At 45.9% G+C, this 259484-nt stretch overlaps 12 protein-coding genes, 2 long non-coding RNA genes, 1 other non-coding gene and 1 pseudogene across 23 annotated transcripts; 5 read left to right on the top strand and 11 right to left on the bottom strand.

Moving 5' to 3' along the window:
- Positions 1 to 17486: 17486 nt before the first annotated feature.
- CLEC3B (C-type lectin domain family 3 member B) lies at positions 17487 to 23375 on the bottom strand. The gene is made up of 3 exons (XM_008154358.3): positions 23066 to 23375; positions 20127 to 20225; positions 17487 to 18033 (listed from the first exon to the last, which is right to left on the bottom strand). Exons 1-3 carry the CDS (start codon positions 23172 to 23174, stop codon positions 17633 to 17635), a joined length of 609 nt encoding a protein of 202 aa, XP_008152580.2. The 5' UTR covers positions 23175 to 23375; the 3' UTR covers positions 17487 to 17632.
- A 3748-nt stretch (positions 23376 to 27123) lies between these two features.
- On the bottom strand, positions 27124 to 51176 carry EXOSC7 (exosome component 7). The gene is made up of 8 exons (XM_008154371.3): positions 51073 to 51176; positions 43739 to 43840; positions 43340 to 43434; positions 35904 to 36069; positions 32807 to 32877; positions 30144 to 30267; positions 28776 to 28931; positions 27124 to 27362 (listed from the first exon to the last, which is right to left on the bottom strand). Exons 1-8 carry the CDS (start codon positions 51127 to 51129, stop codon positions 27258 to 27260), a joined length of 876 nt encoding a protein of 291 aa, XP_008152593.1. The 5' UTR covers positions 51130 to 51176; the 3' UTR covers positions 27124 to 27257.
- Positions 51177 to 51194: 18 nt separating this feature from the next.
- On the top strand, positions 51195 to 97964 carry ZDHHC3 (zinc finger DHHC-type palmitoyltransferase 3). 7 transcript variants are annotated; one of them, XM_054729963.1, is made up of 9 exons: positions 51195 to 51436; positions 65034 to 65363; positions 71980 to 72104; positions 78570 to 78666; positions 79195 to 79276; positions 79374 to 79466; positions 82228 to 82358; positions 91549 to 91818; positions 93269 to 93468. In XM_054729963.1, the coding sequence occupies exons 2-9, from the start codon at positions 65058 to 65060 to the stop codon at positions 93395 to 93397; spliced, it is 1233 nt and encodes a 410-aa protein (XP_054585938.1). In that variant the 5' UTR covers positions 51195 to 51436; positions 65034 to 65057; the 3' UTR covers positions 93398 to 93468. The 7 variants fall into 7 exon arrangements, with proteins under 7 accessions (XP_054585938.1, XP_054585937.1, XP_054585939.1 ...); XM_054729962.1 differs by having other exon boundaries at positions 79353 to 79466; XM_054729964.1 differs by lacking the exon at positions 93269 to 93468 and adding an exon at positions 97759 to 97964 and having other exon boundaries at positions 51196 to 51436; positions 79353 to 79466.
- TMEM42 (transmembrane protein 42) lies at positions 94563 to 99178 on the bottom strand. Its single transcript, XM_054707996.1, has 3 exons — positions 98918 to 99178; positions 97049 to 97195; positions 94563 to 96476 (listed from the first exon to the last, which is right to left on the bottom strand). The coding sequence occupies exons 1-3, from the start codon at positions 99143 to 99145 to the stop codon at positions 96354 to 96356; spliced, it is 498 nt and encodes a 165-aa protein (XP_054563971.1). The 5' UTR covers positions 99146 to 99178; the 3' UTR covers positions 94563 to 96353.
- Positions 99179 to 101858: 2680 nt separating this feature from the next.
- KIF15 (kinesin family member 15) lies at positions 101859 to 150472 on the bottom strand. The gene is made up of 35 exons (XM_054708136.1): positions 150454 to 150472; positions 147455 to 147497; positions 146779 to 146962; positions 145810 to 145886; positions 142581 to 142618; positions 140425 to 140522; positions 138727 to 138906; positions 136674 to 136883; positions 135632 to 135757; positions 135344 to 135466; positions 133138 to 133261; positions 132297 to 132373; positions 131853 to 132062; positions 130387 to 130564; positions 128103 to 128244; positions 126515 to 126656; positions 123114 to 123311; positions 121714 to 121821; positions 121174 to 121279; positions 119999 to 120164; positions 118260 to 118410; positions 117971 to 118056; positions 116933 to 117002; positions 116295 to 116381; positions 115621 to 115725; positions 114942 to 115064; positions 114281 to 114427; positions 113580 to 113681; positions 113126 to 113290; positions 111372 to 111481; positions 107486 to 107558; positions 106748 to 106785; positions 102971 to 103136; positions 102641 to 102772; positions 101859 to 102332 (listed from the first exon to the last, which is right to left on the bottom strand). The coding sequence occupies exons 1-35, from the start codon at positions 150470 to 150472 to the stop codon at positions 102273 to 102275; spliced, it is 4164 nt and encodes a 1387-aa protein (XP_054564111.1). The 3' UTR covers positions 101859 to 102272.
- LOC129147148 (ATP synthase F(0) complex subunit C2, mitochondrial-like) lies at positions 108496 to 109401 on the bottom strand (annotated as a pseudogene).
- Positions 150473 to 150689: 217 nt separating the features above from the next.
- KIAA1143 (KIAA1143 ortholog) lies at positions 150690 to 155596 on the top strand. Its single transcript, XM_008154412.3, has 3 exons — positions 150690 to 150841; positions 153417 to 153561; positions 154224 to 155596. The coding sequence occupies exons 1-3, from the start codon at positions 150734 to 150736 to the stop codon at positions 154433 to 154435; spliced, it is 465 nt and encodes a 154-aa protein (XP_008152634.2). The 5' UTR covers positions 150690 to 150733; the 3' UTR covers positions 154436 to 155596.
- Positions 155597 to 160760: 5164 nt separating this feature from the next.
- Positions 160761 to 168838, bottom strand: ZNF502 (zinc finger protein 502). Of its 3 annotated transcripts, none has more exons than XM_028134652.2 (2): positions 168767 to 168838; positions 160761 to 163861 (listed from the first exon to the last, which is right to left on the bottom strand). In XM_028134652.2, the coding sequence occupies exon 2, from the start codon at positions 163731 to 163733 to the stop codon at positions 162288 to 162290; it is 1446 nt and encodes a 481-aa protein (XP_027990453.2). In that variant the 5' UTR covers positions 163734 to 163861; positions 168767 to 168838; the 3' UTR covers positions 160761 to 162287. The 3 variants fall into 3 exon arrangements, 2 of the variants coding, with proteins under 2 accessions (XP_027990453.2, XP_054585470.1); XM_054729495.1 differs by lacking the exon at positions 168767 to 168838 and adding an exon at positions 164396 to 164450; XR_008558844.1 differs by lacking the exons at positions 160761 to 163861; positions 168767 to 168838 and adding exons at positions 164207 to 164228; positions 164396 to 164473.
- A 6436-nt stretch (positions 168839 to 175274) lies between these two features.
- On the bottom strand, positions 175275 to 178322 carry LOC129152127 (uncharacterized). Its single transcript, XR_008558845.1, has 4 exons — positions 177723 to 178322; positions 177483 to 177617; positions 177155 to 177235; positions 175275 to 176896 (listed from the first exon to the last, which is right to left on the bottom strand). It is a non-coding gene; the product is annotated as an uncharacterized LOC129152127 (long non-coding RNA).
- A 769-nt stretch (positions 178323 to 179091) lies between these two features.
- ZNF35 (zinc finger protein 35) lies at positions 179092 to 191111 on the bottom strand. Its single transcript, XM_008154423.3, has 4 exons — positions 191046 to 191111; positions 188643 to 188957; positions 186642 to 186786; positions 179092 to 180870 (listed from the first exon to the last, which is right to left on the bottom strand). The coding sequence occupies exons 2-4, from the start codon at positions 188832 to 188834 to the stop codon at positions 179624 to 179626; spliced, it is 1584 nt and encodes a 527-aa protein (XP_008152645.2). The 5' UTR covers positions 188835 to 188957; positions 191046 to 191111; the 3' UTR covers positions 179092 to 179623.
- Positions 191112 to 195728: 4617 nt separating this feature from the next.
- On the bottom strand, positions 195729 to 208869 carry ZNF197 (zinc finger protein 197). The gene is made up of 5 exons (XM_054729494.1): positions 208446 to 208869; positions 207086 to 207233; positions 206209 to 206300; positions 205599 to 205725; positions 195729 to 198412 (listed from the first exon to the last, which is right to left on the bottom strand). Exons 1-5 carry the CDS (start codon positions 208833 to 208835, stop codon positions 196107 to 196109), a joined length of 3063 nt encoding a protein of 1020 aa, XP_054585469.1. The 5' UTR covers positions 208836 to 208869; the 3' UTR covers positions 195729 to 196106.
- Positions 205217 to 205303, top strand: MIR9195-2 (microRNA mir-9195-2). Its single transcript, NR_130481.2, is given in 1 exon segment — positions 205217 to 205303. It is a non-coding gene; the product is annotated as a microRNA mir-9195-2 (primary transcript).
- Positions 205873 to 207545, top strand: LOC129152128 (uncharacterized). The gene is made up of 3 exons (XR_008558846.1): positions 205873 to 205931; positions 206275 to 206372; positions 207345 to 207545. It is a non-coding gene; the product is annotated as an uncharacterized LOC129152128 (long non-coding RNA).
- A 14302-nt stretch (positions 208870 to 223171) lies between the features above and the next one.
- Positions 223172 to 228585, bottom strand: ZNF660 (zinc finger protein 660). Its single transcript, XM_054729816.1, has 2 exons — positions 228491 to 228585; positions 223172 to 224346 (listed from the first exon to the last, which is right to left on the bottom strand). Exon 2 carries the CDS (start codon positions 224165 to 224167, stop codon positions 223172 to 223174), a length of 996 nt encoding a protein of 331 aa, XP_054585791.1. The 5' UTR covers positions 224168 to 224346; positions 228491 to 228585.
- Positions 228586 to 233744: 5159 nt separating this feature from the next.
- Positions 233745 to 244991, bottom strand: LOC103300137 (zinc finger protein with KRAB and SCAN domains 7). The gene is made up of 5 exons (XM_008157005.3): positions 244492 to 244991; positions 239580 to 239748; positions 237841 to 237932; positions 236675 to 236801; positions 233745 to 235827 (listed from the first exon to the last, which is right to left on the bottom strand). The coding sequence occupies exons 1-5, from the start codon at positions 244888 to 244890 to the stop codon at positions 234740 to 234742; spliced, it is 1875 nt and encodes a 624-aa protein (XP_008155227.2). The 5' UTR covers positions 244891 to 244991; the 3' UTR covers positions 233745 to 234739.
- A 5975-nt stretch (positions 244992 to 250966) lies between these two features.
- Positions 250967 to 256111, top strand: LOC103300147 (zinc finger protein with KRAB and SCAN domains 7). Its single transcript, XM_054708135.1, has 3 exons — positions 250967 to 251000; positions 254554 to 255278; positions 255363 to 256111. The coding sequence occupies exons 1-3, from the start codon at positions 250967 to 250969 to the stop codon at positions 255993 to 255995; spliced, it is 1392 nt and encodes a 463-aa protein (XP_054564110.1). The 3' UTR covers positions 255996 to 256111.
- The last annotated feature ends 3373 nt before the right edge of the window (positions 256112 to 259484 follow it).

The raw sequence follows: 259484 nt of genomic DNA, 5'->3' as shown, positions 1-259484 counted from the left end.
CTGGGAAGATCAGACAGAGCCCAGTGTCCAAGGCCTTGGACAGCACTGACCATGTTCGCCTCTGGGCCACATCCCCCCTCTTACTGCCCCTTGTCCCGGATCCTGTACTTGATCCCCAAGCTTCAGTCTTTGGGCTTCTGGCCTTTTATCTCTGCACACTGCCCCATGGGGTTCCATTAATGCTACACGTCCTGGGAGCCAGCTGCACGTTTTCACTGCCTGGAGGGTTTCCCACTCACACCCCCCATGTGCCCCCACCCGTGCCACCTCTGTGCCCCCTCTGGGTTTCATGGAGGCAGCTCCTCCCCCGGTCAGGAGTGTGCGCTGCCCAACCCTCTCCCCAGCCTCTCCTGCCTTCAGACCACGCCTCTGAGGGACTCCTGCTCCAAGAAGAGGGGGTCATATTTTACACCTGCGTGGTTTCCTTTCTGTCCAAACGTGTCACATCAAAGTACCCGCAGCCAAGCAAGCAGTTCCCCGCCGCAGGGCCAGCTGCTGTCTGTTTGGGGGTTCCCCGGGCTGCTTTGGGGCTTCAGAGGTGCTGATGAAGAAATGAGGAGGTGTGAGCCTCCATCTCAGCCCCGCGGGCCCCCTCCTTGCCTCTGGTCGATCCCGTGAGTTACTTCTGCTCTGGTGGCTGGCAACCTACCGCCTCTTCCGCAGCCTGGGAGGGAAGTGTTCACCGAAACAGAGTAATAAGGAACAAAGTGCGCTTATTGGAGTAAAGGTCTGTGCTCTGAAGAGAACAAAAAGAGGTTCAATAAAGGCACACCCCACGGTGTGGTTTCCAAGCTCGTGCCTTTCCCTCCCCCTCATCTTTTTTTTTTTAATTTCTTTATTGATTAAGGTGTCACATATTTGTCCTCATCCCCCCATTCCCATCCCAAACCCCTCCCCACGTATGCCCCCACCCCCCTGTTGTCCGTGACCACTGGTTAGGCTTATATGCATGCATACAAGTCCTTTGGTTGATCTCTCCCCCTCCCCCTCATCTTTCCCCACAGGCAGCCTCTCCTAAACGCTGAGGGTCCCCGGAGACTTGCAACCAGGCAGCAATGGGCAGCAGCAGCTCGTCCCAGGCTAAACCCATGAACCTGACCCCAAGGCCCCTTTTCTCTGGCTTCCCCATGAGCCAAAGCAGCCTCGTCTCTCTCCCGTTGCTGCTTCTGTCCTAAGCCCGTCCTTGCTTCCCTGTCCCCAGCTTTAATGAACTTACACTCAAAGTCACCTGGATTCGCGTTGTGAGCTCTCTCCTGTACAGGGTCAGGAACCCACACACCACCGGCTGGCCATAAGCAGGCCTGTTCCGCACGCACCGGTCCCCTTGCCAGTAACGAAGGGACCGGACTCTGCTCAGACATTAATCCTAGGGACTGGGGTGGTGAGGGGGTCCAGCTGCTCCCTGGAGCTCGGGGAGAAACGCCCGCCAGTGGGAAGGGCTGCTCAGAAAATCATTCTATGGTTGTTATGTAATTTGAGGGGGAAACATATTTTTAGCCGTAATCCATGTCTACAGCCCCGTGGGGGTGAGTGGAGGAGCCACTCTGCCTCGGACTTGGACTCAGCAGGGACTTTGGACCTGGGCTGGCTCCCTGGGTCTCAGGAGACCAGCAGGGGCCAATTCTAGTCGCAATCCTTTCTTTTCACAGGGCACTAATTGCTTGGCTGCCAGCCACCCGCAGGGCCACCCACTGGGAGCTGGTTTTCAGGCCGAGCACCCGGAGGCGGAATCCTTTGCTATTTCTGGGTTAAGTCTCTTTCCCCACCTTACACCTCAGGACAGCCCTTCAGCCCTCTACCAGCACCGCTCCCCCACCCCACCCACACCCCTGGGGGCTGCAGCCACCCAGGGCCAGCCTGCAGGCTAATTGCCATGAGTCTTTGATCTTAGTAATTGTCACCTAATATACCTTCTTTCTTTATTTTTTAAATATATTTTTATTGGTTTCAGAGAGGAAGGGAGAGGGAGAGACAGAAACATCAATGATGAGAGAGAATCATTGATCGCCCGCCTCCTGCACGCCCCACACTGGGGATCCAGCCTGCAACTTGGGCATGTGCTCTGACCTGGAATTGAACTATGACCTCCTAGTTCATAGGTCGACACGAAACCACTGAGCCACACCTGCCGGCTGGGCTATACCTTTTCTTTCGAGTTGCAAGACAAATATCTCAGTTGGTCCCACAGGCGGCATTGTGCCTGGCACATACCAACTCAACAAATTCTAAATTGAGTTGGTCCTGAGTTGGTCCTTACAACCGCCCCCTGGAAATAGTACAGCAGGATGTAACTTTCTTCTTTTCATTTAAATCATGAAACACAAAGAATGTGTGACTTCTGCCTAAGGCCCTGCAGCAAGAACCCGGCAGGCAGATGGGGCCGACTCCAGCCTCCCGCTTCCCAAAGTGAGTTGATGAGACGTTGCAGTGACTGCTGATCTTTCACTCGGTGTTTCCTGCTCCCGATGGCACAGGCCCCCAGAGCTTTAGGGCAGCCTTCTCTGGGACCTTTGTGTAGGGATTACTAGGACTCAGGATCAGGCCTGTTCCCCCTCTTTTGCTTAGAAGCTTCTTCTATAAGGAAAATCACCAATGAGTCAAAAAAGCTCAATCTAAAGTTGCCAAAGGACAATGAATCAGTCTTTTGATTCTGAGAGCCCCAATTTCCCGGAAAGCTGAACCTTCTTGAGCAATGGGTCTTTCCTTTTCATGAAGACACTCACTGGGACCCACAAAAGGGAGGCCGCCCTGGTGGCCTAGCCCACGTCACAAATCTAAACCTAAGCCAGCCTGCACTTACGGGAATCGCCTCATTGTTGAGGAAACCTAGTATACCCCCATCATAATCCTCCAACTCATCGTTAGCGAGCTCACCTTACCCCAGAAAACAGGACCTGTGCGCCCTATAAGGAAATCCCCACCCCCTAGCCAACATGCCCTGTTCCCACAGGGCCTCTCCAGCACGCTGGAAAACCCGCTCCTGCCCGAATCCCTCGGGAAGAGTCCTCTGCTGCTAGTGAGCCGCTACACTCCCCAGTCCACGGATTGTTGTCCCTTGAGTAAAGGACATCAAACTCGTTACTAAATTGTACTAATTTTGTAACACCAAAGAGGGAGCTGCAAGAAATAACTCGTCCATCGGACTGGACTGAGGGGAGAGAGGGTTCCTATGACAACAGTGCCATCAGCTGCAACAGTTCGACGGCCCCTGTCCCTTTCGTCCCGATCAGGCTTGGTTAGAAAGTTAGGCAAAAAGACAGACAATGTCCTTTCCGAGTCTCCCAGAGCATGTCTAACAAGCTCCCTTCCAGCTCAGTCAGAGTTCGAGGAAAATGGGACCTTTGGTGGACTTACCATTGATGGGGACCTAGACACGGTCAGGGTAGATGTTCTTTTGTAGAAAATTGACAAGTTGCAAATTATGTTGTCAGGTAGAGATGCAAATGAACTCTGTCCCACAGGAAAGAGAATATGGTTTTACTGCTTGGGAGGACCTGAGCCCGTTTTGTGTCTTAACTTTACCCTCTTATTCTACCATCATTTCCCCCACTGGATATATACTTTTACTATAGATTATGATCTTCAGAAAAATAAGTAAGTCTTGCAGGCTAAGTGTTTTTTTTTTCTAAAACAAGCTACCGCCTTCAAGAGAAAGAGAACAACGTGATTCTGAAGCGCTCAGCAATTCTGCTCCCCACGGTCACCCACTCAGAGCTCCCGGTGGGCTCCCCGCACTGTTGCCAGGAAGGAATGGAACAGAAGAAGACGTCATTGGTGGTCGGCTGCAGGAGACACAGCAGGAACTTCCCCATCCTGTTGGAAGGACAATCTGTTCCAAAGAAAGGATTGGAGGGAGGGGAGAAAACCAAGACCGGCTCTGGGGACAGTGGGGGATGAAGGATGCCCCCATGTGGGGCATCCCCCAAAGGTTTAGACAGAGTCTTGTCTCCTCATCCAGCAGCAGAGGCCGAGTTCGTTAAACTGGGGCTGTGCTAGCTGAAGACCTGCTTACCCTCCAGCCCTAGCGTGTCAGCCCTCTGAAGGCAGGGACCTGGCCTTTGTGTCCTCAGCACAGTCAGACACTGGGATGCCAAGGGGAGATGCCTACACTGAACACCCAGTCTGTCGAGGACTGGCCACATAAGGACGTGAGGGAACTTTCTGGGTGATGGAAATGTTCTGTGTCGTGTTGGAGGGGGTAGGTTCCATTGGGGGTAAATATTTGTCAAAACTGATCAACTGGCCCTAACCGGTTTGGCTCAGTGGACAGAGCATCGGCCTGCGGACTCAAGGGTCCCAGGTTGGATTCCGGTCAAGGGCATGTACCTTGGTTGCGGGCACATCCTTAGTAAGGGAGTGTGCAGGAGGCAGCTGATGAATGTTTCTCTCTCATCGATGTTTCTAATTCTCTATCCTCTCCCTTCCTCTCTGTAAAAAAATCAATAAAATATATATTTTTAAAAACTGATCAACTGTACACTGAGAATGGGTGCCTTTTCTTGTATGTAAATTACTCCTCAATAAAACTGATAGAAGAAGGAAAAAAAAACACTAATCAGGATTTCCTGTATTTTTTAAATGGTCTGATTCATTCTAAGCAGTGACTGGTTTGCAGAGACTAGACTTTGATCCCTGCCATTTTCAGTTTCTATTTGAAATGCAAACACTGATAAAGCAAATACTCCCGGATACCAGTGGAGGCAGAAGCCATTCCTCACATAATCACCTTTAAGAACAAAAAGTAACACGGAAGCAACAGAGAGGAATCGACAGGACTACTCCAGCCATGAAGACAGAAGAGAAGCAGTCCAGAGATGGAAGACGCTGACGTGGCCTTCCCATACTAGCAGTTAGCAGCTGTGCATCACTGCAGGTTGCACAGGACCAAACCAGAGAGAGTCGGACCTGCATTACCACCATTTGTCCACCATCCAGAACTGTAATGTCAGTGCTGACATGTACACATAAGGAACTGTTGGACATTGAAATTGGGTCTCAAAAGAACTGTTGGCCCAGAAAGAAACTCACTACACACTGATTCATTTGCCTGTCACCATAACCATTATTGCTTGTCTCATTTTCGGTTCTTATAAGTGTATTTCTAATAGCACATGATCTCACTCATCTAGGGGAAATAATGAACAACATAGACTGATGAACAAGAACAGACCCAGAAACAAGGAGGCATGGATCAGACTGTAGGGCCTCAGAGGGAGGGTAGGGAAGGGTGGGGGTAAAGGGGAGAGATCAACCAAAGGACTTGTGTGCAAGCATATGAGCCTAACCAGCGGTTAAGGACAACAGGGGTGTGGGGGCATGTGTGGAGAGGGGTGTGGGATGGGAATGGGGGGATGAGGACAAATATGTGACACCTTAATCAATAAAGAAATAAAAAAAAAGTAACATGGATTCATAATTCGGTATTAACTGACCAACTGGCCCCTTCATTTCAGCTGGCAAAAAGCAAAGGCTTTTGAAAATGTAGACGTAGAAAGAATGTTAAATGTTATCTAGTGACCAAGCCATTCATTTCACAGACGAGGAAACTGAGGCCCAGCTGAAGAAAGGATGATGGGGAAATGTGTACGTCAGAGGTGATCCTTACAGTCAGGGGTTAGATCTTTCCAGAAATCTTCCTCGCCACCTCTTAAAGGCAACCCAGTGAAATTTCTGCAAATAATCTCTTGGAGAAACACTGGCAACAGAGATACTTCCAATAAGTGGAGGTAAAAGTGGCTCATACCTTTTAAATAATGTCTAGTGTCAAGTCACTCTGGTATGCCCGGGATGCAGTTGTGTTTTCAATTATGTTTCCTATAAATAACATGGATAACAAGCGCCTTTAATAAAGTCTTTGTCTCTGGTGTTTAAAAAACAGTCATTCTAATTTATTTCCTCCAGGCCAGGGACATTGATTTTTAAGAGAAAAATTTACACTTGCTGCAGATGCTGCAAGCACAGACTTCTGGCACAGATAGATCAAGATGTTTCTGTCTTCAGATCCATGCCAAGGGTTGAGCAATAATTGAACATGGGGTCACATCGGCTTTGGTCTGTAGTGTGGGCAGCACTAAACGGTGTGGCCTTTGTTCTGCGGGGTATCCAATTCAGTTCCGTTATTTCAATTCACTTTTCTTGAAAACCTACTGTGTGCAAGACATTGTGCTAAGGCTAATTGGAGAAGTTTCCATGGAAAGTGCTATGAGGGAGGGTTCATTCATGGGTGGGAGGGTAGGAGAGCTCAGACCCAGGTGGGAGGGAAGAAGGGCAGAGATTGCAGACCTTAGGTGGTGGCAACCACTCATTTATTCAGCGAGCCTGGCATGCTTTCTCGAGCTGCTAAACAAGTAGAAGCATGAATGTGGGGCTGTGCCTAGAGGAGCAGTAATAAAATGTGATGAAGGCTCTTTGCCAATTTGTATTCAGTTTTCCCAGTTCTGAGCTTTTGTTCCTAGCCCCGTTCCCTAGGCAACAGACTACATTGCAAGTTATTTAGCAAACAAGCTACATTAATCTCTAAACCAATTAAAACATATTGCAATGATTTATCACTATTATTCTTTAGCTAATAACTTTCATTTTGGATACTGGGGAAAAAAGCCACCCACTCGATCACATCAGCAGCTAGAAGGTTAGAGATTGTGAGCCGGTAAGAGACAGGCTCACCTCAAGGTTTAATCTGGATTCCAAACCTCTGCAGAGAGAACTACTGTTTCTTTAAGAATAGCAACCTCATGTTCTCTCACCTGAAGGGGAGAGGGAACCATCCAGGAATACAAAGAAGCAAACAGGCTCAACTGGGTTGGGTGACACTCTGGGATACTCTTTTTTTTTTTCTTTTTTGTTAGTCCTCACTGGAGATTTTTTTCCATTGCTTTTTTTTTTTTTTTTGTAAGTTAGAGTGGAAGGGAGGGAAAGGAGGGGACGAGAAAGAAAGATGTCCGAGAGACCCATCTGTTCTTTGCCTCCCGCACATGCCCCAATCAGGTGCGTGCCCTTGACCAGGAATGGAACCCACAACCCCAAGGTGCACAGGCTGGCACTCTAACCACTGAGCAACACCAGCCAGGGCCACTCTGGGGCATCTGTGATCCGTCTCATCATGCCCAGCGTTTGGGGCAGAGAGGGCAGGCACATCTAGGATGCTTTCGTTCATCTCACGTTTCTGAATTGGCTTTTTCCAGGTCCCCCTTCCCCAAGTTCTTTGAGGATCCAAAGAACCAGGAAGAGGGTTTTCAAGATAATGGCTGTGCCAGGGATGAGCTTCTGCAGAACGCATACCGTCCCTGACCCCGGAGTGAGCCACCCTAAGGTGTGGGGTTCGTGATAACAAGAGGAAAGGAAAAGGGGGTCAAATGAGCTGTACCCCCCTTGGCCGGTCAGATTCTTCCAGCAAATTCCCAGGAAAGGGCTCTTACCACAGGGACCATGAAATAAAGGACGTCTCCTTCCCAGACATCTCGGAGGGCTACCCACCCTCCTCCCCCGAAATGACAACAGCAGAAACCCCCACCTGAGGGTCCTGGGTTACCTCAGCCCCAATCCTTCCAGACCTTCCTCGTGTACAAGGTCAAGCTCTTATCCTGGCGCCTGTGAAGCAAGAGCCAGAGTGCCCCTGGCCTCCCCTCCCGCTCAGCGCATGTTTTTATTTATTTATTTATTTGTTTGTTTATTTTATTGATTTCTTACAGAGAGGAAGGGAGAGAGAGAGAGAGTTCGAAACATCAAACCTATGAACCAGGTCCACACTCAACCACTCCAGCAGGCTAGGTTGCTATTTTTTTTAAAAATATATTTTTATTGATTTCGGACAGGGAGAGAGAGAGAAACATCTTCGATCAGCTGCCTCCTGCACACCCTCTACTGGGGATGTGCCCACAACCAAGGTACATGCCCTTGACCTGGAATCGAACCCAGGACCTTTCACTCCGCAGGCTGACGCTCTATCCACTGAGCCAAACCGGTTTCAGCTCAGCGCCCGCTTTTGAACCACGGTCCCCTCTCCCCTGCCTGTCTCCCACTTCCAAGCCACGTGGTTCCAAACGGCCCAAGGGGAGGACCACGGAGAAGCCCAGAGGGTGAGAAAGAGCCTTGGGGCTGGGAGAAGGGGGAGCCCCGCCCCCCAGGGCCCAGGGCCCAGGGCCAGGGCGGGCGCGGGGGGAGGGGCCCACCGCAGAGGCAGGGATCTGGAGGGGCGGTTGGGGCGGTTGGGGCGGTTGGGGCGGTTGGTCTCGCGCTGTGAGCAGGACCCCTCCGCCGGGGCGCCCCCCGTGCCTGCACAGCAGAAACAGAGCCGGTGCTGGGCTCAGGGTGCAGCCTGCAGAGGCGGCTGGGGGGCTCCGCTTCCCCGGAGAAGCCTCCCACACGGGCCTGGGGGTGGAAGTGAAGAATCTCGGGCCCTCATCGGGGCGCAAAATAAACCCCATTGACACCAGGTCGGAGGCCCCCAGCGTGAGAGACAAGAAGCTGCTGGGACCCCCGCCAAGAGCTGGCCAGGCGAGCGGCTGGCGGACACCTCACCGCGGAGGGCAGGAGGTCTGTTCTCAGGCCCCCGAGGCCCGGCTTTGGCCCACGTTTTCCTTCGGGGCATTATTTCCCCTGCGGGGGGCCCCCTAGAGTAGACAGCTGGACACGTCAGCAGTGTGACCGGGTGACCGCTTGGCCTAGGGCCACCCTGCTGAGCGCGTTCAACACGCCTCCCCGCTGCCCCTGCCCACCTGGCCCAGGGACGTCCAGGAGCCTTCCTGCCTCCTTTCTGCTTCTTTGTGTTCCTGGGTGGCTTCGGTATGGGTTTCCTCTCCCCTTCAGGCGAGAAAATACTAGGTTGCTATTCTTTTTTCCTTTTAAAAACATATATATTTTTATTGATTTCAGAGAGGAAGGGAAAGGGAGAGATAGAAACATCAGTGATGAGAATCATTGATTGGCTGCCTCCTACCCCCCCCCTCCCCCCCGCCACACACACACACACACACACACACACACACACACTGGGGATCAAACCGTGACTTCCTGGTTCATAGGTCCACACTCAACCACTGAGCCACTCCAGCAGGCTAGGTTGCCTTTTTTTTTTTTTCTTTTTTTAAATATATTTTTATTGATTTCGGAGAGGGAGAGAGAGAGAGAAACATCTTCGATGAGCAAATCCTGGATCGGCTGCCTCCTGCACGCCCCCTAGTGGGGATCGAGCCCGAGACCCAGGCATGTGCCCTTGACCACAATGGAACCAGGGACCCTTCTGTCTGCAGGCCTACGCTCTATCCACTGAGCCAAACCGGTTAGGGCTAGGTTGCTATTCTTAAAGCATCATAGAGGTGCCTGCCCTCTCTGTCTTTCCCTGCACCTGCCTGGTCCTCCCACCCCCAGCAAGTGCCTCTTTGCGTGCCGGTTAGGACTTCGGTGGCAGCCCTGGGAAGGTTAAGTGTATTTCCACTTTGCAAGCATGGTTCAAGGTCACAGAGCCACCAGAGTCAGCATTGGAGCTCAAGGCTCAGCTGTGCATACTTGTCATCATCTCGCCTTTCTTTTCTTTTTCTTTCATAGGTTGGATCCAGCGCCTCAGAGACAAAGGGAGAAGCTGGACTCAGACAGCCCCCTATGTTTCGATTCCAGATACCTGCAAGGACAAAGCTGGAGTGGCTGTTTGTGGCGATGAGGAAGCTGCTGTACATACATACATGAGGAGCCCTGAGCATCTCATAACCTGAGGAGCCTGAGCATCTCAGTGCAGCGTGTTCTGAGGACTCCTCACAGGACTCGAGCTGTGTTAAGGGCTATGGGGGGAACGTCACAGAAAGCAGTGCTTTGCTCTGGATTGGATGCTCTTAGGGTCGATTCCACGATTGGGTTTCTGTATACAAGGGGGTCAGACGAAAGCAACGGAGCTAGAGCCGTGGTTGGTAGAGACAGCCGTCACTCACTCGTCTTAGCTGGGGGTGGGCAGTGATTGATGTGGTGTGCGCAGTGGCCTCATGTTGGTCTGTGCTCAGACGTGATTGCAGAACGGTCTCGTTTTGCCCGCCCTCCTCTGATGTTGGTGGATCGGGATCGGTGAGATGGGCTTCTGTTCAGCAGGAGAAGGCGGCGACGAGCTGCGAGCACCTGGCCAGGGCTGCTTTTCTCGTTCTCACTACAAAGGCAAAGCCTCACCCTCACCCCGGCCTCCCTGCGTCCCAGTCTCATATCTTCCTGGTGGGGTGATGAGGGCCCTCACACAGGGAGTGGAAGAGGAGGAGGAGGGATGGACCAGAATGAGGGGGATTTGTTTGGGGGTGGGGGTGCAATAGCATCTTAGCTCAGAGGATTTGTATTTGTCACTGAGTGGATCCAGTGGAATCCCGAAGCCATACTGGGTTGGGAGTTGGGGGTGGGGGGTTGGGGGGAGAGGAGTGAGGATAACATTGGTGTGCAGGTCGCTTCGGCATTATGGGAGGAAGTTCCAGGGACGGGTGGGGAAGGCAATAAGAAGTGGCCGTTCTTAATATCGATAATCCTCACAGGCCCCTCTCTTGGGAAACAAAGGTAGTGTGGGCGTACATTGCAATTTTCTGGTACGTCCTGATTTTAAGTAATACGACTATCTTATTACCTTGGATGTAATGTTGCTATAGATTGTTTTATATAATTTTAATTTTATTTTTTTCGTGAAGGGAATCCATTTCTTCTCTGAGCCTCTGAGAAGCAGGCAGCAAAATGGGACTTAAAGTGCAAGAGATTTATTGGGGGAAGGATTGGGAGAAGAATCAACGGCAGGGAGCCTCTGAGTGAAGAGACGGGGGAGAGGGACTGGGCAGAAGAACCACAGAGGGCAGTTCGATTCTGAGAAAATCTTGTCCTGGCCACTGGGGAGGCGCCCAGTCTAGGCGGGCGGGCGGGCGGGCATGGTGCAGCACGGATGCCCCTGCCTTGCTCAGTCATTGCCCAGGCGCCAACAGGGAAAGGCTGGTCTTGTGTCCCCCGGGGTGGCCGCCGAGCTGTCAGTCAACTCTGCTCCTTGCAGCAGGTTTTCTTAGAGCATCTGAGCACCTCCCTCCCAGCCCTGTTTCAACTGCTGGTACTACTTGCTTTGAGCCTTCGAACCAGCTCAAGTTTTCCTAGAAGCAGAGCCAAGAGGGGATTAGACATGCAAGAATTTTATTAAGGGAAGTGCCTGTGGAGGATACAAGGAGGAAGAGAGCCCTGGCCGGGGGTGCTCATCGGTTAGAGCGTCCCTCAGACCAAAGGGCCCGGTTCCTGAGTTGCAGGTTCGATCCCTGGCCTTGCCTGGGGTGCGTGTGGGAGGCAACCAAACGATGTTTCTCTCTCACATTGATGTTTCCCCCCCCTCCCTCCCTCCCTCCCTCCCTCCTCTCTTCCAGTCTCTCTAAAACTCCATGAAAAAAATATCCTCAGGTGAGGATTACCCGCCCCCCCTCCAAAAAAAAAGGGTGGGGGAAGGAAAACCCTATACAAATGTGATGGGAGTGGTATACTGCTGGTGAATAAATCAATTCATAGAGGAAATTTTTAAAAATCAAACTTTGTTAAGTCATGTGTCCTGAATTTTGGCTTGGGAAATATGGTTTCTTTGTAAGGCGTGTGAAGTGGTGGATTTGGAATTTGAAACATCAAAGTCTGTCTCGGTGCCGAGCCGGCATGGCCATGGGTGAGCCTGAGAGGGGGCGGTGAAGGATTGAGAAAAGACAGACAAGAGAATAAAGCTGATGCCGGGTGGGACGCTGCTCTCTGATGGAGACACAGAGCCCGGCCGGTAAGCTGAGTCTCTCTATTATAGCCAGATTCCACAGGGCAAAGTAAGGGCGTGGTTGCAATGTTCTCATGAGTTTAGAATCTACTCAATTACGTGCACCTGAACGCTCTCAAGCCCTCATCACTCAGCCACACGGGACCACAGGTTCAAGCTTACAACTATAGCCTTTGGCTCTAATTGTGCTGGGACTTGCACGTGGTTTTGCCCTGAGAGGGTCGTGCCCTCTCATTAGTCCCAGGCTTGAAGCTGTCCAAACGCTGTGGCCACTCTCCTTGTGTCTCAACTAATGCTTTTTGCACTTCCTGTTCCGGCTTCACAGGCCGCTGGCCCTAGCTGTTTCTCAACTTCTCAACGGGGGTAGAGTGGGGGGTCGATTTTGCTTCGCCAGGGGATGTTGGGTAATTTCTGCAGACATTTTTTCTTTTTTTAATGTTGAAAGTATTGAGAGAGAAACAGCGGCAGGTTGCCTCCACGTGCGCCCCAACCGGGGATCGAAACCGCCGCCTTTTGGTGTACAGGACGATGCTCCAACCAACTGAGCCACGTGGCCGGGCCGTCTGCAGACATTTTAGCTGTCACAGCTGGCACCCAGTGGGTAGAGGCCGAGGTGCTACTAAACATCTTACGAAGCGCAGAAGAGCCCCCGGAGCAGAGAATGATCCTGCCCAGGTCGTCGGTAGTGCTGAGGGCGAGAAACTGCCCTGCTGATCCTCTCCATCCTCTTGCAAGGAATCAGGCAGCATGGCTGACTCAAATGGGCTTAGAGGGGAGACCCCCAGGGACAGGAACCCTTACAGGTATAAGGCTCGAGTGCCTAATGCTTCAAAAGAAAGGCCAATAATCAATACGTCCGAGTTTGGAATTAGGAAAGGTTTAATGATTGGGAAGGCGCCAACTGAGAAGATGGGAGAACTAATCCTCAGATCCCTCTTAAGCAAGCCCCAAATTCAGGCGTCTTTTATGTCAAGGGAAGGGAGGAGGGTGTGGTCAGTAGACAGTGAGACAGCTAGGCGCCAACAGGGATCCAAGACGGCATCGTCTGGACCTGCTGCGAGCTGCCTTCCAACTGGGCTCACCCAGCGGGAGCACCTGCAGGCCCTGGAGGCTGTGCATAGACAGCTCTGTGCCCCAGGCCACACTCTGTGTGTGGCTGTGTCCTCCATACAGAGATGGCTTTCCTGGCCCTTCTGCCCCTCGGTGCTCCTGGCTGGCCTTGGAATGCCCCAACAGCCCCTTGCTGGTTTGCTCATGCTTCCCATATCTCTGTCAATACAGGAGTCACATGTGCCGCGCCTGCACAGCCGGGTTCGGTGAGCCTGACGGGGGGTGGTAAAGGATTGAGAAAAGACAGACAAGAGAAGAAAGCTGGGTCTGCGTGGGCTCTGCCCTCTCTGATGGAGAGACAGCGCCACGGGCTACAAGCCAGGTCTTTATTTTATAGCCAGTTTGCATGAGGCAAAGTAAGGGCGTGGTCAAGATGTTTACAACATTCTCGTCGGTTTCGAACCTACTCAATTACATGCACCTGAACTCTATCAAGCCCTCATCACTTAGCCACGTGGGGATACAGGTTCGGACCATAAGGTCAAGCTTACAGCCATAGCCTTTGGCTATAATTGTGCTGGGAGGGCTTTGCCCTCCAAGCTAGGACTTGCACGTGGCTTTGCCACGAGAGGACCGGCACCCTCTGATTAGTCCGAGGCTTGAACCTGTCCAAACACTGTAGCCGCTCTCCACAAGGTCGTTTGGGAACTTTAAAAACAACTGTGCAAGCTGAAACCTTGCAGGACAAACTTAATAATCAATGGGGAAAGTTCGTTACATATGGATGTAGGTGAGTTCCCTAAGAATATGGGGCTCAGGACAAATGGGGCAGTTGAGGCTTATATATAAAATTCTGGACTAAGGAGAGGCAGGCCAGGGTCTGGGACTTCAGAGGGAAGGTAGGCAGTTCACAGGTAGATGAGCGAGAGCAAGCATCTGGTAAACAAGTGGGACACAGAGGGGAGCCCTTCTAGATTCTTCCCCATCTGCTACACTTAGGTCAGAATTTGATGCTAAGGTGATGCTCCCTTTCTTTAAGCAGGTTTTTCCTAGATGAATTCCTTTAAGCATGGGGAGAGTCTTAAAAAACAGCTTAAAATAATCCATGTTCCCAAGAGGCATATTTTGACAAACTCTGCTTCCCCTCACTGGCCACTCAACCTCCCTGTGTGCCCCAGTTCTTTCACCTGAAGATGGCATTGACCTTGGAGATGGTTCTCGCTGTCTGTGTCCTCACATTGCATGACACGCCAGTGCATTCTAGTGGGGAAAATGGTTAGTTGTTTTGTAGGCTGTGCCATGATTTTTAGCTTGCAAGATTCATAAACCATGCTCATAAATGAGTCACCCATGAAAAGCAGGCGACATAGAACCTAGCATCAGGCTTCAGAAATAGCCCTAGAAAATCTGGAAGGAAAAATGTGTTTTTACAGAAGCCCCTGCCACCAGTCACAAGCACACACCAATACACACCACTGTCAGCTCCCTTTTACAAACCTTTCACACATCAGGAAGCATCTGGAAACTTTCAAGCTTCAAGGTTTTAATGTATATAACAGATGGGATATGGGCTTTGGAACTCACCAGACCTGTGATGGAATTCCAGCCCCATAGATGGGTGTTCTTTAAAAAAATTAACCTCTCTCTACCACATTGTCCTCAATTATAAACTCGGTTTAGTAATCCCGGTCTCCTAGGTTATTATGAGTATTAATGAGACAATTTCTGGGTTATTGCCAGGACATGGCAAGGGGCTTCTGAGCCTGGCCCAGTACACATTAGGAGCATACACATTGCTCATTTTATTAATATCTCCATGCTCTCTTAGCAAAGCCAAAATCAAAGGAAGAAAGTGCCTAGAGGTTTAAGGCATCAAGGACACATCAGTGGAGGGACATTTTCTTTCCTTGTGTGTGACTTTATTTTTATTGAAGAGAGAGAAATTTGTTGTTCTACTTATTTATGCATTCATTGGTTGATTCTTGTATGTGCCCTGATTGGGGACTGAACTCACAACTTTGGTGTATCGGGACGATGCTCCAACCAACTGAGCTTAGGGCCAGGGCGAGAGTCACTCACCTTTCAAATACATTGTTCTCAGAGAAAGGGTTTTAGGCCAGTGCTCTTCAAACATTTTGCTAGCATCCTCTCAACCCATTTACTGTTAGCACACAATGGAGCAAAACATCACAGGTCTAGTGTATATTTTTATAAACATGGATTTTTCTTTTTAAATTGGTTCACACATCATAAAATGAAGCAGAGTTCTGCATCAATAATTCAATCATTTTTAGAGCTGTAACTGTTGAGCAACATTGATCAGATAAGTTGGTGGGACTAAAGAGTGACGTCTCACCGAAACCGGTTTGGCTCGGTGGATAGAGCGTTGGCCTGCGGACTGAAAGGTCCCAGGTTCCATTCCGGTCAGGGGCATGTACCTTGGTTGCGGGCACATCCCCAGTGGGGGGTGTGCGGGAGGCGGCTGATCGGTGTTTCTCTCCCATCGATGTTTCTGACTCTCTGTCCCTCTCCCTTCCTCTCTGTGGAAAATCAATAAAAATATATTTTAAAAAAAAAGAGTGACGTCTCTTAATACCTGACCTCCTCAGGTACAGGTCAAAGTGTTCTCTATTGGAATCCTCGCAAAAGAACTGTTCACCCAGTCTTTGCTTCTTCGACACTACACCAATATTTCACATTGTTGTGAAGGCAACACACCAACGCAAAGAGGGAAAGGGTGGTTGTGAAAGAGGCCTCAACCTAGTAGAGCAACACAGAAGCCGACAATCTAGAAACTGATTCCTTATCATTGCTCATAAACTCCCTGGAAAATGCTCCTAATTTTGTACCTCTGGGCCAGGGCTGAGACTAGTGAAGTGAGTGATGCACTCACCTGGGAAGGAAAAAAAACTCAGTAATCATGATACATAATGCTTGAATGAGATATTTTTTGAAACAAAAATTAATGCAAAAAAATCCGTGGTGAACAAAACATCGAAATTTAAAATAAAAATCCCAGGACAGGTGCACCCCAGCTCCAAGTCCACAGGTGTCCCAAATGTAAGAGCCGGCGGCTGATCCAAGATGAGTAACAATTCTCTTGCCCCTACTGCCACCTGCTGCCGGAAGTGAGTAATTCTCGCTGTCTGGCCAACTCGGTGTCCCAGGGCCCCTTCCCCAGGCGCTCTACCTTGGCAACCGCTGGCCACCTACTTCCTGCTAGATGGCTGAGTGGACTAGAAAGAGCCCAAGGCTCAGCTTTAAGACCTAGATCGGAGTGTCAGCGTTGCCTCTTTGCTGGGCCTTCTTCTTGAACAAGTCACAGCACCCTTCTGAGCCCGAGGTTCTGCACCTAAAACGGACCTCATTACCTCTTCCCATAATTGAGCAATTACGTGAGACTTTCTGTGACGATGCCAAGCAGGCTGGCCAGAAGTATGCTGCCTCAGCCAGCCCACCCACGACCATGGATCAAATCAAACTGTCACCAATTTATTACCGAAGGCGAGACACTCCAAAAGACAACCGTGCCGAACACGGTGCTAGAGAAGTCCAGGCAGTGGCCAGTGCCATGGCCAGTGGGACAAGGAGTGCTTCCTGTAGGAGGTGTCATTCGAGCGGAACCTACGGGACTGGAAGGGCCAGGTCGGGCCAAGAGCTAGCCAATAGCCTCTGGGGATCGCTAGGCCACTTCTGTTTTATCTCGGGAAAATTCCAGCACATGAAGCAAGCATTAGAGGGATGGTAGTAAGGCCAAGGCCCTTGAAATCAGCCCTGGGTTCAATCCTGGCTCTGCTCCTTACGAGCTGTGTGACCAAAGGAAAAAAATCACTTAACTTCCTTGGGCCTCAACTTCCTTCTCTAGGGAATGGGGCTAATAAGACAGTTTATCCTGGCGGGTAAGATTAAATAAGATGACATACAGCTCCTGCAATACGGTGGCTCAAGGAGTGGCAGCTGCTTTTGTTAACATGGGGACTTCTGTGAGGAGTGGGAAGAACAGGGACACACCAGTCAGGCAACCCTGGCAATTGTCATAGTTGGCTTCTGGAAACCCCCCTCCCCCGCCCCAGTGTGTTGGGCAAGGAGGGGGGTGCTGATCCCACTGTGGGCAGCCTCTGCTCTCGCCCACCCCCACCCCCACCCCCAGCAGGACTCAGCATATAAGTGCACCCCAGAAAGGGAGTGTGTGGGGGTCTCCCCGCCCTGAGGTTGGGGAGGGGATGCTGGAGTCCAGCCGCGGGAAGCGGAGTTTAGAGAGAGGCCTGGAGATGGGAAGGCTGGCTGCGGCTTAGATGACAACATTGGAGCAGTGCTCATTCCCCACCTTGACAACAGATGCAGGAAAATGTCCTTGCTTTCAGGAAACAGGGTCCGGAGCATCACGCCTGCAATTCACTGCCCAATGGTTCAGAAAAAGTAAAAGGGCAAAGCAAATAAGGGGGAATGTTTATGTCTGGAGAATCGAATTGAAGGGCACACAGGAATTGTTGCATCTTTTCTGTATGCAGGAAATGGTATGAAAAATAAAAGTTATTTTTTAAAAAGGCAGCAGCCGTCAGGGTTGTCTTCCTCCTCCCTCCCTGAAGCTCTCCTCTCCGGAATCCACTCGCGGTGTGAAACGCGCGTGTCCAGCCGCCTTCACACGCCCCAGCACCCCGCACCCCGCACCCCGCCCGGACGCAGCCAGTCTCCAAAAGCTGCACCGACTTTATTTGCAAAAGGGGGCTCCAAGCACTGCAGGGCATCTGCGAGCAGGGGTCCGAGGCTGGAAGGCCCCCACAGCCCCCGGTGGCCCCCACGACCCTGCCCCCCTCCTCCTCGGGGGACCCCAGGCTACACGATGGCGAACTGGCAGATGTAGGGCAGCTTGTCGCGGCATCGCTTGTCGAACCACTTGCCGTTGGCCGCGCCGGCCAGGGCGGCGCAGTTCTCGGCCTTGCCACCGTCAGGCTGCGCCGTGATCTCCGTCTCCCAGTTCTTGTAGGCGATGTGGCCGCCGGTCATGTCCACCCAGTCGCCCTCCGCGGCCATGTCGTTGAGGCCCAGCCAGATCTCGGCCTCGCTGCCCACGCTCTGCCGCAGGTACTCGAACATCGCGTCGTTCTCGGAGCCCGTCTGCGGGGTGCCCAGCGTGCCCCCGCGCGAGATGCAGTCCTCGCTCGCCTCGTGGAAGGTCTTGGCCTGGGCGAAGGCCAGAAAGCACTTCATGTGCACCTTGGTGCCCTTCAGGCAGACTGGGAGGGGAGAGAGGGCCGTCACCCAGGTCCCCGGTCCCCGAGCCAAAGCGCCCACTGACCGTCACTGCCAATATTCTGTTGCTGTGCCCTGGTCGTGACCCCCTGGATTCAGGCAGAAAACTAGACTAAGACAAAGCCTGAGCACAGTGCTGGGCTTGCTCCTGCCGCGCCCTCTGCTGGCAGCCCCTCTGTATCTCCCTCCTCCTCCTTTCAGGGTTCCAGGGAGTCACTGCATGAATGTATGGAGGCTTCTGGGAACGGGGCCATGGCAAGGTCACCTCTGCCTCCCTGTGTCTGGCAGAGGCTCGCTGGATGGGGACCTCACATGTGGTTGCTGATTGGGGGAGAAAAGGGGCAGATGCCAGGAGGAGGGTTGCTCCCCTAACCCCTCAACGCTGGCTAGGTCAACAGAGCTCCGGTCTGCTTTGGGTGGGCTACAGACAAGGTGATCTGCAGGTGGTGGTGGTGGAAAGGACGATGAGAGGGAGAAGGTCCCCAAGGAGGCCCAGAGACCGTGACCTCCTGGGACTCAGCTGAGAAGAGGGGCTCTTGGGATCTCCATATGCCATGGACTTTGTGCAGGGAGGTCCCCACCACATGCCCTCGCCTCAGGGGAAGGTGGCACCTGCGTTATCAGGACTTGGCACAAGCACAAAGCTTAGACATGAGAGAGACCCTGGAGCTTTCCTGCCCCTCTATCCCCACCCCGTCCACTCTACAGATCAGGAAACTGAGGTCCAGAGTGGCACTGTGCTCATGCAGACACTGTGGCTGATCCAGCCAGCACCCCTTCCCACTCCCCGCTCCTTGTCTGTCTCTAATGCAGAAATGAGCTACTTCCAGATTCTCTTGTTGTCTAAGCTACTCTTAGGTTTTCTATTACTTGAAGCTAAAACATGGTAGCCATTTCCTTCCTAGAGTCCCTTTCCCCCACCGGCCAGGTTAAGCACGTTAGCCAGAGTCCTGTGTGTGTCCTCCCTGAACAGAGATTTATGGAGTGTTGATATGTGGCAGGCGCTGTGCTGGGCAGGGTGGCGGGAGAGACAAGGGCAACCAGAAGCAAACTTGGCTGCTGTGTTCCTGGGGCTCATAGCATAGTGGGAGAGGCAGACATAAATCAACACATGAATATAACATGACAAATGGCCATAAATGAGATAAAAGAAAGAACATTCTGTGAGAGCTTTTAACTGAGGGGCCTGATTGAGAAGAGGGATTAGAGACTTTGAGATGGTGATGCTGGAGGTATTTATTACGTGGCTCTTGGTGGAGCAGTTCAGGCCACCAGAACAGCATGTGCAAAGGCCCTGTGGCAGAGGGACAGAAGGATGGCAGTGTGGATGCTGAAAGAAGAGATCTGAGAGGGAGAGGATGTGTGAAAACTGCCCAGTGCAAAGGATTTGGAGGTTTCTGAGGAGGCAGCAGGGGAGGGGACTTGGCTGCTGGGTAGAAAATGGAGGCGGGGTTATAACAATAGGCCCACTGCATGGGTTTTCTGTGAAGAATGAGTCGATGGCCCGGCCGGTGTGGCTCAGTGGTTGAGTGTCAACCTATGAACCAGGAGGTCACTGGTTCAGTTCCCAGTCAGGGCACAGGCCCGGGTTGCAGGCTCAATCTCCAGTGTGGGGCATGTAGGAGGCAGCCAATCAACGATTCTGATCATTGATGTTTCTATCTTTCTCTTCCCTCTCCGAAATCAATAAAAACATTAAAAAAAAAAAAAAAAAGTGACAGTGTCAGCAAAGCTGCTGACACACAGGGGGTGAAGCCGACGCCCCCTACGGCTGCAGAGCCTGGCTGAGTGAGGGTCTCCCAGGAATAGTTAGGGTGGTGCCCCCTCTGCTCCACAGAGCGCTGCAGGGGTCCCGCTTCCAGTGGGTGATGATGGATGCTGTGGGAGAGCTTTTGTCCTTTGGGACATTCCCACTCCCACATACCAGGGGGCCTCCGAGTACCGGATGCCCTGGCCTATGGGGCTGGCCCAGTGGAGCCAGCGGGGTGCTGGCCAGAGGCCTCGGGCGCACTGCTGCCTGCCCGCCTGAGCCCTTCTCTCCGCTCACTGCTGCCCAGAAAGGCCGCCACACACTCACCCGTCTGCAGGGCCTGTTGCTCCTTCAGCAGGGCCACCTCCTGCGCCAGGATCTCCAGCTGGCTCTTGAGCTCCTCAAGCATCTTCGGGCTCACAACGTCTAGGATGAAGTCAGGAGGACACGGAGGTGATGGTGAACATGGGAGGAAGGCAGGAGGGATCGGCAGAGCAGAGGGAGGGGAGGGGACCCCATCTATCAACCATCAGGGACAAGGGGAAAGGACTCCCCTCGACCTTGACCTCTTGGTGTATGCTTTGTCTCTCTGTCTGCTGGTGACAGTGTAAGTATTCGCTCAGGATTTGCCTCTGCCAGGGGGACCTGTCACTTGCTCTTGCTGAGGTGGGGCATTTGCTCAGGGGCATTGCTGGGGTTCCTGTGGTGTTGGGATTGGCAGGGGCTGGGCTGGGGGTGCAGGCAGAGTCTTCCGTGGCCACCAACCATCCAGCCACCCTTCCAGCTCCGAAGAGAACGGAGCACAGGAAGCAGGGCCGGGGCCCTTGAGACCTCCCAGGTCCCCCTCTCCAGGCAAGAGGAATAAGACCCAGATCCAGCCCGGGACCGAGTGTGGGGGCACAGGTAAGGGTGCGCGTGGCCTCGGAGGTCACACGGATGCCCGTGACCTGGAGCATGAATTCAGCGCTCGGCCTCTCTGAATTCAGTTTCCTCATCTGTAAAGTGGGAAGTAGCAGCCCCACCTGAGAGGACTCCGCAGAAAACTGGAGACGACGAGAAATAAAGCTTGTGAACAGTGCTGGGCTTGCAATCAGCCCTGTGAGCTGCAATGTTTCTACACCACCGCTTCACCGACGGCAAACTGAGGCCAGACGGAAGCAGCTCGCCCAAGATCGCAGGGCCAGCAGCTGGCAGGGCTGGCCTGAACCCAGGCCACAGGGCTCCGAGCTTGACCTTGCCCGCCTCTGACAGCACAGACTCCTATCGTGAGCCCCAGGCCCTGCAGGGAGCTGGTGAGCGAGAGGTCTTTCTACGTGTGTGCAAGTTGAGAGCTGTGTGGGTGGACCCGTCTTCCTGAAATCCCAGGGACTTTAAGAAAGCTGTGCTCAGTTCTGGGGGGGGGGGGGGGGGGGGCGGGGAGGGGAGGAAAGGGCTTCCATGGTCCATTTGGCTGGGCCTGCATGAAGTCCACAGTCATGAGAGGTGAGGTCAGAGCCTCTGTCCATCCATAAGATGTCTTGGCAGGGGAATGGCAGGAAACAAATGCAAGCAAAACCACACTTGTGTGTACAGAAATTCGTGCTGCAACTTATCAGATATGAGGAAAGTGACGCCCAGATGAGCAAGGCCAACAAGGGCGGGTGTGGGCTGGGAAAGTAGACTGGCGGGGTTGTGTGTGCCTCCCCCGGGCCTCTGCCTCAGCCAGTCCGCAGCAGCTCTGTCCCCGTCACGTGGCGCACCGGCACGGGGTGCCACGTGAGGTGGCACAAGTTGGGCACTACAGGAGGGCACTCAGCTAAGGGGGCACCCAGGGCCGTGAATCCAGGCCTAAGCCTTGCCCTTGGCTGTGCTGGGTCAGACCACAGACGGGGCGGGTGCCGTTCTATAATCTGTGTGTGCAAGGCAGCCTCCAGGGACTGGCCAAGGAGGAGGTGCTACAGTGCTCCACCCGAGGAAGGTGTGGGAGGAGGGGGTCCCTACAGCTCGGGGTGAGGAGTCAGCAGGGCCTCGCCCCAACGCTCTGTCTCTGAGGCTCAGATTCCTGATGTGCGATTGGAATGGATGTCCTCCAGCTTCTGTGCTAAGGACCTGTGACCCCTGTGAGGCCATCCTGCGACCTGAGCTCCTGGCCCAGATGTGGCCACGTGGCCCCTGGAGTTCCCGCTGCCTGAGCCTCCCTGCGAGCCTCGCCTCTGGCTGACCGGCTTTTCTCCCCAGAGGTAATCACTGTTACTAACTCTAATAAAGGCTTCCAGAAAAATTCTACACCTGCACAAGTAAATAGGATTTTTCCTGTAAATTACCTTTTCAAAACAAAGGCCAGCACACTATCCATTCCGTTTTGAACTTTTCTTTGCTCGCTTTATAAACAGAACCTTGGAATTATTTTCCATCAGCTCGGCCTGTTCTTTGTCACCCCCGTGGGTCTCTGATCCTGATGTACCTTTATGTACACACTCCACTATCCACGGCCAGAGGCGGCTCCGAGGGGGCCTGAGGGCGCCCACGCGCCCCTCCCTGCGCTCTCGTGTTTCTGCGCTCGGACCTGGACCTGGTGCGCCTGGAACTCGCCCCGCCTGAGCCCTGTGGGGGTGACAGCCCCGTCCATTGCCATGGCGCTTCACTGGTGTTGTCTCAACACAGCTCGAGGTGACTTCACTGCGGGCAAGGCTCCCAGGGCAGGCCGTGCCGCAGCCAAGGTGACCCAAGGACACCCCAAACCCCAGGGGCACAGAGGGAGAAAAAGCTGCTTCCGGTGTCCTAGTTTGAGTTTCAAGGCTGGGATATGCTGTGGAACCAAGAATTAACTTATTCCTGCCCCCCTTCTGCATCAAGTATATCCTATGTGCCAGGCACTTTTTAAGTTTTGTATCATCAGATCCTCATGACAACCTTTGGGGAAAGGCCAGGACCCCCCACTTTACAGCTGAGAAACCTGAGGTTCGGACCTTGCAAAGCAGAGCCATTGGCTCTCTCCGGTGAGGGTTGAGCACCTTCAGACGGCTGAGCAAAAGGTTTGACTTCTTTAAAACATCGAGGGGGAGAGGAGTGGATGTCAGTTCTGATGATCTGGAAGGTTCTTTCAGACTGTGAGAGTCAGTTCTTTCTGGCAGCCGCCCCTGCTACGGAGAACACTCCCAGGCCCCAGGGGGACTTTGCTAATGCTCTCCGGACTCTTCCAGAAGGAAAATGAGCCCCAGGACCCAGCGAAGGAGAGGGCGACCAGCTCCCTGGAAGATGGGGAGGTGCCCTGTCCCCCTCCTTACCTTTCTTGGCATTTGCAGCCTTCTTGACCTTGGGGGACGGTGGCTCGGCCGTGACCTGGGTCAGGAGGGAGAAGAGGCAGAGGAGCAGGTAGGCCCCCCAAAGCTCCATGCTGCTGCCGCCTGCAGTGCGCCCGGGTCGGAGAGCAGTGGCGCTGTGACCAGGCTGCACGGCTTCAGCAGCTGCCGCGAGGACCTCCGTCCAGGAAACCCTCCCAGACTTGGCGGCGGGCGCACCCAAGCAAAACAAAACACAACGCCTGCAGAGGGGGAGGCTGGGAGCTGCAGAGCCTCGCCTCCCAGGGAACAGCCCCCAGCGTCCTGGCCCTGCCTTCTGAAATATTTTCTAGGATTCTGAAAAACACATGATAGTGTTCGCAGCTCACACCCAGGGCAGGTGTGGAGACACGCCCTTCCCTGGAATTAGCTCAGAGAGGCTTCCCAACAGCAACATGAGGGAAGTCCTGTCATCTCCCCATTTTACAGTTGCAGAAACTGAGGCTCAGGGAGGTTAAAGGACTTACCCACGCTGCTCAGATGTTGGAAGCAGCACCAGTATTTAAACTAAGCAGGGCGGTTCCAGAACAGTGGATGTTAGGGATGTTCGTTAGGAAGAAGTGCTTAAGGCAGAGGGGAACATGCCGGTATGACACAGAACCAGCTTGGATTTGGGTCCAAGGGCTAAAGTCAGGGGTCTGAGCATCAAAATGGCAGCTCGCAGTGGCCGCCTGCTATGGATTCGCCAACAACCCCGGAGAGTCTGTGGGTCTCATCCTCCCAGCGTGAGGGATCGCTTGTACCGGCACCATCGCCCAGGCCTCTGCCAGCGAGGGCGGCAAGCAGGGGCAGCTGCAGCCAGGTGACCTGCGGCTAACGTTCATGAGGACCCCACCCTCAAGGAAATGTCCCTGCACTAACGCATCCCCCCTCCCCAGCCTTTTTATACCCACTCCCCCCCTGCCCCCCGCCAAGAATGATCCTCCTAACAAAGCTCAGAGGCAGAAAAATCAGGAGAGCTCTAAAAGGCCCATTTTAGTTTTCAAGTTCCTGTTGTTTTTTTCCTCCAAACTGTTGGAAGTCTGAGTTATAGAAAACACTCTCTGGCTACCCCACCCATGTCAGCCCAAACAGCAGGAAAACTTCTGGCCCAACATCACCCCTACCCCCACCCCCACTCCCGCCTGCACAGATGTTTCCTCTCAGCTCCACTGGCCCAAGTCAGAGAGCTGCGACCGCCCGCCAGGGAGGCACAGAACTTCCCACGCTCTCCTCACAGGTAAGTGTCCAGGGTGCGAATCTCCAAGAGCATTGCAAGGGCGGTCTCAGCCTGAGTCAAAACCACACACAGGGCCTGCAGCCTTGGCCTCGTGACCCTGCTGAGGGAAGTCCTCTGTTCCAGGCCTCGTTGGCCTGGTGGTCAGCCCTTCATTCAACAAGGATTGCCTCTGCTCTGTCCCTGGCCTTGCGATGAGGGCCTCTGGTAGTGAACTTCACTGCTTCTCAGTCCCATCGCCCTGCTGCCCACCTCCGGCCCTTGGGTGGGACATTGCCCTTCCTCCAGGGCAGCCAGGTCCGGGACGAGGCTCCGGTTAAAGCATCTCCTGAAGGGACCGTGTTAAAAACGAAAGTGCTCTGATGTATTTCAAAATGGCCCCTTTGTCCCTCCTCCTGCACGAGGGGAGTATTTCTCCAAAATTCACTGTGGGGACCAGGTGGAGCTCCTGGAGATAAACACACAGAAATGTGGGCCCGATGCCCAGGCTCCCCTGGAGCTTAGAACTCCTGGAGCTGCGCGCTGAGCCTCCAGCAGCTCACGGGGTGGCGCAGGTTTCCCCTCCTGGTTCTGGCCCTAGAGGGTTCAGCCCCAGTGTGAGTCTCTGATTTGCCTGTTGGTCTCTCCAATTTGGGGAGCAGAGGTTTGCCCTGTGACCTCACTTCTCTCACAAGTTTAAGAAGAGTTGTTGCCTTTTCTGTGGCTCTACGTGACTGCCAGGCCCAGGTGTCAGGGGGCTACCAGCAGCGAATTAGGAACAACTTCAGACCTCTTTGTGGGGACACTGACCCCCTTTCCAGACATGGCGCTGGCCCAACACCCCCAGGACCCGCTCCCCTTCTAATCCCCTGGCACATGCCAAGCCAGGTTTTGCCATTATTTTGATGAGTAACCTAGTTCTTCCCACAGCAGGAACCGTATCTCCTGGAGGCAGTGAGGGAAGCGGGTGTGTGCGTGTGCGTGTGTGTGTGCGTGCAGAGGTTAACAGGCGTCATCTCGCGAGGCCTCTGACTCAGGTATGGTCTTTGCAAGGCAAGTGGCATAGTTTCTTTCAGGAGATGATGCTCTCCTTTAGCTGGGGGTGGGGCTTCGGCCTGCAAGGGCCAGACATTTCTAATAAACGCCTCGCCTGGAGACCTTGCCTGTCGCTGTTTTGTTGCATTTGCGATGTACACTGCTTACCGCTGTCATATAAGTAAATAACAATGAGGAAGTAATAACACAAGAATAAACTGTTTCTCACACTCATACTGCAAACCTCCTTTTGCCCCACCCCGCATTTCTCTCCTTCCTTTATTCCCACTGTAACTGCTGAGCCCGGCAGCGCAGTGGGAAGCGGTTGTACGAGTGGCCCGGCAAAGCCTCACCCGTCTCTCATCTGCCTGATGCCTTTAATCATCAAGACCAAAGGTTTCTACACTTGACTCGATTCTAGCTGGCCCTGACCACTGCCATGCTCTGTCACAGTCCACCAGGAGCAGGGCGGAGGGACAATCCCTGGAAAAACGCTAAAAAATAGTGACACCCAGGCTGCGTTCTCAACAGGGCAGCGGCTCCAAGTCTAAGTGTGGGCAGCTGCTTCTCTCTGCAGGGACAGGCCTGGCCATGCAGAGGAGGTGCCCATGCCAGGCCCCCTGGAGCAGCCTGCATGGCTCCCACGTGCTCTTCCCGTTGGGCAATCCATGCCTAGCTCCTTACCCTACTTGTCTAATTGAAATGCAGAGCGAATGCCATGGCCGAACTTCCCTTCATGAAGCAGCGCCTTCTCCTGGTCCTTTAAGATTGACTGGGAGGATCTGACCCCCTGGAGAGAAACAGACTGCTCAGCCCAAGAACAGACTTGATTCCAACACGCGGGAGGTACTCGGAGCAGTGCCCGGCTTACGGGAGCCTGCTGGGGCTATGAGAACGGCCTTCCCGCCCCAGAGTATGAAGGCAGGCTGAGTAATCAAATGACAACATCTCTAAAGCAGCCTTCTTGATGCTGACAAAACAAGAAAATCTTACAAAACACCAGGGAGTGGTTATAAAACACTAAGCAATTTCACAACGAGGCTGATAAGAAAGGTTGGCTAAGGACCAAAGTGGCCACCAAGACCCTTGCTCGGGGAGGGGGGGAAGGGGGGCGGCAGGAAGTTAACTGGGCTTCCCCAGGCCTCGGGAGGCTCACCAGCCAGGCGGAAGCCCTGGGTGGACACCTGGGCCGAGTGCCTCTCTCTTCTCCTCCCCGGAAGCACCAAATGCACAAGGCAAATGAACCTTTTTGTGTGATTCTTTTTTTTTTAAATTTAATTTAATTTTATTTTTTAAATATATTTTATTCATTTTTTGCAGAGAGGAAGGGAGAGGGATAGAGAGTTAGAAACATCCATCAGCTGCCTCCTGCACACCCCCTACTGGAGATGTTCCCGCAACCAAGGTACAAGCCCTTGACCGGAATCGAACCTGGGACCCTTCAGTCCGCAGGCCGAAGCTCTATCCACTGAGCCAAACCGGTTAGGGCTTGTGTGATTCTTATACTAAAGGCTTTCCAAGGGGGGAAAAACTTCACAAAATACACATCACAAGCATTTCCTTTAAGCCATTTTTCTCAGGGCCCTTATTCCAGTGTGTTCGTTGTTGTGAGCTCCTGCAGCAGGAGCGAATGAGCCCCTTGGGGAGGCCATGACCAGAGCGCTCTCTCTTCCTGGGAGCACTTCTTGGGACCTGAGGAGACGACGCCAGACTCTTGCAGGCGTCACCAAAAGGCGTCTGGCTCAGCGCTAAAGAATCCCAGCCATACCAAACCAGACCAGAAAATAGACTTTAATTTTACACGTACAAATGTCGCTTTAAATTCATAATAGTTAAGAAAAGTATATACAAACTTCGGCTTAAACAAAAAGTGAAAACCAGCACCGGAGTTGGGGGCTGATGTGCGGCTCACCCCAGGAATCCGACCTTCTGTCTCTTGGGCCCCAGGCTCTCCTCCTGGTGCAGGATGCTGTGCAGCGAGGCGTGCAGCACCTTGCCCACGCGCTTGCTGGTCTGCAGGGCGAGGAGGGAAGAGAGCACGCGTGAGGCAGGCACGCTGACCCGGAGAAGCCCCCCTCTGCCAGCCTGCAGTTCCAGCCCGTACACACTCCGTCTGCCTCCCGGGCCTTTATGTAACTAAATAATTAAATCAATACAAAACAAACTCCAAACCTCAACACTAACAGTTCCTTCTGAGAAAACCTCCATCCTAATAAAGAAAAAAAGACACCAACCCCCAGGCACCAAGCAGCAAAGGCTGCCTCGGCCATCAGCTCACACTTAGCATTCCTGCTGCCGTCACAGCAGCAGCAAAATTGTCAACCAAGTCTGGACGTGGTCACCGCCAAGTCCCACGGTCCTGTAGTAAGAAGGCACAGAGACCCCAGGACGTGCAGTGTGTCTGATGAAGAACAGATGGTGCTGAGGACTCGTCCTAACAAGCATTTCTTTTCTTTTTTTTATTGTCTAAAGTTTTACATATGAAGCAGTTTCTAATGTACCTGCCAGCAGATCTCTAAGCAGAACCGCTCAGATGAGACCAACGTCGATACCTGGATAGGGTCTTTGGTGTCTCTGACACTACATACACCCCGCCCGCCCCTTTGTGCTTTCAAATGAGATAATAAAAGGAGAAAACAGACACCAAGGGCTCAGGGTCTCCCGTGAAAGCCACTGTTTCTAGGAATGAAGGAAGCGTTACATGGCAACCTTGCCTGCTGGGAAGCAATGACCTATGGACACGTGTTGCGATGTGGCTGCTTAAACAAAAACCACCTGCTCTGGCTAACTGTGTTCCTGGCAGGTCCGTCAGTCAGTCAGTGTTCAAGTCCTCAAAGACTTGTACAAAGTCGAGGTGGACTGGGAGGGTGAGCAGGACCAGCTCTGGGCCAGTGGGGAGACAGACACGTCAACCAATGAGCACAGAGCAGCTGGAAAGAGCCCTAATGGCGCTGCAGAGGGTGGAGGAGACCCGAGGGAGCAATCTACCCTGCAGGCTGCCAGGAGGACTTCCCCACTCCCACTCATCTCCCCTGGAACACTTCTAAACCAGGAAGAAAGGGGAGGCGGCCACCCTTCAGCTCCTCCTGGCTCCACCTTTGCTGACTCCAACTCCCTCATCAAATCACAAAAGCTTGGGATTTTGGAGTCATAAGTTCACATTATCAGTTCAACACTCTCCTTTAGAAACGTGAACTTGGGATCAGAGAGGGGAAGATAAGCAACTGTTACCAGCAGGTTCCTTACCCCACCCACCCCCACCACCCTTGGCTAAGTCAGCAGACATGCAGCTCGCACCAGTGGTCCTCGAAGCTCCAAGTGTGGGTCAAGGGTGCAAACGGGAGAATCGATGGTGTTACCGAAGTGGCAGGAAGCAGCAGGCACTCCCAGCCAGGCCCAGCACCTGCCTCAGAACCAGAACCTCACCTCCATCATCTCGAAGATGCTCTCTGGGTCCAGGCTGCCCTTCCCCACTTTCCTCATACACGTCACGACTCCCTGGCTGGTCACGGACACCAGCACGCTGGCCAAGGAGCAGGCCTCCTCCTGAAGAGTAGCGTCCACCACGTGCCGACAGCCAATCTGCAGGCAGGCAGCAGAGCACACGTGGGTGACACAGCCCTGATCCCCGCCCGACCGTTCCTGGAGGGTACACCCAGACCAGCAAAGAGCCTGCACTGCCCATTCAGGATTGAGATGTCTAGATTCTGATCACGTGGAAAATATTTGAAGCAATGTTCAACCAACGTATTGCCAGCCACAGTGTGAGCTGTGTAGCAGAAGCATGAAATGGAAATGTGGGGATGGAGGGGGGGAGGGAAGGATAGAACTATAATTCAGTGACCATCCAAGTCATAGGCCACCAAGTGTTTCTGATAGCGGGGCACAGGGAGAAATTCACATGGGAGGCCACATGGATGTTTCACTGGTGACAAAGATGAGAGCAAGAGAGGACATGTTGAGGGACACGCTCAAGAATGAGTTAGGCCCTAGCCAGTTTGGCTCCGTGAACAGAGGGTTGGCCTGTGGACTGAAGGGTCCCGGATTCGACTCTGGTCAAGGGCACATGCCCGGGCTGCAGGAGGCAGCTGATCAATGATTCTCTCTCATCACTGATGTTTCTATCTCTCTCCCTCCCTTCCTCTGAAATCAATAAAAATATATTAAAAAATAAATAAAAAAACATATTTTAAAAAATGAGTCTGGTGCAGGTGGCTTGGGTCAATCCCAACACTTTACCATACTCCAGGTTTATGAAGTGATTTTCGTAGAATTAAACCCGACCCATTCGGTCTTAATTTGAAACAATGAATCCTGCGTGGAATCAGGGACAGTCTCAGCCAATACAGGCCTCTGTGCACATCAGCATCAGCCAGATGCTGGCTCCACAGGCCTCTGTGCTCATGTAGAAACCACACCAGGAGCTGCTGCAACCCCCGCATTTGGCAGATGTGGACAGTATTTGCCTTTCAACCACCTATTACTGTCAACCAGCCCGGACCCCACAGAGCTGAGAAAATGAAAGGAAACAGGCCTACAGGGTGTCTCGGTGAAATGCCTGGTATAGAAGGAGCTTAACAAACTGGCTGCTGTCACTCTGAACCCACTCGTGTGCTCCCAGCACTTCTCATTAAGAAGAAAAGAAAGACTGCTCACGGCAGTGATCTCTACTATAACCAGCTACTGGATTCGGGTCAAAGCTACCTCTATACAGTTTGTGAAACTATAACTTTTCAACTTATTAAGTAACCTTAACGGGTGGGGGTTGGAAAAGACCCTCAGGGAAGCTCATACTTTGCACAGGGTGACGATGCAGGGGACATTCTCCACACTTAGCCGGATGCAGTCATAAGGGTCATCAGACAGTTCAATGTCCTTCGACCCCTCTTCATCCTCCAGGACACGAACTCTTGGTATCCTGGAAGCAGAAGCACAATTAAAACCCCACTTCCTGAAAGAGAAGTTCTTTTTCTTGAGACTGAGAACAGGAGTTGGAATCCCGGCATCTCACAGGACAGTGTCATGCTAGGCCTGTACTCCCCATCGTTCCTGTCAAAAGCACACAGGCGACACGGCAGTGCAGAGAGAAAGGAGGTCTTTTTAAAAATAATGCTTGACCAATCCCATGCCCAGAATGAATTGTGATCCCTACCTCACACCAAAGAAACTGCAGACGTAAAGGTGAAAGATAAAACAATAATGCTTTCAGAAGAAAAACTACGAACATTTTAATGACCTTGGAGTGGACAAAGATCTCATAAACAGAACACAAAGTGCCTATCAAAGGGAAAATATGATAGATTCAACTATGTTATAATTAAAACACACACACACATATATATAATATATATTAAGATTATGAACTTTGTTCATCAAAAGACATCATTTAAAAACTAAAAGATAATGCAGAGTGGAAAAAAATATTTGCAAATGTGCATGTGTGTATGGATAAACTGACATATTACATAATGAATTCCTACTAAATATGAGACAGACAACCCAATTAAAAAATGGATAAAATACTTGATCAGAGACTTCATAAAAGAGGCTACCAGTTTGAAGTTTTATATGTTAAAAAATAAACGTAAGTGCGTGGGCACACATGCACCCCTGCCCAACTCTGGCCACGTGGTTCAGTGTAAGGGCTGAAGAACACATCGAGGGACTGGCCTCTGCCCTTCCAAAGGCCCTGACTGTACAAGAGGTCTCTCCACATGCCAGGGGTCCAGTGCTTGTAGGGTCCCCATTCCTTGCTGCCTGCAGGGCTGCTCTTGTTCTGAGGATGAGACTGTGGCTATGCCCACGACGGGTGTCCTCCCAACCTGAGCAGCTGGGTTTATCATCCTGCTCACAGTTTGCCTGACACCTCCCCCCTCGCCCAACAGTCGGCTGCTTCGACTCTCTTTTTGCCCTGGTGCCCATGGAAACCAGCTGGCTGATGGGGAGCAATTTTTTAGGCTTGAGGTGCAACAGATGGCAACTTCCTTTCTTCTCCAGTGGAGCCAACCCAGGCTGCTGCTGCTGGCAGCTGGTACTCGAGCCCCACAGTGGCCACCAGTGCCAGACCCTCGACGGTCTCAGCCAAGAGTCAGCCGCACAGCTCTGCATGAGGACCCCACAATTTCTGACCTAAACTTATTTAACTTCGTTTTTGTTTTGTTTTAAGTTATGCAGGTGGTCTAAATTCATCATAGAAAAACTCTAGAACAGAGATAAATGTTAAATCATCCATAATATGAGCACTGGAAAACTGTCACAATGACAATTTTGGGACATACAAATATTTCCAGACATACTACATGTAAGAATTAGCCAAAGTAAAATAAGACAAAGCAAACACAGGATGACAGGACTGTGTTTAGTGGCTGCTTTTCCATATTAACAAACCTGTACACAGGTTTCTGTGCTGATTTTAATGCCCAGGTTGAGACATTAGGTTGTTTTCAATTTCTCACCGCTACAAAGCTGCAATGAACATTTCTCAGATAATATCTTTGCTCACTTATCCAATCACTTCCATAGGCTATCTCCCTAGAAGCTTCCAATCCTCATTCCCTAATACCCCAGAATCCCATTACCATAATGTAAGCTCTCTGTGGAATGAACACCTCACCCACATGTCTATTTTCAAATGCTGCAAACTTTCCTCAAAGAACCTGGTGCATAGAGTGGGAGAAATGCTATATAGTCAAACAGCCTGTGGGAATGTCAACTCCAAAAAAGCTTAGTGCCTCGTCCCTTGCTACGCACGCAGCCTATCGGGGAAGCTGAATGTGCTTTTAACGAAAACCAAAGAACAGGCTGCTACCCCGCTTTTAGAACATGCGTGTGTCCGGTGAAGGGCTCCGTGAGCACCTGCTGTGTCAGGCACTGTTCATGGTGCTGGGGGGATAGCAGACCAAACGCACAAACTGCCCACATGGAGCTTTGTCCGGTAACAGTATTTGGACAGCTGACCTGGAGTTGGTTTCTTTCTTTTTTAAAAAATATGTTCTTATTGATTTGAGAGAGGAAGAGAGGAGAGTGAGACAGAAACATCAATGATCGGCTGCCTCCTGTACGCCCCCTACTGGGGATCGAGCCTGTAATCCAGGCATGTGCCTTGACTGGGAATCGAACCGGCTTCCTCTTGGTTCATGGGTCGATGTTCAACCACTGAGCAACACCAGCTGGGCCAGTAGTTGGTTTCAACTTTTTTTGCTTTTCTGTAGTTTTCTAATATTTTTCTACATGGTACATGTTTACTTATGAAAATAACAGTACAAAAAATAAATACAGAAATAGATGCACAGATTTAGTTTTAATTGATGAAATCCCTGTTTTCTGGAGCTTGACAATAAACATCGTTGTTAATGCTAACACCCCTCCTTATCTTCACCTATGAGCTGCAGTAGAAATTTCCTCAGTGTCCGTCTGGGTTTTCCACCGGCCCCGGGGATGTTTCCCGGTAGACTCACCTTGTATTGAACAGAGCGGCCTTTACAGCAATGGAGATGGCATCAAACAAATTTCCACCACATTCCAGCAACTGGGGAAGAAAAGCAAGTGTCACGTTTTACTTAAGTATTATCCCAATGAAAGGATACTGGCTCCTAGGAGATGGTGACCACTGATGCCCCAAAGAGCTCCCAACTGCACCACACACGCTACTCTCATCGTTGCTAACGTATGTCAGCTTCCAAACAAGTTAAAATGATGACCACTGATGCTTCACCTGCTACCAGGTTCACATTCATTAGTGTAGTTACCTACTGCCTGTCATTATCAACATACACCTGATGCTCAAACAGGTAACACTTCATGCTTTACATGTAACGTAATAAAAACAAAGGTCCCTCATACCATTTTTTGCCCATGAGCAAAAGTGCCGATTGCACTTATGTAAGCTCATGCAGCAGGGAAGCTTACAGCATCTTTTATTTATTTATTTTTAATATATACTTTTTATTGATTTCAGAGAGGAAGGGAGAGGGAGAGAGAGAGATGGAAACATCAATGATGAGAGAGAACCATTGACTGGCTGCCTCCTGCACGCCCCCTACTGGGGATCAAGCCTGCAACCCAACCCGGGCATGTGCCCTTGAGCAGAACTGAACCTGGGACCTTTCAGTCCATAGGCCAACGCTCTATCCACTGAGCCAAACCAGCTTGGGCTAGATCACATTCTTAAGTGGAAGGTGAGACACCTTCTGCCCTCATTTAAAAGAAGCCTTGGCCCGAGTTTATGGAATAAACTGGGCTACAGCAAGGAAGAATGGAGAGGAAGTCCTGTGTAGGAAGGAAAGTCGTGTAGTCCCATGGTTTTATTCAGTCTGTCTCCTCTCCATCTGAACTGTGAGTTCCCGAGGGCTGGACCCTGTGGGTTTGCTCATACCTTTACTCTCAGAGTCCAGCAGAAGGGCTGCCATGCAAAAGAAGCCTGGAGATTATATGTGGGAGACAGGCAGGCCCTGAGCCTGGGCCTTCCACCATGCCCAGTGCAAGTCTCTGATTCCCACCTTAAGCTTTCTGAGCAAACTTCACCTGCAGACCCACCTCTTTCCTATATAATTACTGCTTATTAAAATACTAGAGGCCCAATGCACGAAGATTCGTGCAAGAATGGGCCTTCCTTCCCCTGGCTGCCAGCACTGCCTTCACTCCTGCCGGAGTCGCCTTTCCACCTTCCCACGCTGCCCAGAGGCCTGGAGCGGCTGGGGTGGTGCAGAATGCCTGCGTCGTTGCCATGGTGACGATGCAAGCGTCCCACCCCGTTCCAGCCACTCTGTGCCTGCATATGCAAATTAACCCATCATCTTTGTTCGGTTAATCTGCATACTCATTTCTGATTGGCTGGTGGGCATCGCGAAGGTACGATCAATTTGCATCTTACTCTTTTATTAGTGTAGATGACCCCCTGGCCTAGGTGACCACCTGGCTAGTGACTGCAGCTCATTGGTCTAGCAGCTGGACTAACTCTTCCCCACTCTGGCTCAGAGTTTTAACTGCTGCACAGCAAAGAGCTGTAGTAAGACTCCTGCGTCAGACTGTCTGCATCTGCCTCCTGTCCTCCCCAGGTAGCTGCCTCAGAGGGTAAAAATCCCAGCTACCTCACAGAGCTGTTATAAAGGTTGAATGAGTTAGTATTGGTAAAGCCCTTAGAAGTGTGCCTAGCACACAGTAGGTGTTAGCTAGATGCATTTAAATAAAGACTGTTTGGGGGGTGGGGGAGGAAGGGTTACATAGACACAGGGTGCAACTGCGGAGTTCACCTCCCTGGGCAGCTATGAAGCCTGCCTCTTATCCGTAAGGACAGCCAGCGGCCAGTTCCCGCCTCCTCAAAACCAGGACCTGCAAAAGTACCTGTTTGGTGGTAGGAATCACACTACAGGGCACATCTTATTGGAAACGCGTAAAAGCAAATGGACTTGTAACTGTATTGCTTTTACCCGTTAGCACCAGCATTCAGAACAGCGCTAACCGGCTGGTCCACTATCAATTCTCTTTGAGCCACGTTCCAGCCATTATCGAATTAAAAGTGCCCAGAACGCCCTGCCCTGTTTCACGCAGGGCCAGCACTGGAGACAGTGCTGTTCCTCCTCAGAAGGTCGCCATCACCCACAAGATCTGCTGTGCCTCAGGTTCGCTCAAGTACGTGTTTGGCCAATGGCTTAGCCTGTGTCCTCAAGCTGAAGTGGAAGATGCGGTCACTAATCTCAAGGTTCATGACATTTAATAAGAACAAAAGAGACCCTCAAGAGCCTGTACCTGAACAAGCAACTGGCAAAATTAAGAATTACAGCTCTAAGAGAAGTTACTGCCAAGTGCCAAAAACTGGGCAGAGGAGTATTTGGAGGGAGACACCAGGAAGGAAATGAGGGGTGGCTAGAAAGACTCCTGCAAGAGCTAACTATGGAGGAGGAAGGAGGGAGGAGGGAGGAGGGAGGAGGCAGGGGGCAGCACCTCAGGGGCTGCACCTGGGAAGCAAGGGCCTCAGAGCAGGTGGGCTTCAGGGTGTTTCCAAGGAAAGATGGCTTGGTGAGGTCAAGAGCAGACACCAGCACCTTTGGGCCTGATACCCGGCTTGGAGGCCTAGCCTAGTACCACTGTCCTCAAGCTGAGACCTCTCGGGCTAGTTACTTTACCTCTCTGTGTCTTAGTTCCCGCACTTGTACATGGGGAAAAGAATTGTGCCCACTTGCAGAACATCTGTAAGGGTTAAATGAAAATGCATGTAAACAGCTCCTCATTCCACGCAGAATGTGCCAGCCTGTCTAAATTCTGCCCATCGACTCTGTCTGGCACCATCTAGAGAGCATCTCTTATTTTTTCTTCCCTGACAACCTCTGTGGATAATTTTAGGTGCTACCATGATATGACTGCTTGTAACTTTATTGTAGGATGGCATTATACGAGTAATATTTAATTTAAAAAAAAAAAAAACTATTACAGGAGACTAATCTTCCCCCAACTAATGTTACCTTGTAAGTTGTAAGTACCCACTTGGAGAGGAAAAAGCACGAGGAGGAAAGTAGGCCAACTGGTCTCCAGCCGGCACAGCAATGTGATATTTACCAGCACGTCCACATAGAGAACCCAGCAGTGCTCCCGAGGACTAATGCACAGGGACTTCAGGTCCACGCTGCTCTTGTTGTTGAATATCCGGTAGAGGGTGTTCGCAATCTCTGTGCCAAGGTCATCACCTCCTCGGCCTTCAAATTCAGGGGTAGCGTTGGCTGAACTGCGCAGAAGGGAGCAGAAAAGCTGGTGAGTCTTTTCACACAAAGAGCAAAGGGCAAAGCTTTACTCTAGCTGCCCTGCGGAGTGATGGGAAGTCACTGAGATGGGGAAAGGATGGCAGCTGCCACTTTTCCAGCCTCCGGACAGACACACACACTGGGCCAGACCAGCACCGGCCCTGGGCGTGTCGGGGTGTGTGATGGGCGTTTCCCCTGACTTCTAACAGAAGACATCTTCATCCAAGGGAAACAAGAGAGCAATGGTAAAGCGAACCTCGGCCAGTAATAATTAACTCTCTTATCTTGAAAGTATAACAAATACCTTCTCTGGCAGGCCGAGGAAGCCGGAAAGCCCAGAGAATCAAACAGTCTGGCTTACAGAAGGGGTATATTAAGTACACCATCCTAGTTTTCACAGCTTTAGCATGTGTGATGTACTCTCAAAACAAAAGCCACACAAGGTTAAGTACAATAACCTTCCTGGATTTTTTTTTTTTCTGTTTTGTTTTGTGGTTTTTTTGTGGTTAATCCTCACCCGAGAATATTTTTTCCCATTGTTTTTTTAGAAAGAGTGGAAAGGAGGGGTAGGGGGAGAGAAAGAGAGAGAGAGAGAAACATTGATGTGAGAGAGACACAGCGATTGGTTGCCTCCCACATGCATCCCAACCAGGCCAGGGATCAAACCTATAACCCAAGTACGTGCCCTTGACCGAGAATCCAATTTCAACCCTTCGGTGTGCAGGCTGACACTCTAACCATTGAGTAACACCGGCTAGAGCTGGAATCTTTCAGAAGATACGTAGGATAGTATGCCAGAGCTATGTCATGAACTCTAGGTTATCACTGTACTGAACAGCAGGAGATGAAATAAGACAGACTGCTGGCAGATTAAATATTAGGTTATCTCTTTTACTTTATTTGCTATTTTTCAGAGAAAACCTTTCCCATTCAGGCCTCTTATATTTTGCGCCCAATTACCTCAACACAGGTCGCTATAATTTTAGCCTCCAGTGTTTGAGAGTTAGATTAATAAAGTTTATCCTTTCAAAAAAAAATCAACAAAGAATGAAGACACTTTAACATTTGCCACCCTAAGCACTATACAAGTGTTTAACAGGAAACTGTGGAGAGTTTTGGCTTAATGAAAACAAACCCTTAATACATCAGTGAGGTAAGTAAACATTCCAGTGACCATTTCACTTAATGAGTAGGGCCCAGGGCGGGAGGAAACCAGTTGTTTCAGTGTGGTTTCCACAAAATCCTAGTGAGGCCCGTGTTCCCCAGCCCATCTGTGCATCCACACCTCCACTGGAAGGCACCCAGCCAGATGCCAGGCACTGCAGACCCAGAGAGCGTGCAAGAAGGCCACCCTAAGTCAGAATTCCAATGAAGTCTGGGGGCAGTTTCATTGATAGGGGAGGGAGCAAGCAGCAGGAGTCGGGGTCAGGGAGAGCCTCAATCAGTGTTGAGGGTCATAGGAGACCTCAAACCTAAAGATGAGTAGAAGTTGGTCAGGCCACAGGCACGGAGGGCGTGCGTGTGCGTGCGTGTGTGTGTGTGTGTGTGTGTGTGTGTGTGTGTGTGTAAAATGTCCCTTCTGGCCCTAACCGGTTTGGCTCAATGGATAGAGCATCGGCCTGCGGACTGAAAGGTCTCAGGTTCGATTCCGGTCAAGGGCATGTACCTTGGTTGTGGGCACATCCCCAGTAGGTGTGCAGGAGGCAGCTGATCGATGTTTCTCTCTCATCAATGTTTCTAACGCTCTATCCCTCTCCCTTCCTCTCTGTAAAAAAATCAATAAAATACTTTTTTTTAAAAAAAGACAAAGAAAAAGAAATCCCAGAAAATTGTGGATAATTTTTAAAAAAACACGTCCCTTCTGTTTAGTCCATTCTAATATAAGCATAAAAATGAATCCTAAAATGACCAGAGTGTGCTGTTGTATAATAATTCTGCCATTCTAATCAGACAGTCCTCCCTGACCACTACGAGCCAGCAGAATCCCAATTTAAAATCCCTGAGAAACTTCTTTGCTGCCATAGCAACCTCACTGGTCTCTCCCCGCCTCTGCTGGACTCAGGCACTGAGCCACGAAAAAAAGCTCATTTGTGGTGAAATAATCAAGTCACCAGGGACCAAGTTTATTTTGCACAGCCAGCAAAACACAACCTGTTCCTAATTCAAACACTAAGCAATCAATATTGAGTCCCATCTTTTAAGTATTTAAAACACATCTACATAGATCTCTGTGTAGACAAATCCAGTCCCAGATGCTTACACTTCAAATGTTTTCCTTTCCCTGATTACAGTGGGTCATATCCTCCTGGGTGTGACTGATTACCCAGAGAGGAGGCAGTGACTCCTCCACAGCCCCGAGGGGTGGTTTACAGAACTTCCAGGTCCAACTGGCCAAATTAATCGACCTACAAAACCACGCCCCATTGTTTTTTTGGCACTGGGCTAATTTAAAGTGGAAAAATTTCCAGTTTTTAAAGTGTTTTTTTTTTTTGTTTTGTTGTTTTCCTTTTCTTAAACAAATCCTTTCAGCACAGCTGGTAGACAGGCAGGAAAGCAAGCTTCGAGGCGGATGAGACCTTAGAAAGCTCCTGCGTCTGGATGGTGCCTGGCCATGGAGTGATTCTGGGGAAGAGGCTGGGAAGAAGGAAACTGTTCAGGGTGGGGATGGGGTGTAGTGCTTTGGGTACAATGAGAAAAGCCAGAGACCCTGTATTCTGACAAAGGATGAAGAGAAGAGGCGCAGCAGAAAAATGAGGGTCCCTCCTCACCACTAGGGGCGCCCATAGCACAAGGACCCTTTCAGATAGAGCCGGTCAGAAACGCAGACCTGGCAAAGCCTTAGAGGCCATCTCCAGAGGACCACAAACCAAACGCCTGCAGGGCCGGCCCGGTAACTACACGCATCTGAACAAAGAGCCAGCCACATGTATGATTAACAGGGAGTGATGGGGACTTTCAGGCCCTGTCACTCAATAAAAGCCTCCATTAGTGAAACGAACATCTTGCAGGTGGGTGGTGGCCTCAGATGGTCAGACTCTCTCGCTTTACAAGGAAGGAAACTTAACAACTTTTTTGGAATGTTCACCACGTGCTAGACACCACTCTGAGCACTTTAGATGTATTCACTCACTGAATTCTCACAACACCAGAGGTTGGCACTGTTACTGACCCCATTTTAGCGACAATAACACCGAGTCACAGAAAGGTTGTGTAACTTGCCCAAGGTCACACACCCAGTGACTGGGGAGCTAAGATTCTAAACCCAGGCAGCCTGGCCTTGTCTGCTGGGCTTCACTGGACTCTCCCTGAATGTGCTACTTGGCACGTCTGGCTTGTGGCCTAACATCGGTCAGGTTAGCCTCCCTCCGGCCTGCCTTATGCCTCAAAGTAATGAATGGGTACTCTGGTCTTGGGAATTACTACTAGAGCACAAATGTTGGGAGTCAAGGAATGTAGACCAAGGGAGTCCTAAATAAAAAGCTTCTCTATCGAGTATAAAATTTAAAGAGAGAGCAACACAGGCTGGCAATCCTAGCCCCCTGCTCATAGGCATCATAATACATTCTTTCAGTGGGGAGAGTATACACTAAGGGTTTTTTTTTTTAGCATAAAACCAAGTGCTTTTTATTTTTATAGTTACCCAGACCAATTCAGATCCTTCATAAAGAACCAGCCCTCCAGGGCTGTTGGGAAATCGCTTACTGAGCTGGATAAACTAATAAAAATCTTGGGAACGCTGCCCCTCCCAGTTCTCCACCCCTCCTGACTCATCACCTCTACTCTGCTCCTCTGCTCAGCACTTCTCTCCTGTTTTAACTGGGGTAGGCTGAGATCAAGGCCACGGCTACCTGCAATGGGACTCAGACACTAGGCCCATTGTTGCTTCCCTTACCACTGACCTAGCCTGCAAACGTGGAGTCTGACAGCCAGGCCAGGCCCGGCCCATGGCAGCTGGGTGATTTAGTGGGTACCAGGCCAAGACTGACTCGGGACTCCTCCAGTCACCTAGCCCCAAGGCAGGTCCCGAGCCTCTGACTCACGTGCTCATTTCTGAGCCTACTGAAGCATCCCAGTAAATGGGTTGGGCATAGCAGCACATTCAGAGCTTGTCACCTAAGCCCTTGTTTGAAGTCCCTGGGAGAGTTATCTCATCAACTCTGGAGACTTTCAAAGTATACAGCTAGCCTCCAATGGCTTCTGCAGGTTCCACTCTGCCTGGCCTCACACCTGGCCTTCAGCCACCAGTGCCCCCTTCGGGCAGCACCAAGCAGGTAAGGAATAGATCAAGTGGGTCCACCCACCAACTGAGGCACAAAACTTGTGGTTCAACACTAGTGTAAAGCACAAGTGATGACACTGAAAAGTAGTTAAGTCCCAAAGGCAAGTGACAAGTGCTGGGCATACTGAAATGCCTATGAATGAAACGTGTGCTCCTCAATAACTAAACACTGAACCCTCTCTGAGAGGCTAAACCATGGTCCCTAAACCCATCAACCGGGTGGTCGGACAGCTGAGAAGCAGCTTGATGGATTGCCACCTAGTGGTAACCCAGAGTGACAATTCATTCAATTCTTACCTTTCGCTAGGCTTTATTTATTTATTTTTATTTTTTTAAATATATTTTATTGATTTTTTTTACAGAGAGGAAGAGAGAGGGATAGAGAGTTAGAAACATCGATGAGAGAGAAACATCGATCAGCTGCCTCCTGCACACCTCCTACTAGGGATGTGCCTGCAACCAAGGTACATGCCCTTGACCAGAATTGAACCTGGGACCTCTCAGTCCACAGGCCGACGCTCTATCCACCAAGCCAAACCAGTTAGGGCTCTTTCTCTAGGCTTTAGATGGAAACCATCTAAAGTCTCCAAGTTCTTATTTAAAATGGCCTATTTTCAGGCAACGTCTAACAAAGACCTGAGCAGGAAGTGAGAAGGCCTGGTCAGCTCCGGGTCCAGTGAGAGTGCTGCCAGGGTTCCCTGGCACAGAGCTCGTAACCCAGCTCTTGCTCCACTGGCACGTGGTCAGGGTCAGAGCAGCGGTGGGAGGCAGTGTCCTCTACCCCAGACTCCCGCATTCCAAGTACACCAACTGAAGTAGAATGAGTTAGCAGAAAAGCACTTCGTCTCCCGAGACCCCTCTAGCTCTGGGAATTAATAATTAAAACCTGGAAGCAGCTGATAAGTACTTGTCAAACTGGGCTCAGATGGGCAGGAAGGGGCACCAGATATTTCTTTGAGCTGGGTAAGAATTCAGTTTCAGCCTTGAGCCTCCGGCAGAGGCCCCATCCCTGGGGCCTGGGGAAGAGGAGGACAGCACCCCTATTGCTGGGCACTATTCCCTGGATCAAAATGAAGGGGCTTGTCTGCTATGTAATTTAGAGTTGCTCCCTGCAGACCCAAATGAGGTTCTGAGAGAGGTGGCAGCCAGTGGCACTTGGTAATCTCTCCCTTCTCCGTAGGAAAATGGGGTTTTATGAATCTCTCATGGTACTCCTACCTGCTGGGCTGATGGCACTAACTGAGCCACTTAAAGAGCTCCAGTGTGCCACCTGAGACTATCAATCTTGAGAAAGAGATTCAGAGATTGGGAACTGGAGCTTCTAGGCCTGTTGGGGTTCTCCTGAGATTTACAAAGGGGGAAAGAGACCAGCAGGCAGCCACTCAGCCAGGACAGAGGCTCAGTCCTAGAAGCCAGGTCTTGGGAAAGGCAGCTCAAAGGCTTCTCTCAACCTAGAGCCACCCTCCCTTTAAAGCTGGGACAAGAAAGGGACGAAAGCAGCAGGCTAATGTTAAGTCACCTTCAGACACAGAGCCACTATGGAAGTTCTGGGACTTCCAAGCACAATACCCCTCCAAAGCTGGGCTCCACAGGCTGCATGAAGTGGGAAGAGCAAAGACTCAGAGTGGACAGACCTAGGTCTGTGACCCCCAGGAAGCTCACTCACCCTCTCTGAACATGTCCCTCAGGAACAGTTTGTGAGAGGTGGACTTCTGTTTGGAAATGAAGACTGGAAGACTGACTTACTATACAAATGGGGTTAGCATCCGCGCAGAAAAGTGTTCTGGCTCTCAGAGTGTTCCCAGGAATCTGTGTCCACTGGTGTAGATTGTTTCAGCAAAAATATGGTTTATGCTGAACGCTTGCTTGCTTCCTAGGAGCCTGGTATTGTTGTGTGTGTTAAGCAGAGGGTGCTTACATGACCAGCAGCCAAAACTATCTTGGGTGCTGAGTCTCTAACGGGTTTTCTTTCAGAATCATCTTGGGCACACATGTTGCTGCATTCTGTTGCTATAATAAATCTTAGTTGTGAGTAAAATTATATGCTAGTCCTTCCAGCAAGTCTCTGAATGTGGGGTCGTCTTGGGGACCCAACACAGTGTCAGTAATATATACCTGCACCTAACATGAGCCTTACCCATCCAAAAAAGCCTGCTGTCACCACATCGCTAGAAGTGAAGTTACAGACAGAAGATGAGACTGGCTCAGCAACCCGATAAAACGCCCCAACCCCTAGAAGAGGGAGGTCAACAGAGGGAGAGAAATGTCCTTTATTGAAAGCCCACTGGGAGCCAGTCGTCATCCTAGGTGCTCTATCTTCATGATCTCATTTCCTTATCATCACAACAGTATTATTATCCCCATTTTTTAGATAAAGAAACATAGGCACAGAGAGACTGAGTAACCAGCCTGAGGTCACACAGGTAAGAAGAAAACCAGCATCAGGCTGGCTGACGGGCTGCAGAGACTGCGGAGTCTGCCCTTCCCAGCACCCACACCGCCTGCCTCGCTGCCACAACCTCGGCCTGTCAGGCTGCTGGGCTGGCCCTAGTCCTTGCTCTGCCAAGCAAGTCATGAGAAGTTTTCTGGAAAGCTAGAGCAGAGAGGGAAACAGGGCATTTTAGACCAAATGATCCTTATCATCTGCGTCTGATATTTTTCAAAACATCCATCATCTCATGTGACTCTCATAACCACCACGAGCTGGACCGCCTGGCAGACAACCTCCTTTCAGACAGGGAAAATGAGGCCCAGCGAGGGCCAGGTGGCCAGGGCAAGGGCAGAACTTGACCCCACGTCTCCTTCCAATATCGCAGTGCCTGGCACATAGGAGGAACTCAGTAAACACCTGCTGGCTGGATGAATGACGAGTCAATACAAAATAAAAGTGGATTAACAGGAAAACAGAGGTTCACCCTCTGAATCTTCATCTTTCAAATTGGTTTTCTTTTAAAAAACATCTGCGTTATACTGACCAGTCAACAAAGAACTCCAAGTAACCTTCATTTGGCTTCTCCAGCTTCGGCGTCCCCATCTCTGCTTTCACTCCCACCAAGATGTCCGTGTGACCCTGCAGACACAGGCAAGAAGGGTCCTCACTCCGGGCAGGCAGCCAGGCACCCAGCCACCTCCCTCCTCTCCCAGACGTACACCCCTGGGACTCCCTTAAGAGCAGTGCTGGGGCTTGGAAAGTGACCCTTTGAGAAGATGAGGAGTCCTTCAGATCTAGAGAGACCCCACCCAGAGTTTGGCCTGGGTCTTGGATTTTCCCCGAACAATCAGTGTGGCAAAAGCCTGGAGGGGCCTGCTGCCGCTCCCTAGGTCCTCCCCATTCCTCCAGCTAGGCACGGGTGGACCGTGGCCTCGGCACTCACCAGCTTGACCCTGGCAGATCCACTGGTGTTGGACACCACGTCGGTTTCCACCTCGACACATCGGTAGTCCTCACATCCACGGCCATCCACGCGGAGGTCTTCCTACGTGCAACAACCACAATCCGCAGGCTGTGATCCCAAACCAACAGCAGACCCCTGAGGCAATTCACCCCCTTTCATTCCCCTAGAGAAATGTGCAGTGCATCTTTCTTTCTTAGTGAACCAGCCGTTTGCGGCGGCCCCTGATGCCGAAGATGGGTTTCAGAGTGGACCAGGTGGCATTGTCCCTTATCCTCTTTACTTCTTCAATCACTCACTAGGTCAGTGGTAGCTCACAGGTACCTTTTACAGCTATATCCAATACTACCATTATTCACCTTGTAGCTCCAGATTTGGCCACTGGGAGCTCCTTTGGGTGGGTTCCTGCATTCTTTCAACATGCCTCCAATCTTTTTGGAGCACTTCTTTATTTTCCAACAACATAAGACGTCCCAGGCTCTTGTATTTTCCCTGCCCCTGCCCCTGCCCCGGAATCAGCTCTGGTTACTTTTATTGGAGAAAAACCAGGACCTGAATGCTAAGTCGGTTCATTGCTGCAGGGGGATCATTGCTTCTAGAGCTTCCCAGCAGACAGAGCTAGAAAACATATATGTACACGAACCCATGCACACACAAACACCTGTATTTATTTCTGTCTATCCACAAATCTATTAAAAAGCCACGTTCTCACACTGATAATTGTTTTGGTTTTTTTAATACATTTTATTGATCGGCTATCCTGCGGCCCCCCCCCCCCCCCACACCCACACCACCCCGACCACCACCACCACTGGGGATCAAGCTACAACCCCGGCATGTACCCTTGACTGGAATCAAACCTGGGAACCTTCAGGCCGATACTGTATCCACTGAGCCAAACCAGTTAGGGCTACACTTTGTTTCTTTTTAACATTTTATTTATTTATTTATTTTTTAATATATTTTTATTGACTTCAGAGAGGAAGGGAGAAAGAGATAGAAACGTCAATGATGAGAATCATTGATTGGCTGCCTCCTACTGGGGATCGAGCCCGCAGCCCATGCATATGCCCTTGCCCAGAATCAAACCTGGGACCCTTCAGCCCATAGGCAGACGCTCTATCCACTGAGCCAAACCAGCTAGTGCTAACACTTTACATATGCAGGAAATCCACTCCCTGTCAGCTTATAGAAATCTTCCTTGTTCTTTGTAAACACTATTTGAAAGCAATTTATTTTTTTCTAGAAAAGGAATCTTTAGAATCAGATTCTCAAAGGGGTTAATGCTCCTCCAAACACTAACAAATACAGTCCTGAAGCATATTAACTGTCAGAAGCTTATCTTTAACCTACCTGGCTAACTGCACGTGACTTTTTTATCTTTAGAAATCTATAATAATAAAAGCGTAATATGCTAATTAGACCGGACATCCTTCTGGACAAAGCCGGGGCTGTGAGGGAAGCCCGGTTCCTGGGTGCCAAAGGGAAGCCAGTGCCGGCAGCCAGGGGAAGGAAGGCATACTCTTGCACGAATTTCGTGCATCAGGCCTCTAGTTAAAATATAAACAGGCAAAACACTGCGTGCTCCCACCACACAGAACTGACTACTACCATCGGTCATGTGTGTTTCAGCTTTTTTTTACTCTCTCAACTCCTGCAAGCCCCTTCACTTCCTGCAGTCCCCTCCCTGAAGGCAATCCCTTGTAAGTCTGGGGAGAAGTGGACTTAAAAAGTAACAGAATTTCAAGTCTGAGAGAATGAGCCTCTGGGGAGAACTCAAAACTATGTAACTCTCTTCACCACCCAGCCACAGAACACAAAGGCTTTCTAGGTCAATCTCTGACTCCCTGTTTGCCACATCCCCCAGATGTGCCCAGCTAGGAAAGTGAAAACCCGGCCCAGAAACATCACTTACAAGGGATTCTTCACAGGCTACAGGCCTGGTACAACTGTGAGCAATCACTAGGAGCATTACTCCCGGGTTCCAGGCCTGGTCCTGCCACTAACTAGCTGTTTGACCTTGTAAATGAGGAAACTAGTCTATAGGAAGGGACATGCCCCCTATAGACTAGTTTCCTCATTTACAAAAGAGGACATTGAAGTAAATGGCCTCAAAGGTGCTTCTCTAATTCTACAGATCTATAAATCAAAATAGCCACAATTATTTGCAAAAACTAATAGTAATTACTTTTTTATATATATATAATCCTCACCCGAGGATATTTTCCCATTGATTTTTAGAGAGTGAAAGAGAGAGGGAAGGACAGAGAGAAGCATCGATGTGAGAGAGACACATCAACTGGTTGCCTCCCGTGGGAGCCCCAACCAGAGCCTGGGCCTGGGCTTGGAAGGAACCTGCAACCAAGGTACGTGTTCTTGACCAGAATCAAACCCAGGACCCTTCGGTTCACAGGCTGATGCTCTATTCACTGAGTCAAACCAGCTAGGGCAATAGTAACTACTATTTAATGTGCATTTCCTATATATGAGCTAATGCTCTAGAAACACTCCACAGTTAACACATTGAATCCACTATGCAAACAGAAAAATGGTTGAAAGATGCTGAATGGCTGGCCCGGGGTCTCACAGCCAGTAAGTAGCACTTTAATTCCAAGCCAGAGCTCTTCACCACAACTCCACACCACCGCCTGCATTCTGAAGGGTCTCTTCACCTGCAACAGGCCCCCACAGGCCGCCCTCACAGGACGAACTGGCTGGCTATCCCAGTTGGTCTTGCTGACAGTGTTAACAGCTCTGAAAGCAAGGAGACCTCAAGCTACAGGGCTTCCAAGTACTGCTTTAAAATACCACTCACTCTGGGAAGATCTAGCCCCACCCCTTTGTAGTAACAACCCACATACTTGTTCCAGGATGGGGTGAGGAGTTGGGGGGGCGGGTGGTAAAAAACTTGGGCCTGGCCAGATCTTGCCTTTGCAGCCTTCGAATCACCTCTGCCCCAGGGAAATGCTCAGTGGTACAGGTTCAAGTGACAAGAGGCAAACAAAAAGCTACAAATTTTCCTTTCAAAGGATACATCAACTACAAATTTTTTCTCATAGAAAAAAGCACTCAAAAGAATAAGATCAAACCCAAAACACCAAACAAATTAGTCCATGAATCACTGCACCCAGGGCAACTTTTTAAAAAAGTCCTTTTCCTCCTAAAAGACAGGAGATCACCCAAACCTGCACAGCCGGCTCAAGGCCTGACACCCGACCACGATTTTTATTCCCCTGCAGTCCTCAGGAGCAAGGGAAGGCACCCATGTGTGAACACTTAAGAACAGGGGCTGCCCTGAGTGAGGCTTCATGTAAAAACCAACAGGGATGCCTACAAATGATGGGCCGCACCCTGGGGAGCCCTGTCCTTCTCAGCAAGGGACAAAACACCTTTTCAGATAAAGGGCTTCTGGGTGCTGGGATGGCCCCGGTGACTTTTAGATTGTTACCTATGGGATCGCGACAACTCTGCCGGTTGGGTGTGGTGTGGTGGAGTCACCTCCAATCTGTATTTAATTCTCTGCTGTCACATACCAGCTTTGTGACCTTGAGCAAGTTCCTCAACAGCTCAGAGCCTGTCTCTTCACCTAGAAAGCAGGACTAACCCTGACCTTACAGAGTTTTAGGAGAAGGTGAAAACCCTAAATCATTTACGGGGACCTTTCAGCACAGTCTAGCACATGGGAGTCCATCAGCAGCTCCCTCCTCCTGCTTCTGGGGGGAGGTATCAGCTCACCGAATCCTCAAAACCAACCCTGAAGAGAGGTTACAGATAAGGGTATTGAGTTGAGGCACCACAATCTCCTGTTTGTGACCAAGTGGGAGGACATGTGACTCAGTCCAGAGCTGCTTTACTCAGGTCACCCAGTCCTGTTTCTCCTTAATAGAAGCCGACAAGCCAGCTCTACTAATCCAACACACTTGGGAAGGTTTCAGACTCCAGGTCCTCTGAGGTGATGGTGCCCCGAATGACCTTGCTTTGACTTGTCCAGTATCTTGGAGCTTGCTAGAGAACTGAGACTAGAACGCCTCCCCTATTAGAACACAACACACTTAGGAAATGGACCGTGGCTGGGCCAGTGTTGCAGGCCCAGGCCCAAGACACAGTGGGCAAAACTAGATATTGATCTTCTTTTCACTTTCCAAGCCTGCTGAGTAGCCCCCCTCCATCCTTTGAAAGGACGTGGTTCCCTTCACCTGGCAGAGTGCCTGGGTGCAGCCTTTTTGTGCCAGGGGTCTGTACATGGAAATGGCACAGGGCTCCAAATCAAGTGCCCTGCACGGCCGCCTGAGCAGCTGAGTTCTGACTGCTCAGTCTCACAGGTGAAGATCAGGCTCTGTTCTCCTTCTTCTGTGCTGCAACCTCCCCTCACCCCCCCTCCAAAACCCCACAATGCTTCCAGTTAAAGCTGGATCCACAGAAAAGAAACTGAAACTATCAGTTGAGCTACACTTACTTTCAACTGCCAAGAAAAATTCAAAGAAATGGCTTTGACGGGACCCCAAGAGGCATGCTTCTTGGTGGGGCTAACATTGGCCGTGGCCTGCTCTGAGCCTCTGATATAACAGGTACCGAACAAAAGTGGGACATCTCGGCCTTCAAAGGCTGAGAGGGGATTTAACAGAAATCAATCAAATCATATATTAAAATATTGATATATCAACCTTTCCAATATGGCTCTAGCAGCAAAGGCATCTGGGAAATGTTGGGCTCTTAACTCTTTGTAGCCTCAGGCTTGGCTGACTACCCAGAAAACTGGGATGCTGCCCAAAGGTCAAGGTCATGCCCCCAGGAAGGAGGGTAATGAATGTATATAGTGTGATAACTACCTGATGTTATGTTACTTTTGAAATACGTTGTTTTTTCTGGTGGTTTACATGACTAACCACCATGTGGTTTTACTATTAACCCCCTATGAAAAACAAAACAAAACGAGACCCTGTCCTGGGAGGGGGTGGATTTATTCCTGGCCTGCCACCACTGGGAGCAGCTACTCTGCAGTGTAAGTTTCTCCTATTAAAGCTCTTACGAATTTGAATAAAGCTACATGCCAGATCTTCAGAATCGATCCTGAATTTAGACTTTTGGGGCTTTCGTCCAACAGAGAGAAGAGAACACGGCAAAAGCATAAAAAACAGCAGAGACAAACCAGGGAGAGCCTGAAGATCCAACTGCCCTTGCATTTTTGGAGAAACACAGCCTTCTTATAGATATACTTTTCTTGCTTGAGCCAGTTAGTTGGTTAACATAATTATCAACTGAATCCTCAACACACACTGTGAAGTTACTTTCAACTGCTTCTAATTACCACCAAACATAGATGAAATATCCCGGAAATAGTAACAGAATCAAAGGCTGAGGGCAAGGGATGACAGAAGCTGAAACTAACCAAATAGGACCAAAGGTGAAAAGTAAAACACAAAATGACTAGGTGTTCAGAGGCAAGAACAGGATTCCTGCTAGGCATTGCTTAAGGCAGCATTACCGACACTCAGTAACCAACTACCAAACGTTTAGGTGATTTTAGAACTGAGTCAGTGAGATCTGTGGTAGGCTCGCTCACCTACAGTATAAATGCACAACAAACAGTGTACATTCTGTTTTGCTCCTCCATAAATACAGAATTCCACCTTGCTGCTCCATAAGCAGGGCAAATTTGTGGCAAATGTTAATAATCCTTACGAAGGGGTTTATTTGGTCAGTTCAGTCTGCACGGCTCTGTGATACAATTGCGGCCTTAATATGTCCATGGTACTGGTGAGAGAGTTTTAATTTAAAAACTGAAAACTCTGTCCAACTCATCGCCCTTTAAGGACTACCTTACTCCATCAATATTACCAAGTACCTCGCTACCAAGTGCCGGACACTGGCTAGGCCTTAAAGGTATCATACATACAAGCGAATTATTAACTTCCAAGATGTAACTACAGGAGCTGGGAGGTAACCAGTCTTTCTACCACAAGGCCTGAGAAACAGAAAGCCAACTGCGGGGCGCAGTGTGCTTAGAGGCAGTGGCGGGGCCTCTAAGACCCCTAGGATCAAGCTTCTGGCCACCTCTGCAACCTGATCTCCCACCAATACCCCAGTGAGCGGACTCACCATCCTTTCCTTTTGGAAGGCTCAAGCTTACTCGATTCTTGGTCGTGCTGAGAGCTCAGCTCACATGCTATTTCCTTAGGGAAGCCTCCCCTGGCTTGCCAGACTAGGCAGGTCCTTTTTTCCTTCACGGCACTTGGTACAATTTTACATGTACATGCACAAATTGATCTGCAATTTTTTTTCCTTCCAGCACGGTGCTATACAAGGGCAGGCTATTTCCTATCCTCCACTCTGGCTCATTTCTAGGTGGAATGAATAAAATATCGAGTCCAGGAGATACAGAGAAGGGACACTCGACATGGATTTAGGAGAGCAATTCCACCTCCTTGGGCAAGGCTTCAGAGCATTACAGCCCCCACTATCCCTTAGTTCTTTTGACTCCCACTAACTATAGCATCCCCTTGATATGTACCTTATATTCCATTGCCTTTATTTTATATTCATCTTTGAACTAATAAAGGAATCAAAAGGCTGAGGTTCAAGGAACGCCGGGAGAGCTGAAATTAACCACACTGAACCAAAAGTGAAAAGCAAAATACAAAATGATGAGGTCTAGACAGGATTCTGGCTAGGGTTTGGGGAGACGTCTCTAATCTGGGGAGGTTACAGACAGGAAGGACACACTCGGCTTCCCCCGCTGGCTCATTCCCAGGCCCAGCATCCTCCAGCTCCGGTTCTGGCGTGGTCAAAGCCCGGGACTGAAGAGGGAGCGCAGAGGAGCTCAGTGTAGCTCTAGCTGCCTCTAGGGATCTCACTTCAACAATGGCGCATGGGAAACTGCCAACACTGTGCTACCGGCTGGGCAGCCGCTTTTTAAACACCTTCCTCTTTATTTGTAAGTCGATTTGTATTGTCAAAGCGCTTTCACCTCCGGTGCCTTCTTTCTCCCCCGTGACTCCCAACCGCTAGGGGAGGAAAGCGGACCAGAAGCCCACACCCGCAGGAGAGCGACCCGCGCAGGCTGAAGAGGCGGCTCCCTCGCGAAAGCCTCAGGGGCTGGGCCTCCAGCTCCCCGCCCGGGTTTGGAACCGTGCAGACCCGAAGGCGGCAAGTAGGCATTCAGCCCTAAATGGACGTTCGCCGCCCGCTTCTCAACACGCCCGCGTCGCCACAAGGGAAACCCAGACCCGCCGATCCACCCGGGCGAACCGAGGGCCGGCCCCGCCCGCAGGGCCGGGGGCACCGGCGGCCGACGCCCGCGCCGCCGCGGCAGCTACCTGGACGCCGTGCACGATGTACACCTTCTCCGCCTCGCTCAGCGACACGGACGCCATGCTGCCCAGCGCCCTTGCGTCATCAGCCCGCGCCGCCCCGCGCCGACCGCGCCCCCGCTCTGCGTCATCAACCTGCGCGGCGGCCGCCCCTGTAGGCGCCACCGCCGGAGCCGGGAGCTCCATGGGCTTCTCCTGTGCGCCGCCGGGTGTCTGGCCGAGTCCAGGGAGCCGCGGCGCCTCGTGCCCGGGAGCCATCGCTGCGGCCCGAGGCCGGGTCCCAGGTCGGGGACTGCAGGGGGAGGCGACGGCGGCTGCGGCGGGAGCCTCACTAGGGGCCTGGGACTGGGGAACTGCCTCCGACTTCACGGTCAGTTGGGAGGCGGAACTGGGGTTGGGTGGAAACGCCGGGGTGAGGCGAGAGGCGCGGGCCGGGACGGAGCCGGTGGGCTCCGTGGGAGAGGCGCGCGGCGCAGTGTGCTCAGAGCTGGAGTTGAAGTAGCAGATCGTGTGCGTGTGAAGTAGCCGGTCATGTGCTAGAGAGAGAGAGAGAGACCCCGCGTGAGGGAGGGGACTTCGTGATCGGCCCGGGGGTGGGGGGGCTGTCTCCTCGCTCTCCCCTACCACCCTGTTCCTGCATTTCCCTGGTCCCTGGGATGGTTGAAAAGAGGAGGCGATGGAGCCCGCTTTAGGTTGTTCTTGGTGGGTAGGGTCCGGACCCGGTGTGAGTCCCGAGGCGTCCCCACTCCACCCCGGGGATTCTCCTCTCCCATCCTCCGCTCTCGCTCTCTCGGGCTTACCTAACGCTGACCCAGGACTTTGCAGGATCCCCTTGTCCCGGGTGGAGGAGAGTCTTGGTAACCCGCGCTGACGAGCGGCGCAGTGCCCAGGCGTCCCCAGCGCTTCCCAGCGGTGGCTGGCTGGGAACCCTGGCTGAATGGGGTGATTCTGGGAGCTGTGGACAGCTGCTTAGAGGTGTGTGTGGGGGGGGGGGGGGGGGGGGGAACAGTCCAGGCGATGGCCGTATAGGACTATGGGCCTTGGATATCCAGAAAGGATACCTGCAAGGTGAATATGGGGTCACTGAAGGAGCCCATTAAGGCGGGGCAAACAGGGTATGGTACAGATTTTAAAGGAGCCATGTGGATAAACGCAGGAAAGTTAACCAAAAGAAGCAAAGAGGGTATCTGGTAACTTTTCCAAATGCACCCCCTCTTTTTAAAAATCTTCACCAGAGGACATGCCTAGAGAGAAGAAGGGGGTTAGGGAGGGGAAGAGGAAGAGACAAACATCTATGTGTGAGAGAAACATCCATCCCATGCCCTGCGCATGCTCCCTGAGCAGGGATCCCAGGCACTTGCCCTGACCAGTAATAGATGCAGGTGCATAGACGACGCCCAACCAACCCAACTGGGTCCAAATGTCCCATTTTTTGAAGAATCTTCTTGTTTTCAAAACAAGATGGCTTGATCGTCCCAAAAAACTGTTTGGTATTTTGCAGGCATTATCTTCACACAGATCATAACTATTGGGAGCTTACTATGGATGGGCTTTGGGCTAGCTTTGTAACCCTAAGACAAATGAAACACAACTTCTGCCCAGACACATTCCCCGGGCAGGAGGGAAGGCGCTAGGGCCAATGTAACCACAGCACTTGGTGGTTAGGAGCTATGATGGTGGCGCTAATGAGCACAGTGGGATAGGGAGGTGGGTCAGAGGAAGGTACAGAAAGAAAATACCCTCCCACATTGTTAAGCACTAAACTGCTGAGTCCCCAAAATACGTTGATGATCACTTCTTAGTAGACTAGACATTGGTTGTTTCTTATGTCTCTACATAGTTCTCTACAGGTGCATCGACAGGGAAGATAGCTTGCAGGGAAGGACTTTGCCCTCCAGGGAAATTGAAAAGGTGACGCTGGAAGGGTTTCCTTACTAATGAAAGCAGAGGCACCCCACCTGTTGTGGCACATAGATGCCTTTGTGTGTGGTTGGACGCCTGGATTCCATGCGAGGAACTCTGGGATGAAATGACAAGGGACTGCTGGTATTAAAAGGGGTGTTTTGTGCTCGAGATGGCTCAGAAAGGAGAGACCCTGGATGCGGACTCTTAGTAGCTAGGATATCTAAGAGCACTGGAGATTTAAAAAGTGGAAGCAAATGGACAGATCAGAAAAGATACAGAAAGGAAAGTCTGAGTTTGGATACCATGGAATCATCTCTATATAAAAATCTTTAAAAATATAGAACGTCTCTGAACTGTTTCCCTGACAACTGACTAAAAGTTCCTTGATGGAGAAGGGTTGGCAGTATTTGCTAAATAATATTATGAATGATGTCAGACATGTTAGGCTAAGTAGGTGAGAGGTAGAAACAGTAGAATGTTCATTCTGAATTCTCTACTAAAACAATGACACCTTCCCTCATTGTTCTACTTCAATGCCACCAGGACATTTTCATCCCATTTGTTGTGATAAAGCCTTAGACATTTTAAAAAATACATTTTTTTTATTGATTTCAGAGAGGAAGGGAGAGGGAGATAGAAATATCAATGATGAGAGAGAATTATTGATCAGCTGCTTCCTGCACGCCCCCTACTGGGGTTCGAGCCCATAACCCAGGCATATGCCCTTGATTGGAATCAAACCTGGGAACCTTCAGTCTGCAGGCCGATGCTCTGTCCACTGAGCCAAACCAGCTAGGGCAAGCATTAGACATTTTAAAAACCCATAAATTCAGAGTTCTTTTTTGGTTTATTGAAACAATTTAAAGAATTTATGTTAGCCAGAAAATCAAGAAGCCAGGGATAGCACATTCTATTAAACCAGCTAATTTTTCCATCACTGTCAGATTCTTTGGGGAGCACACTGTTTTGTAGGTCTCTATTCTAAATCTCTGTGCTCTCTTAATTCTGTTTAACACAAACTTACCTAGTGATTATTATGTGCCAAGAACTGTTTTAAAACACTTTATAAAGATTATCTGATTCAGTTCTCATAAGAGTTCTATGAGACAGCTACTGCTATCTCTGTTTTACAGATTGGGAAACTGAGGTGCAGAGAGGTTAATTGTCTAGACCAGCAGTCGCCAACCTTTCGGACCTCGCGGACCACCAATGGTCCCGCGGACCACCGGTTGGCGACCACTGGTCTAGATCAAGGTAGTAAGTGGCAGAGCCAGGATTTGAGACCAGGTAATCTGGCTCCCATACTTGTACACCTAACCATCCCTTTGCGCAGTCTGCCCCCAGGCCCCATTACATTCACTGGAGTATTTGCTGAAGGAGGCCTATGTTGGTAATGGAATTGGTAACTGCCCTGTAAGCTATAGTTTGTCTTAATGTTAAAAGCAAGGAGTCTGTTCAAACATAAATTCCTATCTCTTAAATCTTTTTTCTTTTTTTTCTAGGGGAACATAGAATGTGGTGCTAATGAGAAATTCCTATGTCTAACACCTTTTAGATAAGGTTACACACCTTTTTCCTTATCTAAAAGACTGAGTAGAGCTTAACCCAAAGGAGCTGAGGAGAGCCCTCAGCTGCAGAGCGGGCCAATGGATGTGGTACAGAGGATTGAGATAGGAATGGAGACCCAATTCCAACCATGTGCTTTACACCCAGAATAGACTTCTAGAAGCTCTTCAGACAAACAGGAAGTAGTTGTTTGCATGCTCATGAGTAGTGTGCTCAAGGACTGAAGAGGTAAACTGAAAACACATGCCTACCTAAAAGAAGTTCAGGACTTATAGCTGGAGAGTCCAGGCACTTGAACTAGTGCATGAACAAGACAATAAAGTAAAATGCTCAGTTGAGACTCGTGGTAATTAGACAAGAGGCCAGCCTATAATAAGGTGCTAATTGTGCTGGCCAGGTATCAAGGGCGAGAGGTAAAGAGCTGCTGCTAGCCACCAGCGGGCAACAAAAACCTAGCGGGGGGGATTCATTAAAGCAGTAAAAGCCGATCACAGGAGCTTCGGGGCAGAGTCCGTGGTGCTGAAGTTGCAGAAAGCTCCTACAAGCCCAGCAGAGGAACAAACATTTTATTCCCAGTCTTAAAAGAAATAGCCAAATTCTAGGTCTTTTTCCTTTGCATTTTCACAATTAGCCTAGCACCCCAGAAAAGCAAAGTGTGAGCTGTTTTCTCTGTAGATCTGTTTCCTTTAAGTGCTATGCATTTGTTATGCCTGTACTTTGTCTTAAAGAATATTCAATATAAATAACCTGTCATAATGTAGCCAGCAGGCCTGTGTCTGTCTTGCTGCTCTAGAAATAACTTATGATCACATTGATAGAAAAATTGATAGGAATACATGGATAAAACTTATTCTCATTTAGCGGAAGGGTCTTCACAAATGTGTTTCATTTTGAGAGGGTGCCAGCGTGCTTCCTTTGTCTTGCATTAGGGCATATGTGAGAAAAGGGGGTCACATGTCGTGATTAGCAAATCTGGAAATATCTAAACACATACACACCCTGATAGCCATAGAAAGTAACAGAATCTGAAGTAGAAATAGGGGAGTGATGTCAGGATATTGACCTGTTGGGAGGGAAAAAAAGAGTCTGCTTACATACTTCCTCTAGTTACTCCCTGTTTTTACGTTTTTAATCCTTTGCCTTCCTCTCTGGAAGCAGATTTCCAGAGACACAGGGCCAGGTCATATCTGGTTGTGAAGGTGCAGTGAGCTGTGAAGGTGAGAAGGCTCCATTTGCATGCCACACCTAATAGTCATTCATCCAGGAAAACCACATCTTTTCAGTCTTCTCCAAACCACATCTTTTCAGTCTTCTCTACATAACTTCCTGGTATGTAGAGACTTGGTGATGGAACTCTGGACTTTCTTGGTACCTGAGATATGAATGTCTCCTCTGCAGGGTCCATGGGGATGGAATGCCTTTGGATGGAATCAATTTTTCACCTTGGTAAAATGAGCCTAGTGGGACAAGTCCAGTCCCGTTGCGATAAGTTTTAACTTTGCTATGTACAAAGTATACATTTCTAAGCCAAGAAATAGTAGCAGGGAATCTAGAAGGGCAGGTTGGTTGGGAAGATAAGGATCTATGGTGGCAAGACAATTGGGCATCCACGCCAATGATCTGTACTTTGCCACTAACTAGTTTTGTGACATAGAGCAAGTCAGTTAACCTCCCTAAGCCTCATATTACCCTCAAATGCATATCTTTCCAGGTTGTAAAACTTAGAACAGATCCTAGATATGCAAGTATTTAAACATTGAAAAATGGTCATGTTTAACTTGGGATTTTAAGGCTTCTCTTTTACCCCTTTGTAAATGTGATGTATTTTTTTTTTATATATATTTTATTGATTTTTTACAGAGAGGAAGAGAGAGGGATAGAGAGCTAGAAACATCGATGAGAGAGAAACATCGATCAGCTGCCTCCTGCACACCCCCCACTGGGGATGTGCCCGCAACCAAGGCACATGCCCTTGACCGGAATCGAACCCGGGACCCTTGAGTCCGCAGGCTGACGCTCTATCCACTGAGCCAAACCGGTTTCGGCAATGTGATGTATTTTGATAGTGCTTTTCTACTCTGACAAAAAAAATAAATGAATGTACAAAAGGAAATGGTATGTTTGATTGAAAAAAAACTGAACATGTTCAGAAAAATTGCTAACACTTATAGATGGTTTTTAAAAAATATATTGAAGAATGGGGAAAGGAATTTAAGGGATGCTTTTGATAAAAATCCAAGAAATTAACAAAGGAAACATTGAATTTGTTCCAGAGAAGAGGGGAATCAGAATCTCAGCCCTGAAGAAGGAACCCAAGCAGTCAGCTCAATCTTCCCGCTTGTTTTATAGATGAGGAAGCTGAGGCCCAGGGAGGGTAACTGTCTTGCCCAAAATCATAAGGTAAATGACTGGCAGGACTGGGAGTAGAATTCTGGCCTCTTGACTCCACGCCACCTGCATTCTGTTTGGCATAGCCTCCCAGAAGAACTCACAGATTTTACTCTGGGTCCTTGGCCCATTTTTTAACTGGGTTATTTGCGTTCTTTATATATTTTGGATATTAACCCCTTATTAGATATGGTTTACAAATAGTTTTTCCCATTCCATAGGTTGTCTTTCTCTTTGTTGATGGCTTCTTTTGCTGTGCAGATTCTTCTTAGTTTGATTGTAGTCCTACTTATTTTTTGTCTCTTGTGATTTAGGTGTCATATCCAAAAATCATTACCAAGATTCATGTCAAGGAGCTTTATTCCTATGTTTTCTTTTAGCGGTTCTCGTGGTTTTAGGTCTTACATTAAGTCTTTAATCCATTTTGAGTTAATTCTTATGAGTGCTATAAGATATGGGTCCAGTTTCATTCTTTTACATGTGACTATCCAATTGGCCCAGCACCATTTATTGAAAAGACAGTCTTTTCTCCATGAGTATTCTTGGCTCCCTTGTCAAATGATAGTTGACCAAATATGCTTGGATTTATTTCTGGGCTTTTGATTTTGTTCCATTGATCTATTTGTCTGTTTTAATGCCAGTACCATACTGTATTGATGACCACAGCTTTATAGTATAGCTTGAAATCAGAAGTGTGATGCCTCCTACTTTATTCTTCTTTCTCAGGATTTATTTGGCTATTTGGGGTCTTTTGTGGTTTTATGTAAATATTAGGAGTGTCTTTTTTTTTTACTTCTGTAGAAAATGCCATTGGAATCTTGATAGGGATTGCATTGAATCTATTGAAGACTTTTGGTAGTATTGACATTTTAACAATATTAATTCTTCCAATCTATGAACATGAGATACCTTTGCATATTTCTGTCTTCTTCTAATTCTTTCATCAGTGTCTTATAGTTTTCAAAGTAGAGGTCTTTCAACTCCTTAGTTAAATTTACTCCTAACTATTTTATTGTTTTTTACACTATTGTAAGTGGGGTCAATTTCTTAATATCTTTTTCAGGAAATTTGTTATTGTATAAAAATGCTACTGATTTTTATATGTTAACTGTGTATACTTCAACTTTATTGATTTTGTTGAATAGATCTAACATTGTTGTTGTTGTTGCTTCTTTAGGATTTTTGATACAGAAAATTATGTCATTTGTGAAGAGACAATTTTACTTTTTCCTTTACAGTTCAGATACTTGTTTGTTTTTTTTTTACTTGATTGCTCTAACTAGGACTTCTAGTACTATGTTGAATAGGAGTAATGAGAGTGATCACCCTTGTCTTTGGTCCTGATCTTAGAGGAAAAGCCTTCAACCTTTTGCCATTGAGTATAATATTAGCTGTGGGCTTCTAATATATAGTTTTTATTATGTTGCTATCTGTTCCTTCTGTGCCTAATTTGTTAATTTTTTAAAAATCATGAATGGATGTTGAATTTTGTCAAATACTTTTTCTGCATCTATTGAGGTGGTCATGTGATTATTTTCTGGTTCACATTGATTGGTTTGTGTATGTTGAACCATCCTTGCATCCCAAGGATAAGTCCCACTTGGTCATGGAGTAAGATCCTTTTAATATGTTCTGAATTCGATTTGCTAGTATTTATAGAGAATTTTGCTCTATTATTTATCAGGGATATTGGCCTGTAGTTTTCTAGTAGTGTTCTTTTCTGGTTTTGGTATGAAGATAATGTAGGCTTTGTAAAATGAGTTTGGGAATGTTCCCTCCTCTTTAATGTTTTGGAAGAGTTTGAGAAGGATTGGTTTTAATTCTTTAAATGTTTGGTAAAATTCACCAGTGAAGCTGGCCCTGGGCTTTTTGGGAGAGGTTTTTTATTACTAACTCAGTCTTCTACTTGTAATTGGTCTATTCAGATTTTCTATTTCTTCTAGGTTGTCCAGTTTGCTGGCATATAGTTTGTTCATACCAGCCTCTTATGACCTTTTGAATTTCTGTTGTATTCATTGTAATGTCTCCTTTTTCCTTTATAATTTTGTTGCTCTGGGTCCTTTCTCCTTTTTCTTTGATAATCTAGCTAAGGGTTTGTCAATTTTGTCCTCTATTTATTTCTGCTCTAATCTTTATTCTTTCCTTTCTTCTAAATTTGGTCTCAGTTGTTGTTGTTGTTTTTCCTAGTTCCTTAAGGCATAGAATTAGGTTGTTTATTTGTGGTCTTTTCTTTTTTCTTTCTCCTCCTCCTCCTCCTCCTCTCTCTCCTCCTCCTCCTCCCTTTTCTCTTCTCCTCTTCTTCTTCATCATCATCATCATCCCACAATTTCTAGTGTATTATGTTTCCATTTTAGTTTGTCTCAAGAAACTTTTTTATTTCCTCTTTAATTTCTTCTTTGATCCATTGGTTGTTCAAATAGAATCCCTTTGTGAAACCTGGTATAGTTACAATAACTGTTCTCACTCTCTTTTCTAGGTCTTTTTTCAGATCCCTCCAAGCACATTTGCTTTTTGTTCCTAAAAAAAAGACCAAGCCTTTTCTGGGTGATGTCACAGTGGCTGCATGTCTGCACATGGTACCATGTGGTGTCGGGTGCTATTTTTAACATCCTTAGGTGGGAACCTTTGCTGGTTGGTCTCTGTCTAGCACGCATGGGCTTTCTCTCAGAAGAAGCAGTGTGCTAGAACTTGGCCCCACAGGAAGTGTTCCTCAGCAGAAGCAGATTTTAGGGACTCAATCTTAGGGTGACCCCTGGCTAAGGCATTATAGCCCTTCTACTTCCTAAGTTAAATCAGGATCAGTCTTCTAAATGTTGGCTGGTGTTCAGCCAGGCCCCCCACCTTAGAGCACAAAATGTGTGACTTACAAAGGGTTCCTATACTGAGTATCACACTCATTGACAAATATTAATTGGGTAGCTAGGTCAGTAATATATTATTGCCTTTATAAAAAATTTCCTGCTGGGTTGCAGACTCCCTGGAAGGAGGAGGTAATGCAAGCCATGGCATAGAAGCAACTAGTAGATACCATTCATTAGAACTAGAGAGGAAGTTAGCAACCTTCCTAACATTTTATAACATCGATTAACTCCTTGAGCTTCTTTTATTTTTTTAGAGAGAGAGGAAGGGATGGGGAGAGAAAAATTGATCAGTTGCCTTCCATTCCCGCCCCAACCAGGGATCGAACCCACAACCTTTTGGTGTACGGGACATCCAGCCAACTGAGCCACCCAGCCAGTGCTTGAGCTTCCTTTTTTTCCCATCTATAGAACAGGCTGGACCAGCGTTTGGAAGAGGTCAGCTAGCCTAGTGGAAATATGATTCATGAAAGAGACAGCTGACAGAGTAAAATGACTCACGGAGGAAGAGTGCTCTTTATTTTTTTAAGAATGGGCATTATAGGTTCCCAGTAGCTAGTGGGAGGAAAGTCTGCTTAGAGTCCATTTCTTGGGCTTTTAAATAAAAAAAAAAATCACAGCTTGGAGATCTAGGCCTTCCCACTCACTTTAGAGATGAAGACAAAGCTAAGTTGAAGTGACTTGTCCTCAGGTCCATCAAATGCGTGAGAGGGATAGGAAGTGGCACTCCTGTCTCCTGCTTGGCCATTCCTCCTCTCTTCGTGGTGGGTGGGGGTGAGCAGCCTTGTGCTATGCTCAAAATGTGGTCTATGGTGACAAGCAGCTGGTTTTGAATTCTGGCTTTATTACTCCCTCGCTTTATATGACCTTGAGAACATTAACCAAAACCTCCGCACCGCTATCTATACAGTGAATAATAAAAGCTACTGTGCTATTGTAAGAATTAAAACGAACTGCTTTCTGAGTCTGCAGTCATAATAGCCATTCAGTTAATGTTGGGGTTCATCTCCACTCCTGCAGACAGCACTGCATGTTTTGTCTAAACTGATGTTTTAGGCCAGGCGTCCTCGAACTACGGCCCGCGGGCCACATGCGGGTGTTTTTGCCATTTTGTTTTTTTACTTCAAAATAAGATATGTGCAGTGTGCATAGGAATTTGTTCATAGTTTTTTTCAAACTATAGTCCGGCCCTCCAACGGTCTGAGGGACAGTGAACTGGCCCCCTGTTTAAAAAGTTTGAGGACCCCTGTTTCAGAGAAAAATCTCAAATGGACTTTCTCTTACGTAAAACAAGAGTTTGACTGAAATGCAGTAGATGGTCTTTGAGGCTTCTTCCCCCTCTAAAAGTCTGACTCAGATAGTGATTGTTTTTCAACAGTTAATCTTATGTGTGGTCTTGTTTTAAAGTTGTCTCATTAATCTTTCTCATTGTTGCAACACATGGTAGAGCACATTTATAAAAAGGGAAAGGAGAATGTGTTACCCAAATGAGCCGTAGTTTCTACAGATCCCCAGTGTCTGTGTCACACATTGTATCATCCTCTATGTGGGAGTGTGTATTTTTTAATAGTTCTAGAAAGCTGGGAGGTGGTAAAGGAGCCAGTTGTAGTAAGTGTAGGAACTGTTAGCCTGGCCAAAACCAGACTTTGTTCTGAAATGAAGACCCTTTGTTAGGAGTCCCAGTGGGTACATGCATGGATGGGTTTTATAAGAAGGTGACCAGTTAGGAGTCAAAAAGGCACATTTAACTTCCCACTTCCTGGTTCCCTCAATGAACTTTAATGTGTTATAGAGTTTGGTTTGGGGGTGCAATAGTTTACTTTTTAAAATTTTTGTTGGAGGTTAAGTATGACAGGCAAAAGGAGAAACAATGTAAGCTCACGGGTAAAGCCAGAGCGCTCTGCCTGTCTGGGCACCTCCCTTGGCTGGCAGGTTGTAATGCAGATAAGGCACCTTTCCTGTGGACCACGCCCTTTGAAAAACGTTTAGTGACTCATCCTGTATTTATTATGAGGCATTTCAAACAGTGAATTCATGGTTCATTCATTGTTTTTCTGAGAATCACCTAAAATGGGTATAAAATGTATAGTTCTTTTGGATTCTTACAACAAATTAAGATAATTTTAGCCCAAATAAATTAATTTCCTACATGATCAAATTTGTTTTTAAAGCCCATCTGTTCTTTGAAGTTGTGTGGCTGGCCTGTGAACACTGATACTTTAGTCAATTCCTTGGATATGGGAGAAGATTTTAAAGAGGCAAATACCATATTCTTAAGACCACAGGATTGAAACCATAGGTCAGTGATGGCGAACCTATGACACGCATGTCAGCACTGACACGCATAGCCATTTCTGATGACACGCGGCCGCATGCCGAGGATGAAACATTTGCTGCTCCTGAGGATGAAACATTTGCGACTAGAGTCTTGGAGTCAGTTTTTTCCTCAAAGTGACACACTACCCGAGTTATGCTCAGTTTTTTTGGTGAAGTTTGACACACCAAGCTCAAAAGGTGGCCCATCACTGCCATAGGTTATGGATGTACTCCTTAGGATGAATTTCAAGGAAGAATTACGGTAGAAATAGCAGAAAAGATGCTGCCTTCTTTCGGTGGGCCTGTTAAGTTAAGTGATTATTTACTGAGTTAGCTAGTAAAAATTAGTTTAGGTGCAAAGCCCATGTTTGGGGCAAGTTCAAGAGGATACCAGACCAGCCCCCCCTGACAGCAATCCAACATGATACTACATGTATTAAAATGTTAAATATTCATTTACTTTTTTGAGTATTTGGATTATCCTATTCTCTAAGCCAAAGGAAAATAATTACACCTGATTTTGAGTTTATTAAACCAATCTGTGTGTAAATATTTCATATAGCTACCCCACCAGCACCTCCACTCTGCCTCCCAGGTCCACTTACTCCACGGCCTTTGTCTAAGCCGTATGCTTCCCCTGGCTCCATGCCGGTGAGATCCCGCCCCCTCAGAAGCCCTGGCCAAGAAAGTCTGTATCTCACTTCTGGGTTTTGGGGGTATGTGTTTGTTTTGGGGGGTACTGTTTGCTCTCTGTTGTGCTACTCATTAGAAACCTATGTTTTAGGATTATTGTGGGGTGTGTCTGTCTGATTTACATATCCACTTATTCAAATACTGATTTGAGCATACACTCATGCCAGATACCAGGCTACAAAACTAAACAAATGGGACTTTCAAGTTAGCAGGGGAAAAGCAAGTAAGACTGGTCTTACCAGATTGGGATCTGGGAGAGGACTGAGCAGGCCAGCACACACACATTATTGTCCTCCTCATCCCCTGGGTGTGAGCCCCCTGCACAATTCCTTGCATTTAGTGGCTGCTTCATGAATGTCTTTTTGAGTCAGATGGAATTGAATGAAAGGCATGTTAGAGAGCCAACAGGGCAAGGGAATGGGACGAAGGCGCTGGGAAGGGACTGGCGAGGGCTGCCCCTGAGGGTAGGGGAGGCTGCCAGGAGTGGTATTGTGGGTTCTGGGGTGCGCCAGCCTCCTTGTGTGCCTGCCCCAGAGGCCTGAGCAACCAGTTCTGAGCAAGGACTCGTGGGGAATGGTCCTTGGCAAAGAACCATCCCTCAACCCCAAGGATTGGAGGAAAAGAGGTGAAGCTTTGCCCTTTCTGTTGGGGGCAGAGTGAAGGGAATGTGTACAATTTGTTTCAAGGTGGGCTCCCCCCCTCTCCCCCCAATATTTCTCAGATTTTCATTTGGCTAATTTAAGAAACAAATCGTTATTAAAGAGCTACTTCCATTGCCTTTGGAGGCCTGGGGGTTAAGTAAACCTTTTTACAGCAGTGTGCCTTGACTGGTTTTGATTGGGATGTTTTGAAACTAAAGTGTCCTTCAGTTCAACACTCAGTGCAGCTCTGCCAGGTATGCCCTTGGTTGGGCGCTTTCCCGGATCACAGGTTCTCACCAATGAGGGGTGATGCGAAAACAGAACTCCTAGTGCACTCTGGTCCCACATTGTTCAAGGGCGGAACATTCTGGTTTCCTACTTCATGGTCTACTTGGTGCACCTCCACCATCCAGAATATGGCCCAGCCCTAGAGTTAGCCGACGCCTCCCTGAGGTGGGCCTGGGCTCACAGAGCTCATGCATCTTACTCATGCACGTGTGTGATGGACACGTAGTGAGAGGCTGCTATGTGCAGGCACCGGGCTAATGGAAGGACGGGGCTTCCAGCCCACAACTACTGAATGGTGGGAGAGCAGAGCGGGTGTGGCCTAAAGGCCTACTGCCCAACATGAGTCCCCGTCTTGCACAAACGAATCTAACAAGGCCTCGCTTTACTGCTTTCCAGCCCACAGCCAGTTAGCAGCAGTAAACAGAGGGTGTGTTGGGAGGATTGGTAACTCTAGGCACATAATGACAGCAGCCAGGAATGGAGGAAGAAGACAAAGAACCTTACGGAGGAGATGTCACAGTGACAATGGTCTGAACAGGCCACTTGGTGTGCGGTGGCAAGCCCAGTGAATCCCGTTCCCCCTGAGGACATGGTTACCTAACATACTCCAGTAACTAATGTTCCTGGTAATGACTCGAAATCCTTCCAAATAAATGGATGGGTATTGTGCTTACGACAGGAAGTAGCCAGTTACCTGAGATTTACTCATGTGGAAGGGCCTGCAGCTCTAGTTTAGTCGAGCCGGTGCCTTATCTGCAGTCAAGAATGAGCAACCGTCAGGGTAGACTACAGGCATCTGCTCTGGATATTGTGGGCATAATTCAGTCACTGGAAGCATCTAAACATGAGCATTGCTCTAAAATTTATTTCCAGTGGTCCTCCATTTCTGAAAACCACACCATTTATGATCACTGAAGGGCAGTTGGATGGAGCACACAGGGTATGGCGAGATGACCCTCAGGCTGCAGATGACTGCGGGTTATGCTGCCACAGGCGTGGGTGGGGCAGTGTGGTTGTAACTGATCATCTCTGTTACACCGCGCTCTTCTGCAGGGAAGCAGGGGTTGGGGTGGATCAGTTATTTACCGGGTGGGGTAAAAATAGGTTTACAATTGTGAGGACGAGAAATACAGAGTTTATTCTTGTGTTATTATTGTATTATTCTCTGTATGAACAACCGTAAGCCTACTTTTGCCCCACCCTGTGTTTGGTGGGTGACACATAGACACTCCAGGCTCACTTGGAAAGGTCATATGGTCCAATCAGCTTGATAAAAAGATGATACCAAATGTCTGGGTCTTCTCTCTTCCAGATGCCAGTATGGACAGAATAGCTTATGATGCTTATCCCCACCCACCACTTCCGAGACATTGAGCGGAAGCCAGAATACCTCCAGCCGGAGAAGTGCGCCCCACCTCCCTACCCGGGTCCTGCGGGAACCATGTGGTTTATCCGCGATGGCTGCGGCATCGCCTGTGCCATTGTCACCTGGTTTCTGGTCCTCTATGCGGAGTTTGTGGTCCTCTTTGTCATGCTGATTCCATCCCGAGACTACGTATACAGCATCATCAATGGAATTCTGTTCAACCTGCTGGCCTTCTTGGCCCTGGCCTCCCACTGCCGGGCCATGCTGACGGACCCCGTGAGTATGTCTGGGCTTGTTTTGACCAGCCCACACTCTCCTCCTCTGGCCCTGGTGTGGCCACAGCCTGCATGCTGCCTGACCTCAGGAATGTGGAGAGCAGGAGGGCCAGGGCTGGGCCGGGGCAGTGGACACAGGTCCCCCTGCAGAAACACGGTCTGCCACAGCCTGCCTGCCTGGGTGAATGGTACTGTCTGTACCCTGGTGTGTACGTTGCTGGGGCCTGCTGGGGCAGGGTTTGTTCTGGGGGAAGCCTAGCCTCTAGTGAGAAAGATGAGTCACATAGCCGTCAAACCTGGGGCCAGGTGAGGAGCAGAAAGCATGCTGGGAGCTGGGTCAGGACAGGGCTTTGCAGCAAAGACAGGATGGGAGCTTGAAATTAAAGCCATATCCCGTTCCAGGAATGTGCACGGGAATGGCCTTCCCTTGGGGTGAGGCTCATCTTTTCCTGGAAAGCTGGGCAGGCCTGTGTCAGGCCACAGCAAGTGCCTCCTGGTGGACGTCCGTGAGCAAAGCAGTGGTCTTCTCCCCGGTGACTTAGCTAAATATACCAAGCTGTGCAAGTGGCTGCTGAATGCCAAGTACCCTGGTGTTAAGTCCTCCCTTCTGTTCATTACCGTGTGGGGAAAGCTGGAGTGCGTTATTGGATAAAGACCTCCCGGGGCTTCATTGTTTCGGTACTTGGGACGAGTGTGTTTAAATTAAGAAAGGGAAAGCACTCCTCGTGGCGGTGGCGGTGGCGGTGGCGGTGGCGGTGGCCACACAGACTTCCGTTCTGTGCGCTCCAGGGAAAGCTCAGTACAGATGCTGGGTCCCTTCTCCAAGGGCTCCAGTTCTTGCTGGTTCCGGAGGTGGATTGTTAATCTGCCCCAAGGGAAAGCGCTCTCCCAGCTCAATTACATGTCAGCAGCCGGTGCAGACGGTGCCTCGTCTTATACACATGTCTGGGGAGATGGCACACTGGCAGGCCGGGGCGTGGTGGAGAGTGTGTCTGCGTTGGTAGTGTGCGTGGAGTGCCTAAGATGTAGGGCAGGTGTGGGGTGTGAGGGGCAGCCTAGAGCCCCTGAGGATGTTAAACAAAAGAGTGACAAGATCAGATTGTCATTTTACAAGGATCACTCTGGCAGCAGTGAGGAAGGAGACCAGGGTGCCCCGAGGAGGGAATAAAATGAACGGCATGTTTATCGAGTGAGAGGTTTACTATGTGAGAGGTTCCATTCTGAGCAATGGATACAGCTGTGAACAAGACAGACCAAAATCCCGCTTTCCTGACGCTCACATCCTCACAGAGGGGTCAGGCAGTAACAACGTGGTTGCCGAGGTAATTTCAGAAAGTGACGAGTGCTGTAAAGACAATGGAACAGTGACGGGTCATGTGGTAACTTTTAGGAGGTGAAGGGGGACTACTTAGATCAAGGCGGTCTGAATGCCTCTCTGAGGCAGTGCCATTTGAGCTGAGGACTGGGCGACGTGAAGCTGCAAGTCAGGCAAATGAAGATCTTAGGGCAGAGCCTTCAGGAAGAGGAGAAACGGCAGTAAGACCCGGGTGACTGAAGCAGATCCTGCAGGCCCGTGGGCCTCCTGAGGACTCTGGTCTGTGTTCTGCATGCCGTGGGAGCCATCAGAAAGGCATGATGTGAGCAGGTGTTGTGCTTGGGATGGGGTTTGGGTGGGGATAAGTAAAGCAGGAAGATACGAGGTATTGCTGTGGTCCACACAAGACATGTGGCTCAGACGGGAACGGTGAAGCTGGAGAGAAGCTGTTGGATTTGGAGTATATTTTAAGCCACTAATTCTCAAGCCTGGCCGTACATTAGAATCCCTTGGGGAGCTTTTATTTTTTTTTTTTTTTTTTTTATTTTTTTTTTTTAAATATATTTTATTGATTTTTTACAGAGAGGAAGAGAGAGGGATAGAGAGTTAGAAACATCGATGAGAGAGAAACATCGACCAGCTGCCTCCTGCACACCCCCTACTGGGGATGTGCCCGCAACCAAGGCACACGCCCCTGACCGGAATCGAACCCGGGACCTTTGAGTCCGCAGGCAGACGCTCTATCCACTGAGCCAAACCGGTTTCGGCCCTTGGGGAGCTTTTAAAAGTACTGATGCCTGGGCCCCGCCCCCAGAGAGTCCCCGCTAATTGGTCTGGGGCGGGGCCCTGGGTATTGGGATGCTTTAAAGCTCCCAGGAGTCCCTCCGGTTCAGCCAGGTCTGAGAACCGCCATTCAGAAGAGCTGACAGAATGGAAAGAGATCAAAGAGTGTGCCTTCCAGAGTCTTCTTGGCTTGAGCAGCCAGGGGATTGATTGCTGGTGCCATGTATTGAACGGGGAGAGTCTGGGGAGAATAGGTTTGGGAAGAGAAAGCAAGGCTTTTGTTCTGGCCAAACTGTGTCTACGTTACATGTAAGCAGAGATGCCAGATAGGCAGCAGATAGCCAGGTCTGGGGCTGGTGGAGGGGCAGGACCAGAGTAGAGTGTAAAGCTCATTGGTTTCTAGAAGGTGTGTGAATCAGGGAACTGGATGTTGGGGGCTGTGGGGAGGCTTCGGCCCTGGCATTCCTGCTGCCCTCACATGTGTGTGTGTTCTTTTACCCCCACATTGTCTCCAGGGGCCTCCTCAGTCCGGCCCCTTGCAGTTGGAGGCGGGAAGAGAATGATCCTCACTATGGTATATTGCTGGGCTTCCAATCCCAAATGAATGGGAGCCAAACTCCAGCCAACTTCTCATGGGAGTGTTTTGCTGGTGGCCCCAAAGAAAACTGGGCAAAAATATGAAGCATCTGCCAAGTATCTACCATTGTAAAGGGAGCAACTCAAAGCATGTCCGACAGGCCGTGTCTCAGGCTCATCTTGGGTTTTCATGCTGCCACCTGCCTATCCCCATCCCAGCACATGACATCTTATGCAAAACTCAGTATGGAAACCGAGAGGGGAGCTGCAGCGGTGAGAGCCCCTGGGGCACCCTGGGCTTCCCAGGAGCAGAGTTGGGGGCCCAGATCACACACACAAAGCAGATCAATTCCTGCTTTCTCATCAAGGCCTGCAGCCTCATTAACACCAAAGGAGGAGTCTGTTTTTAGAAAGGAGCCTCTGTATGGTTCTAAGTTCCCTAAAAAGATTTATATGTTTGTATCTCAAGGATTCATGCTGCCTATAACTTTCAGAAAGTTACACCCTAAGGTTATAAACAATGTATGACAATGTATACATTGTATATGATTTTGGCTTATTACTATTCTTAGTTTGTTTTTTTTTAAAAAAAGATCTTATAGTCTTCCCAAGATGGTTACTGTACCACTTTCAGCTTTGAGATTCTTATTCCAAATGTAACATCAATACAATTGCAGCTACCACATTTTCTGGACCATTTAGTGAGCAGCTAGTAAATGAGGCCATGTAGAGCTTGAGCAGAAAAGGGAAGTGACTCACAAGAAATGTACCCATTTGAGGAATGGGATAAAGGACAGGCCTGTAAGGAGAGGGAAGGGGACAGACACACAGTGGGGCAGGTGCCTCACTGGGCAGGGGGCTGGTCTGGAGGTGGCATGAGCGTGGGCAGGAACAAGTCAGACTGGCGTGTGATGTCAGGTGCCTCCTTGCCCGCTCAGGTTGTGTAATGTCATCAAAGGAGCTCTCCGTGTTCCTGAAACACTGAAGTCTAGAGGGGCTCCACCTGCCCAGACAGCCCGGACTCAGAAACCCTTGTCTTGGTACCTCTCTCTCCTTTCCTCCCTCCCAATTTCACCACTTTTCTTTCCCAGTTACAAGCACATTTTAAGTCCTCATCCTGTGAATTCCTGAGGGATTGATTCCCTTTAAAATGGAGATCTGGGAGAGTATCTGTCTCCCAGCTTAAAGCTGAGAGCCAGAGCTTGTTGCTTTTTGCCCTGACTGCCAGGAAGCTCAAAGCCAAGCACTAGACAACCCCGGCACTTGTGTACATCCTTACAATCGGCATTTTTTGGTACTCTTCCATTCTTTGGACCTAATAATTTATTAACCTCATTGTAAATTACCTCAAATCTTAGACTTGAGTCAAGGAACACTATAAAGCAATTCATTGCTAAGGAAAAGGGAATCCATCTGCCTGCCTGCCGCTCCCCCTCCTCCTCCTTCTTCAGTCCCCCTAGTGAATTCCTTGCTGTAAACAGACTTCACTTGACAATCTCTGACCACTGCAGGTCACTGATTCTCATTTCTGCTGCCAAAAGTCATCTGTGGAGCTCAGGGCTCATTTCAACGTGCAGTTGGTATTCCTTTCTGGGGTTCCTCTCGGAGGAGAATCAGGTAGCAGGTATTTACTGGGGCCAGGAGCAGGGCAGCATGATGTCCGGCCCTGGGAACACAGAAGAGGACTGGCACTGGGTCCTCCCAGCCACATTCTGCTATAGAAGGGCTGTGCCCATCTTGCCCAAAGGTGTTGTTATATTCCCTGTGTAGGATCAGGGGACTTGCCTTGGGGTTCATTTGAGTGGGGGGTTTTGTTCTCCCTCATGCTCTGCAACTTCTCATACTGCCACTGAGCAACTTATCAATGCCAACCGAAAGTCTTCTGGCTCCAGAGAGAGGAGAGTGACCAGTTGGGGATTACCTACTTCCTACCTATCTGTGGAGGAGCCAGGTGGCCCTGGGACACTGCCTGTCAGCGATATGAGAGCGTTTCTGCTTAGACCAGCAGGTGTGCGCATGCCTCGATCCCATGGCCCCTGAAACAGTGTGTGCAGGCTTCGTCCTTGTTGCTTGAAATGAATGGGACGGTTGAGTCCTTGGAACCGTTGGTGTTTCTTCAGAGCCCCGTCTCCATGGCTTTGCATTGTGTCCTTACATTTTCCTGCTGTCCTAGCTGTGTCCTGAAGCAGGCCTTATTATCCTAGGCCAGTGAGCCGCAGTTTGCCGACCACTGTCCTAGGCTATTTCAATCACAGTGAGTATGTTGATACAGTTGTTGGCAGGAGAATGATAGGATGGCATCAGGGCACTAAAAAGAAAAGCCTCTTCAAATCACTTAATAAAAATATCTGACAAATACCTGTTGCCTTCTGATGGAGGCATAGGTTCTAGACTTGGGTGGCCTGGGTCTGATCCTCTTCTGCCACTTATTAGCCATCTGATCTTGGGAACTTGCTTAACTTCTCTGCTTTAGTTACCTCATCTCTACAATGAGGAATAGCATAGTCTCTACCTCATAGGTCTATTGTCAGAATTAACTGGCAAAATACAGCAAAACACTCGGAACTGTGCCTAGCATATAAGCACTCAATAAATGTCTGTTGTATCATCATTATTGTTCAGCTTGGGTTTATTAATACCTGCTCCTGGGCTGCAAGTTGAAAGACATTGTCCTCCAGGAATTAGGGTGTAATTAAATGGTAGTTGTTACAAGACAAATACAAGCAAGCACAAAGGCCCAGAGATGGGTTTGGCTGGGTGTGGCCTGGGGCCACTGGTAAGGAGGCTGGGTTGTGGTGGCCGCCCATGGACTCTGGGCCAGGAAATGGCTCTAGAGATTTCCACATGCGTCTCCATTGTGTGTAATGAGTAGATTGTACCTTCACAGAACATTTCAGAGTTCTTTGTTTTGATTTTTACTTTCAATTTTATTTTGTATTGGTTTCAGGTGTATAGCTTAGTGTTGTGTTTTTGTTGGTTGGTTGGTTTATGGCTTTTGTAGGACACTCTCCTCTGCCTGGCCCGTGTCCTCCGCAGGCCCCTTTAAAGTCTGCTCCTCTAGGTGGTTGGGCCCCGCCTTCCCTGTGAGCCAGACTTCCAGACCCCGACCCTCCGCTGGTGCCTCAAGGGCCCTCAGTGGTCTCAACATTGTGGTTACAAACCTCAGGAAAGTTGGTCATAGTCCTACTCCAGGTAGCTCCTTCCTGAGGTGTATTTTTTTGCTTGTATAATTAATGAGCTTTTTGAATTGCAAAAGTCACATGCTTATAATAGAACATATAAGAAAGATAGTCAAGAAAATAAGATGTTCTTGTGATTCTACTATGTTGGATAACCATTAATACTTTTGCGTGTATCTTTGTCTTTTTATGTATGTGTATAGAAAATCTTTGCTAAACGGGCTTACAATCTATTTACTGTTTGGAAGTCTGCTTTCCCTTTAACATTCTATCATGGGTGTTTCCCGTGTCAGTAGCTGTGTGCTTTATGGCTATTTAATGTGAAACTATATCCTGACTAGCGTTGTACATACCATCCAGTCCTTGCCTACCAGTTTGTTTGCTTCTTAAAATTTCTGTTATAGGCTTTTCTGGCATCTGGATGCATTTTGCAGTCCAGATTTTTTTCTACGACTTTTTTAACTTTTAGAAAAATTGTTAATGAGAAATACTTCAGTTGAAAGGGTATGAAACGATGAGATGATGAGCACTCATGTGTTCACTTTTTGGCAATTCCTGGGGGAAATTGTCAATATACAGTCATTGGTGTTGGCATAATTCTGACCACAGAGTCCACACGTTGGGGTGCACCTGCCTCATCCCTGGGTAATTCTTAACAGAGTCCATGTGTCAGGATGTGTGTGTAATTGCTCCTTTGAAATGACTGCCGACTGTGGAGTGCTGGAACCCCTAGCCAACCCTGAGGCCTTTCCTCTTTCATACAGGGGGCAGTGCCCAAAGGAAATGCCACTAAAGAATTCATCGAGAGTTTACAACTGAAGCCCGGCCAGGTGGTGTACAAGTGTCCCAAGTGCTGCAGCATCAAGCCCGACCGAGCGCATCACTGCAGGTACGCGCGTGCCACACACACTCATGCGCACACACTCCCCCTGCCCCAGGGGCCATCAGCAACGGGACTGCTGAACATGCCCGCTCTGGGCGCCGAGTGACCCTGAGTCTCCCTCTGGAGCCTCAGGAGCTCACTAGAAGGGAAAGGGCATGTGGTTTTGGCTCAGGACACCTGTCTCAAGACTCGGCTCTGCCACACCTGACGTGAGACCCTGGGCAGGCCCTTGACTCCGCCTTTGTTTCTGAATCTGTAAAATCCAGGAGATTCCTGCTCTTTCTCCTCACAGCCTTGCTGCTTAGTAAAGGCACCTGAGAAAGGCTGTAGAAAGGCATTCTGTGCATGTCTAGTCCTTGACCCATTTAAGAGGTTTGCCCTGCAGTTTACAGGAAAATGAAGGGTTGTCCTGATGGAAGGCTTTTCTTTAAAACGAAACTTCAAGAGGCCACGACATTGTGGGATTCAGCCCATAACCCATTGCCCTTCTCATCGATGATGGGTTTGCCCTTTTGGTTTTCAGATTTCTTTGACGACATCCAACTAAAAAGTGTTCTTGATCATTACGGGAACTTTAAATGCTAAATTACAGCAATGCAGACCTGGCACTTGGTCCCTTTTCAGACTGGTGTGGTCAGGGGGAGCTTTCAGGGAGTGAACCGGCTCCTGATGGCGGGAGGTCATCCTTGCAGTCGGGGGATGCGAGCGACTGTGAGGGGGCATTTCTGTGGGGTCTCACTGCCCCCCTCTTGGGAGAGCGCAGCCTCCGGCGTTCCGGGTCCCCGGGCAGCTGCTGAGCACTGGCTGTGTCCCGGCCTCAGCCCACGTCTCCTGTCAGTCACCTGACTTCCGTCTTCATGCTCACTCTCAGAGAAATGACTCCCTGAGTGAGGTGAAGTGGTTTTCTCGTTCTTCCATGAGCCCGGCATTCTCCTGCCGCCTCCTCCCTCTCTCCCAGGACCGAGGGAGGGATTCCTGAAAGCTAGTCAACACGTCAGCCAGCAAAACGGGCTGCTGGCTCAGATGAACTCGGGGGCGGGGGCCCGTGTGCCGCCTGCTCCTGACTCAGGAAATGTGTCCTAACTACTCCTTTGTGGTGGCCCACGCCGTCGGGGACCACAGTTTTGAATAAGCAGAATCCCCAGCACACGGGTGGGTTGGGCTGTGACTGGTCGAGCCAGAGGCCTGCTGCCTCGTTAGAAGCTGGTGTCGGCCTTGCCCACTCAGGCAAGGTGCTTGGGCCAGCTGTTCTGTTCCTCTCCTCCCAGTGGATCCCGTGGAATTGAGAACTCCATTCTCCGGCTCTGTGGCCGCCACCGAGACTCCCTGAACCTGGGCCTGTAGGTGTTCCCTCCAGCCCGGTGTACGGGTGGTCTTCCCTCTGAGGAGAGGCACGCGGAACCCCAGGCTGCTTGTCCTGGTTGGGAACCTGGAGGCAGGAGGGAAGGCTGCGGAGGGAGCTGTCCATGGTAAAGGGGAGGGCCCAGGTGTTAGTGTGATGCGTTAGGCCAGTGGTCGGCAAACTCATTAGTCAACAGAGCCAAATATCAACAGGACAACAATTGAAATTTCTTTTGAGAGCCAAATTTTTTAAACTTAAACTTCTTCTAATGCCACTTCTTCAAAATAGACTCGCCCAGGCCGTGGTATTTTGTGGAAGAGCCACACTCAAGGGGCCAAAGAGCCGCATGTGGCTGGCGAGCCGCAGTTTGCCGACCACGGCGTTAGGTTCTTGGACAGGGAGGTGGAGACCTCTGACTTGGCAAAGCCTCTCCCCCTGCTGGCCCCCGATAGACACACTGAGGCTGAGGCTGAGCCGGTTGTGGACTGCGTAGGGCGCCTGCCAGATCCTTGTCTTCCTCGTGGTGTACGCAGCTCTCGTGTTCTTCAAATGTGTAGACCTGGTCTCAGCCCTGAGACGTGAGAGCTGGCTGCAGGCGGATTGGAGAAGCCAGGTTTCCTTGCCCAGAGTGGGGCCTGAGAGCAGGGTTCTCCCCACTGCCTTACCCAGAACTTCCTGAGCAGGACAGGGGGTGGGAGGTGCCTTTGTGCTTACACTTCTCACTGTAGCGAATGAGGGTGAGGTAAAAACACACCTGACCCACTTGGTGCCTCTGGCCGTGTCCTTTTCTCTTTCCTGGGGCAGCCAGTCTGTGCTGAAGCCGCTTCCAGCCTCGCTCTTTCCCCGTCCACAGTCAGAGCCTGCACTCGACTGACCCTGCTCCATGGGGCCTGGGTTGGGCTCTGGGCTGTGATGGTGGATTAGACATGGCCCTGACCCAGGGCCTCCACCCAGGCTGGCAGGCGCACCTGTCCACTGTGGTGCCGTCTGGTGAGTGCCGCTGTGGGGAGACACGGGCCCTCATGGACACGCTGTCTCCACGGTGGGCAGCACCAGGGCGGGCAGGAGGGCCTCAGCCAGCTCCGGGGCTGAGTGCCAAGGAAGCCCCGCAGAATGTGGGCAGTCACCACCCGGGCCGTGGGGTTCCTTCACCCACCCGCTCAAGGACCCACCTCCAGCCCTTGCCCTCGGGACTCTGTCCCCAGTCCAGACCCATTCAGGCTGGGCATTTTGTGAGGTGTGGGGGGGGTCGGCCTCTGCACAGTGCCTCCAGCCACCAGCCTAGATGGACCCCCACACCCCACCCCTGGCACACGCACTCACACACGCACTCACACTCACACTCACACGCCACCACCTGGCCCAGAGCCTGCTTCTGAACACCCCCCTCCGTGGGCTCAGGGAGAGGTGCCATCTTGGCATTTCCTGTCCTTGCAAACAGCAAACACGGACCCGCTCTGGACCAAGTTGTGCAGCTCCCAGCGGGTGGACTCCCTGCTCCTGAAGGGTGAGGCGCTTCCTATGTGGCTGCCTGGTGAGACGTGGGCCTGTGAAGCTGGCTTCCCTGCGCACCGGCCTCTGCAGAGGCGGGAACAAAGCCCGGGTGCCCACAGAGCTCGTGTCAGCTCTTGGGCAGCTTCCAGAGGCTGCCGGCCAGTGGCACTTCTGCTGCTGAACAAACACTGCTCAGAGCCCACTCAAACCCTCTCAGAAAGAAGTGCCACGGAAGAGAACTGCTCAGGAGCCTAGAGCTGGGGCGGGGCAGCACCCTCAGGAGTTTCCTCCCAGGCAGGGGAGCTAAGAACCCCTAGAGCTGGTTGTCCCAGAAGGACATGCAAGAAATGGGCTCCAAGTGCTGGCTCCGTGGGGGAGGGGGAAGGCCTGGTGGCTCCATGAGGGAGGGGTGGGCCTGGTGGCTCCATGGGGAGGGGTGTGGGGCCTGGTGGCTCCGTGGGGGAGGGGGAAGGCCTGGTGGCTCCATGAGGGAGGGGTGGGCCTGGTGGCTCCATGGGGAGGGGTGTGGGGCCTGGTGGCTCCATGGGGGAGGGGTGGGCCTGGTGGCTCCGTGGGGGAGGGGTGTGGGGCCTGGTGGCTCTGTGGGGGAGGGGTGTGGGGCCTGGTGGCTCCGTGGGGGAGGGATGTGGGGCCTGGTGGTTCTGTGGGGGAGGGGTGTGGGGCCTGGTGGCTCCATGGGGGAGGAGTGGGCCTGGTGGCTCCATGGGGAGGGGTGTGGGGCCTGGTGGCTCCATGGGGGAGGGGTGGGCCTGGTGGCTCCATGAGGGAGGTGTGGGGCCTGGTGGCTCCATGGGGGAGGGGTGGGCCTGGTGGCTCCGTGGGGGAGGGGTGTGGGGCCTGGTTGCTCCGTGGGGGAGGGGTGTGAGGCCTGGTGGCTCCATGGGGGAGGGGTGTGGGGCCTGGTGGCTCCGTGGGGGAGGGGTGTGGGGCCTGGTGGCTCCATGGGGGAGGGATGTGGGGCCTGGTGGCTCTGTAGGGGAGGGATGTGGGGCCTGGTGGCTCTGTGGGCTGAGGCCCAGGATGCAGGAGGCATCACTCCTCACTGTCTGCTTGTCTGTACTTTTAAAACTTATATCAGGAACAAGTGCTACCCATTGAAATACAGGGTGGACAGACTGTTTACAGGTGTAATACAGATGAACAATATATTCATTAGTAAATAATACAAGAATGAACTCTGTTTCATATACTCACAACTTTAAGCCTGCCTTTGCCCACTCCGTATGTATTGTTCCTGTGTTTTTTTAGTCCTCACCTGAGGATATGCTTTATTATTTTTTTTTAAGAGAAAGAGAGCTTTAGCCGGTTTGGCTCAGTGGATAGAGCGTCGGCCTGCGGACTCAAGGGTCCCAGGTTCGATTCCGGTTAGGGGCATGTACCTTGGTTGCGGGAATGTCCCCATTAGGGGGTGTGCAGAAGGCAGCTGATGGATGTTCTTTCTCATCGATGTTTCTGGCTCTCTCTCTCTCTCTCTCTCTCTCTCTCTCCCTTCCTCTCTGTAAAAAATCAATAAAAAATGTATTTTTTAAAAAAGAGAAAACATCGCCATGAGAGAGCAACATTGATTGGTTGCCTCGCGTTCGTGCTCTGACTGGGAACTGAACCCCAGCCTTTTGGTGTGCAGGGTGGCACTCCAACCAGCTGAGCCACCTGGCCAGGGCTCTTACCTTTTTTAATTGGTAACACACATGCAGAGAGAACAGGTAGTGGGGGTGCTGGTACCCAACTTTCTCTTCACTTCCTCCATGCCCTCGTGCCTGCCTTCTCACCCTGCCCTCCTGGCCCAGGGGCATTCTGGAGCTGGGCCAGCATCTCGGAGGTGCACCCCTTTCTTTTTTTTTTTTATTTTTTTATTGATTTTTACAGGGAGGAAGGGAGAGGGATAGAGAGCTAGAAATGTCGATGAGAGAGAAACATCGACCAGCTGCCTCCTGCACACCCCCTACTGGGGATGTGCCCGCAACCAAGGTACATGCCCTTGATCGGAATCGAACCTGGGACCTTCCAGTCCGCAGGCCGACGCTCTATCCACTGAGCCAAACCGGTTTCGGCAAGGTGCACCCCTTTCTGACGTGCTGGCAGGACCCTTTGCAGTGTAGAGAACAGGGTGGAGACCAGAATGACGGGCGCTCGGCTGAGCCAGGCCCAGTGTCTGCCTGCTTCTTCCTTTCGTCAGTGCTTCCTGCGGATGGGGAGCCGGAGGCCCAGAGGTTGGCCCAGGTCTGCCTTGCCCCCGAGCTCACAGCTTAGAAAAGGTCACATCTCCTCCCTGGGGTGGGGCCTGCAGCTCGGCATGCGTGGCCTCGAAGTGGAGCCTCCCTCAGAGGGCGCTGGGCTCCTGGCCCGGAGGCTCGGAAGGCTCACCTCCACATCCACAGAGACCCTCCGCGCCCTCCGTGCCCTCCGCCAGACCTGTGCAGGCGGCACCCCGTGTGAACCGATGTAGCCCTTCTCCTCCAAGCAGCACCCCGAGGCCAAGCCTTCCTGCAGAGTCCACCACCACAGCCCGCTGGGCACTGTAAGAGCCTGAGATAAAGTTAGTTATGGAAACTGGTGGGAAGAAAAGCTGGTGTGAACTAAGGGACTTTCAAAAAAGGAATCGTATTATTTCTGAGGTTGTATTTATAGTAATTCCAACTGTGTTTTTTAAAATATGTTCTCATTGATTTTTTTCTTTTTTTAGAGAGAGAGGGATATAGAGAGAAACATCAATGAGAGAGAACATCCTCTATCGGCTGCCTCCTGCACGGCCTCTACCAGAGATCGAGCCCACAACCTGGGCATGTGCCCTGACTGGGAATCGAACCAGTGACCTCTTGGTTCATGGATTGACGCTCAAGCACTGAGCCACTCCGACCGGGCCCGACTGTTTTAAACAAATAATACCCCGAGATAAATGTTAAGGAGCCTGTTTTAATGATTTGAAAGGGGAACAATCTTGATGAATCCATCTATTGTCAAGTGGGTCTTTCTAAACTTGAGCTTTGGAAAGTACTTGCTTTCAAGCCCCCATTCGCCTTGTTCTCTTGTTTCCTGTTATTACTTTGTATTGTCCAAAAAGGGGAGGAAGGGTGTTTGCTATCAAATAAGCTTGCAACCTTCCAAAAGTGATCCTAGTAAGAAGTTAGCAATTTGAAAATTAGATCATCCGATCAACACTTGAGCGTAAGTGACTTTTGTGCTTTTTCTGGCCGAGTGGATGTTATCTGGGAGCTGGAAGGTTCTTGGAGGGGGCTTCCTGCTGCCCTGAGAGGTTCTGCACTTGACCCAGCTCTGAACTCTTCCAGCTTTCCCTTCCGCAGCCACACCCTCCCTGGAAGCTCCACCCCACCCTTTGGATTTGGGTCGTTCTGGGGAATTGGGAGCCCTGTTTTCTGTATCCCATCTCCTCAAGTTTTTGAAACTGCTGCTTCCTTTGTCCTCTCAATAAACCACCTTCTCAGCTCAATGTCGCATCGAGAGCAGCCACGCCATGTCAGTTCCACCCACTGTATGTCCAGCAAGAGGCCTTGGTGGGTGACTAGGACCTGCAGCCCCTGCAGCCCACACCTAGCAGGAGGCCAGGCTCCCGCCACGCCAGGCCCCCGCTAACGCTCTGCCCGTGGCTGTTTCAGTGTGTGTAAGCGGTGCATTCGGAAGATGGACCACCACTGCCCCTGGGTCAATAACTGTGTGGGCGAGAACAACCAGAAGTACTTCGTCCTGTTTACAGTAAGTCCCCTTCCGACTCTGCCCCACCCTCCCGGGACCAGCGGAGCACTTCCTTCCCCAAGTTCCCAGCACCCGAGCGCGCTCCTCGGCTCGGCGTGTGGACCTGCCTCTGCCAGCCTCGGCTCAGCAAGGGCTACCTGCTCCTGAGCACTCGCTCGAGCTCTTAAAACACGGACTCAAGTTGATTAGCTATAAGCGAGGGCCAGCGCCCAATCTGAGTAGCTAAAGGAGCCGTTTTGGTGGTGACTGCAGGTAGGTGGGGTGTGTTTAGTATGAGGGCTGGAAGGGCCATTGGCAGTCAGCACCCTCACTGCTCAGTGAGAAGAGCGACCCCCAGGAGCCCCACCCACCCGGAGCCCAGGTCACCTGGTGATGGGCACTGTTCTCGTCCCCACACTCAGACCCGGGGCTGGGGGCGGAGACAGTGGGGGGTGGCCAGGTGCCTCTGGCCCTGCTCCTGGTCCTCCCTCACCCTGGTGCTCCTGAGTGCGGGGTTCGCACAGTGATGCCTGCCCGCTTTCATTGCAGATGTACATAGCTCTCATCTCCCTGCACGCCCTCATCATGGTGGGGTTCCACTTCCTACATTGCTTCGAAGAAGATTGGACAAGTGAGTGTGGTCAGGGCTCTCCTCCGGGGGTGGGGGACATGAGCAGGCGGGCTCTTTATTTCCATCGTGGCGCCAGGGTCCACCCTCAATTTATTAGATCTCTTGCAAGCCCACGGACTGACCGGGGAAGGAACAGCAGAGGCCCGAATCTTTCAGGAGAAAGCGCAGCCCCTTAAAGTCAGTTCCACAGGTAAAGTAGAGAGCTGGGCAGACCCTCGCCCGCCCGAGCGTGCCCTGGGAGAGTGCAGGCCCAGCCCGGCGGCGAGGCCGGGAGTGGGTGTCCGTGCCCTTAGCCAAAGCCCTTCATTCAAAGGTCACCCAGTCCAGTCTTACAGAAACTCATTTTTAATTTCCTGCCTGGGATGTGGAGATGTTTTGTTTTTTTGTGGTTGCCTTTTAACTGTTTGATCACCAATTTACATTAAGATTGTAGACAAATTCTTGCTGCTCTAGAAGTATTCCATTTAAATGTAAATGCCAACGAAGGAACTCCAACCAGAAAATTATATAAATTATGAGGGAAAATATAGATGCTGAAAAAATAAATGAAATTTAAAAGGAGAATAAAAATAAGAAAAAGTGGTTAGATGCTAACAGATTTAAAAGGCCGCCTGCTGAGCTAGATCTTTCACACACACAGCCTGTGAGACAGATGCCTTGAGCAGAAACATCGTATTTCTGTTTTCCCCTCGATGGGCCCCTTTTTTCACTTCACCGTCCTTTAGAAGTTTTGTTCTTCCTGCACGTGCTGACTTCTTGGGCATTTTCTTGCTGTTATTGTTTCTCAGGACTCTGAGGCTGCCCGGCCAGCATGGATCAATGGTCCTGGCGTGGCTCAGGAAGTCACAGTTCAATTCCCGTCAGGGCACACGCCCGGGTTGTGGGCTCGATCCCCAGTAGGCGGCGTGCAGGAGGCAGCCAATTGATGTTTCTTTGTCATCCATGTTTCTGTCTAACCCTCTCCCTTCCTCTATCTCTAAAATCAATAAAAACATTTTTAAAAAATTAGAGAACTCATGAGACTATGAAAAGGATGGTATCCGTAGCTCCAACCAGATACTAAGAGGTTTCCCCTGTGTCACAGTTTGCACCCGCCCCCTCTGCTCTCCCTGGCCCTGCCCAGCTGTCTGGCTGGGCCTCACCTAGGGGAAGAGAACCCTGTGAGCTGCCCTAACGACACCGTAGACTGGGCGGCTCACACACTTACTGCTCACAGCTCTGCACTGGGAAGTCCAGGGCGAGGTGCCCGCCAGTTGGGCTCCTGAGGCAGGGACTCCTGATTTGCAGGTGGCCACCTCCTCCGGAGTCCTCACAGGGCATGGAGGGAACAGCAAGCGTCCTGGTGTCTCTTTTGAACGGGCACTAATCCCATCACGACCTCATCTACCCTCACCTTCCAAAGGCCCGTCTCTGAACCCACTACACTGGGGGTTGGGGCTCAACACAGGAATTGAGGGGACACAGTTCCGTCCATAGCACCGTCTCCCTGCTTTCCTGACTAGCGCAGTTCTAGCACAAGCCAGACAGGAGGTCAGTGAGCGGGTGGGTGGGGAGTGGGGTGGGGTGGGTTCCGGAGGTCATGGTCCTGCACAGCTGGGGGCCACTAGCAGGTTCCTTGGTGAACATTCTGAAAGGACCGCATTCAGCTAGGCCCCTGGGATGCAGGTCAACTCTTGTGTGGCCTTGGCTGACAAGGACATTTTATCATCACAGACACCATCCCGTCGTCGGGCTAACGGACCTGGGCAGTAATGAGAGTCACTGTCAGTGAGGCCGTGTCTCTGTCTTCGGAACAGAGCTGACAGGCCGTTTTCTTTTTTTTTTTTTTTTTTAAATTTCTTTATTGATTAACGTGTCACATATTTGTCCTCATCCCCCCATTCCCATCCCCCACCCCTCCCCATGGGTGCCCCCACCCCCCTGTTGTCCTTAACCATTGGTTAGGCTTGTATGCATGCACACAAGTCCTTTGGTTGATCTCTCCCTCCTACCCCCACCCTCCCCAACCCTCCCTCTGAGGCCCAACAGTCCGATCGATGCCTCCTTGTTTCTGGGTCTGTTCTTGTTCATCAGTCCATGTTGTTCATCATTTCCCCTAGATGAGCGAGATCATGTGTTACTAGAAATATACTTACAAGAACCGAATGTGAGACGAGCAATAATAGTTATGCTGACAGGCAAATGAATCGGTCTGTAGTGAGTTTCTTTCTGGACCAACAGTTCTTTTGAGACCCAATTTCAATGTCCACCAGTTCCTTATGTGCACATGTCGGCACTGACTTTTCAGCTCTGGATGGTGGACAAATGGTGGTAATGCAGGTCCGACTCCCTCTGGTTTGGTCTCGCCCGGACCCAGGGGCACGGCTTCACCCGGACCCAGGGGCGCGTGGCCTCACCCGGATCCAGGGGCGCTCGGCCTCACCCGGACCCGGGATCCAGCTTGACCCAGCCTCACCTGGATCCAGGGGCACACGGCCTCACCCGGACCCGGGATCCAGCTTCACCCGGACCCAGGGGCGTGTGCAGGCCGATTTCTTAATGCCCCTGGGAGCCAGGCAGCCTGCAGGGTGTTCTGAGCAGGGCCTTGTTCCGACCTGAGCCAGGCCTGCAGGGCGGAGCTGCTCAGCACGTGCAGAGCAAGAGCAGAGGCTCGGAGGCCAAGCGCTGCTGAGCTCACAGTGGAGAGGGCTTGCGAGCCAGGCCTGCTGCTGGCGGTTCGCGGCAGTGAGCGAGGGCTAGTGTGTGTTAGGGAGGCCCTGGCAGGGCCCAGCCAGTCAAGGAGGGCTCCCATAGGGAGTGTAGGTGCGACCAGGTGGGGTAGGGAGGGCCTCACTGAGGCCTGGAGGCCAGAGACGTGGCACCCAGGAGGACCCACCGGGGACTTGGGGCAGAGGGGGCCTGGGGCGGTGGGCATCGGGCCGCAGCCCTGAGCCTGTGCCCCTTGTTCGCAGAGTGCAGCTACTTCTCGCCGCCCACCACGGTGATCCTCCTCATCCTGCTGTGCTTCGAGGGGCTGCTCTTCCTCATTTTCACGTCGGTGATGTTCGGAACCCAGGTGCACTCCATCTGCACGGACGAGACGGTGAGCAGGAGGGCGGCCTGCACAGACCCGGGTGCGGGGCACATCCCCCATTTGCAGGGACACTGATCTTCATGCACACGTGCGTCCTCCCCCGGGGGCTGGCATGCCGTCACACCAGCAATGGGCCCAGCAGCCTTGGTGAGAGGTCCCCGTGGTCACAGGTCCTCCCATGCTCCCGTGAGGGTTCTGTCTGTGCCGCTCTGCTGGGCCCTGGGACACCTCCCATCCGGGGCCACAAGCTGGAGACGGGGTGGTGGACAGAGAGTGCTGGGACCCAGGTGGCCCAGGCACAGCTACTCCCAGAGGAGGTGACTTCATGCCTGGTCCTGAGGACAGAGCAGGAGACAGCCCTGCCTGGAACCCCAGATCAGTGGCTCTCGCCGGGCCCCGGTCACCTCTGCCGGGCCTGCTCTGGTCCTCGTCCGCTGCTTCTCCCTGGTCCTGCCTTCCCCTGCTCGCAGCTCCGCCTCTGGGAGCCTCGAAGCTGCTGGACCAGAGCCCACTCCCCTGGTGCCACCTCCTCCCACCGTCCTAAGGTGTCCAAAAGCCTCAAGGTGCTAACCCGTGGCTATGATGGGGGCATCGCTTCCCTTTTTGGGTTTGGGGCCCCCTGTAAGGGGCCCAGGAGGGAGCGGTGGAGTCCTGAGGTCGAGAGTCCATCCTGGCTTCCCAGGGTCCCCTTGAGGGGCAGCTCTCAGCAGCGCCCGGGGCCCTTGTGGGGACTGCAGGCCTGGAGTCAGCTTGGAGGGAGGCTCACGTGAGGGGAGTGCTTGCCTCAGCCGTCGAGGGCCCTCCCGCGGGCAGGGGAGGTCAGTGCAGGGAAGGGCTCGCTGCCCGGCTGCCCAGGCACCACCGTTTGCAACTGTGGGAGTTCCCCACGGTTTAGAAGGTTGGGGGCTCTCAGCAACTTTTTCTTTTATAAGAAATAACATCATTGCAAAGGAGTTTCTGTAAAAATAGTAGCCAGTGGCGGATCCAGCTAGGAACCCAGGCAGTAAACACGACCAGCTTCTCTGTGGAAGGCCTGCAGGAACCGGGGTGATGCAGCCCGCCTCCTGCCCGATGTTGGGTGCAGCCAGGCCACACAGGCCGTAACCTGGGGGAGCCCGAGGAGAGCTGTCAGGGCCCTGGCCATCTTCCCCTCAAGGAGTCATGTTGGAAAGGAAGGGCAGGCCCCACAGCTCATGGGGAATGGGTCCTCCCCTCCCCTCTACCTCCCTGGCCTGGGTGGGGGTGCTCCAGAGACCAGGCACAAACCCCTGCCCCCCGCTCACTGACCAGCTCTATCCATTGGGGGGGGACCAGCTTTCTCCGCAGCCCCCATTTTTCCTCCGAGACTTGGGAGTGCAGGCTGTGACAGCTGCTGGGTGGCCCAGGGTCACACGTCTCCCCACAGGAGCCCTGGGAAGGCCTTCGCCGTGACTGAGGCTGACTGGTCTGTCCGTGTGGCCCTGACCTGTACTAACATCTCCTTCCTCCTCTGGTGACTTCTCCCGACCCGTCTGTCCCTCCTCTCCACCTTCTAGCTGTGCTCCTGACCTCCCGGCGGAGTCTGACCCTCCAGAGCCGCCCTCTGACTCGTTTCCTTTTTGGTCTACAAAGTGGCTGTGATAATGCAGGCTCCTGTGAACCATCCCAGCTGAGCGGTCACCCTCGGCTGTCAGACCGCCAGCTCTGAGGCTCCTGTACCACAGCCTGCCGGCGCTGGCCCGCCCGCCCTGGGCCCTGGCATGCTCATCCCCAAGAAAGTCTGGGGTTTATTTACACTTTTTGTGAGAGAAAGGGAAGGCAGATGTGTTATGTAGTTGCTCTATGGCTTTATAAAGGAGACATTTCCTCCGCTCACCTCAGGCTAATGGACGTCCCTCCCCCGAACCCACAGCGATAAAGCGTGTGACTGAAGTGTGGTTGTTCTTGTTTTCAGGGAATAGAGCAATTGAAAAAGGAAGAGAGAAGATGGGCTAAAAAAACAAAATGGATGAACCTGAAAGCCGTTTTCGGCCACCCCTTCTCTCTAGGCTGGGCCAGCCCCTTTGCCACGCCAGACCAAGGGAAGGCAGACCCGTCCCAGTACGTGGTCTGAAGGACCCCTGGCAGATTGCCACTCAGACACACACATCCCAGCACCGCGGCCCGTTCTCACGAACATTCAAACGAGAAAGCAAAACAACTACTCCAAAACTTTTTTATGACTCAAGTAAAATGGCTGAGCATTGCAGAGAAAAATGTCCCCATGTTTTATTTTTAAAAGATCATCCTTTCTATTTTTTGGCAACCGAAGCTGCTCCTTTCTCCTTTCAAAAACCACCTCTCTGGCCTCTGGTTTCCTCTCTGCTCTCTGTCTGGCATGACTAACGTGGACGGTGCTGTCTCGGGGCCGTGCCCGCTCCTACTAACTGAGACGTGACGCTGGTGCGTGGAAGGTGCATGGAAGGACCGTTCCGACGCCTGGCTGGGGAGGCAGAGGCGGGCGTGGCCTGGTCCAACAGGCAGAGTGGCGGGGGACCCCATGCAACTGAAACACTCACGGAAGATGGATGCTTACCCTTGTGGCCTAGAGGGGCAGGATCAGGGCTGGAGCCCTAAGAAGGGCCCTGGCACAGCAGCCTCATCCCCCACGTGGACTCGGTTTGCCTCCTAACCCACAAAATCAATTGCCTGATTTGTACTTGATGGACTCGGGGTGTGGAATGATGGGGGCGGGGCAGGGACGTAAGGGGTCTTATATGTATTCTGAATCACCAGTTCTATTCCCTCTGATTATTTGAAAGAGTGTGAAGGAAAGAGGTCTTTCCAGTTCAAAATGCCTTACACAATCAAAGGAAAAATGTGACAGTTCCGAGCGAGCTCCATGTTCCCGTTAGTCAGCTTACTCTCCCTCCCCCCGAACGAGGCAGCTGCAGCCCGGCCATCAACCCTTTCTTCCTCCTGTTGTAAGTCGCCAAAGGGGTTTACTTCCTGGTGTTTAGACCCATCAATGTGCACGGACCCACATCCGGTCTGTATTCTAACCTGGGAGACTGTCGCCCCGGCCTGGGGCTAACCATGATGCAAGGGAGACATTCCAGTCCCGACTTCGAGGTTGGTAGGTGGCCATGCAGTCACTGGAGTCAGCAGGCACACCTGAGCCAGGTGCTGGGCGGGGCAGCCTGCCTGGGAGCCCCTCCTGTTCCATCTTCAAGAGAACGGCCTGAGGAGGGCTGGTGAGGAGACCGTGCTGGCCAACCGAAAACTCACAGGAGTCTGAATACTGATCATCTGGATTCTCACACACGGATTTGTTTTTTAAGCAATTGCCACAAGCCTTTTTAGCTCTTGCTTGGGGTGGGGGTAGGGGATAAGGGTTATTAAGTCCAGTCGTGGGTAGGGAGACTGGATCTGGCCAGGTGGTTTCTCAGAGAAGTGTAACAAGCCGTCTCTTTCAATCCTGTCAGTGCTTCCACCTGGAAACCAAATGCAATAAACATTTTCCAAAACCTGTTGTGGTTGATTTGAGCTCTGCTCTCGCCCAGTGTCACCGCGGCCAGCGCCGGTGACTGGTCCGGCTGGTCGTTTTAAGGACATTATTTATGCTCCCCCTTGGATGAGGCTTTGCGTGTTTTGAAAGGGCACTAGGACCTCTCTTGAGCAAGCTTGTCCACAGCCTCTCCTCTGGCTTCTGCAGCCAAAGCCCTTGCCTGCCCTTTGGCGCTCAATTGCGATGGAAAAGGTCAGGTGTGCTGACTGCTTCTAGGGTGGGGCCTGGGGAGAAACCCTGACCTTGCCCAAACCCAGCCAAAAGCCAGAGAAAATCGCTGACAACGTCCACAAACAGTCCTGGTGTGTTGCTTTCAGGAGCTCCCGTCATCCCCTCGATGTTTAACCAAAAGTCTGCGCCCCTAGGTCGGTGAACTCGGACTGGCCGCTGTGCTGCCTGAGCTGCAGTCACGGCTGAGGTCTGTTTTAAATCTAGTTTATAGCGCTTGTTCCCCACACACTTAGGCGTGGAACAGCTGTGGGTGTTAATGGCCCTAGCTTTCGGCTTCCGCATAGGAGTTGGGACAGCACTGAAGGGCGCGTGCATAGGAAATAGGCCAGTTGTAGCCACAGTCTTTCCAAACAGCCTCCGGAGAGTGGAGTGAAAAAAGAAAGAGGAAGGCGACGTGGCGAGTTGAGTTAGGTGACTCGGTGCATAGCAAACAGACTGAATGCAAACAGACCTGCAGATTTGCATGGTGACTCGTGCACGCAAGGCGAGTCCAGGCAGCGCACGTGCCAAGTCTCTTGTCAGTCGTAAGCATTGCATCTCCATCATACTTGCTTAGAAGAACCCAGAATGAGACACCTTGCTACCAGCCTTTGCTTGTTCCAGCGAGGCTGCTTAGAAAGTTAAGGTCACTTTCCTGATGCAGAATCTTCCAGATGAGGCCCATTAAGAAACATTTATGGCCACCTATGTGAGGTGGGCATCACAGAAACCCCAGGCCTTGGGGGGGGGGGGCTGGTTGGGCAAATGGGTTTTAATTTGCTCTCATTTCAATGCATCAACCTAAAGAAGAGCCAGCCAGTAAAGGGGTGAGGGGTCCAAACCTCGAAAGGGCCTTTAAATGCCAAAGAAATGTGGCGAGGCTTTTGCTAGGATCCGTCCTGAGTCTTTCCTGGTGAGGCACCCAGGCAGCACCCCCCACACTGCGGAGCCCAGACCAGCAGCAGCCGCCTCCCCACACACCCGGGCACGTTGATGTGCCTGTTCTCAGGCCCCACTTTGGGCCTCGCAATCCCATTTCAACAGCCCTGCGGCGATTCTGACACACACTCAGGTCTGAGAACCCGCTTGGGGTTCCGGTCCCTGCAGGCGGCCTGATGCACTGAGGCCCTGGTCCCGAGTGCTGCCCAGTGCTGAGCCCTGTGCCCCTGGAGCCCCTCCCCTCAGCCTGCGGCCTCCCGGCAAATGGATGCTGAGGGACAGGGCGAGTGTTGGAAGGCAGTCACGTAATCAGTGTGGCCCGAAGTTGCAAACCACACTGGGCCCAAGGTCCTCTGGGTGGAGAACCATCTAGAAGAGCGAGGGGAAAGAATGGAGCCAGGGTTCTCCAAGTCGGAGTGGTGGCTCCGAGCCTGGGCAGCACAGGCACAGGTCCTGGCCTCTGGTTTCTACCTGGGACCTCACACCCCCGGGCTCTTTTCTCGTATCTTAAATACATGTCGGAGCTGATCACCTCATAGAAGGAATTCCGTGAAAGACAAGCTACTGGCCAGCCTGCTCTCCCGGAGTAAAGGCTTCACTGCCCCACCTTCTGCCGCAAGAAAGTCATGATCTGGCCGTGTGGTTCCCAAGCAAAGCAGAGTGGCCCCGGGTGCCTCCTCACCTGCCAAACGGATGCAGGGAATTATGCAAAGCTTTGCAGAGGAGAGCTCGCAGAGACCCGGCCGGCAGGTGCTGGCATGGACAGAGGGAGCCTGCTTCCCTGCATCGGGGCCAGGAGTCTGGTGAGGTATCGGGACCCTGGCTCCGTCTGCATCAAATCCCTGCTCCCGTACATCCTGTGGGACCATGGGCAGTGACTGACTTCTGCCTCACTTTTCTGTAAAATCAGGAGGATACTCCGAATCTCGGGGCTGATGTGAGGACTAGATGAGGGTAACGAATGTGAATGTTAGTGCCGTGTCTGACCATCGATGGCTTTAGTAAAGGTCAAGGGTTAGAACTGCACCTTTTGAACCAGGTCACAGCTCTTCATCTGTGAATCGGTTTATCGTTTTGCAACAGCATTTTTGTAAAGAAATTTTTAAAAAATGCATTGCTCGTTATAAGACAGGTATTGCTCTGTGAAACAGGATGTTTGCTGGGTTGCAAGAGACAAGTATTTCCTGCATGAAAGCCCCGGGGAAGGGAGTTCTCTGGCCTCCGGGAGGCACGTGTTCGGGCTGACTTTCTACACCTGGTGACGTGGAGCAGAGGACATGCCGCTCTCCACGAGTCTCAGCCGAGTCCTAAGAGCATGTGCTGGAGGGGGGCTCCCTTGGAGCCTTGGTCCCGGGGCGTTCACTGTGGGAGCCCGAGTGGGATGGCTGCTTCCTCTGCACACCTCCAGCTGAAGACCTGTGCCGTCAGGACCCTTTAAATCCATACAGAACTCCCAACTGAGTCCTTCCAGGAAGAAGTAACCCTCAGGCCTCTTCTGCATCCGATTTGTTGGAATTTCTTCTCTCCAGACTCAGCAGAGGTGCACACTCCTTGCAGGCTTGTCTGCTTAACTGCAGAGGCACTTCACCTGGCAGCCAGGCGGGTTCTGTCTGGAATATTCTCCAGGCTCGTGGAATGGAAGCCAGAAGCCTGGGGGCTTGTGCTTCGTGCCCTCCGGCTTTTCTCTGCCGGAGATCAGCACCGCAGAGCGAGTGTTTGCAGGAGGATGAAACCCACTTGGGCAGAGAGAAGGAAGACTCTGGTCCTGGTGGGAGACCAGTAGACGAGCTTTGGCCATGGTCGTGGCCTTTTGGCCTGTTTGCCCACCTGCCAAGTGCAGTACGGAGCCCGCCTCCTCGCTGGGTGGCAGTGAGGACCGAGCTGTGGCTCAGGGTGAGCCCAGCCAGTCAGTCAGTCATTTCCAGGTGTCCCCTCTGCAGCCTGGTCAGCCACGTGCTGACATCACAGCGCCCTGCAGTCGTGGTTTAAACACCTTAACACGCCGCAGATGATCACCCAGGAAAGGAATGCAGGTTCCCGAAGCAGTCGCCTCAGGTGGCCACTGCCGGGGCTGCTGAGGAGGGAGGACTGGCCGGGGGGAGGGGGGAGTAGCCAGTCCACGAGCCGCGCGGCATCCTATGCTCCTGTCCCACGTGAGGACCTTGAGACTCAATAAGGTCCATTTTCTGAAACAGCCGATTTTGTTCTGGTTAAAAGAGTAACACCTGTGCACTGGTGGAAACCAGGAGTGTGGGAAGCCCCCAGAAATAAATACATCTAAATAAAGTCATCTAAGCTTCTCCCCCCCCCCCCCCCCCCCCGCCCCAAGGGAACCTCAGGCTCCGTGGCGATGTCCTGTGCCCCTCTGCTTTCTTCCCTGGTCACCATGGCACAGGCCCTTCCAGTATGGCCATGGCATCTTCAGCCCCAGGGTGTCTTATGTGCCACGCCAGCTCAGCCAGGTTCAGTGACCCTGAGAGTGGGCGGTGAAGGATTAAGATAGACAGGAGAATGAAAGCTGGGTCTGGGTGGGACACTGTCCTCTCTGATGGAGAGCTAGCGACCGTCACACTACAAGCCATGTCTTTATTTTATAACCAGATGCCACGAGGCAAAGTAAGGGCGTGGTCAAGATGTTTACAACATTCTCCTGGGTTTGGAATCTACTCAATTACATGCACCTGATCAAGCTTTGTTTACTTGCAGCCTATCTCACTCAGGCACGTGGGGCCACGTGTTTGGACCTTAGGTTCAAGCTCACAACTACAGCTGTTGGCCATCATTGTGCTGGGAGGCTCTGCCCTCCAAGCTGGGACTTGCACGTGGCCAGGAGAGGACTGTGCCCTCTCATTAGTCCGAGGCATGAACCTGTCCAAACTCTGTAGCCGCTCTCCACAAACACGTATGAACTCCGTGTTTAATAACCGCATAGCTTCATAAAGTTAACGTAACCGCCTCAATTAGACATTTCGGTTGTTCCAACTTGCATTATTATGTCAGTGTCCAAGATCACATTGCATAAATCTTGGTCTCAGATTATTTTAACTTTGTGAAATTTCAGACTTACAAAAAAATGGTTAATATAGTACAACGAGCTCTTATGTACCCTCCACTCAGTCTTTCCAATGTAAACATTTTATATAACTAAAAAATATGAAAACTTGTAGATGCAGTACTAATCTACATCTCTGTGCAGATTTCTCCAGTTGTCCCACTAACACCCTTTCTGTCCCGGGTGCCACATGGCATCGTCTGTCATGTCTCGTCTCCCTCCATTCACGAGTTCCCGTCTTTGTCTTTCCTCAGCTTGGTGGTTTTTGGTTGTCAGATTTGTTGTTGTTGAAGGTTGTTGGATTTTTCTGAAGTGAAATTCATACAACAAATTTAGCCATTTTAAAGTGCGACCCTGCCATTGAGGACTTCCATAATGTTGTGCAGCCACTACTTCTACCTGGTTCTAAAACATTTTCGTGAGACTTGAACCTTTTGGAGCTCATGAGCCCCGTGTCCTGAGAACAGCCTCCCTCCCCGTCTGTTTCCCGTGATTAGGCTGCGCTGGCCCGAGCACCACGGCCGGGTGGGGCACCCACAGGCACAGGAGTGGGGGTCTCGTGGGTGATGTTAACTTCCACTTGGTTAGGGTGGAATCTCAGTGTTCCGACTGTCAAGTTCTGTTTTGCCCTTTGTAATTAAGTCTCTTACCAGGAGATACTTTTTTAAAAAAGATTTTTAAGTGGATTTTTAGAGAGATAGAGGGAGAGAGAAACATTGACCAGCTGCTTCCTGCCCACCCCCAACTGGGGATCGAGCCCACAAGCCGGGCATGTGCCGGGCCCACGCCTGCCAAACCGCAGCAAATCCCCTGGCTTCCAGAAGAGATGGGAAGGCAGAGGCCCAGGGCGGACGCTGTGAGGGTGTGGGCCTGCGGGGCTGGCCAGGCGGCGCCTTTAGCTCTCCAGGCTCCAGCCTTTACCAACACCCTCTGCCTGAGGCCTGCTGGCTGCTCGCAGCCCACACCAGAGGCAGGTGAGTGGGCAGCTTGGGAGAGGCCGCGGGGTGTACGAGCAGGCGGCCACCAGCCTCTGCCTCCCACAGTGACCCGTGCCCCCTGCTGCCCGCTGCATGTTCGCTGGCGCGCACCTCGGCTTCCTCAGCTCATGCTGTTGGTCCCCTACGCCCCCCCCCCTCCTTCATCCCGCCATCTTCATGCCGTTTGCCGCGCCTTCGCCTGCCGTGGGGGGAGTGGCCCCTTTATAGTGGGCTCAGGACAGGTGCCAGCTCTCAGCTCTCGTGCTTGCGGAGGCCCGTGCGTTCCTCCCCGGCCAAGCCGGGCCTGGCCCTGCGCACAGCTGGCCCTCCTTAGCGCGGCTCCTGGGGGAGGAGGCGGGAGGGCGGGAAGCGAAGCCCTGGTGCCCTGAAGATCCTGCTTGCTGTGACCCCGCACCCCACTGCACCCCGTAAGCCTCAAGGAGCCTCATGCTCGGCCTGCGCCCTGCTGACCCCCTGACCCCGTTGTCTCCCCAGGGCATTGAGCGCCTCAAACGGAAGCAGCAGCCCAGGGAGCGCCGGGGCAGCTGGAAGGCCGTCAAAGAGACCTTTGGGGGGAACTTCTCCCCGAACTGGCTGAACCCCTTCTCCGGACCGTATCACCCCGCGCTCAGGGACGAGGGCTGGGTGCGGCAGGTGGCGTCGTCAGACAACATGGAGACGACAACCGAGGAGCAATCGGAGGAGCCATCGGAGGAGCCGTCGGAGGAGCCGTCGGAGGAGAGGAAGGACGAGGACTCTGTGGAGGTGACGGACGAGTGATGCTGCTGTGGGGGGCTGTCACCTGCCGTCGGGGCTCCTGGGCACGGCGCACCCCTGCACCCGCTGTGCCCCGCTCCCCGGGCACTGCCATCCTCGCACCCTCCTTCCTTCCCCATGTGGGGCCAGGTCTGGGGGCCGGGGGACCAGGGACAACAGAGAACAAGAGACTTTCTCTGAGTTCGTCTAAGAGTCTCCAGGGAGGGATGCCAGGAGCCATTCTCCAACCGGGCCTCCTTCAGCCTCGCCCGGCAAAGGGGGCTCTGGACGGGCGGCCCAGGGCAGCAAAGAACTTGCGTGTGGCTTCTCGTGGGACGTGTGTCTTCTCTCGGGAAGGGGCCTGCCATCGGGGCCATGAGTGCAGAGGAGGAAGGGCGGCCTAGGGCCCTGGGACGGGACACTGGCGGCAGGATCCAGCCTGGAGGGGCGCCCCGCTGCCTAAATCAGGAGAAACGCACGCAGCCACAGCTGCCTTCGGGTCAGGCGGGGCCCACATGGCGACACACATCCATGTGGGATGTGCCGGGATGGACACGAGCCCATAGGACAGCAGCACCCCACTCAGCGCCCGCCCCATAGACTGCATCCTCCCTGCCCGGCTGTGCTGCGGGCGTCCATTCCCAGGTGGGGGGAGGGACCTGTGGAGCCCCTGGGCCTCTCGACCTCCCAGGGGAACTTCCTTTCCTCTCCCTCCTGGAGGGCGTCTGACCAACATGCGCAGAACTGACCGAATTGGCCTGTGTGCTCTAGGCCATTTCTCCCGAGATCGCGCCCCTCCTGCCCCTGAGGGGTTGGGGGTAGCCCAGGCCTGCACGGTGATGACCCAGGAAGACAGACACCCCCCCCCCCACCACCACCACCTCTACCAGGAGGCTGGGACCTGCTTGCCCATTTGAAGGCTGAAGCCTGAGCAGGGGACCCCATCTCAGAGGTTGTTGGAGAAGTACCTTCTGGACAGAGGGGTTCAGGTCCCTGTTTGGTACAAGAGTGGGATCCCCCAAGCCCAGCCTAGGCTCTGTTCTGGGGTGCACTGACCGTGATGCCAGCACTTGGATCGGAGGCGGGCCCGGCACAGCCTGCCCAAGCTGGTGTGTGTTGTCCTAACCCAGAGGGCAGCCCTGGGGCTCAGGGTGGTGGACCAGAGACCCCACCAGGGAGGACGCAGTGCTGCCTGCTGGTGACCCCGAGGAGGCAGGGCTCGAGGTTAGAGTAAGGGAAGGGGCTTAGGCGGGAGGGCAGAGGTGAGTGCCGAACCTGGGCCCATGACACAACCCCGCTTGGTGGGCTGGACATGCTCCTCAGCAGGCGTGGCCTGAGAGCAGAGGGACCCCGCAGCCCGGAGCCACCCTGTCAGGCCCGCCCGCCCTCCTCGCTGGGCCCATCTCCACTCCAGGCCTCACCCACAGCACCCTGCTCACCCCAGCTCATGTCCTCACAGCGACTCCGCGGCCTCTGGTGGCTGCCAGCAGGAACCTGCTGCTTGGCCTCACAGGAAGCATTGCCGCTGACGTCAAAACAAGTCAAGGGCCTACGGGGAGGGAGGCGCTGGACCTCAGCCTTTCTCTAAATAAAAAGCTCCGTGTGACCTCGGCGGCTGGTCTCCCACCTTCAGCAGGAGGTCCCAGCCGGGGCCCCAGGGTGGCGTCCTTCCGCACCGTCACCTCGAAGCCTCTTTTCTCCCATTTCCCGAGTGGGAGCAAGGACACAGGCGCGGCTGCATGTGGGGAGAGGCTAACCACACCCTTCCCTCGGGGTCCCCCGGGTGGTATCTGCAGTGAGTGCTTCCTGAGCGCCTACTGTGCGTTAGGAAGTGGCATCTGGGGCAAGCGTGCACAGGATGGAAGCGTTTTGTTGTTAACCCCCACCCAAAGATACTTTTCCATCGATTTTGAGAGAGTGGGAGGGGGAGAGACACATTGATTGGTTGCCTCCTGCAAGCGCCCCGACCAGGGCCGAGGATGGAGCCTAAACTGAGGCACATGCCCTCGACCTGAATCGAACTCCCAACCATTCAGTCTGCAGGGCCGATGCTCCAACCCCTGAGCCAAACCAAACTGCTAGGGCCGTGGTCGGCAAACTGCGGCTCGTGAGCCACATGCGGCTCTTTGGCCCCTTGAGTGTGGCTCTTCCACAAAATACCACGACCTGGGTGAGTCTATTTTGAAGAATTGGCGTTAGAAGAAGTTTAAGTTTAAAAAGTTTGGCTCTGTTGACTAATGAGTTTGCCGACCACTGGGCTAGGGCAAAGGTTTTTTTTGTTTTGTTTTTTTAAATATATTTCTTTATTGATTTCACAGAGGAAGGGAGATAGAAACATCAATGATGAGAATCATTGATTGGCTGCCTCCTGCACGCCCCCTACTGGGGATCAAGCCCGCAACCCAGGCATATGCCCTTGGCCAGAATTGAACCTGGGACCCTTCAGTCCAAAGGCCGATGCTCTATCCACTGGGCCAAACTGGCTAGGGCTAGGGCAAAGGTTTTTAAATTTAGAACCCAGCCCACCACCCTAAATGTCTTGTAAATTACACACAAAATGCCTCTGCCAGGTGTATACCGCCGGGAGGGGCTGGGTGTCCTGAACAGGCCCCGAATGAAGCCCAACCCCTCGGAGAGGGAGGCCCTGGGCCTGGGAAGTGGGGAGGACTGGATGGCTCCCCAAGTGCCCACCGGACCCAGCGTAAGAGGCTCTGAAGCGTGTTCCCTGAAAGAACAGACCCAGGGGACCGTCCTTGAAGCATCTGTTTAATTAAAGCACATGGATCATCTGAGCAGGTCTGAGGACAGAGGAACAGCTTGCGGCTGGCACAGGGAGGCGCCTCCTGCCAGGACGACTCGGGGTCTCCCTCCCCTGGGCCCCCCGAGGCTTCTGAGGAATGGGGCAGCTCCTTCAGCACACGCTGCCTAGAAGATCATGTCATCTCCGAGCAGATAACGTGCTTCGTCCTTCTCCTTCTGGTGAGAACTGGCAGTCACATGCGGGGGGAGTGGTGAAGGCGGGCACCTGTCTGTCCCTGACCTTAGGGATGACATTCACTGTGGCGCGAGTTTGCTGAGTGTTTTTTTTACCACGAAAGGGGTGGAACTTTCCCGGCATCAGTGGAAGACCCTCCATTCCCTCATGAACCTGATCTGCTCAGGCTGTGGCCCCGCCCTCCTCCAAGCTGCTCCTGTCAATGCTCGCTCTCTCCGAGTCCAATGGCCTCTTCTCCGTCTTCCCCTCCCTTGACCCTCAGCATCAGCCTGGGCGATCGCTGCCTTTTTCTGGAGTGATGCCCCCAGGACGCCACACTTGCCTGGTTATCCTACCTCACCCGTCTCCCTGACTTCTCAACACAGGAGTGCCAGGCTCAACCCCGGGGTATCAAGGAGGCAGCAAGAGAGGAGCTGGGGAGAGGCAGCGAGGGCAGGTCCCAGTCAGCAGGAGCCGTGGAAGTAGAGGAAGCCCTGTCGGCAGTGAGAACTGGAGGGCAGTGAAGGCGCTACGTGCACGGAGAGGGGGACCGCCTGGACATGGCCCTTCTCCTCCCCAGCCTTCTGGTCCCGGGTCCCTTTCCACCGCAGGGAATGCTGGAGGAACCTAGGGCCAGAGGTCACTTCAGGCAAGCTGAGGGCTCAGGCCTCCAGGGAGCCCCGAGGAACCGGAGCAGGTGAGCGTCACATCGGCCATGCACGGGAGTGTGTGGGCAGCAACTAGAGTCACAGTCACGGGTAAGACACAAAGTCACAGGAGCCTGGGAAACAACCAAAGGACAGAGGGGCCTCAAGGTGAAGTGGGGGTGAGAGCCTCTGGGCCAGTTTTGTATCCTAATAAGTAAAATAAAACTGGGTCCCCAAAGCGAGCTCCAGCTTCTCTCCGTGAGGACCAAGGGAATGGCCAGGCCTTCCCGACCTGAAGGCGCCGGCCCGGGGACGTCGGAAGGAGCTGTGCGCCCTGCAGCTGGGCCCAGGCCGGGGAAGGTGAGGGCTATAACCACTCGGGAGCTGCAGCTCGCCCTGGCTGCTCCCTCCGACTCCAAAAACTTAGGGAAGAAAAATAAATGTGGGAAGGAATTAGGATTCCACACCTGGTAGAATGCTTTAACTTACAAGAAAGCATTAATCCCGTCTTCCTCCTCCTATAATATGGCACAGCCAGCCCGACACATCGGCACGAAGTTGTCCAAGTCCCACCAGGCACTGGCGTGTCACGTGACTTGGGCCACCAGGCTACCATTACAGCTGGTTCGAGTCCAGCTCCTGCACGGCCCTGGGTGGGCCCGGAGGGGGGAATCGGAGCACCACAGACAGCCAGATGCCGGGGCAGAGCCTGCTGCGCCGCGGTTCCCCTTCCAGGAGCCGGAGCTGCCACCCCAAGGCGGCTCAGTCACAGGCCTGCGGCCCTCGGCAGCAACTCCCTTCGGCTGATGGTCAGAAGGCCGCACCCCCGATCGCCCTGGGAAGCAGTCCCCACACGCCAGCCCGCCAGCCCGAGCCTGAGCCGCCACCGCCGTCTTTCCCGCTGGCCCACCGGCCAAGTGCCTCTACTGCTGCTTGTGCGGAAGGGCCTTCCTGTGGACGAGGATGAGTCCGCAGAGGATGAGGAACACGCCTCCCCACCACAGCACCTCCTGGCTCTCTCCGTACAGCACAAAGCCCAGGGCGGCCTGCGGGACAGACAGTGTGAGGCCCCAAGACACGTGCCCAAAGGACTCGCCCCGGGGAGCTGACTGCCCTCCCAGGGTGGGAGGGAAGGCCTAGAGCCCCAAGTCTTGGGCTCGAACCACTGCTGTTGACTCATTTTGGTTTCACCTATAGAGGTGAGGAGGGTACCTTGCTCACCGCACTGGACCCCGGCAAAGTGCACAGAACCAGCCGAGACCACAGTGAGGCCGGTGTGCAGCTGGTGCCTACTGCCTCCTGCCTCCCCCCACCCGGCTGACCTCAGGCCACCAGAGAGAGGAACCTAGAGCCTGGCATCTCATGCTGGAGAGTGCAGTGGGCAGACCAGAATGAGGGCGGCAGCCTGGCCGAGCAGCAGGCAGGCTGGCTGGACCGCTGGACTTGATCCCCATTGAACAGGAGAATTCCTCAGTTTGCGAGTTGCGAGGAACAGCCACAGCCCAACCTCTGCTTTGGATCCTGACCTTTCTTCTTTGTGGGGAAGCAGGGCTGCCCAAGGATAACCCACACGGGACCCAAGTTTGAGATGGGGAGACTGGACCCTCAGGCTACTCACCGAGCTGAGGATGTTCGAAAAAGTCACCGTGACAGATGCAATGGCTGAAGACATGGAGAAACTGAGGCCGCGGCTGAAGAACGTCCACATCAGAGAGTTGGCGGTCGCCATCACGAAGATGCCTAAGACACAGGAGGCCACGTGCACCTGCAGGAGGAGGTGTCACTGCAGCCGGGCCCAGCCCGCCCTGCACCCAGCAGCGCCCCTCACAGCACACCCAGGGCCGCGGTGACCGCAGCAGGGCCCCTCCTGAGACCCCCACCACAGCCTAGGGGGTCCTCTATTTCCCTGCCGGGACTGAGCCCTCCGTGGGCAGCACATCCACTTTACAGCGGACACAAAATTCAGAGATGACACTTTTTGGCCATCTTATTGGCCACGTGACCGTGGCAGAAGTAAAATGCTAATCCATCACCATTATTTCCTAGGGCACCAGTTCTTTAGTCGGCCTGCAGTGGCCAATGCTGGAAGTCCAGGCCCCGAGGGCCAGTCGTTATTATGTGGTCTGTAGTAGGGGTACCCCAGGGGCAGAGCCCTCACTTCCCGGGGTCGGGTAAAGCATGAACTAGACATGTCTCTCCCTTCTGTGCCCGCTACATCCCACTCAGGCTGGTCCCACTGGACATTCTGGAGCTTTTACTCTGTGCCTGGCCCTGCGGTAAGCACTTTAATAAATGCATTCTCATTTATTCCTTAACTTCATTTTACAGATAAAGAATCTGAGGCATTAAGTAACTTGCCTCAGTGCCACAGCTGCTAGGAGCTGCCAGGATTCCAACCCAGCTGGGTGGCTCCGCCATCTTACCCAGGACACAGCCCTGCCCACGGAAAACCACCTGAGGCCATTGGACTGGCGATCCCAGGCATCACGTGGAGAACTGGCCGCTTTGTCTCTTTTTCTAAAAGGCGACCGCCTTGAGAGAATACATACCTTCTACACTAAGGCTATGCAGACCCCCTTGCTTAGTTTCAAGGTAGCAACTTGCCTGCTTCCTGGGGGGGAGGGGAAGTTGTGGCCACTTAAGCCCCACACTCATTTCCCCTAACAGTTTTCCAGCAGCTGAACCTACAGTGTCCTGAGGAAAGGGTTTCTTTGTGTAATGTACAGAAGCGCTGTCCGCGCCAGTGGCAGCCTGCTTACCTAAAAGGTTAGGAAGGCCTAGGGCACAACTGGAAAGACCAGAAAACCTCCCGCCTCCTAGAGGCACTCATCTTGTTTTGGACCATTTACTCCAAGAATTACACCCCTCAAGCCTGGCAGCTCCCACGGGATTAGCCCTAAATAGGCTGAAGCCTTCAGAATCAACCCGCCCCCGGTCCAGGCCAGGGTCTAACTCAGGGTTGCAGATTCGGGATGGGCGAAGCCAAGAGGTACACATGGGGAGGCAGTTTACAAGACCTCAACATCGGGAAAGTCCAGAGCGTTTCCCAAACCCCCAAATTTCCTGGCAGCAGCGTAGAGCGGTCAGAACACCCGTTAGTCACGGAGTAAAGGGATGGGCAACAGGCTTCTCACCTTGAGTCACGTGGAGAGAAATGTTCAACACAAGGGGCTTAAAATGAGAGGTAGAGAGTAGGTGGAGGAGGTGGGCGTCTTCCCCGAGAGCCAACTAGCCCAATGGGAGGGCCGGTTTTAGGTCCCCGGCGTGTCTGACCGCCCACCGCGCTGGGGCTCAGGGATGCTCGCCCGTCCCCCCCCCCCCAGCCCCCCCGGTGGCTGCAGTGCCCGGCTGTGGCCCGGGCCGCGCAGATCCGCGGGGGTGAGGCGGCGCCCTGCGCCCCCGCCCTACCCGGAGCCCCGCGGGCCCGCAGCGCCCCTCCGCCGCCCGGACCACCCGCCCGCCCGCCCGGCCGCGCCCCGGGCTCGACCTTGTTGCCGAAGGCCAGCTTGGCGGAGGCGGCGGCCAGGGACCCGAATGCGCCGGCACACAGGCAGTTGAAGACGCCCCAGAAACGGCGCCGCATCGCCCCGGCCTGGAGGTGCGGGGGCAACCCCGCGGGGATGTTGGGGTAGATGGCCCTAGTGCCCCGCGCCAGCGTGGCCCGCACCATGGTGCCCCGCGCCACGGTGCCCCGCGGCAGCGTGCTCCCCGCCATGGTGCCCGCCGCCGCCTCTGCCCGCGTCCTCGGTGTCAGGCAGTGGCAGGGCCGAGCGCGCGCCGTGATTGGACGGTGGCCTCACGTGACGCGGCGCTCACGTAAGCGAGGAGCCCAATTCGAGTCCTTCACGAACCTCGCAGGGGCGGGGCCTGAGGGGGCGGGGCCACCAGGCCCGAGCCCCAGCGGCCCCCTCGGGCGGAGGGCGCCCTCCAGCGGTAGGTTTAGGTTTTTCCGAGCGCGCCCAACCGACGCCTGAGGCCGACTGGGTGGTCCCGGGGTTGTAGAATTCCCTGCCACTTGGTGTGTGTGGCATCGACCTCCCATGGATCATTTATTAAAAATGTCGAATCCCAGGCCCGGCCCCACCCCCACTGAATCAAAATCAGATTCACCTGCTCTCTCCAAATTGATAAACGCAAAATGGAGAGATGCTTCCGCAGAGGGCGCTAGAGACCGCCAGACTCAGCAAGAAGGAAGCTCAGGTGAGGGTTTGGGGCAAGACCCAGATGGATATACACTGCTCATTGCAGGAAATTTAGAAAAGATGTCATTCACAATCACTCCACTCAGATAATCAAGATAACCAGGATTAACATTCCTTCTAATTTCCTGTGCACTGAAAGATGTTTAAAACATTTTCCTTTAAGAAGTCGTATTTCTTTGAAAATAAAGTGTTGAAATGTATGAAGGACTCTTCTGGAAAATCATGTTATAGAGTACCTTTTCTCTATGCATATTTTGTTTTATATATAGCCCACGTTTTAAAAGTTTACATATAAGTATGGGACTTTTAAAAAACATGATTCAGCCCTAGCCAGTTTGGCTCAGTGGATAGAGCGCCGGCCTGCGGACTGAAGGGTCCCAGGTTCAATTCTGGTCAAGGGCATATGCCCAGGTTGCGGGCTGGATCCCCAGTGGGGGGTGTGCAGGAGGCAGACAATCAATGGTTCTCTGTCATCATTGATGTTTCTCTCTCTCTCCTCCTCTCCCTTTCTCTCTAACATCAATAAAAATATTTAAAAGAACAAAAACAAAACATGATTCAGCCCAGCTGGTGTGGCTGTGGTTGAGTGTCGACCAATGTATGAACCAGGAGGTCACGGGTTCAACACCTGGGTTTTGAGCACATGGCCTGGGTTTTGTGCTCAGTCTCCAGTAGGGTATGTGCAAGAGGCAGTCAATCAATGATGTTTGCCAGGATGACTATAATCCCAGCACTCATTGGGTTTTGCAGAAATCTCAGTTCTAACTCCCTGTCCTGAGCTAGCCTAAGACTTTATCTCTCTTTCTTTGCTATGAGTGATGTTATGGGCTGAATTGTGTTCCCCCCAAAGGTATGTTGAAGTCTTGACCCCTTAGCACCTGTGATTGTGACCTTATTTGGAAATGGGCCACTACAGATGTAATCAAATCAAGATGAGGTCATTAGGGTGGGCCCTAATCTAAATAATGTCCTTATTAGAAGAACCAGAGACAGAGGAGAGAATGCCATGTGACCACGGTGGCTGAGATCAGAGTGATGCAATATACAAGCCAAGAACACCAAGCACTGCTGGCAACACCACACACCGAGGGGCAGAGAACACACTCCCTGGAACCCTCAGAGGGCAGCGTTAGCAACACCTTGATTTTGGACTTCTAGCCTCCAGACGGTGGGAGAATGCGTTTCTGTTGTTTGAAGCCACCCAGTTTGTGATGACATGTTGCAGCAGCCTCAGGAAACTCACACGTGACAAGACCCAATCCTCATTACCAGCTTCAATCCTCCACCTTCTCCCGCCGCCCAGTCAGTCCCACCTCCTTTCCACCTTCCACGGAGCTCCTTTCCTGTCTCTGGCTCTAAGGATTTACTACTAATTCCTTGATAGTTCAACTATGAATTGGTTTTGTTTTTCTTTAGCTTTACTGAAGTATGACTTACAAACCACTAAATTAACCCAGTTTTAAAACATTTCCACCACATCAAAAAGTTCCCTTGTGCCCATTCAGTCATTTCCACCCCCAGGCAAGCAATCATTTGCTTTCTACCACTAAAATGTTGCCTTTTCTGGATATTTCACTTATATGGAATCATACACACTGTGGTCTTTTAAGTCTGGCTTTTCACTTAGCATTTTTTTAAGGTTTATCCATGTGTCTTTTTCATTGCCAAGTCATATTTCCATAATATGTAAAGTGTTCAATGGCATTAGTCATTAGGAAACTGGAGTGTATCCCAGTACACACCTATCAGGATGGTCAGTGTAAGCCCTGAGTGGCCACGTTGGTGTAGATGCGGAGAAACTGGAGCACACTGCTGGTGGGAACAGAAAACGGGCAGCCAAACAGTGCATTTGGAAAGCAGGCAATGTCTTACAAAGTGGAACACATGCTTACCACGTGACCTCGCAATCCTACTCCTGGGTGTCTACTCAAGAGGTAAGAAACGTAGATCCACACCAAGACTTACACTTGGATTTACAGCAGCATTATTCATCATAGTCCCAAACTGCAAACAGTTCAAATGTCCATCAAACGGCGAAAGAACAAAATGTGGCATGTCCATGCAATGGGATATTATTTGCTATCAAAAGGCACCAAGTGCTGATCCACAGAAGTCCCGAGAGGGCAGGGGGTTTTGTTTGCCTTGTTCACAAATGACCAGTGCCTGGCATATGGTAGGTGCGCATTAAGTTTATGTTGCATGACCAAGAGAATGAACCGCATGAGCTTCTTTATTGGACTGTTTATTTGAAAAAGGTTTATTACATTTTGAAAAATGGCCATGTTTGCAGTCATAAAAATGTGCATGAGAATTCTTCAAGTAGGAATATAAAAATAATCTCTATTAACAAGTTTGCTTTGTACACACACTGCACAATCAGCCATGACCCCCACTGCAAGTTTTGGGGACACTGACTATTGTGGGAGCTTCTGACGCAAGACTCAGGGAGATCAGGTTAGTAGCTCAGGGACACGGGGCCTGACCAGCATCCACTGTAAACATCAGCGACAGACTTTATTTTAAGAGGAAAAGGGTTTCCCGGAGTTCACAGTTGGGTTGAGCCCTGCAGCGGATTGTCCTTCACACGGCAGAGGGCCGACTGCCACCAGACGTGGACGGGTGGACGGGTGCAGATGTTCATCAGAAGCTCTTTTTCATTTCTTTTAAAAATACATTTTCAGCACGCAATTTTTCTGTCTCCTGGTAATTTTTTAAAAAAGGAAAAGAAAAAAATTAAGGCTCTAATTCTTACAAGAAGAGTTATTCTTGGCATTCATTAAGTTTATATTTCAAATTAAAACTACAATTTTTAAATTTATAAACTTCTCAACATTAAACAGAAATGTGATGTGTCTGAAAACTGACTGAATTATCCTTAGAATAGCAATGACTGGATTGTTTTGAATTGAGGAAGTTCCCTAAAGAAAGCCGGTAAGTGATCTGGTCATTGAATTAAATTTTAACTAAGCCAACACTTAAACAACAGGCAGGCCATTCACAACAGTTACCTCGGCGAGCCGGACGTTCTCTCTCTTCAGTCGCACCATGTAGTGGATCTTCTGGTTCGGGTTCTGGTGACCTAGCAACTTGCCATTTTCCTCAGCGAGACACTCCACCTGCTTCCGTAACATTTCCACCTCCTGCAGGTAGTCAACGCAGGGAGGAGACAATGAGCTGCTGCTCGCTTTTCCAAAGTAACACTTCTCCATGCCTCTGAGAGCACAGGGAGACAGACACACAGACAGCTGACCCGCAGGCCACCCTCTCAGACAAGTCTTACTCTGGTTGGCCCTATGGACTCACGCGGCCCAAGCACGGGACAACACACACAGACACACCTGCAGTGTCCTCTCCCTTTCTTCATAGAATTCTTCCAGCTTTGACCTCAGTTGTTCCTTTTCTTGGAACGCTTTGGACTCCAACGTTCTGGTTCGTTCCACTTCCTCAGTCATTCTGAGGTAGTCTGTCTCTTTGCTCTGCAGGGCGCTCTGGACTTCTTCTAGACTGTAACAATGAAGAGCCCTTTTTGATATTCCAAAGGAACGTAATTTCAGCAGTACTGGAGGAGATGTGGAAATGTGTCCCCCCCCACCCCCACCCCGAGCCCAGGGTGCTGATTTGAAAGGAATGCTAATCGCTGCCCCCTCGACAGCACAGGAAGATCTGCAGGTACGCTTTTGTTGTTGTTTTAACCAAGACTTTGATTTTGGAAAAATCCTCAAACCATTTTTTAAATAATGAAAATTTAGAATGGAAACTCTCAGATTCAGCCCACTTGGAGCAAACGTAACAGGCATTATTACAGCAGCGGGGTTTATTCAGTGCCCCACACTTAAGTGTAACAGTTCCTGGTTTCAAACACTGGTTCTCAGACACTGGGACACAGTCATTTCTTTAAGGATGTGCTATTTAGAATTTATATAACTACCAATTGAAAAGAAACATAAGGAAAAAGGCAACTATAGAATTATATAGAATTTCACTAATTTTATAAAATCGTCTGAATCCTATCAGCTTCCCCAAAGAAACAAATGCTTTTTACTTCACAATGCATATGAACAGAATTCTGGTTAATTTAATGGTGTGATACAGGGAATTTAATACAGCACTTCCAGGCAACTAATTTCGAGGGCAGTGTTTTCAGACCACCACCCACGGGCGCTCAGGACCGAGTGGGGAGGGGGCACGGTGTGCTCAGCTCCCCTGAAGCTGTGCTACCTTTGTCTGGCGTATTTTGCTTTGGTTTGATGAAGAGGCCCTGAGGCATGGCAGACACTGCAGTTGCCTAGCCAACAGCCAACCCCCTGCTTCTGTCTCGCTTATAAGCACTCGTTTCATTTGGGGGAGGAGCATGCCGTTTCTCTAAGGTTTCGAGGGAAGACCTGGGCGAAGCCGAGCAGGGCTCTACCGACCTCACAGCCAGAAGTGCTACCCCGGGCCCAGGATTCGCACACGGGTCCTCGGGGCTCACACACGCCCGTGGATAACACAACGTGTAAAGTCGCGGCAGGAGGCTGGGGCTGATAAAACGGCGCCATTTTGTGGAGTGTGCTTTGCTTGCCCACAATGTGGGCTCATGTACGATCCAGGGATAACGTATCACGAAGACTCTTGATTACTAAATTATGAAATAGATTCCAGGCATACTTAGCTTTTATTAATTTACTTTATTTATTTATTTATTTTTGCTAGAAGGTCTCAAATGAACATTACTTCCAAAATAGCTGCAAATCTACAGGCATACGGCTGGATTCCCATGGGTCCTGCACGGGAGGCAGACTCCTGTCCTGGCCCTACAACTACCTGGCGGGAAGCAGTCCCTGGACAGCTCCCAGTGAAGAGATTGTTGAGCAAGCTGCTCCACATCCGGCCTCTTTGATTCTATGAGGCAAACAACTCAATGACCGGGTAACAGATCTTTCACAGGTGGTCGGTCTTTGTCATCCGATCATTAAAAAGAATTTTTGGCATATTAACTTGGATGGAGTTCAAAGGACTGAAGGCAAGTACTCAAACAAAACTCCTTCGATTGCCATTACTTACTATGTGATTAAGATTCCTCAGCATTTATATCAATAAAAACAGAAAATGAAATAGAACTGATACTAAATATTATCTCATTCCAGAATTAAAAAACAGAATGAGCTAATTAAAGAAAAAGCATTAAGATAAAGTGCATTAAAAGATGCATTTCTGCCTAGCCGGGTTGGCTCAGTGGATAGAGCGTCAGCCTGCGGACTGAAGGGTCCCAGGTTCGATTCCGGGTTGCGGGCTCGATCCCCAGTAGGGGGTGTGCAGGAGGCAGCCGATCAATGATTCTCTCTCATCATTGATGTTTCTATCTCTCTCTCCCTCTTCCTTCCTCTCTAAAATCAATAAAGAAATATATTTTTAAAAAGAGATGCATTTCCACTAAAATTTTACTAGGTATAGTGATTATTTATAAAATCTTACAATAAATTTAGGATACTGTGTTAATAGTAATTGTAATGAAAATTCAACCCAGAAGAAATATAACTCTTAGAGACATAAGAATACAAGAGACTTCTACAAATTATTTTCAATTTTTATATATTTTCATTGCTAACTTAAATGATAGAGTAATCAGCAAAACAATTTCCAAATAATATATTAAATTAGCATGGGTATAGAATAGAAACTCAAATTCAAAAAAGGAACAATGTAAAACTTTAGATTCAGGAATTTGTTTATATATTTTTAAATGATGGAAAGTAGTAAATAAGCTGAATACTGTTAAAAGACACCACAGCAGTTTTATTTCTGAAGGTCACTGTGTTTAGTACAGGCTTATCTCTGCTTCCCTGCACTTCACAGATGCTGCGATTTTTACAATTGAAGGCAAGACCCTCCACCAGCAAAAAGACTACAACTCACTTCATTGCGATTGTCTGGAACCAACCTGCAATATCCCCGACGTATGCCTGTATGTTGGAACTTCTATTTTTTGCAACAATTTAAACTTGCAATTTTAACATTAAGTCAACTCCAAAAATGAGCAAGAGGGTACATGGTATTTCAGATTCTTTTTCGAGGTATAAAAATGTTTGAGGGCCTCAGTTTCTGATGACGAGTCTCTATTCAGAGAATACAATATCTTTCTAATGTTTTATTATTTGTTAATACCATCCAGCTTACTTATTTTGAACACAATAATACAGTATATCTTGTTCATCAAAGAATAAGTTAATATTAAAAGTATATGAAGCCGAAACCGGTTTGGCTCAATGGATAGAGCGTCGGTCTGCGGACTGAAAGGTCCCAGGTTCGATTCCGGTCAAGGGCATGTACATTAGCTGCGGGCACATCCCTGGTAGGGGGTGTGCAGGAGGCAGCTGGTCGATGATTCTCTCTCATCGATGTTTCTAGCTCTCTATCCCTCTCCCTTCCTCTCTGTAAAAAATCAATAAAATATATTAAAAAAAAAAAAGTATATGAATAAAAAAATTTTAATTTTTATTTATTTTTAGAGAGAGAGAGGGGAGAAAGAAGGTAAACATCAATGTGAGAGCAAAATATCGATTGGCTGCCTCCTGCACGCTCCCTACGGGGGATCGAGCCTGCAATCCAGGCATGTGCCCTGACTGGGAATCAAACCAGCAACCTTTCGGTGCATGGGACAATGCCCAACCAACTGAGCCACACTGACCAGGGCAATAAATCATTTTTTCACTTCATTTCATTTTACTTATGAATAAATACGCCTAGATCAGAAGAAATTCGAGCATTGATCTAGCTTCTCAAAGGGCCTGAGGTTTTAAATCAGAGGAAACCAGAAGTGAAGAGGGAAACCTGATTGGTTATGCTGTTCTCAGTGAGTCCAAGAGGAGAAAACCGATCAGTTCCTCCAGGAAAGCTAAGCTCTTCCTGGCACCTATTTTTTTAAGGCACCTATTTTTTTAAGGTAATTTTTGGAATGGCTTCCTGTGAAAAACCTCTTTAGCAAGAGGTATTTAGGAAAACAGTTTTGTAAACATCTCTTACGTTCACTTCAGAAGGAAAGGAGTTAGTTACTTTGTGGTTATGAGTATTTCTTCCCTTAGAGAAGAGTAAAGAAAAGGCTAACAAGAACTTGAATTACAAAACAGTATACTTACTCTGCTTTCATTTTCAGCATTTCTTCAACTAACTTATTCTATAGAATTAAAAAAAGAAAGAAAAAGATGGCTTAAGTTCTTAACATTGCTAAAAAAGATAGATGTAAAGTAACCAACCCACTCTCCCACTCATGGTAACGAAATCAATTAAACCAACATTCTTTTCTATAATCCAAGCTACACACACATGAAGGGGGCATCTATTTATAAGACGTCATGCACTGTGCCCTGGAAGGCCTCAAACAGGCACTCAGTCCTCGCTTCCAAATGGTTAACTGTATGAGTATGCTGAGCAGTAGGTTTATTACCATCTAGACATGAAAACAAAACCATCTCTTAATTTTCAGTTATGTCTAAATACTGATGGTGAATGTCAAACTTAACAGTGGGAATAGGGAAAAGACAGAAATTTCAATAGTAAATGGCATCTACAATATATAACCATAAATACTAACAATAAAAGCACCTCTCAGACAATAACATTATGTTAAAAAAAAAAAATCCTACAAGGTAACACTGAACAGACCATCCAACCTCAGAGAGAAGGCAGGGGAGTGGGGGGCGTTTAGAGATCGACCAAAGGACTTGTATGCATGCATATTAGCATGACCAATGGACACAGACACTGGGGCGGTGGGGGCTTGTCCTGGGGGCGTGAGAGTGGCGGGGGTGTCAATCGGGGAAAAAGGAGACATATGTAATATTTAAACGATTAAAAAAATACAATAAAAATCCTACTTTAGCAAGTCTTTCTTTGATAAGTTCCTCTTGTTCGTTCTTCAGCTGCTGGTTGTCTGGATGATTCTGTTCACTGCACAGATTAGGAAGGGAGGATAGGGAAACAATGTCAAGTATAGCCAAGTATCACTTCATGTCCATGAGATGCAACAATGCCAAGCCACCTCAGTGGTGAAGTCAAGTTAGCACACTTGACAAATGTGACCGGCATAAGGACAACACAAGGCACCTTCCCCAGAATTCAGGCTTCCTCCCACACAAAAGTGAGGTGAGCAGAGCTGAGAAATCTAACCAATCTTGGCTGAAAGTAAAATAAAGTAGGAACTTGGTCAAGAGCGGTATCATCTGAAGATCACATGTGAGCAAAGGGGGCTGAGGAGTAGGGCAGGCCAGGAGTCCGTATGACTGTGATCAGCTGGGAGGGGCCTCTCAGGGGTGGGAAGGGTTCCTCAGGCTGGCCTGGCCCCCAGGGCCCTGCTGCCCCTTTTGTCAGATTTCACAGCCGGCTGCCCATGCATGCCAACACCAGGAAGCAGATTTGCTGAGTACCAGACATGAATTTCTTCAAACTCCTCTGTGTCCTAGCCGGCTTGGCTCAGTGGATAGAGCATCAGCCTGCGGACTGAAGGGTCCCAGGTTCGATTCCGGCCAAGGGCACATGCCTGGGTTGCGGGCTTGATTCCCAGTAAGGGTTGTGAAGGAGGCAGCCGATCAATGATTCTCTCTCACCATTGATGTTTCTCTCTCTCTCCTTCTCCCTTCCTCTCTGAAATCAATAAAGAAATATATTTAAAAAGAAAAAACTCCTCTGTATGAAGACAATTATATTCTGGGTGTGACATTAGTTTCAGGTGGATCTGACCCATCTCTGAGCTGACCAGGTCAGGATAATAAGCCCAGCAGCGCCCCCAGGAAAAATGCCACAGCCTTCCCCGGGAGTGCCTCTCACTGAGGAGTAAACACCAAAAAGACAGTTTCTTACAGAAAAACAGAAGATACACTTGTTTCTTTCACTTAATGACCTGGCAGCCTAGACAACAACGGTGATGAGACCACAACAGGAGAAAACCCGAAATCGCAGGGAAAATGTGTTCTTCGCTCTGACCCAGGAATGGGTCAACTCTGCATGTCAAGAACCTGACAGAAAGGTCCTAGGTCTCTGCAGAGCTGTCAGGCTGGCCATCGCCACGCAAAAGCAGGCACGGCGCTGTTTAAATGAAAGGACACAACTGCCTCAATACGACTTCCTTTACCAAACAGGCTATGGGCTACACTTGACCCCTCACTCCGATTTTCTTTTCCTTTTCCCTTATTAGCACAGTATTGATATGGCCTCCCTCTGGCAAACCTGAGCCCAGCACTGCCCCCAGCTGCCTGGGGAGGCAAAGGAAAAGGAACACACAGGGCAAATAAGACTCGGGAGAAAGAGCCGTGGGAGGTGGAGGCCGCTCCGTCCCATGCAAAGAGGGTGAGAAAGGCCTCCAGCAGCCACGAGAGCCCCATGGCCTCTGAGAGGGCAAAGCCCAGAGGGCGTAGAACAAGAGCTGTTGCTTCGGAGAAGGGTTCCTGGCAGAACCAATACCGAGGCTCCCAAACAGTCCCAATTCCAGCCTCACAGCCTGCCGCCCCTACTGCGCAGCCCCAGCCCCACTGGACTAGGCTGCTGTGTCCATGGCCTTGGAATGGCTGGTTGGGAAGTGCAGCGAGATGTGAGGTCAGGCACACAGGCTGCCAAGCTGCTCGGGCTCTCCTGTCAGTGTCTTGGGCCGTCTCAGCACCACTGCAGACAGTGGCTGGCTCAGCAGCTGAGAGGTGCTGCCGACCAAGGTGGGGGTGGAGACACACTTGGCGAGGGTGTACATTTTCAGGGGGCGAGGGGCTGTGGCGGGAGAGCTGCTCCCAGTGCAGAGAAGACAGAGGGGGCGGGGGCTACAGTTCCCTTCCTTTTATGAAGACGTTTCTGTATGGCTCCTCAAAAACGGAACAGGAGGCTATAAAATACAGTATTTCTAATTGTGGTTTTATAAGTGACCTAAAACATTGTTTTCCATGCTCAAACCAACTCCAATGCTTTTCTTTTATCCGCCTGGACATGTGGTGGAGCATATGGGAACTAGGGAGCACACTGTGGCTATCTGCATCAGAATCACCAAGAAAGGGAAGTGAGCCCAGAGAGGATGCTACTGAGATGAGCGTCTCTGATGCTCAATGACACCTGAACCATTTAGGACTCGTCACGTGCTGCTTACCGACAGGGATACATTCTGAGCAACGCAGCGACAGGTGATTTCGTCGTGATGGAACATCATAGTCACTTACACAAACCTAGATGGTACAGCCTACTCCACACCTAGTTTAGGCCTACTGCTACCAGCCTGTATAGTATGTCACTGCACAAAACACGAGATTAAATGCAATTTAGAGACACAGTAAACACGAGATGTATAAGGCTGCTGCCAGTGTAACACAGCACTGTAGAAAAAGTACAGTCTAAAATACGCCCCCCCCCCCAAAAAAAACATGCCAGTGGCAGTCATTTATTATCATTATCAAGTATGAACTATAATTGCATGTGCTCTATTCTTATACAACAGGCAGTGTGGCAGGCTTGTCTACACCAGCATCACCACAAACACGTGAGTAAGTCAATGCACTATGACGTTATGACAGCTATGTCACTAGGTAACAGGAATTTTTCAGCTCCGTTACAATCTTATGGAACCACCTTTGTATACGCGGTCCATCGTTGACTGAAACATAGTTATGACTGTAGGCTGTCAGCATAGCCACCATAACCATCTCAAATATCTGTTGTCTCACTTAGGTTTTGGACAGTGCAGCTCAGGCTGCCTCCGGACAGGGCTGGGGAGCTGCAGGAGCGGGAAGGCAGCTGTGAAAGAGCTTCTGAACACAGAAGGGACAGCAGATACCCCTAATCTGGGAAGGTGGATTCAGTAAGGGCCTCCACCCCCTTTGGTTGAATTCAGCTCGCTGCACACTTTTACAGGCCACCCCCATCCCCAATCTTTCACTCAGAGTGGACAAAGGCAGGATCACAATGCTACCTGTGTACTTAATTACTACCACTGACTGAGAGACTGCCCTCTGCCAAGTTCTTTATGCACATTATTTTTGGTCTTTAAAACCCTGTGAGAGCTAACATTTTCTTCATTTTATTGCTAAAGAAACTGAGGCACTAACAGGCTCAAAAATGTGTCCAAAGTCATGTGACTTTCAAGTGTCAGAGACAGGATACAGCCTGGGTGTGGTTGCCATGACACTGCCATCAGCAAATAAAATTAGAAACCTGCCTAAGCTGAAGCCAAAACACACAAACCTAGAGATACCTAACCCCAAGGAAAGGCTTTTCTGGAGAGCTGCTACTCAGGAGCTTTCCGGGAACTATGAGTCATGCAGCAAAAGATCACGAATAGGAACATAAAATGTCAGTAAATACCAACAAGCAGAACAGAAACAGACTCACAGATACAGAGAACATTCAGACAATTGTCAGATGGGGGGGAGGTTGGGAAGACAGGTGAAAAAGGTGATGGGATTAAGAAGTACCAACTGGCAGCTACAGAATAGTCATTGGGATGTGAAGTACAACATAGGGAATATAGCCAATACTATTGTAATAAGTATGCATGGTGACGCTTGGGTACGAGATTCATTGGGATGATGACTTAATAATTATATAATGTCTAATCATGAAACTAATGTAATATTGAATGTTAACTGGAATTGAAAAAGAAAAAAAGCATTTAAAATAAAAAAATAAACAAAAAGCAACTGATGGGAAACCAGTGTGTATTCCAACGTCCTTTATTTAACTCTACCCAGGCAGGCCATGACTGAGCCCAGAGTTCTGGTGGCCCTTTCTCACCTGTTGTCCTTTTGTCTTTTAATATCATCCAGCTGACCTTGCAGAAGCCAGTTTTTCTCTCTCAGCTGCTCACCTTCCAACCGTAGGTTTTCCATTTCACTCAACTGCTCCTAGTAACACATGAAATTCTTTTCAGAAAACGCATGGTCATAAGCATTATTTTGCTCCCCCAGGCCATGACTGAGACAGGCACTTCTCTCTTAAGAAAAGACAGAAATTCTCTACTTTGACCAATGTTCTATTTGATTCTATTTACTAGATAGACTCTAATTTAAATACTTAATTGGATTCTAATTGAAGATCAAGAATATAACCATCTAGAGGAAATAAATACTTGTCTGCAAGGAGTATCCATTTTGATGTACTTCTCCCTGTCTATTGTTTGACTTTTATTAACCTGACCCAATTTCTTCAGAGTACCAAGGTCATGTGAATCTGGGTAACAGTCACATTCCTGAGATAGCAGCTTACTGAGGCCAGGAATGACCCCTCCATGAGAAACAAAGCTTAAGAGCCATACCGTCTCCATATACTTTACTTTGTCCCTAAACAAAAACTTCCTGTAGAGCAATGACCTTCCAGGCTAAGTGCTGGAGTGCAGCATCCTCCTTTCCCCTCCTCCTCCTCCTCCTACATATCATCTCCCCAGGCATTCATTCCTTCACACCTCCCACCCCTCAATGCGACACACAAACACTATACCCCCAAGTGCCTGGGTGAAAAACACTAGAAGGAAATTTGAAAGAATGGCACACTCTCCATCCGAGGAGCACACCCACGCCTTTCCCCCACTGGGATGCATCTCCTAAACTCTAAGGGACCACAGACTTGAAACCAGGGGAGCAATGGGACAGGGACACTCATCCCCAACTAACCCCCTGAACCTGTCCCTAAGGCCCCCCTTCCTCTGACTCTCCAGTGAGCTACAGCAGCCCCACCTACACTCTCTCCTGCTGCTTCTTCTATCTGAAGCCCCTCCTTGTTTCACTGTCCCCAGCTTTAATAAACATACTAAAAAAAAAAAAAAAAAAAGGAGAAAAGGCGTTTCAACTATCATAGACAAAAGCTATCTCTATAATACATAAAGAATGCCCCCAAATCAATAAGAAAAAGCTCAACAATAGAAAAATGGTAGGACAGAAATAACAGAAACAGAAAAACAAAAGGTGCCCTGGCCGGTTTGGCTCAGTGGATAGAGCGTCGGCTGCGGACTGAAGGGTCCCAGGTTCGATTCCAGTCAAGGGCATGTACCTTGGTTGTGGGCACATCCCCAGTGTGGGGCGTGCAGGAGGCAGCTGATCGATGTTTCTCTCTCATCGATGTTTCTAACTCTCTCTCCCTCTCCCTTCCTCTCTGTAAAAAATCAATAAAAATATATTTTAAAAAAAATACAAACTTAAAACTACAACGAGATAACATGCTTTAGCCATCAAAATGGCAAAAATCTAAAGTCAGACAGACTGTGATGAGTAGTTGGTGCAGCCTGTGAGATACCACCATCGTATTAAAACCAAAGGGCAGGGAGACAATGCTCAGACATGGTTACAGCCGCACAAAAAGCTCCCAAAAATCAGTAAGGAACCAGCTACATGGGGAGCCTCCAGAACAGCAGACGAGCAGCTTGGAGTCGGGTGAGAGGAAGACTATTCTGCTGACCCTCAGTTCTGTGCCTCTGAATTTTGTATTCTCAGGAACCATGAAAGACACTATTTATTTAAAAACATCAAAGCTAACGGAAACAATTACCCAGTTACCTTCATTCTGAGGATTTCAGCATTTTTGATTTCTCTGTCTTCATCTAGCTTTGTTACAAGGTGTTGCAAAGAAATCTTAGAGGCTCGTCCATCTTCTATCTCTTGTTCTTGTGTTTCCAGGAGTTTTGCCAAATGTGTTTGAAAATGAGGTGGTGTTTTAGGACTCTAAAACAAAATGAAATTTCATCCAAACACCTGGTTAAGTGGTGTTATAAAGATTTCATGTTAAATGTACATGCCAGGCATGTAAAAAATAGGCTAGTTAGCTTGTTATTCTAAATCTTGTCTAACTAAAACATGTAAAACAGTGATACCCTTTTATCAAGTAAAAAGCAGAAAAGGTTTTAGTGAACATCTTTTGCTATAAAGACAAAGCTGTGGTCTCAGTAACTTCCAAACTTGAATCACTCACAAAACTTTGTTCCTCCTGAAATGCACTTTTTCTGACAAGTACCTGGGGATACTCGGCAGCAGAGTCCATCACATGTTCTAGTTGCCTCATTTTGAAGTTATATTCATTCTTCTTCTGTTCTACTTCCTCTTTCTTTAGGTTTAACTGGGAAAATCAACAGGTATAAGGTTACAAGTTAGAAAATAATGGGACCCAATGTCCAATGAGAACAGCCAATCTCCCCAAGGTATGTGGGAAATAGGCTTTTTACATTTTTTTTTTTTGGGGGGGGGTTGATTAATAATTTGAAAAGCAGTAATATATTAAAAAAACACACACAACACAGCAATTTTTAAAATGATAAGTTGTAAAATCTGGGGCTGCCATTTGTGTGTCTGTATATCTTAGTTGCTACTACAATGCTCTCATCTCCCTTTCTCTCATAAATTTAGTTACACTTAAAAAACAACAACACTATGTTTTTAGGCTTCAAAAATGATCAAAGAATCATTTGAGGAAAAATACAAAATATAAAACAGCAGCAGCCCAAAAGAAGATGACAATCAGCCATAACCTTACACAGCGGCTAGAACTTGCTGGCACGTGTCAAGGGTTGAGGGTAGGCAGGAAGACAGCCAAGCAAGTCTGAACCCACAGAGCAGCCGCTAACCACCTCAGCGCCCCGTTAGCCAAGGAAGGGACCTCAACAACACGCGGGGCCTCCCCCTGGCCCCATCTGGAGCGGCACCTTCCCCTGCAGTCACCTCGTGTTGAAGCTCCTGGATCCGGGCCTCCTTCCTGGTCAGCTCCTCCTGGGCGGACTGCAGGAGCGCCGAGTGCTTCTTCGAGGCCTCGGTGAGCATGTTCAGCTGCTCAGTAGCATGAGCCAGGTCTTCGCAGAGCATATCCCTCTGTTCGGAGAAAATCCCCACAAAAGCAGAATTTCTTAATTGTGGTTCTCCAATAAGGATTTGCAAATCATTACTATGTGCGATTTTTAAAAGGTTAAGAGAGTTTTAAGTAAGAACTTTTTTTTTTTTTTTTTTTGCTTGTGTGGTAATCCATTCCAAGACAAACCAAGCAGTTAATATTAGTGAACAGGCCTAGAGATCAATATTACAGTAAATTTATATAGGTACCCAATTAAAATTTAACTGTACTCTACTCTCCCTCACCCTCACGCCCAGGGTCAGTTAGAAGAACTTATTATGTTGTTAGCACAAATGAATGAAAATAAATCAACTAGATAAAATATAAAAATGTTACTCTTATCTCTTAATGCCTAACTATCCTGAGGAAAATGACTCTAATTATGTCTTACTCATTTTAAAAATATCCCCTATTTATTCTACTAATAACCTCCATATACACATATACATATTGACAAATAATAAAGAAAAAAAGGTCATGATGTGTTAACATTACCTCTATATCTTCAGAGATTATTCTCAGCCTCAGGGTTTCTTTCAGATCCAGAATCTCCCCTTCCTGTCTCTTAATCAACACTGTGCTATCTTCTTTGTCAACCAAAGCAGAGTTGTATTTACACTGCAGAAAAGAAGGTTATGATATAAGAGCTGTCTGCTTTATGATTTGTATTTTTAGATTAAAATAACTTAAGAATGAGTCCGAGTTCAAAGGTGATGACCAGATTAACACAATTAATTCAACCAATACCTGCTGAATTAAGGAATGGAAGAATAAACTCATGAATGGCAAAAAGGAGTGGAAAAGTCCCACAGGTATTAGTGAAAAAACATCTGGTTTTGCATCATTATCAGGAGTCGGCGTCAGAAATAAAGGTGGAGGGCAGCAAGCTCCATGTGGGGCAGAGGAGGGGGGAACATTGACCAAAACCCTCACCTTGACCTAAGGGAAGGAGCAAGCACCACTGTTTAAGTTAGATACACTCACACTGCACACGAGCATTTAAAGGCTCTGCCAGTTCTGCAAAAGCAGATCCTGTTGAGCTGTAACCAGTGTTTCCAAATCTATGTGAGCGCAGAATCTCTTTCCTGGTGGAGCGAGCATCTGTTAACCTCCTGAGGAATCTATGCAGTGAGTCTCATGCTCAAATTAATCCATTGCTGGCAACAGAACTTACATTGATGTCCTTCAGCTCTTGCTTCAGGCTGTCTATGGTTTCTGTTTTCTCACGAACTGACGTCCTCAGCTCCTGGATCTGGCTCATGAGGTCAGTGACAACTTCCTGACGAGGACAGAAACAGTATCTTCACACCCAGTGACATTAAGGAGGTCATTTTTAAATGACAGGTTGTTTATATTTCCTAATGACAACAGAAGTCAGTTTCATTTGAGAATATATGTCACATGACATTACTAATGTTCTCAATGTATACTATAATGGGTTTCATACCATTTTATTTACTCGCTTGTTTTGGTTTTATGAATGAGTAACAGTAGACATACAAGGAATTTATAACTAATTTTATACTTGGACATACATATTATGTTTATTACGGGGATTTCAGAATTTGTATCATGGACTCCTGGTCAAAAAGGGCCACGCTAACAGTTAAAAGGGACAGGATGTGTTTTAGAAACTGCCATCAAGAGAAATAGAACAGTTTGCACTTGAAGCTATGTGGAAAATTAACTTAAATAAAAGATCTCATTCTCTAGTAACCATGGAAGATGCACAAGGCACAGGTGCATACAGAAATGCTAGCTACCAGTCACCTTGACAGCAGGAGACTGGAAGGTTAAAGCAACATTTATGAAGAAAATACAGAGGATGTAGCTTCAACCGCCTCCCACCTTGTCAGCATCTCTAGACTTCTCCAGAGAACTGATGATTTTCTCAGTAGCACATAAACTCTCTTCCAGTTTCTGTACTTTTGCCATCTATGGGGGAAAAATAAATCTTTTTAGAAAAAGAATTAAATCACACAGTTAACTAAACATATATTTTTTAAAAGTTGAAGCCCTGGCCAGGTAACTCAGTTGGATAGAGCACTGTCCCAATACGCCAAGGTTACGGGTTCGATCCTCAGTCAGGGCACATGTAAGAATCAACCAATGTATGCATAAATAAGTGGACAACAAATCAATGTTTCCCTCTTCCTTTCTCTATAAAATCACTGATAAAACAAAAAATTTTTAAAACTTAAAACCTGCTTTTCGTATTATATAGTGTACAGGAGTATTACTTGAAAAACAATAACTTGGGTTAAAAGACAATGATTTTGTGGTCTCTATCAGGAGGCCACTAAAAGATTATAATGGCCATCTGGGAGTTAGAAAAATAGAGTTGAGAAATAATACAACCAAACACTCCATCTTTTTATTACCAATTTTCAACATAGGAAAGCCAAGACACTTGTTATAATAAACCTCTTTCGACATCAGGAAAAATGACAAAGCTCCAATTTTAGAGTCAGAGTCAAGATACTTACCTGCTGCTCACACTTGACCATCTCTTTCTGTTTCTCCTGACGCACAGCCTCAAGAACATCTAAGATTTCTCTGGAAGAGAAGAGTTCTTTTACTAATGACTTCACTCAGCGAACACAGGAACTGAGTCTATTTGTACAGGAGATTCACTGCAATGCAACTAAACGTTATTAGGCATAAACTTGGTGTTAGGCGTTGTATTCCAGTACAAATCAGAAATTTGAACCCATCTCTTCAACAATTATTGAATGAAAACACATTTTTACACTACAACAGTTTATTTTTCTTCGAAGTACTTTGAGACCCCCAAACATAACATATAACATCTAGTATCTGTTTATTACCCAACTCTCTGCACTAGAATATAAAATTCATGAGGATGGGGACATTTTATTCTGTCTTATCTTTGCATGTTCTGGCGTTTGCCAGAATAGAGACTGGCTTGTGGATATCACTAAATGTGTGAATGAATGACTAAATGTTAACTGTCTGTTTCCCAACCAGATGTGTGGATCCACTAGATGTTTTCATCACTGTATAGCAGGGCCTAGAAGAGACTCTGTCTCATAGTAAGAATTCTGTAAGCAGCTGCTGAATAAACAAATACAGATTCTTCTCATTAGAGTAATAATTATCGGGTTGGCTGAGGCCAAGAGACTGACAGAGATCATCAAAGAAAAGAACTTGGAGAGAAAGGGAAGAAAGACAGTAGCATTCATATTAAAGCACCAGGAGAAAAAAAGAGCAACGAGAAAAGTAATAGTACATACAGAAATAAAAATCAATCCCCACCTTCCAATAATAAATACTGTGATTTATTTACAGAAAGCCCCAAGTTCTGATCACTACTATTCATTTAAAAGTATTGAATGTTTTAAAAATTAAGTTTCTCTACATAGACATTCATACAAAAACATGATATTCATTTTGGGAATGCTTTAGAAAAAATACAGGGCATTTGCAATTAAGAAAAACAGGATAAAGAATATGGTAGTAAATGACATTCTAGTTAAATAATTGAAAATATAAATAGCACTCACTTAGAACTGTTTTCTTTATCTTCTTCAAATTGTAATAATAATTTGTTATTGCGTTCTTTTTCTGTCTCAAAAAGCTCCATCAAATTCTAAAAGACAACGTGACATTAGATTTAAGTAACTGTTACTAGCCATGTGTAGTCAACAAACACATCGAGTGCCTTCTGTGGCAGGCCCCACGGGCCCGGCTGCCCAGGAGTTAGGAAGAGGTTTACACAGTGCTTGCCCTGAGCTCCAGTCAGCAGTCACATGCCCAGGACAAAGTTAGGAATCATCAATACCCTTCACTTACATTCATATCAGATTTCAGAGTCTCATTTTCTTTTTTGCAGTTTTGGAGGTTTTTTGAAAGTTGGTCAATTTCAAACTTCATTACTTCTTGTAAGTTTTCATAGGAATCCTGCAGGCAGGCTTTGCTCTCAAGAAGCTTTTCATTCTCTAATCTTTATCAGGAAAACATTTTTACAATGGTAAATACAAATTAATCGTTCAGTCAGAGTATCTGCAGTTCTACTTATCCCAGCTATAGACCATTCCCAATTTACAGAAGCCTCAACTGGTGTAAAGCTCAAAGACGTATGTAAAATATCCATGATGCACAAACGCCAGACAGACTCAACCACAGCACAGTGATGGAAAAGAGAGTGGGCGTATTAGCCTGGAGCCACCTTCTTCCTCATTTAGGAGGTCCAGACCTAACCCTTATAAGAACCTAGGGACTGGCCATTAATTTAATTTTGTTGATAGTTCCACTCTATCCATTCATCACATAGACTCCAAACTCTACAAAGATTTTTCAAGATGGCAAACGTGGCTTCAATCTAAGCAAGAGTGTAAACTCCTTGGGAGAGAACTATCTTTTCATTCACATGACTATTATTTACTAGAGGCCCAATGCACAAATTCGTGCACAGGTGGGGTCCAGCCGGCCCACCCAGATCGGGCCCATCGGGCTGGGCTGGCCTGGGGGAGAGGCTGCAGGCGGTTGGCCAGCCGGTCCTGGCCCCACCCCCTGGTCAAACTCCCGGTTGAGGGGACAATGTGCATATTAGCCTTTTATTAATAGGATTACTTTTTAGGTTTTCATCCTCTGGTTCTGCTCCCCGACATACTGGGAACACACCCAAACATCCAGAGCTCAGCCAAGTAGAGGTCAACAATGAACTTGACTCACGGGCCACCCAAAACAGATGTCCCTGCTTTTACCTACAGGTTATTAGACAAGGATCTATCTGCTTTACTAACTGAAAGCAGAGCAGAAGCAGCAAACTGCAAAGTGGTAAAAATCAGTTGCTAAAGATAGGTGTATCGACAATAGATGGTAGGGAGAGGGAACATATGTATTTACAATACAAACTGTATAATAAAGGAGGCAAAATAATTCAAGAAACACATAGTGGTGTTGTGCTATTTCATGCAGGGAGGGTGCCACGAGCAAGTATAAGCAGCCCAGTGAGTGATATACTCAATGTCAAACCTGAGGCATTGGGAACAACTAATTTATGTCCAGTTAAAAAAGCAAGGAAGAACTTGATATTTTTAATACAGAATCTATAATAATAAAAGTATAATATGCTAATTAGACCGAACTGGTCCAAAGGTAAGCAGATGACTCAAGCAAGACCAATTCCAATTCTCCCTGGGATGTACATATGGTGGCTGGGACAGAGGGTTCCCTCACAGGAGTTGTTAATGTAGGAGACAGAATGTGGAGCAGTGAGGCCATCTGTTCCCGGTCACACAGAGGAAGGCCCTCAACAGGACAGAATGAGAGCAACACAGAGGGAAGCAGAGCAGGGACTGGAGAGGGAGAGACCGAGAGCAGAAGAGACAGAGAGAAAGATGCACACTGACAACACTGTGTGAGACACGTTCTAGTGTGTCCCTGAAGTCACAACCACTCTGAGCCTTCCCAATACTCTGAGCCAATAAATTAACTTTTAGTTTGTTCAATTAGTTTGAGTTGGATTTACAGCATGTGCACAGCAAGGATCCCTGGGTTCCAGGCCAATCATAACAAAACAACTCTACCTGACATTGTCTAGTTGAAGCTGGATATGCACGTGTTTTTCAGAAAGGCTGCTGAGTTCTTGCTCCTGACTCTCCTTGAATGAATTGTACTCCAACTTCACCGAAGACAGCTCCTTGTCTGCTGAATGAAGCACTACTCGCAGGTCATGGACCTCACTTTTCAAAACTAAAAGACAAACAAAATAAATCCTCAATAGGCCTCTCTACACATAATTTTTTACAAAGTAGGCAAATGTAATAGTTAGCTTCACACAATCAGTAAAAAAAAGTTGATGTTGAACAGCTACTAGTAAGTGGTAGATACCTAGAAAAAGTTTCTATTTTCACCCTCTCCTTTGTTTATGGTTTTTGGTATATTTCTACCAAAAAAGGAAGAATTAACATCTGTCTGTCCCTGACTTGTAAATCACTTATTTTTGACATTTAAAATGTGCATCAAAATTCTTTATATTATAAGGAAAAAAAATCAAGATATTTAAACATATTTTAAGTGATCTAATCCTACTTTTATTGAAAAACCTCTTGTAAATATGCCAGAACTTTCTCAAATGAGTTAGACATGTCTGGTCTTCTAAGGGAACTGCAATTGGAAGCAAAATTAGGTAACTTCTTAGATAAAAAAACTGAATGGCTGTTTTTGTTTGAGCATTATTACAAAATACTGCAAATACTTTAATGAAAGGAGACGTAAACTGAAAACAACAAACAAACTGGGAATCAAATGATACTCCCACATCTGTGAATATATGCCAACATATAATTTATGCTTTATTTCATCACTATTAAAACATTGTTCACATTCATAAGTGAAAAAATAAATAAATGGTTAATAAAAAACATTATTCATCTTATAAATTCAAGACAATTCATTTTCAAATCAGCATTAAAACTTTAAAAAGCCCGGCCGGCCAGCATGGCTCAGAGATTGAGTATCAACACAGGAACGAGGATATCAGGATTCAATTCAGGTCAGGGCACATGCCAGAGTTGCAGGCTTGATCCCAAGTGTGGGGTGTGCAGGAGGCAGCCGATCAATAACTCTCTCTCATCATTAATGTTTCTACCTCTCTCTCTGAAATCAATAAAAATATATTTTAAAAAAGATATATCATATGAGTAGAAAGATGCTGAGTTCCAGCATTCAGATTAGAAAGCTCCCAGCTGTTCACACTTACAGTCATTCTTAGTTTGAGTGTCCCGAAGCTGCTTTTCAAGGACACTCAATTGTGAGAGATGCTCTTGCTGCTGTTTGGTCCAATCCATTCTCTCTGATGAGAAAAGCTGAGGGAAAGAGATCAATTTACTGGAAAAGGCATACTGGCATGATGAGACATACTCCAAACCATTACCTTGTTTTTGTTTTTAAATTGTTTTAAAGTCTCTGACCAGAAGAAAATTGGCTTGTTCCCTTCAACTACAGTGAGGATGCCCAACAAAGGGAAGGATCCCTGCAGGCACCTGAACCGTCATCCCACTGGGCAAACAGAAAGGGATCCAGGTGCACTGCAGACGAAGAGGGCCAGAGCTGTGTGTGTGTGTGTGTGTGTGTGTGTGTGTGTGTGCACGCGCACTCGCGTGTCTCCTTATCAAAGCCATATGCAAAGGAACAAAGTAGAGGAAATAACTCAAATCAGTCTTGACTGGGGCTTTGCGAAGTCCTATTCTTCCTGTGAGACTCTGATTCCCACATTTCTGAGGCCGTGCTCTCGGCTCACCTCCTGCATTTGTGTAGAATGATGCTCCAGTTTGTCAATGCGCTGCTGAAGCTTCAGGTTTTTATGCTCTTCTTCATCCAACTTGACCTGTAGGGTACTCATTTGTTCCTGCAACACAGAAACTTCAGTTGTCAAAGAGTCTTTTAATGAAAATCTTAGACATTCCACCATTTCTTCTGTATTAAAAAACAAAATTCAAAACCTTATATGGACAAAGGTATCAAAGGCCCGTTTGGAACCAGAAAACAATTTCAAAACACTACAGTAATGATTTTTCATACTCATATTTGACAAAATAAATTTCATAATGAAAGCCATCAAAAGAGACAAGTTCAAAATTACACTTGTGGTCCGCCAAAGTAGATAATTTGAAACACATAGGAAAAGAAGTGGTTAAAAATTAAAATTGTGGATCAAGCCACAGAGCCAGCTTGAGATTTCTGAGATTTCTTGGGGCTACGTATAGTGACTTCACCAGAAAGGTCTCCATGCCAGGAAAGGGCTTGGGGTGGTCTGGCTCACTCTAAGTTTTACTAGACAGTAGAAAAACTTAAAAACATAATGAAATCACCAGAATTCTGAGATAAACCAATTTATGTTATTTCAAATATATCAAAAGTGGTCTAAAATGTCATCTAAAATATGATTCTTTCAACTATTTTAACTTTCTTTAGCAGATACAGCACTGTGCCATATAAACAAAGCAGTCTGGAATCTGAATCTAGTGGCAAACTGGGCTCTTTACATATAAGAGAACCAAAGCCACAAGACATTGGAAAATGACTTGCTAAACACTGCAGTGAATTAAAAGAATAAGAACAGTCTGGTTTCTAAATATTGCAGTGAATTAAAAGAGTTAAGAAGAGTCTGGTTTCTAGCCCATTCTTAAGAAGGTAGTACAGTTTTGAACATTGAAAATTATAGTTAAAATGTCAGGTAGAGTTGTTTTGTTATGATTGGCCTGGAACCCAGGGATCCTTGCAGTGCACATGCTGTAAATCCAACTCCAACTAGCTGAACAAACTGAAAGTTAATTTATTGGCTCAGAGTATTGGGAAGGCTCAGAAGTGATTGTGACTTCAGGGACACACTAGAACATGTCTTTTGATGGCTTTCATTATGAAGTTTATTTTGTCAAATATGAGTATGAAAAATCATTACTGTAGACATGTCTAACTCATTTGAGAAAGTTCTGGCACATTTCCAAGAGGTTTTCAATAAGTAGGATTAGGTCACTTGCTAAACATTGCAGTGAATTAAAAGAATAACAGTCTGGTTTACACACCCATACTTAAGAATGTAGTAAACAATTTTGAACATTGAAAATTATAGTTAAAATGATAAAGGAAATTATTTAAATGAATGTCTCATTATTTATTTTTTCTGAAACTAAACATTACCTGCACCATCCTAAGCTCTTCAGAAATGGCTTCAAAAGCTTGTTCATTCACCTCAGGTGGAACTGGCTCATTTAAGATATCATTATCTAATTTGCTAGAATTCTGAGTGTACGGAGACCCCAAGCTCCCTGTTTCAGGGCTTAATTTTGATCCTGGTCGAGGCCAAATTTGATAAACCTTGGTTGGTGTAGTTATAATCTGCAGCAAAAAGTGATTATGGAAAAGAACATCAGCACATATGAAAACAATAATTGTGTAAACAGAGAAGATAAATTTGAAATTCTATTCATGAAAGGAAAAAAAAAGGACCCCTTAGAGCAGTGGTTCTCAACCTTTCTAATGCTGCGACCCTTTAATACAGTTCCTCATGTTGTGGTGACCCCTAACCATAAAATTATTTTCGTTGCTACTTCATAACTGTAATTTTGCTACTGTTAATGAATCGTAATGTAAATATCTGTGTTTTCCGATGGTCTTAGGCTCTACAGCAGCAGTTCGCACAGAAATGCCCAAGTAGACACAAATAATCTATCAATTTAATGCAGACTTAAGCAAAATTCTAATAAGATTTAGAAAAATGAAACTTAATAGGCGGATTCCAAACTTTATACAAAGAATAAATGTGTAGGAAGACCAAAAGAGAACAAATTGGGAAGACTTACCTGGCCAATATAAAAATACATTATAAGGGTATGGTTGTTTAAAAAGTGTATTATTAGCATACAAAGTCAAATAGAACATTGGAAAAAAACACAAAGTTAGGAAATAGAATGATTTATATGTGTAAAGTTCAAATTAGTGAAAAAAATATAGACTATTAAACAAGTTAAATCCCTATGCCATACCACTCAAAAATAAAATAGCAGCCCTAGCCGGTTTGGATCAGTGGATAGAGCGTCAGCCTGCGGACTGAAAGGTCCCAGGTTCGATTCCGGTCAAAGACACATGCCCAGGTTGCAGGCTCAATACCTAGTAGGAGTCGTGCAAGAGGCAGCCAATCAATGATTCTCATCATTGATGTTTCTATCTCTCTCTCCCACTCCCTTCCTCTATATCAATAAAAATATATTAAAAAAAAAAAAAACTCCCACAAATCAAGTAGTAGGAAAATGGGCTCTTTTTTTCATAGAAAAGAGTAGACAAACGGACAATGAACAAGGGAAGATGTGTGACCCCACCAGAATGAAAATTAAAACCTTAACTAGATACCATTTTTCACCCACCAGACTGTCAACCATTAAAGAGCTGACAGTGCCCATTCCAGGGTCCTATGCAGGGCAATGCGAGCTCCCCAACTTCCTGGGAAGGCACAGGGCGCGGTGCTGGAGGGGGCACTTCAGCAGGATTGACTCCAGGGCTGGGACTTCTCCCTCACAGCCCCGCCCAGAGAATGCTTGCACTCAAACCACCTAAATAAGCCAGGGGTCACCCAAAACATGGAAGCCTAGGTTTAAAATAAGGTAAAGTCCTAGGTACTAGTTAACATGGAAAGTCCCAAGTCATATCCCTGAGGAAAAAAAAAAAAAAAGCCCACTGCAGAATAACATATGTAGAATAATCCATTTACTTTTAAATGCAAAGCACAACAAAAATCTATAAGATAACTCTACATATCTTTCTCAGAGCATGTATATTTACTATACAAAACTGTTAAGAAAAAGGATTCCCAAACTGATTAACAAATTACCCCTGGGGATGGGGAGTGAAGGACTAGATTAGACCCAAATTGGTGGTGGTGCTCAGTAGGAATTTTAACCTAAATTTGCATAGATATATATTTACTTTAAGCAAGAACAACCTATTCATAAAGTACCGATATAATTAAAAATGAACTAAAAACAAACAACAAAAGATCTGAATTGCTATGCTACTCTTGGCAAAGCTTTTAACCCCCACCTCCCTATCTGCTCAGCTATAGATGGAAGAAGCCAGACTGGAGTGTCAATGCTTCGCGCTCTGTCAGTGCACTGTGCTAAGGGGCTACTGACACAAATTATAAACATCTGGCAATATTCTGCAAGTATTTTAAAATAACTTCCTACACAGATTTTAAAGGCCACAATTTTTAAAAAGCAAAGAAAAAAATTTGACCTTTATAAGAAAAAATAGCATTTCCCAGATTAAATAAATCATAATGTATCAATACATAAATGCTTGTTGCAGCTGCCAAAACAAACAAAAACAAAAAGGAAAATTATTTTGTCCCCTTCAGATATGGGACAAATCCTAAAATATCATTATGCTAAAAAAAAAATCAAAGTAGAATGATGTGTGTTATATGCTGCTTGTATAAAATATGAAAAAGAAAGAAAACAAAAAGCAAAGACCTGGTGACACTGATTGCCTCCAAAGAGGGTCTTAGGTAATAAGTAATGTCATACATTTGTAGAGGAAGGACAGCAGACAGAGACTCATCCCTGTATACCCTTTGTACCTTTAAAAATTCCAGTCATGTGAATTACCTATTCAAACAAACAAATAATATAACTTTTAAAAGCAGTTTCTTATGAAACGACACAAAAAGCATCACTGCTAAAGACAGCATTAGATACACATCTATTTATTATCAAGTGTAGGATGTATAAGGAACATTGTTTTTGTTTTAAGAGAATTTGGTACAAAAAGCTAAAATCAAGAGTAACAGCACCTTCTTAACCTTTTGCTTCCCTCAAGTTTTCTTCTTGCTCCTCGATCTCAGTTTTTTTTCTTTTCTTTCTTTCTTTCTTTTTTTTTTTTTTTTTAATGAAGGCTATGGTTATTAAGGGGAAAACCACTTCTGCTTTTCTGGTTTTCCACATTGTTACCCCTGATCCTTTGTGGTCTTTGTCTTTAGCATTTCTATTCTTCCACTGCAAGCCTTGAGCACATGTTACATTATAGCAACAGCTACCATTTACTAAGATCTACCAGACTGCCACTTTATTATCTCATTTAATGCTCTAAAAAACCTAAAAAGTGCCCTAGCTGTTTTGGCTCAGTGGATAGAGCATCAGCCGGCGGACTGAAGGGTCCCAGGTTCGATTCCGGTCAAGGGCACATGCCTGGGTTGTGGGCTCAGTCCCCAGCAGGGGATATGCAGAAGGCAGTCAATCAGTGGTTCTCTCTCATCATTGATGTTTCTTTCTCTTTCCCTTCCTCTCTGAAATCGATGAAAATATATTTAAAAACAAACAAAAAAACCCTAAAAAGCAATTAAGTTAGGGAACCCAAAAAAAGAACTTTCCTTTTTTGTTTGTTTTGGGGTTTCTTGGGAGGGAGGCGTCACTCCGTGGTGCATTCTTTCCTCATCCTACCTCAGAACACTGGGTTACCTGCCTGCAAGGAGATAATCTGTGCCGACCCATTACTAACACAGTGAGACAGCAGGATTGCAGGCTGAAGCACTGCTTCAGAATACCTACCTTCAATGTTTCAGCATGAATTTTATTCAGCTGAGAAACTTCTTGCCGCTTGCAGGCTTTTGTTGCTTCCAAAAGGTTTTCGAGATTAAGGTTCGCTTTTTGCAAAGACTGAAGGTCCGATTCTAATTCTAGCTGCCTTCTCCTAATAGATAATTATGAAATTGAGCATTTTAGGTCATAAGTAATGTCATACATTTGTAGAGTATTTTATAGTTTATACTCTCACATAACTTTATTGTTCTCTCTTTAAATCAGAGATATTCTTAGATTATTACCTTCATTTTCCAATAGGTTGAAAAACAGCTCAGAGATTAATTACTATTTAAGGGGTTCAACTAGTAAACGGCAGAGCTCCAATTCAAAAGCCCAAACAGCCCTGGCCGGAGTGGCTCAGTTGATTGGGTGTCATTATCCTGTGCAATGCAAAGTTCTTAGTTCAATGGCCAGTTTTTCAGGTTGTGGCTCGATCCCCAGTAGGTAGGGGGCATGCAGAAGGCAGCCAATCAATATTGTTTCACATCAATGTTTCTCTCTCCCTCTCCCTTCCATTCTCTCTAAAAATCAATAAAAACATCTTTTAAAAAATAAATAAAAGAGCAAAATCTATTTTAAAAAAATCCTAAACAGTCCATGATGGTGCTATATGTGATGTTATTTTTTAAAAAATTCTTTATATTTTATAACAAAGTTAATCTCAGTTATAATATGAATTTTTTATGCAAAGAGCATCTAGAAAGAATATTAACACATCTGAAATTTAAAAATCCAGATTTCAGCCCTGGCTGGTTTGGCTCAGTGGATAGAGGGTCAGCCTACGGACTGAAGGGTCCCAGGTTCGATTCCAGTCAAGGGCATGTACCTTGGTTGCAGGCACATCCCCAGTGGGGAGTGTGCAGGAGGCAGCTGATCAATGTCTCTCTCTCATCGATGTTTCTAACTCTCTATCCCTCTCCCTTCCTCTCTGTAAAAAATCAATAAAATATATTTTTTAAAAAAAAAATAAAAATCCAGATTTCATTCAAAACAACAGTGATTTAAATGTGGTGGCACAATAAACATTTTTTTTTTAAATATATTTTATTGATTTTTCGCAGAGAGGAAGGGAGAGGGATAGAGAGCTAGAAACATCGATGAGAGAGAGACATCGACCAGCTGCCTCCTGCACATCCCCCATGGAGGGATGTGCCCGCAACCAATGTACATGCCCTTGACCAGAATCGAACCCGGGACCTTCCAGTCCGCAGACCGACGCTCTATCCACTGAGCCAAACCGGTTTCGGCACAATAAACATTTTACTATGTAAGTTCAATAGGCACTCATCTCAAAATTAAAAAATTCATATTATCTAGTCCATTAAATATATTATTAAAGAGCTAGAGGTTTATGTCAATTATACCTCAATTTAAAAAACAAGTAAAAACAAAACTAGAAACAAGCCCTTTTCCCTCATGTCAAAACAAGTTAGTTGCTATATGAGAATTGTTAAAGTAAAATGCTCAATTAAATAAATGGTCAATGTCAAACCCTAAAACAAATCAACACTAAAAGATGAAAATAGGTAAGCATGAATGTGTATTTATACTTTACCTCGTTAGTTCTTTGAATTCTTCATACTCTTGCTTTGAATTATTCAGTTCTGTCTGCATTTGCAGGAGTTGTGCTTTTAGCTTCTCAGAGTTTGCTAATGAACAAGGCTCTTTTGCAACTTTAGGAGAGAATCCTTGCTGACCTGATAATAAGGAAACAACTTGGTTTTTGAAAGACAAAAATAGTAGAATACATTTTCTAAGTTCTCTGCCATGTATCCATTTTGAAGCACAAGGAGGAAAAAATGAGAAATGGGTTGGAAGGTGGACCCTAAAATACAAGAGCCTATAACTCAACAGGAAACATAAGATACAACACAGTGTAGCAAAGAGTGTTAGAAGTTTTTTTGAGAAGCTGAGAAGCCACAGGATGGGACAGGGCAGCTTTAAGACAACACCTTAGGAGCAGAGCCAGCAAGGACTGAAGCACAACACGCACAATGCTGGAGGGAGAAGCATCGCTGGTGAGTCTGGCAGGAATTAGTACTAGCAGCTAATGTTAACAGTCAATGAATTTTAGGAAAGGAAACAAATAGCAAAGGCAGCAAGTTGAAAGAACTTGGTATCACCAACCAGAAAGAAAAGGTTAATTTTCAGGGATTCTTAGAAGACTGGATATGTTGACTGAGTTTCAGAGGGGAAATATCACGTAACAGTTCTCTAGACAGTGGTGTCTGTTTTGAAGATGGTGGGGTCCAGAAATTACCATTATTATCTTTCAAGGGTACTAAGTTACGGTATGGACTGAGGTCAAAATGGCCAACAAAATAGAGAGCATTATAGGGAGAAGTAGTTGAAATAATACAGAAAACCTGATTTTTATTGCATCTGAAATCTTAGTCTCTCCATAACCCAAATACTGAGAATTTTATTCTTTTTTTTAAAAATATATTTTATTAATTTTTTACAGAGAGAAAGAGAGAGGGATAGAGAGCTAGAAACATCGATGAGAGAGAAACATCGATCAGCTGCCTCTTGCACACCCGCTACTGGGGATGTGCCCGCAACCAAGGTACATGCCCTTGACCGGAATCGAACCTGGGACCCTTGAGTCCGCAGGCCGACGCTCTCTCCACTGAGCCAAACCGGTTTCGGCGAGAATTTTATTCTTTTATGAAGTCATAAACAGAATGGAAGAAGGCTTGGAAAAGGACATTTTGGAAAAAGAGCAAACACGCTTCTTTATGAGTGCAGAATGATACAATCAAAACGTTCTCAATTTCAACCTAAATAGAAACAAAGACTGAGACAGGGTATAATAAAAGACCATAAAAATATTCACTTTAAAAATGGAGCAACCACAGACCTTCCTACCAAATTCCAGAGTACGAGTACCAATAGCTGCCAAGCCTGTAAGTTAGTTAGTGCTAAATAAATCACCTTCAGCGGATAGAGTGTCAGCCTGTGGACCAAAGGGTCCCAGGTTCGATTCCAGTCAAGAACATGTACCTTGGTTGCAGGCTCCTCCCTGGGCAGGGCTCTGGTCGGAGTGCATGCAGGAAGCAACCCATCAATGTGTTTCTCTCACATCAATATTTCTCTGTCTTTCCCTCTCACTTCCACTCTCTCTAAAATCAATGGAAAAATATCCTTGGGTGAGGATTTAAAAAAATAAAAGTAAACTTGTGGGAATAACATATAACTAACAGAGTGCACACTAGCAAGCATGACCAGCAACCATGACACCAGGACCAAAATTCTGTGCTGAGTCTGATCACATGACATCTCTCACCATAGAGACCGTAATCAGGCAAGTAAACATTTCAATTCTATACTAATCCATATTGTGCTTAAACATTTGTCATTTCAAATAGTTAAAATAGGAAAGCTCTATTTCATAAAAATTAAACGTAATATCCAATCAATCTTTTATAGACAAAACAAAGATATCTCTTGCCCTGGCTGGGTAGCTGTTGGTTAGAGCATTGCCCCTATATGCCAAAGTTGTGGGTTTGATCCCTGGTCAGGGCACATACAAGAATCGACCAATCTATGCATAAAAAAGTGGAACAAATTGATGTTTATCTCCCCCTCTCTCTCCCTAATCAATCAATAAATTAAAAACAAAGATATATAATGGGTAGTTCCTTGCTATATCTACTAGCCTACATAATTTACTACTCTGTGATTTTTGAGAAAAAGGTATAGAAAATGACTTTTGATTAACATAAAAAAGAAAAAGTATGTATATAAGAAATTAGCACACCAGGTCTAAAGGCAATATAAAAGCCCTTTAAAACAGCCCCCCGCCCCAACAAGGCATGTATACAACAATCACTTCTTACTTTTGTCATTTTTCTCTGTGCCAGATATTTGGAGGAAAGCTTTCTCTAGCTTTGCAATGGTCTGCGCATCCACCTCTTGGGCTCTTTTCACAGACTCTAATAATCTCAGTCTTCTGTTCTCCTCCCTGAGGGAGTGATTTTCCATAGCATATTTGGCAACTCTGGGGTGGTGCTCTATCTGTATGACACAGAAGGATTACAGACTTAGCCCTAGCTGGTTTGGCTCAGTGGATAGAGCGTCGGCCTGCAAACTGAGGGGTTCCGGGTTCCATTCCGGTCAAGGGCACATGCCCAGGTTGCGGGCTTGGTCCCCATTGGGGGGCATGCAGGAGGCAGCCGATCAATGATTCTCTCACCATTGATGTTTCTCTCTCTCCCCCCCCTTCTCCCTTCCTCTCTGAAATCAATAAAAATATATTTTAAAAAAATTAGACAAAAAGGATTACAGACTTATATTTTGTACAAACATGTCCTTAATGAACAAGTCTTTCTGAAAAGCTGGTAGAAAACATTATGAACTGCTGGTGGTAGCCTGCTGCGACCACCATGGAAAGCAACGTGGCACTTGTGATCACAGAGTGAATATGTGCATGTCCTACAACTCTGTGTTCTAGGTTTAGGTCTGCACCCTTGAAACTTTCACCCAGGCCCCTAGGGAATAAGCATAGGGTGTACATCATGGCACATTTTTCATGCAAAGGAGCTTACTTATATTCATTACACCAGGCGTCCTCAAACTACGGCCCACGGGCCACATGCGGGGGTTTTTGCCATTTTGTTTTTTTACTTCAAAATAAGATATGTGCAGTGTGCATAGGAATTTGTTCATAGTTTTTTTTTTAAACTATAGTCCGGCCCTCCAACGGTCTGAGGGACAGTGAACTGGCCCCCTGTTTAAAAAGTTTGAGGACCCCTGCATTACACAAAGCAAAGAATAACGAAACTACCGATCAGGACTGAGTGACCTCCAAGATACACTATGTGAAAAAGGCAAGGTGCAGAACAGTGTGCATGCTGAGCTGCATTTTGCACAAAAAAGAAGTAAAAATATCTGTATTAGTTTGAATATGCATAAAACCTCTGGAAAGATACACAAAGCTGAAAACCAATTATCTTTGATTTTTAAAGATGTGCCTGTATTAACTACCTATGCTTCCCAGGCAAAAAGAAAAGCAAAAACAAAAGAAACTTTAAAGGCTGAACTGCAAAGAGACTACTGCTTCAGATAACCACCAGTGCGCACTGGGGCTAATTTGACTTGGCCTGATGGGTCAAGAGCTTTTCCCTTCAGGTTTTATTATTTTAGAAAATGGGGGATAAAAGGGGCCGGGGATTGTGCAATCACACTGTCAGGTTAATTCATTTAAAACACCTCCCACTGTATTTATTACAAGAATGTGGTGACCAATTTTTATTTGCCTTGGACTTCCTTTACCTTCAGAAACACTGAAAATGTCATGACTCACTTGTTCTCGCAGAGTCTGAATCTCATCCCTTAATTCCGACAGCAAACGATCCTGCTCCTCGGGCAGAAAACTTCCCCGCCCTTCCTTGTGGAGCTTCTCCAGGCGCATTATTTGATCCTCTCGGAATTTCACAATCATTTTATTAGACTGAATAAATCTCTCTTTTTTGAGGGTGAGGTCTTCTAACTGGGTAACTTTTTCTACCAGAAACTTAAGAAATTCATAATTTGGTTAAACATGAAAAATAATTCGCCTTCCCTAAATTTTCACAAACCAAGCAACAAACATTAAGTTCCCATTTAATCTCAAAGGCAAAATTAGATTTTTCACAGCCTTCCTTTTTTTATTTGCTGTCGGCATTTACTCCACTCAGCAAGGCACCCACCACATAGTAAAGCCTAAAAATATCTTGCATCCCCCCTTTATACGAATTCAGTTTCCTACCTTCTTCTCCTGTTCAGACTTCTTGAAGAACAACATTGCCTCTTTGAAATACTTCATGTAATCAGTCTCATCTTTCTCTGTAGTTGATCCAGTGAGAAAGGGAAAGGGAAAAAATGTTTATCTCTCACATCTTAAGACCAAGAGATGAGCTAAAACAGCCTTTGACTGCCTGCTCTCAATTAACCTAAAAGAATCAAACTATTATCAACAGATCACAGATTTTAAATTAACCCAGTCCACATATTAGCTATTCTTTGAAGAAAAACCTCTCTTGCCCTAACCGGTTTGGCTCAGTGGATAGAGCATCGGCCTGTGAACTGAAAGGTCCCAAATTCGATTCTGGTCAAGGGCATGTACCTTGGTTGCGGGCACATCCCCAGTAGGGAGTGTGCAGGAGGCAGCTGATCAATGTTTCTCTCTCATAGATGTTTCTAACTCTATCTCTCTCCCTTCCTCTCTGCAAAAAATTAATAAAATACATTGAAAAAAAAAAAAGAAAGAAAAACCTCTCACCCAATTTAGTAAACATATACAGATAACATATGATATAACCGAATCTTAGAAGTGGATCAAAATGAAATTGATTAGTGTCTTTTTAGCAGTTTTAATATTCAAAATTACTTCCACTCCCCCTTCCCACATATCTCACAGAACTCAGTACCCATGGAATCGGTCTCTGGTTACAGACAAAGAACCATGTTCCTATGTAGGTGAAGTAAACAGACACTTGTGGAAAAGTTTGGGAAGCCTTATTGTGTTGTGCCTGTCATCGGGGGTTCCAACACTAATGCCCACACATGGACTTCCTTCCTCAGGATAAGGAACACTGTGCCCATCTTACCTCTGGTCAGAAAGCTTTCTGGTAGTATCTGCCCTACAGTGAGCTGGGCCAGCTGTTCTTTGAGCCTCTTCACTTCAGCTTGGAGCTGGCTCACATTGCCTTGGGTGTCCTCATTCACCACTGCCTGTTCAAGAATTTTTTGAAAGCATTAAAAGAACATTTTGAGGCCCTGGCCAGGTAGCTCAGTTGGTTAGAGTATTTTCCCAATACACCAAGGTTGCGGGTTTGATGCTCCATCAGGGCACATATAAGAATCAACCAATGAAAGCATAAATAAGAAACAAATCAATGTTTCTCCCCCTCTAAAATCAATAAATAAAAGAACGATTTGGGAGTTGTATAGTCTTGTGTTTATATTTGTATGATTTGGAGTGATTCTGCCTCGCACACAGTTGAAAGGCTACCCGGACCAGTGTGCTGTACTGGGAGGAAGCGCCCTCTCCCTGTGTTCGGACCTACAGCAAAGCCTCTTCCCTCCTCCCCATTCCTTCCTTCTGCTCCCACTTAGGTCTCAGTTCTGCTGACTAGCCCTGGGCCCTATTGGGTTGGGTCAACCCTGGGATCCGGGTATGTTCATCTCACACTGCCTTCATCCTGAGACCTGGGCGGACCGCCCCGCCACATGGAAAAGAGAAAAATCCACAATGACTGTAACTGTCCCTCTGTCACGGCACGCTATAGGGGGTGATGACTGCAAGGCTGGCCTGAGCACCATCAGCTTGGCAGAAACCACCCTCGCCAAAGGAATCCAACCCTGTATTTCCTAACAGCTCCTCCTAAAAAGAAGGTTAGTGTTACAGCTCCATTTCTGGTTTACTGCCATACTTAATGCTCTTTCAAAGAAGTAAATCTTTAAGAAATTTTCTTAAAGAAAATGTCTTAGAGATGACATCCAAGAAGTTGAAAAAGCCTACAGAGTGATGACATGAACCAACAGTTGAGTACCAACCAGATAAAAGGAATCCAATTGTGAAAGACCCAATTCTCCAGTGAGGGAAAAGCCCCACGGAAAAGATCTGACTAGCTCACCCTGAAATCAGTCCCAAATATCCCAGCCACTGCTCTGCAGCGACTTACCATTGAGAGTGACTACTGTAAGGCTCCTGGCTTTGTTGTTTCATGTGTTAAGAAGCCATTCTTAGTTGCTTCTGATTCTTAAGGCCAGCTCATTATAAGGCACTCCTGTATATTCTGACATCACTGTTACATCAGTGACCTCATAATTCTAATTACTCCTGTGGATCTCTACTCTTAAAACTTCTAATAAGTCCCAAGAGCTTCTAGAGTCAGGAAGCTCTCATGACTTTTTCTCCTCATATTACAGATACCCCACAAGGGGGTCATAATCCAATAAAATGAATGAATGACTAAGACTGCACTCTCCTGATTTACCCAGGGAAAGAGGCAACATTCTTACCATGATAAAATACTCAAGGAGTTTTCTTTGGGGATAAGAACGATCAATTTCTCCTTTAAAAGACAGAAGAAATTAATCTGCCAATTTCAGGCACTACGATTCTTTCCTTTGGAACCAAAGAGGCCTCCCACCTCTCCAAATGAGGGGAATCCTTGGTCTTTTGACAGTCTGCACCAGGAGTTAGGGCACATACAGTCTGCTGCCTGTTGTGAAAAGTTGAACTGGAGCAGAGCCAGGCCCATGTGCTGACATACTATCTATGGCTGCTTTCTCTCTACCAAGGCAGAGGTCAGTAGTTGGGACAGAGCCCACACAGTCCAGGAAGACTAAATGTTCACCACCTGGTCCTTTACAGGAGTTTCTGACCACTGGTGTACATGAATATGAAGGGAGCTTCTAGTATAAAAGAAAAAATGGAGAATCCTTGCAGTTATAAGCAAAGTGAAAGACAAGGTTTGTCAACATCATCAAATTATTTTCAGGGTGAATCCCTGTCACCACCCACCAACACACACAGGTCTGCTAGCATGGTTTAGGTACATAAATTCAGTCTCCAATCCTAATTACAAAGGTAAAACATTGCCTTCCCTTAAGAAAAAACTAGGCAAACAATAACAACCGTAAGACCCAATCTAGGTCTCAAATTACATGAGCAGTACAGAAGGCTAGGAAAGACGAAGTAGAAATCTTGCTTAGAGTTAAGCTTCTAGTGACATAAAAAGCTACAAAAGTGAGATACTGCAAGCATAAGTATTTTTCTAATTTACCTTATTGTACTCAGCATTTTACCTTATTTTTAATCAGCTTGGCCCTTTGAGCAAAATTCAGCGTTGATAGGGTTTCCCCAAAACACCTGGATCCAGGATGAACGTTTGCGATTATGGCTGTCCTGGCATTACCTCCAAGGGAATCCTGTTTAATGATATGAATGTATACATCTTCAAGGGAGAAACAATAAGATCTTTTTTAAGCAACGGAAATGTACACTCTTACCACCAACGCTGAGACAATATCCAACTATCAGCCATAGTGTGCATAACCAAAAGAAGCGCCCAGGAGCCCAATGATGTACTTTACCCGGAGCAAGAAGGTGAGCTTGGAGTCTCTGTAGCAAATATGTCTCTGTTTCCCATTTCCCACATCCACAAGGGCTGTAATCACTTGGCCCAGGCAGCTCAGTGATCGGTTTATGTTACCTGCCTCCTAAGGCGCCAGGGAAAAGGACAAAAGTTTAGGTGCACTGGTTTCTTTTTAGTATTGTGAATTAAAATATACCCAGCAGGGTGACAATTTTCAATGGAAAGGCAAGTCAGGAACATTAAGGATAACTTAACTTTTCAGCAAAAAGATGTCCTCAACTATCCGCTAACCTTTTCCTATTTGACACACACAGCGATTTTAGTATTCAAACACAAAAATCATGTGAAGGAAAAACAATCAATGCCACCTTATCACTGTAATGGTTTTAAATTAATCTATAGGGAAGGCTAAAAACTTGGCCTAGGCCTAGGTCCTGAACCCCTGAAGTATGAAACAGCACAGTTGCTCTTTCTCCTTATGAACTTGGCAGTTCCGGAACACTTTTATAGAACAGGCTTTCTGCATGAAATCACTCAAAACTTTTCTCAGTGTTTGGAGAACTGAGAGCAAACTTGGTCAGGTACTCATCCTCAACGATCTATGCCATCTTAAACCGCCAACCCAACCCATCCATTGACCTATGCTGAAATGCCAAATCACTTTGTGTCCACAATAACCCTTAAGATGTCCCCCAGTGTGGCATGTATCCCTGTTCCTTTCTCCCTGTCCAGATCCTGACCCCTCTGAGAACACAACTCATGAGCTACTTCTTTCCCATGCTTCCTCTAAGCAGTCCATGCCACACCCTGCTTCCTCTGACCCCTGTGGCCACTTATACTGTATAATCCCCCCTGGAATGAATTCAAATACCCTTGCTGCTGACAAACTCGTCCCATGTATGTTTACTGTCCTACAACAAAAATGTCTATATCTTTTACAACTTCTTATTCCTTTGTAGCCCTCACAACACTTAGCTGGGTATTGATTTCTATGAGAATTCACACACAAGTTCAACTGAAGACCATAATTTCATTCTTACCTTCAACCTCACCCCTTCTGCATGGGTGTCTCTTTGCCTTTCAGATCCTGCTAAATCCACCATATTGAGTAGGGAGGTTCGTATATTTACAGTCTCACTGCTTTTCTCCATTGACTCTACTGTAATCGTGAAGACTGCATGAGACCTCGAGGATTCTCTATTCATTGATGTCGAGGCCACACGCCTGTTTCTCCATCCTCCAGACAACACCTGGGCAAAAAGAAACAGATCATCCCAAGTTCCAAGTGGTCACAACAGTCACTAACATCAATAGAAAAACAATAAAAAGTAGTGAGAAAAAATACTGGTCCATCAAGGAATATATGCAAGGTATTTTCCTTTTTGTCCCCTCAGTGTTATGGAATGAGAACAAATGGAATCAGAGGCAAAGGATCTAGAACTGGTTTTGCCATTCTCTATTTGCAATAACTGAATGGAAATCACAAAATCCCTCTGAACCCTTCCTTTCCCTAGACTATGAGAAAGCTAGACAAGATGAACCTCAACATGACCTTCATGCCCCCATGCTGTAGGCTAATTCCAGCAGGTCATAAATGCAAGAAGTTCATCAAAAGGTTGGTGGACCTTGAGCCTTCAGCAAGGGCTAAAGATACATATTATTGCCTACTGGAATGGCCGAAAAGCATTTCCCCAAACCTGAAGATCTGCATATATTATTGCCTGTTACCAAACAGCTGAGGGCATTTCAATTTACATGTTATTGCCTCCTGCTGGCCAAACAGCTGAACAGCCGTGGGCATTTCCTCCAACCTGACAATGCCTACTGTATACTAAACCTTACCTTTGATAGGTATATCTACTTTGCTATAGGGCAAAATGTGGGAATAAAAAGAGCCATGGGTCCAGAGATAGAGAGAACTTAGCTACTACAGCTAAGCTTCCTCTGGCTCCCCCATAGATTACAAATTTATATTGTACTAGAGGCCGGTTGCACGATATTCGTGCCAGAATAGGCCTTCCTTCCCCTGGCTTCGCTCCCAGCCACCCGGGAGCCTGCAAGTCCTCGCTCCCCGCTGGAGCGCCGCTCCTGTAGCTCCCTCCACCCACTGCACTCTCCCTCATAGCGGATGCCCTGCCACTTCACGCCTGCACATGCAAATTAACCCACCAGCTTTGGTGGGTTAATTTGCATACACACTACTGATTGGCTTATGGGCGTGGCGGAGGTCCAGTCAATTTGCATATTTCTCTTTTATTAGTATATATTTCTAGTCTCTTTATACATAGCGCCTTCTCCAGATTCCTGAACCCTTCTAGATGCTGGATATCACTCCGGCATTACCCCCACTTTTGTCACCGTGTTGGGTCCACCAAGTATTTGTTCTCTCTTCCTATTCCCTATGGCAAGGAGGACACATGAAGGTTCAGTCTCAGACTCTGGAATCAGATGAACATGAGGTCAATCCTTGGTTCTATTACTCACTAGTGGTGTGGCGTGGGGCCAGTCCAACCTTTTCACAGCTCAATCCCCTATTTGTAAAATGGGATTATGGGTCTTACCCCATAAGGCAGAACACCTCAACCTGTAATACGAATACTAATCACTTGGGGATCTTGTTAAGACTCAGATTCTGATTTCATAGGTGTGAGGTAGGGCCTTAGATTCTTGTAACAAGCTCCCCGGTGATACTCACAGTCTGAGAACTATATTTTGAGTAGTAAGGTCATAATATGTACAGCTGGTTTGGAGAGCATAGATCCCAGTAGCTCCTCAAAGGACCAACTTTCAGGAGGAACCACTAAAGAAATACAGACTCTATGAAATGTCCCTGTGTCATCCAGCATGGTTTTAGGAGTGCCTGGTTGGAATGAATAGCACCAAAATAGTGCAAAATCAACAATCACAAAGTTCTATTTTAACTAAGGGGAGTATAAAACACTGTCATATTCTGTTTTCTTTTCCTCTCATGAACATTCTGTTATGCCTCTTCAAAATATTTTTAGTAGCTCAATTCTTGCTTCTGTTGCGATCAAAGTGCATTTCACAGCATGCTACGCTGTCTAAGGATCACAAAGTTCAAGGGCCATATACCTGATAGGCTCCAGCAGCTGAGGTCACCACCTGCTCCACCGCACCAACAACAAAAACGCCCTTTTTGATGTGCTCCCTTAAGTACAGTCCAGCCGATGCAGAGTCCAGTAGGTCATAGATCTGCTCGTTGTAGATTTCAATAAAGGAACACTTACAAAGGAAACTCTTCCCAGCTCCAGCCTGTAAAAGAGAAGCCTGCTTTAGATATATTATTTTTATGCATTCATCCCTATCTTTCATGAGCATTAATCTTTCACTTGTTTCACAAGTGTAAAATTTCTACAATCTTATCCTTTACACCATAAAAGATACCTAAGAGTCAGCTTAAAAAACCTAGGTAACTAGTTTCAACATATCACTATATTTTACAGCAGCATCATTGTGTCCCAGGAGCCCTTCCAGAGGTGCTGAAAATCAGGACAGGGAGATGGGAATTGAGCAGTCCAGTTGGCCAATTTCATTTTTAAAAAATATATTTTTATGGATTTCAGAGAGGGAGAGGGAGAGATAGAAACATCAATGATGAGAGAATCATTGACTGGCTGCCTCCTGCACTGGGGATCGAGCCCACAACCCAGGCATGTGCCCTTGGCCGTAATTGAATCCAGGACCCTTCAGTCCGCAGGCCGACGCTCTACTCACTGAGTCAAACAGGCTAGGGCGGCAATTTCATTTTTATCTGTCTTATATATTGGACTTCCACACAAAGTTTTACTTGAAGCAAGTGTTATATACTTTAAAAGACAAAAAATAGCCGAAACCGGTTTGGCTCAGTGGATAGAGCGTCGGCCTGCGGACTGAAAGGTCCCAGGTTCGATTCTGGTCAAGGGGCATGTACCTTGGTTGCGGGCACATCCCCAGTAGGGGTTGTGCAAGAGGCAGCTGATCGATGTTTCTCTATCATCGATGTTTCTAACTCTCTATCCCTCTCTCTTCCTCTCTGTGAAAAATCAATAAAATATATATATTTTTAAAAAAAAAAGACAAAAAATATTTTAAAAGCCTCTCTATAGAATTTTCAGCCACAGAAATACATGGCACTAAACATTTTGCTGACATGCAATGTGTGTGTCTAACTGTAGTGGCTAGGGACAGTTTCCGCAAAGGAATAAATGGCAAACCAATGTTACATATCATACTCCTTAAAACATAGAACACTAATGGCTGTTAAGCCTGGAAATCACCAAGCTACAGAACACATCATGAGAATGGCCCAACCTGGGAGCCAATAGAGGAGGGAAGCCCACATCCCAGGATGACAGAGCCAAACCACATGTGAGCAAGATCACATGTGCTGCAATTGAAGTAACGAATGGCCTGTCACCATTGGATGTCATGAGGATCTAGGAACACCTGCAAGCAACTGTGAGCCTAGGAACAGGTAAGAGACAGAGCGTGGTGAACCTCGGTTTCCTCAGTTCAGATTTTCTTTACACTTCCTCTTTCAAAATCTAAAAGCCTAAGCAGCACTACATTCTTCCTTCTTTTAAACCAGCAATCTGGGTCCATGGATGATGCATATTTTATAAACTAAAAACTTTTGAAAATAAAACTCAGAATTCTTAATTTTATCTTAAGAATCAACAGTTTTTTAATACCACACTACCTGTACAAACTGTGAAATACATCCACCTCTATGTATCATGACTAGTAGCTAACTTCTCAAAATAGAATTGCTTTATTGTTACAGTGTTTTACCTTATCTTTTTCACGATCAATTAAGGAAAACAAATATTCAAAACTTCGTGGGATTACTCCTCTCAGGTTATGAGAAAAATGATCAGATTCGGATGGTCCTAAAAAATGGAAAAATACATAGCTGTTCATTTTTGTTCACATTATAAGAGTTCTTCAAAATGACAACACAAAGGCAATTTACACAGAAATAAGTTGACACATTATATAATCAATTTCCAAACAATTAAAATTTGGGTCTATGAGAGATCCAGCAATAAAACCTATCCATGGGACTGTAAGAAAGGCCCACAATAACTACTAACCAAGTTTAAAAAATAGTTGTCTAATAAATTTAAAAAACCATCTAAATACCAAGCTTGTAATTTCACTCCTGCCAGGTACCAAAATTAGCAGAAATACCAAACAAATGTACTTTACATGTTACAAATAACATTGGGTCTCATGAGCTGACCTATATACACTAGCCATAGGCTCATAGATTAATTATTCCTTCTCCAGAGTTAACTATAAAATGGGGATAATAATCATATTAACTATCTCAAAGGCTATTACTAAAAATTAGCCTTAGCTGGTATTTTTAAATATATATTTTTATTGACTTCAAAGAGGAAGAGGTAAAACATCAGTGATGAGAGAGACTCAGTCTGCCTCCTGCACGCCCCCCTACTGGAGATTGAGCCCACAACCTGAGCATGTACCCTGACTTGGAATTGAACCATGACTTCCTGGTTCATAGGTCGACACTCAAATCATTAAGCCACGCCAATTGAGTGAGCTGGTATTTTTTAAATTAGGCAGTAAAAGCCCAGCTGGTAAGAAAGATACTGTAGGAATATTTCAAAAGATTTCTATTAAGTCAGAAAAATGTAGAGTACTCCTCTCTATGCTGTTAACCTTGGGGGAAGAGGAAGATGTGAGCGGATATATAAATAGCAGGACTATACAGAATACTAATTCAAGCTATAGCTATATATACATGAGGAAAAACATAGCTAGAAAAGATCTATAAGTTTTGATAAATATTAGTTTAATAAGCCTTAAAGACCAAAAGAACTAACAAAAGGCTGTTACATGCAAGAAAGATACAGAAAATTTTTTTAATAGTATCATTATCTTGGTGTGCTACACCTGGAATATTTGAAACAGTCCTTGTAAAGTGTACCTTAAAAATATATATCATAGAGGCAGAAAAATGCAAGTAAATGAACAAAGAGCACAAATAATATTAGAGTGTGCAGGTAATTTTATAACATTTTCCTGTGAAATAATACAAAGACATTCAGCATACTTTAAAATATATACGTGTGTGTGTGTGTGTGTGTGTGTGTGTGTGTGTGTATAGTATATATAAATAAATTGATTTTACAGAGGAAGGGAGAGGGAAAGAGATAGAAACATCAATGATGAGAATCATTGATCGGCTGCCTTCTGCATGCCTCACACTGGGGATTTGCTTGAAATGATGCTGAAAGAAGCCAGACATAAAAGAGTGCATACAGTAAAGTTTCATTTGTAAAAGTTCCAAAACAAGCCAAAACCGGTTTGGCTCAGCGGCGTCAGCCTGTGGACTGAAGGGTCCTGGGTTCGATTCCGGTCAAGGGCATGTACCTTGGTTGCGGGCACGTCCCCAGTGGGGGGTGTGCAGGAGGCAGCTGATCGATGTTTCTCTCTCATCGATGTTTCTGACTCTCTATCTCTCTCCCTTTCTCTCTGTAAAAAAATCAATAAAATATATTTTAAAAAGTTCCAAAACAAGCAAAACTAATGATGACAGAAGTCTGAGTAATAGAGTACATACTTCAGGGGATGGGGTGGGATAGTTGCTGACTAGGAATCTGGATCTACGTAGTGGTTATACAGGCATATAAATATGGAAAGTCAGTAAACCCAATTTAAAGATTTATAAGCACCTACTTGTGCTAGGCATTGAGCTGGGAATAGAGCTACAAACATTGACTTTGCTTTCATGGGAACGGCAATCTGACAGAAGCCTGGGAAATAACCCTAATTTTATGAGGTCAACATCATGTATGTATAGAAATTATGCTTTCCCCAAAATGTGCTAGATCAATGTTTTTCTCTCATCGATGTTTCGCTTTCATCACAGAAGGAGTGAGTAGACTAAGCCAGCAAATGTTAATTATTAATTTACTTACCCATCATAGTAAACGTTTTCCCTGAGCCAGTCTGTCCACTGTAAAAGGAATATTAGATATTATTTTACACATGAAATTTAGAAGACCACCCTCCTACTTTAATATGGTATACTCGTGTATGAATTTTCCCACAACGAGTTGATTTTCTTTCTTATTTTGAATTACATTAGGTAAGTGTGAATGACCCATTTTCTTTCTCCTCTATTTTACCACTAGGAGCTAACCACTGTTGTCTGGTAAATGCTTCTGGCTGATACAAACACAGCCATCAGAGCTTTCAAGTAGTTTTTATTTACAACATTGGAATGAAGTTCTAAAGGCTGCTCTGCAATCTGTTTCCCCCCCTAAATTTTACCTCAGATATTTTCCTGAGTCAATAGAGATCTACTTCATGTTTTTTAGCTGTATAATATTAGTATTCTTCAATGTATAACAACTTATTTAACCAGAACTAACTGGACGTGTGTTTCCAATTTTTGATATTTTAAATAATGCAGTAATTCCTTCCCTAAATTCTTCCTTTAAGATACTGAAATGTTTTATTTAAAAATAAAGTAATTTTTCCCAGCTGGCATGGCTTGGTGGGTGAGCATCAACCTTTGAACCAGGAGGCCACGGTTGAATTTCCGGTCGCGGCACATGCCCGGGTTGCAGGCTCAATCTCCAGTGTGAGGCGTGCAGGAGGCAGCCAATCAAAGACTCTCTCATCATTGATGTTTCTGTCTCTCTCTCCCTATCCCTTCCTCTCTGAAATCAATAAAAATATATTAAAAAAAACACACACACACAATTTTAGCCCTGGCTGGTATGGCTCAGTTGGTTGTAGTATAGTCCCATGCACCAGAAGGTTGAGGGTTCAATTCGCGAAAAAGGCACATGCCAGGATTGCAGGTTCAGTCCCTAATTGGGGTGACTGCAGGAGGCGGATCAACATGTCTCCCTCACATCAATGTTTCTCTCTCTCTCCCTTTCCCTCCTTCCCTTCCACTCTCTCTCTAAAAATCAATTGGGAAAAAAACCCTTGGGTGAGAATAAAAAAAAAAAATAGTTACACTACAAATTATATTCCTATTTAAGAAATGAATCTGAAATAACACTAAAATTCATCTTTTATAACTGCCAAGGTGGTCTTAATGCTTTCTGGACTTCCAGCTTATGTTCCAACATTAAATCTCTAGCAATATGTTAAGGCTTGCCGACATTTAGAAATTCAGGATCATCACTTCAATATTCAAATATTTTTAGTTACTTGAAAGTATGCAAACTCAATGAACAAGCAAAACACACCAACCAGATAGATGTCTCTCCCCGCCCCCCTTCTCTCTGAAGTCAATAAAAATATATTTTTAAAAAATACAAGAATCTATACATAACCATTGTACTCAGTGAATTTTCACAGGGATACAAGCTAACAATTCTGAAGCTGCTTTCCATGTGTACTGGGGTTGAACAAATCGATAAATGGATGAGAGAAGGTGGGAGCCACGTTTCTCACTGTCAGCAAGGACAGTTACAGATAAACAAGAAAGAATAGAATGAGCCCTGTGGATTCACTGGATTCTAGAATGAACCCATGTGAATTCTAAACCCTTGGATTAGAGTCACAGACATCAGTATGAACTATTGTTTAGCTTAATATAGATGCAAATGGATAGATAAAGCAACAACTATAGATATGTCTGTATATACATGACTTAGTATATATATTACCTAGTTCTGTCTGAGAAGGCCTAGAGGCAATGATATTCCAGTAGCAACAAACACACCTAGTGCCAGATCTTAGTTCCTAAATACCACTCTCCAGGAAAAGAAATCAGGGCACGTTGGCGAAATGGCTGGTGCTAGGCCTAGGACAGGAAAAATACAAGATGAGCCAGGAGCCTCTTGTAGCACCAGAAAGTAGGCAAGTGCTAAAAAACCAAAAGGATGTGACATCTCAAGGAGACATAGAAACCAACCTCAAATAGCTCCAATGGCCACGCTAGAACAATATGAGCTGTAAAGAGTGCTTGGGAAGGCACATGAGCATTTCTTTAATTATTGTCAGCTGAATCCAGTGGCGTTGGCAGAGCCAAGTCCTGGAAACACACCTTGCCAGAGGCAGGTGTGTTGTCAGCCTGACCTTCAGCTCAGGGGCTAGGGGGTGGGTTTCATTATCTAAATCCAGCCAAGCACCAGGAACAAACAGGATTACCCGGGCCCACCCAGAAGTGACGATTACAAAGAACCCACAAGAATGCATATAATCTCCTTTGTCTTGGGCTTTAGTAAAACTTCCTGGTGTTTGCTGTATAAAATAAATGTACTGTATTGGCTCTGGGTCCCTGTCTCTCCATCAGAGGACAGTGGTCCCACCCAGTCCCAGCTTTCCCTACTGTATTTGTGTCTGTCTCTTTCATTTTCTCAATCCCCAATCGCCCCTACTCAGGAACTGGACCACTCTCTAGCCCCGCTGGATGTGGAAAAGAGAAATATTATTTATAATAAGCAAAAAGATAAATAAAATTAGTGCTGAATTATAACTCAAACTATAAATATACATACCTCCATACCATATATATAAATAAATGGGGGAGAAAAGACAAATCTTCCTTACATTAATTCCAAATACAGTAAGTCCTCACCTAATGTTGTCAATAGATTTGATGACTTTAAGTGAAACTGACATATAACAAAACCAATTTTACCTTAAGCTAATCAATATAAACAACAGTTAAGTTCCTACAGTATCTTATCAAAGTTATAACTAAATGATGTTATTTGAAAATCTGCTATAATCTAAGTAGATACTCTCCCTTCCAGGAGGTGGAGTTTAATCCCCTCTACCTTGATTATCCAGGTGGGGCAATCTAATCACAGGAGTCTTGAAAATTAGAGAAGTGTCTCATCTTTAGTTAGAGGGTGATGCGACTAAGAAGAAACAAAGTTTCGTGTTGTTGGTTTTGAAGATAGAAAAAGGGAGCTGTAAGCCAAGTCATGAGAGCAGCCTGTAAAGTGAAGAATATGGATTCTCCCCTGGAGCTTCCAGGAAGGAACACAGCCCTGCTGCCACCTTTATTTTAGCTCAGGGAAGCTGTGCTAGACTCAGGACCTACAGAACTGGGAGATCATCAATGTGTGCTGTTTCACCACTAAATTGGTGGTAATTTGTTACATCAGCCATAGGAAATTAACAGAAGCACTTGTTATTGGACCCTTGTATCCTTATACACAACAGTCAGCAACTTACTATGCAAAGATGGTGCCATTATACCCGCTCATGCAAGATTCCACAATGCCTTTGGCCACAGTTGAGAACACAGACTCCTACAAATGTAAGCACCAAATATGTTAACATTTCATAAAAATAAAAACATTTTTCTTAAGATGCATTCTAAAATATAACAACAAAGGTTGTGTGTTTAGTCCTGGCTGGTGTGGCTCAGTCAGTTGGAGCATCATCCTATACACTGAAAGGTTTCAGATTCAAGTCCTGGTCAGGGCACATACCTAGGTTGCAGGTTCAATCCTGGGTCGGGTGTGTCCAGGAGACAAACTGATGGATATTTCTTTCTCCCTTCAATGTTCTACCCCCTTGCCTCACCCCCCCACCCCAATCCCTCTCTCTAAAATCAATTTTAAAATGCAAATGTTGAAACCCTAATCCCCAATGCAATGGAGATGGGCCTTTAAGAGGTAATTAGGTCTCTCTCTCCTTTACTCTCCCCTGCCTCTCCATTTCTCCACCAGTGAGGACAGTGAGAAGGCAGGTATCTACAAGCCAGGAAGTGAGTCCTCACCAGACACTGGATCTTTTGGCCTTGATATCTTGGACTCCCTAACTTCCAGGAACTGTTAAAAATCAATCTTTTTGGTTTAGGCCACCTAGTCTATGATATTTTTGCTAAAGCTGCCAGGGCTGGCTAAGACCTCTCCTTAAAGCAGGCAGATCAACAGTACTTATCAATCACCCAAGTGGCTCTGAAAAGTACACCTTCACTGCATGGAGAGAAACAGTGAGGCAGGCTTGCCATTCTGATACAAAGTTGAATGAAGGAAGAAAAAGTATTTAATAAAATTAAATTTTAAATATTTATGGATTGTCTGAGCTTCCTTATCTGAGATCTATCAAACTAAATAGACCAGAAACAAAATCCTCACAAATAAAAGAATCTTATATTTTCCAAAAGGAAAGTTACATTTCCAAAATGATCATTACCTGAGTGGTGTCCATGCCGGCAACATGATCAAAAGTGAAGGTCTTGGGCTCCGGGTTGGAGTGCAGCCGGAGAGTCGTAGAGGAGAGCACACTTAAGCATAAGTTTTGCTCTCCATCAGCTGATCCAGAACCCTCTGTAGGTGGACGAATTCGCACAAAAACTTTGATGGCATCACCTTCATTACTAAAGACAAAACATGTAGCAGCTGAGTTTACTGAAGAAGACTGAAAATGGATCTGAGGCTCACATTGCCTCCAATGTTTCTGTACTGAGAGGTTCCCAACCAAGCCCAAGATTTACCCCGTTTACATTGACCTCTGGTAAGAGTCCCACATGACCCACTCCCTTTACTGATTTGCTTCAGGACAGTCATCTTCACAAGCCTTTACTGGAAATCAACTCAAAGGGATTTGATTCCAAGGAGCTCCAAGCACTGCTTGTTTCTAGTTTCTCTCTTAGAAGCTATAACAAAATGGGAAATACTGATTCCAACTTTTAGCCTGGAAGGTGAGAGGGCAATGGGTGGGGAGATGTGATTTCTTCCAGATTTCCAGGTAGCTAAAGACCAAACCTAATTCTCAAACAAGTACCCTTTGTTTCAAGTATCCTTTGTAAGCTACATTAATATTTTAAGAAAACTACCTCCCCAATCTCATTAACAAGATTTTTCCTTACCTTGGCTGATTAGACTGACAATTTGTCATATTGCGTAACTCAGCTAGAAAAAAAGATAAAAAGTCACTAAAGGTATTTAAAAGTGCAATATATGTATACAAATACATCTCCTAGAGCAAAGGAAACTAAGCAGAAAATAAACAGATGGGACTACATCAAAATAAAAAGCTCCTGCACAGCAAAAGAAACAATCAACAAAATGAAAAGAGAGCCCACTGTATAGGAGAACATATTTGGCAATGATACATCTGATAAAGAGTTACTATCCAAAATATAATTTAAAATCATTTTTCTTGAGATATTAATGTTTATTGCATGTAACATTATTATATTTAAAATAGTTTTTCTTGCCCTAACCGGTTTGGCTCAGTGGATAGAGCGTCGGCCTGCGGACTCAAGGGTCCCAGGTTCGATTCAGGTCAAGGGCATGTATCTTGGTTGCGGGCACATACCCAGTGGGGAGTGTGCAGTAGGCAGCTGATCGATGTTTCTCTCTCATCGATGTTTCTGACTCTCTATCCCTCTCCCTTCCTCTCTGTAAAAAAAATCAATAAAATATATATTTTTTAAAAATAATTTTTCTTGAAATAAAAAACTGAAAAAAAATATATATATAAGGAACTCATACAACTTAACAAAAGGAAGACAAATAACCCAATTAAAAAATGGGCAAAGGACCTAAATAGACACTTCTCCAAAGCAGACATACAGATGGCCAAGACACATATGAAAAAATGCGCAGTCACTGATCATCAGAGAGATGCAAATTAAAAAGACATTGAGGTATCACCTCACACCTGTCAGAATGGTTGCCATCAACAAATCAACAAATGACAAATGCTGGAAAGGATGTGGAGAAAAGGGAACCCTAGTGCACTGCTGGTGGGAATGCAGACTGGGGTAGCCATTATAGAAAACAGTATGGAGTTTCCTCAAAAAATTAAATATGGAACTGCCATTTGACCTAGTGATCCCACTTCTAGGAATATATCCTAAGATATGGGGGGTTGGGGAAAGTGGGAAGAGATCAACCAAAGAACTTGTATGCATATATGCAAAACCCAAGGACACAGCCAATAGAGTGGTGGAGGCCTGGGGCAGGAGGCAGGGGTGTCAATGGGGGGAAAAAGGGGACATATAGTAATACTTTCAACATAAAGGTGTGGCGTGAAGACATGGCTCTGCCACTAATATTTCCATCTCAAACAAATGACTTGCCTCTTCGTTTGTTTTCCCACCTTTTCTTTCCTTGTCACAGCCACTGGCTGACTTTTCCTTGAGGACCACGAGATTAGTTAGGCACTAGGGGAGGTCCTTCTGGGCAACCAAGAGTACGCATTGCATTTCTTTTTGAGGTGTCCCAGGAAAAACCTCCATAGTACAAAGGTAAAAGCTGCAGAGAGCACTGCATGGGCTCTCTCCGCCCCTACATTCCCACTTCATGCTCCAGGTCTCTGGACTGCTGGGAATGCAAGAGGTGCTTAGATGAGATGTCATCAACCTAAACTTTGCTAACAAACTTAAAGGAGGGGGAGAATTCCCCATGGACATCACCAGCATCACAAAGGGGCAGTGTGAATACCCTTGCTCCCATCACTTCTAGAAAGTGATGTACATACACAAGGCAGAGTCCTTTAATAGACATACTCACACCACTTTGCACTAATATGCCACAGGCATCAATTCTCTTGCTTGAGTCCAGATGTCCTGAACAAATACTGTGGTTGTGCAGAAAGCATCATAAAACATTTTGGTCCAATAATGTACCAATTTGTGTGCTAATATCCCCTGAATACTAAACGTAGTGGAGCCCTGCCGGTGTTGCTCAGTGGTTAGGGATGAACTATGAACCAGGTCATGGTTCCATTCCTGGTCAGGGAACATGCTGGGGTTGCCAGCTGGATCCCCAGTGGGGGGCGTGCAGGAGGCAGCCGTTCAATGATTCTCTCCCATCACTGATATTTTTGTCTCTCGTTCCCTCTCCCTTCCTCTCTGAAATCAATAAAAATGTTATAAAAATGTTTTAAAAATAGTGGAGAAAAAGGAACATTTTTAGGTGAACAAGAGAGCATAACGAGGTTTTCAGGCAGTGTTATAACTGACCTAAAAGGTTAATGAAACAACAAACACATCAGAAGAAAATTACTACTGACAGCTAGAAGCTTTGTTGTTGGAAGGCTCAAACACGAAAAGTTCACAATTTCTTCAATCTTCCCAGGCTTCTCCTCATTACTATTCATACCACTCACTGAGATGCATCAGATCAGCTCAAAATTAGCTTTAAAAACCAACACTTAAAAAGGATTAGGCAACGTAAGCAGTGGGGCATGTAATGCACAAGAACAGTTAAAGGACCAAGAAATTAGCGAAAATTAAAGGGTTTCTCAAAAGTAAACATGACAGCGCTCCTCTCCATGAAAAAAGGGAGAAATTGGAGGGGTCTCCCTGAGGAGAAAATAGGGACTGTGGGAATACAGACACGGCTGAGTTGTGCTTTAATAGTCCCTTAGCTAAGAGTCTATAGCGGGCCCTCGGCAGAGAAAGACGTGCTGGAGGTACCTGCACCTTGGATAAGTCCTCCCCTTCAGGAAGGAGAGCCAAGTGCAAATATGCAGAAGGTGGTGACAGCAGGACCGGCCCTCGGGCCAGGGTCCCGAGAGAGGCAGCCCGGGTGGGACGCAGGAAGGGCCAGCAACGAAACGGGAGGAGTGAGAAGGGCAGAGCGAGCCACGCTCACAGGGGTCCCCGTCCCTGGTTCACGGCTCAGCCCCAGGGCCCAGAACCGCCCCGGCTCGCAGCGTGCACCGCGTCCGTCCCACGCGTAGACGAAAGGGAAAAAAGCTGTTCCTTCAGTGTCTCTGAGGGACAAAGACTCCAAAGGCCTCCAGCCGTTCGGTGCGCCCCCGTTTTCAAACGCTGCGGGAACCCCAGGGGCGGCGTCCTTTCACCGCTGTGTTTGGGGGCGGGGACGGGGCCACGGAGCCGGTTGCCATACTTACTTTTGGAGCCGGGCGCCATGGCGCCCTCTCCTCTGAAGCCCGAGGACAATGCAGGGATCCCCCCGCCAGCTCCAGGCGCGCTGCGCACCCGTATTCCGCTCGTTCAAGATGTCCGCGGATTTGAATTTGGCGCCCAGGGAAGACGTTGACGTAAGCACCTAGGCCGCCATGTTGCCGGCCTCACGCAGGAGGCGGGGCCCACGTGACGTCACAAGTAGGCGCCGTCGCCTCTGCGCAATCTCCAGACGGTCCCGAGAGCCGCGGTTTCCCCTGAGCGGCCATGAGCAAGCGGAACCAGGTGTCTTATGTGCGGCCCGCCGAGCCGGCCTTCCTGGCCCGCTTCAAGGAACGGGTCGGCTACAGGGAAGGGCCCACCGTAGAGACCAAGGTGAGCCCGAGCCGGTCGCGGCGCGGAAACGCGGCCCGGCCCGCCACTTCCCGCTTCTGCTTAGTCTTAGAGTCCAGGTACTGACCGGTCACTCCTCGCCCCCGTGCCCAAGCCCTCAATCTGAGTGGGCCTCGGACCCCACGCTGGTCAAACGACTGCAGCCCCCTATGCCCAGGACCCTCTTTGTCGTTTTCAGAGTGCCTGCTCCGTTCTCGAAAATGACTTGACGCAGGTAGAGCGCCTCGTCCTTGGTAGATGGTTAAGAAAGATCACTTTCCCGTCTCTCCTGTCTCACTCCCTCATTCCAAAACTCAGAGTTAGCACGGTGGATGGTAGTGTCGTCCTGTTTTCCAGATAAACTGAGGCCACTCGGTCAGAAGGCCTGATGTCTTAGGCCTGGAGTCTGGAACATCTTTGGAGGAATGCCTTGGGTATATTCCTATGCTTTGTTGATTGATAGCAACCCATCTGAATAGTTTAGGATCTGAATAGTTTAGGGACGAAATCAGTGGGAATCAACTTTTGAGCCCTCCCAGGCTTCAACCCTACCTGGTTCACACCAAAACCTGCCCTACCTACCACTATGCGTAGGGGATATGTGGAGAAATAACTTGGCACTTTGTGTCTAGCACTTGCACTAAAACCACCCCTCAAGTCACTTAGAGCTTAGTAAAAGAGACACACGGATTCATGTGAAATTACTCAATCCATTGAATATGTGCTAACTCCAGGCATTATGCCAGCCTCTGAAAGGACAGAGAGATGGGATCTCCAGATGCCATATTCTTTAACACCTTCTGCCTGCCTATCTCTGCTTTCAGAGGTCACTGCCTCTGTGAAGCTTTTTGAAGCTCCCCACAGATACTCCTGTTCTTCACTGTCCATTACATCTGTAATAACTCATATCATTTTACATTTAACTTACTTGATCTCCTGTGTATATTCACTATCAAATTAAACTCTCTAAATTAGTATCTCAAATCACTGTTTTTTCCTACCACTTAGCACAGTGCCTCATGTAACATAGTGGGTGGCAAGTTACATGGTAAAATGACTATGCTTGTCATCAGGCAAAGTTTTTTGGAGGAGGGGATATTTAGATTAAATCTTAGAGTATTAATAGGTCAGCAGGTAGGGATGGAAGGTACAGCATGGGCAAAAGTGTAGAGATGGTGAGTTATGGAATGTACGTAGAGGTGATTGAGGGGCTGATTGAGGTGAGGCCATATGGACTATTCAATATGCAACAAGGACCCATTTTTGGTTAGAGATAACATTATCAGGAAGTGACTGATCCCTAGGATCAAAAATAGTGATAACAACAAAGAGGATGAGGTTTGGACACGGCTTCAGCAATGCAAAAAATGAGACCTAATTTTATTGTTTGCTTGAGATCATCACTAGGACCTCCCACGGATATTCCTCCTCTGTTCTTCACTGTGTCCATTTCATCTGTAATAACTCACATCATTTTTCACTTCGATGTTAACACCTTTATGATTACAGTTTGGAATGGTATCTTAGAACTCTGGAGGGAAAAGCTTTCCAATTATACCAGTGATTTGGGCTTATTTATTTAATCAGCAGACTTTTCCTTAGAGATACCCCATGTTCCTGTGTTTGTGAAACCAAATTCATTCTTTATTTGTTTGGCAATATAATCATCATTCTAGTAATCTGTTAACAAAAACAAGAAAAGAGTTCACTTTATAATTGAGTTCTAAATCATCTTATTTGACTTCTTGAGAGTTAATTCAGGAGTGACTTTCAACAGTCTTAAGGGTTGCTGCCACTGTTCCTTAGACCATTTCTCTTGTTTTCCAGCCAGTTGCATAAACAAAACGTCAGAATTCATGATTCTCAATCTAATGAACACCAGGAATTATTTCATTTCACTTTCCCATTTTCTTGGCTAACAGTACTTAACTGCCTACTTGTTTGTAGTCATTTTTTGGAAGCTTTCAGAGAAAAATAGGTAAAACTAATGAATCATTAGTGAATGGATATCATTAAAGAGAATGCACTTATCAAGTAATTTCATAATTTAAAAAGCACAAAATATTTCATATATCTCCATAATTTGGCACACTTAGAAAACAGCTGATAGGAGACCTCCTAAACAAATTGTTGGGAGGAGAGATGAGCAAAGCTGGGAGAAAGAGTACCTTTGACTTGCTGCTTTCTGTGCTTGGAAGTGCTTGCTTATTTTTTGTCACACTTTGAGAAGAGATGGAAGGAAAAGGGTTGATGCAGAGCAGGGGAAGTGGTTTAGCACTGTCCTGAGTAGGCTGGGAACCCCGGCAGTATATGAAGCAGAGGCCCTGACACTGGAAACTGCAAGCTGGGGTCCTGCTGACATGGCAACTAATCCCATTGGATAGTCACCCCGGGGTCGCTGGCAGCCAGACCTCTTCCCTACCTGAGAGGTTCGGTTCTTGAGTTGAAAATTTATTGCCAAACACATTTAGTCAGTAAAGTTACCCTTCTCCCTTTAGCAGTTACGGTTTCTCGTAGAGACTGGTTGTATTTGGTTTGGGGTCAGGGACCTACAAGTCGTGTTTGTGTTTTCCCCTAGAGAATCCAGCCTCAGCTCCCAGATGAAGATGGTGATCACAGTGACAAAGAAGATGAACAGCCCCAAGTGGTGGTTTTAAAAAAGGGAGACCTGTCAGCTGAAGATGTCATGAAAATTAAAGCAGAAATAAAGGCTGCCAAAGCAGGTAAGTCTGAAAGGATTCTGGTTTTCCTAACAATTTAAGGAGCCTGGAGTATGAAGTTACTTTATATAATAGTATGGTATGTTTGAAGGAGATAGTCCTACTTTCAAACTTCAGCTTTAACACTTACAGATATGTAACCTTGAAGACGTTATTTCACCTCAACCTCAGTTATCTCATCAGTGAAATGGGACAATAACTGCCTACCTTATTGGGTTGTTATGAGGATTAAGTATAAATTTAAGTAAAAACATTCTGCTTTTTAAAAAAATAGGTAGGTAGGTTCACAAACTAGTCAACAGAGATCTATTTAATTAATACCAGAAGTGTGGTATGCTATGTAGTAAATTTTTCATTACTCAGAACTATTTATTACATTGCTTTAGGAGAAAATGATGGAATTCCAAACAGTCACTTTTCAAAATAGTTAAAAATACAGCCTGATTGTAATCAATTAAGGACTGGCAATATTATAGACTACTTCAGGGAGCATTTAGTAAGGGACTGCAGGTCTTGTCCCATAGAGCCGAGAGGCAGTGGAGATGACCAGGCTAACCGGTTATAGGATTTCCTTAAATACAGTACAGGATTTTCTTGCCATTTGATTCTCCAATAAAGGCAATATAATAAGAGGAAAAGAAACTTCAACTTTGTTTTTACTGCAGATGAAGAGCCAGCTTCAGCTGATGGAAGAATCATGTATCGAAAACCAGTGAAGCGTTCCCCGGATGAAAAATATTCAGGTTTAACAGCAAGCTCAAAAAAGAAAAAGACAAGTGAAGATGAAATAAATCAGCAGGACTCAGTTAAAAAGAACACACAAAAGCAAGTAAAAAACAGTAGCCTCCTTTCTTTTGACAGTGAAGACGAAAATTAATGAGTATAAACATTTTGGACTTAGTTTTTAAAGCATATGGGATTTTAAAAAATAATCTTTTTTTCCTATTATGAAGATAATACAAGTGCATTCTAGAAAATTTAGAAAATACCAAAAACATTTTTAGTAAGATAAAATGTCCATCCATTAATACCCCTTTTGACTTGAAATGCAAACTCTGTAGATGTTAACTAGTATTATTAACACTTTGTTTATTCCCTTGTGGGGTGTGTATATATGTAAATTATATTTTTTAACAAAAATTATATTGTGATTGTATTGTGTCTGTTCTCTAGTTTCTCAGTTGACATTATATTGTATTTTCAGGTCAGTAATAACTACAGAGGATTTTGTATTAAACAGATCCCCTACTGCCTCTTCGTCTAGCAAAACCCCACTTTGGGTGGGGGAAATGATAATGTGTATAGTCAAGAATACTTCCCAGCTCCTGCTAAAGGTTGCTCTGTGACAGTTCTGGCAAGTTATGAGATACAAGTGGGTCTTGTATAAATAAGGATCTAATACAAATGATCGTGATACAAATTAGGATCTGATGTATAACATGGTGGTGACTAGTTGGTAAAACTAAAGAAAGAGAGTCACAAATGGAAGTCTGCTTAATAAAGCTAGGTTTTTTTGATACAAAAGGACAGATTTGGCAAGCATGAACCTTTGTCCAGTTTTATTGAGAAATTGACATATTACTATATAAGTTTAAGGCATACTACATAATGGTTTGATTTACATCTATTGTGAAAAGAATTTGAATATTTTTAAAGCTTTTGAAGCTTACTTTCAAATTGCTTTCTAGAGAGGTTTTTACCATTTTATTCATTTAACATCTACAGGAGCCCACTTGCCTCATCCATAACAGTGCACCTGCATGGGCTAGAACCAGCCTTTTTATTTTTGTCAATTTGATGTATTGAAAATGGTGTTTCATAGTTTAATTTAATTGACACTTTTTTTTATTAACAAGGGAGGCTAAATTGTTTTTCATATTTAACAAACCATTTTGTATTTCTTTGTCCAATTAACTTTTTGTTCATTTCCCATTAGTACAGTCATGTTTTTCTTACTAATTTGTAAATTATGTAATCTATCAATCCTTTCTGTTGTTATTGTTTCTCAGCTTCTGTATCAGATAAAGAATCACTGGTATTCTCTTGTTCTTTGTTTTTATTTTTTACATTTTAAACTTTGTTCCCTCTGGAAGTTATTTTGGTATACTTTTTTCGTTGAATAATTAAATTGTCCTAGAACCACATGTGTTTCTTACTTGAAAGACCATCTGAACAAGAGATTTCTCATTTTGGGGAGTAGGGAAAGGAGAGAAGCACAGTAAAGTGAGAGCCTTTCAAGATCATGCCTAAGAGCTTAACAATTTTCCTCGTTACTGCACGTCAGCTAAAACTGGGGACTTGTCCAGATCCCATCCTTCACCAGCCACAACCGTCATGAATTATGAATTTCAGAGCATCCATATCATGAATTTGGTGCCACATCTATCTTTTTCCCATTTTAAGATCTAGTATAAAGAAGATTCAAGTGATTCGTGTGAGTGGGCTAGGGAGCCCAATTGTCTCTAAATTGTACAACCTAGGCCTGAAGCCATTCTGTAATACTGTCTTTAATGTAGACTCACTTTTTATAAAGCCAAGTATTTTTCTAATCCATAACATTGCTGTATCTACTCCTATACCAACATCACTGTTTTAATTACTGTAAATTTTAATGTCTTAGTATAGAGGTTGGAATCTTGAGGGCAAGGACTTTACTCATCACTATATCCTCGGTACCCAGAACAATACCTAGCATACTAAGAGGATTACAAATATAGTTTGAATGAGAGTGTTTCCTTAATATGTTTTTGTTTTGTTTTTTAATACACCAGTGGTTCCTAAAGTGTGGATCCTGGACTGTTGGCATCAGCACACCTTGGGAACTTAAAAATGCAAATTCTCAGGCATCGCCTAGTGAATCAAACTTTAGGGGTACAACCCAGAATTCCCTGTAACAAGCCTGCCAGGGGATTCTGATGCTCAGTCAAATTTGAGAAATACTGATAAAGCCTATTATATTAGAACTACAATAAGTGGAATTAAAAATTTAAACAAATAGTATGAGAGACTGTTAAAATGGACTTAAATCTTGAAATTTGTCCTATTGATGAAGTCTTTACCATAGGTGATATTTCTAACAATATAGTGGTAAGAGTTAACATCTAGGAAGCACACCTTGCGATGAAAGGCCAAAATACAGTGTGGCCTGTGAGATCTGCTGAGCAGCCTTCAGAAAATTGCTTCACCTTCTGTAAACTGCTTTCTAAGAACAGTGGGTTCTGTTAACTGCAGGATCTGTTTTGCTGAGAAAAAGGGGAGTTTGGGGCCAGAGAAGAGAGCCTAATCTTGTGACCTGTCCCCATTGCTCCTCATGAATGGGTCTTCTGACTAGAGCTAGACAAGTAGGCCAATAATGTGATTCCAGAGTGGAGACAGAGATCGAAGAGAAGCCTAGAATTATCTTGTGCCCAAAAGTAAGATAGTGCCCTAGCCGGTTTGGCTCAGTAGATAGAGCGTCAGCCTGTAGACTGAAGGGTCCTGGGTTCGATTCTGACCAAGGGCACATGCCCAGGTTTCGGGCTCGATTCCCAGTAGGGGGCGTGCAGGAGACAGCTGATTAATGATTCTCTCTCATTGATGTTTCTCTCATTCTCCCTTCCTCTCTGAAATCAATAAATATATATATATATTTTTTAAAGTAAGATGGTGCTCAAAGAATATTGGGCACGTGTCAAAAAGACATAAGTGGAGGAGAAGGGATAGGTCTTTCTGGTAGGACATTAATCACCAATGGCCAGATCTGGAACTATCTAAAAGAGAAAATAAATGATAGTAGATTGCAACTCAGAATAAAAATTCTTATGGCTATAAATAAACTATTAAATAAGTGAGGAAAAGAAGGAATGATGCAAATAAAAAAATCACCATTTGGCCAATTCCACAGTAATAAGTTGCAGTGGGCTGGATGGCAGCCTCCACAGAGATAGGTCCTACTCCCTGGAACCTGTAAATATTATCTTCTATGTGATTAAGTCTCTCAAGATTGGATTATCTAAAAGCCATCAGGTAGAGGGAGATTAGCTAAGGCAATGTGAAGACAGAGGCAGAGACTGGAATGATGTAGCCACAAGCCAAAGAATGCCAGCAATCACAGGAAGCTGGAAGAAGGGACAGATTCTCCTAAAGCAGTGATGGGCAACCTTTTGAGCTTGGTGTTTCAAACTTCGCCAAAAAACTGAGCATAACTCGGGTAGTGTGTCCCTTTGAGGAAAAAACATTATTTCGCGATATTTATAGTTTAAATAACATAAATGTTTCATCCTCGGCATGCGGCTGCCTCAGCGGCCGCGTGTCATCAGAAATGGCACTGACACGCGTGTCAGAGTTTCGCCATCACTGTCCCAAAGTCTTCAGAGGGAGTACAACCCTACCAACACCTTGATTTCACCTACAGGAGCTGATTTCAAATTTCTGGCTTCTAAGACCTCAAAATGCATTTCTGTTCTTTTTAATTGATTTTTTACAGAGAGGAACAGAGGATAGAGTTAGAAACATCGATGAGAAAGAAACATCGATCGGCTGCCTCCTGCACACCTCCCACTGGGGATGAGCCCGCAACCAAGGCACACACCCTTGACTGGAATTGAACCTGGGACCCTTCAGTCTGCAGGCCGATGCTCTATCCGCTGAGCCAAACCAGTCAGGGCTGCATTTCTGTTCTAAGCCACCAAGCTTGTGATAATTTTTACAACAGCCATAGGAAACTAATATATATGAGATTGGATAGATTGATCAAAGGTCAAAATTAGTGGCCAAAAATATTGAAAAGCAGAATATTTACAGTTTCAAAGCATCTCTCCTCAATATGCTTACTAATTACAAAAGGAAACTTAGGAGGAGAAACCAGAGAGCTCCCACCTTATCTGAATGATCAAAGGAGCCATTACCAGTAATCAGTCACAGTAGCATCATGACCTGATCTGATGCACTGAGAAGGGCACATCACTTCCAAAGGCCAAGATCTTTCCAGGGCTTTCAAGGATGGGGCTCATCAGGGGCAACTCGTGTTCACTACTGAAGAGGCCAAAATCCTAGGATGTGGCAATGGCACAGGAATGTCGGGAATGTTCATAAGAAAAAATACACCGAGAACTACAAAAAAAACTAATAATGATTAACTTTGGTTGTTTTTAATAGCCACATTTATAAACTTTTGGAACATCTATAACTAAAAACCAATTAATGGCAGTTTCTTATTATATACAGGCCATTTTATTCTCAAGACAACCCTAGCAAGTATCTTCATCATTCTTTGAGTAGACGGGTGGGGAAAACTGAGGCTCAGAGAGGATAAGGTCATACTGGTACAAGCAGAAAGTGGCAGAGAAGGCATCAAACTGAAGGCTATCTGGTACTGAGTCTATTTTTGTAACTTTTAAGACACTGCCTCTTGCTCAACATACATTCATCCTAGCTCATGAGAATTTAGGGAAAAATGGAGTTTTCACACAAGTCTTCCCACACTGGTTATATCCAAGTTTTATTCTCCAGTATGAAGCTTCTGATGTCAAACAAGTGCTGAACTATGCCTCAAGGATTTCTCACCTTCAATGCATTCATAAGGCCTTTCTCCAATATGAATTCTGTAATGTTCACCAAGGTGTGCTTACTTGCGGAAAGGTTTTTCACACTCACTAATAGTTTCCTTCATGTTCAACAAGGGAAGAGTTCTGAGTAAAGGCTTTACCACATTTATTACAAGTGTGGGGCTTCTCTCCTGAACGAATTATCTGATGTCGCTTAAGGCATGCATTTTGATTAAAGGTTTTCCCACATTCATTAAACTTACAAGGTTTATTTCCAGAATGACTTCACTGATGATGAGTAAGGTATATGCTCTGACTGAAGGCTTTACCACATTCCTTACATTTATATGGTTTCTCTCCGGTATGAACTCACAGGTGTTTAATAAGGGATGGGCTCTGACAAAAGGCTTTGCCACATTCATTGCATTTACAGACTTCCAGATTTAGGAGATAATATCAATAGAATACAGTGGTTGATTGGATCTGAAGGATCGGGGAGAGGAAAGATTGAGGAAGACGGCAATTCCTAGGTTTGGGGCCAATCTGGAGTGAATGTGAACATAGTGGGCTGGCAACTGAGAGAAAACTAGGAACAAATATTTGTAAGTATAAGAATATGGAATATGGGTAGTAGAAAGCTGGTGAGTTTCTTTCCTTTTCCCCCAGGAAGTGAAAATGGAATCCTCTCTAATCCTGAGGATTAAAAACAAGAGTTGTGCCCATTCCATTTTAGAAAGTGCTTCTAAAAGAATTTAACCCTTTGCACTTGCTTGCTTTTTTCGATTTCTTTATTCTACTGCTAACCGTGTCGAGTCACACTTGACATCCGAGTGCAAAGGGTTAAGACATATTTAAACCTTGTTTTACCATTTCTTCCTCAAGAAAACTCTCCTTATCCTCTCTAATCTCCACTCAGGACTCCAAAATAGGACTGTATAAATATTATGCTAAATACCTATATAATCAAGAATTTCCTAAAGTTTCTGATGGGCAAAGATTAATTAAAATACATTAAACTGCCCTAGCTGGTTTGGCTCATCGGATAGAGCATTGGCCTGTGGTGTGAGGGGTCCCGGGTTTGATTCCAGTCAAGGGCATATCCTGGGGTTGCAGGCTCAATCCCCAGTAGGGGGCATGCAGGAGGCAGCCGATCAATGATTCTCTCATCATTGATGTTTCTCTCTCCCTCCCTCTATAAAATCAACAGAAATATTTAAAAAAAAAACAAAAACATCAATCTAACAAAATACTAATACTTACTGAACATTTACTATGTGCCAGCAATGAATTCTAGTGTTAGTTTTCATTTGCAAAGTATAAATATGACATTTGCCTTCTATCAACTATACATATTTTTATGAGCATAGGGTTATTTTGCCCATATTAATTTATTCAATTATAAAAAATTGCCCTGTGCCAGGTTTTGAGAACATATCTTCACAGCTAGAGAGAAGTGTATGTCATATCTCTTCCACTTTCCCATTAATGGTAATTAATGGCTCAAACCAATGCTTACAAGGCAGTTGTTCCTGAAAAAAGTCAATGCTGAGTTCCAGATAATCAACCATTTCAGAATCAACTTACTTTCATTGTTTTTAATAGCCATATTTTAGAAACAGCATTAAGCTATAGATTATAGAAATGATTTCCTGTCAAAGGCCATCCTCACTTCTTCTTCCAGAGCTGAATTTCTGAGTAGCAGTTAAGAACATGAAAAGGGGGTTGGGGAAAAGGGGTCCGAATATGTGGTGACAACAGATTTGACTTTGGGTAGTGAATACATGGTGCAATATACAGATCTTGTAACAAAGAAACCCAAACCTGAAACCTGTATGTTCATGTTAACCAATCTCACCCCAATAAATTTAATTAATAAACAACCTGAAAGGGACTGAGGAATGAGAAAAACATGCTCTACCTCTCAGAATAAAATACCATCAGCCAGTGGTAACCTGTGATATTTTTATTTTCAGGAATTTGAAAAAGAGGTCGTCGTCCTCTCTAGACTTTCCCAATGTAGCTCATGAAAAATATTTCCCTAGATACTCCTATCCAGGACAAGATATGCCCAATAAAATTAGAAACACCTGAGATCTAACAAATCTGTATTACACCACCAGTGGCATAATGACATGAAACCTAGCCCTCTCAACTAGTGACCAACACTCTGGTGCAACATCCTGCAATTCCAGCCAATCTAAAAAGCTGTCTTCCTTGTTTGCTAACGCTTTCTCCTTCTTAAAGGCAAACAAACCGAGTCCCACTTGGTTTGGACACTGTTAATCTTAGTGGGTTCCTCTCCCCAATTCCCTGTGAACCAGTAACCCAGCCAAATTTATAAGCTCAAGGGAAAGGTGTACACCTCTGTCTAAGGCAGTGGTACACTGACGGCTTGCTCAGGCACAGGCAGCTTTCCTGCTCTGTGGCTTCTTATGATCACCAGCCAAGCACAGGCCATTTCCATCCTGGATAAGCCAGTTCCTCTGGGACAGAGGTTGGGCCTTCCTCCCCATGGCCTTCTCAGCAAATATGACTCCCTTCCCGGAACTGACATCACTCAAGAAAAGTTTCTCTTGACCTATTTCAGGAAAGATCATCATTCTGATAAAAGCCTTCTTTACCAACATATATGTTGAGATCACCCCAGTTCTTGGGGCATATCTCCTTAATTGGTAAATGAATATGGATCATCTTTCACTTGTTTCTGTCTCCCCTTTATGGGACCATTTCCACAGGTTGAGCAGCTTCCCCCACAGTAACATGGTTACAGCTGCCTCAGAAATCTGGAGGCTACTTAGCACTACAACAAAATGCTGCCACTTTCAAAATGACAGGTTTTGGAAAAGCATCTAAACCAACTGGTGAGTGAATATACACGACAATTTGGGAAGATAGGTGAGTGTAGTAAGGGAAAGACAAACACTAACTTAACAAATGGCACCTCAAGGTATGAGATGAGAGGAATGGCAAGCAGCAAGGATTTACCTCAAAAGCAGGAACTTCCTTTCTACCCTATACTCCCACATGCACACCTGGAATAGGCCTGCATTCTCCAAGCCCCCACATATATTTCTGGAAATATTCTTATGAGGGCAGTATTTAAGACTACTTCATCCTTCCTTCCAGGAACTAAACCTGCCCCCACTCCTCAGCCAGATTCCTAGCCACTATTTCTTGAGAAACTGCCATTACCTAATGCGAGGTTCATTCACCACTGTGAAGTTTCTGATGTCTGAAAAGCACTGAACTATGTCTGAAGAATTTTCCACATTTAATGCATTCATAAGGCTTCTCACCAGTGTGAATCCTGTAATGTTCACTAAGGTGTGCATACTTGCGGAAGGTTTTCTCACACTCACTACATTTAAAGAGCTTCTCACCAGTGTGAGTTCTATGATGTTCAGTAAGAGATGAGCTATGAGCAAAGGCTTTCCCACATTCTTTACATTTATAGGGCTTCTCTCCAGTGTGAATTCTCATATGCTGTGTGAGGCAGGTATTCTGATTGAACCCTTTCCCACATTCCTTGCATTTATAAGGTTTTTCTCCAGTGTGACTTCTCTGATGCCGAATAAGACAAATGCTCTGAATGAAAGCTTTACCACATTCACTGCATTTGTAGGGTCTTTCCCCTGTGTGAATTCTCTGATGTTTAGTGAGTGGAGTACTCTGAGTAAAAGCTTTGCCACATTCTTTACATTTATAAGGTTTCTCTCCAGTATGAATTCGCAGGTGTTTAATAAGGGATGGACTCTGACAAAAAGCTTTTCCACATTCCTTACATTTATAAGGTTTCTCTCCAGTATGAATTCTCTGATGCTGAGAAAGGTTTGCCTTTGTTTGAAAAGTTTTCCCACATTCATCACATTTGTGGGGTTTTTCCCCCGTGTGAATTCTCTGATGTTGTGTAAGATTTGAGTGTTTACGAAAAGAAGAGCCACATTCATTGCATGAGTAAGGTTTCTCACCAGTGTGGATTCTCTGATGATGAATGAGGTGTGTGTTCTGATTGAATGCCTTCCCACACCTATTACATTTATAAGGTTTCTCTCCAGTGTGAATTCTCTGATGTTCAGTGAGATGTGATTGATTGCGGAAGGAATTCCCACATTCATTACATTTATAAGGTTTCTCTCCAGTGTGGATTCTTTGATGCTGAGTAAGAAATGATCGACAACGAAATGTTTTCCCACATTGCTCACATCTGTATGGTTTCACTCCATTGTGAATTCTTTGATGCTGGACAAGGAATGAACTACAACTAAAGGCTTTCCCACAATCCTCACATACATAGGGTCTCTCTCCAGTATGCGTTCTCTGATGTTGAGTAAGGGATGAGCTCTGAGTAAATGTTATTCCACACTCGTTACATTTCCAAGATTTTTTCTGAGTGGAGAGGATTGAGCATTTACTTTGGTTTGAAATGTCATTGGTGTGTATGCTACTTGTCTCCCACTGATGTAGACTTTCTTCTGTAGAAACCCTGAGATGAGTAACAAGGCTTGAGGTCAAAAGCAACCTCTTCTCAAAATTATATTCTTGGCTCATCATTTTAGGAAGTGCTTCCTTTCGGATGCAAGTTATTCCCCCAAAACCTCCTTCCTGGAAAAAGCATGACCTGGACACCTCTTCAGGAGAATTTTCCTTCATGCTCTCACATGCATATTTTTCTTCAAATGTAGAATCCCGGGATTCATCCTCTTGGAGTCTGTTTCCTACTGTCCCTGGTGACTCAATTTCAGAGACTTCCTGCTCTGGAGCATACTTGTTCACCCAACCTGAAAGAAACCATCAGAATCAATCTCTCTTATATATGGCAAAGTGAAGGCCCTTGAAGTTCTGAGACTTAACTTTGCAGATCTCAGTAAAAAGCAAGTGGGACAAGTAATTCAAAGTTGCAAGTGGTAGAAGAGATTTATATCAGGATAAAGTGATCAACATTAATTTGGAATTCCATGGAAAGGGCAGCTACAGACACCCAGAGAGTGAGAGAAGCAGAGACAATGGAGTTAAGGGGAAAATAACAAACAACAACAAGCTAATGATTAGGGCAAAACAGGAAACACGGATGTTATTTATTTATTTATTTTTAATGTTTTATATTTAAAGAATGGAGGATAGCAGGAGAATGTAAAATGGCAAATCCTAGAAATGAAAGAGATAAAATTAGTACAGGGGAAAAGCTGTCTCCACTTCTATCCCCAACAACCATAAAGAGATGGTCGTTTTATCGCCTGAGCTTCATTCAGTTTCTCTTGTAAAATTTCCAAAGCCTTGCTGCTTCTCCCACTGCTTGTACCTTGCTAACTCACCTGGACAAATCTCTCTTCCAATCTCTCTCTCTTCAGCTCCTTGCATATTCAACATCCACAAATCTTTTCCTTGCTTTAATTATAAAACACTTCAAGGTTAGAAAACTGGCAGCCCTGCTCACAGGGGAAACAGGTGGAGATGGGATATCACTGTCCCAGTAAACAAAAATGAGAAAGAGATGTTGCCTAGGGAGACTATCTAATGACTCACACAAAACTTGTCAGGTAAGCAATGTGACTGCATCAGCAAAAATCGAACCTGAGACCCTTCTTCAGTCTATGGGATAACGCTCTATCCACTGAGCCAAACCAGCAAGGTTAAAGAATCAATTTTTATTTTAAAATGAAATGTGTTTTTTTAAAATATATTCTTATTGATTTCAGAGAGGAAGGAAGAGGGAGATAGAAACATCAATGATGAGGGAGAATCATTGATTGGCTGCCTCCTGCACGTCCCCCACTGGGGATGGAGCCTACAGCCCAGGCATGTGCCCTTGACCAGAATCTAACCTGGGAACTTTGAGTCTGCAGGCCGACGCTCTATCCACTGAGCCAAATCAGCCAGGGCTAAATTGAAATGTTTTTAATGCTAAAACTTAAGTCTAGTAAAGGTGCAGGGAAAGGAAGTTTCTCACACATCACCTGGTGGGAATGTAAACTGGTACCATCTTCCTATAGGTAATTTGGCAATATGTATCAGATCTTAAAGTTGTAGATTCATTTGCAGTTGTGACACATTGATCACCATTTTGTGGGTATATGAACTAAGATGAGAATACTCATTATGTGTATACAACACCTGCAGTGTATCTCAGAAGATGCTAAAAGTCATGGGTATATGTAATAAAAATGCCTATATTGTTTGAACCACTAATTCCACTATTGGAACATTCTCATACAGAAGTAACTTTCCAGAGAGGAAAATAACTGAATCCTTTCATTAACTGCTAAAAAGAAGAAAAGAAAAGAAAAAAGCCCTGCAATGTTGTAGGAGACACAATTTTCTATTGATGAGACACTGAGGCTTAGCAAATTATAGTACTTCCACTTGGTAGAAAATATATAGACATTGAGATTAAAATAAAAATATGTGACCAATTGGAAAAATACTTATGGAAAAATGCAGGATGTTAAAATTTCAAGTACAACATAACATCCTATATGTTAAAATATACATATGACTAAGACCAAGAAGGAAAATTAATCTTCAATCACTATAGTGATATAGTGAATTATGAATGATTTCTCCCTCTAGTTCCCAAATTCCTTCTATTATCTACATATTGCCTTATTTTTTAAAAACTAACTTAAGTCTCTAACAATATGTATCACTGTTAACCATGATCATCTCTGAGGTATAAGATTATGGTAAAATTTTGCTTTAAGGCCTATATTTTTGCAATACTTGAAAGTATTCCTACAAGAATAAACAACTCTTCTAATGAGAAGAAAAGTAATAGAGAGGAGCACAAAGATTTATGTACAACGATCATCCTCTTACTATAATTGTAAAAAAAAAAAAAAACAGGCAAAAAACAAGTCATATAAATGACATATTTTCAAACTATTAAAAATCATTCAAAGGCTATTCATTAGAAAATACAATATATTAGAATAGGATACAAACAGTAAAACAAAAAATATGCACACATATACCAACATTAGTAAGCATTCAATAAACAGAAACTATTATTAATACACAAACATTTACAAAACACATACACAAAGGACAGAAGAAAACCCGCCAAATGATCACACACTGATCTCTAGGACATTTAATAGGCTACTTTACTTTGTCCTTTAAACTCTCTTCTATATTTCACTTTCCCTAAAATAAACATGCATTACTTTTATAGTCAGAGAAATCATTCTTTTGAAAATGACAGATCTCACCATAAAACAAAAACAAAAGGTAGATCCAATGGATATGGTATTGGCCTCCCATTCAGAGTAAGATTAAAGTAGTTTGGATTAGGAGTCAGGAAACTTTGCTCTGTCATAGCCAATGTAACTGGTCCTACACGATAGGCTATTAACTGAAAAAAGTGACAAATTAGATAATATACATGAGTCCTTCTAGGTCTAACATTCTGTAAATCCTAGACTAAATGACTTAATGTAAAACATTTATGGCGATCTGCCACAATGTAAACACTCAACAGGAGTTAAGAGTTATTATGTTTGATCCTAAGGCCTAAGGAGAAGACACCTTGAAGATAATACTCCCTTCCAACTGTGAATCATCATAGCTGTCAGCAGTTTGTTTCTGTCAAACTGCCAACTTTTTCTGTAAAGGGCTATAAAGTACATATTTCAGTCTTCCTGTGCTAAACAGGTTATATGGTCTCTCTCTGTCACCATTCAACTTTGCCTTTACAGTCTGAAACTGAACTAGAAATATGTAAACAAATGAACTTAGCTGTTTTAATAAATCATTTTTATTCCTGGCCGGTGTGACTCAGTGGCTAGAGCGTTGGCCTGTGCACCATCAAGGGTACGTATCTTGGCTGCAGGTTTGATCCTCAGCCCCAGTTACGGGAGGCAACCAATCCATGTCTCTCTCTGGTGAGGATTTAAAAAACAATTTATTTGTTTGTTTGTTTTTACAAAAGCATGGACCACAGATTACTTACTCCCTGGTGGGTAAATTCCCGAGAAAGTAATGTACAGGTGTTTCCACAAATGCCTAGTGTGGAATAATCTGAGTGTTTGTGATTTTAAGATGCTAAAAGGCTCTGTTTGAATCCAGACTTGGGGTTAGATGGGTATTATACTGAAAGGTAAAAGGAAAGAAGCTTTAAATAGTTTCATCCTGGTAAAAGTAATTGGGAATCTACATGACTATGGAAACACACCAGGACTCTTAGAGGCAATACTGGAGAGGACTCTGCTGGCGTTCATGGAGTGATATCTTGACTTCACGACTTTTGAATGTGTGCTCTGCCTTTACTGCTGCAGGCACAGAGAATCCAAGTCAGTATCATGTCACTGAGTCTAAGGCATCTCTGACTGTTACTAAGAAAATGAAAAATCACTACCAACTAAACTATGGTATAAGTACAGATGGTAAAAAAAAAATACAGATGGGAAGGCTCATTCTGATATTAGCAATATTAAATGTGGGGGAATAAAGTAATTGGGAGTGGGCTTTACCCTCTACCTTGTAAGCTTTCTCCCCATTGCCACCTCTTCATCCCCTCAATAATTAGCTGAAGTGTTCTGGGCAAGCCAGGTGGCTTTTTTCAAGAATTTGAAACCACAATTTGTTCAATAAGAGAACACTTACATGTACTCTTCTCTGAAGCCCTTCTTGAATTTGTCAGTTGGCCAAAGTAACATTCACCAAGGCTGCAGTTGTACAATGGATCTATCTCTGCTGCAGCTTTCGGTCACTTACTAGCAAGTTATCTATTCTCTGTACTTCAATCTCCTCTTTCAAAACTACAGATAATAAGTTGTTGAGAAGGTTAAATAAATTAGCACAAGTGTCACAAAAATCTGCACGCACTCACACACACTAGACTGGAAGTATCTTCTCATTTGGCAGGCTCCAACGTCACTCATTCCGTGGCCCCGCCCCTGAATTCTGCGTAATATTATGCAACAAATAGTAAAATTTTGATGGAAGACACTGACGTTTGTATACGTGCTGTAACATACAATCTGTCAACTGAGCCTCGCAAAGAAAGGAAGGCAAGGATTACAGGCTAGACAGTAACTTTATTTTTTTTAATATATTGTTATTGATTTCAGAGAGGAAGGGAGAGGGAGAGAGAGACAGAAACATCAGTGATGAGAGAGAATCACTGATCGGCTGCCTCCTGACACCCCACACTGGGATCGAGCCCGCAACCCAGGCATGTGCCCTTGACCGGAATCGAACCTGGGACCCTTCAGTCCGCAGGCCAACGCCCTATCCACTGAGCCAAACCAGCCAGGGCTAGACAGTCTAACTTTAGAGTTCAACGAACAGCCTCTGTATCCCCATGAATTACATAACCAAGGTCTCGGCACTCTCCACCGCTAGGTTTAGCAATATTTGCCGTCTCCTATTCGACGGTCCCTACAAAGTTTCTGAGCTGCAGGACTGATTGGAGGGAGTTGGTGGTACCCAGACCCAGGGTTTCGTTTCCGATCATTTATCACTCAATCATGCGTTCATTCACTCCATCTTCTCAAGCGTCTCCTCCGGGCTGCGGCCGGGGCCCCATGAGAACAGCGCTGAGGCCGCCGGGAGTTGGGGCCGCACGCGCAGGCACAAATCCTCGGAGAACGAGGCCGGCGCAGGCTTCCGCTATTACCCTCCGGCCCCCCGCCCCCCGGCCCCCCTCCCCCTCGCTGTCCCCCCTCCCTAGAGCCCCGCCCGCTCACCCTGATCCCGGAGCGCCCCTCGGGGCGGTTACTGCGGTCCCAGCGATGCCAGCAATCCCCGGGCGCAGGGAACAGTGCCTCGGCCGGAAGAGCAGTGGCGCCGCAGGAAGTGCGTCACCAGCGGCCCCGCGACACCCCTCCCCCTCGCGCGTCTCTGGGCTGCTTCTCTAGGAAGCAGGAGGAGCATCTCAATAGGAGCCTTAAAGACAGGAATTCGGACCTGGTTTCCCTCCAAACCCACCCACGTCCTGATAGCCCATTAAATACTACGTTGTCCCGGAACACAGTGACCTCCTCGTCCCTCAGAAAACTGTAGCGGGGGCGTTAGGGCTGGAAAGGGTGCTGGGTAGAAGTCGGAATGGACCGTCTCTGTAAGGGACTAGTAGATCCCACCTGCTATAAGCCCCTGACGAAGAACCTTGAATGACCCACTTTTTAGTTAGAATAATGGACAAGTTTCCCAATCTAGGCCCCCACACACCGAAGTGTTTCCTGAAGGGACAGTAAACACTGTTCACCATCCATCCCACTCCAGCCTCTGGCAGCCACTCCAGCCCCCACCGCTGTTGGGTTCAGGGACCATCCAACTGCTCCTGCCTCAGGTCCAGACGCTGCCACTCTTACCTCCTGAGACATCCCCTCACAGCTGCTTCTGGCCTCAGGGTCACAGAACCATCTGGCTCCTCCTTCAGCACAGTGGCTCCTTGGGACTCTATTCTAAACAGATTCTACCTTGGTTGACCCGAGTTATGGCTTCACATCTTCCCTACCTGACCTGTTCCTATCCTCTCACCAGCCAAGGCCTCTGCTTATTACTCTGGAAGTTTTGGGTGAATATGTAACTCTCCCAGCAGTGATGACAGGGATTCAGCCCAGCTCCAGGGGAAGGGCTGTGCTAGACTGAGGCCTTTGCTGGCTCCAGTCTCTGCCCAGTTCAGGGCCCACCACCACCAAGGGACAAAAAGGAATGGCTGCTCACAGATTCTTCCATCCACATCTGACAGAAACTACCCCCTGATCAACTGTAAAAGTAAAAATGTTTTTCCAATCAACTAAGGCTTCATTTTCTTTTACCCATTCCGACCCTGTCCTCCAGCAGAAATATGGCAGCCTTTTAATGGTTACAAAGACATTTGAAATCCACTTCATCCCAACCTTAAACCCGAGTGGAAGCTGGAGAAGGGAGAACTGATGTTCAAAAGGGTTAGGGATTTGTCCTGGGCTGTTGATGAGTGAGGGGTTAGGGCCAGGCTAGAATGCTTCTTCCCCACCATGAGGTCTGAGAGACTAACCTTGTCCCGAAACTTGGCCTGGTTTATGTCCCACCCACCCAATGCCAGATAAATCAGCTGGGCAGAACCAGAGGGTCTCAGGGTCTTGGAAGTCACCCAAGCATGGTCCGATCCCCTCCTTTTCAACCCCTTCTGCTCCATACACACACACCCTGTCTGATTCCTTTCCTTGCCTGCCACCCCCTGCCATGTCTCCACTCTTCCCCTTCCCCATTGCCTTTATTTCCCTTGCAGACTCTGGCCTCAGCCCGAAAAATCCCATCACTCCCCATCCTTGTTGCACCTTCCTCCTTCCCCTCACTGACCTCAGGCTACAGCCTCTCCTTTGTTTTCCCTCCCAAAGCTTGACTACAGCATCATCCTCCCTCCCCATCTCCAACCCCACACCCTCCAGCACACCTTTGCCCCTCAGGATCTTCCCTCTTCCTCCACCAGCTGCCCTCTCCCCTGCCATCCCAATCCCCACCCCATCCCACCCCTAGCTCACCAAATGAGGAGATGGACTTAGGGAACCTGCCAGGGCCCTGGCTGCAGGCTGTTGCTGGGCAGCTCTAGGGAGGTGTCTTCATCTTGGTGATCCTCCACCTGAGTTCCTCCCACTGAACCAAGGAGAAAAGGGGCGGAGGTGGGGCCAAGACCCAAATAGGTCCTTACTCCAAAATGAACTTCAAATGGACCCATCTCAAAGCAGACTAGTCAAAGGGTTATGCCATGGGAGCTTGTATAGTCTTGAAGAGAGAAAGTCTTTGACACTAAACTGTAAATATCATTTAGATATTTATAGCTTATTAAGGTAAAAGGACTAACTATAAACTGGGGAAAATATTTGCAACATATATGGCAGATAAAAGAGTAATTTCTTTACTACAGTTTGTACAAATCAATTCTTAAACAGAACAACCCAACAGAAACTGTTAAAGAACATGAACAAGCAATTCAAATTAAAAAAGAGAATATACATGGTTTTTAAGCACAAGACATGATAGCCAGTTTCACTCATAAATGAACGCAAAACATTTATCAGATCAGAAGACAAAACAATAGTTTTACAGAGGATTCAGGGAAATGGGCATTTTCATACACATACTGGGAACCACAGTTGCAATTTCTATTAGAATATCAAATGCCCTTACCCTTTATCAATTTATCCTGCAAAGTGGCACACATACCAAAGGAGAGTGTGCGGGGGTATTCAGCATAGTGTTGTTATAATGGGAAAAGACAGGAAAGAAACTACATGTCCACCAACAGGACACTCGCTACATGAATCACAGCACATCCACACAATGGAAGGTCACACAGCAGTGAAAAAAGAATGAGGTAGATCTTATAGGCTACTATACAACCATCTCCAAGACATGTGAAAAAGCAAGGTATAGACAATGTGCATCATAAACTCCTGTGTGTAGGGGGAGGGGGGATGTTATACAGAATATTGTAAATGCATGAACTATCTCTGGAAGGATCATCAATTTTATTTTTATTTTTTTTACTGACGTTATCTCTGGGTACTCTGGGCTGGGAGACTTACTCTTCACTGTTTGCTTTTGCACCACAGCTTTAGATAAGGAGAGGAGTCCCTGGAGATACACAGAGGAAGTAACTTGGGAGAAAGAGGCTTTGGCTTCAGAGTTGTTCTAATCCTGACTGGACTCCTGGCTTTGTAAATGGGAACAGACAGTGGTCGGCAAACTGCGTCTCGCGAGCCACATGCGACTCTTTGGCCCCTTGAGTGTGGCTCTTCCACAAAATACCACGTGAGGGCGCGCACGTACAGTGCGATTGAAACTTCGTGGCCCATGCGCAGAGGTCGGTTTTCGGCTCTCAAAAGAAATTTCAATCGTTGTACTGTTGATATAGCGAGTGTCCTGTTGGTGGACATGTAGTTTCTTTCCTGTCTTTTCCCATTATAACAACACTATGCTGAATACCCTGGCACATTCTCCTGTTGACTAATGAGTTTGCCGACCACTGGGATAAGAGAACTTCCCTCCTGAGGTGAGGGTTGAATGAGATAAAAGTCATATGGCATTTAGCATGGTGCCTAGCACACAGGAACCCTTCAACTAATGGGGTGGTTACAACCTTCCTATTGGCTTGCTAGGGTTGGGTTGCCCCCCTCCAGTCTTCTCCAAACATCGTAGTTATGTTGGCTACTGTGAACACACAGGGTGGCCTCACTGAGGCCCAAGGAAGCCAGGGACGCTCAGGTCTGGGCAAGGCCCCATTTGTCACAGGTCACGTCTCACCAGGATGTGGAGGCCTGGATTTCTGGCTTGGGAATTCTGCTTCTTGCCCCTAAGGCCTACTCATTCCATCTGTCCTTACTCTGACCCCCTGAAACTGACTGGGTCAGAATCCCATGGTCTCTTTTGGACTCTGACAAAAGCTGTCTGTGTGATCTCCAGGATTTCCTTCACCAGCCTAGCCTCCACACTCCGCTGCTCCCACAGAACATCTCACCACTCTGCACAAGCCATGACCTTCCCCTTTTATTAATTCCCCCTCTCCTGATCATAAAAGATTCAGGCTCATTGTAAAAAATGTAGACAATACAGGAAAACGTAACCACCGTTAATACCCAATGTACTTCTTTCCTTCAGACCTTTTCTGTGCATGTACAATTAAGAAAACTGGGTTCCCAGCCCTGGCCAAGAAGCTCAGTTGGCTGGAGGGTTGTCCCAATACACCAAGGCTACGGGTTCAACCCCGTTAGGGCACATACAAGAAATAGCCAATGAATACATAAATAAGTGGAACAACAAATTGATGTTTTGCTCTCTCTCTCCCTCTCTCTAAGTTCAATAAATAAAAATTTTAAGAAACTGGGGTCTCTTTTAATTTTGTACTTTTGCATAATTTAAATGTTCTTGAAATTATGATTTTTAGTGGTTGCATAATATTCCATCATACAATAATTTAACCACTCTTCTCTTACTGGTCACTTTGGTTGTTTTCAATGTAAAATAATAATTGACAAATATATAAATCATTGTCAAAATATCCACTTTCAGGATGGCTTTCTGAAAGTGGTACTACTGTATCAAAGCATAGCAACTTTCTTTTTAAAATGGTTGAGCTTCCCCTAAAATGATAATGGGTTAAAATGGTTCAAAATGTATGAATAACGATGATGGGATAAGATAAGCAAATTTCTAGAAGATAGAAAATGGGTAGGTGATCACTGAGAAAGCTGGGTGGAGGGAATACCAGCTTGGAACACTTGCTGAGGGCAATACAACTGAAGGAGGTAACTGATCTACCCCGCCAACCCCCAGAGAGACTTCGGACTTGGAAACCCCAAGTACAATGAAGGGTGGGAGGGACAGTGGGGCTACAACTAAGTCTGTACTAAGCCTTGATTCCCTTCCCTCCCACTCCTAGAGAAGCACTAACAGCATCCAATCTCCAGACAAAAACATCAGAGGATTTTTTGCTAAAGAAATGTAAGAGGCCCAGACAAAAGATCTCTTCATTCTGGCATGTAGAGGTTTCAGGAAACAACTTGCTCCCTACCAGTCATTTTAAAGGGAAGCCTCTTACTGAGCCAATCCCACTCCCACTCAGAGGTCTCAACTGGGCTTTCCATACATACACATAGGTGCATCATTAAGAATCATAATGTATTTGAGGAAAGTCTCCATGAGAGTGAATAAAATCAGGAGAGAAAAAAGGATTCAGGCAGGGCATGAAGGGGGTGAGATAATTCAGGTGACAGAAGAGACTTTTAAGAAAACTCTTAATTAGAATACTCAGATTTGAGAGGCATCTCTAAAATGAGGTTAGTATGCTACTAAAGGAACAAACAAGAAAAGACTTAAAAACTAAACTAATTACTGCCAAAATAAAAAACTTCACTAGAAAGGTTGAAAAATAATTAAGATACTCTACCAGAGAATGGCAAAAGACAAAGAAATAGAAATAACAGAGGAAGTAGTTAAGGTTCAATCCAGAAGGTCCAACATTTGATTGACGGGAATTCAGGATTTACAGAAAGAGCAAAAATAGGAAAAACATATGGAAAGGAGGAATTGCCACATAACACAAGAAGAAAATTTCCAAGAGTAGAAGTACCTGAGTCACTAAATTGAGAAATTCCAGCAAGAACATTAGGGAATTGAGTACACCAAGGATAAAGTGGAGACTTTAAAAGCTTCCAGCCTTGGAGAGAGGGAACAGATCACAATGATGCAAATACTACTTATTGATTATCAAGGAAGTAAGACTCAGACTGGAATCAGACATCCACAACTCCTGAGGAAAATTTTCAATCTAGAATTCCAGAGCCCGTCAAACTACCCAATCAAGGTGAGGGCATAGTTTGAGATATACAAGCATTCCACAATTTTGCCTCATACTCTTTCTTGACAAGTGACTTGAGGTGCACTGCAGTAAAGTGAGGGAGTAAGGAAAGAAAGAAGAGATGGAATTCAGGACAAAACAGCCCAGTGTATCAACAGAACTGAAGGCAGAAAGATCAACAAGGACAGACAAGAGTAGGAGGCTACAGGTATCAGAAGGCAAATACACAGGAAAAAAGGGGGACTTAACAGAGATGGAGAAGTTGAAAAAACACTGATGTGCTAAAAGCAACCAATATAAGTGGGGAAGAAGGCAACTAAGAACTTCAGTAAAAACAAAATGCTGTTCCAAAATGGAAATATAACCAGAGTAAGCTACTCAATCTGCAGTGAAGAACATGTCCACAGTTATAATATAATTCATACTGCTTATTTTCAACTTTTAAAACAAATCAATAAAGCATAAAAAAAAAGACTATGGTTCCAGAACAGAATTCAAGAGCTTTCAGACTTGACATTGTCAGAGGCAGAGACGTAGAAAAGGGAAGGAGAAAGGGACAGGGTGCATCCCACATCTTACAAAGTGGGAACTGAGATAATGTTTACAGCTAATACAATAAAAACGAAGTATGCAAATATAATAAATAACTCATTTTTTCCCTTATTATAAAATTCTTGCTCCTTATAGGAAATATGGAAATCACTTTTAAAAAAGCTTTTAATCACCCATAATTCAATTCTTCACAGTATCTGGATTTGAACCTAAACTCTGCAATTTACTATCTGTATGGCTGTGAACAAGTCACTTAACCACTTAAAAACTTTTCTTCTATTTCTTTCAGGTAATTTATCTATATGCTTTTTACTAGTATATGTATCATTATATAAGAATTGTACTATACACAATTTTGAATACAGATTTTTTTTTATTTCAAAGCATAAAGTAAAACTCTGGATACATATCATGTCATGCTCTTCTATATTTCTAAATATATTTCTAAACATGCCCTTCACCATAGGACAATGAGAGGTTTCCCAGAGATGGGACTTGAACCAAACCTTAAAAGAAACCTAAGTCTGCTAAGTAGGCAGGGCTGGGGAGTAGTGCTGAGGTACTACAGGCACCAAGGACAGGGAGCAAAGGCACACAGCACAGCTAGCACAAGCCTCCAGGCTGCAGTAAAAGGTGCACAGGAAGTAGAGAGGAGGTCAGAAAGAGACTATGAAGAGCTTAGTAAATCATGTTAAGGGATCCAGACAGTTTCACACAAAAGATGTGAGAAGAGGGTTTGATAGAACTTGTTTGCTCTGGCACCCAAGGTCTAGGACCACGTTTGCTACAAAGAGAGTGCATGATAAATAATTTTGTATGATACACAGGAATGCCTCCTGGAGTTCTAGTCTGGGTGCTGGACCATGCCTCGATTTGCTAAGGGAAGGAAGCCAGAAGCAAAATTTGTCTCCCTTCATTTTTTAAAGTGTCACTGGTGATGAATGTGCATTCCCAGGTGAGACTTTAGGCCCTAGAGCAGTGAGGGGCAACCTTTTGAGCTTGGTGTGTCAAACTTCGCCAAAAAACTGAGCATAACTCGGGTAGTGTGTCACTTTGAGGAAAAAAACTAACTCCAAGACTCTAGTCGCAAATGTTTCATCCTCAGGAGCAGCAAATGTTTCATCCTCGGCATGCGGCCACGTGTCATCAGAAATGGCTACGCGTGTCAGTGCTGACATGCGTGTCATAGGTTCGCCATCACTGCCCTAGAGGATCCATGGATTGGCCTTGGGGAGCCTAAATGTCCCTGGAATGAGCACAAAACTGAATGTGCCATCTGCATGTCTCCAAAAGAGGATCCACAACCTCCATCAGAGTCCCAAAGGGGCTGTGACCCCAAAAAGGTTACGCACACTGGATGGAGCAAGTGGAGAAGTGATGGACGTGGGAGGACACCTGCCTAGGCAAGGAAGAGGTGGGCTCCAGAGCACAGAGGAAGAATTAGCTTTGCCCAAGCACACTTCTTCCTGAGCCTGGAGAAATCCACAGCCAACTGTGTTTGCGTAAGCATGTGTTGATGAAGTCTCTCCCCTACACTCCCAAAGTACATCCAATCGCATTATCACTTTCGCATCACCTCGCTCCACTGTTGGTCTTATTTAAGAATGAGGACAGGTTTCCCTGCTCCACCCTTAATGCCCATCACTAAGCCTGGCTCTTTGACAACTATAAGTCTGACAGCTCTTAACACAAAGAAAATGAGGCTTCAAAGCTCTCGTCCACTTCTAGCAAGACCAGCCAAAGGAAAAGGGAGAAAACCCCAAACGGAAGCCAGCTCAGCCAACGAGGATAGCCACTCCTCCCCCATCAAACTGTACAGAAAAAAAGTGGGAGGTGATTTATTTTAGGGTTGGAATTGAACTGGGAGGAAGAGTTATTAGTTGGGGAAGGATTTGATCTGTCTAGTATTCAATCCACTAGGTTCACATGATTTGTGCAGGACTGGGGGTCCTGAACCTGGGTGCAGGTCTGTGAAATCTCAGATCTGGAGATGAAATACAAGCAGAAATATAAAAAGTCATCTTGATAAATGAGAAACAGAAACACATGTAAAACCTAGTTTGCTCATATAAATATTTGATACATTCACTTAAATTACAAACTAAGTTAAGTTAGGTCACAGAATCTTAACAAGGGTTAATAGGAGGACCCCAGGGCAGCCAATGGTTTTGCTGAAACCACTTAGAACACTGCATCTCCAGATCTGCTACCCCCACCTCCCACCGCATTGGATTACACACACCTTGGTCTGCAGGCTTCACTTGACTGCAGTGGCTCATTACCTTGGTTGCACAAAGGATCCCCTCCAGAGATTTCAAAATCTCTGGAAAACAGAAAAATTTTTAAAGAGCTCTAAGTGATTCTGACATGTAGCCAAGGCGGGAAACTACTGCTTTACTGCAAGGTTTGGTCACCGATTCCCAAACCACTTGGGTGGTTATATCCCAACCACTTGGATGGCTTTTCTGAAATACGTATGAATGGAAATCTTAAGACAGAAATTAGAATCATCCATAACTGAGTATTCAATTATGAGGATGAATATACAATTTGAAGCTAAAACAGTTTACCTGTCTTAATGCTTATAAATTCTAGGTGTTATCTTCCAGGAAAGTACACCATTGGCCTCTTATGCTATCTTCAAGGTCAGAGATTTATCCAAAAACTTCACACTTGCTCTCCTCCTTTTGAGCTTCCTGATCATGCTAGGATGGTCAGCAGAGACATGTGGTGTTATCGCTGGGTCTCTCCACCCCGACAGGGGAACACAAAAGTCACGTTCAGGGTCAGAGAGCATTTTTTATTCTTACTTTTGAGTCCTATTGATTTCTTGTGTTTGTGTCCATATGACTTAGAGTGGCACTGGGAAAGGAAGTTGCATGTGCTTTGATGAGACTATGGTTGAAGGAAGAAAAAGAGATGAATAAGCTTTCTTGCATATGCCTTCTGTATATGAAATAAGCTTTCTTGCACATGCCTTCTGTATAGTGCCCTATAAACAACAAAGCCTCATGTTAACATTCAGTCTTGCAGAAATGAGACAATAAATGTATGCACCAAACTGCTTACTACTGGGTGCAGCATTTATGATAAATGCTCTTGCATGCTGAGAGGGGTGGTGGTGGACAGACCCAGAAATCAGGAGACTTAAATTCCAGTCTTAGATTTGCTGCTTGCTGGTCACACTGCCTAAGGCACACGCTGGAATCTGTCACCTTCCCTACCTAAAAATCAGACTACACACCCCTTTCTCAGGTTCTTCACAGATCTGGGTGGGGATTACCGGTGGTTGGATAAACAGCATGGCAGAACAAAGAGAATCTGGATTTAGGTCTTAGATTTGAACATTTGTCACTTGTTATGTGGCCTTGCTTTAAATGACCACTCACAGGTAAATGGGGCAAACCCCTCTTTCAGTGTTGTAAGGATTAAGGTAATGATCTATGTAAAAACATGAGAGAAGTGCTGGGTTCATGTTATACATGAAGGTACACAAAGAATAAAATTCTATATAAATACAAGGCAATATTACACAACTCTAGTTATTGCATAGATTTATAAATAATTTTCCAGGAGTAAAGGCTCAGTGGTAATAAAGGTATTATCTTACCTTAGCCAGTTTCTTCATCCTTCTAAAGTTTCCATATTCCAATACCTTTGAACTTCTCCCAAAAAAATTAAGACCTTAGGAATCCCACTCTGCCCCTCCCTCTCCTTTCCTTTCCCTCTTTGGCCCTCTCAGAATTAGAAGGGCTCCATTTTTCTTCTAAAGACCACAGAGAAAGTAAGAATGACACTGACCGAGCCAGTTGGCTGGGCCTAAGCAGTGAGCGGAGGAAACGTGGGCAGGCTCTAGGCCAGCTTGTTCTTTGACTCCCCTACCTGGGACGGGGCTGTCAAGAGCAGCTCACTGAAATGGAGTGCAGTGGGAGCTGGGGCTTCTTTGGAGAGCTGTTCATCTTAGCGAATGAGTACAGCCCAGCAGCATCTGTGGCCCCAGTGTGGAATCTCCATCAAACCTCAAGTGCTTGGCCATGCAGACTGGGGAAGGGTCAGAAGAGACTCACCAGAGCTTCCTCATCCAAGGTTCATGAGGTATAGAATGAGGGACACAGCCGTTGTCCTACTTCTGTCCATTTGAGGAGTAGTGGACAGTTAATAGGTTTAAAAAATATATTTTTAATTACCTCGGGAATGGAAAGCTTATAAATATTCATAGGTGGGTTGTTGGTGAACTGCTACCCAAAGTGGTTTCCTTAACTAGTTGCTGCTTAACCCAAAATGCTATGATACAGGGTTTAAAGCGCCAGAATTCCACCAGGCAGACCTATACCAGTAACCTGCCTGTTGCTCAAGAAATTACCAGTTTAAAAAAAAACACAAAATTTAGTTTAAAAATACCTTTCCCCAAGTGGGATCTTCATCATTTAGCTTTGTATGACCCATTTCTAAGAAAGCCACATGGTATTTCAGACACCACCACCACTTAGGGGACAGTTAAAAACAAAGTCCTTGCCTTTAGAGGCTTAGCTTTCATTTTCTTTAAGTTAGCCTCTGAAATGCTTGTGTTTTGTGCTGCACTCCTGAAAACTATTATCTTTAAGATCGTAGCAGGCCTCGTTTTTACAAAGGAGGAAGAACAAAGCAGTGGTGTCTAATCAGGGGGGTAGCAGGTATGACCAATGCCTGGAGATCATCTTCTTCCTTTATGTTACTCAATGAGGTGGGTTCTGTGGTGTCGCATGAGGTGGGAGTTGGAAATGAAGGCTGCACCACACTTCTCACACTCGTAGGGCTTCTCCCCCGTGTGGGTTCTCTGGTGCACAGTGAGGCTCGACCGCTGCCTGAAGGCCTTGCCACACTCATTGCATGTGTAAGGTTTTTCCCCATTATGGATTCTCTGATGAATAAGTAGGTATGAGCTGCAGGTGAAGGCCTTCCCGCACTCATTACACACGTAAGGAAGATCTCCACTGTGAATCCTCTGGTGCACAATAAGGCAAGAGAGCTGACTGAAGGCTTTTCCACACTCGCTGCAGTCATAAGGTTTCTCTGCAGTGTGGATTCTCTGGTGCACGATCAGGTGTGAAAAGCAACTGAAGGCCTTTCCACACTCTTTACACTCATATGGCTTCTCACCAGTATGGCTTCGCTGATGCACAATAAGATTTGCACTCTGGGTGAAGGCTTTGCCACAGTCATTACAGGCAAAGGGCTTCTCCCCGGTGTGGATCCTCTGGTGGACAATGAGGTTGGAGCTCCGAGTAAATGTTTTCCCACACTCATTACATTCATAGCATTTTTCTGTAATGTGGACTTTCTGGTGCCGAGCAAGTTGTGAGCTGTAACTGAAGGCTTTCTCACATTCACTGCACTTGAAGGTTTTTTCTAAGGAGTGGATTTTTTGATGGACAGTCAGGTTTGAACTCTGAGTGAAGGCTTTCCCACATTTAGAACAAACATAGGGTTTCTGTCCAGTGTGGATTCGCTGATGCACAACAAGGTTTGCACTCTGAATGAAGGCCTTCCCACACTCGTGACACTCAAAGGGTTTCTCCCCAGTGTGGATCCGCTGATGCACCACGAGGTTAGCACTCTGACTAAAGCCTTTCCCGCACACACTACAAGTAAAAGGTTTCTGCCCAGGCTGGCTTTTCTGGTTTTTAACGGGGCCAGAACTACGGTTGTATCTTTCCCCAGATTTCTGACATTTCTCGTCTTCTTCTTCTTTGAAGCTTCCAGGTACATGACAGTCCTTCACTGTCACTTGCCTGAAGTCTTTCTTTTCCCTCTTTATTCTCTGCCCCTTTAACATGTTCCCTTTTTCGAAGGCTTCTTTGAACTCAGGTCCTTGAGAGTCAACTTTCTGGATGCTTCCTGATACCATGAAGGGTTTTTCTGCTTCATCACATATTTCAGTTTTTGGAACCAATAATTGTAGGTTCTTGGTATCAGCACCTGAAACAACAAACAACAAATACAAGTGTCAGCTTTTTCTAACCTAGAAAAAAAATAAGATCATAAAGTCATAAAGGTGAGGAGGTCTGTGACTTCAGTGTCTGTAGAAGGGCTTCATTCAAAGAAAGAATCACCTCTGGCCCTAGTTGGTAGCTTAGTTAGTTAGAACGTCGTCTCAATATGCCAAGGTTGCGGGTTTGATGCCTGGTAAGAAGCAACCAATGAATGCAAACATAAATGGAACAAATCAGTTTCTCTGTCTTTCTTACTTTCTCTCTCCCTATAATAAGAAGAAGAATTAAAAAAAGAATCCCCTCACGTGCCACCTCTCTTCTGTAGGTTCTTCTGCCTGGCCTATGATCTCCCCTACACCTAGAGCAGAATCCACTGATTCATGGTCTTTCCAGCATTTCCATTTCCCTCCACTAGACATTTAACACACGGCCTTATGCCAGGGAAGCCATCTCCAGACAGGTCTCCTCTGGCTGTCTGATAACTGATCTCACAATTAGGACCAGTTCTGCAGGACACCAGTCTGTCCCCAGGCTTGCCTTCTTACCTCGGCCACTTAGTGTGAACCTGCTTACAACCCAGAAGTTAATTAGGGAGATGCCCTACCTGTGAATGAAGAACTGGGCAACTTAGGCTTTTGTATATGAGGATGCTGCGTATCAAAGAGAGGATAAGATGGACAGAAAGGGCCACACTGGATGCCAAGGATGCCAAGAGGACTACAGTGGCCAAACGCCTCCAAAACACTAAGAGGCTGTGCAGCAGAGCACTTAAGAACATGAATTCTGGAGCCAGACTGCATGGTTTCAAATACTTGCTCTGCCACTCAACCAGCTGCATGACTTTGGGCTAGTAACTTACCTTCTCTGTGCCTCAGTTTCCTTACCTCTAAAATAGAGACAATAACAAGATCTACCTCATAAGACCAAGAGAGGAGGAATTTAGTTTCTATGTCAATTGCTGAGAACAGCCATAGAGCGTAGATTTGCGGAGTGTCTGCAGTGACTTTCAGCCTGACGAATGGTACTATGGGTCACAGTGCTGGGACCAGGAGGAAAGATGAAACTTAGGGGATGGCAGTTGCTATGGTAATAGATGGCAACACTAGAAGGGACTAAAGACGACTGTGAACAGAGTAAACACCTTACCCCCGGTGTCGAGGAAACAGCCTCGCCTCATGTCAGGGAAAGATGACCTTTTCGGGTTACGTGTAAGACATGGGATACCCTGCTCCACAGTGCCCAAAAATACCGTAAGAACATCAAAGCTTCCTGAAGCTTTAAAACTCTGACTAGTCTCTGCTTGCTCTACATCAAGCATATCAAACTCACGGCCCGCCATATAATGGTATGTAAGAAAAGTTTTAATAACAATTTCGTAACTTAATTTTTACAATATCCATCCTGTTGAACATAATTATTAATAACGAACTACAACATTTGCTAATGACTGATTACTATAATCGTGTTGCATTCATTTCCCTTATGTGCCTTATGCGCAGGCGCACTATTCCTCTCCACTTATACTAGCAGCAAATATTTTAGCAGCCGATTGCCACGTCATTAATCTTGGACTGACTTGTTTGGTGTGCACAACAGGAAATTCTTCGCTTTCAGAGAACAAGAAAAATAGGTTTATTTGCATTACGCTTACTAATTTGTGCATTTATTCAGTGTCTGGTAAGTTAATGTTCAAGAAAAAACATTAATTTTTATTAAACTGTTCTATTATTATTTTATGTTAACGATTACTCAATTATTTCAGCCCTTTGTATTCAGCGTGTCTCTATCGAAATAAACTTACGTTTCTATGAAAATGGAAGCTTTTGTTTTTTTGCGGCCCACATAAACTTAAACCTTGTTTATTTGGCCCGTGTTAGCCTTTGAGTTTGACATGCTTGCTGTACATTGCAGCAGAACCCTAATGGTGTCAACAAGGGGCCCTGCAGGCAGTGACCTCATAGCTCTTTGTCTCCTCTCCAGCCTCACTGCCCTTGACCTTCAATGTGCACCCATGCAGCCAAGGCCTCCCTTTCCCAGAGCTGGCGGACTGAACCCTTATTAAGTGTTTGAGAATTAAACCAAGCTCAGGAAAATACTCAAATAATAAGCCAAGTGGGATGAGGATCAGCAGGGGTGAGGGGTGCGAGGCAGGCCTCCCCATTGGTGGTGTCAACTTAGAAGTGAGCAGTGAAGCTGTGAACTGCATCACGCAGCAACTGCCAGGGGAACCCAGCACCCACAAAACATCCTACCTGCTCAGGCCAGGGCGACTCTCCAACCAGAGATGAGGGGGTGGGACAGGGATGTCAAGGTGGGACAAAGCAATATGGGGGCAGGAAAACAGCCCAGCTTGTTGCCTGGTTAAGACCATGGTAATATGAAATTCCATCACAAGTATTCAGATAATAGGAAGGGCAGTGTCGCAGAAAAGAAAAGCCTGAATAAGATACAGAAGAGCCCCGAATGTGTCAATAAGTCTGGAATGTTAACCTTTTTCTGATTATATCTACTCCTACTGTTCTGGTATCTTTTTTTTTTTTTTGTAAATCTACTCCAATTTTCTGCCTGAGGTTTAACTACTCTTATATCTCCTTAGTTTTTTCCTCTGCCTCTTTCCCTTACTGCCTCTCTTGTCACTCTCTTCTCCTAGTGTTTATTTTTTAATTTTTATGTGAAATATTCTGATTTTTCCCTTGTATAGCTTGTCTTTTCTGCTTTTCTCTTGCTCATTACATTCTTCTCATTTATGTTCTCTACTATTATTTTTTTCCTACTATTCTTTATCTCCTACATCTCACTTTACTTTTCTCCCTTCTACTACTCCGTCCCAATTTTTTCCATCTTCTTCTTCTTACTTTTAGGTTCTCACCACTAACACTAGGGGGCCCCAATCCCAGCAGCTCTGCAACAGATCAAAGCCCAGGCACACTTTAGCTCCTAGCCTCACTCCCTCCCCTGACCTCACTCCTACCTTCCTTACTGTGAGATTTAGATGAGAAAGACATGAAAGATGAAGACCAGTAGGAACTACTGAATAGATTAGATCTAATAACGGAAATAATTCCTTATATTTGCATAACGCTTTATGTTAAAACTAGTGGCCTGATGCACGAAGATTCATGCAAGAATGGGCCTTCCTTCCCCTGGATGCTGGCACCGCCTTCGCTCTGGACCAGAGCCGCCTTTCCACCTTCCCACACTGCCCAAAGGCCCAGAGTGGCTGCAGTGGTGCAGAAGGCCTATGTCATTGACGACACAGGCATCCCGCCCCACCCCCAGCTGCTCAGCGCCTGTGTATGCAAATTAACCCACCATCTTTGTTGGGTTGATTTGCATATTCACTCCTGATTGGTTGGTGGGTGTCACAAAGGTATGATCAATTTGCATCTTTCTCTTTTATTAGTGTAGATTATTACAGAACTGGGTACAACTGTAGCCCAAAAGGTCTTGATATGAATAGTTATTTAACAGATTCAACACAGAGATGAAGTAAGAGGTAGGGTCTTGGCAACTGCCCAGGGAAATCAAGGCCAAATCTTATCTGCTCAAGCTCAAATCAAAATCAAAAGAAAAATACTTCTCTTTCATCTAAAGATAGAGAGAGAGAGAGAGAGAGATCTGAAATGCTATGAGTCTGCCATCTTAGCTGCTGATGTGAAGGATAATTTGATTTACTAAATTTGTAAGTCCAACTCATGAGATTTACAAAAGCTGTATGTGTATAAGATTTGTAAGTTTATCTGCTTAGGTATTTGAAATGTTTTAAAGAACTAAAGATATTAAATTTACATTTCATGTATTTTTATTTAAGAAAATAAAAATAAAGAAAATTGTTATATAGGTGGAATTAAATGTTTTAAAAAGTCAATTTGCAAAACTTGGAGCTTACATAACCATGAATCACAGACAAACCACAAGTGTTCTCATGTTTATAAAAATATTTCAAGATGTGTGAATGAACTAAAAGTAAGTTATGCTTAAAGGCTTAAAAATTGGTTTTTATTGTAAAATTTAAATAAACTCAACATTAATTAATATATAGAAAACTATAGATAAACTCTCTCAAACTTTGAAAACCCAGTAACATGTCAAAATTTCCAAAGCACTTTCATGTATATGATTTTACCATCAAAATGAAGCTTCTCCTTCACTTGAGCGCCACAAAAGGGCAGTCTGTGTCTTATTCACCGCTGTAGCCCCAGCACCGACTGTCCTGGCTAGCACATAGGAAACTGGCCCCCAACCAACCCTGTATGTACTGAATGAATGCACCCCATTTACAGAACAGGAAATGGGGATCCAGGAGCAAACAGATTTGCTCAAGGCCATAAAATTATCAGAGGCAGGGCACCAACTACACTCAGATCTCTTTTACTTCTCAGAGCTCAGTGTTCCTGCTATGACCTGCTGCTGTGGAGGTGGCTGGCAGCACAGAAAAGTAAGTCTTAGCTGGGAACAGTCTTGAGGTAAGAGAAGGAAAATAAAGGCCACTCCTGGCGGACGGGTGCAGTTGTGAGAATTAAGACTATGAATGACTAATAAAGCAAGGACACAGAGAAAAAATGTTACACAGGGGAATACATCAGAGAGAATGGAACAGAAAGCAGAAATTGAGGAACAGAAGCTGCGGAGAGTTTGGGGAATAAGTAAAAAACAGGCAAGAAGATGAAAGGTGGAGATCCCAACCTTCCTCACAACACTGGTGTAAGAAAGTGACTTGGGTGTGGTTCGGGGCGTCGCAGCGGTCCCCCTCCTCCCTCCTAACCTGTCCCCCTCCTCACCTGCCCCCTCCTCCCTCCTCACCAGTCCCCCTCCTCCCTCCTCACCTGTCTCCCTCCTCTTGCTCACCTGTCCCCTTCCTCCCTGCTCACCTGTCCTCCTCCTCCCTGCTCAATTGTCCCCCCTCCTCCCTGCTCACCTGCCCCCTCCTCCCTCCTCACCTGCCCCCTCCTCCTGCTCACCTGTCCCCTTCCTCCCTGCTCACCTGTCAATAAAAAAAAAAAAAAAAAAAAAAGTGACTTGGACCACAAATGCCTGAGGAACTGGCTAGTGAGGAGAATGGGTTCAAAATATTCAGACTCAGCCCTGTACCAGACAGACTCATAAAGCGAGTGCCCAAAGGGGCCGTGGCAGATATCCAGGGATTGCTTCCATAACACAGGACTCATGGCTACCACATTCTTCAGCCAGTTACACATCACTCCATTGGCAAGCCTCTGCCACTGCTAGTTAGATATATAACACTAGAGGCCCGATGCACGAAATTCGTGCAAGGGGTTCGGCCCTCACGGCCCCAGCTGCCTCATGGCTCCACTCACTGATCAGTCCGGAAGGTCGTTCTGCCATCCGGTCTAATTAGCATATTAGCTCTTTATTATATAGGATACCTGCCTTTCCTAAGTCCCAGCTTAGAGAACCAGATGATAAACCACCATATCCTTCATGAGGACCTAGTTTTCAGCTGATGCCACTGCTCAAAATCCTCCAGAATTTGCAAAAAGTTCTAGGAAAACAGAACATCTCCAGGGCATTTTCTCAAAATCACCAACCTATGCTAAACACAAAGTATATGAAGAGGATACGTACCCACGTGTGTGAATAGATAATGAAACCTGCTCAACAATAAATGTGATTAAAAGGTGAATCTGAAGTTCACCTGTGTTTGTCTGGTGTCTTGAGACTCTATGCAAAGTAAGCCATTTCCTGTGACAAATGCACAGGCATCTTTCAGCATTCTGAATCAGGGGCTAAACTTACCTAGAGAGGTCATGTTCCCACGAGTCTCCAGTATCTCGCTCTTGGCAAGACTCCCTGGTAACGAGTAGCTGCCGAGGGTTGAAGCAGCAGGCACCTCCTGCGTTGCTTTCAGGACTACCGCCATGTCCCAGAACATGTTCTCACCCTAGAGACAGGCAGGCACAGGTGGGTTTATGAGAGGATGGTCACTGGGATCAGGGGGTGGCGGTCGTCAGGTATGATGACTGCTTTTGAGGATGAGAATATTACGTACCTATTCCTGGAAATGATAAAACAAACAAACAACCTCCCCCACACCAATCCCAAACTTTTTTTAAAAAATTGATTTTAGAGAGGGAGGGAGAGAGAAGGGGAGAGGGGAGAGAGAGAGAAAAACATCCATCATTTGTCTCCTGTATGTACTCTGACTGGGTACCATATACCAACCTCTTTGGTATATAGTACAACATTCCAACTGAGGGACACGGCCAGGGCTCCGAACATTTTTTTAAAAGAAAGGAACAGGAAGTCAAGGAAGCCAGTCTTTCCTAATCCCCATGACGAGTTAGGCAGAGAAGCAAGCCTGCACCTTCTTCCCTGTCACTCTGATTTCTTTCTTTCTTTTTTTAAAAATATATTTTATTGATTTTTTACAGAGAGGAAGGGAGAGGGATAGAGAGTTAGAAACATCAATGAGAGAGAAACATCGATCAGCTGCCTCCTGCACACCTCCCTACTGGGGATGTGCCTGCAACCAAGGTACATGCCCTTGACCAGAATCAAACCTGGGACCTTTCAGTCCGCAGGCCGACGCTCTATCCACTGAGCTAAACTGGTTAGGGCCCTATCACTCTGATTTCACCTCAATGCTCACTCTAGCATCCAAACTGAACTTGCCAGTGAGTGCATGACAAGACAAGAGAGCACATGGGGAGATTTTGCAGAGTAGAATTTTCTGAGGCCTAAAGATCAAAGATCATATTATTACAGAGGCTTTGGAGAACCTCATCTAGCTAATGATGGTAAGGGGTGTGTTTGAAAACATAAGGACCACAGTGTAGTACAAAACCTCACTACTCAAAGTGCCTTTTGCAGTTCAAATGAATCACCATCAGCTGAGAGCTTGTGAGAAATGCAGAATCTCAGAGGTCACACCCCAGACCTTCTGAATCAGAATCTGCATTTCAACAAGACTCCGCCACAGTGATTCCTATGCATATTAAAGTTTGAGAAACAAAGGTCAGAATGATCAAATCCTGACTGGAATCAGCTAAAAAGTTTTTTGTTTTTTAAAAAATATATTTTATTGATTTTTTACAGAGAAGGAGGGAGAAGGATAGAGAGTTAGAAACATCGATCAGCTGCCTCCTGCACAACCCCACTGGGGATGTGCCCGCAACCAAGGTACATGCCCTTGACCGGAATCGAACCTGGGTCCTTTCAGTCCGCAGGCCGACGCTCTATCCACCGAGCCAAACCGGTTTCGGCTCAGCTAAAAAGTTTTTAAAACTGGACAAGTTTGGATCCCGCCCCCAGATGCTGATTTAACTGGAATGCAGTATTGCATGGGCATCAGAGTTTTATAAAAAGCTCCCCAGGTAATGCTGTGTAGCAAAGTTTGAGAACCACCAGTTTATAAATTACTAGATGGCAGCCCTGGCCGGTTGGCTCAGTGGATAGAATGCCAGCCTGTTTCCGGTCAAGGGCACATGCCCAGGTTGCATGCTCAATCCCCAGTAGGGGTGGAGGCTGCCAATCGATTTTCTCTCATCATTGATGTTTCTATTTCTCTCTCCCTCTCCCTTCCTCTCTGAAATCAATAAAAAATATATATATTTTTAAAGTACCAGATGCCACATCAATCAGAAGAGAATGCTCCTTTATATTCCAAAGGACTAAAGGCCAGAGCTCCAGCTGAGAAACAAGGCTCCAGGTGTGGCAGCAGAGGGACAGCGGCCCTCTCTGAAACCCCTGGAGATCTTTCGGTTTCTCCTCCCTCATTCCTCCCAGACCATTATTTACCTTTTCCTCCTGCTCTGCCCCATCAAGGCCTTCCCGCGGATCCTCTCCAGGAGCTCCGGCTTTGATGTCCTCAGAATGCATTTGTTGGCTGGATGCCTGACCTAGGAATCTTTCTTCTTCCTCCTCCTCCTTTTTCACTGTCACTGGGCCCCACGGGGCCAGGGCCATGGCCTCTCTCAAATCTGCAGTCATCTTCTCTGCTCAGCAGAACTCCTGCAGCTGAGGGCTGCCCAGCAGAGGTCAAGCCCCATCTAACCTTTAATTTCAACAGTATGTTCTTGAGTTTCCTCCCAGTGCCAGGATGAGTACTGTCTACTGAGAAAGCAGAAAACATTGTTAGCATCAAGCAGACGTCTGCCTGGCTGATTTAACTGGGGTCCCCGAGGCGAGGACGCGCCGGCCCACCACAGGGATGGCCCCTGCTACCAAGCCCACTGGCCAATTTCACCAGTGCCTAGACAGTGGCCACTGCAGCACAGGGTCTGCTCTACTCCTCATGCATAGGATGGAAGGGGATGAACTGTAAACTTGTAATTTGTCCCCATAATAATTACACTGCAAACAGCTTTATATAATGTCTACTGATTTTTTCCTGATTATAAAATTGATACATTTTTATTGTAAAGACTTGAAAAATACAAAAACTGATTAAGAAAATTCACCACTGGTCCACCTCCAAAGAGATATCCACTGTGGATGATAGAATATATTTCTTTTAGGAGAAAACTTCTACCACAATTGTGCAACCACAGTTATGACAAGTTAAACTTTTTAACTATGGGGATTCATATTTTCACAATTATCACCACGGGGTTTTTCTGTGTGTGTGTTTTTAAGAAGGGACATTACAACACAAAGATTTTAGTGCCAAAGGTAAATAATAGAATGATAATCGAATAATAACCTCAAGAAAAACGTGGGAGCCTAGACACCAACATGTTAGGAGTGGTTGTCTCTGGGTGATGTGATTACAGGTATAGTTTTGAGGTTCTTTTTGATTGTTATATTTACCATTTCTCCCAAATGTCCTGTGAGACTAAGGCTTAGTCTTAAGATAAAGAAGATTTTTTTCATGTTGCCATTCTTCACACTTATCATTTTTAGTAACTACACAATAACCTATGGTGTTATCTATCATTCCCATTGAAAAAAGCATCAATACAGAAATACACAGAATTAAATATATGTCCTACACACACACACACACACACAAATTAGTGATCAGTCTACTTAATCTTTTCTCTGCATTGCCATACATGTATATACACCTTCACACTTACTGTTTATTTTTCCACAATAGGTCATATATATACTGTTCAGCAATCTGCAGTTTTTTTGTGTGTTTTTTCTTAATCTGCAGTTTTTTGAACTCAATTTCTATATTTCACAACAGTCTAGTAGTCTTAGGTAGATGTTTCAATGTAAGTACATTCAGAGATATTTCATTCTGGCATAGTACTTTCTATTATAGCTATAATTTACTCAACCATCCCTAATTTATGAACCATTGCTTCAGTAAAAGTTTTTATTGTTTCCACTTATTTTCTTAAAAATAATTAATGCTAAGATTTTTCTGTGCAAATAGAATAGAGGGATTACTGGCTGAAGGAATTTATGATTGACATGTACTGCCAAATTGCTTCCTAAAAGGACCACACCAAATCACACCACCAACTTAACAGTACCCTTTTCTCACAACCAAGCCAACAGGTTTTTTTGTGTTGTTGTTTTTAAGTGATACAATTACCTTAACATTTTCGTTGACTATGAAGAGAATGAGCGATTTCTACTCCCCTTTAGATGCTTTATTAGAATAAAAATGCTTTTACTAACCCCTTTTGTTGCTATTGAAGTGATCGTATGCTTTTTCCCACGTGTTAACTTACTAGCAACTTATTGTATACATTGAATTTCTTGAGAAATGCAGTACTTTCTCTCCTGCAACAAATTTTAATTCTGGAACATTATTCTTTCCTTGACTAGCCGAATTCTAGGTAGGAAGACCCTTAACACTCACCTGTGAACATGCAAGATCGGCTACTGTGAGTACTGTCATCAGGCTGCTGAGCAAACGCAAATCGGCCTCCAGCCCGAGACTGCGCGGAGTCCCCTACCAAGGGCTTTCCTTTCAATGTCCTTTATTTCCCAACGTGGCAACCCATCTCCTCCATCTCCAAGCCCCACGCAGCCCTGCTCCCGGGTAAGCCCGGCTCCTGCGGCGGTTCGTGTCCAACCTCCCCCAGGCCAGGCCCTCCGTAGGCGGCAGCCGGGTTCCCGAAGTGGTGGGGCGCGGAGGCACCCTCGGACCGAGCTGGGGTCCCCCGAGGCGAGGACGCGCCGGCCCACCACAGGGATGGTCCCTCCCGCGCCCCCGTCGTTCGCGCCACCCCCAACCCAGCTCACCGTGCGCTGCGGAGAGGCCTGGCCACAGAACTCAGGGGCTTGGGGGCAGAAGGCCGGCGGGCCGGGACCCCCGCGGTAGCGGCTAGCGGCGCCAGAACAATGACCGGACAGGAAGTGCTCCGGTGGACTTCCGGCTCCCCAGGTCGGCATGCCGGCCTCTCTAGGAATCTGGGAGGTGCTTTCCTCTCGATGGGTATCCTATATTGCTGTGGATCTGGGATGGGAGCAAAAGCGCTTAGAAAGGGGGGAGGCGGGGTGCAGGTAGACTGTGGCCCTGGCTTCAGAGAGAGTGGGCATCCCCAGGCTGGGCAGGGGCAATTAAACGAGGCGAGCACCCAAGAGCCCGAAGCTACAAAGATTTAATCTGTAGAAAGCCCTGATAATTTTGCTCCAAATGTTTTATTCTGAAACCATCACACGGGTACAGAGAAGTTGAAAGGTGCAATACCTGTAGCCTCCATCTGGACTTATCAACCTTGGCTACGTTTGCTTTGTACCACAGTACATACTGAAAAACATTTTTTTGAAAGCGGTAAACATCAAAACACTTCATTCCAAATACTTCAATATTCATCCTTTCATAATATTCTCCAAACACCATCATTACAGGTAAGAAAACTAATCATTTCCTAATATCAACTAATATAGTTACATTCAAATTTTCCCAACTGTCCTAAAATACGTATTTCATAATTTTGTTTTTCCAAATCAGTTTCTCACACTGCATCACACTCCTTAGTCTTTTTTACTTTTCATTTTGAATTTAAAGATTCATAGGAAGTTGCAAAGATACTACTACCTTTCACCTAGTTTCCCCAAATAAATATATCTTACATAATTATATAAAAATCAGAAAATCAACACTGGTACAATGTGTGTGTCTACTTCTGTCATTTTATCACGATATGTATAGATTTGTAATAATCAACACAATCCAACACTACAAAGATTTCCCACCCTCTCCCTGCTCCCTCCCACCATTCCCAACTTCTGGCAACCACTAATCTGTTTTTCACTTACGTAGTTTTGTCGTTTTAGAAAATTATGTAAATGGAATTATCCTTTTTCACCTTTTGAGATTGGATTTTTAACTCAGCATAATTCACTTGAAATTCACTTAAGTCATTGCAGGTATCAATAGATCACTCCATTTTATTGCAGAGTTTAACCACCTACTGAAGGACATTTGGGTTACTTACAAATTTTGATTATGAAAAAAAACTGCGATGAACAGTCATGTACAAGTTTTCACCTGAACATTAGATTTCACTTTAGTGGGATAAATGCCCAGGAGAGCAAATACTGGGAAGAAACTGCCAAACTCTTTTCCAAAGTGGCTGTGCCATTTAACTTTCCTGGCAAATATGAGATCCATTTTCTCCACATCCTTGCCAACATTTGGTGTTAAGCCATTTGTCTGTTTCCAAAGCTATTCTGTGCAGTTATTTTTAACTGGCATTTCCCTAATGATTAATGATGTCAAACAACTTTTCATTTGCTTATTTGCCATCTATACTTTGGTGAAATGTGTGACTTTTGCTCATTTTTAAATTAAATCTATTTATTGAGTTTGGAGAATTCTGTATATAGTCTAAATATAAATCCTGTATGGATGTATGATTTGTAAATATTTTATCCTCTTGAGCCTTTTACTATTATTTTTACTTCTTAAATTGATTTAAGAGAGGGAGAGGAAGAGGGTGAGGCAGAAACATCAATGATGCATCATTGATCTGCTGCCTCCTGTACACCCCTGAGGCATATGCCCTGACCCGGAATCAAACCATGACCTCCTGGTTCATAGGCATATGCTCAACCACTGAGCCATGCCAGCCCGGGCCTCTCAAGAGTCTTTTAAAGAGTAAATAATTTTTCCCTCTTATGGAGCATGTTTTTTATAAAAATCTAAGAATTCTTTGCTTAGTTCCCAACTATTTATTTATTTAGCCTATGGATATCCAATTGTTCCAACAGCATTTGCTGAAAAGTCCCTCCTCTGCTGAATTCCTTTTGTATCTTTGTCAAAAATCAATTTGGCATTTGTATGAGTCTATATTCCTGCTTTAGCATCTTATTGATCTTTAGAATCTTTTAAAAATATATATTATTTTATTGATTTTAGAGAGAGGAAAATAGAAACATCAATGATGAGAATCATTGATCAGCTGCCTCTTGCACACCTCCACAGTGGGATCAAGCCTACATACAACCCAGGCATGTGCCCTGACCAGGAATGGAACTGTGACCTCCTGCTTCATAGGTTGATGCTCAACCACTGAGCCATGCTTGGCGGGTGATCTTTACGATCTTTTAAACACAGCTTCCTAATTCACTTATTATACCTTTTACTGTGTTAAATTTCATACATATTGTATATAAAAGCAGAGAACAGTACAATGAACTCTTAATACTCATTCGGCTTCAAAGATTATCACCTCTCCCCTTTTCATCATTGTCATTTTGAATAATACAGTGCAGTTTTCTTGTACAATATCCCGCATCTGAATTTATTTCTCCTGGTGTCACTTATCTTGTTCTTCTGCTTCCTATATGTCCTGTAAACTGGCAATCTGGTCTAAGAAGCTTGATGAATTTAGGTTATACTTTTGGCTTATTGTATCCCATGAAGAGGCACATTATATGGGTTGTTTCAGCCTTAGTAATGTTGCATTTTAACTGGTTAACCCTTTGCACTCGCTTGCTTTTTTCTCGATTCCTTTATTCTAATGCTAACCGTGTCGAGTCACACTCGACATCTGAGTGCAAAAGGTTAAGAGGTAAATGCTAGTTTTCTCCATTCTTAGAGAACATTTACCTTTGTAATTATTACATAATCTGGGGTGATTCTTCTGCAGCACGGATATAATGCAATTTCATATTCATTACCTTGTAATAACTTCATGAGGTAGATATTCTTCCTCCTGCTTAACAGATGAGGAAATCAAAGTTCCAAGAAATGAAGGCATTTGTCCAAGAAAACTTGCAGAATCTAATTCATAACCAGGTCGTAAGACTTTTAACCTTGGGCCCATTCCAGTATTCACTTTTGGGTACCTTCATTCTAATGAGGAACCAGCCCTCAAGGAACTTTGGAGTTGAATTAATAATTATTATAATCAATATACCACTTTAATACTACTAGTAATTAGGAAACACAATCCTGATAGTAATACCAACTACAGAATTGGAGTTTGAGAATGACAACATAAAATTATGAACTCAAGAATATAGGTTGAATTAAATTTACAAATGTACAAAAGGGAAAACTGAATGAATCGTTGCTTTACAGGGAATAATGGGCCTGACGGTCCAGAAATGGATTCTGAATTGGTTTAATTAGAGGTTGAAGGGCTTGGCTGTGTGTGAAAAATTTGTGTAGTTGAGTGCTGGGGCAGAATGTTATTTCTTGAGTAAAAAGCTATCTCATGTCAACAATGATAAAGAAATTGAGGACAATGGCAGGGATAATCAGCTCATGGGTTGGGGTTAAGGACTTTTCCCTATGAACAAGGTAAGCAACATAGGACTACCCTTCCATTCTGATACCCTACATACACCAGGTTTCAAATTCGAAGGTTGAAAAGAAATTGTTTGCGTTAGTATCAGTGTTAACAGGTGGCATATTATTTTTCCACAATAAGCCAGTATTATGTAAAAACAAACTAGGGTCTATTAACTCCCTTAACCATTTAAAAAAATTATTTTCCAGTTTTTCAAGCAAACAACCTAAAATTCATTTTTTTAAAATTGATTTTAGAGAGAGACGGGAGGGAGGGATGAAGAGAAACATCAATTGGTTGCCTCCCATATGCATCCCGAATGGGGATCAAACCTGCAATATAGGTATGTGCACTGACCAGGAATTGAACTGGCAATCTTTTGGTGTATGGGATGCCACTTCAACCAACTGAGCCACCAGCAGGGTTCCCTTAAACATTTTTTATGGGTGGAGTTAATCCTTACCTGAGGATATTTTTCCATTGATGTTTTTTAGGTAGAGTGGAAGAGAGAAAGACAGAAACACTGATATGAAAGAAACACATAGATTGGTTGCCTCCTGCACGAGCCTTGACCAGGGCCCAGGAGGGGGAGGAGCCTTCAACTGTGCCCTTGGCCGGAATCGAACCTGGGACCTTTTGGTCTGCAGGCCGATGCTCTATACACTGAGCCAAACTGGCTAGGGCCCTTTAAACATTTTTAAAGCTGTATTTTTTTAAGTTTTCTTAGAGAGCTAAATTCCAGTTACTTATCCACCACATTTCATCTTATTATAAAAATGAATGCCTTTTGAGGTTCACAGAGTCTGAATATTAACTAATGAACAAACATTACATTATGTTGTGTTCTAGATTGTGACTATACCTCTTTTATCCAACTTTACTGGCAACTAAATTACTTCACAAAGTACTTTCACAAAGATTCTTTCACCTAATCCTCTTAATAATCCTGTGAGGTAGGCATTATGTTAATATTTGACTGACAGAGAAACTTGAGGCTTACATGCTGACATAATAACAACACATTACTAGTAAGAGAAAGGGCCAGGACCTAAACCTAGGTCTTCTGATTCCAAATCCAGTGCTCTTCTTATATTATTCTCAAACAGCAGGCTCTTGCTCACCCAACTCCATATCTGACATGTCTCAATCATACTGTCCATACAGACTTTCTGCAGCAGTGATTCTATCTCTAAAATGTGTAACATATACATTTTCACAAACAACTTCCACTTTTTAATACAAAGACATTTTTTGCTACCGCTTATAACATCATTACATCCCATAAATCCAATTTCTTCAGAGTCCTTCAATTGCTCCAAGATCTCTTTCTGGGTCATAATGAATTGTCTGGAACAGAGTATACTTTAACTAGAATTTGGTTTGTTTTTGTATTCTTGAAAATCTACAATAACCTTCTTTCACATGCAACTCACTTGAATAAAATAGAGGCAATCATGAATTCCTTTCTTATAAGAACCACATATTGCCATTTCTCCAACAGTTACTTAAATAGGCAGGCATTCTATTCCATTTTACATATGACACTACATTTTCTGAATCTCTAACTTGGACTCAGCTCATTGGCATTTTGAAGCCAAGAGAATTCTTCCATGGTATGGATTTTTTGTTGAAGATGAAGGTTTGAAGTTTGAGAGAATTCTTTTTCAGACTCATCACATTCACAGAGATTTTCAACTGTATGAACTTTCTGATGCACAGTAAGGTTTTTCCTTTGCCTAAAAACTTTGTTACAATCATTACACCCATATGGTTTCTCCCCTGTGTGGATTCTCTGGTGGCCAACTAAGTTCCTCTTAGAAGTAAAAGATTTTCTACACTTCTCACACTCATATGGTTTTTCCCCAGTGTGCATTCTCTGATGTACAACAAGGTTTTTATTCTGACTGAAGTCTTTTCCACACTCATTGCATTTATAAGGTTTCTCTCCAGTGTGGATTCTCTGATGTACCATAAGATTTCTACTAGAGGTGAGGACTTTTCTACATATATGACATTCGTAGGTTTTTTCCCCACTGTGAATTCTTTGATGTTCAATAAGGTTTCTGTTGTAAGTAAAGCCTTTCCCACACTCATTACATGCATAGGGCTTCTCACCAGTGTGGATCCTCTGATGGGCTATAAGGTTTGAGCGGTAACTGAAGACTTTCCCACAGTCACTGCATTTATAAGATTTTTCCCTTGTGTGAATCCTCTGATGTCCGATGAGGCTTTTCTTCAGAATGAAGCATTTGCCACACTCATTACACTCATAAGGTTTCTCACCGCTATGGATTCTCTTATGTTCAATGAGGTTTCTGTTAGAACTGAAAGCTCTTCCACATTCACGGCATTCAAAGGGTTTTTCCCCAGTGTGGATTCTCCGATGTACCAACAGGCTTGAATTGTAACTGAAAGCCTTCCCACAATCCTCACATTTGTAGGCTTTTTCCTGTGTATGAAGTTTCTGATGGACCATGAAACTCTTGCTCATAATGAAGGTTTTCCCACACTCTTGACATTCATAGGGCTTCTCCCCATTGTGGAGTCTCTCGTGGTCAATCAGGTTTCTGTTAGAACCAAAGACCTTGCCACAATCTTTACATTCATAGAGATTCTCTCCAGTGTGGAACCTCTGATGTAAAATGAGGCTTTTCTTTAGAACGAAAACTTTCCCACATTCATTACATTCATAAGGCTTCTCCCCATTGTGTAGTCTCTGGTGGTCAAAAAGGTAAGCACTCTGAGTGAAGGCTTTCCCACATGCAGTACATTTATAGGGCTTCTCTCTGCTATGCATCCTCTTATGGTCAATGAGGTTTGACTTAGAATTGAAAGTCTTCCCACATTTTTTACAACCAAAGGTCTTCTTTTCTGTGTGTACTCTCTGGTGTAAAAGGAGGCTTTTACTTCGAATGAAGACTTTCCCACATTCTTTACATTTGTATGGGTTCTCTGCACTGTGCAGTCGCTGGTGGTCAACAAGGTAAGTGGTCTGAGCAAATGTTTTTCCACATTCATCACATTTGTAGGGTTTTTCCCCAGAGTGGATTCTCTGGTGCAGAATGAGGCTCTTCTTCAGGATGAAAGCTTTCTGACACTTGTTACATTTATAAGGCTCTTCCCCTTTGTGGAGCCTCTGGTGGTCAATGAGGTAAGCATTCTGAGAGAAAACTTTTCCACATTCATTACATTTATAAGGTCTCTCCCCAGAGTGGCGCCTCAGATGTATAATAAGGCCCGAGTGCCTGTAGAAGCCCTTCCCACACTCCTTACATTTATAAGGTTTCTCCCCAGTGTGGATTCTCTGATGGTTTAGAAGGTAAGCACTTTGAGAGAAGGCTTTCCCGCATTCGTTACATTTATAAGGTTTCTCCCCAGAATGGTTCCGTAAATGCATTAGAAGGCTCGAACGCTGAATAAAGCCTTTCCCACACTCCTTACATTTATGAGGTTTCTCACCAGTGTGGATTCTCCGGTGGTTTATAAAATGGGAGATTTTACTGAAATGTTTACAACATATATCACATTTATAAAACTTCTTTCCTTCAGGACCCATTAAACTTTCAGAAAGAGCTGAACCTAGAGTCAAGCTTTCTCCAAATTCCTTCCGCTTCCGGCCTCGTTTTTCTGGCAGAGTCCTTTTCTTCTTGTCTCGTTCATAGAGGGAACATTTCTTCGGTGTATCTCTTTCACTTGTTTCATTTCCCCACTGACTTGCCGAAACTTGCCATGCACACTCTTTCTCAAAATCAAGGACCTGGGGAATACCTCCTTGAAGTCTTCTTGATGTTCCTTTCTGAGAATCTACTCTATGAGATATGCTTGACTTTGCTGATACCTCCTCATTCTCAGTCATGGTCTCCCATTCTGGTAAAATGAATTAAAAAAAATGCAAATGTTACCAAGTCTCTGTGTTAGTGAGAATAAATCTTCAAACAACTTTAACAAGCTAGAAGGATACATGTTTATATGCATACAAAAAAGAGACTTTTCATTAAACACAGGTTCAAAGCAGAATGCTATATTGACAGAATGTTATAAATGGATTAACAGAACTCATTCTCAGATGCACCTAATGCTTTGTCTTCAGGGAGCAGCTAAAAAAATATATTGATGTTGAAAACATAGATGCAAGGAAGAATGAGAGAGTACATGCGATTTTATATAGGTGGTTCAGACTTGAGGAACAGGAAGTTGGATGGAAAAAGAAGCATCATTTGGCTTATAAAAAACTGTCTTTTTATTTTCTTCTTGGGAAGATGGGAACTCTAAAATAAATAAATATATATATACACCTAAGGATTCTGAAAGGCAATCTTAAGTGTTGAAGAGTTAACTCCATAAACACTTTTTAATTACTTGAAAGTAATTAACCTGAGGGGGAAAAGTCCATTAAAAAGCAACTTAAGCCCTAATCAGTGGATGGAGCGTCAGCCTGCGGACTGAAGGGTCCCTGGTTCGATTCTGGTCAAGGACATGTACCTTGGTTTCAGACACATCCCCAGTAGGGGATGTGCAGGAGGTGGCTGATTGATGTTTCTTTCTCATCGAAGTTTCTAACTCTCTGTCCCTCTCCATCCCTCTCTATAAAAAAATCAATAAAATATTTTTTAAAAAAGCAACTTAATGCTGCCAAGCTGGTGTGGCTCAGTTGGTTGAGCAGCATCCCATACACCAGGAAGTTACCAGTTCAATTCCGGGTCTGGGCATATGCCCAATTCAGATTCCATCCCTATTAGGGGATGTGCAGGAGGCAGCCAATCAATGGTTCTCTCTCATCGATGTTTCTATCTCTCTCTCCCTCTCCCTTCCTCTCTCTGAAATCAATAAAAACCTATTTTTTAAAAAATAATTTAATGTTCAGAATTCATCTATTAATTTCCACAATTCCTTTAAAATTAAGATGGAAAATTTAAAACATATTTCACAACATCAGGTCTGGGTTAGATTCCCTCACTTAGTTAGACATAAAAGATAGGAGAATACAAAGTAAAAAAAAAAAGAAAGATATTTAAAAATATGAAAACATTGTTCTAGCTGGCAATGTTCAGTGGTTAGGGCCTCAGCCCAGGCACCAAAGGGTCACAACCCTCCCAGATTGGGGTGCATGCGGGAGGTAACCAATTGATGCATCTCTCTTACATTGTTGTCTCTCCCTTTCTCTCCCTTTGATAGTAAAGAAGCCTAGGATAGAGTAGATGGATACTTTTTTTAAAAAAAAGAAAAAGACAAGACCAGACAAGACAAGACGAGGAAGGGGAGGGGAGGAGGGAGGGGAGGGGAGGGAAGGGAAGCAACTCTTTTATACACTACTATGGGCCCAGTGCACGAATTCATGCACCTTGAAAGGAACTGTGGGACAGGAGGCTACAGCGGGCACAGGGGTGGGTCTCTGCCTGTCCTCTGCACCCCCGCCCGGCCCCTCCCACCGCGGCCCCCGGTCCCCTCTCTGCCGGCAGCCCCGCTCCTGCCGCTGCCGCTCCCACGCACTGACAGCGCTGGCACCGCTTGCACCCACTGATGGCACAGAGCAATTGGGGCCAGTGCCAGCAGCAGCAGCGGGTGCGAGCAGGCAGTTCTGGCGCCGGTGGGTGCAGGAGGTGGCTTTCGCGCCGGCAGCAGGTGCGAGCGGCAGCTCCAGCACTGGCAGCGGGTGCGAGTGGGGTCGGCGCTGGCAGCAGGTGTGAGCGCCGGGTGGGACCATGGCATATGGGAGGAAAGAATTTTCAGTAACCATCAGAGGCTCGCCCCAATGACAGTGACCGGTGCCCTGCCTTGCTCTGGCACCCCGGCTCACTTGCTCCACCATCCTGCTGCAGCCTATGCCTGCCACGTTCCACATGCCCCCCTGGTGGTCAGCGCACATCATAGCGACTGGTTGTTTGGTTGTTCCACCGTTCTGTCTATTTGCATATTAGGGTTTTATATATATAGGTAGCTAATAAGGTGGTTAAAGTATCTGCACTTTTACCATAGAAATCAGACTACACAGGGGCCTATTAAGCTTTAGGAAACATTGTGGAAAAATGTCAGAATGACAGCGGAAACTGGTTACTTTCTGAAGCCTGCATGAAACAAATAGGTTTTCCTATCTCCTCTTCTAAGCTATGTCTATTTCACTGCCAATTATCTTTCCAAAAGGTAAATTTGACCATGTCATTCACCTGCTCAAAATAAAGGACTCTTCATTGCCCACAGGATAAAGTTCAATAACCAGCAAAGCCCAAGAGAAACCTTCACCCACTGTTTAACTATTTTTCTGGTTTCACTTCTTTTCAGTATCCTTTATGCCCCTAGACCCTAGCCACAGAGAACTACATGCAGATGCCCTAATATATGTCATGTTTTTGTTTCCTTTCTATCACTGCCCATGCCCTTTTCTTTTCCTGCGCTTCGCTTTCCAACTCACTACATGCCCTATACTTACACCCTTAAAAACTAAACACAAAAGTCACCCCCTCTGGACATTAGCACTGACCTTACAGAAATAAAAAGGATTATACGGGAATACTATGAATGATTCCATGCCAATAAACTGAATAAATTAACACAATAAAAAGAGAAAATTTCCTAGAAAGACACAAATTACTAAAACTGGCTCAACAAGAAATAGAAGATCTGAATAGTTCTATACAAAGTAAAGAAACTAAATCATTGATTTAAAAAAACTATCCACAAGGAAAAACACAGGCCCCGATTGCTTCATTGGTGAGTCTACCCAACATTAAACAAATACCAATTCCTCACAAACTCTTCCAATAAATAGAAGAGGTGGAAACATTTCCAAAATTATTTTATGAGGTCAGTATTATACTAATACCAAACCAGACATAGATATATTTTAAAAAAAGAGAGAAAACTATAAATATATCTTATGAATATAGACATAAAAATCCTCAACAAAATACTAGCTAACTAAATCCAGCAACACACACACACACACACACACACACACACACACACACATAAAATCATACATCACGACCAAGTAAGATTTATAATGTAAATGTTAATATAACATCAGACAATTAATGTAATACACCATATCAATAGTATGAGGGATGAAAATCACATAATTACCTCAATAGAAGCAGAAAAAGCATTTAGCAAAGTCTAACACCCTTCACAATAAAAATACTCAATAAAGCAGAAATAGGAGGGAACTTCCTCAATCTAATAAAAGACACCTACAAAAATTCCAAAGCTAGTATCATACTTACTGGTGAATGACTGAATGTTTTCCCTCTAAGATCAAGAAATGGATGTCTGTTCTTGTCAATTCTATGCAACAAGTACCAGAGGCCCTAGCCAGGACAATTAGGCAAGAGAAAGAAATAAACCGTAACCAGATTAGAAAGGAAGAAGTAAGACTCTATTTGCAGATGACAAGCTCTCTATATATGAACCAGGAGATCATGGTTCAATTCCCGGTCAGCGCAGATGCCTGGGTTGTGGGCTCTGCGAGCTTGATCCCCTGTGTGGGGCATGCAGGAGGCAGGAGATCAATGATTCTCTCTCATCGTTGATGTTTCTATCTCATTTTTCCTCTCACTTCCTCTCTGAAATCAATAAAAATACATTTAAAAAAATTAGAATTAAGTGAGTTCAGGTTGCAAGATATAAGGCAGATATACAAATATCAGTGATATTTCTATACACTACTACAAAAGAATCCCCAAAAAAGGGCAATTAAGAAATAATAGCATCAAAAAGAATAAAAGACTTAGGAATAAATATTTTAAATGTAAAACTTTTCCTCTGAAAACTACAAACATCACTGAAAGAAACTGAAGACTAAGAAAATAAAAAGAATCCCACAGAATGAAATAGATAGATTCACAAATTGGAAGACTTATTGTTAAAATGGCAATACTCCTCACATTGATCTATAAGCTCAATGCAATCCCTACCAAAATCCCAGCTATCTCCTTCACAGAAATTGTCAAGCTGATCCTAAAATTCAAAGGGAAACTCAAGAAGCCTAGAATAGCTAAAACAATCTTGAAAAAGACCATGGAGGACTCACACTTCCTCATTTCAAAATATGTTTTGAAGCACCAGTAACAAGACAGAGTGCCACTGACATAAGGAAAAACATATAGTGAAAGGAACAGAATGGAGGCCTATATAATCAAAGGAATAGAATGAAAAGCCCAGAAATAAAACTTCATATTTATAGTTAACTTATTTTTGAAAGGGTGTCAAATCAATTCAATAGGGAAAGAATGGTACTGAGATAACTGAATAGCCACATGTATAAGAATGAAGTTGGACTCTTACCTTACACCATATACATATATAAATATTAACTCAAGATGGATCAAAGACCTCAATGTAAGAGCTAAAACAATAAAACTCTTAGAAGAAACAGACATAAATCATCATGACCTTGGATTAGGCAATGGTTTATTAGATGACACATGCTGAAAAAGTAAATTGGAATTCACCAAAATTTAATAACTTTGTGCTTCAATGACTATCACCAAGAAAGTGAAAAGGCAACTGACAGAATGGAGAAAATACTTGAAAGTGATATATTTTATAATGTACCAGTATATAGAATATATAAAGAATCTGAATAGACATTTCTTCAAAGAAATACAAATAGCCAATAAGCACATGAAAAGTTGCTTAACATTATTAGCCATCAGGAAATGCAAATCATTTCAGACTGACTAGGAAGACTATAATCAGAAAGACAGATAATAACAAGTATTGTTGAGGATTTGGAGAAATTGAAACACATGTACAGTTGGTGAGAGCATAAAATGGTGCAACAACTTTGGAAAACAGTGTGTCAGTTCTTCAAATGATTAAGCGGTTCCATTTGACCCAGCAATTCCACTCCTAAGTATATATATATATATATATATATATATATATATATATGTATATATATATCCAAGAGAAATTAAAACATATGTATACACAAAAACTTGTACACAAATGTTCATAGCAGTGTTATTCATAATAGCCCAAAGGTGGAAGCAACCTAAAGGTCCATCAACTGATGAACAGATCAATAAAATGTTATATATCCATACAAACAAATATTGTATGCCCATAAAAAGGAATGAAGTATTAATATGCTGCAATATGGAGGAACCTTGAAAACATTACACTGGGTAAAAGAATTCAGTCACAACAGACCACATATTGTATGATTCCATTTTTATGAAATGTCCAGAATGAAACTGATTGCAGTTGTCTCTATCTCAATCTCAAGAAGCTTATGCCATTCTCATACCAATTATTTTACTTTGCCTTCTGTGTTCATCTCCCAAACCATGGTAAGCTACTTAATGACAGAATCACATCATTTCCACAGTTGCCACCACATGATAGATGTATAATGTGAAAGTACAAATAGCTAATAAATTTTTTTAAATACTCTTAGCCCTAGCCGGTTTGGCTCAGTGGATAGAGCGTCGGCCTGCGGACTGAAAGGTCCCAGGTTCGATTCCGGTCAAAGGCATGTACCTTGGTTGCGGGCACATCCCCAGTGGGAGGTGTGCAGGAGGTAGCTGATCGATGTTTCTCTCTCATTGATGTTTCTAACTCTCTATCCCTCTCTCTTCCTCTCTGTGAAAAATCAATAAAATATATTTTAAAAAATTTTTGCAAACAATTTTAAAAATATATATTTTATTAATTTTTTACAGAGAGGAAGGGAGAGGGATAGAGCAGTGGTTGGCAAAACTCATTAGTCAACAGAGCTAAATATCAGTAATACAACGACTGAAATTTCTTTTGAGAGCCAAATTTTGTAAACTTAAACTATATAGGTAGGTACATTGTTATTAACTTAATTAGGGTACTCCTAAGCTGGCCTTTGCTAAAAACTCAAGGGGCCAAAGAGCCACATGTGGCTCGCGAGCCACAGTTTGCCGACCACTGGGATAGAGAGTTAGAAACATTGATGAGATAGAAACATCGATCAGCTGCTTCCTGCACACCTCCTACTGGGGATGTGCCCACAACCAAGGTACATGCCCTTGACCAGAATCAAACCTGGGACCCTTGAGTCCGCAGGCCGACGCTATATCCACTGAGCCAAACCGGTTAGGGCTGCAAACAATTTTTAATAATATGAGAACGCAAAAAAGGCAAGTTTTAAAACTGTATACACACACACACACACACACAACACACACACAAACACACACTGATAACAATGTAAAAAAACCTCAAATAGCCCTAGCTGGTTTGGCTCAGTGGATAGGGCACTGGCCTGAAGATTGAAGGGTCCTGGGTTCGGTTCCAGCCAGGGGCACGTGCCTGGGTTGCAGGCTCGATCCCCAGTGGGGGATGTGCTGGAGAGCACATCTCATCATTGATGTTTCTCTCTCTCTCTCCTCCCTTCCTCTCTGAAACCAATAAAGAAATATATTTTTTTAAAAAAGAAAAAAACCCTCAAATACACAGAAAAAAGCAGAAATATATTAAAACTAGTAGCCCTGTGCACGAATCCGTGCGCTAGTAGCTCTAAGCAGGGCCTAGCCACTCTGTGCCCGCTGGCCGGAGGTTATCCATGGCCCAGAGGCCCATCCACGCCCCGGCCTGGCCAGAGGCCCATTCGTGGCCAGGCGCAGAACGCTTGCCTCGTCACCAGGTGACGAAGCAAGTGTCCCCCGCCCCCCAACCCCCGCAGCCGCTCCGTGCCCGCTGCCCAGAGGTCCTCCGTGGCCGGGGTGGAATGCTTGCCTTGTCACCGCGGCAATGAAGCAAGCATTCCGCCAGGCCGCTCACACTGCCAACTCTCAGCAGCCATCCCCCCGGGACTGCGGGAATCTGGCGGGGCTGAGAGGACTGGGCACTGCCATCTTGTGGCTATGGGCGCCACCAACTTTGTGACCGAGTGATGGTTAATTTGCATATTACCCTTTTATTAGATAGGAGGATTTTGGTAACTGTCTACAAGTAGTGGGCTTAAGGGAAGATTTTTTTTCTATTCTAACATTTTGTTTTCCAAAATAAGTATATACTATTTTCATAAAGAAAATAAGCAAAAGCTGATGATAAAGATAAGAATCATGGGACAAAAAGTCCTTACCTAAGGAGGTCACATTTCCATAATTCTCCAGCATCACATCCCAGTACAAGGCCCTCTGAATTGGGCCCAGGCATGCCCATTCCTCTGCAGTGAAGCATACTGATACCTCCTCAAACATCACCAACTCCTGAAATAACAGGTATGTGTGTGGTTATCCATGCCCAGGAGCTCCCCTACTGAAAGGTTCCTTTCACATTGTGAGGTCATGAGGTGGGCAAGGGATATCAGCGATAAAGGAAGACCCCACATAAAGTCTGCCTTCTAATAGCGTGGACCTTGATTTAGAGATGGGAACTGGACACTAAGCACTAGGATGAGAGAGGGCACTTGATGGTACAGTTAGGTGGTTCAGATAGATCAGTGGTCAGCAAACCGCGGCTCGCAAGCCACATGCGGCTCTTTGGCCCCTTGAGTTTTTAGCAAAGGCCAGCTTAGGAGTACCCTAATTAAGTTAATAACAATGTATCTACCTATATAGTTTAAGTTTAAAAAATTTGGCTCTCAAAAGAAATTTCAATCATTGTACTGTTGATATTTGGCTCTGTTGACTAATGAGTTTGCCGACCACTGAGACAGATCCTTAGGAAGGAAAAAAGGATGCAAACCTCACCTGGGGCTGGGCTGTTAGGAGCATGAGTGCCATCAATTGATTTCTTGGGTTCTCTTCCTGAGAAAGGGCAGAAGCTTCAGGGGCAGGAGAATCTGAGGAAGGAGGAAAAGCAGCATGAGATTTCTGCTGTCCCTGCCGACTACTCCAAGTCCAATTCTATACAGGTGAGGGGGTGGTGCCAGGCCAAGTCAGGGTGCCAGGCGGGGCTGGAGGGCTGGGGGCATGAGCTGGGGCTGTGAGGCTGGGGGCACGAGCTGGGGCCCGATCTCTGCAGGCCACCCCAAGGGACCCCACCAGTGCACAAATTCGTGCACCGGGCCTCTAGTCCATATATATAAAAGCCTAAGAGACCAGCAGACCAGTAGCTATGATGTGCACTGACCACCAGGGGGGAGGTGCTCAATGCAGGAGCTGCCAAGCTACAGTGACTTGGCAGCTGTGGTTCTCGGGTGATGAGCCCGATTCTGGGGTGCATCACCCAAGAACTGCCCTCTCACAATCTGGGACCCCTTAGGGGACGTTGGGGAGCCGGTTTCGGCCCAATCTCCGTAGGCCAAGCCGAGGGACTATTCCTAGTCTTCTACAAACAAGGAATTCAGAAAGACCCAGAACTCTCATGCCTAGGCAACGATGGCTATAAAGTGACCTACAAACCTTCCATGTACAGGGCTGGAATAACACAAAGAGCATTAATAGGGATGGATGAAAGGTCAGAGACCCATAAAAGGACAAGAGGGAGAACAGAAAGAGCTTGTCACCATAAAGAATTCATACAAAGGATAGGAGAGGACGCAACCACCTGGGAGTAGAGGGATGAGCCACAGTAAAGGTCCAAGAAAAGAAAGGAAATCCAAAGCCAGGGCTACTAAATAAGTACCATGTTGAGGATCCTGGAGGTTGAACACAGCCGGATCAGGAAGAGGATTTGGGCAAATTTCAGCTGATATGTGGCTCCCTGGGGGTGCCTGAGGATGTGCAGTTCCTGGCATGCTCATGGCCTCCTGGTCCTGGACAAGGACTGGAACCTGGGAACAAACAAAACAAAACAAAACAAAACAAAACAAGATGGCTCTTCTTGTACCTCCAGAAAATCAACTCACCTAACCACTGTGGACGTCTTTCTGCCCATAACCTAGAACTGTGAGATCAGAGACCCACCTCAAGTATGGAGGGAGCACCAGAACAGCAGAAAAACTTTGCCTTGAGAACAATGGAGCTGCCCTCTAGCCCCACTCATGGCACTGGTGACCTCTCCCAGAGGAGACCGAACAGAACAGTGGAAACAGAAGCCAGACCTGCGTGGGGGTTAGGGAGGGAATGGGAAGTAACAAGCAATAATTAAGAGCATGTGTTTTAGCTTCAGACCTGGTTTTAGACACTCTTCTACTTATTTACCCCTTTACTTATCCCTTCCTGCTCCAACAGAAGGAACACTAGAGTGGGAGTCTAAACATGTGGTTTTGCTGCCAGCTAGATGTCTGGCCTAAGGCAATCCAGCGAACCCTTTTCTGCCTCTGTTTCCTTATCTCTCAAAAGAGGAAGATGCATTAGTGATGTTTAATGAAATACATAGCTCCAAAATTCTTCATTTTTTATGATTAAACAAGCCCATCTTTGGTGCCACTGCCAAGTTGAAATTCTGTTTCAGACTTCTAATAGAAATATTCCTAGTGGGCTACAGATTGACAGAGATCTCACATACACACACACTAGGAACTATATAAGATCCCAACTTCATAGTCAAGGATATAAAATCTTATCAGAAGCAAATATCTCAACCCAATCCTCTGGCTCACAGAAACCCAAGTAGGGGAACACGTGGCAAAGTCTCGCCAGATCTAGAAAGCTTCATTCTTACTCTCTCACTGCCTTTTAACTTCAGGTTCACATCATCATTGCAAACGAAGAATACATATGCTTCTGTTCAGGAGAACACTTAGCAACCTTATGTTCTTCAGGCTCTTGAACCAAACTCAGCATTAGCAAGCATCACCCAGGAGGACAGAGGGCAGTCAATGACTTTGTGCGGATTCTGAACTGGGCCCAAAGACCCCACTCATAAATTTATTTAACTGCAAAGATATCCTATGGTCTGAATAGCTCATGAACCTGTTCTAATTACCATTAGGGTTGCTAACATGCTATTGTTAATGAAAACATCACAGGCTCGCCCTCCAGTCCTGGCTCAGTTTTCTCCTTCCTTCCATCCCAAACTCTTCCCCCTCGCCCTTTCTCACATTTAGCACTGGTCCATCGAGGTCTTTCTGCAGCTCTTCTACCAGGGCCACGGCCTCCTCACCACTTCCAGGGCGATGGATCTGCACCCAGGTCCGAATCTCCCCAGGCAGGATGCTCAGGAACTGTTCCAGCACCAGCAGCTCCAGGATCTGGGCCTTGGTGCGCGCTTCTGGCCTCAGCCAACGGCGACAGAGCTCCCGGAGCCGGCTCAGCGCCTCCTGCGGTCCAGCCGTCTCATGGTACCGTAACTGTCTGAAGTGCAGATGGGAGGTCTCCCAAACAGAGGAGCTGCTCCCTTGGAAGCTGGTTCCCCACTTCCAGGTATCATCCTTCCCTTTAACAAGACCCTCTTGTCTCAGAGCGTTGTGGGGCCAACCTTCTCTTGTCATTGTCTTTAGTTAAGAAAGCCTCTTCTCAATCCTTGCTTGACTTCTTCCTTTAGAGCTTGGAGAACATCATCTACAAAACTTCAAAAAAAAAACCATTGTTAAAGTTAATGCAGTGAAACCACCAAGTTTTCCAGCCCCCAGTCAGCTCCCAGTGATGAAGAGAAAAATCCCTAAATGCAAGGTTCTAGGCTCGCAGCAGTGCCTCCTTTGACAAAGCCCCCAGCTCAAGGCTCTGGGGACATTGACACAGGCAACCAGACCACTGCTGAAACCACAGACATGAAATTCCTTTGGTTTTTACTCACAGCGCCTCCTTCCTTTATCCAGTACTCCAACAATGGGCATCCTGGCTAGCCCTGTGTGGTTTTATTTTATTTTTTTAAATATATTTTTATTGATTTCAGAGAGGAAGGGAGAGGGAGAGAGAGACAGAAACATCAATGATAAGAGAGAATCATTGATCGGCTGCCTCCTGCATGCCCCACACGGGGATCAAGCCTGCAACTCGGGCATGTGCCCTTGTCCAGAATCGAACCCGGAACCCTTCAGTCCGCAGACCAACGCTCTATCCACTGAGCCAAACTGGCCAGGGTGCCCTGTGTGATTTTAAACAAGTTACCTCACTTCTGAGTCTGTCTTTTAACCTGAAAAATAGGGGTAATAACAGTTCCTATTTTATACGCTTGTTGTAAGAATTTGATGTCTAAATACACTTTAAGTTTTTGAACAGTGCCTGGTATATTGATTCAAATGTTAGTTAACCTTCTGTAACTTGCATTCTTTCCTATGTTCTGTGGAGTCAACAAGTAACCATGGTCTTAATCCTGATACAATTTTATTACAAAACAGAAAACCTGTAAAACCAGAAAACACACACGAAACCAGGAATAATCCCTGCTATGTTCAGGGCAGTGTTCTTCCAGTCCTTGCTCTCTGCACCAATTTGGAGCACAAGACTGGATCCAACTGTACTGCTCTGGAACTTACTTCCCACACGTATTGTTGAGAACATAATATTAAGTAGTCATCATTATTTTTTTTCAATATATTTTATTGATTTTTTACAGAGAGGAAGAGAGAGGGATAGAGAGTTAGAAACATCGATGAGAGAGAAACATCGATCAGTTGCCTCCTGCACACCCCCCACTGGGGATGTGCCCGCAACCAAGGTACATGCCCTTGACCGGAATCGAACCCAGGACCCTTCAGTCCGCAGGCCGACGCTCTATCCACTGAGCCAAACCGGTCAGAGCTAGTCATTATTTTTAAGAGCACATGAGTCCATTCATACTTAAAGAGTTCCCTGTTATTATATATTTAAATTGTTTATCATTTCCCTCTATTATAAATTAGGCCACAATGACTATCCTTGCTAATAAATTTTTGGTTACAAATCTGTTTATCTCTTCAGGAAAAATTCCTAGAAAAAAAACTGTTGGGCCAAAAAAGGTATAGTTTTAAATACCTTTTTTGGTTTTTAAAAAACCAAAAAACTGTTGGGCCAAAAAAGGTATAGTTTTAAATACCTTTTCAGCCCTAGCCAGTTTGGCTCGGTGGATAGAGCGTCGGCCTGCGGACTGAAAGGTCCCAGGTTCGATTCCGGTCAAGAGCATGTACCTTGGTTGTGGGTACATCCCCAGTAGGAGGTGTGCAGGAGACAGCTGATCGATGTTTCTAACTCTCTATCTCTCTCCCTTCCTCTCTGTAAAAAATCAATAAAATGTATTTTAAAAAAAAAATAAAGAAATACCTTTTCATATATCACTGATACATATATATGCGTTATATCTGTATCAGTGATATAGGACAGCACCTTCATTAATTTTATTTAGCATGCTTATAAATGAGCAATAGAGGCAGAAACATAAATACAATTTCAATATAATGTGTAAGTATAATTAATAGGAGGGCAAACAAGCACAGAAAGAATTCATGAAAGTAATCTTGGAATGGGCTTTAAAGGAAAAAAAATTTTTAAAAAAACACTGGAATATTAGGACAGCCATTCCAGGAAGAAACATAATTTTAAAATCAAGGGAGGGACATACAGCTCTGTTAGAAATATGCTTTTCAAACCAAAAAAAGGGAAGTAAGCTCTAGAGGTAAGGTTGCAGGAGCAGAGCAGAGACATAAACAGAAGTCAAATTCTGCCAAAACCGGTTTGGCTCTGTGGATAGAGCATCGGTCTGTGGACTGAAAGGTCCCAGGTTCGATTCCGGTCAAGGGCATGTACCTTGGTTGCGGGCACATCCCCAGTGGGGGGCGTGCAGGAGGCAGCTGGTCGATGTTTCTCTCTCATTGATGTTTCTAGCTTTCTATCCCTCTCCCTTCCTCTCTGTAAAAAAATCAATAAAAATATATTTAAAAAAAAAAGTTTAAAAAAAAAAAAAAAGAAGTCAAATTCTAAGGACTGTTGAGAGGCAGAACAAGGTGGCCCTGTACTGTACGTGGCACACACCAGTAAAAAGGTTTTACTTTACATTTTTCTTCTGTAATTCTCTTTCCTCACAAATGATAGAACACCATGAATCATGTACTGCATCTTCTTCCCTCAATTAACAATGTATCTCACGGATCTTCCTTGTTGGTACATAGCTCCTCCCTCTTTTTATGAATGCATTTACCCAACTCCAGCACTGATCCAAAAATAAACAGCTCATAAGCTGGATTTCATTAAAACAAAAAACTTCTGACCTGCAAAAGGCAATGTCAAGAGAATAACAGTCCTTTGTATGAAAGTCTTTTTTTTTTTTAATATATATTTTATTGATTTTTTACAGAGAGGAAGGGAGAGGGATAGAGAGCTAGAAACATCGATGAGAGAGAATCATCGACCAGCTGCCTCCTGCACACCCCCTACAGCCCTTGACCGGAATCGAACCCAGGACCCTTGAGTCCGCAGGCCGACGCTCTATCCATTGAGCCAAACCGGTTTCGGCTGTATGAAAGTCTTTAACTGGGAAAAAATATTTGCAAAAGACACTCATATCTGGCAAAGGACTGTTATCCTTTGTATATTTCATACAAAGAACTCTTAAAGCTCAACAATAAGAAAACACCTCAATTATAAAACAGCCCTAAGATTATAACAAACATCTCACGAAAAAAGATATACAGATTCCAAATAAGTGTATGAAAATATGCTCCACATCATATGTCATCAGGGAAACGCAAAGGAAAACAACAACGAGATCCCCCTACACACCTACTAGAATGGCCAAAATCCAGAACACTGACAGCACCAAATGCTGGGGAGCATGTGGAGCAACAAGAACTCTCATTCACTGCTGGTGGGAATGCAGAATAGAATAGGTATTTTGGAAGACAATTTGGCAGTTCCTTACAAAACTAAACATACTCTTACCATATTACCTAGCAATTGTACCCCTTGATATTGGAAGGAGTTGAGAAATATATATTTACACAAAAACCTGCACACAGATGTTTACGGTAGTTTTATTCATAATTGCCAACACCTAGAAGCAACACAGATGTCCTTCCGCAGGTGAATAAACTGTGGCCCATCCAGACAACGGAATATTATTCAATACTAAAAACAAGCAAAACAAGCTATTAAGCCATGAAAAGACACAGAGGAAACTTAAATGCATAATACTAAGTGAAAACAGCCAATCTGAAAAGAAGACTATATACTATACAATGCCTACTATATTTTTGAAAGGCAAAACTATGGAGACCATACAAAGATCAGTGGTTGCCAGGGGAAGGGGGAAAGAGGGAAGACTAGGCAGAGCTTAGAGGATTTTCAGAGCAGTGAATCTACTCTGTATGATACTATAGGGTGGGGCAAAAGTACACTTACAGTTGCTCATATGGAAAATAAAACAATCTATAATAATAAAAACATAATATGCTAATTAAACCGGACGACCTTCCAGACGAAGCCGAAGCCGGGACTGCAAGGGAAGCCCGAATCCCGGGTGCCAGAGGGAAGCTGGTGCCAGCAGCCAGGGGAAGGAAGGCCTACTCTTGCAGGAATTTCATGCACCGGGCCTCTAGTAATTAAATAATACAAGAGGAAACTGTTTTTTTGTACTCACAACTGTAAACCTACTTTTGCTCCACCCTGTATAATGGTGGATACATGTCAATATACATTTATCAAAACCCTTAGAATGCCCTAGCTGGTTTTGCTCAATGGATAGAGCAATGGCCTGTGGACCTAATGGTCCCAGGTATGATTCTGGTCAAGGACACATGCCCGAGTTGCAGGCTCAATCCCGAGTAGGGGCCATGTAGGCTATGAATGAGTGGGGCCAGGGAGTACAGAAGAACTCTCTCTGTACCTTCTGTTCCATTTTCCTGTGAACCTAAAGCTGCTCTAAAAAATAAAGCCTATTAAATACATGCATACACACATACATTTAGTCTGAAAAAATGGGTTTCTAAATGATGTTCTACAGTAAATTACCAGAACTCTTATTTACTCTTACTTTGCTGATGCAAGTAACAAATATTTAAACATACATTTTGTTTGCTTCTAACAAAAGGTTTGTGAGCCATGGTTAAGAAGAACAAAAAAGGCTCAGCGCAGCTAAGTGATTCACTCAACGAGTTAAGCTGCATGAGCAAGTTCTGAATTCAGGGGCTCTAATTCCAAAAGTCCAAAATAATGCTATCTGAGACAAGACTTCTGAAACCCAAACTATTCGGAAGCAATGGTTTCCAAATGACCGTTCATTATCAAGTTTTAATCTGGCAAGCTGTAAAACAGTAACAAAACAATAATTATATACACATAGTCACTGACACGTTAGCAAAGACCTCTCTTGCAAAGGGCAACACTTATTCTGAGTTTTAGGATTTCAGTAGTGTTAAGTATAGGGTGTCCTAAAAAAATGTATACACACTTCACCAGCTCATAACTCACTTAATTTCCGCTCCTTTTCAGGTTTAACTGATTTGAAACCAGTAAACCAGACTAAGCTTTGAACAAAGAAAATTTATCCTAAAGTGCCACTAGATTGTTTTTTTATGGGGATACACAAAAGATAAAGTTTACAGTACAAAACCAACAACTGTGGCTGAAACCGGTTTGGCTCAGTGGATAGAGCGTCGGCCTGCGGACTGAAAGATCCCAGGTTTGATTCCGGTCAAGGGCATGTGCCTTGGTTGCAGGCACATCCCCAGTAGGGGGTGTGCAGGAGGCAGCTGGTCAATGTTTCTCTCTCATCGAGGTTTCTAACTCTCTATCCCTCTCCCTCTCTGTAAAAAATCAATAAAAAAATATATTTAAAAAACAACAACAACAACAAAAAACAACAACTGTGGACGGATTGAGGGCGCACAAATACTGAACGAAATGATTCTTGATTCGATTGCTGCCTGTTATCAGCAGTGCCTGGACCAGAATGGTCATGTTTGAAAACAGGCATTGGCAAAAAAAAAAGTATTCATTTCTGTAGAGTCTTTTAAATTTTGGAAATGAACTGTATGTTAATAAACACTGACTTTATAATCACTCAAAGTGTGTATACTTTGGGGGGCGGGGGGGAACCCTGTATATTTTCTAAAGTAACGGTGGCACCGGTAATCTAAGTTTGCTTTTTAAATACCATTATATTACAAAATTAAAGGATGGGACTTGGTCCATCCCTCCAGGAAGAGAAAACAGTCCCCAGAAGTCCGGGGGCCTCTGCTCCGGGCACGTCTCCAGGGGTGTCTGGGCATCCGCCTCCGAGAAGATTGGGGAAGAGCAGCCCGGCCTGGGCTGGGGACCCCGGCTGCCCGGCTGCGACCTCCCGGGGGCAATGCGTGCTCTGGGGCTCGGGCACGGGGCCAGACACCGGCTCCTCGGTGCTGTCCTCAAAGCCGGCAGCTGCCCAAGCCGAGGCCGCAGCGCCCACCTCCACTCCGAGCCGAGGAGGGACAGCGCGGCGGTCAGCGGCGGGGAGGGGCGCGGGCAAGGACAGCGCCGCCCGGCGAGCTCCGGCGCGCACCCGGGACGCCCTCCGCGCATGCCCACCCGACCCCAGCGCACCCGCTCACCCGGGCTCCCGCGGCGGCTCCGGCTTTGGGCGCCGTCGGCTGGGCGCCGGGACGCTGGGAGGTGACTGGAGAACTAGACGCGCCGGCAGTGGAGGCCCGGAATGATGCGGGGGGGGGGGGGGGGGGTCCCCGCGGGGCCCTCGACTTCCGGCTGCTCGCCACGCCCACCCCCCAACTGTCTAGGTCTAGGAAGCCACATCTCTATGGCTCCTCGCTTTTTCTACAGGAGGCTCCAGTGGCTGAGCTTGGGGGCCCTTGGGTCTTGGTTCCTCCCAGCGAAGGAGTGGGAGGGCTGCTGTGGCCTCCAGTTGGACCTGTTTTAATTTGCATGTAAATTGAGGTTGTTTGGGAGGAATTTCTCATATTGACCTCCTGGGCACCTTTTCCTCTCTATTCTTGAACCTCTGCATTTCTTTCTTTCTTTTTTCTTTCTTTCTTTCTTTCTTTCTTTCTTTCTTTCTTTCTTTCTTTCTTTCTTTCTTTCTTTCTCTTTCTTTCTTTCTTTCTTTCTTTCTTTCTTCCTTCCTTCCTTCCTTCCTTCCTTCCTTCCTTCCTTCCTTTCTTTCTTTCTTTCTTTAATATATTTTTATTGATTTTAGAGAGGAAGGGAAAGGAAGAGAGATAGGAACATCAATGATGAGAATCATTGATTGGCTGCCTCTTGCACGCCCCCTACTGGGGATCAAGACCGCAACCCAGGCATGTGCCATTGGCCGGAATCAACCCGGGACCCTTCAGTCCGCAGGCAGACGCTCTATCCACTGAGCCAAACCGGCTAGGGCGAACCTATGCATTTCTTACCGTAAGTAATAACATGGCTAAAAATGACCCCCTCATGAATTCATTTACTTGGGGGTGTATCGCTTGCCCGAGTGATGAGATAATGCACCACTTTACCTCTGAGAAGCAAGATCTACACAACTCCTGTGTTTGTGGTTCTCCTGTCCTACTCTGTCTTAACTTGGCAGGAGGGTATGGTTAATCTTTCTTTCTGGAGAGGTAAGAATTATACCAGATCCTTTTTCATAGATTAGTCACATACCAATTTGCATTAAAAGCAATCCTGGTAGAGTTTAGTTTGTTTGTTTTGGTAATCCTCACCAGTAGATACTTTCCCATTGATTTTTAAAGAGGGAGGGAGGGAGGGAGGCAGGATGGGAGGGGGGTGAGAGACATCAATTGGTTGCCTCCCCCACACGTCCCTACCACAGGGCAGGATGAACCTGCAATCCAGGTACAGGTACCCTTGACGGGGAATTGAACCTGCAACCCTTTGGTGTCAGGCTGACACTCTTAACCACCAAGAAACACCAGCCAGGGCATGAGTGGAGTTTTATAGAAAGTTGAGAAACACCTTAACATTCAGACTGGGATTTCCGTATTAGTTGATCAAGGTTTGAGATCTTAGCCCCGCCTTGAACTGTCAGCACTCTGCCTGCAGCCTCTTCTCAAGTAACTAACTACCCCGATGATGTTTGTGCCCTTACACCAAGCTAAACATGACTTTGTTTCCTCGGATAAGGTCCTATGGAAAATATCCACAACAAAGAACAAATCTCAGTCACCTCCAAAGGGCATTTATTGGGTTGACATATCCCTGAAGATACTTATCAGGGGTTTTCAGAGAAACAGAACCAATAGGAGGTGGATATAAGGAATTGGCTCACATGATTATGGAGGCTGAGAAGTCCCAAGATCTTCAGTCCACAAGTTTGAGACCCAGGAGAGCCGAAGGTATAGTTTGAGTCCAAGTCTAAAGGCCTCAGAACAGGAAAGCTGATGGTGAAAATCCCAGATGGAGTCCAAAAGCAGGAGAAGACCAATGTCCCGGCTCAAAAACAGGCAGAAAGAGAACAAATCCTTCCACTACATTTTTGTTCTATTCAGGCCTCCAACAGATTGGATGAGGCCTACCCGTATTAGGGAGGGCAATCTGCTTTACTCAGCCTACTAATTCAAATGCTAACCTCACCCAGAGACACCCTCATAGACACATCCAGAATAATTCTTAACCAAATATCTGGGCATTCTATAGTCAAGCTGGCCCATAAAATTAACCATCACACCTAGATTCCTCCAACTCTAGTTTAGAGTATTAGTTACAGAAGAGTTTATCTAGGCCCTGAAGGGCACCCATGGTGGATAGATTCTGGTCAGTGTCACTGAGAAGAACTCAGATTTGGATGTCCATCTTGGAGATAACCCCCACCCACATCCCCACCACCACCCACCTTTACATCCTCAGGGACGAACCTTGTAGGAATGAGGGAACTCATAATAAAGGGAAAGGTGAAAAGGGGGACAGGACACCTGAGAAAAGCCAAACCATTTCTATTCTAAGTGCATTGTGATCAGTGTAGAGGACATCGGGGCACTGTCTGGATTCCTCTAACGGGTCCCCTTCTCCCCAGCTCAGTGGAGGTGCAGGCGGAAAGCCCTCAGTTGCCTGCCCTCTCCAGGAACTACCTTAGTTCCAAACACAGTCAGCTGAAGTCTCCCTCACCCAAGATCATGCTACCCCTTCCTGGTGATGTGGTAGAGCTTGTGTTCAATGACTTGTCAACGAAGGGGTGTCAAGGCCCAGACTTCTCACCTCAAGTTTGGGCGATTTTGAAAGGTTTTCCCAGTCTAACTGAGGCCGAAGCCAACACAGGCAACACGAGTAATTCTGTGACTGCAACACAGCTAACTTCTCCCACTACTAATCCTACTTTCTTCCTTCCCTACAGGTGTTAAGCCCAGTAACACCCTCCAGTAAATTTGCTGCATGTTATCCTGTCTTGAGTTTACCCCCCAGAAAGCTCAACAATTAGATAACTCAAATGTTTAAATTGTTAATTTTTAAAATAACTGTCCCGTGTATACTTAGAAATGTACATGCCTAATTTCATGTTATTTTCACTGGGGTGTATCCCTATAAACATCTGGGAAGCTTCTAGAGATCTCAGTTCCAATTCTCCACCTCTTCAAAGCCCCAAAACTCAAAATCCTGCCCTTGCAGCTGAGAAAATCTCAGTCCCTTGGATCAAGATCACCAAACTGCCTCATATCACCCAAGGCATCATCACCCATTTCCTTTCTGGCCTCCACTTCATTTTAGCCTCTGAGGATTTATGTCACTTTCTTAAAATCCTTTTAAAGGATGTTTAAGTTTTATCTAGTATTTCAGGTTGTTTTGTAGCCAACAGGCTTTATGATTATCTGGCTTGCCATATTGTTATATTGTATCTTTTAAAAAACATGAATCTTGCCCAGCCAGTGTGATTCAGTGATTGAGCATCAACCTATGAACCAGGAGGTCATGGTTTGATTCCCAGTCAGGGCATGAAGGAGGCAGCCAATCAATGATTCTCTCTCATCATTGATGTTTCTCTCTCTCCCTTTCCCTCTCTCTGAAATAAATAAAAATTTATTTTTTTAAAAACCACCAGGAATCTCTGCTAAATTTTGTGGGTAAGCCAACACTGTAAATATGACAGCATTTTCTTTCACACTCTGTAAACTGGTTGCAAATTTGTCATGATTATACAAACTTTGGTATATATCTCAATAATTTTGTGATCCACAGGCTCTTCTGAGGAAAAATGAATAATTATTACAAAACAGTCATGTGAGGAGAGAACGCTCCTAATGGAGTTTTTTTCTTCAATCCCCATTGAGAAAGTTTTGTTTTATACAGATTTCTAGGCCCTGCTCCAGATGTGCTGATTTGGTGGGCCCGGGAAATGTGTTTGAATGTGTGAAATTACCTCCTGTGATTTCCAGATTTGGGGTCCACTGGCCTTAGTTTCAAAGACTGCTTACAGCTTTTGCATGTCTGCAATCCACACAAACTGTGCCACGTGGACTTGAAATGGTCACTGGGAGGAGTGAGAACCAGTCAGGTCCTGTATCTACGTGTCAGAAAGGAGTCTGCCATCTCCTGTTTTGCCCCTCACACGCCTACCTTCTGACGCCAGGATGGACTTTGGGAACATGGCAGGTTTCATACAGCCAAGGGAGGTCCACGTAATAATACGGGTTTGAAACTCAGATGAGGCCAGAGAGGAGGTGGGATAAGTGGCTGTACAAGTCTTCAGAGAAACTAACAGAGGATACCATATAATGGCTCGTGAGCTTTCATTTACATATTACAAGTGAGAAGGCTAAAAAGGCTAATTCCAATGTAACCTTGATATTTGGGGCTAGTGATCTGAATCCAAGCCAGCAAGCTCCGTGTACATTCCTGATAACCTATAATTAAGTCCCTATCCCCTTCCCAGATACTGGTCTTGCAGAACCTGTTACTGTGAACAGTGCACTGCCCAGAGGGAGGGTTATTAACGCTGGCGCCAGGCCAGACCATCAGATATGGCCTGGAGATCCCCAACATCTGGGGCTTTCTTGCAAGGCCCGAGAAAAGGACCGGAAGCATAATCCATATTTGCGGGACAAAGACCACAGGGAGGGAGATATAAAGGAAAGCCCCACGTGTGTTCCTTCACTCAGATTTGGAAGGCTGTTCCCTGAGTCCGCCGGTGTATTAAACAGTGTCCTTCCTTTTTCTTAGAAGCGTCCTTGGTTTTCTTTGGTCTTCTGCAACACAAGTATGAAAACAAGCCTGCATTTGAATCAGAAACAAGCCAGAATCACTTCTTCATTCCAAAGATATCTGCTTAAAGAAAAGCAAACGGAACTGTTTGCTTCCTATTCTGAACAAAGGAAGGAAGCGAAAAGAAAAAGAAAAATCGGTGATATTTATAACAAGTAAATAACAGATATTTATTGGAAAAATTATAACTACTTCCTGCAAAAACAGTATTATGACTCCAGTTTTATAACTTCAGAGGTGATTAAAAACAGTCTAGTTTCTAAAAACAATCTAATAATAGGATACTATTTTATCTATATTTGATTGAAAAACAATGAAGTCTGTGGCTGAGGATACAGAGTTAAAATTTAGTCTTCTGGGATTTAGATTCAACAGAATTACTCAGCTATTTAATGCTCCTTTTGGTTTCAGTTTTCTTCTCAGTTCCAAGTAAGATCTGACACAGTACACACCATCAATGAAAAGTATCTCTAAGCCTAGGGAGACACTCCCCTCTCTATGCAAGAATCTTTCTTTCATATTTCCCTTTAATCAAGGCTATATAAAATGAGACTTGCACACTTTTTCTCACAACTAAAAAGAAATATATGTGCCTGGCCAGTGTGGCACAGTGGTTGAGCATTGACCCATGAACCAGGAGGTTGCAAGTTCGATTCCAGGTCAGGGCACATGCTTGGGTTGTGGGCTTAATCACCAGTCAGAGGGGAGTGCAGGAGGCAGCCAATCAATGTTTCTCTCATTGATGTTTCTATCTCTCTATCCCTCTCCCTTCCTCTCTCTAAAAAAAAGAAACATATGTATTTCTATTCCACACAAGAACAATTCTACACAACCAAGATGTCTGTGGCTAAAAATAATGCCTCTTCATATTCCCAAGGATTCTGTCCTATCCCCTGAATGCAGCAATCTGTTCCAGACCCTCTAAACCTTGCTTGGATAATTATGCAAGGAGGGACTATTACATAATAAAATTATGTGTAAGACACTATCTTATGAAAATAGAACAAAGCCACCCCTAGCCGGTTTGGCTCAGTGGATAGAGCGTTGGCCTGAAGACCGAAAGGTCCCAGGTTCAATTCCGGTCAAAGGCATGTACTGGGCCCTAGTCAGGGCTTGTGTAAGAGGCAACCAATCGATGTGTCTCTCTCTCACATGGATGCTTCTCTCTGTCTTTCTCTCTCTCTTCCACTCTCTAAAAATCAACAGAAAAATATCCTCAGGTGATGATTAAAAAAAAGAAAATAGGACAAAGCTAAGTAAGTCCCCTTTTACACAAATATACCCTTCATACTTTCCATTTCCTCCTTTCCAGTAACAGCAAAGAATATATATACGTATATATATTCCCTAAAACTAAATTATAATCCACAAATCTAACTCAGAAAAGATCAATAGCATCTTCCTTATAAAACCATGATGAAATAATCACCTTTCACAGAAGTGGCTACTCAGAAAAATCCCAACTGGTCTCCCACTCACATATAAAACCACCAGGGTGGGCTGAGGCACTTTGGTATAAGGAAGAAAGCACGGACTTGAAAGTCAGATCTGAGTTCAAATCCTGACTCCAACCACTAATTAGCCTATCACCTAACCTCACTGAGACTCAATTTTCTTGTACAAAAGTTAAAAGGGTTAAACAAGATAACACCTCAAACGTTTCTGAAACAATGCATTACTATGTGCATAAGACAAATGGCATTAGACTTAGAGATTCACTGTCTGCAAAGAAAGAGGAACGAATGGCCAAGTTAAGTATGGGAAGATTCTAAGTGTTCCCGGATGGATTTTGAGCTACGGACTTAAAAGTTTAAAATGCTGGTTGAAAATGGTCTAAAGGCAGCGGTCAGCAAACTCATTAGTCAACAGAGCCAAATATCAACAGTACAACGATTGAAATTTCTTTTGAGAGTCAAATTTTTTAAACTTAAACTTCTTCTAACGCCACTTCTTCAAAATAGACTCACCCAGGCCGTAGTATTTTGTGGAAGAGCCACACTCAAGGGGCCAAAGAGCCACATGTGGCTCGCAAGCCGCAGTTTGCCGACCACTGGTCTAAGGCCTTCTCGGAGGGCTGGACATAAAGGCAGAGGAAGCTCGTGAGCACCTGCAGAAGTGACTGCTCAGCATCCCTTCCTCCTTCTGGGAAAGGCTTTCCTCAATGATAAAAGGAGAAAGGAACCAGATGAGAAAGTCTCAGCCCCTTTCCTCACGTCCTGAGTTTGAAGGAGTTGTGGGAAGAGCTTGAAGCTTGTGGCCATCATCCTGCAACCATGAGGCTGCAAAAAAAAAAAAAATGAAAGCCACCATGCTGAAAATTACGGTTAAGATGGAAGTTTGATAAACTGCTGAGTTGCCAAACAAAATTTGGAACTGTTTACCTCTAGACTTGCCCTTAAGTAAACAATGTTCTTAAGGTTTCGGTACTTGGCATCGTGTTCATTACACCTGAAAATATCCTAAATGCCACCTTAGGGAAAACTGTTCTGTAATGACTCTTGCTAAGTGTTTAGAAACACTGCTCCAACGTCCTATACTTAAGCAATTATTATTTACCACACGCCGAGCTTGTCACACATTACATGCATTATGATCTCATTTAACACGACAACCCTATGAGGTAGGTAGTCAGTCCCTTTTTACAGATACATCTGAAGCCAGGAGAAAACTGACAAGCTAATGTGTTCATTTGGGAATAGAACACGTGTGTCTCCGACCCCAAAGTCTACACTGTTAGCTACTAAACTCTACATAACATGTGGACGCATCTTCTCCTGCTTGTAGATTATGCTATCTCTTGAAAAGTTTTGGACCTGCAGTTGTTTCAGTGTCATAAGGACACGTCTTGCTGGTTTTGTAGACATATTGAGCAGATGGGGCCTTGGCGGATCTCTATTACCTGTGGGTCCATCTACAACTGTGGGAGAGGAGGATATAGTAAATGTTTGCTGTGTTCTAATAACCTAACAGTGTGTAAATGGATATACATTTTATTGACAACTATGAAGTCAGCTTGTCTTAAAGCTGAAAAAAGGCCAAGGACTGGTGTTTATGCTTTTACTAAACAGGAAACAGGCTCTAAAAGGAAGTGACTTGCTTATGGTTGCACTGCTACCACTTGGCAGTGTGTGGATTTTAGTCTATGTTCCATGCACCTTGCCTAACACTGTTTAGTGAAAATGAGCATGTATTCGTGGCATTTTTAAAATACCATACTTTCCCCTAAATATAAAACTAGTACATTCTCATTGTAGAAAATCTATAAAATACAGGAAAGCATAAAGAAGAAAATAGAAATCATTTATAAGCCTATCACCCAGAGATAATCACTGTTAAGATTTTAGTTTGGCATTAATTTCCATTTTTTCCCTATGCATAGATGTGATTTGTTTTGTTTATAATTTAGATCATATTTCATTGTTTTTTCTTTTATCTTCCACTTTATCCAAATAATTTCCCCCATAGCATTAAATATTCTTTACAAATCTTTACAATGGCTGCAAAACCATTCTATGGATAGACTGTCATGCATTTAAACCCTGTACCATTAAAAACCTCGTTTTCTTCCTTCAAGTATATACCTTGCTGGTATGACTTTCTCTTCTGCTAATCCGTGTCTATTTCTGACCACTTTCCCTTTATGGATTTTCAGAAACAGAGTTAAGGTTGATGATACTGAAAAAAACTGCTTTTCTGAGAAGTAGCAATTAGTCCTCCTACCAACAATATATGTTACTTAGGAGGTTTCTGTCTCCTCAGTATGTTTTCTCTCGTGCTGAATAAGTTGTGAGCTATAACGATAGGCTTTCCCACACTCACTGCATTTATAAGGCTTCTCCTTGGTGTGGGTTCTCAAATGTAGAATAACTTGAGAAGTCTGCCTGAAGGTTTTTCCACATTCATTACATTTATAGGGTTTCTCTCCAGTGTGAACTCTCCGATGATCAATCAGGTTTCGATTGGAAGTAAAAGCTTTCCCACACTCGTTACACTTGTAAGGTTTCTCTCTTCGATGAAGTCTCTGATGTTCATGAAGGGTCTTCCTTAAGATGAAAGCTTTTCCACACTCATCACATTCATAAGACTTCTCCCCTGTGTGAATTCTCTGATGGTCCATGACCTTTGTATCAGACACACATGTTTTCCCACACTCCTTACATTTGTAGACTTTTTTCCCTTTGTGCATTCTCTCATGTTGAGTGAGGTTTGAGCTACGGCTAAAGGCTTTCCCGCACTGGATGCACGTGTAGGGCTTCTCCCCAGTGTGAACTCTGTGATGTGAAATGAGACCTGAACTCCGGCTAAAAGCTCTCCCACACTCCTTACATTCATAAGTCTTCTCCCCACTGTGGGTTCCCTGGTGGCGAATGAGGTGGGACTTACCACTGAAAGATTTCCCACATTCACCGCACGTGTAGGGCTTCAGTCCAGTGTGGATTCGCCGATGGACAACAAGGTTGGAGCTGTGACTGAAGGCTTTTCCACATTCCTTACACTTGTAGGGTTTCTCTCCTGTGTGGATTCGCTCATGCACTGTAAGGTTTGCACTCTGACTAAAGGCTCTCCCACACTCAGTACATACATACTGTCTCTTTGCAGCCTGAATTCTGTTGGTGGTTGCAGGCTCAGAGCACTGACTACCATCTTTTTCAGATTCTTGGTCACTCGCTTCTGGAAGTGTCTTATTGTCTTTAACTGTCTTGTGTTTGAAGCTTCTCGTCTTTCTCCTCATTTTCTCTTGCTTAGAGCATCCCAGTGGCCTTCTGAGTCTTCTCTTTCTGTTCAGTGGAGCTTTCAAGATTTTGACTTCCTTGGCAATATCTCTGTGGATTTCTCCTGAATGTGTGAGATTTTAATTTTTTCGGGAATGACACTTTGGGATCAATACTTCCTCAGTCCCAGTTTCACCATCTGACAGAAGAAACAGAAATCCGACATGTCACCTGTTCTCCATACTAGTGGAAGGAGAACTATCCAAGGATAACAAGATGTGGTACACCATAGGGTCTCGCATGGAAGAGTTAGTGTTCAAAGGCAAGGGGAACTGATAAAAAAAAAAATGATGAGAAAATGAGGTTAGATATAGAGGCCAAAGTAAAGGTTTATGGATGAATAGGCCCAGCATCAGAATGAGCAACGAGGAGTATAAAGTCCAACCTGGTTTCTTCCTGTCTCATGTCCTATTCCCAGCATTGGAGCCATCTAACTCCTAACCTACCCCAAGAGAAAACGAACTGAAATATTCTTAGTTCAAACAACTAATCTTCAGATCACTTTGGCTTTTAGTTCTTATTGACCTATGCCCCTAGTACCAGTGATACAGTGGCTGGCACAAAATAATTAGTTTCTCAAGGATTCTGTCTTAGGGTGTGCCGAAGATTTCATTTTTGCTCTAGTCCTGATACTAGGCACCTGTCTATCTTGGGTTCTGTCTTGATAAGGAGTAACATAATTCTTGCAATATTGGAACCAAGTCACATCATAGCCTACTCTGCAGGCCTGGTCCGTAACTGGATCCAGCTGAATGTGCTAATTCAGTCTGTCTACTTTGCTCCAAGCTATCACTCTGACAGACTGAGACTTACTGGGTGAACCTGAGAGGCTGAACAGGATTAGTTAAAGCATAGGAGGGGAAAATCTCATAGGGCCTCCTTGCATGGCATTATGATAAAGTTTCTGCAGATGGCAAAAGGGTGAAAGTAGGGGATAGTACAATCAAGAGGGGCTGATCATGAAACCAGGAATGATCAGGAATTTCCCTACAGATTTTTATTTTTCATTTTTATTGAATTTATTGGGGTGACATTGGTTAATAAAATTATATAGGTTTTAGGTGTACCATTCTATAATACATCATCTGTATATTGTATTGTGTTCACCACCCCAAGTCAAGTCTCCTTCCATTACCATTTATCCCCCTTTGCCCTCTTCTTTTTTTTTTTTAATATATTTTATTGATTTTTTACAGAGAGGAAGGGAGAGAGATAGAGAGCTAGAAACATTGATGAGAGAGAAACATCGACCAGCTGCCTCCTGCACACCCCCTACTGGGGATGTGCCTGAAACCAAGGTACATGCCCTTGACCAGAATCGAACCTGGGACCTTTCAGTCCGCAGGCCGACGCTCTATCCACTGAGCCAAACCGGTTTCGGCCCTTTGCCCTCTTCTATCTCCCTACAGGTTTGATGTGAAACTCTAAACATATATGTGACCCTAGCAGACCTCAAAGCTAGAGGAGGTTGGGTCATAAAAGAAAACTGAAAAATGACCTCATGATACTAACACGACTAATTTTCCTTTTACCATGTTCCTTTCCAGACTTGTCTATATTCACATTTATATAGTTATAAGTATAGAGTAAATATAATTTCGCAACTTACTTCTTCCACTTAACTTTTTTTTTTCTTTTTTTTATATTTTATTGATTTTTTACAGAGAGGAAGGGAGAGGGACAGAGAGTTAGGAACATCGATGAGAGAGAAACATCCATCAGCTGCCTCCCGCACACCCCCCACTGGGGATGTGCCCGCAACCAAGGTGCATGCCCCTGACCGGAATCGAACCTGGGACCCTTCAGTCCGCAGGCCGACGCTCTATCCACTGAGCCACACCGGTCAGGGCTCCACTTAACTTTTTAAAGTATTTTTCCACATTGCTATTTAATCTTCCCAGGTGTCTTGTTGATCCCAAGCTCCCCACTTAGCTAGTACAGTAACTATTCTATCCTTAAAGGCTGCTATGGAAAAGACCAGTCTCCAGCCTTCTGGAGAGGGGCAGCCAGGGAAAATGTTAATAGCCAGATATTTACACAGCTTTGTCACAAAGCAATAAATACCATTATTGAATGCCCCCTGGCAAAAGACTGTTAATCACTGAATGTGTTCCCCCAAATTCGTATGATGAAGCCCTAATCATAAGGTGACTATATTTGGAGAAGTGACCTCTAAGAAGGTAATTCGGGTTAAATGAGGTAATAAGGGTGGGACCCTATCTGATAGGATTAGTGTATCTTTTATAGGAAGACATATGAGCGTAATTTCACTTGCACTTCTACCCCTCCCCGCAAATGCACAAAATGAGGAAAACCATGTGAGCACACAGCAAGAAGGTAGCCATCTGCAAGCCAGGAAGTGTTCCTACTAGAAACCAAATCAGCTGGTCACCTTGATCATGGACCTCCAGCCTCCAATACTGTGAGAAAATAAATGTCTAGTGTTTAAGCCACCCAGGCTGTGGTATTTTGTTATGGCAGTCTGAGCAGAATAAAAAAAAGTATGAAATATATCTATATTTAAGGAGCTTACAATGGGGTAAATGACAAAACAATAAGAGAGCAAATTATAAATCTACAAAGTCCCCAATCAGGAGACGAAGGGGGACAGAGGAAGGAGTGATTACTGGGATACTTAAAATGCTTGGGAAAAGGTGCTTTTTCCCAAGGCTAAACTTTGGCCCTAGCAGGTTTGGCTCAGTGGATAGAGCGTTGGCCTTCGGACTGAAGAGTCCCAGGTTCGATTCTGGTCAAGGACATGTACCTTGGTTGCAGGCTCCTTCCCGGCTTGGGCCCTGGTCAGGGCGCATGCAGGAGAAACCAATCGATGTGTTTCTCTCACATCCAATATTTCTCTCAGTCTTTCCCTCTCTCTAAAAATCAATGGAAAAATAGCCTTGGGTGAGGATTAAAAAAAAAAAAAAGGCTAAACTTCGGCTGAGCCCCGGAGGACAAGGAATTGTTTTCTTGAAGTCAAGACCGGGACAGTGTAGTCAGAAATAAATGGGAGATTATACTATTACATGAAGCTTCATGAAGGCACGATTTCTGTTCATTTTGTTCACCAATGTATTCTTAGTACCTAGCAAGCACTGAAAATTTTTTGTTGTTGTTGAATGAATAAGTGAAGGAATTAAAGAATCAAGTTGCCTGAAATGAAACCAGTCAGAACACTGAAATTATGAGGGGAAAATTATGGATACGATTTGATGGTCAATAGGAAACATATTCTGAACAGAGGAATGAAATCTACCTTTAATTTTCTTTCCCCACTCCACAAAAGTATCCCAGTTTGCACGATAAATTTTGTATCGTCCTCCCCAAAAATGAAATTAGAAAAAGAATACTTTAGGAAGATTAGCCCAGATGGAGTAAAGGTGAAAAAAAGAAGGAAAGAGGAAAGGGAATGAGTTGGGAGGCAACCTTAGAATGCAGTATGAGGGACCATTGGAGGCCTGCCATTTTCTGGGTGCCCAGTAAATGTTTGTTGAAGAAATGAACACACAAATGAGATAGTGAGGTCCTAGGCTAGGAAAATGACAGGATAAGAGAACAATGAAGTCCCGCCGTTACAGGAAAGCATATACACACATCAGACAGAATCTAGAGGATGACTGAAGGAAAGAGTTCAAGGTCATAAGATCTAGGTCTGAATGGTAGTATCATTAAGAGAAACAGGGATGTGGGAAAACACTTTTGAGAAGAGGAGGAGTATGTCAGGAATGCAAATTTGAGAATGATCAGACAAAAGCAGTCACAAAAATGTATAAGCTTGCTAAACTGGAGATCTTAGTTAGAAGGGCAGGTAGAAAGAAAGAGAAAATGCAACGTGCTATACTGCAGCCCATGGTGGTTCTGAGGGACCTAGAACCACCAAGGAAGCAAGACTTGTCAGGAGATGAGGGAGGACTAGTTTGAGGAAGTTTCATCAAAAGGAAACCTATCTGCCCTCAACCCACTGCACGGGAAATGCCCTTAGGAATCCTGGAATTCCCAGGGACTAGGGAGGTGGGGTCCTGGCTGGAGAAGTAGAAGGAGGGGCAGATGAAGCCAGAGGGCCAGCAGGATATTAGGGGTATCCAGGCAGCAGTGCACACAAGCACAGTCTCAAGATAAGGAGCAAATGGATGAGGACCAATGAGTCCCCACAAATCTCTGACCCACAACTCCCTGAGACTGAGGGGTGAGAGTTCTGATCTCAGGACCACCATTCATTTCAGGCTATAAGGAACCCACAATGGGCAGAATCCCGGCTCAGTGGGTAGAGCGTTGTATTCTTTTACCTAGGGAGGTTGTATTCCTTCAATTCGCCAGGATAATCTTCCTGTTCAGGTCTCTCTGAGCAGTGGTCACATGGTCCTTGGTTACTGATTCACTGCAATAGAGTGAAGAATAAGAGGCAACACTTGAAAATAAATTCCAGAGAACCAGGTGAGTAAAATGTAAAAATTAAAAGGAAGAAAGAAAAAATAAATAAATAACAGGGACTATTCACTCTTAGGGACAGGCCTAAGCCCTAAGCATAAAACAAAGGCGGATGGCATAATAGCAAACTGATAGATCTGACCATATAAAAATCTGTACTTCAGAAAACACAACAAAACTAATATAAACTAGAGTTGCCTAATACTATCACTACTTGTGTGTATGTCTGTGTCCCTCCTAACATTCCCATGTGGCTCCCACCCAGAGCCTGGCATAAAGAGGGCTCTGTAAATGCTGTGTTATTTGAAATGTTCAGTTAAACAAGTTCAGGATTCTATCGAATTCCATCTAAGGTAGGAATGGTGAGATGTGCATCCTCCACACATGACCATCACCACCCCTCGTCTGCCTGGTTCATCCCTCTTGTGCTCCATATTGTTTGAACACCATGGCAGTGTATTTGCATTCTTGGCACTTCTGTCTCAACAGGGCCATCGAAGGGCCTAAATTCCCTAAGAGATTGACCTAGTCCAACTACTCAGAGATTCTCAGAATGTCAGAGCTGGAAGGAACCTCCCAAGCCACCTAGTCTTATATTAAAATGTAGATATGGGGAACCTGGAACTTAGAGTGGAGCTGGGACTCAAGTCCAAGTCTCCTGACAAATGTGAGTTCTATTACATCACCCTTACTCCCATCCCCAAACTCTACTACTCAAGGTCCAGAGGGCCCCCCTCTTCCATACAAGCACACTTGTCTCTCTCTCTCTCCTAGACAGACATCCAGATATGCTCCCTTTCAGCTCTGGTCCCCATATTTTCTAGCAGCCAAGATTCCTGTCCCCAGATGAACTAATTTCACAGTATAGGTCTCACTTGCCCAAGAGAGAAGGGCATCACTCATTCTCTCCTGTGCACAGTGGCCTCACTCCAGAGGATGTACCCAGCACAGATATTGCCTGATTTCTTCCTTGGGTTGGTGAGGAAGTTCCTAATGGGGTCCTGAATCACTGTAAACAGATAGAAATGATTTGAGTTCTCTGAGTGCTGTACTCCAAGTGGACACTCAGGGCAGTGTCCCCTCCCTGGATACTCCCCTTCCTAGGAAGCAATGAGCAGTAAGGATGGTCATTCCTATCCTACATAATAAAAGGCTAATATGCAAATGACCGAATGGTGGAATGACCGGTCACTATGATGCGTGCTGACCACCAGGGGGCAGACACTCAACGCAGGAGCTGCCCCCTGGTGGTCAGTGTGCTCCCACAGGGGGAGCGCCACTCAGCCAGAAGCCAGGCTCACTGCTGGCGAGCACAGTGGCAGTGGTGGGAGCCTCTCCCACCTCTGTGGCAATGCTAAGGATGTCCAACCAAAGGCTTAGGTGCACTAAGCAGTCAGTTGGACATCCTCACAGGGCTCCTGGACTGCTAGAGGGCGCAGGCCAGGCTGAGGGACGCCCCCCCTCCCAAGTGCATGAATTTCGTGCACTGGGCCTCTAGTTTTAAAGATGAGGAAATGAAGCTCCCAGAGGTTGAATGATTTGTCCATGGCCACATGACTAGTGAGAGACAAGCCTTCTGTGTCCATCACACCATGGTCACTCCCTTTCAGCTGCTCCTTTTACATCCAAAAGTCTCCTCTAAGTGCAAAGTGCCTTCCACTGAGAAGTTCTCTGCACTTCAGCCTTCCAAGAAAAGTTTGCAGAAGGGAGAAGAGAGGATCTTTGCTGAATCCAGTGCCTTTAGTTTAGAAAGACAGGAGCAATAATATGGTTTTAAAAGGATGCTAGGATATTTTTTAAAATAACTACCCATCTCTTAGGATCACCAGGCCTCAACATGTGTTTTGTTTCCCGCTCCAGATTCCCAGACTCTGCTTCTAACTCCTCAAGCTTGTTCCATTTCTTCCCTACCAGAGTGTAGCTCTCTCCGCCTTGTACACACTGAAACCCAGGGGCTAGCATTCTTGGGTAGGTGCTAAGTATTTGTTCAGTGGATGAATGAGCAGTAACCCTGGGCAAGACTCTGCCTTCCCCTCTGGGTCCGTTTCCTCACAGGAACACAGGGGGACGGACGGGAGACCTAAGTCAAACACTCAAGGTTCTGGCTCCTTTGGGAGTCTGGGCTGGCTTAGACCGCTATGACCAGGGCGGCCCACTGGCCATGGGCGGGGATGACACAGTTCTGTCGTTGCCGGCAACCTCGCCTAACTGGGGACGAAACCCAAAACAAAGGGAAAGTGACGAACGAGGGGAGGATGAGGCTCACGACGACCCTTGAGCCGCCGCACCCCAGTCTCCGCAGCGGGCAGCGGTGGAGGAGGGGCTCCCGGCCGGTGTCCCCCGCCCCCTACTCCCAGAACCCCGCCCGGACCCCCACGCCAGGCTGCCACATACCACTTGCCGACAGCTTACATCATGGAACAAAGCGCAGAAAGAATTACGTCATCGACACCCCACTAACGCGCATCCCAACCCTCCGGCTTTTCTAGGCACCGGAGGTTTCCGCCTCTCGGTGGCCCGAGAGGCTGGAGTCCTTTCGCCCCTTCGCCAGCCAGTCCGTTCGCCTGCGCTCTGGCCCCGCCTCCCACCGAGTTTTGCCCTCGTATTGGCTGGGAGGACGAAAGGACTTGGAGGGCTCAGCCAATAGGGGACCCTGGAAGGGGCGGAGCCTGAGAAAGAGATTCGGGTAGGGAGCGGAGGGGAGGGCGGCCGGGTGGTGCGCCTAGGTCTGAGGCTCCCTGAAGTCCCCGCCAGCTCAGCTCTGGCGGCTGAGCCGAAAAGTCATCCTTCGTTCTACAGATCCCGTGCCTTTCAGTCTCAAAGCTAGGAGACTGTCAGCAGCATATAAAAATTATTTTTGGGGACCTACTATGTCAGTGTTCCAGGTTCTGCGGATACAGTACAGTAGGGAAGGATATGAACTCCCTGCTCCATGGAGCTTACCTTCAAGTCAGGGGAGACAATAATCAATAAAGACGTAGAACTTGGTAGCAAGGGGAGGAAGAGGGAGATGGCGGTGGAACTGTTACACAGGAGCGGAAGTGAGCAATTGAGGCCTTTAGGTATCTGCGTCCAAGAGTGTTCCTGAAAGAGGGAACATCAGGAAGCAAAGGCCTTAAATCAGGAGGCAAGGGCATACATTTCAAACCATACGGGCTTTGGATGTAACACACTTCTCTTGGGGAATTCACAATCTGTTTGAGGCTATATCTCTCAAGGTATAAGAAACGATGAGACGATACTTCAGAAATGTAAAAGTCCCCTAGCAGGTTTGACTCGGTGGATAGAGTGTGGGCTTGGGGACCTGGGTTCGCTTCCAATCAAGGAAATGTACCTTGGTTACAGGCTCCTGCAGAAGGCAACCAATTGTTTCTCTCAGGTCGATGTTTGTCTTTCCCTCTCTTCTACTCTCCCTAAAAAATCAATGGGAAGAAATACTTGGGTGAGGATTAAAAAAAAAAAAAAAAAGTGTAAAAGTGCATGGGACATACTACTGCAATGTATATTGCTTTACAATTTATATAATACTAGGTCAAACTTTATGCCATCATTTGACAGCCTGGTAAAATGATGGCTTCCAGATATATATATTACCAAAATTAACAAAGAGGTAGAAATCTAAACAGCACAACCACTGAAGAAATCAAAATGTTGCTAAAGATTTGTTCCTCCCAATTCACACCTCCCCAAGAATGGATCAGACCATTATTTTTACCCTTTAGAGTAATTCCCACATTATGCAAACTCTTCCAAAATACTTTGCAAAGCCAAGAAAACATTAATAAATTTCATCTAGTTCTGTACTTTTTAAAAAATCACCACAAACAAATGGGTTTTATACCAAAAGTGCAAAGAAATTATCATTTATTTGGAAACTTGTCAAAAGTAGTACAAAAATAAATGATTTGACCCATAAAATTACACCAATAGATTTATTTTAAAACGTGATAGAACTTAGCAGCCACTCTAATAAAAACAAAATACAGTAATTACTACAGTGTGTACTATGTGCCAAGCACTAAGTGCCTTACACTTATGAACTAATTTTATCCTAACATCACTATGAGGTTGCTTCATTTTATAGATGGAAGAACTGAGATACAAGGAAACCAAGTGACTTGTTCAGGATCACACACCAAAGAAAGTGATGGATTCATGATTGAACCTAGAGTTCAAGGCACAAAATCTGAGTCCTTAACTACAATTCTACATTGCTTCTTCTAAAGACAGGAATAGAAGGAAACTTCATATACACTATAGAATATATATCAGAAACTAACAATGAAGTAACAGTAAGATCTCCAGGGGTACATGTAGAAGATATGAGGTCTTTGTATGTGATATTCTATGATGAGATGCCACTTCCATCTTGAAAAGCTTCTAGTCTGGTGGTGGAGAGGGGTAGGTAGATTGTGCCCAATTTAAAAACGGTTCAATTGGAGAGTAAGTTTTTAAAATAATGAAAATTATTTTCTATATGCTAAAAGAAATATTTGCCATACCAAACCTCAAAGAACCTATTTGAGGCTGGCTTAGACCGCTATTACCAGGTCTAATAGCGGTCTAATTCATAACTTGGCATGAATGTATACACATAAGGATTAAGTTGAGAATAATTTACAAGGCAATTTAACAACAGTTGCACATTAAAGCAGCAACTAATTTAAAGAACTGAGGTCAAATGAGTAAGAGGAATGAAGAAGCATCTGAAGACGTCTTTCACAGATGAGCTGGATCTGAAGGGATCTAGAAATGAGATTATCTGGAAGATTATGAGGAACATAGATTACCAAATGGGAAAAAGAAAAGGTTTTCTGAGTATGGAATACTAGTGATGGGGTCTAGACTGGAGAAGTTTAAAAAGTAAACAAAAAAAAAAAGGTAAGGCCCTGGCCAGTCTTTTTTATTTTTATTGATTTTAGAGAGGAAGGGAGAGGGATAGAGAGATAGAAACATCAATGATGAGAATCATTGATCAGCTGCCTCCTGCTCGCCCCCTACTGGGGATCGAGCCCTCAACCCAGGCATGTGCCCTTGGCCGGAATCGAACCTGGGACCCTTCAGTCCACAGGCCGAGGCTCTATCCACTGAGCCAAACCGGCTAGGGCAGGCCCTGGCCAGTTTGGCTCAGTGAATAGAGCACCAGCCCACGAACTGAAGGGTCCTAGGTTAGACTCTGATCGAGGGCACATACCTCGGTTGCAGGCTCGATCCCCGGCCCTGGTCCAGGCACATGCAGGAACCAACCAATCACCGAGTCTCTCTCCATTAATGCTTACCTCTGTGTTTCTCTCCCCCTCCCTTCCACTCTCTAAAAGTCAACAGAGCCCTAGCTGGTTTGGCTCAGTGAATAGAGCGTCGGCCTGCAGACTGAAGGGTCCCAGGTTCAATTCCAGTCAAGGGCACATGCCTGAGTTGTGGGCTCGATCCCCAGTGGGGGGTGTGCAGAAGGCAGCCGATCCATGATTCTCTCTCATCATTGATGTCTCTCTCTCTGGCTCCCTTCCTCTCTTAAATAAGTCAACAGAAAAATTTCCTCTGATGAGGATTAACACAACAAAAAAAGTAGGTAAGGAGGTATTCAGCCAAGAGAAAGTAAAGAATGAATCAGAGTCTTGGAGAATAACTTTATAAAATAGGAGAGGTGGAATAGAATAAGAAAGATATAATCTCTGTTCTTGAAAAGCATGGTATGATCATGGGGTACATACTGAAGATATGAGATACATTTCTAAACATTGAAAGAAAGAGAAAGAGAGAAGAGAGGGAGGAAGGAAAAAAGATAGAAGAGAGGGAAACAAGGAAGGAAGGAGGGAGGGAAAGAAAGGAGGGAGGGAGGGAGGGAAGAGTGGGAGAGAGAGAGAGGAAAACCCAACAAGTACAAGAAACTGTAGCTACACTTTCCCCAATAGTGGTGAAGGACTGCATTGTTCCTCCCACTCTCCACCTTCATGACCCAACAGACAGCATTTAGGGAATGGTCCACTTTAATTAATGGTTCCAAGAGGGGATCAGGGTAAATATTCTTCTTATAAAGAAAGCTTAATTCAAAGTTCCTTGCTCTGTGTCTTAGAAACTTACACCCAAGAACCTGATGAAGCCAGACCTCAGAGCTTCTCTCGAGTGTGAGTTCGATAGTGGTGATTAAGAGTAGAAAGCTGACTGAAGGCTTTTCCACACTCAATACATTCATAGGGTTTCTCCCCAGTGTGAATTCTCTGATGTGCAATGAGGTGTGACTTTCGACCGAAGGATCTGCCACACTCATTGCATTTATAGGGCTTTTCACCTGTGTGAAGTCTCTGATGTCGAATAAGATTACTATTCTGACGAAAGGCCTTGCCACACTCATTGCACTCAAAAGGCTTTTCTCCAGTGTGAATTCTCTGATGGTCAATAAGATCTCTTTTAGAAGATAAACCTTTCCCACACTCGTTGCACTTGTAGGGTTTCTTACCAGTGTGAAGTGCTTGATGTCGGAGAAGATATGTATTCCGAGAAAAGGCTGCTCCACACTTAATGCATTCATAAGGCTTCTCCCCCGTATGGGTTCTTAGGTGGTCATAGAGTTTGTAACTCACACTGTAAGCTTTTCCACATTCATTGCATTTATATGGTTTCTCTCCATTATGGAACCTCTGGTGTTGAATGAGATTGGACATGTGCCGATAGGTCTTTTCACACTTGCTGCACTCATAGGGCTTTTCCCCTGTGTGGGTTCTGAGATGAGCCATGAGCTGAGATGTCTGCCTGAAGGCCTTGCCACACTCATTACATACAAAGGGTTTCTCTCCAGTGTGGATTCTCTGATGGTTAGTGAGGTGTGTACTCCTATTGAAAGCTCTGCCACATTCATCACATTGATAGAATTTCTGTGCCTTCAAAACTTGATATTCTGTAGGACTACAGGACAGATTCTTACGTTCCCCAAGATCCTTATACTCATCACATCCATCTTCTGTAGATTTGTTTTTATCCTCACATGTTCTTTCCAAGAAATTACTTTCTAGTCTGCTCCCCTCCTCCTCTGAGGGTTGTGCTTCTAGCTTTATTAAAGCATCTTCACAGGCATTTCCAGCTTCTGGTCCCCCAGGAACCACCCCATACAGGCCTCCTGATGTCCCATCAGATGACTCTGTTCCTTTGGAAATTTCCTGCCTTGGAGGCAACTCTGAATTTTCCATCTGAGTCTCACCTGATGGGGAAAGAAAGAAGAAAAAAGCATTTCTTATCCTATTGAGGAAACAGAATCATCAGGAGTCTATGTACCTGAAAAAGCCTTCACATAAGGAATGAGGTAACAAATTGAGAACAAGAGAAAAAAAATCAGAAATAGCTCAAATTTTTCTTCATGGACAAAAGGGGAAAGGTCAGTGGAGGAAGATGGATAAAGATCTATCAGGACAGAGAGATACTGAGCCAGCACAGTCAAGTGAGGAGGAAAAGTGAAAGGTCAGAGACCAAAGCTGAAATGATGCATGGGGAGAAGCCAAGCCATTAGGAGCCACAGCAACCAGAAAGCAATTGGGAACCAAGTCTAATTGAGAAGGAGCCATGAGGGGAGAAAAGATTCAGAGTGAAAACAATGGGTATCAGTGGGAGGAGTATGTAGGGAGCCAGCTGTGTTATGTCCCTAATTCAACATAGTGTAAAAACTCATTTCCTTTTGTTGCTGAGGCTCCCAGGCTCCTCAGTCTCAATGAGGCCCTGCTTTCCGAAGTCTGGTCTAGCGGTCAGTTTGTACAGATTTCCTATCCCTTTAGCCTTATTGTAAGTAACATAACTCATCACTTACAATAACTTGAGTGCTCTCTAATCCTTATAAATACAAACTCTAACTAAACCACCCTAGCTCAATCCATTATGAGGTAAAGAGAATGTTGAAAACTGTTAATGCTGGGTGATGGGCGCAGAGAGGTTCATTGTATTGTTCTGTCTTGTCTATGTTGTAATTTTTCATAATAAAAGTTTAAAAAGAAAAAATTGAGCAAAGAAAATGTGAAGGATGCAGATGCTAAGTTACCAGGGCACAGAATCATTACCCAGTGAGGCCATGTTGCAGTTCGTTTCCAGCATGATGTTCTGGTACGGGGCTCTCTGACTCAGTGACGGATCTTCCAACTTCTGTTCAGTGTAGTCCACAGACAGGAACTTGTACACTGCAGACCCCTGCAATGACAAGCTTCTACTGCTCAAGAGATATTCCCAACCTGAAGGGCGGAATCATCAGACATACCAAGAGCACAGGGTAAGGGCCCTGGTGGGCAAAGAGGTGGGGAGGAAGAAGCTGGGATGACACATCTAAAAGGGCAAGTACAGGGCCAGAGAGAGTCCATGAACTCAGTAGGTGGCACCAAGCTCCAAGGGAAGCAAGAAGGTTGGAAGCCAGAGGAGCAGTTTCAGAATTATCCAGTGCCCCTGAGATAAGCTCTAGCTCAGTGGTTCCCAACCTTTTTTTTGGCCATGACCCACCTAAGCATCTCTAAAATCCTAATGCCCATCCTGTGACATATAATTCTTATTTTTTTTTTTAAATGAACTCTTATTCACGTGGAGAAAGCCTAAAAGGCCATTAACTTGGTCTAAACAAGCTTCCAAAGAACATGGCATCCATGAAAGAGAAAAATAAAAGAACAGCTAAAGTACTGAAGAAGAAATCGCTAAGAAATTGTTAAAAAATAATAATAATTTGAAGTGATATGAAAAATCTAGTAATTAGCCAGTTTGGTTCAGTGGATAGAGCGAACTGTAGGGTCCCGGGTTCAATTCTGGTCAAGGGCACGTACCTCGGTTGCAGGTGCCTCCCTAGCCTGGGCCCTAGTCGGGGCTCATGCAGGTGGCAACCAATCAATGTGTTTCTCTCACATTGATATTTCTCTGTCCCTCTCTCTTCCAATCTCTCTAAAATCAATAGAAAATATCCTCAGGTGAGGATTAAAAAAAAAAGCAAATAAAGTTTTATAAAACATATATGAGAGAACTGCAATGCATAAATATGTCACAACACATACTTATATATTGTATATAAAGTCCCTAGGACCATAAGAAATGCAAAAAAATTCACTGTTAATAACTCATTCTCGAATTGTGCCCCCCTTAAAAATCAAATTGCACCCTTGTGTCCCATGTTGGGAACCACTGCTCTAGCTACCGGTATTCTGGGCCTCAGACTCAGGAACTCACAAAAGATAGACAGAACCAAGCTCACCTGGGGCCTGACCATCTGAAGCACAGTTTCTGCTGCTTGGTCTCCTATGTTCCTCACTTGGGGAAGGGAAGACACTGGGGAAGCACAATGAGCTGAAGGAGGAAAGAAATCTATGAGTGGACAAGCCCTGCCCTTGGCTTTAATAAGGTCAGTATCCCACTGAGTGGATTCAAGAAGACCCAGCAATTCCACAGTTTCTCATCCCTTATCCATACAGGTGTTATCCTAAGTGTGCTGTGAATTTTCCAAGGAGAGTGCAGTAGCAGGACCCTGGTCAAATTGAAAACTGGTCTGCCAGCCCTCACTCTCTTCAATCTCTCATAAGGAAGCTATACTTCTGACGACTTCCTCTCCACATGGCTTTCCTAGATTTCCCCTAGATCTCTGGCCCCCCATTCTCTTCCTTGTCTGCCCTCTCATTTGGACACTCCAGGAGCTCAGACGGTAGTGCTTTCCTTTTCTCTCTGTCATAGAGATCTCACCAACTCTCACTGTTCTAATTATGCTCTTAAATTCTCAGTTCTTTCCTAGACTCCTTTCACAAGCTTCCAGTTGCTTAGACATTTAATTTGCTGCCCCAGAATTCTTAAGTTCAGTATCTCAAATGTATGTTCTTCACATCTTCCTTTCCTAAGTTCTGTCAATGATTCCAGACATTGTCCAAAACCCTCTAATTCCCCCTCTTCTCCCTTACCCCATGGATTTTTCCTTCACAATGCCTGTCATATCTATCACTTTCCACTCCATTCAACCTTGCTCAGGCAATAATCACCTCACATCTATTCTCCTACACTAGTCTCCTACTAAAGCTTCCCACCACTGGTCTACCCTTTGGATCAGTAATGCTCACATGTGCCCGAGTAATTGTCCTGAACTTCTTACCCTTAACTCTAAGGCCTTGTACAAACAGACCCTAGGCTCTCAAATGCAGTCCTCCTTGAGGCTACCTCAACAGGGTCCAAGGATTAACCACTTAAGTCTTTGTTTATATTCTCTACTAGGTGTTCTCCACCCTTAAAATTTCTCCTTGAGCCCTAGCCAGTTTTGCTCAGTGGGTAGAGCATCAGCCTGCGAACTGAAGGGTCCCGGGTTCGATTCCAGCCAAGGGCACGTACCTGGGTTGTGGGCTCAATCCCCAGTGTGGGGCATGCAGAAGGTAGCCAAGCAATGATTCTCTCTCATCATTGATGTTTTTATCTCTCTCTCCCTCGCCCTTCCTCTCTGAAATCAATAAAAATATATTAAAGAAAAAATTTCTCCTTGATTTTTTCACTATCCAACACCACTGCTATCTCATCCATGAAGCATCCATCCCCTACCCACCCCAGCTCACCATTAACAATGTCCACATGATCTTGCTTACAATTAACAATGTCCACATTGCTCATTTGTGATGGCATCAAATGCCTGAGAATAGATATCACTCATGTCTCTTATGAGATTGGCTCTTACACTATGACCGACTCTCTGCCTAGAAGGTAACTAAATGGCTCTTTGAAAGCACAGTGATGGTATACTATACTATCTCTGCTGCCAACAGTGCCTTTGCCATGACAAAAACTTGCTAAATACATTAATGATTAAAGAATAAGCAAAGGGAACAGAAAAAGTGTCTATGGAAGGAAGACAGAGGGCAGGGCAATGAGGATTCCAATAAGGTGAAGTGGAGATGAAGGAAAAGTGATTCCAGAAGAGAGAATAGAGGTGTGACTAGACGCCAGAGCCAGAGAGGCAAGTACCGGAGTGCCCATTGGGGAGGCAGTATGCCCCTGGGTCATGAGGAGGCTCCAGGTGGGCTCCAGGGGCTGAACGGTTACTGAGGAGTGAGGTAGAAAGAGATTCCTCTGTTGCACTCAAGGCTGTCATCTCCTCCAAATGCATTTCCTGTTTCTGTGCTGGAGCTGAAACCTAGAGACAAGGAAATACAATTGGGTTCAAGAGACAATCCTTGAAGGTACAGAATCCAAAACCTCTAAGAAGCATCCCAGGAAAGAAAGCCAGGGAAAGGAAGAGCCAGAGTATCTTTCCAGCCCCACCAGTACAGCCTACTAGGGGAAGGAACTGTCTAAGCAGTATCTGCAGCCTATAATCCTCATCCTTCTGTTGACTTCCTGTTAGAAGCTTGAAGATCAGATTATATAACCACTTTCCCTCTGTGTCAATTCCTCAGACACAAATTGCTTTAAGTATCATCTAAGAAAAGGAGTCAGGAGAGCAATTCAGCACTCTCTCTAGGACCTAAGCCTATAGAAGAGACCAAACAGAAGTACCAAAAAATTAAAGAATGATAGCTGTGTATATCTGTATGTGCACAAATAATGCTACTGAGGCTGACAGCTGAAGCAATATCCCAAAAACAGTGGCTGACAAACCTCAAAAGAGCTTTTCCAATGTCTCTCAGCAAAAGTGTCTCCTCTTCAGAGAAACCACCCCTGACCACACTGACAAAGCAACGACAGTCACTCTCTCCAATTACCTGATTATATTTTCTATTGCATGTATTAATCTCTATATTATCTTATTTACACCTTTATTATATAGTCTCCCCAATGAAATATAAGCTTTTTGTTTTGACCACTAGCTCCTAGAACAATGCTGGGCCCAACATTGGTGTTCAATTAATATTTGCTGGCTGATTTTCTCTTGATATTTTGCTACAGGTTTTTAGGATTATCTGCAAACTCAGTTTTCAATAGGAACTACATCTCCTCAATAGTTTATATTAAGAAGTCAAATAGGATCAGATAACATCAATTTTTAGAGACTTTGAGAATATCTCAAAGCACAGACCTTTTCTTTCTAACTGTTGCTGCTGTCATCAAACCAGCTCCTCACAATCTCATGATTACTATTTTTACCAGCATTTGGAACAGAAAATCTAAAACATCTAAATAAATCACATTTATAAGCTCATTCACTCTGCATATACATAGTACATCAGAAGGAGAATATAACTGCTCCTTTGATAAACCATACTGGACTTGCCCAATTGGGTTACATCTGCTGATGGGAGGGAACTTGCTTCTTTACTGTATACCTCTCCAGTGTAGTGGTGGGACCAGGAGGCTCCCTGGGGTCTGTGGTGACCAGGTTCTGCACTGGGCAGATCTTATAAATGAGAGTTACAGTTCTCTTTTAAAAAATATATATGTTTTTATTGATTTTAGAGAGTGGGGAAGAGAGAGAAACATCGATGGGAGAGAATCAATAACGATTGGCTGCCTCCTGCATGCCCCCTTCTAGGGATCGAGCCTGCAACCCAGCACATGCCCTTACTGGGAATCTAACTGGTGATCTCTTGGTACATGGGTCAAATCTCAACCACTGAGCACAATAGCTGAGTGGGAGTTACAGCTCTTAGATAAAGCAGCTCTGGGAACTGGCAGAAGATGGACCTTAATTGCACTGTGACAACAAAACCTTGTAATTCACCAGCAATTAAACCTTGGCACACTTCCTGTTCATATCTAGGACTCATAAATTTCCTTTCCTCCCAGGCATGCAATCCCCATTCCAATTTTCATTCTAAGATGGCATTCCACAGCAAAACACTATTGCAGTGGTTGGCAAACTCATTAGTCAACAGAGCCAAATATCAACAGTACAACGATTGAAATTTCTTTTGAGAGCCAAATTTTTTAAACTTAAACTATATAGGTAGGTACATTGTTATTAACTTAATGAGGGTACTCCTAAGCTGGCCTTTGCTAAAAACTCAAGGGGCCAAAGAGCCGCATGTGGCTCGCAAGCCGCAGTTTGCCGACCACTGCACTAGGGGAAAGCTAGGGGCTTAGAACCTAGGGAGCTGGAAAAGTCTAGTTCCCACACTTGGTGGTAATCAGCAATAATCACACTTTGGCTAAGTCTCAGGGACAAAGGGAACACCTACTAGCTCTTTCATCTTAGATGAGTCAATTAACCTCTCTGTGCTCATATCACTTGTCAAATGGAGATGATTACTATTTTCATATTTAGTAAGCCTGCTAGGAGCTAAAATAAAAGGATATAAAAGCATTTTTCAAGTTGCATGATTCTGCAGCCCTTCAAGGATACCTTTTCAACCTTTTCCAGCCCCAATGTGCACACATGCACATGCTCCCTCCTGCTAAGCATCTGATCTGCCCTGACATTCCTTAACTGCCCCATGCCAAACTGCCATGAGAAAGCTTGCTTATTCATCCTATATAATAAAAGGCTAATATGCAAATCGACCGAATGACCGGTAGATATGATGTGCACTGACCACGAGGGGGCAGACGCTCAATGCAGGAGCTGCCCCTTGGTGGTCAGTGCACTCCCATAGGGGGAGTGCTGCTCAGCCAGAAGCCGGGCTCACAGCTGGCGAGCACAGCAGCGGTGGCGGGAGCCTCTCTGCCTCCTTGGAGTCAGGCATCCCCCCAAGGGGTCCTGACGAGAGGGCACAGACCAGGCAGAAGCACCCCCCCACCCCGTACTGACCCAGTGCAGGAATGTCATGCACCGGACCTCTAGTTTAGCCATAAATACATATTATGAGCCTGTGCTAGGAGAGCCATGCTCTCATGTCTTTATTTGGTTAATCCTCATCTGAGGATTTTTAGATACAGTGAGCGAGAGGGAGAGGGAGACACATCGACCAGCTGCTTCCTGTACGCACCCCTACGGGGGTCAGGGATTGAACCTACAACCTAGGTACATGTCCTTGCCTGTGAATCAAATCCGAGACCCGTCGATGTCCATGTGTGGGCTGACACTCCAACCACTGAGCACACCAGCCAGAGCGTTGCTCTCTTGTCTTCGCATCAGAAAGCTGACAATAGTGGCAGAGTAAGAAATGGAATCCAAAGACCCCACTCCTAGGTTCAGCTGCTCTATCAACTGTTAGTCACTCTCTTGGGTTTGTGACTCCATCACTTTTTAAAAAATACATATTTTTATTGACTTCAGAAAGGAAGGGAGAGGGAGAGAGATAGAAACATCAATAATGAGAATCACTGATCGGCTGCCTCCTGCACACCCCACACTGGGGATCAAGCCCACAACCCAGGCATGCGTCCTGACTGGGAATCGAACTGTGAACTCCTGGTTCATTGGTTGACGCTCAACCACTGAGCCATGGCGGCTGGGCCACAGTCTCTTTTTTCTGAGGCTCCCTGGATAAAAAAGACTGAACTTTAATAGAGGGAGCATTTTTTTCTGCTTAAAGCAAAAGAAGTGAATAGGGAAAATTTTCTTCCACCCTCCTCACTAAATGGCACTCTAAACAGTTCTTTAAGCCATTTGTCTTTGCCCATGATTGGGCCTACTTGCTCTCTAGACCCCAGTGATGGTTGATTTATTTCTGTGTGTTTGTTTACAGAAGGAAATACTGGTTGACAATGAATTTGATAATGCCAAATGGGCATTGGCTAATACTCTTGGGAAAAGATTTAGCCCTAGGACTCCCAATCAACTGGAAGTGATTCCCTAGGCATAAATATGTAATCATTTTTTTAAAAGCACTGAATAAAAGTATGTGATGGTATTTGGGAAATTTTATTTATGAGTTTTTCCTGGTAAACTGCAAAGGAGTAAACATAGAGCAGACCCTAATTCACCCTGTTCAGTTACAAGGGAGCAATCTGAGACTCATCTGAAGGAACTGACTTACTCATGGTGTGATGGTCTTTTGATGTGTCAATTTAGCATTAATCTAGGTGTTGCTGTGAAGGTATTTTGTACATGTGATTAAAGTCCGTAATCAGTTTACTTTAATATCCTAGATAATGTGGATGGGCCTGACTTAATCAGTTGGAAGACCTAAAATTCAGAACTGATGGTTCCATTGAAGAAATTCTGCCTGGGACAGCAGCTTCAGCCTGTGCCTGAGAGTTTCAGCCAGCCCTTCGAGCTGGCCCGCCCTATAGATTTCAGACTTGCCTTGCTAGCTCCCATAATCACACAAGCCACTTTCTATCAATAATATAAATATGTATATAAATACATAAATTAATTTTCTACTGGTTTTTCTTCTTTGGCTGAACCCTGGCTGATCTAAATGGTCATTGAGCGAGTTAGCTCTGTGGTCCTAGAAGCCAGATTTCCCCGTTATCACACTTTTGACTCTCCAGCTTTTCCTCTAATCTGAATTACCCTGGCTTTAAATTTGAGAGATCCGAGGGAAACAGGAAAAATTGAAATTAGAGGTAAAGAGGTAAAAAAAACACCTTAATTGGGTTTGGAAAGCTAGAAAAGGAAAAAATGTTTGTTTATGAAGCCCCAAATGTCACTTCTCATAAGGAACCTAAAAGGCAGGAAGAGAGAGAATTGACTGAGAAGTCCGAAGAAGGGAGTAGTGAGAACTTCTCAAATGAGGACACATGTTATCGGCATACCTGAGGTTTACCTCTGCTCATCATGTTCCCGCATTCCCACCAATGTGCAGATCCTCTATTGACCGGAGTGCTGTGTGGATCTCCAGGCTGGAGCTGGGCCCACAAAACACTATTTCACAAAGTAATTCACAGCTTGGTTGTAATCTGCATTTCTGATCATGGCTTGGAGCATAAACAGAAGTGCATGACTGGCTCAGGAATCCTAAGAGCAAACCAGCCTAGGGCCTAAGGAATGGAGAATGCCTATTCCCAAGCTAACCTAAGCATTAGAGAATGGCTCTAGATGCCAACTACTCACCTTTCCTGATCCACTGAGGTGTCTCTGGAAATCCTCCACCACGGCCACGGCTTCCTCGCCACTCTTGGGGTGATGCAGCTGCACCCAGGTCCGGAGCTGGCTAGGGAGGATGCTCAGGAACTGCTCCAGCACCAGCAGCTCCAGGATCTGCTCCTTGGTGTGCACCTCTGGCATCAGCCACCAGCGGCAGAGCTCCCGAAGCCGGCTCAGCGCCTCCTGGGGCCCAGACATCTCATGGTAGTACAACTGCCTGAAGTGTAGCCGGAAAATTTCACAAATAGGAGGGTGGTTCTTTTGGAGACTGCAGGCTTGGCCCCATGTCTGGCTCCCTGGCTCCTGCTTCTGGAGCACAGCACTCCCTGGGATGAGGCCTAAAGTTTCCCTGCCTGGGGTGGCCATTGTGACCCCAAAGAGAAGCTTGTTCCAGCAGCAGTTTGTCTGATTAAAATGATGGTCTACAATTCAGGTCCCAGGAGCTTTTTTCAAAGTTGGGATGTAGGGTGAGGGGAGTGTCACCTACAGAAACATAAGAGAGAAATCAAAGTCCTTGAAGTGTTCAGGCTGATAACAGACCAATGAGAGAATCATCGACTGGCTGCCTCCTGCATGGCCCCTACTGGGGATCAAGGCCACAATCTGGGCCTGTGCCCTGACCGAGAATCGTAGGGTGAGCTCCTGACTCATGGGTTGCCACTCAGCTACTGGGCCACACCGGCTGGGCTTCCTTTCAACTTCTGACAAACTCCTACTCATTTGTCAAGACCCAAATGCCATTTTCTCTTGATGGCTTTCCTGATTGCCTTATACAGGAAGAGGGCTGGCAGCCTCCTTCTCTGACCTTCTCACTATAACACTGTACTTTATTTTTTATTTTATTTTTCTAACATATTTTTATAGATTTCAGAGAGGGAAAGGGAGAGAGAAAGAAACATCCATTATGAGACTCATGGTTTGGCTGCCTCCCGCAAGCCCCGCACCAGGGATCAAGCCCGCAACCTGGGCATGTGACATTGACTGGAATGGAACCTGGGACGCTTAAGTCCACAGGCTGATGCTCTATCCACTGAGCCAAACCAGCCAGGGCAACACTGTACTCTTAACTAGTTTATACAACTCAACGCTCACACCCTCCAAACTGCTAGATGGCCACCAAAGGAAAAGAACCTGATGGAGTCAGACAATGTCAGACCTTTTCTGTCCTGGCCGGTGTGGGACACTGTCCCGTGGACTGAGAGGCCGTGGGTATGATTCCTAGTCAGGCACATGACCGGGTTGGGTTGGTATGGGAGGCAACTGATTGATGTTTCTCTTTCACATCGATGTTTCTTTCTCTAAAATCAATGAAAGAATATCCTCTGGTGAGGATTGAAAAAAAACAAAACATGCCCTAGGGCCGTGGTCGGCAAACTGCGGCTCGAGAGCCACATGCGGCTCTTTGGCCCCTTGAGTGTGGCTTTTCCACAAAATACCACGGCCCAGGCGAGTCTATTTTGAAGAAGTGGCATTAGAAGAAGTTTAAAAAATTTGGCTCTCAAAAGAAATTTCAATCGTTGTACTGTTGATATTTGGCTCTGTTGACTACTGAGTTTGCCGACCACTGCCCTAGGTGGTTTGGCTCAGTGGATAGAGCGTTGGGCTGCGGGTTCAATTCCCAGTGGGGGGTGTGCAGGAGGCAGCAGATCAATGATTCTCTCTCATCATTTATGTTTCTATCTCTCCCTTCCTCTCGGAAATCAATGAAAAAATATATAAAAAACTAGACCTTTTTCTCCTTAATCTACCTTCCCTAGAAAACCTTCCTGATCTTGATCTGCCCAGGCTTAAGTGTGGTTATTGCCTCAGTGAGGCCATTACCTTTTTCATTCAAACTAGAGCAGTACTCGTATTTTGGGGTTTACATGGCTGTCTCCCCCACTTTCTGGGTGGACTCAGAGGGCAGGGCTGGTTTCTAGTCATCTTTGCATGTGTGTGTACATGGCACACAGAAACGCATTTGGTAAACGAATGAATGTGGTTCATTTAACTAATACTGAAACAGGAGGGAAACTTTTGTTCAGTTTATATTAGGGTAAAACTTTGAGAATCAGCACTTTAGTGGTAACTAGGGCATCTGTGCTCTGCTTCCAATTCCAATTCTGCAACTGGGTACCCTGGGTAAGCTACTTCTCTAGGTCTCAATTTCTTTATAAACGACGAAAATAACCTGTGAACTCTTGGAGCCCATCCATATTTAAAGCATGGCCATTTCCCACTTCCTTTACTGGTCCGAATGCTCAGCAGCTTATCTCATCTGGATTTTTGCGTGTCCAAGTCACACTCCACGTTTGAAATCCCGGCAGCGTCTGACCCACTTCCGAAGCTTCGCCTTGTGTCCCAGGGTAAGGCTGGGAAAACACCTATCTGCACTGTGCGCTCGACCAGGCGTCCGCGACGCCGCTCACCTGGCCACGTCTGCCTTGTTCATCGCCGCACCCGCAGGGGCCCGGCTCCGGGTCGGGCACCGCTGGTCAGGGGAAGGCGACAAAGAGGAGGCTGCTTCTGAGCGCCACAGGGATGGCACCGCCGGCCGCGGGGGCGAAGCATGGGCCTGGCCAGCGTGGCCGACTTGGGCTGTGGGCGGCCGCGGCTCCAGTCTAACGACCCCGGCCCCGGCACCCCTCGTTCCCCGCCCCGGGAAGCCCCTCGTTCCCCGCCCCGGGAAGCCCCTCGTTCCCCGCCCCAGGCAGCCCCTCGTTCCCCGCCCCGGGCAGCCCCTCGTTCCCCGCCCCCGGTCCACTCACTGGGAGTACCGCTGCGGCGCCGCCTCGGCGCACAACACCCTGGTTGCCGGCAGAAGCAAAAAACAATGGCCGAGCCGGAAGCGAGAGAGGACCCACTTCCGGTCGCTCCAGGAACCCGGAAGTCTCGGCGTTGAAGGTGGGCTCGCGCGCGCCTCCGCAGCCGGGAGAGAGGTGGCCGCCTGGTTGCCGGGACTATTTGCTTCCAGGCCGAGCCAGCCTCCTCCAGGGGAGCGGAGCGGGGCCTCCGGCTGCATTTGCGGCTCTCAGACCATTCAAGGTCATGGGGTCCAGATGCACCCCAGCTCTGCCCCTTCCCCTCCGGGTGGCCTTGGGAAAGATACCCAACCGAGTCTTGATACCCAACGATCTAGAAAATGCAGAGCACAGTGTGTGCCACATGGGTCTATGAGCACTGAAACGGGTAACACACAGACACTGCATGGCAAACGGCCTGGCATATCCTGAGCCTTCAGCCAGTTATTATTATACCATACGTCAGCGATTTTCAACCAATGTGCGTCGAGAATTTTTAAAACATGCAATATTTGACTATTTAGTCAGGGACAGTACCTCTTTTCCCTTAGATTGTCAAATAGTGAAATAACAAAAGCTAACACAATGATAGCCAACAGCCGTCCAGTGTGATTGAATCATAATTATACCTATTTTTGTCGGATTGGAAAAAATTTTTTTTTGGTATGCCGCATAATTTTAATAATAAAATGAAAAAGGCTGAAAATCACTGCTATATGTGATGCTCAGGGCATTTTCACCTCCTCTAAGTCTCAATGAAGTGAACAACAGGCATCTCCACCTTACTAATGAGGAAACAGGCTCAAAGACAGGTATTTTTGGCCCATAGATGTGGTTAATCTTTCCTAAAACAGCACCCAAATTCTGGTGGCCAAGGAATGGATAAAAAGTGGGACGGTATGGGGGCAACATAATCTAGATGCAGTTGTCTAGTCTAGTATCTAGGAGGCAGAAGCAGGGTATGAACAGTTTCCTACTGCTAATATGACTGAGCAGTTCCCAGGGGCACCATTTCTGGGTGTACTGGCCGTGGGTGAAGGGTAAAGGATAAGACGAGCCACTTTCCAATGGAGTTAACTATGTATTTTATGTATCTCATTGTAGCCCAGCAAGTAGGTCCTTCCAGGGTCTGAAATATCAGTTTCCTGGGATGTTTGGGGATGAACAATACCCCAAGGGTTCTGGGCCACCTGACATGTGTCCCTCGTGTGTCTGCACAAGCCAAGACAGAAGCCACAGCATCAGAAGACCCGCTGCAGAGTTCTCACAAAGTTAGAGCAGGTTTCTTAGACTAGTATTTGCCCACTTAGTCTAATAAGTGACCTTCTGACTTCAAGGTCACCCTCTACTTGGAAACCTCACAGGGAGATCTTAACTATCTGGTCCTAGCTTCTGCCTGACATTGCCATTAGACGTGACATGTTAATCCATGAAGGCCTCAGTGACTTAGGGTTCTTGGGCAGGAAATCTCTTGAGGCCACACACATAGAACCTGCTCAAGCTCTTCTGTGATGGAAAATTTTGTTTAAAATCAGATAAAACCCTGCCCGGCCAGTGATGCTCAGTGGTTGAGCATTAACCCATGAACCAGCAAGTCACGATTTGATTCCCAGTGTAACTAGTCCACCCTGCGCTGCAGATGGCCAATTACGGTGACACCAGGGTGTAGTGAAAGAAAGTGGCTTTTATTGTACAGCTCTACACAATGGAGAAAGGGACAGCTTGTGTTGGAAAAACCCAGACTCTCCAATCCAGGGTTTGGGGCAGGTTATAAGGCTTTAGAGAGGAACAGGCATGCAGAAACACTGGCAGGGCAAGTTTTAACTGCAGGACTTTGGAGCTTGGACATATATAGCAAGATGTCAGCACCAGATCTTCCTTGACAACAGACTCCTCACTTCTGAAAGGGTTCTGATATTCAAGTTCCAGGGATGTCCCTGGAAAGGAACTTGGGGTAGTTCAGATGTGTGGAGCAGAGCCTGAGAGATCAATCAGCAACCTGCTGGCGCTGGCCACTAGGAAATATATCCGAGGGTAACAAAAGCAGCTACCCGGCCTTTCCACAGCAGCGTGCAGCACGCCTCTGCCATGGCAACACACACGTGCTTTATGGCATTGGCTGCACACCCTCCAGGGTCTCTGGTGCTGGCGGTAAAAGACATTTGCTCTGGCCCTAACCAGTTTGGCTCAGTGGATAGAATGTCGGCCTGCAGACTGAAAGGTCCCAAGTTTGATTCCAGTCAAGGGCATGTACCTTGGCTGCGGGCACATCCCCGGTAGGGGGTGTGCAGGAGGCAGCTGATCGATGTTTCTCTATCATCGATGTTTCTAACTCTCTATCCCTCTCTCTCCCTCTCTGTAAAAATCAATAAAATACATTAAAAAAAAAAAAAAAAGACATTTGCTCTGGCCCTAACCAGTTTGGCTCAGTGGATAGAATGTTGGCCTGCAGACTGAAGGATCCCAAGTTTGATTCCAGTCAAGGGCATGTACCTTAGCTGCGGGCACATCCCCAGTAGGAGGTGTGCAGGAGGCAGCTGATTGATGTTTTTCTCTCATTGATGTTTCTAACTATCCCCCTCCCTTCCTCTCTGTAAAAAAAATCAATACAATGTATTAAAGAAAAAGACATTTGCTCTGTCAGAGGCTGGGCAGTCCCCTGATGTTGCTTCAGCTCTTTTTCAAGCGGCCTATCCACCCACAAGCATACTTCAGGATTCCACACACTGGCCAATAGCATCATGTTCACAACTACATGAGCCTGGTTAGAACCCACCCAAAGGAGAAAACAGCTGGAGGCGTGGGAAGGTAAGTTTGTGTGTCTGTGGCTGGGAATAAGAAAGTACTTCCAGCCCCGGTTGTGGTGGTGATGGGGGAAAAAGAGGCTAGTCCTGGAAACTAGCATCTGGTTCCCCTCATTGAAGGGGGCCTCAGGGAGTAATGAGTGACCTCTTAACAACTCCTTCCTGCCAGGACCCATCAGCGGTCAGTTAAATGTCCATAGCTATTTTGATCCCTAGCTCTGGGTTCTATCCTTAGGTGGGGGTGGAGGGGGTGGGAGCATAGGTAGGGGGTGGGCGGAGAGGGAGGCCCCAGGGCAGCCCTGCATAATATACATTGGGAGGGGAGTGGGAACACAGGCCAAGGCTGATAGAGCTGTGGGGCCCGAATGTGCATGGGAGAGTGGAGGGCAGGCGTGTTGTGGGGGAGCTGGGGTGAGTTGGAGATGAGCCCCGGATGGCTTAGACAGTGGCAGCCCAGCACTGCACAGGAACCGGGGAGAAGCCGAGACGTTGGCCCTCCCAGGTTCCTAGAGAGGCCGCCGAGGTCTGGACGGCGACGCGTGCGTGATTTGATCCCGCAGCGAAACCGGAGCGCAGCGAGCGGTGGGGGGCGCGCGGCGAGTGTCCAGGTGGGGGCGTCGGGGGCTGCTGTGCCGCGGGGTTGCGGGAGGACTGGCGGGGGCGCTTGCCTGACCTGCGGGCGTCGGCGGCGGCTGAGGCCGGGCCTGGAGGCTGCGCCCGGGGCCGGTGGGCTGGTCCCGGACCCCGTGCCCGCAGCGCCGAGGGCGGATCTGAGCGCTTCGCCGCCCGAGGCGCCCGGAGGGGACAGTCTGGAGGAATGGTTTCCGTGCTTTCTCTCCTCTCCTAATTGTGCAAACAATGCGTGCTCGTTACCGACGACTAGGTGACGCGGGTGAGTGACAGAAAAGTAAAAGTAACTGCAATCTGGCAATGTTCTCGTCGGGAGGCTTCCTGATATTTAAAATTTTACGCATTATTACACAAACTCATATACATAACATTACGAAATGAGATCACACTATTGCTTTTAAAAACGGATTCTATAAAACAATGCTGTGATGAAATATACATAGCATTTACCTAATGATACATAAATATTTACTATTTTAACCATTTTAAAAGTATGTAGTTCAGTGTCATTATGTACATTCATACTGTTGCTTATAATATCTTCCATTTGTGGCATGCGTTTGTTCATATGCTGGTTAATTTTGGTGCTAGCATTATGATACCACTAAAACATGTTTCCAAGAATAATTAAAAGAAAACATTTTGTTTGCTATTTATTTTCCCATAGTACACAGTGCATGAGGCTTAAATGCTGTATTCACTGCTGTGACCTTAGTGCCTGATACATAGTACTTGCTCGTTAAATTAATGAAAGAATGAATCCCAATCAAAATAAGAATGGTCAGAATTTAATGTCCTTGATTGCTGAGTTAATCCTAAATTTAGGGTGAGGCAAAAGTAGATTTACAGTTGTATGAGAAACAGTTTCTTCTTCTTCTTCTTCTCTTTTTTTTACCATGCAACAAAACTTTTATGAACATTTTGAACAGATTCAGTCATTACTGAACTGTAATTCTTAAACTTAAATTGGGGAAACAGTTTATTCTTGTATTATTATTAATTATTACATTATTTTACATACAAGTATAAACCTACTTTTGTCCCATCCTGTGTTTAAGATATAAATCAGAAAAAAACAGTAATAACTCAAACTTCTTCAGTTTGGAACCTTTAAATTTTGAGTAATTGGAGACTTACAGAAGGTTGCAGAACTATACAGAGTTCCCTTATCTTCTTTACCCAGTTTGCCTTCAGTTAATACCCTGCATAACCATACTACAACCATCAAAATTAAGAAATTCATAGTGGTACAGTATGATTAATGAAACTGATTACTTTAATAGGTTCTGACTATTGACCCTTTGTGTTCCAGGATGCAGTCTAGAATCCCTCATGTAGTTGTCATGTCTACTTCTTCTTCAAACTGGCAGGTTTTCGGAAATCTCTCAGTCATTCCTTGTTGTTGTTTTTCTGACATCAATATTTTGAGGTATTTCGTATTTGTACTTTTAAAAAAATATATTATTTTAATTGATTTCAGAGAGGAAGGAAGAGGGAGAGAGAGGTAGAAACATCCATGATGAGAGAGAATCGTGGATCAGTTGCCTCCTGCAAGTCCCCCTACTGGGGATTGAGCACACAACCCTGGCATGTGCCCTTGACCGGAATCGAACCTGGGACCTTTCAGTTCGCAGGCTGACGCTGTATCCACTGAGCCAAACCAGCTAGGGCTCATGTTTGTACTTTTAGAATGACATCAATTTGCTTTTGTTATATGTTTTCTCCTGTTTTAAGAATGATGTTGATATGTCTTATTACCGGTGATAATAATCTAACCCTGTGGTGTCTGCCAGGTTTTACGGCTGTAAAGATAGTATCTTTCCCTTTGTAATTAGTATTTTGAGACACACACACACACACACACACACACACTAGAGGCCTGATGCACAAAAATGTGTGCAAGAGTAGGCCTTCCTTCTCCTGGCTGCCGGCACTGGCTTCCCTCCGGCACCTGAGACCCGGTCTGCTTTCCTCCTCCGGCTGCCTGCAGGCACCCAGGACCTGGGCTGGCTTCCCTCTGGCCCTGGTTTTGTCAGGAAGGATGTTCAGAGTGACATCCAGCATGATATTCGGTCTAATTAGCATATTACCCTTTTATTTTTTTTTTATATATATATTTGTTGTTAATTCTCACCCAAGGATATTTTTTCCCACTGAGTTTTAATGAACGTGGAAGGAAGGGAGGGGAGGTGTGGGGTGTGGTGGGGGAGAGAAACATTGATGTGAGAGAGACACATCGACTGGCCCCCTCCCTCACCTGCCTCATTGGCCCAGGATGGGGATCACACCTGCAACCCAGGTGCGACCCTTTGTGCACAAGCTGGTGCTCTAACCATTGAGCACACTGGCCACGCCTAGGTGAAGATACTTTGAGACTTTGCATAGAAATATCCTTTGTCCCCTCTGCCTTTCACCAGTCAATTAGCATTCTTTGGTGGATCTTGCCTGCAGTGATGATTTCTGTAATGGTTTAATGGTGACTTTGATTTCTGTTATTCCTTCTACATTTATTAACTGGAATTCTTTGTGAGGCAGGGTTGTGCCTTCATCCCCTTTTGTGTATTTGTTCAATGAAGTGATATCATTGTGTGACATTAGATGTGTAATTTTTTCTTTGGCTTATAATGCAGTGCTGTTGTTCATTTTGTTTTTTTAATCTGTTCCCACTTTGGCCATTGAGAGCTCTTTCAAGTTGCCTTGTTTCTCCCCTGAGGTGTTCCTATCTTTTTCTATGTCTGCCTGATTTTCTGACATCACAAACTACTCAATTTCTATCTTCTCTACTGTGACCTGGAATCAACCATTTTCCCCCAAGGACTCTGGTTCTGTTTATTAGAGAAAGAATGCTCAAGTTTGGGGAAGTAGGTTTGAGCTTCTTTCTTCTTTTCTTTTTTTTATTTTAAAATGTTTTTATTGGTTTTAGAGAATGAGGAGATGAGAGGAGAGAGAGCAATAGAAATATCAATGATGAGAGAGAATCATTGATCGGCTGCTTCCTGCACACCCCCCACTGGGGATTGAGCCTACAACCCGGGCCTGTGCCCTGACCAGGAATCGAACCCTGACCTCCTGGTTCATAGGTCAACACTCAACCACTGAGCCACACAGGCCAGGCTTTCTTGATTTTTATACACATGCAGTATTAGCTCTTACCAGCCCAGTGCTCCTGGGTCTACAGGATTCCCACTCCTAGAGCGTTGCTCTCCCCTTCAGACCTTTGCCCCAGTATTTCTGAACCCATGGCTTTTCAAAATCTTGTCATTATCCTGTCATACCAGAATCGCTTCTTTGTGATACTTTTTTTTAATCATACCCTCATAATGTAAATCTCCCTTCAACTCTCCTGTTTGCCCGAACTATTTCTCATATTTGATTGGATTTATTTGCCCTCACTCTCTCTCCCCAACATCTTTGCTGAGAGTCATGGAAACATATAATGTCATGGTTGGAAAAGATCTTTAGACTTTTTTTCCCAAGGATACATAGCATCTGAGTGACCTCTGGAAGATCATACTTGCTTTATATCTGATCTCTTACCTTTTAATTGCTCTGCTCACTTAACTGTGCTGACTCAACATCTCTCTGTCCTGATGGCTCTTCATCTACCCTCCTCCACTGAACTTCTCCTCCTTCTTTGTTTTTCTTTGCATGAAGAAAAATTTGAGATATTTCTGATTTTCTCTCTTTTTCTCAATGTGTCACCTCATTCCTTGCCCATATGTGAAGGCTTTTTCAGGTACATAGACTCCTGATGATTCTGTTTCCTCAATAGGATGAGAAATGAGTAAAAGCTTTCTTCTTTCTTTTGGGATCAGGTGAGACTCGGATGGAAAATTCAGAGTTGCCTCCAAGGCAGGAAATTTCCAAAGGAACAGAGTCATCTGATGGGACATCAGGAGGCCTGTATGGGGTGGTTCCTGGGGGACCAGAAGCTGGAAATGCCTGTGAAGATGCTTTAATGAAGCTAGAAGCACAACCCTCAAAGGAGGAAGGGAGCAGACTAGAAAGTGATTTCTTGGAAAGAACATGTGAGGATAAAAAGAAATCTACAAAAGATGGATGTGATGAGTGTAAGGATCTTGGGGAACATAAGAATCTGTCTTGTAGTCCTACAGAACATCAGGCTCTGAAGGCACAGAAATTATATCAATGTGATGAATGTGGCAAAGCTTTCAATTGGAGTTCACACCTCATTGGCCATCAGAGAATCCACACTGGAGAGAAACCCTTTGTATGTAATGAGTGTGGCAAGGCCTTTAGGCAGACGTCTCAGCTCATGGTTCATCTCAGAACCCACACGGGGGAAAAGCCCTATGAGTGCAGCAAGTGTGGAAAGACCTACCGACACAGCTCCCATCTCATTCAACACCAGAGACTCCATGATGGGGAGAAACCATATAAATGTAATGAATGTGGAAAAGCCTTCAATGAAAGTTACAAACTCTATGACCACCAGCGAACCCATACCGGGGAGAAGCCTTATGAATGCAATGAATGTGGAGCAACCTTTACTCGGAATAAAAATCTTCTCCGACATCAGGTACTTCACACTGGTAAGAAACCCTTCAAATGTAACGAGTGTGGGAAAGCTTTCTGTTCTAATAGAGATCTTATTGACCATCAGAGAATTCACACTGGGGAGAAGCCTTATGAGTGCAATGAGTGTGACAAGGCCTTCACTCGGAATAAAAGTCTGATTCGACATCAGCGACTCCACACTGGAGAAAAACCATACAAATGCAAGGAGTGTGGGAAAGGCTTCAGTCAGAACTCTCACCTTGCTGACCACGAACGAATTCATACGGGAGAAAAACCTTTTGCATGTAATGAGTGTGGTAAGGCATTCAGCCTGAGTAAATGTCTTATTCGACATCAGAGACTTCACACAGGTGAAAAGCCCTATAAATGCAAGGAGTGTGGAAAATCTTTCAATCAAAATTCATACCTCATTATACATCAGAGAATTCACACTGGGGAGAAACCTTATGAATGTAATAAATGTGGGAAGATCTTCAGTCATAATTCTAGCCTTCTGGTACATCAAAGAACCCATACTGGGGAGAAACCCTATAAATGCGATGATTGTGGGAAAGCCTTTAGTGACAGCTCACAGCTCACGGTGCACCAGAGAGTTCACACTGGTGAGAAACCCTATGAATGTATTGAGTGTGGAAAAGCCTTCAGTCAGCGTTCCACTTTTAATCACCACCAGCAAACTCATACTAGAAAGAAGCTCAGGTCTGGCTCAGTTTCATAAGGTGTAAGTTTCCAAGATAGCAAGGAACATTGAATTAAGCTTTCTGTACAAGAAGGATGGTTATCCTGATCCTTTCTTGAAACCACTAATCAAAGTGGACCATTCCCTAAATGCTGTCTGCTAGGTCATGAAGGTGGAGAGAGGGAGGAACAATGCAGTCCTTCCCCACTTTTGGGGAAGAACAGACTACACATTTACTGTACTTGCAGGGTTTTTATGTTATTTTATTTTCTGTTTAAAAATGGATGTCATTTTTTTGACCTGCATCCCGTAATCAGGTCGTGTACTTCTCAGGGACAGAGGTTAAATCTTCCTCATTCTATTCTACTTTCATTTCCCAATTTACATAAAGTCATTCTCCAAGACTGATTCACTCCTTTCTCTGTTTCTAATTTTTATGAGTTTATTTGAACTTGACATGGTTGAAGTAAGATTCAAATGCCCCTCTCTTTTTTTTCCTCTTTGCTGTAGCCCTTTTAAAATTCATCACTTGTTAAAAAATAATTTTTAAAATCTCAACGCTCTAATTGCACCATTTTTAAAATGGGCTTTCCTCCCACCACTGGACCAAAATTTTATAGGATATCACATACAAAAAGCTCATTTATGCGTTCTACATGTGCCCCTCTGTTTTTTAATTTCGTAAAAACTCATTTGAGCTGGAATTTTGAGGACATGCTTGGAACTCCTGAGAGTCTTACTGCTATTATCTCAGCCTCAAAGAGCTAATGGATTTCTGCTTGTGTGTGCTGTGTGTGTGTGTATCTAGGTTTTGGAGTCTACCCATGTGTACTTTTTCCTGCACACTGACTCCAGTTCTGACCTACCTGGCTCCACCTGATGCCTAAATAAACAAGTTAAGAACTGCTTCAAAACTTACTGCAGGAAGACCTAACTTTCCTGGCTTTGGCCAAGATGATTCTAAATCCCAATTAGAAGCATTCTTGAAAGCTTGTAATTCATAGTGACCTAGTTTGTTGCAGATAAGAGAGTTAAACGAATATGATTTCCTTATCAACTAGTTCCATCTTTGGAACTGCCATCTAATTTCAAGCTGAGAAGTGTTTTCTTAATTATTGTTATCTTCTGGACCATCTTTCATTCCCAAGGGCAAAAGAAACAGGAAATTCTCTCCTTCTATAATCATATATAAGACATAACCTTGAGCAACTTTTTTTCTTCCTTGGGGCAGGGCCCCAGTATTGGGGGACCTTTGCATTGGGTGTTCACCCCCTTCCTCTTAGCAGGAAAAGAGGATTGACAGTGTGACAAAGGAGGAGAAGGAGGTTAGAGGTACAATGTTAGGTATGTAGCCTAGAGGGAAGAGGTTTTTGAGAGCTCTGATTTATATCTCAGAGACAATGGAGAAGAAAGGGGAGAGAGTTGAGGCTCAAAAAAAAAAAAAAAAGAAATGTGATTCTGGGGGAGGTATCTCAGATAAGGGTAGAAAGAATGTTTATTGGGGGCTTTAAAAAAGAGAAATGTGAAACTAGCTTATTTGGCATGTTAAATTACATGGGAAGCATTGTCTAAAAAATGATAATAAGCCTTAGGTTATATGTGTATGGATAAATGTTACTAATATAGGTAATCTTATAATTGAAGTTCATATAAATTTGTCAATATTGTCATTGTCTCGTTGTTAAATTATTGTATGCCACAAAATAAATGAAATTTTCTTATAAATGAAATCAGTTTTAACCATGTCCATTTTTGAAAGTCTTATAGTCATTTACAGTCAATTACTGTTTACTCTGTTTTGTTTGTTGTTTTTTTTTTTTTTTTTCCAAAAGTGCTTAATCTTCAGAGAGATTAATGAAAAGGACTCTGATAGTCTAGAATACAGGTTTCTGATTACTTTCAGGTCACATTAACTAAACTGGGTAAGAATTTCTAGAACTCTAATGGAAAAATCAGATTCAAGCAGAATAAGAATAAAGAACATGAGATTAAATGAACTGATAAGAATGTTTCTCACATCAATGTTTCTTTTTTAAAAAGTATATATTTTATTGATTTTTACAGAGAGGAAGAGAGAGGGATAGAGAGTTAGAAACATCAATGAGAGAGAAACATTGATCAACTGCATCCTGTACACCCCCCACTGGGGATGTGCCCGCAACCAAGGTACATGCCCTTGACCTGAATCAAACCTGGGACCCTTCAGTCCACAGGCCAATGCTCTATTCAATGTTTCTTTCTCTCCCTCTCTATTCCTCTCTCAAATCAATTTAAAAACATTAAAAAAACATTTATGTTGCCTGGCTGGTGTATCTCAGTGGTTGAGCGTCAACCTATGAACCAGGAGGTCATGGTTTGATTTCCGGTCAGGGCACATGCCTGGGTTGCAGGCTCGATCCCCAGTAGGGGGCATGCAGGAAGCAGCCAATCAATGATTCTCTCTCATCATTGATGCTTCTGATATCAATAAAAGTATATTTAAAACAAAAAATATTTAAATTTAAAAATTTGTGATTTATAAATGGGACAGCTTCCCAGTCTAGCAGATAGGAGCTCTGAAACATATGAGGCAAAGGATTCTATAGGCAGAAGGGAGCAGAACCAAGGAAGTTACACTAGGCAGAAAGGTGGAGTGATTATTGCAAGCTTCCTTTCCCATATCAGACGTATGGCAGGTATTTATTGAGCTGATTACCTAACTCATGCTGACCAGGGAATTCCTGATTGATTTACGATTTCCTTTTGGGGAGACCCAGAACTGTAAGTTAAGTGTCAATTTGTTGACACTGGGCTTAGCATCAGCAACTCCATTTGGAGCCTTTAGTCTTTAAGAAGTTATTCAAGAACGTCCCGATCAGCATTAATTAGGTAATTAACCTCTGCTATCCCCTAAGATTTTAAAAATTTACTCAGTTGAGTTTTGTTCTTTAACAGTGTTCTGGGCTGCAGACATTGCACAGCTCCTTCGTTGCCTGGAGGCAGGATGCCTTGGGACAGAGGGAGGTGCAGTGGGTCACTGAACAATGGGTCAGTTGGAGTTTGGAGGGAGGTGGTGGTTCACGCTCTGGCCCAGCGTGCCCAGGCGTTGCACCTGTGCCCGGAGTTTCTTGGAAACGGCGGGAATAGCGTTTGTAACCTTTGGGTTGTCATTGGCACTGCCCTAACTCCCTCGTGTGGTTTCCGAGTATGAATTTGCTGTAACACCTGTGGTCTGCACTGCAGTTCGGCCTTTGCGGCGGTGAAGTGCTGCAACTGTAGTCGCTGGCCAGCTTAATAAAGGCGCATGCATTTTGATCTCTGTCTCTGGTGGTCGTCTCTTGCGGGTCGCCCCATAACAACAGGAGAAAACAGCTGGAGGCATGGGAAGGTAAGTTTTGCGTGCCTGTGGCTGGGAATAAGAAGGTACTTCCACTCCCACCCCCACCCCCCACCCCGGGTTGTGGTGGTGATGGGGGAAGAAGAGGCTAGTCCTGGAAACTCGTAGCTGGTTCCCTCATTGAAGGGGGCCCCAGGGAGTAATGAGTGATC

The sequence above is a fragment of the Eptesicus fuscus genome, chromosome 18 (genome assembly GCF_027574615.1).
Source record: "Eptesicus fuscus isolate TK198812 chromosome 18, DD_ASM_mEF_20220401, whole genome shotgun sequence".
Taxonomy (NCBI): domain Eukaryota; kingdom Metazoa; phylum Chordata; class Mammalia; order Chiroptera; family Vespertilionidae; genus Eptesicus; species Eptesicus fuscus.
The sequence above is the reverse complement of the archived record's forward strand: the minus strand, read 5'-3'. Positions and strand labels throughout refer to the sequence as shown.

Excerpts from the sequence above, each read along its gene's own strand:
- LOC103300137 (XM_008157005.3), bottom strand. The coding sequence starts at position 244,890 with ATGGCCACCCCAGGCAGGGAAACTTTAGGCCTCATCCCAGGGAGTGCT. Across the intron at positions 239,749-244,491 it reads ACCTCAGTGGATCAGGAAAG|GTTTCAGCTCCAGCACAGAA; the intron begins GTGAGTAGTTGG and ends CCTTGTCTCTAG. Across the intron at positions 235,828-236,674 it reads CTGCAACATGGCCTCACTGG|GTGAGACTCAGATGGAAAAT; the intron begins GTAATGATTCTG and ends TTTCCCCATCAG.
- ZDHHC3 (XM_054729962.1), top strand. The coding sequence starts at position 65,058 with ATGATGCTTATCCCCACCCACCACTTCCGAGACATTGAGCGGAAGCCA. Across the intron at positions 65,364-71,979 it reads GGGCCATGCTGACGGACCCC|GGGGCAGTGCCCAAAGGAAA; the intron begins GTGAGTATGTCT and ends TCTTTCATACAG. Across the intron at positions 79,467-82,227 it reads CCTTAAAGTCAGTTCCACAG|AGTGCAGCTACTTCTCGCCG; the intron begins GTAAAGTAGAGA and ends CCTTGTTCGCAG.
- TMEM42 (XM_054707996.1), bottom strand. The coding sequence starts at position 99,145 with ATGGCGGGGAGCACGCTGCCGCGGGGCACCGTGGCGCGGGGCACCATG. Across the intron at positions 97,196-98,917 it reads AGCTGGCCTTCGGCAACAAG|GTGCACGTGGCCTCCTGTGT; the intron begins GTCGAGCCCGGG and ends CTCCTCCTGCAG. Across the intron at positions 96,477-97,048 it reads TTTCGAACATCCTCAGCTCG|GCCGCCCTGGGCTTTGTGCT; the intron begins GTGAGTAGCCTG and ends TCTGTCCCGCAG.
- EXOSC7 (XM_008154371.3), bottom strand. The coding sequence starts at position 51,129 with ATGGCGTCCGTGTCGCTGAGCGAGGCGGAGAAGGTGTACATCGTGCAC. Across the intron at positions 30,268-32,806 it reads GCCGCTCTGTTCAATACAAG|GATACCAAGAGTTCGTGTCC; the intron begins GTGAGTCTACCG and ends TTCTGCTTCCAG. Across the intron at positions 28,932-30,143 it reads GCATCGTCACCCTGTGCAAA|ATTGGCTGTCGGCACGTGGT; the intron begins GTATGAGCTTCC and ends GCCTGCCTGCAG.
- ZNF660 (XM_054729816.1), bottom strand. The coding sequence starts at position 224,167 with ATGAGGAGAAAGACGAGAAGCTTCAAACACAAGACAGTTAAAGACAAT.
- ZNF502 (XM_054729495.1), bottom strand. The coding sequence starts at position 164,450 with ATGTTGAATATGCAAGGAGCTGAAGAGAGAGAGATTGGAAGAGAGATT. Across the intron at positions 163,862-164,395 it reads TGGAAGAGAGATTTGTCCAG|GTTGGGTGAACAAGTATGCT; the intron begins GTGAGTTAGCAA and ends GGTTTCTTTCAG.
- KIF15 (XM_054708136.1), bottom strand. Across the intron at positions 106,786-107,485 it reads TCAAAGAAAGACTTGCTAAA|AATAAGTTAGTTGAAGAAAT; the intron begins GTAGGATTTTTA and ends TTAATTCTATAG. Across the intron at positions 103,137-106,747 it reads ATGCTGAAAATGAAAGCAGA|TCTAGAAGAAGTCCAGAGCG; the intron begins GTAAGTATACTG and ends TCATTGTTACAG.
- CLEC3B (XM_008154358.3), bottom strand. The coding sequence starts at position 23,174 with ATGGAGCTTTGGGGGGCCTACCTGCTCCTCTGCCTCTTCTCCCTCCTG. Across the intron at positions 20,226-23,065 it reads GGCTGCAAATGCCAAGAAAG|ACGTTGTGAGCCCGAAGATG; the intron begins GTAAGGAGGGGG and ends ACTTCATCCTAG. Across the intron at positions 18,034-20,126 it reads GCAACAGGCCCTGCAGACGG|TCTGCCTGAAGGGCACCAAG; the intron begins GTGAGTGTGTGG and ends CTCCCCTCCCAG.
- KIAA1143 (XM_008154412.3), top strand. The coding sequence starts at position 150,734 with ATGAGCAAGCGGAACCAGGTGTCTTATGTGCGGCCCGCCGAGCCGGCC. Across the intron at positions 150,842-153,416 it reads GGCCCACCGTAGAGACCAAG|AGAATCCAGCCTCAGCTCCC; the intron begins GTGAGCCCGAGC and ends GTTTTCCCCTAG. Across the intron at positions 153,562-154,223 it reads AATAAAGGCTGCCAAAGCAG|ATGAAGAGCCAGCTTCAGCT; the intron begins GTAAGTCTGAAA and ends TTTTTACTGCAG.
- LOC103300147 (XM_054708135.1), top strand. The coding sequence starts at position 250,967 with ATGCGTGCTCGTTACCGACGACTAGGTGACGCGG. Across the intron at positions 251,001-254,553 it reads CCGACGACTAGGTGACGCGG|GTGAGACTCGGATGGAAAAT; the intron begins GTGAGTGACAGA and ends TTTTGGGATCAG. Across the intron at positions 255,279-255,362 it reads AAAATCTTCTCCGACATCAG|AGAATTCACACTGGGGAGAA; the intron begins GTACTTCACACT and ends ATTGACCATCAG.
- ZNF35 (XM_008154423.3), bottom strand. The coding sequence starts at position 188,834 with ATGACTGCAGATTTGAGAGAGGCCATGGCCCTGGCCCCGTGGGGCCCA. Across the intron at positions 186,787-188,642 it reads GGGCAGAGCAGGAGGAAAAG|GGTGAGAACATGTTCTGGGA; the intron begins GTAAATAATGGT and ends GCCTGTCTCTAG. Across the intron at positions 180,871-186,641 it reads TGGGAACATGACCTCTCTAG|GTGCTGATACCAAGAACCTA; the intron begins GTAAGTTTAGCC and ends TTGTTGTTTCAG.
- ZNF197 (XM_054729494.1), bottom strand. The coding sequence starts at position 208,835 with ATGACAAGAGAAGGTTGGCCCCACAACGCTCTGAGACAAGAGGGTCTT. Across the intron at positions 207,234-208,445 it reads TCGATGGACCAGTGCTAAAT|GTTCCAGTCCTTGTCCAGGA; the intron begins GTGAGAAAGGGC and ends GTTTGTTCCCAG. Across the intron at positions 206,301-207,085 it reads CCTCCAGGATCCTCAACATG|ATTCTCCTGCCCCTGAAGCT; the intron begins GTACTTATTTAG and ends CTCCTTCCTCAG.